At 38.6% G+C, this 288358-nt stretch overlaps 1 protein-coding gene across 1 annotated transcript; it reads left to right on the plus strand.

The window, feature by feature from the left end:
* Positions 1-43216: 43216 nt before the first annotated feature.
* LOC142369986 (cadherin-12-like) lies at positions 43217-156900 on the plus strand. The gene is made up of 12 exons (XM_075452405.1): positions 43217-43574; positions 76354-76758; positions 96014-96308; positions 100194-100313; positions 102589-102756; positions 105039-105226; positions 128809-129062; positions 138206-138342; positions 141426-141547; positions 149145-149262; positions 151512-151763; positions 155610-156900. Exons 2-12 carry the CDS (start codon positions 76513-76515, stop codon positions 156119-156121), a joined length of 2412 nt encoding a protein of 803 aa, XP_075308520.1. The 5' UTR covers positions 43217-43574; positions 76354-76512; the 3' UTR covers positions 156122-156900.
* Positions 156901-288358: the final 131458 nt, after the last annotated feature.

Genomic DNA, 288358 nt, shown 5'->3' on the forward strand with positions numbered 1-288358 from the left:
TAGAGGTGGAAGGAGACCAAACGGCAAAGTGAGCAGATGATTTACTGCATGTCGATGGCGACATTCACTCCGCTGCTCCAAGTTTCACCTAAACTTCAACCAGAGACCTCGTTTATAAAAATGCTTGCACGCTGAAACTTGAATTTACTCCTCATATCACTCCCAGCAGTGTGCTTGCATCCAACTCACAAAAGATGCAGAGCATAAAGAAAGTAGATCAAAGTAGTAGTAGTCAAGGCAGATTCTAGAAATCCCATTCACAACATACACGTTTAGTCTTTAAATCTCAAAATAAAAGGATTTTGATGGATATGCAATCGCTCTTCGTCTAAATGCACCAAAAACCAGGAAGGTCTCCAAACTTTTTTCCACTGCCCTCGACTGAAATCACATTAACATTCAGTGCAACATAATTCCATTATTTTTCCATCTTAGCTGCATAACTAAAAATACATAATACAAATTATACACAAATTACAACTTTATTTTAAAGGAAAAAAAAGGTCTTGCCCTGAGAAAAAAAGACTTAAACTAAAATGATCCCATTACCCTGATTATATTTGGGCTACATTATATAAAAAAATCATTCTGAAATATTGTTATAAGGAAATGAGGATGCATAAACAAATACTTCAGTACATGGTTTTCAGCCTTGGTGTCTTTACAATGCCTGCATCCGACCTCTGGACCTGTGCATGCTGGTTAGATGCAGAACACGCACAAAAGCACAAATAAGTTGAACGCAGTCATCGCAAATTAAAATGTCTGCCATGAAAATGACCTATAGCCCATTTGTTGCAGTCCGTGTCTTTTGTGACAGATATTGGGCATGTTGATATGTTACAGTAAATATTTTTTATCTGTTGTTTAGGCCTAGGGCGCATTCTTAAAAAAAACTGTAACTGTAACAACTGTTGGAATGTAATGCATTTGTTTTGATTATGATTAAGATTGCATTACAATGAATTGGATTCTAATTGGCTTGAATTGGAATGATTCTTTGAAGTGCCTTGAGATGACATTTGCTGGGATTTGGCGCTATACGAATAAAACTGAACTGAATTGAATTGATGTGGATTGCATTTAATTTATTTGTCACTGTGTGGGTATCAGTGCTGACGAGCTGCATACATGCTGGGTCGTATTTTGATCATTGCAGCTCTTCCTTAACAATGTGGCATTGGATTTTATTATCCTTCCAGCCTTTTCAGCAGACTGAACAGATGTTTTTTTTTTCAAAATGCTGCTGGCATTGCAGTTCCATCACTGCATCTGTCCATGCTTAGTTCATCAATCATGCTACTGTTGTGCTTTATCAGTGACTCATGTTTTAAGTTTGCGTTCCAGTCCCTAAATTAGTTTTCTCAGAAAATGCTTTGGCATTTCTGTCATTTCTGTTGGACAAAGGAGATTTTTTGCCCCATTCAAGCAGAGCTCACCTACTGATTGCTTATCTTATCCTGTGAACGATTTTATCTTTGAAAAAAAACAACAACAATTGCTCAAAGTACCAAGAGAGAGCAAGAGTAAACCTCAGATGGACAACATTCTGCACAGCGTTGTGTTCACCGTTACGGACAGTTTGCATTAGTTGTCTCTTCTCTTTCACTGACAATAATGCACACAGGTAACAATGTCTTGCAGCTCTTGGCGTAACAGAATATTAAAACAATAACCAATCAAATGGGGGCATATTTGGTGGTTCTATGAAGAACATTTTGCTGCATTGTCTCCAAAAATGGTTGTAACTCTAACTAATTTTTTCTAGTCTGTAATGATGTGAAGGTTTATTCAGAAATAGTCAGAACAAAAGACAAAAGCTAACTTTTGGACTGGGCTGGGGAAAGAAAAATAACAGTTTGGTAAAACAGATAAAAGCCTGGTGATTTATGTCAGACAGTTTTTTTTTTAAATAGCTGTGCTTTCTAATCGTTTCCACTTTTCTAAGTGATAAATTGTAGATTTATAAAGCTTCCTTTTAGCCAATTGATCAAATTTAGCATTGATATTGCAATGTGTGAATGTATAATAGCTTACATAGCAAGATGCACAATATTAAGTACGGCAAAAACATTTAAACTCAGAAATTTTTTTGCTTAGTGTTTCAAACATGAAACTCAAAACTGTTTGGGCTGATTTCCAATGACTAACCTCGATGAGAAGTGTCCCTGATAAAACATTATTCACTAAATTTTTGCTGCTCCTGGGTATATATTTTCCCTTTTGTTAGACAGTCATTTAGTTAAGGAGTCCTCACAGCCATTCTGCCTGGCAACAAGCCTCCATTCCAACATGGAGACAAGCTTTGAAACATACTTGATGTGCCAGTATCCCCACAGATCTTAAATGACTTTGCTTATTGTGAGTCTGCATCTGCATTCGTTTCTTGTTAAAAAGTTGAAAAAGAGCTACAGTTTTACCACGATAAGTCTAACTCTGAGAGGTTCCTTAAGTAAGAGGCACATACCTTCGTCATAAGCGTTAGTTGATTTGACACTCATTTTTAGAGCATGGAAGTTCAAAAGTAAGTTTGGTGACTTGTTTTTTTTTCCATCGTGTTCATTTTACTGCAGGTGCACAATCCTTTCCAATTCAACCTTAATTATTCTAAAATAATTAGTCCTCAACAGACCTATTTGAATAATCTTGCCAAAATTAGTAAACTTTTGTACCATTGCCATTTACCAGCCATCACAGAAAAAAACACATAGTGGAAAACGATTTTTCCCGCTATTATGCTGCTCTATTGTCAACCGAAAATACTTTCTAAACACATTATACATGTCTACTTGACAGGGTATTTCTATTGTTGCCAAGTGTTTCTTTGCAGAAAAATTTGGTTGAACTGAAAAATAGAAAGGATGATAGTTAAAAACATGTATCCTCTTTGTGTTAAAGTCCAATACACACACTGTGAATGATTATAATTAGTTCTAAAGCAAGTTTATGGGGTATACTGTAACAATAACCAATAAACTATTAGCAAATATAACCTCACTCCATCGAAAGTCAGAGCAAGAAAACAATGTGCTGTGACTGAGATTTATTGTTAAGAAAATTTAAATAATAATTGTACATTTCAAACATTGTTAGGAAAATAATTTCAAGAAACTTTTCTTGTACTTTTTAACAACATGAATAAAAATGTAATATATGACATCACAACACAAACCCAATGAATTCATCATTATTTGAAAAAAAATAATATTGGCAAACAGTTAAGCAAAGACTATTAATCTGGTACAGCAGCATTTTACATTTAAGGACATACTAAAGAAAAAACATTTGAAATTAAACGAAAATCCTATTAGTAATTAAAGACGACCTACTGTATGGACAAAGAGACCATTATGGAGAAAATGGAGAAACACGTCTTTGCCTGTATTTCTTCAGTCCCCATGGTGATGTGCAAGAGCACTTAACCTGCCAGCAGGGTGCTCGGCAGGGTTTCCACCCAAACACAGAGCCTGTCACGAGAGGGAGGTCTATGGGGACTGAAAACAAAAGGCCACGGGCACGCAAGGCCAAGCACAATCTGTCCACCTCTGCACTTACACAAGCCGACAACACTGACAGGCAAAGAGAATTCATGTTCTTAAAGAGTGCTGAGCTACACAAGAGATGCAATGCCAGTGGCACGTATAAACATCTGACCACTGCACAGGCTTTCCTATTCTTTTTTAAAATGTCTCTCTGAGCACATTCACACTACTGTTATAGTGTGGGTGGTGAATTATATTAAAAGGGTACAACCCAGAAATTCTTGATAGTGTCAGTAAAAATTAATATCATGTCCCTTGCAAGCATGCCGTAGAGGAAATTAGAGCCTAAAAGGAAATGTATAAAGGCTTTCTTAAGATAAAAACACAAAAGGAGAGTATGTGCGCTTGAGGGGATGATAGTAGTACTGAGACCGTCCTAGAAAGACTTTAATCTCAAATGAATGATTAACTTTTTTGGGAATAAAGAAAATTGTCGTCTTTTATGAACAGACTTTACATTGCGGACTATTCAAACTCTTGAATGAGGCAGAATAAAGCCATCTTAATTCAGTGACAATGAACAAAACAACCGACGCACACATGATGCACGACAATGTGCGAGTTTTTCCAAAAAAGATCATAATGCCTTCCATACATGTAGATACGTTCAATCACTTGTGTTGAAACAGCGGGGATCACAATGTTGTACCTGACACAGCCAGCTCCATCTTCTGGGAAATGCAATATCAAACGCTGTAACTGCCAGCATTGCTCAGAGAGAGGCAGAGATAGGCTGCATCAACTGCCCTCCCACCTGCCAAGACTGCAGTGGAGCAGGGGACTCCTGGGAGGCTTGACGGGCTATTCAATCGCTGAGGCCGACAACTGACAATGAAGATCATGTCCAGGGGATAGAAATCGAAATTAGAAACAAAGGAAATGAAGGCAGAGCACGGCAGGCAGTGTGAGGTGGAACCCGTAAGCCAGGACTGTTAGGATGGCATGCCGCCACAAAAATTACCTTCTGATACACTACAGTCAAGGTTATTCATACAACAGACACCTACTCTTGCTGCCAGATGTGGCTGGATACAAAACCTGTTGTAGCTAAAATAGTCTGACTTTTGTCATTAGCAAATACAAAATCATCACAACGTGTGCACATCTTAAATTACTTCTGAGCAATATATCAACTGAATTAATCTGAGTGGTTGAATGATGTGGAAAGTCACAAAATCTTGATGTTTTTGCTGCTGTCACTCATGGCAGGGCCATCACTTCTGTAGCCACAAAAGTGACACGGCTGTAGTTGTTTCCTTGGAAACATTTGAGCTATGGCAGTTTCCTGTCCTCGTATTTCCATTACAATTCACTTATGACCAACGATCAGATGCATCCTCGTGATGACCGCTTATATTTTCAGTACGGTAACTTATATATGCCTCCATGGTCTGACACAGCTGGTGAAACCTGGGGCTTTCTACAACTGAATAGGGCTTGTAGAGCCTTAGACATGACAGAGGTGAGTTTCTTTCCGTTCTCCGAGGTAGAGGGTAAAGTGGACAATGTCTCCTCAACTCATGACTGGTTACTCAGCCTGACTGTGTTCCTTGAGGATCCAGATGTCAAGTCAAGGTGGAAATGAAAAATGCTGTTCCTCAAATTAGTCGAATCATTAAAGTATTTCATTTTTAACAGACAAACCGCATCCGTGTTGTGTAGATTTTGCTTTCCGATAAGTACATGGAATCCAACATGTGCCCATGCGCCCACTTCAAAAATACTTTTTACTACTTTATTATAGTCACTCACTATTGATCTACTTTCGTCCGTAATATAGGCAAACTTCACTTTAACATGAGCATAACATGCCACCTATAATTATATAGTAAGTAATAATTCAGCCCAAGTAAGCTATGTAATATATCCATTCAACTCTATCATAGTGCTATGGCAGCAAAATTATTAGTAAGTAACAAAGTATTTGATTTTCAACTTGCTAGACCACTATCTGTATTCTCTAAGTTGAGTACAGTTCCTTTTCCCATTGCCTCTCTTTAAAGGGGTGCCCCAGGGCCCCTTCTCTGTGGAAGATAGCATGAATTCTTGTATCACTGCTACACTGACGACCCAACTGTACCAACCTGTACATGTCAATCTGTCTCTCTGACATAAAAACATAGATGTAATAACACCATCTTCAACTAAACCTTTCTAGGACTGATTGAAAATAGACATAAAAATGAATTACTCTCAAACTATCTCACCAAAAAAAGTTGTAAGAAACCAGTTGTCTGCTGACTGTTTTGCATTTATCTCTCAGTCATGTCGTTTTGCACTGTGCACTTAACATAAGAAAACTAAGGCTATGACTGAGTATGCCACCCAACAGACTGTGATTATCTCTTCCAGCGTGAACAGTGAAACTCCTACAGATGTTCTAGAACACAGTGGTGCAGGAATTTGATCAACCAATATATAAAGTGACTTTGGGGCCTGCAACTGGCAATCTCAACTCAGTCATGAAGGCTTATCTTTCTCAACCATTGTGTTCCTCTTAGAAACTTCTTCTGGCACTGCCATCCCCAATTGTAAGGGGTATTGTTCCTTAACTGATTTTAGATGAAACAGTCTGCTTCATGACTATGTAAATCTAAATATAATAGCAAGACAATCCTGTTGACTGCAAAAAACATGCAGTGAAATGGGAACAATGTACATCTATATTAGCTCACCAAATCTCCAGCTTCATCCTGTGTGACCAGAACGTATATAAGTGGGAAGAAAAAACAGAAACTTTGGCATTTCATAGTGGGAGAGGCAGGGTAGGCTGGGGTTATTAGGATGCTGAAAACAGCTGAAGAAGTAGTTGTTTCTGTGCCAGTGTCTGTGCAAAATTTAAAATAACCCAACTACCTTCTTTATTTTCATGTCTTTAAAGGGATAAATGTAACAATGGATCAGAGTTCAAAGGTCAAGTGATTCATGATATATGTAGACCCAATTACAGGAGTAATTGGAGGAACATCAACAAAATCATTCTCCTCCTACACCCATGTCTGGAAAAGACTCCTCCCAATTTAACCCCTTGAGTTATTGTAGCGTGTAATCGACACAAGAACATGTTTTTTCACATGAAAGAACTGAGTAGAATAAGCTAATTAGACACTTAAGCCAACAAAAAGGCATAAAGAGCAAAGTATTATGCAATGCAAAATGCAGTGATGATTTTTCACAGTGAAGTAACTTTTAGGCCTTGAAAACAAAAAAATCTTTTTCACAATATAAAGGCAGCTGAATGGAGGGAAAGCAGTTCTGATAAGACTGGTCACAAATACATTCAAGTATGGCCCACCATGCAATAATAAACAGATACACTACTACTCTAGAGCTCTGGCAATAACAACTTCAATAAAAGAGGGCAGACTTTGCATCATTTGTGGCAGTTAACCAAATAACAATTACAGTTTGTGAGGGGTCTAATTTCAAAGTGGAACAAAACTGATTGTGATGATGAATTTGGGCAAGTGCAACAAAGCTGAGCATAGCGTAGTGTATTCGCAGAGGCACTTTTTAGTCATAATGCACAGATTGTAGTCTGTTTCAAAGTCGCTAAAAGAAAGCCAAAGCAATTTCCGTCCTTTGTGATTCAAATGGATGGAACTGATCTCTCCATGCACATGTTGAAGGGTAGCATATTGGAGGGCACTGCGCCCTAATAGGATGGATGAGACACACAAATCTTGGCCGTGCAACAGACAAAGGAGAGAAGGCCAGTGGGCTCCTAAGTGTGCAGCCAAGTCTGATTCATCAACTTTACACTTCAAATAAAAGTGAGTGCAGCTTGCCAGCTTGATTATCAGATGGGTCGTACTGCATTACAGAAGATGACATGCTATATTTTCTCTACGTTGCCTGGGAACCGCTGATCTTTTTGAAGATGCACTGCTACCAGGATTATAAAACACTCTTGAAAAAATTTACTACGAACCTGACAGTAAGGAGCATTTTTTCTGACACTTTTGATTGACATGAGCTGCTCCAGGTATTTTATTTTAAGACTTTTCCTACTAGAAAATTTAATGGAAAATTTGGACACTCGACAGAAAAACATATCAGTAACTCTCTGTTGTTGTGTAAAAACTTATCACGAAATCAGAATAATGTTTCAATGTCAAACTTATAACTGTAAACCATGACAAAAATCACTGTAAAATCACTCATTGAACATTGCAAAAAGAAACCCGACATATTTGAGAGTCTGGAACGAGGGAAGTTTTGGCATTTTTCCTCAAAAATGCTTATTCAAGGTAAACACAAGAAACTTGTGCTAAAGAAAAAATGGACCAGACTCAGTGAATAATTGCGAAACCTCCGTGACGTCATTTACACGGCGCCGAGCATTGTACAAATCTCATTCTAGTCGGTGGTCGTGCGGTTATGACGCTTCCAGTGACGACACTCATCAGCGAATCAGTGGAAGGCAGTCGGCTGACGTCACGTTTTAGTAAAGCTTCTGCTCGCTTGGAACCAGGGCTGAGGTGATACCAAAAGTGTACCCGGTTGCAGGTACAGCGTGCTAGTGGAAACACACAAATAGCGCGCCGAGCCGTGCCGAGCCGAAGTGAGCTAGTGGAAATGCGCCAAAAGTCACCAAAACAGTCCTATAATCACTAAAAATGCCAGCAAAAACAAGGCCATACAGGCCAAATCACCTAAAATGGCCACCTGGTTTCAAAAGGCTCACATGGGCCACACCCACCACTTAAATATAAATCCTGGATTTCTTCCTTGCTTCTTCCAAGAGTCTGTTTACCCTAAGTGCTACCCCTGCTGCCCCCCCCCAGCTACTATTGCTTCTTTTAATCCAAATCCACTGACTGGACTTTACTGCCTCACCTGACAGTTCCTTCACTATTTTCCTCGTACTCTGCGCACTTACACCCAACTCCCTACTTCCACTGGACATATCCTAACTTTCCATCCTGCTCTGTTTCTGCCCCCAACTCCAGATATCTAAGCTTTTTCCTTTCATATGCTCCTGCTACTAATTCCTCCCAAGGAACAGTCAGCTCTATGAAATAGACTCTCAGTCTACTCCTAGACCACAAGCCTATATCAGGCCTTAGATTTGTAGAGGCTATCTCCTGGGGAACAACAAGCTTATCTCCTAAATCTACCTGCATCTCCCAATCACAAGCATCCTCTAAGCTGCCGTGCCTCCTTATCGTCTTAACTTTCTCCCCCTCTTGAACAAACTGAATTGCCACTCTCTTCACCTTAGACTCTCTTAAATTTACCTGCCTTTGTTTATCTTCAATACCTGCAGCTAAGCTTCTTAATACTTGGTCATGTCGCCATATATACCGGCCTTGTGACAGACTAACCTTACAACCTGACAAAATGTACCTTAGAGTTGCAGTACCTGTACATAACGAACATAACGGGTCTCCATTTACCCAGAGTTTTAGGTTCTGGGGAGTTGGCAATACATCATATGTTGCCCCTATCAAAAATCTATTTCAATACTCCTTTCCTCCATACTTCACGGCTCTTTCCAACTAAGCTTTTTCTTCTCTACACCTTCCCAATTCAACCACCGTCCCTGCTTAGCCTGAGTCACTGCCTTTGTACCCCTTAACGTTTCCTCCTGTCTACGAACCTGCTCAATAACTAACTTTCTTTTCTCCTTGGGACCTGCTCTACTCCACACCAGTTTGCATGGGCCAAGCCCCAAGCCTCCCTGGCCTATTTGCACATTACCCATAATCTCTGTGTGTCTAATAGTTGCTTCTGCCTCCTGAGCTGCCATTCTTGGATTCCACTTCCTCCCCTTGGTTGGGTTTGGAACCACCTTACTAACTACCACATCTTTACTCCCAGCTAACAGGAGCTCTGTCCTAACTGTAGTATATTTAAACTCCTCTACCAGACTAGATAATGGGAGCTGGCCTTTCCCATACAGTGCCACAGTATTTAAGCATCTAGGAACACCTAGCCACTTCCTAATGTAAAAGCTAACTAATCTTTCCATTTTTTCTGCAACAGATAATGGAATCTCATACACAGACAGGGGCCACATCAACTGAGGAAACAATCCAAACTGCAGACACTACAGGTTCAACTTTCCTGGAAGCCCTGATTTATCTATTCTATCCAGTCCCTCAGCAACATATTTCCAAAACTGCACTGCCTGCTCTCCATCATTTATGTCTACCTGGTGCCACCTACCAGGTGTATAGGGTTAAAATATAACAATCTTTTAAATAGTTGATCAACTCTTTTATTTCTCATATCAAAAGATTCATAAACATATGACTATGATATTATAGTCAAATGTTTATCATTTGACTATGTTTATCAGATGACTATGTTTATCATATGACTGTGATAAACATATTCATATTATTAAATAAATAAGATTCATCAATAATGCTATGAGGATAATGTATACTGAAAGGACAGGCACAGATGTTAGTTGAAAATCTTCGTAAACTTGGAATAGTGTCCGTGGAACAGTGGACACTTACAGTATATCTACTTTCAATTAATAGCCGCTTTCGGACTGTAGGAACCTTTGGCAGTTCTAATAACCTTTTAATCCGCGGGGCCGTTTTCTCCCGTGTTCGGACATACAGGAACTCGGGGCTTTCTCCCTTAGTTCCTATAACTATTTAGCTCCTTCTCCAAGGTCGGGTCTTTTCAGGGTTCTATAGAACTAATCTAACGGAGGTGTGTGGTGGTCGGTAGCTACGCCCCATGTCATGCTATCACAGCTGAAATGTTTCCTCATATGACACAGACACAACCGGCGGGTGTTTAATAAGTTAAACTTACACTCTCGTCTCATTTGTCTGCAGCGCTCTGCTCTCCTTTCTTCCTTCATGAAATAAAAAAGTATTGTCTCCTGACTCTCTCTGTGAGCTTTTCCAGCCTCGATATTAGACGCCTGATGTGATTGTCCATGATTAATATCACCATCATGCAGACCATAAACACAGTGGCCTCCCCGCTCTCCATATTAGCTTCTTGGTGGTGTTTTTTCTACTCTCCTTACTTTTACCGTTTTGTTTTGTGTTTGAATGTAGCGCTAAACGGCTAGCGGCTAACACGTCACTGAAGCAGACGGCTGCGCGCGGCGCATCAGTCCCTATCAGGTCCCGACTCATGTGCGAATGCAGACTGAAACAGTTCCGCTGGGGAAGGATAGTTATCAGAACGAAATTCGAGGAGGGTAGTTCTGATAACTACTTTCTTAGAACGGTCTGTCCGAAAGCGGCTAATGTCTTCCAACCACAAGACCATTAAAGGACCACTGCATTCTATGATTGCTTTGCAACAGCAGCAGCAAATATGCCAAGTCAGACTGGCTGACACCATGTCCTGAAACCACTTCAAGAGCCTTGAGCACATTATTCGGTATGGATCACTACGATATACTGGGTGCCGTAACTTAACATTCACATGGTGTATTGCTTTGGTTAATGACTATAGTAGGATAAACACTCACCAACAAACACAAAGAAGACTTCATATAGTTAAGTGCCTGTGCCTCTTGCTTTATGACACACGTGTATTGCATAATGAATAGCTGCCTAAAGAATGTTCAAGTGCTTCTAAAAGGCTGAAGGTTGAACGGAAAAGGATTCACAGCACCTGCTCCGAGTACCATATTAAAGCTTGGCACTTTGGGTTGTATTAGTGTCTCTGCAGGCATCCACACCAAACACAGTTGGGACCTAAAAATCACAGCCCTGAAACCAATGCTTGTCCATTGAAGGTCATGGAGCGGAGAGTATATCTGCTCTAAAGGCAGGACTGCTTGAATAGATGAATCACAAGTGGTTGGAACTGAAAAAAAGTTTTTTGTTTTTCTTCTTTTGACCACTATGTAAAGCTTCAACTATAACTATAGCTATAAATCTGTCTTTATTTGAGTGGTATGATTTAACACATCACAAAGCAGCGTACAAGCAATGGACTGTACATATTACCACATTGTATTAATAAATGTCTTGCATTGGGATTCCAAGGCACTGAATGAAAGACTGGCTAAGCCATATCTTCAACAGTGTAATGTTACAAAAAACTGTAAGCCTAACTTCCTTAATAAATAAATAAAAAAACTTTTTTGACATACAAGTTTTTGATTTTTGTGTTGAAAAACTAAGAATCTTTATAAAATATAATAAATGTGTAGAAATCTTTTGTCCTACTTAGAGGTCCCTACTTTCGGAGCTGGGACATGAGGTCTATAATGTCTCTTCAGCAACATAGCTTTCTTATATACTTTACATAAGTCATCATACCACACCAGGAATGCTACAGAGGATAAGTCATTTGTTGCTGACTGTGTGAGTCGCATTCAGTCGAGCACAATAATTTGTGCTGGAATGACAACCATCATCCTGAGTGTCTGCAGTCACCAGGACTAGAACGTTCTCGGGGGTTAGACTCAATTTTAGGTCCGTGAGGTTTGGGCAGGTCATTTGATTTAAGAAATACAAAAAGCGACAACTTGTTTCTTAAGCCATTCTGAAACCTCTACGACTCTCAGAATATACCAGCACACTATGTTCACCTCCACTGCAAAAGGGCTGCTTTCCTTTTGCAGTTTCCTTTCCGGTTTATATTAATTCTTTAAGCACTAATGGGCTGTTTGAAATATTTGTTGTGAATGAATGTAGACTTCATGGCAGACTCACATTATTATAACAAGTTTTTTTTATCCCAAGAAATGTTTTAAAAAAAGTCTGTCCTCTATCAAAAGAAATCTCTGTGCCTTTAAGTACTCTTCTAATACTATTTATTTTTTTCCTGTAAGCCAAAATCATTAAAGTAAAATATGGTCACACTAATTTAAGACCAAGAAACTCCACATGAGGTATACCAGCTATAGATAAAACCTCAACAACAGCATCAGTGCTCTTGCACAGGAAACACAGCAGAACATGAGCCGCTATCTTGTCACCTTAGTAATTGTAGGACAAACGCAACTGGAACCAACAACTAATGGTCCCCAATCTCAGCAGCTCCTTATTAGAAATGAGCCCAGTGGAGCTCGTTAGAGGATGAGGGGAGATGTGGTAAATAAGGTTAATTGGCCGATCTGTCAGACCCAGGAAAATGCTCACGCTGACATGGAACAACCGGAACATGATTTCACTCTTTGTGCTCACACCCTTCCCCCTGTTTGTGTTCATTAGCATTTTGAAGGGGTGATGTGGTAGCTGTAGTGGTGGAGATTGTAGCTAAGGTGTGCTGTGCTGAAGCCACAGGTGATAAGCGATCATCCTGAGAGTTTCAGCCTTTTGAGGTCAGCAAGGCAGCAGTTACCTCCACTTAGGAATTGGTTTGTTAGGAACACAAAACTGCAGCACCTAAAATGTTTATAGAATGAACAAGGTTAATATGCTGCATGTTAAAACTGTTTTTTTCTTTCAGATAAATTCTCTCATTCTCTGTTTGAACTCTGTGCAACCCTGTGCATTAATGCGCTCCTGAAAAACTAGCTGTCATAAAGCTTTTATAATACATGAAATTCCTCTTACCTGCAGAGGTAAAACTCCATAACAGTTCAGAGGGCAAAGGCACTTGAAAGAATTAGCCTCGGTGTTAATGAGACCAATGTGACAATTACTTCCAAGGGTAACTCATTAGTTCTGAGTGAAAAAGGAGCACTGAGCCGAATAGCTCAGTATGCATGACATCACCTTGCCCCCCATTTGGTTTTACATTCACTATTCTATGGATATGGTATTGTAACTGCTAATGGAGGCCATAGTTTTGGGTGCCCTCATCAGCCATCACAATTTTTGGCTGCTCCTTTTAATGACGATCGACAGTTAATTAAAGGTCTTGTCTTGAGGGAAATGTATCCATCATCACATTTACTGAGCAAATCGGTGCTCAGCGAGGGAAAGAAAGGATTTCTAACAGGACTCTGCTCATATGTCTTGATTAGATGAATATTGCTGCACCAGGATGATGATTGCACAGGAAAATCAGAAGGAATACATCCATCAAAGATTGTTGCTAATCAGCAAATGAAAAATGATGTATTTCATATGAGATTATCTCATGGCACTGAACATGGAAAAATCTTGTCGCAATGAAACTTGAAGGAAAATAACTTTATTTACAAACGTTTGTAACGTTTCTCAATTCAAATTAATTTTACCCTCTGAAATCCTGTGCAGTAGAAATGAAACCTGCTCTTACCTTTCATTTACTATACATAGATAAAGTGCATTTCTCTCTCGATTTCTTAATACATGATGTATTTATACATTTCAGGAAAAGAAAAATATTGAAGGAAAAAAAATAAATAATGCAACGAAGACTGTCCGTGCCCTTTAATCTTTTTCTAATGTGACCAACTTCTCCTTGAAGCCAAAGAAAGTCTATCAATTGGTTTTCCATTGCAATTATCTGAAGGACACAGCAGAAGCAAAACAGACCAAAACTGCTGTGGCATAAATGGAATACCTCAATAACTACAGCTTAAATGGATTAGATTTTTTCTCCCCTCCCATAGGAAATGCAAAAGTGATCTCATTGAACCTTTAGCTGTCTGACGTCACAACAAAACATCATATATTCCACTTTAGGTTGTATAAAACTGTAATCCCTCCGTTTCAACAAAACTGAAAGTGTTGTACGTCCCCATGACGTGTCAATTTGTCTAATTGAGAATTAACTGTGTTACATTATATAATTTACAACGTGCCATGCACAAGTTTTGGTTTATGTTCATGATAAGATGAGTAAGATAAATACGTGATAAATATTACATTTTTACATTTTGTTTTCTCATTTTTCAGGTTCAAACAAATGGTGAGTTAGGTGAGTGGGTACTGACCATCCAGGTCAAGCCCCTTGTCAATGCTTGTAAAGCCTTGATAGGACCTGGTAAGTCTTTCGAGTCTTATTAGGAGAATTTTTGTTCCTCCGTTCCATAGAAGACTTCTAAATCTATGACATTCTTTGGCCACCTTGCATTCACTGCGGTTTTGAGGTCTGTCACTCAAATTGAGATTATGTTTAATTAATCAAATTGTAAGGGTCATAGCAACACATCTAGCTTCAACCTCTTAAGGTAGTTTCATGTAGACGTTGAGGTTTCTTTATGATCACATGGTATTTCTGATGCCATACTATGTTTATTGTAACGATTATTCTCCCAACCAGTGAAATGTTGCCTGTGCCACTGGTGACATGTGTGATCTATCCATCTACATGCTTCACAGTGTGATGGTTTGGTTTTTTTTTTGTTTTGTTTTCCAAAACATTTGCACAGATTGTGCTTTGACCTCATCAGCTCACAGGCCTTATTGCATAGATCTTATTCATCGTTTAAAGTAACTTTGAAGTTTCATTAAATTTGGAGTTATTTGGGGGGATTTATTGACCTTTCTAAAGCATGGTCTTCCAAACATCAACGTCACCTGTTCCATCTTAATCCTGACAAGTCATACCTACTTAAGGCCTAAAACTCTGGTTAAAATCATATCAGTGCACAAATCCTTTGGTTTGCCAAAACTTCTACATCATGCTTCATTCCTTCTAATTTTTTTTCACCCACTCTAATCATAAACAAATATAGCAAAAAGTTAAATAAAATATAATAAAATATATAAAACTAAATGAATAAAATAAACATTTTGCACTCTGAAGATCTTTTACTCATTTAAGTACTCACATTAATACCTTTTGAATTAGGGTGCCCGATTCTTTTGTAGTAAACTACTGTATGTGAATGACTTTCTGATTTGCATTTCCCTGAAAGCTTAGATTCTGAATTATTACATAAAAGATCATAAGCAATGGCGGCCTAGTTATGATAATCAAATTGTAATATATTCTTAAACATAGGCTCACAAATCCTTAACAGATTTGGTGCTTTAAAGATAAATAAATCCTTTTTTTCCCCCATTCTATCTTATTTATGCTGTTTCAGCTCCAAGTGTCTACTCAAACCACTGGAAACTATTCACGCTTCATATTATTTACACCGAAAGTATGTGCTCCGGTTCTCATAAAGCTGATTAAAAATCATAAAAATGTCAAAACTAAATAATTCAAAAGGACAGAAACACTAAATCTGCTGAATTTTAAAACTGGCTTCAAGCAATGTTCTAAATTCTTGCAGAATAATTAAAACAGGTAAGTAAGCGCTTGATAGTTGTTCCTTTATTTTTTCTTTTAGTATGGGGTTAGACCTTTCTCCATTAGCTGACCTGCCTTTGATGTTGATTCATACCACTGGATCCCCTGTCTCTATCTGAGCCAAACTAATGTATTTTGAACTAGCGATCAAAGGGCTCTCTGGAATTATTTTTTTTTTCACCTTCTAGCATGTAATCCCTGTGCATTTAAGCAGTCCGTGTTTAACAAACCACTTGGTCAAATCGCTCTGTGCTTTATTTCTGAACTATGGAGGCACATGGGAAAGATATTCTGAGATCAAAAAAAGCCTGCTTTGAGTGAATGTCGAAAAAGATTTTAGGAGACTTGAAAGATGCCTGTTGTTGAAAATTTAAGATGGCATGCCTATACTGAACAAAAATGCTCTCTCTGTTTCACCAGCCACCTTCATCAAATATAAAATAGGCGAACACAAGCAGATACCACACTTTGACTCGAAGATTTTGACTCCCTAAAAGATTGATCCAATTAATGAAAGCAAATTCCGCCCTAAAAAAAGGTTTCAAGCTATAAAGATAATTTATGTAACGGCAGCAAGTACAGCAAGTCTTAAATGCATGCACCCCCTAAAGGACCTTAATGTTTTAATACCTCCCATTAAGTCGTTTAGCGATAATGAACAAAGCAAAATACCCCCATCTCAGACAGCAATCTAAATCATATTTTAATCAAGTGAGTGCCCTTTCTAATAAACACTTGTGCTGAAAAAAGGTAGACCCAGTGTCACCTTGGGCGGTGATGCATCTGTCATTGCTTTTATTTATACACCTGTCTTATCAAGAAACAATAAATCCTTCTTTAAACTTTCGAGGCACTTCTGTTCAAAAGCATAAACTGTCATCCGAAAAAGGACAGGATGACTTTACAAGCATGAGGACAAAACCACATAAAAAATAGCCCCCTATAGTGGATTGAGTTTGGCTTATCAGCGGTGGCAGCCCCTATGAAAGAGCTACAAGAATGATAACAAACTGGTCTATCTAAATCTTTGTGTGTCAGAACTCTGCACAACTAAAATAAAAAAACAAAATATGGTGGGACCACTTGAACAAACATCAGGTGTATGTAAGCTGCAGCAAATGCCATTCATCCCAGTTTTCCTGAGAGCACGAACTTTGGTATTTTCATGTTTCATGTTCTAAGGTAACTAATGCTCAAACCTTGAAATGTCATTGAGAAGAAAAAAAGAAAAACACTTTCGTATAAGATATTGCTGTTAGAGCACCCACGAGGCGTTTCCTGTCAAAATCTGACAAAGGTGATGAAATTTGTATATGAGGAACTGCTCAGATGAGAGTGAGGCAATTAGCCAAGAAGTATTTTTGCTTTTTTATTACGTTTTACATCAAAAAAAAAAAAAAAAGATCGTCACATACTGTCTCCACAGAATGGTGATTAAATGGCTCACAGCAAGCATTACTGTGGTGATCACAAAAATAACACCAGTGATAATCCATCACCTTTGCAGCCAGACCATTTTGGCATGGTTTCCATTTACAAAGGTCACAATCAAAAAGTGTAAAAGGTTCTTGCTTGATAAAATGACTGAATGACGGTCAATCTGAGATGTGTAGGACTCCAGCATTACTTAATATTGCATTTTCTAAGATAATGGCATTTTTTAATCCTTGTGAAGTTTGAATGACGTTCTGCCATCAAGTAGTTTACCACCCATCAAACAGCTTCCACAATTCTGAAATGAAAGTACGAGGGATTTATATTAGCTTGAAGAAACGGTTTAAACTTGAGAGTGGCATGCAATTAATGAGAGAAAATACCAAACACAAGAAAAGGCTGGAGAGAAAATCTCAAAAATCCATGACTGAAAATGACTTGTAATAAAATCCAAAAAACGAGGAACCATCTTAAGGAGGTAAATCAGCTCAATGCAACATTATTACATTACTACCTAACATACATCGATATATTCTTCGAATTAGTATCAAAATCTTCAGTAAGATATTATTAGGTGAACCAGAGACCTCCACCACGTATGTAACCACTGTCACACCAAACAAATAAAACATTATAACACAAACACCCAGACAAGCATTTACTTGGCATTCAAATACAAACAATAAAAGTGCCATGTGATAAAATTTGTACTCCCTCTAACTGCCAAAGATTGCATTCGGTATTGAGATACATGGAACTGGATGACTGGAAGAAAGCACTGACTCATTGCAGATCCTTCCACTGTTTTCCAGTCAGCCTAAAATGGAACACCCTTGTGCTATTCATCATCTGCTGCTCAATTATGAATGTCTGAAAACTTGAACGTGCTGCAGTAATATATTTGCAGGGGATAAGAAGAGAAAGAGCCGTGCTCAGAAAGCAAGAGAAACTCATGCTCCCATCAGAATGTAGAAAAGATTCTTTGTGAGCTAGATGATGAAATAAAACCCTTTTTCATCTCTAAAACAAGGCTGCTTTCACAATAAGTACAAAATTACACATTCATTTACAGTGTCTTCTGGTAACAATTTGACTTGTTTACCATGGGATACTGTGACAGCATTCAGTGTGACTAATGATGCATTTAAAAGATGATTCATTTGCCTTTTGATGGCCTAACATTGTTCTAAATAATAGTAGCAGATATATCATTCAGGACATTTTCCTTTTTAAAGCCTAACTAGTGAGGGTGAATCAGCTGAAAACACTGGAGTTCCCAGAATGAATTAGCCAAGCTCTCATTGTCTATCGAAGCCAAGTTGGAGATCTAAAACAGCCTTAGATGTGTCCTATCAGATCTTTTAACTGTGATGAGATTTCACTTCTTTTGTAGCTCTAATTACTGAAATGAGATGAAATGACAAATAGAAAAGTTTACTGTAAAAAAAACTCAAAAGACTGGAATCTCTGTGTAGCCAATTCCCTTTGTCCAGCATTACAACCTTGGATTTTTATTGAACATGCAGATTTTTTTTTACTGAAAATGGCTTTAGTCAAAACACAACACATCAAGCAATGAATCATGTTAGAAATATTTATTTTCTTATTGCTATTTTTCGACGCACCCTTTTTGCTCCTCACTGGCATCACTTTGTTCTACTTTCCAGGAAGAAGAATAATGGGAAGGACTGGCACTTAGATGTGTACAGTTGCACTTGTCCTTGACCTGAGGTAGTAAAACCTTGCCATAAGCTCAATCACAAGGTCTCGTTATCTAGTACATGCATAATTAAAACCATAAAAATGTCTGCTTCAGAGTAGTTTTGTCCTTGGAGATTTAATGTTGTAATAAGATACTCATAGAGCTAATCAGGGGTTTACTCCCTGTTGACTTATGCTCAAGAATGTCAGAATTTCTCAAGCTGAGATTGTATTTAGAAATGCGCATTAATACAGTATTTCTGATTCATATCATCCACAAATTTGTGCTTGGATAATACTCAGAGGTTTTCACAAATCAAACTGAGTGGGAAAATGAACAGTCCTGGTCAGAATTATGAGCATTGCGGAATCGTAAGTAGTGGTGCTTGCAGCCTGTATCATACCCTGCACTCTGATTCAAACATTCAAAGGAAACCACGAAAGGGCAAGACTCGTGTTTGCAAAAACCCCCGTAGGAAAAGCGCAGTCTTCCTCGGATATGGTTCTGCGGTATAGAGGAAACCATGAAGCTCTTTGCGAGTGACATTGACTTTACATTAGTCCATTGATAGGTTACACATTGAAGTCGATATAGAAAAAGAACAGCAAGTCAAACAGGTTGGAGGATCAATCATGCAGTGGGGCTGCCTTAGTAGTTCGGGAGGTGTTGGACTTATAAAAAGAATGATACGATCAGAGAAGTCTCGGGCCATTTTTGAGAGAAATGTGTTACCGTACTGATTCAGAAAAATCTGATTTCAGGCAAACGTCTTGGATCTTTCAGCAGGACATCAATCCAAAACACACATCCGACAGCACAAAAGTAAGGTTGGGAAAAAAAGAAGAGAGAGGACAGTTTTAAACCAGCCCTCACTGAGTCATGATATAAATCATATTTTAAATCTCTGAAGCGAGTTGAAATCTGTCACCATAGAGACGACCAGCTGGTAGGTGCTTGGAGCTTCTGTATGAATACAATAAAAGGTCTAAAAGCCTGTCATTCTAGCCAAATGTTCTCCAACCAAATAGTTACAAAAGGTCTTAAAGGAATAGTTCGCCTCTTTTGACATGAAGCTCTATAACATCCCATATTAGCAATATCATTTATGAACATTTTCTTACCCCCTGCTGCGTCCTGTGAGCCGAGTTCCAGCCTCGTTTTGGCGTCCACAAAGGTAGTCCGGCTAGTTGACTGGGGCTAGAAAAATAAAGCGTCTTGCTTCTCAAAACAATATGCGTTCAAAAGAGTAATACATTTGCATCACAAAATCGTTCTCCAGGAAAAAGTCAGACCTCACATCGCTTGGCGCTATTTTTGCCTCCCTTGATATCAATGCGTTCAGCCACCTAGCGATAGCCGCACCTGTTACGGTGTTTGCTGCTCGGAAGCAGGGGACTGCTCGGTCTGCACTTCGGTCTACACGGTCTACACAGCAGGCAGTGATACGAAGGTAGAGAAAATAGCGCCAAGCGATTGTGAGGTCTGACTTTTTTTGGAGGGACGATTTTGTGATGCAAATGTATTACCCTTTTGAACGCATATTGTTTCGAGAAACAAGACGCTTTATTTTCGGGACCCTAGCAAACTAGCCGGACTACCTTCATCAACGCCAAAACGAGGCTGGAACTCGGCTCACAGGATGCAGCGGGGGGTAAGAAAATGTTCATAAATGATATTGCTAATATGGGATGTCATACGGCTTCATGTCAAAAGAGGCGAACTATCCCTTTAATAAGTGTATCCAGGCAAAAGCTTGTATTTGTACTATCAAACAATCATGTAATGCCATGTTTTGTTCATCCCCTGATTGTTCAGAACTTTGGAAAAAGGAGTAAAGAATGAACCCTAACCCATTAAAAGAATAAGCAACACAGGTAAATGTTTCTTAACTAAAGATTGAGAAATGTTTACGTTTATCAACAATGGAAACTGTTTTGCATAATAACATGACAATAAATAGTTTGAAATATTTAGTTTGTACATTTCTTCTTTCAATAATTTCACTTGGAAACAAAACGAAATCACGGCAAGTAGTGCTTCTGACAGACAATTGTTTCTCCAAATGTCTTATGAGCATGATGTCTTCAAATTAACCAAATACTTCCATGTACATACAGCGCGTTACTCTCTCGGGATCTTAGTGTGCTTTCATGGGGTTCAAACTTTCTTTGGAAGCACTCTGACTTCTCCGTGTCAGTAGCGCGACAGGGCTGCAGATAATGGTCCCTCAAACGCCCTTCTTCCAATAAAACTTCACTTTGAAGTCCAGTCAAGGGATCAGGCAGAACATTTTAAGAAGTTAATCCTTAATTTCTACTTAAATGCACACTATCCGCTTAATATTTACCACAGAGAGTTTCCTAATTGTCCTGCTTACAAGTTCAAACCCAAACTGATATTTTATAGGACCACAAGAGATGGGCTGTGTTGACGGGAAAAAACCTTAAACCTGGGGTTTAAGATGTTTTCAAATGATGTCGTTAGCATACCTTTGAAAGGGAAAAAAAATGCATCTTTTTTTTTCAGCTGTGACAAAGTCTTAGTGTTTAAGTATGATGGTTTAATTAAATTTGCTGTCCATAAAGTTTTTGAGGAAAATTATGCAAATTGGGTTCTAATTATTGCCCCATTCCAAGTGTCATCAAAGTGGTTGTCGAAAAGGGAATAAAGTCAGTCCTATGTGATTTCCCTTCGAGAAATAATATATATTTAAGTAGTTCTGGTTGTCCACAACTGCTAAAACTTCTGTCCCGAGATGTTAGTAATCTGTCCTGAGAGTGACTGAATCCCTTAAATACTTATAAATACTAAATACTTAAATAGAGCTGAAAAAATAACTATCCATTTTGCTTTGTTTATTTCTACTTTAAACTCATTCTTTTAAATACATGTTTTGTGTATCTTTAAAATGAGTACTGATGTCAAATAACACAACGTTATAAAATGTTTAATTTTAAAGTTGAATAAATGTATGTTTAATGGATTAAATTGTTTATTTTATTGTTATGGGGCATTAAGGGCTTTAACGTGACTTCTACACACTCTTCTGCTTCTGAATCTCTCGACCTTGCCATCATCAGGTACGTATGTCCCAGTTTGGTTTTAATTCTTGCTCTGTGAGGCTGATACCCTAGGATAAATTTGGATATGTGTCTGGAGAATTCTGTTCATGCGTTGCACATAGAAACAGAAGAATGTGAAGCTTTGAACAGCAATTCTGCTGATCTTATCCAAAAAGGAGGAAAGCTCCATTCAACAGCCACCATGCATGGAATGAAACAACTCTAAAATAAAGTTTGGGTTGTTTTATATGGCAAAAATGTATTATTCTGTGGCTCAAATTCTGAGTAGCAATTAGCTTGGCTCCCTCTTAGTAATTTCACTCTTATATTCTACAATCCAATTCCACCACATAAACACCAAATCCAAAATATTATCAAAGCCTAAGAGTTTATAATTGAATCCCTGGATCATCACAGACAAGATACATCAGTTTAACTATTAATGCAGTGGCATAAATATGAAGTGATTTATGTGGCATGTTTGAGACCAATACAAAATTATATGAGGCTTCTTCCAACTATGTTGAACAACTTCCTTCTTTCGTTGGTAAATGTGTTCGCACATGCCTTTTTAATATCTTTATACAACCCAATCATTGGATAATTCAGAGCACAAAGAATCTAGTCACGGTTTAAATTAATTAAAGTTCAAAGGGCATTGACTGCGGTTGCACACTTAGAAAAATCAAATATTGGCACAAGCTGCCATTCTAGTTTCAGGGAATTACACATCTGGGTACGGCATTAGAAGTTAAGATGGAGATGCACAGGCTTTGATGGCTGGGACCTTGATCAAATATTGATTGTATGGAATGGCAGGGTAGTTGAAACTGGAGATAAATCCCAAATCCATACTGTCGAGTGTGTGAAACGTGGGCCTTTCGTGATTTAATTTTTATTTCCTTGAGTGAGATCAGCTCTCCAGTTGAGCCGTGTCAGCTCCTCTTGAAAAGAATCTGCCAAAGCAAGTGAGGACTTTAATTTGCAACTTTTCACTTTTCATTTCCACATTACCTATTCAGCCTGAAAGCAGAAGCGCAGACGTATTCCAGCATGAGTAATGGCAGAGGGATTTGGATTTATCACCAGAGACAATGTAAAGAGTTAGAAAATGCATGCTGCTGAAACTCTTGGGCTACTGTTGAAGGACATTTAGAATTCAAATTCGAACATTTTACATCCCCTCTTCACATTTGTGGTATCGCAAGTAGTGGGTTATATAGTTGAATGCAAATTTGTCCAAATTTTGACAATCTTAAAAATGTGTTTTTTTTCTTTTTCTCTCCTTTCTCTCTCCTTATTATTATATTATCAGTGATATTAACACTGCATCTTCAAACTTGCATGGGTTTTCAATGTGCATGTATGAAGGGAAGCACAAGGGATCCACCAACTGTTAGCTGACTCACATCATCTCACGGGAAGAACCTCAAACTCAAACTTTTACAACTGACACTGCTGACTCAAGTACGGGGTTATGAAATATTCATGTCATGCCTTTCAGCTACGCAATTTCATAGAAATGTTGACAGTATGTTTTACTTTTTAGCAGATGGGCAGAAGACAGTTTGCTTAACCACTTGATGAAAAACAAATAGAGTTAACACATCTCCTAATTAGATGAGGACAATTTGTAGAAAAGAACGCCGAATTTACGTCAGGAAGAAGCCTGAGATCACGTGCTGCTCTTCCTCAAAACTCATCCATGAGAAACGGAACACAGTTTGAACTTGTCACCTCAACTTTACACTTAAATATTCTTCTTCTTGACTTTTATAAATTGTGTGTGTGTTCGTTTTCACTGTGCATCACTGCATGCATGCAAGCACATCAATGTCAGATGATTATATCATCAGATATGAGCCTTAAGCCCTGCTCTCTTGAGACCTTCATTATGTGTGGACCGTTGGTAATTAATGAACTATGAACAAGCTGTGGAGTTTATGAATTGTACTATCAGATAACAATTTTTCACAAACAGCAAGCAGTCCAGTGTACAATTGTCATTGAATGTTGTAGCCTTAATGTATTTCCCATTTCCTTTACAGACATAAGATTTAGAAACAGATTATATACAGTGGGATATCCATGTTAATTCTTTACCATTGTAAATCCTGGGTGTATGATTTATATATTTGGAACTGGTAGGACAAAATAAAAAACAAGGATCATAAACTGCAATGAAGACAAAAGGGAAAATAATGTGACCTATGCGAATAGGCCACTATAGTGACCAAAACTTTGCAGAGATAGTCAGACTTTTCCTCGGTTTTGTTCATCTTTTGGCAAGCTTAAGAGCCGACATGTCAATCAAAACAAAAGGTCAGGAGAAACATAATAAAACAATAAAGAAGTCTCAAGGCTTTGAGGCTTTTAGAATTGAGGAACAACTCTGGAGGATCTCCAAATCTGTAAACACACACACACACACACACACACACACACACATACACACATCCACAAAGCTGCCCTTAACTTTATTGAAGTTCTTTTGCCTTGCACTGTCGAAACTGTTTCAGTTTGTAACATTTAGGGGTGCAATGATACCATCCATCCATTTTCACTTACCTTAAAAAGACTAACCTTTTTATCAGGACTCAAATCTCTTGTGCTTATGCATTTGTGAACTTAAAGCTACCTCTATGTTACCACAGCAAATACACCTTCATGTGAACTTTACATTAACCTCTGATTACATGAGTAGGAATGTGGGGGGAAGGCTAATATCACAAAATGTGTAATATTTAGGAAATAAGAAACCGAAGCAGAGTGTAGGGATGCGGGACTTTAGGTGTGCAAAGAAAGCAAACATGAGATTGAAAGCAAATCTTTTACAACTTTATGGAGTTTTTATATTTAAAAAAGTGATATAAACTGATTAAATTGTTAGATATATTAATAAAAAACCTTAAATAAAATTAGGAGGGTGCATTCTTAATTCTGTGAATCTGTTTCAAAAATAAAATAGTTAATATAATAAAACACAAAAGAGAAATATGTTCACAATCAAGGCTGAAAAAAATTCCACAATAGCTAAATTTTTCTTTATATGGCTTTATTGCCATACAGTAGCAATCACGTTTAATTCCGCACAAGCTCTTTGAGTAAACACATCAGAAGCACCTCCTCACCAGGTTAAGATCTACTGAAGCTAACTAGCTGGAAGAATGGCTTTTTGCATCACGGAATATAGCAGCCTTCTCCAAAAAGAGACTAAAGTGCAAAGATTAGAAGTAAACATAGAAGTGAATGGACACTGTAGACTTTTTGGGAACAAAACAACTGTGCCGCTGATTCTAAGCAGCGGGGAAGCTAAAGCTAGCTCGATGCTGACCAGCTCGGCCAAAGCTATCGGAGCTAAAGCTGATAAGACAACAGGTGCGAGTCCTCCATGGAACACTCTCGCGTTAAACCAAAGAATAAATGTCCGTGGGAACAGTCAACAGGCAGAGCACAACGCCCCGATATCAGCAATGAAACCGGCTGGCCTTCACTGCTGCCCCGGCAGGCCGCAGCTTCAAGATCAACTCCTGTGTCTGCCCAGGCACAGACGTGGACATCTGTGAAAGGGAGAAGATGCGCCAAATCACAAGTCCAGTTTCATGTAGAATTGTAAAATCCATTTGCTCCATTGAATGATCAAGATTCCTGCTCGAATGAATGCACAGTGAGGACTGAGAGAGCATCGGGAAACCCAAAGACAAATGGTAAGCCAAAACAAGGGCCTCACACTCTGATTGTGGGTGACTTGGCTGTTAAAGATGCTCAGAAGTACTCTGCTTTCCTAATGACACGTTACCAGACCTGGCGGTCAAAATCTTGCACATTGTGGATGAACATCCAAGTGTGAAGAATGTTGTACTCCATTTTGGAGCAACTGTTGTCTTCAAGGAGCAGCCTGAGGTGTTGAAGCAGGAGTTCACCGATCTGCTGAAAACTGTGAGCTTCTTGGAGCCTGAGGTGTTCATCAGTGGTCCCACACCTCCAGTCCACAAAGCAGACCTGAAATTTTCAAGGATTTACTCTCTGAATAAATTTTTGTCTGCGGCATGTGCTGCTCATTCAATACATTTTTTACAAAAACCTTCATATTTTTAGGGAACGCAGACAGCTGTTTAAGGCAGATGGGGTGTGTTTAAATAAGGCTGGAGTAAAACTCTTCAAATCCAACTTATTTTGCTTCACAAGCCACCTTGCTATCAGTGCTGATAAGGACAAAGGACAACATGTGCCAGAGAACAAAACAACAAGGAAAGAACACAGCATTGCCATCACAGAAGGAGAATGAGTCAGGACCCAAAGGAGCGTTATCAACGAGGGGAGGAACACCCAACACACACCTCTGAGGAAAATCCACCTCCTTCCCCCCAAAGTCTACCTACATCCCCCTCACCCACCCTTTTTTCCCCCTGCCTTCTTGGATTTAACTGCCCAGAAGAATGAACTGGTGCTTGCTGGAACAAGATTGACCCCCTGCACTATTACCCACTATGCTCCCATCTTCTTTACCCCAAAACCCGAAGCAACGGTACCTGGTCCAAGGTCCCTGTTCTCTCCAGTCTGATAGGAGCACGGTCTAAACAGCCAGCTTTGTAGAACTTAAAGCAAGCTACATCTGATAGGATGTCCTGTGGGGTTCCTCAGGGCTCTGTTCTCGGAACCCTTCTGTTCAGCCTTTATATGCTTCCTTTAGGTCAAATTTGGCAGAGCTGTAAGGTTGATTATCAGAGCTACGGAGACGACACAAAACTATATCTAGCACTATATCTAAACCCAGATGACTATGGTCTGGTAGAGGTTTTGTGTCATTATTTAGAAAAGGTAAACTGTTGGATGAGTGAAAACTGCCTTCAATTAAATCAGGAGAAAATGGAGGTAATTGTCTTTGGTAATAAGGAAAAAAGAACAGCTGTCAGTAATTACCTGGAGTCTCGATCTCTAAAAGCTAAAGATGGAGTCCCAAAAAAAACTACACACCAACAGTTTTCTGAAAAACATTTCAACCCTCAGTTTCACCCCTGATATCTGCTCTAACAATATGGGCGCAATATCCCGCCATTTAAATACACAGTGGTTTAATGACCAGCAGCTTCAGGGTTTGCACAAAAGACAAGTCATATCAGCCTCAGATGACATTCATTAAGAAAGGTTTCATGTTGTGTTGGTATATAAAAAACATTATCAAGACCACATGATGAAGGACTCCTTTTGTGTTCGGCTAGCTGTTCATGAATGTCCTTCACCAAAGAAAAGTGTGGCTGATGTGGTGCTACAATGATAAAAATATCCATTCTACTGTACCTTCACCCTCTAGCTGTGAGAGATTCAAGTGGTATCCAAGCTAGAATTTATACCCAATGAATGAGCAAATGCTACACTTTTATAACATTTAAAAAAAAAAGATGAAACCACTACAATGTTGGGAGTTAACAAAGTGCAGTCTTCCACTAAAGTTGAAATGTGACGGACACCATCCAACAGTGTGGAAAGCATTGAGTCTTCAGTTCAACGCGCTTACTGTAGATGATAATCATATAAAGCTGGCAGCTGATAATGTAGAAAAGCTTTTTTCTTAGAAAAGCTTAGTCCGTACAGACAGGACTGACATATCACATGTCATGTTAGTTGTTCTGCGACAGCTGATATCTGGTACTGACATCCGGAGAAAATCCTACATTTAATTAAGATATCGCCGTGTTTGCTCAGGAAAGCACACAGATGAACTTAAACATGTGACAGAATCCTTTTTGTAGCAGTGAGAAATAACAACACCTGATGAACAAATTGAAGCTCTCTATTAGTTAAGTATAATCTGTAAAGTGCTCATATCGGTATTATGAAACTGTTGGAAAGTACAACATTTAAAATACTAGGTCTTGATCATAGAAAAAGTAGCAGCAATGCATTCATTTTAAGTGTAGTCATTATTTCTCTAGCCATATAAATTTTAAGTAGCTGCCAAACCAGGATGGGAAAAGTAACATTTAACTCCTAAGGGAGTTCTGAATTTCTTTCAAAGAGGAAAAACTAACCATCAGAGCACAACGCTTACTGCAGTTTATGAAACAATCCAACCCAAAAAGCTAAAATGTCCATCATGCACTTCCCGTGAACCGAGTCCTAAAAGAGTAAATGCATGAACAGATAAATAAGTAAACACTCACTCAGCTTGATATTCTATCTACACACTCGCCTCCTTTCTTATTGTTGAGAACGGCTTCAAACAAGGTGAAAAGATATACCCTTCTAGACTTCAAAGTGCATTTGATATCCAAAGCCGGACATTTGGCGAATAAATAATAGATTTTGTGATTTTATCATTTAAAAAATGAATGGGGCTCTCTTCTTCGAGAACTTATTTTCATCATCTTTGTGCGGAAGGAGGCCGTTCACCATGAAGGCAACAAGGGGTGTAATAAAGAAGAAACTGCCAAAGCGGCACAAACTGTTCTCCTTTGCTGTGTGCTTCAAGAGGTGTAATGTATTTGTTCCCTACTGTGAAAGATAGAGATGACTCAAAAAAGTAATTCCCTTCTTCTGCATATGTGCAAGCACATTGCACAGGTCTCACGCATAGTATTCCATTCAGTTCAGTATCTCTTGTTCAGTTCCTATTTGCTTTGTTGTTACAACTCATCTTTGTTTCTTTTAGTGTCCATCTTGTACCAACCTTTAGACCATACAGTGGTTTCAGTGATTTTACCATGGCAGAAAATAGAATTCTACAAGTTTTGCAATGCTACATATTTGATCATTTGATGTAAGATGGATGGAAAATGCAGTCCAAGCTGTCAGATGTCTTTTTGCCCTCTTGACAATCCAATAAAAGTCATCCAAAGTCCTTAGTCTTGTGTCATGCAAACTGTGACATTCAATAACACGAACACTGCTACCAATCAATACATGTGCTACCTCAAGCCCCACACAGGAAGCATGCAGCATGTTGGGTAGACAGTAATTGTGGAGGGGACTCTGGGGAGGCGCAAGAGCGTTAATAAGCCTTAGTTTTCTTGGATTGTGAAGAAAAAGGGGAAACTGGTGGAGTGATGAGTTAACAAGGGTGCCCTTTTGATGTGTCTTCCCATTTGTGCCATGACAGAGTGGAATAGAAAAAGAAATGTCGACAAATTACTGCAGCCCACTTTTTTCGATCCATTTCAAGAGTTTATCCTCATGTAAATTTCCCATAAAAAAAAAAACAAAAAAAAAAAACAACCTTGAAGTTTTTTGTGAATTGTGACCTTTGCAGAGCCATCTAAAAACCTTCACGTCTAAAGACAGTTTTTAGTCATGCTCACCTTTCGTCAAGGGCTGTCATAAAAAAAACAGCCCAATATCTGCGTGACAAGGATAGATACACCTTACTGTAAAATGTCAAAGGCTAAATTCTTTAGCAAAATTGACGAAAATGTACTAGATATGACAAATCTCCGTCATATTAAACACTTTATTATTTAATAAAGATCATTAAGGAAAATGATAGAATTGATAATAAAAAGAATTCTTGTGCGTTCTCGTTTAGTCAGAATACTACAGATTAAGTTTTGTGCTTGTTACATTGAAGATGATTAATATTCCATGTTGAATCTGTTCACCCACATCACCACTTATCTTTCTCATGTCCATATGGGGTCCACTTGTTTCTTTCTTTCTTGAATTTGTGTCATTGCCACAGTTCCACCCTGAGCTTTGAACACTGTTGAGCAATCACATTCTGTCCTTCCTAACAGAGAGCAATTAGTGAGCGTAAGGTTGAACAGCTTGAGGCCCAAGGCTGCCAACAATCTTCTTTGCCTGTGCCTGCTGGAGGAAACTATTTTAATAATGATGTCGCACTCAACATCACCAGAAGTGAGGTTCAGTAATGACCAGAACTCTCATCGGGCAGACTGGACCTGTTCCTGCCAGGTCACAGAAAAGTATATGTTGACGGACTGTGAAATGACATCCATTCTATTCTGGAAACGGCACTGCAAAATGTGCAAAGCCCAGAGCAGAGCCTATTTTTGCCCTTTTTCCTGTACTTCAAAGGTAGTTTTTTGTTTTGTTTTTGTCTTTCTGAATTTTGGAAAAAATTAAGATAAAAACCAAACGTCTAGATTAAAATCTCTGTTACAAAATGCATTCAAGCAGGGACACCATTATTTTTCCCATACAAGCCTATTAACATGAGTGAAGAATGCCTTAAATGCCCCTTTAAACATAACATAAAATGCAGAACATCTAAAAACTTGATTTCTTTTGGTAAAAAGAGGAAATTGAAAGTGCCCTTGCGTGTAAGAAGATCACACACTGTATAGCCTCAAAAAGCTTAATACCAAAATCCAACAAGTGTTTCCTTCTCAAAGTGTGAATCAGAAAAGTACTACGAACTGTGTTCACAGCCAAGGACTGTGTCGCATGATATTAACTTCCATATTCAAAGGCAGCAGCAAGTCCCAGTAGCCACTGGTAGAGATTACAGCATTAAAAGTCACATTTTTTAGAGAGAATCCAGTTCATTTTTAACTTTTTTTCTACATTCCCTGCAGATATATGAATTAACAATAGCCCTTCATTTAATTTACCACACATGTTGACCACTGATAAACCATGTATGCCTAATGGATTGAAAAACTCCCATACGGTTTCCGAAATAAGAAGCGTGCAATGTCACGCTACTAGCTAAATATGTACCAAACATAAAGAAAATGTTTCGGGGGTATTTAAACTAGCAAGTACCACAGATACAATATGCAGCTATATAACACAGCAACAGCTGTGCAGTCACTAAGATGACTCGTTACATGCAATCTGATGTTTCAGTTGCACTAATAAAGTGCCGCATGTCATGCAAGTTTCTGGGCTTTATGGATGTGTGTATGCCTTGAATTTTAGGGTATCTCATTACTCATGTTGAAAATGGTTCCTGAGGGAGAAGGTGAAGCAAGTAATTTGCTTCTTCTGCTGCCATCATTTTTGTATACTCACTCTGCCTCTGTCTTTATCTGCCCTTCCCTTAGTGTGAGTATATATGTGTGTCTGTGTGAGCATACAAACCGATGCCAGCTAAATATTAATTTGAGCCTTTGCGCGCCAAGTATGGTGGTTGCAGGAGTGCTACAGCAGCATCATATTGGTTCTAATGTCCCAGTGCCAAATGAATTCCACTGTCAGCAATTTAGTGACCTAATTTTGAAAGAGAATTGCTGGTATCATCTACGGTAACAAATGAATAATATGTATAGTAACTGCTGCAGAGCCACCTGTAATGTTTGTAATATCTAATCTACCTGGGATTCATGTGCAGGACTCATTGTTTTTTTCTCCACCATTCTAACTGAATAAATATGGTTCACACAGGCTGCTACAAGTCTACGGGAACTACAACGCCTTTAATTGGTGTGTGGTGGAATATGTATCTGCACAGTTTCTGCCCGTTGTTCCTCTTCGTTTGCAGAGTTTGAGGCGTTTCTGGTCTGCAACATTTTTGGCAAGCAAGCATGTTGTCACCAGCCACTAACAGCATGTCGGGTGTCAAAGACCTCCAGCTCTGAGTGTAAGAGCAGGCAGGACTCAGGATGTAACAACAACCTAACCTAACATCAACCTAAACCCTCTTTCAAAAGATGATAACAATAAAAATAGTTACACACAATAACCAGAGGTTACATGGTGTCAAAGTATATTCCTCAGGCACTGTAAGGATGGTTGCCACATGGAACCTGTTCATAATTAGGGCCGTCATGATAAGGAAACCTTAGAGTTGTAATTCATATTACTGTCTTTGCTCACGTTTGTGAAAGAATTTGTAAAGAATGGGAGACATTTATTGTAAATGAATGCAGGAATATCTATAATGTGTATATAATGTTGCCTTCAGGGCTTCATACAATAAAAAGAATGTGGCAGACATGCTGTGTCTACAGCAGAGGTCAAGAGCTTAACAATGCATCTTTAAGGGGGAATAAAGCTAAAAAACTAAACTATCAAATAGTGGAAAACAATATGGAAATATGATATTTATGTTGGTTTTACCAGCTGTTTTCAAACAGACAATTTGGACGATTATGCAGTCAATTATCACAATTATCTTACATGACTGTGACTGTTAGAGATGAGGCCGTAGATTAACAAATTTGTATTTGTTTTTCTTTTCTCCATATAAACTTCTTTAATGCAAAAGTTTCAAGCCTAAGAATAGTTTCCATAACTATAAAGGAATCCAATGTAAAACCACTGTAGCGTTATTGGGCATTTATATATGCATCAAATATAAGGATTTATAAGACGTTCTCACTCAAATAAACCTTAAACCTTGAATTAAGGGCACCACCTACCTGACTTTTTTTGGTAAATGTTTGAAACTGTGCACCACAAACTAGCAATGTTCCGTTCAAAACACAAGGAAAGTAATCACTTAAACAATTATAGACTAGTGCTAAGATATTTAGCAATCTAAAACCAGCACTGTTGGCAACTCACCTCACATTCCAAGGAAAATTCTGCATTTTCTGTCTCTTACGTCAGCGACAACCATGATGATCAAAGACTGATGCAAAGTGAAACACATATTGTTCATATTGTTCCCTTTGAGCCTATCCCCGAAAAAGCAAATGTGCCAGTAAAAGCAGCACTCACTGTGTGGACATAAATGTTCCCTTTCTATGAGACTATTACAACTTTGGTTCATCCTCTCTTCCATTTGCTCTGTGTCAGTTTCACACAAATCCAGGGACGTTAGAACTGTACAGCCGGTTATCTCTGCTTTTGTGGTGCCCCAACCTAAACTAATATTCATGATCCCAACTAAAGGCTTTGATTTCAAATGACTATAAGTGAACATTGCAAACAGAGCTGCCATGCCTTTCAATAGAAGAGAAGCTGAAATTAGTTTTTTTTTTTTTTTTAATAATATGCTGCTTGAGACTTTGTAGCTTAAAAGCCTGACAATTACATTTGTCAAACAGGACCCAACTAAACAATAAGACTAAGTGCTCAAAGCTCAATTTTATGTTCATGAAACATTTCTTATTCTTTTAAGAGAACAATATTCTCTTAGAAAATGAAAAAAAGGAAGACTTCAGTGCCGAGATGGAGAATATCTCTGACTCTCAGATTCAAGGACTGACAACACAGATTAACTTTTACAGAGAGGTCTCTACATGAGAGACATTCTTATTAATTCAAATCCCTGAACTTTAAGAGATATTCCTGCTGTTTTCTCATAGTATATGAGCGTACAAGCATATCAAACTTGAAAAACTTCATCAATTTGTCACCGTATCTATATATTCATTACCACATCCATCTTTAAAAATTGCAAAAATGGATTTAAATAAATGTTAAGCATTTTAGAGCCTGGATGAGAGAGGGAACGTAGACATTTAAAATCAGTTCACTGACTGATTTGAATCGCTGTTATGTTTGTTCTATATTGGTGCAAAGAATATTCAAAACGACCAGTGTTGCATCTGACAGAATATGACTTGAACTTTCTCACATGCAGCAAGAATACATCTGCAGCACATTCATTTGATAAAATGGACAATCGTAAATAGTTGGAACTTTCCTGTCTACTTTCCATGAGCATGCACATGTCCAGGGCCGGAAAAGCTGGGTTGACACAAAGACTTGATAAGCAGAATGTAGCGAGATCTCCACTGATGGTTTGTTGAGCCAGATCACCTGAAGTTAATCTGGATATGGCGAATCTACTTCATATGACAGGCCCCTGGTCTGATGTTGCCTGAAATACATTTTTTTCTTTGCTTTCATGAATAAATGATCATTCTCACATAGTTGAAAATGAGGTTTAGTCGGTTAACTCTTCCCAGTTACGTCTGATCTTAGCTTCGGCAAATGTTAAAAATAGCTACAAGTGTAATGGAATAAAGATTAAGTCTGAATGTGTAGACAGTATTTTGTATGCGCTTGGCTTACATTATGAGCTGTTGTGGTTTAAATAATTAAATCAGTGATGTGAAAATATAGCTTACTTAATGCTCACAGAAACATAAACATACACAGGAAACAACCAAAGCATAACACATAGTTCACATCACAAATTGCACAACAAAATAAGCTGTGCTATGAATTCACCTCCTTATCCAGAAATACATGCACAATCTCAACTAAACATGCTGTACTGGTGAGCAAGCCAGCTTCCCATTGCTGAACTGTTCGCCCTGCTGCTATCTGTGAAGCAATGCAGAAGCAATGCAGTTCACAACAGGATTTAGGCAAAAGGTGTGTTATATACCTTTTGTTCTTGTGTGAGAGGCTGATGGGGACTGTCTCTTGAATGCTGTTTTAACAACATCAGGTTGAATAATGATAAAAAAGTTAATGCTGAATCTTGAATCTCACAACATGTTAAGACCGCTAACATTCATGTTTGAACACATCTTGAAGTAACCCTTATCATTACCCTTATTCAGTAAGATCCCGTGAGTGTTTGGCAACACTTCAATGGCTATTATGGTTGATTACAATTATTAATTCTTTCATTATTTCTTTAAAGATAAGAAGCTTACAATTATTACAGAACTGATTGACTTAGGGGGCAATTAAAAACTAAAACTTTGCGTGGTGATATAAGTGTTTATGTCCTAGTATTCTGTATTCTACAGCATAGAGGTACATATTGTGTCCTTCTTCACATCTCGGGATTTTCCAACGAGCTTTTTTCTGTGAAAACACTGCCTTTTTAAACATTTTTTTATGCTGGTTTGGATGCTGAGCTTCTGCTCACAAAGGCACTTGTTTTTTTTTTACATCCACCATGATGCGTAACTATGACAACAGGATTGTTTTGCATTTCAGAGCAGCTGATTGAGCTGTCCCACGCTCAATGATGCCAAGGATGAGACCCACAATCCAGATGAAGACGACATAACTAGGATGCAGAGCAGAACTAAACAGAGAGAAAGGAGGAGGAAGTTTTTACCATTTCCGATCCATCACTGGCAGATAATAGATAAGGACCTTGGAGCGCTGACAGAGAAGCAGCAGGAATATTGGGACAGAAATATTTGTTTCACCAAGAAATGACCGTACAAACACAACTCTAATACCTCTCTAGCCAGCTTTCAGACCATATAGGATAACAAAGATTGCATGCAGAGCGTTAGGGGTACAGGACAAAAGACTGCCGTGCTTTTAAACAGCAGATGGTGTAATCCTGAACATGTCAGTAAGTAGAGGCCTCTGTGAACCCCAGATGTTTAACTACCGACTGTGAGTTTTTGTCCATGTTGTCTTCTAAGACAGTCACCTATGTTACCTACTGACATCTGTGTGACATATCGGGTGAGTTGTTGCTAAGCTACAAAAACGCCCTAATCCATTCTGAAGATTTCACCTCAACTTTCTATTATTTATTTTTCACTTGGTCTTCCATGACTTCCATTTATATGACGGCAATATAATTTCTCGTTGGGGATTGATTAAGAATGACTGACCTGAAATTAAATGAATTGAAGTGAGTGTTTCAGCCAGCCATTTAGCCTTTCAAACATAATCTGGTCTCTACATGCTCTCAGCTGCCAGCTGTTGCTTTGTTTGCTCTCAGAAAAAAAGGCAAGAGGAAAAACTCTTTACAAAATAACAAATTTTGAGGACATTTTATTGCTTACAGTGAAGGGAAGCAGTCAATAGGCCCTACTACCTACAACCCCTACTAGACTATACACGTCCTCTATTTGGGAACAATACCTTGGCAATAACGATGAATTTGCCATGTTCTGTTAGATGATATAATATCACTAGTTAAGCAGGTGGCTTGTGGCTTGTTGGGAGGGCTGACAAATTCAGTTTAAGCACATCTGTTTATTGGCCACACTGTGGGAATCCAGAGAATAATAACACTGAGAAGGCAGAGGGAGAGGCCTGGGATGAAGGGATCTAATTCCATGTGGTGGACAAGCGGGAAAGCCGTTTCCCTGGCACCGTTTTTCCTTCAGAGATTACACGTCTCTCGTTTGCATCATAACATCCAAGTTGGCTCACTATAGGATAGACCTTAGTACTCATCCCAAAGCAATGGACTGGCCAGAACATAGGCGACATTCGAGTAACTGTGTTACCTACATAGCATATGGTCCTTATGAATGCACCATATAACATGACAGCATACTGTATAAAGTATGTTACTACTTTTCAAATGAGAAAACAACAAAATCATTTTCACCACAGAGGGCTGGGGCTACAATAATGCCGCCTGACTGACAAACTAGAAGACTCTCAATAGGCTTAAGTGTGAGGTTGTGGGCTGCATTCAGGTGGACAGCATGGAAACCTAATATACAGTGGCTGCAGAGCACAATTCGGAGCCTGTTGTGAGTCGTGGTGTGTGTTGAGGAGGTTTCTGCATGACAGCCCTTCCGGCTGTTCAGAGCATCCTCATACACTTGCTCAATATACCGCCACCTCTGCAGGCTGGAGCTCATATACTGGCCTGCTTCATCTCTCCACAGTATTTAATGTGCTCTTTCCTTCCCACTCTTACTTCAAACCGATGCCAAACGCTTGCCTGACAACGCATCTCGCAGCTTTTTCAGCAGGCAAGTAATATCGTCTCGTCTCGCAGCATCCCATGGTGCTAACAGGGTGGACTTTTGTCTGCCACAACTGAATACTTGCAATGATTGCTGATCAAATTGTCAAATCATTCAAACTTTGAAACTGTTTTCACTCCAACCTGCTGAAAATGTGACCCCCTTTCGTAGGGGAGCAGTTTCTGTGATATCCACATTTTTCAGACAGGTGCTGATGTGACTTTAAAATCAAACTGCATGTGGGTTTTTCTCCTGTGCAGCCAATGAATATTAAGTCCATTTCCAGTATCCTGAATCTATGCTGAGAAGAACTCATCCGGTAGCATTACCTTTCTTTTTTCTTCATCAAAAGGAAGAAAAACATCATCCGGCCTTTCTCACATAAACATTTTTAATCTCTTTCATTACGCTGGCATTACAGCTTTGAGGAACTGATTAGATGTCTCATTCCTGGTGCCTGTACTGATTGTTGTTAATGAAAAGCTGTATTGCAGGGGCATGGTCAAAATGAGTGTGTGGTTTGCTCCGTTAAAGCAACAGCTCTTCCAATTTCTGCTCCATTCAAATCAATGCAGCATTGACAGTGTGATTAGTATTCAGTATTTGAGTTTTCCTTAAAAACTATCCTTGTTGTGCCTAAGCTCTTGATTGTGAAGAGCCTCACAGGCTTAATGAAAGATTATTCTGCTCCGATTTAACATTTTCGATGTTCTCTCAATCAAATAAAAGCCTAAAGGTTTGCCTAAAACCGATGGGTAAATCTTATTTGTACCATCAAACTGGTTCCTTAGGATGAACAAATATGGCATACAATGCTAGTGAAAAATTAAATGTCTCACTTGATAATCTCTGCAGTAACATTTGATGTAATTATGCCCCCTTCTTTTTACCTATATCTTACTGTGACTTTGTAAACAATCCCAAATCTTGTACGAATAAACAGTGAGTTTGCATTGATATACACTCAGGAAGGTATACGACTGCAAAAGTGCATCACTGACCTATGTGAAAATAAAACCGCTGGTTGTTTGCGTTAATTTCCATCACCAATTTGAAGCCACTGAAAAAACAGACATCCTGATTTGGTTCACTCATCACAGTATAATGCCCGCGTCTCTCACACTAGTGAAATTAAGTGAATCAGAGAGGAAGTGGCAGACCGAGGCTCCAGATGCCCTCTTCTCGGCCAGACCTCCCTCAGGACAGGCTCGTCTTGTCCTGAGCAGCGCGATCCAGCGAGAGACAGTCTGGTGATTCCATTAGCAAAGCCTCTAATAAGAAACTACACCTGAGTCCTTGTTGTCCTGCAGAGCACACCGTATCATCTGTCTCCTCCTCCCAGTTGTGCTCCAAACACAGTAAAAATAAGTATACCCAAAAATAATGATAGTAAAGGCATTTTGAAATAAATTAATGAATAAAAAAGAATTGTGTCTCAAGTGTTTTATCAAAAGAAAAAGAATAAAATAAATCTGACCACTGCATTACATTTCTTTTGTTCATCTCATTTATTATTCCATTAGGACAGCAATATAAATTCAATGTTGCTGCTCCTTTGGATTTACAGCCTTGTTTTAACTGTGATCAAATGACATGACCAAAACAGTTGTCTTTACCTTCTCCAGGTGGCGCAACACAGCACCGCTGCAAACAGAGGGACACAGCCCCTTCCCCCAGTGTCAGGGTGGGGTTTAGGGAAGGACACGGATGCAGACTTAAGAAAAGAAAACTGGATTTATTCACCAAAAAACAAAGTAACAACACAAACACAAGAGTCCATGGGCGTGACACCCAGTAGCAGTCAAATACGTGTTGGGTTCACAGCACTGAGCTGGCTGCTGTCACCAGAACAAACCAAACTTAAAACTGTGAACATCTGACTCTGAAAAATGAGCTGTGCAGTTTAATGGAAGTGACACTCATATTTCAAGTAACTAAATAAAAATATAGGAAAGCGTTGCATTAAGGTCAGTGTATTTTTGTGCTGGTGCTCTGATTTAAAAATGTGTCTGGAGCCCTTTTTACTGATTCCAAACAGACCCAAAATTCACAAATTTTCTCCCGTCTCACCATGAATGTTCCCCAGTCAACTGTGTCTTTTAAAAGTTCAAAACAAGTTATGGCAAGTTAAAAAGGCATGCGCCTTTGAATGAAGTTGAACTTCAAACCACGATTAAATTACAATTTATTGTAATTGTTGCTTTCTTTCTATTCAATGATTACACACCATATGAATGGAAAGTATGACAGGAAAATTCTAATAATTCTGCTGCCCTTTTTTATCAACAACTTAATCTTGTTGTTTCTGTTGTCTCTTTGTTTTGACTTGGCATATACCCTTGCCTGTTAAATACTTGTCTTGTACTATCAATACACATAAAAGCATTTTCATTTATTTAAACAATTTTTGTTTTATTGTAATAGTTGAATTGCTATTTTTTGTCATTTTACATACCCACTATGATTACTATGCCACAGTTTTTCGGAACAAGAGTTCCTTAGGCCTTTGGTCAGCAATGTGTTCACTGCCGGACACTCCAACCATTTCAGCAGTCCGCCTACATGGCTGACCAGTAACATATCGTGACCTATCATGAAGTGTCAGTCACTTTTTTTGTTCCTGTGGAATGGCCACAGTGCATTTGTTTTTCCTATTTCTGTTCTGTAAGCATGCAAGCGTGGGATGCTCTTGTGTCCCATCCAGCAGTGGGTCAGTCTGAAATGCCCTGATTGACGTCTGACTCCGAGCAGCCGTTCCACCTCTTGCTTAGCAGAGCTTGTGCCAAGAGGATTAAAAATGGAGTCCTCTAGGGCCACGCCATGCCATCTGGACAGAGTTGATCTGGGAGCAGGGTTGTCAGCCAGGACTGCTGAGTGCATAAAATACTGCATAACTACATTAAAATACAGGTCTCAGCCCCTTAGATATGTTTTTATGTAAGAGACTTTCTTCCTATTCTCTGCATTGTCGTCTTTGTTTGTAATTCTTCAGCCAAAGAGTAGAAGAAGATTTATTGTTGTCTTTTTTTTCAATTCCATCACAGTGACAAGTGTTTATTCTAAGAAAAAACTGTGTTGTGATGAAAAAAGAAAAATAGGAATTTAGCTCAAATCCTGTCCATCCTCGAGACAGTCAAAATGAAATATAAAGAGGACGAAATGCTAATGCCTCAATAACCTTTTCCATAGAGTGATGCATGCCAGCTTTGATTTCCCCGTCAAGTCTTTAAAGGTTAAAGTGTGCAGGGTTCTCTTCAGTATGCGAGAGGGAGGTAAGATGACATCTGTGTTCTGCATGACCAAGAAAAGAGAGTAGCAGTGCATGAAAATCATGCACTACATGAAAATGAGAGAATTTAGGTCACCATCAGCGACAACTGCCAGACTTCAGAGAAACCCGTAAAGTTTTGATGTTTGTATGATGTAATATCTTTTTTTTTTGTGTGTGTGTGTGTGTGTGAGCTGATTTCTGTTAGGCATGGGGGTGGGGTGGGGGTTTGAGGGCTGGGGATGTTGGGTTTCTTTATTGGCTCTCCCTCTTTGAGAGGTTATGGGTATTAGCAGGAACCAGCTGATGCCTCCTTTTCCACTTAGATTCCCCCACCTCCAATCCTCCCGAGGCCATCCCCCCTTGCCATGTGCTTTGTCACCCATTTGATTGTTAGTGTTCATATAGACACACATTTGACAGCTCCAACAATCTACCTCTGCACATACACTGAGATGCATTATTCTTTACCAAATTAAACAATTAAACTCTATTAAACAATAATGTTATTATTAACCAATCAATACAGCACATCAGATAACTTTACACATCAACATCAACTTCTTTATTCCTAATAATTACTTCCACTGTCACCATCTTTTTTTAATATACAAACTAAATGAAGGGTATCTAAGAAAACATCTGGAGCCTAAACTCATCCTTAATTCCTCACCACCTTGGTGACACCTTTGGACTGCCTCTTTCTGTTGGACTGCTTTTGTTTGTTGTCTTTTTTCTTTAGAGATCTAGGATGTACAATTCAAGGTTATCTATTGGCAGAAATGCTAAACAATAGTTCTAGTTCGGTAAATAGATGTAGCGCAGAAGTTGCTCAATATCGGTCAATCAAAAAAGAAAAAAAAAAAACAGCATATAGCAATTGTTTTTAAGTTGCCTGCTGCATGCAGAAAATTGTTTTTTGCACCGTTTCTTTGTTCTGGAAGTATGAAAAGAAAACTATGCGCAATGAGTCTTTTGTCAACAAGCATATAAAATTAAATTATCTGATAACCTGGCTAGCAGAACCTGATAGCAAAACCTATGTGCCCACTTGGTAATAATTAGAAGACCAGCTTTACATAAGGTTGCCAACCGTAGCTGATTAGACGATCTGGTAAATCTATACCTTTGATTTCACTTTCAGCGGCATGAAAATAATATATTATTACATCATAGAGCTGGACTTCTCTGGCCCAAAACAAACAACAGCAAAACTGCAATTTGATAATCAGGCGTTTGCTTGTATGTCACTGAAAGCAGAACAAGTCTAACCAATGCAAACCTATTATCCTGCTGGTTTAGCTGTCAATCAAGAACAATGGGATCTCCCAACAACACAACCCCTACTGCAAGACCCTTAACAAATCCTTACTGGGCACAGTGTATCATGCCTCTTACAATTAAGTTAACCGTGAAAGAATATTATACTATTTTTAAGCCATCGGTTCTATTGGGCAGGGACGAAAACATCTGGAGTTGTTCCCGTACTTAGCAGGAACACTGTAACCAGCAATTGTGAAAGTACTTCAGCTCAACACTGCTGGGCAATTTTCTCCATCAAAAAGTGCTTGATTTGCTGCTGATGGCTTCAGATTGTTACATGACCAAAGACAAACACAGAAATTAGGTGCCAAGTTCAACCATATAGTTAACTGTATTATCTCTATTCAGGTCATTTTGACAGCTGACCTCATCACTTGCATATTCAACAAATTATATTCACTCCCAAAAGCTCGTCTGTTTGCAGACTGAAAATTTTCCAGGAGCACTAACATACAGTGGCAGATACCCAGGGGACTGTTAATGCTTTTCTATTTCACTTTGATAGTCGGCTTAATATATCGAACCTCAACTACACTGAAGAGGACCAACATCAAACAGAAGAAAAAACAAAGACAACTGAGGCTACAAAAGGAAGAAATCCTACCAACAAATGGGTGTTCTCCAAGCAACAACGACAACATCTGGACAGATATTTATCTGAACCTCCATTATACGTCACATACACACACAATCTCTTTTTTTGTCTATACCCACTATTACAATTGTCTCTGTTTTAACATATTTTGCATTATAATACTTACTGAATTCCAACATGAAAGATTTTATGCCAATTTCATGCAATTTCTCAAGGCCGGCTACAAGGATTGTATTCTTGTAAGTGACAAGGACCCCATCTGATTTTCTCGTTATATAAAGACAAACAAGGTCAAACACAGCCAGATAGACATTGCTAGCAAAAACATTCCAGTTATACAGAGTATAAATGGGAGATGGAAAATAGGCCATGGTTTGTCAAAATCCTGTGCAATAATAAGTTTTACCCAACAATCGAAGTCACCAAAGCAAAGCAAAGCAAAGCATCTTTATTTATACAGCGCATTTCATACCACAGGCAACTCAATGGGCTTTACATAAAGACAAGGCATTTAAAAGAACAGCATAAAGCAGCAATTTAAAGAGAAAAAAAATAGAATAAAAATTAAAAACACAGTTAAAAGAAGAGGGGAAAAAGAAAGATATATACTCAAACACTCACCAGACACTAAGAGTTCAGTGTAAACCCATGTTTCCATGCCTGGATTCCAGTTCTATCATCTATTTACCGCTCTTCCCCTAATTTCCCCTAAGTATGGAAAAAGAAAACTAGATTGCACAACAAATCCTTCAAAAATAAATATACAGGTTTTCTCTATTTTTGTCCCCACTCATAATTTGTAGCTCAGATAAACTTCATCATCCTGCAGATGGTGTTTCACTTCGTCCAAGAGACAACACGAGGAAATGGCAAAGACAGACCAAAGAGAGCACTTGTAAAGCTGCATGTCCATCTCCTCCTGTTTTTTTCAATGTGCAAACATGTGGACACAGAACATATCATGGTGTTTGCTTCTTCCCTTCCCATGGGTCAGACAGCAAGCATTTTCGATGGAGATCTCCATTAACGTTAACAACATGGTTTGTGCTAGGCAGCTTATTTCTGTGTTTATCTTGGGTGACATATCAATCTGTGCCTGTCAGTGGCAAAGTCCAACACTTTAACTTTAGATTGCATTGCAGGCACTTTGGGGATGCTGGTTATGGCATTCTCACTCATTATTGGGCCAATACCAAAACATTTTGGAACTATTATAAACTTGGACCTTAAGAGATAAGAAAACGGCCAAACTCTGTACTCTAAGGGTCAGCCACCGCGTGGGTTCAGAACAAAAGAAGCATCCTGAACTGTCTCTACAATCAGAATGTCCCCAGTGACCACAGCGCACAGCACTTGCTCTGTCTGTTCGCATGTGTGTGTCTTTAGGGGGCATGGGGGTGGGGTGTTAGTTGGCTCTAATCTGCTTGATGATGAAGATCCTGAGTGCTCAGGGGGACCTGGTGGGGGTGGGGGTTTTAAAGAAGTGTGTGTGTGTGTGTGGGGGGGGGGGGGTTGCTCTTCTGCCTTGCGCCAATGCAATCACGACCGTCGCTCACCACTGCGCCCAGCAGCGCTCGCAGACCCTCTCTCCTTCACACACACTTGCCCTCTTTTGCTCACTCACTCTCTAACGCATGCACACACACTCCACTGCTCACTCAATAGCTCGCTCCCCCCCTTCAGTCGTCGCTCTGTAGCCGTGCGGACACGCTCCACTTTGGTACAGCTCCTGTGCATTCTCCAGCTACCGCTGCCGCCTTGGCACCTTGCGCAGTGCTTAACGCTCATATGCATCTGTTCTGGTCCGGCTTGTGCTAAAAGTGTACCTAGAGAGCTGGGAAAATGAGTGAAAAAGCCCAAAGAGGAAAGCTGAGTGAGAGGAGGAATTAAAAGGAGAGAAGGGGAGAGAGCCTTGCTCGTGCATAAAGGTGGGAGGACAGTTTGATTCTGTGAAAATTTGGATTAAAGTGTCTCCACCTCTGCGCAGAAGTTACCACTAAAAGGTAAGTGCATCTTCTCTTCGAGCTATTGTCTCTGTCTCTTTGCATTTCACACGCATTCTTTACAGAAACTGAACTATTACCCAGCAACTCCACAGTCACTTGGTTTGGGTAGTAAATATATATTTCATATCGACAGATCTCAACATTTCAATGGCAAACACTTCTTCACTTGAAACACTTCTTTCCATCAGCCAGTTAAGTGGGATGAAATGTGAATCGGCTAGAGTTCTTGACAGTGTTGTAATGCAGTTTAAGTCAAAGCTCCGCAGACACTTTGGCAGTTGTGTGCCAGGCTATGCCTCTTGTGATTTCTGTCATGGCTTATGGCGTGAAATGATGACTGAAGAAAGCGTCGGGAAACACTGACTGTTTTGACCTCATTCGTTCGTCTGTGTTCTTTTAGTTCATCTGCACATGAAAGAATGTGCAGCTTTTAAGTCACACTATGGTGTGTCAGGAGGTTTTTGGCAAGTTGATCTAAGCTGTGATAAAAAAAATAAATAAATCTCCTCTTCCACACTTATGAAAATGAACATTCTATTTCAGGTGGACAGTCTTCTGTACAGACTTAACAAGATGCTGTTAAAAGTGTTGAGAGTAAAAGCACACTGGGTCTGGCGGCTCTATCACGGGCACATGAGGATACCTTTTGTTTGCGCAGAGTGAATATCAGAGATAATAACAGACTAGGACCATTCTTGTGGTGAGGAAGGGGATTAGAGAACAATCTGTGAGGATATCAAAGAGGTTTTTCAAAATCTGATTTATTGAAAAAACAAGGGATTATGGATGCAACATTCCCCCTGTTACACAGTAACAGATGCTTTGTCAGATGAGCCAGGTAGGAAGAAGAACAAAAAAATACAGAGTTGTGTTATTAGCTTATGTTTTTCAGTGTTGATTTAGTAATCCCACTGAAAGTTGTAATTGTATTAGGCATGGATATCTTGTGTGAACAAGTGGCCGCCACGTTGAGCAGGATAAACTAAATCCACTTTTTGGATTTTTGAAGCCACGTGAATCCGAAAGAGCAATCAAGATCACTCCTATCCCATTCTCAGTGTGTGCAAAGTTATTGCAGTCTCACCATAGAGATGCCATGTGAATTCTAAAACAGCTTTTCAGTCAATCTCATACTTATCAGATAAAATAAAGGAAATAAATAAATAACCCTTTACCTTTCACTGCTTTAGGCATATCTAATGTAACTCACTTTAGTGTCAGAGGCACCGAGTCCTCTTATCAGCATTCAGCTGAAAACACCTGCTTTGGAATAATCAAATAACGCTCCAAGGAGTCCACTTCCAGATGAAAAGAGAAGCTGGACCCTTTGAGTACACAGAGGCTACTGTGCAGAAAATGAGCATTCAGGGCATGCAGCCACCGACCACTCAGGTATTATAACTGCATTAGAGGGCATAAATGAGGAGACATGCAATATGTTTGTGGTCATCAAGTGACAATGAAGAAACTGATAGGCTCGGATGCATATGATGGCAATGATTTCCCCCCAATCTGATGATGTGGAGAGCTAGAAGAAAACGTTTTGCTCTGATAACTCGCAGATTTTCTTTAATTGTAAATAAATGGCAGAATTTGGCATCCTGGATCTGGTCTGCTGTTATTGCACATGTTCAGCGCTGCCCTTGATAGATGACAGTCCTGGAAAAGGACAGAGCATAGTCTCCTATCACAATGCACAACTCTAAACAGCATTAGGTCACGTTGCCTTGTTACACACTGTTCCATATTGACTTCTATTTCCAAAGATTTGTTAAAATTCTTAACTGTTTTTGATCCTAAGAATCTTTAGCCTGTTAAGCAGCATTTTTAAGCCCTGGGTGTAATAAATACGAACAGAAGAAAATTTGAAATGCCAAACTGAAGTATTCTTTTCCATCATATGCAGACAGATAGAGATCAACCAAAGTAAGACCACATGTCAAGGCCAATGAAAAGTCAACCAGGTCCTTATACCTTTCTCTGCACTTTGTCCATGTAAATTTAATAGCAAGTCTAAGTGGTCTGTGGTAAATTACAACATACGTCTACTAAGCTGTCATCACATCTTCGGATCTGCTGCTCTGTTTTATTAGAGAGAGCTGTTATTTATAGGTAGTCTGCAGCCTTTACCGTAAGCAGAACTCCAGTGATCAGTCATACGGATATGCCACCCTATCACTGCATTTTTAAGTGAGTGTCCATCAAGAGCCTTGGTGCTTAAATGAAATCAATACTTGAGATTATTTGGATCTCCTGACTCCCTTTACCTTGGGCTCTTCGCTCTCCGCCCCCCACTCAGTGGACTCATTTTGACATCATTCCGCTCTAAATGAGGTGTGTCCGAGTGTGTGTGTATGTGCGTGAGCGTGAGCGCCAAAGTGCATCTGGCTTTGTGCATTACTGCAGCGCCATAAGATGCAGTACGCTGTCAGAAACTTGCTTCCACACTTACAAGCATCTGAATGCTAATCAGACGGTGATTTGCACTGTTCTGTCTGCACTCTTACAGCCAATCTCAGAAGAAACTATTGTAACGCACTTTGTGTCAGGCGGCAATTTCTCCGACGGCGAGCCACATTTGGCGAAGACCCCTGCAGACCTCTACGACCAGGCCCTCCGTGGCTCTCAGACAATCATCAGCAACAGTCCTAAACATCTCAAATTAAAGTCTTACAGTGATGGATGACTCTCAGTCTCCTGGAGATATTGCACACGCTTCTTGTCTGAATGATGGGCAACTCCTCTCCACTCCACTTAGCAATTATTTATATAGATTTGTCTGTGTTCATTTGTCAGTTTTTCAGACATGGCATTCCTTCCTGCCTGGTAGAAATACCCTGCAGATGTAAAAGCTCACACTCTGCAGGCTACGGATTCCGAGCCTTTTTCTTGAAAGCAAACTAATACAACTTCCCCTGTGGTGTACGTATATTGTCTGAAACGGCGATGGAAATAGATGTAGGAAGGATGCCGTTACCTGACGATACCATTTTAAACTGAGGACACTACTGTTTTGCCCAATGAAAAGAAAAAGCAGTGAGCTCAGTGTGGAGCTCTGTGTCAGATAAAAGGTGATGCAGGTCCTGCGAGACTCCTCTGTGCAGAGTTTGAACACTGATTATTACTCATATCTGAGCGCTGCTGTGGCTTATCTTAGAATGCCCACAGTTATATGGGCTCAAGGAAAACATCAGCAGTTAGACATTATTCAGCTGCTTTCACATATTTTTGTTCAACAATTCCACTTTTATGCATTTCAGTTCACAGCCATCCCTTTCAAAGATCTCTCTCGAGTGAGGTCAGCTCATCGTTTCCCCTTTTTTTCAATAAAAGACAAAAATTCATAAATAAAGTAAACACACTGTGATTACTGCATGCAGTCTTAAAATATCTAAACAACCCTGGGGCTTTAGTGCTGTTGAGTATATTTGTACCATCCCTTTGAGGAATTCACCACAGATTCCAAGCCAATACTAAGCATGAGCAGCTTTGGTCATAACATCACTCGAGGCTATGCATAGGCACAGGTACAAATGGATGATGGTGAGTGTTTATTTGCGCATTACTGTTTACAAAGTTTCTCCTTGTTGTGCTTCCGTATTATGGAGAGCAGGTTTTCACTGCATGCCAGTTTCACAAAAAACAGGCAATTAGGAGGTTGTGTGTAATCTCCACCCTTTGCATTTGTGATGAAAAGCTTTTGATCTGACACACACTTAATCACCTGGACCTATACGAACAATAAACAATCATCTCTGGCTGGACTCAACTCCACAACCTTAAACATAACCTCACCAGCCGCCATTGGCAACTTGGGAAAGATTTCCTGTCACATAGGTGAATGACTATTAGTTTAGTGACCCTAGAGGTAAAGTGAGATTGTAATGATTTCTAGAGAGGGTGCCAGGGGGCTTTTCATTACAGGGGCTGAGCAGGACTGCAAGAAAGTGTAAGGTAAAAACAAATGTGGAATACTCCATTCTGGTTAACTGATCAAATCTTGCAGATGTCTTAAAGGCCCTTCATATGTGCTTTTTCAGTATAATTTCACTTGGTTGGTCAATACACGTTTCATTTGAGCAAGGGTCTTCAGAACTTCAGCATGTGTGTTATGTGGCAGTCCATCAGTTAATCCTTCAGTGATGATCAGATGACCACTGAGCTGCAGTGCTATTTATAGAGCTTGACATTACAGCTGCAATGACTGATTCCGATTGTCATTTCATCTGCATTTTATTCCTGTTCGTGATTACTCATATCTCTAAGAATCCATAACACACACTTACTCATACTTACTGTTATATTTAGTTCAAAAAGCAAAAAATTCAATCAAACATTTTTAATATCAACACTAAAGCCGATAAAAGTTTTTTGGTTGACGAGTTGAGTCATTCTGTCATAAATTGACATCTTAAATATTTACTAATACACTCAAAAAAAAACATTTATAATCTGTTTGTTTGAGAGGGAGGGGGTGTAATCTTGAACCTTCCTTTAACACTGCTGATTACTTAGCAATTTAAGGTTTAACATGACACCATATGGTCACATCTTGTTGCTAAATATACGCTGTGTTATGTCCCAAGTTAAAAAAGCAGTGGTTGTGCTGCTCTTTGGGATACATATGTCGGCAAAAGCATTTCCTTTTTTCCTATTTTCCAGAAGCCTCTGAAATTTATTTCATCTTCTATTATATGTCACATAAAATGTTCCCTTATATTCATGCGTATCCAAAATCATCTTGGTTTCATTAAAAGGAAAAAGGCGGTCTTTAAATGACACAATTCCCTGTGCTGCAGACGCCAACTTTCTGTGAAGTACCTCTCACATAGCATAACATGTCCCGGTTTGCTTAACACACTTGAGCAGGCGACCCTCCCTGGCATATAGACTACTATTAATGCGGTGTGCAGCATGAATGTTTTAGTCTATTTCCCTTCTGTTCAGTAATCCTATCACAGTACCTCACACTATATTCATGTATTTTCAGTCCAGCATACTTTGGTGAATACAGAATGAAGATTTATGGTGGTAAAAGAAAACTTTGCTCAATAGCTAAAGGTGTGCCAACAAACTGACAGAAGATGGAGGATATAGACACACGAAGTGCTGAATGTGAGTTATAATAGCTGGGGCATTATTCCAAGTCTGTGTGGAAAGAATGGCTTGCATAGGTGCTAAAGTTTTATTTGAAATATGTACAACTGGAAGTTGCTAATGTGGTGTCTCATTCTGTTATTATCGAGGCAGAGTATTAGGCCTCTGTTCTACCAAGTGGAATAGAATGGCAGCAGGTGGCTGATACTAAAGCTTACCGCTGAACTCAGTTGGACATGGACAACCAGTCTGCTCTTTTACATTACTGACATGATCTGAGCATATATTAGAATTTGGCTATAAGTCAATTTGCTTACTACTGATGAGGTCAAAGTTCCACTTTGAGTCTGCAATGTTACAAGTCTGTAAAAAGTCACAAAGCTTAATTCATCAAACACTAAACTGGGTCTCTTTTAAAATACTATTTCCTCAGACTTTATTGAGCTATGGGCAGCAGAGAGATATGCTAATAATGCCAGTAAAATGTCGTGGTAAAAAGAGCAAATAGCCTTGTCATCAATTCCCTTCGCACAATTTCTACTATTTCCAAATGAAATGATCTAAAAAAACGCAGATTTTTTTTTTTAAGGAAACTATATCAATTACAAGACTGACAGTAATTCAGTACAAATTCTGCCATATTTATCCTGCAAAAAAAAGATTTAAGTCCATTAAAAAAACGTTTTGTTGGAACAAAACAATCCTACTCTTAAGTGTGCTCTCCAGTGAGAGCGTAAGGACAAAGAAACACTTCCCTCTGTATTCATTCATGCTTATCTTCAGACAAATGCACCTGTGGAAAATGTCACTGAGGGAGATAGGGGAGACTGTTGACTATTTCTTAGTTTTTTCATTGAGAAGAGTGCCGGTCTAACATAAAATTACCCATTCGCCTCCCCTGCACCTAAATCACTGTGACTCTTAAGGACATCTTTTTTTGTGTACAGGGTTTTTAACTTAACAGCTTACCATTTCAAGTCTGTTCTGCCCTTATGGTTTATATAAACTGTGAACCAGGAAAATCATAAAAGCGTAGCACTTCTTCCATTAAATAGAATAAGAAATCATCCTGACAGACCCTGGATCTTGGCCTAGGAGAGTCTTCTTATGATCAAGACTTCCTCAAGGTCAGCATGATCGCACTTTCTTCGGAGTGCGCAGCAGTTGTGATGAATAGGACACGGCATTTGGGGGAGAGGACGCGAGGATCAGGGGAAAAGAGTGAAGAAACATTCAGGAAACATATTGCGATTACCTGTAAATGGATCCCAACAAGAGTTGTGCACCTCTTAGTTGTGACCAAGTATGAGACAGCAAGTCCTCACTTCCTTATTTCACTGTTGATATAATCAGATTCACAGACAGTCAACTCTATATAGGCCACTGAATTTATCTGCCATACTTGAATGATTTCTAATGAATTTACAGTTACTCTTTAGATTCAAATCAACAATAGCCAACAGTAAAAGTTAATCACCTGGTTATTACATGTAATTAAGCATTTAAAATGTTACCACTATTTTATGTAAGGTTTGGTTGGGGGCTTCACTCATTTTTTTTATTACAAATGAATGAATGAAGAAAGAAAGAGAAAAAAGATGGATAGATAGACAGACAAAATAAGAGAAAATTAGACGAAAGTAAACATGCTGCGAATCACTGGGGCCAGTGGGCTTAGGGCCACTGAGTCGACCACTAAGGCCACCCAAGTTGCTTAAATATGACTGGATCAGGAGAGCTGCAGCGGGTGTACTGCTACCTGTACATAAGTTTAAGCTTGATAAACCCCAGCTGGTTCACCTGGGTATGGATGTCTAAGGTTCAGAGATGAGGAATACTCTACAGTCCAAAAGAAGACATCACAGATGTGTCCACATACATCGAGGTGATGTGCATTGCAAGCACACTGAAAGAAAAAGGCTGCCTTACTCTGGAGAATAGAAACATGGCTTTAATTTGCTTGAAACAGAACGAAAAACAAAGACAACCATTTGAAAATGAGAGAATCTGAATCAAAGAATTTGAATGATTCCAAGGTTTAGTTGGTATGAAAAAGAAACAAAAAAATCCATCCTACCTTGAAATGGTTGCTGTAAAGAGCCAGGTAGCAATATGGACCAGTACAGGGCCATAAAGAAAAACAACAGGAGCACATAATGGGGTAGCAATGTTTAGTAATAGTTTGGTTATTTGGAATTACATGGTAGTGTGGATGCCAATGATTCTCCACTAGTTTTGTGCCCAGTAGTTGCAGCTTTGATGGGCTGTGGGTATTGCATGTGTTAGACCATACAGGCAGCATGGGCACCACACCACCTTCCACATCATGTATCTAAAATGATCCAATGCACTTCTTAAGGTTTTGTTCATTGTGACATTCCAACATTTTAAGCCCGTGTTTAAGGTTTAAGACGGTACGTCACCTCCTGAGGGTCCCCAATGAGTATTTCATGAGACTTACTATCTTATTGAATTGAATCTTGTTGAATTATCACTGAGTTGGAAAATGAAAATTTACTACCACAGAACATTTCTCAGGATGAACGACTACTTTAATGAAAATTTATGTTGTAATGTATGCTGCCTCATTAAGTGTTAAATTGCCTGTGTCTCAGAGTGTTAATGTGTGTTTTGTTAATACCAGGTATTATCAAAGTGCAAGTACCCTGACACACTATTGAACTTTCCAGGGTCCTGTTTTATGGTACTTCATCTGAGCTGTGCTATGAGTAAGACAAAGCTAAATTGAAACCATCGCCCAAAAGGCTCGGGCCTCTGAATTTGACAGCTGTGACCTTGCCTGCTGAGTTTTCCTGATGAGCAGAAGTCCGTTGACTTCATTGTGTAGAAGATAAACAACTATGTGCTCAGTCGCCCCTCTGCAAGCAAGGCCGTCTCCAGCCCCCATTTCTTATTAGCCGCTTTCGGACAGACCGTTCTAAGAAAGTAGTTATCAGAACTACCCTCCTCGAATTTCGTTCTGATAACTATCCTTCCCCAGCGGAACTGTTTCAGTCTGCATTCGCACATGAGTCGGGACCTGATAGGGACTGATACGCCGCGCGCAGCCGTCTGCTTCAGTGACTTGTTAGCCGTTTAGCGCTACATTCAAACACAAAACAAAACGGTAAAAGTAATGAGAGTAAAAAAAACACCACCAAGAAGCTAATATGGAGAGCGGGGAGGCCACTGTGTTTATGGTCTGCATGATGGTGATATTAATCATGGACAATCACATCAGGCGTCTAAAATCGAGGCTGGAAAAGCTCACAGAGAGAGTCAGGAGACGATACTTTTTCATTTCATGAAGGAAGAAAGGAGAGCAGAGCGCTGCAGACAAATGAGACCAGTGTAAGTTTAACTTATTAAACACCCGCTGGTTGTGTCTGTGTCATATGAGGAGACATTTCAGCCGTGATAGCATGACATGGGGCGTAGCTACCGACCACCACACACCTCCGTTAGATTAGTTCTATAGAACTATGAAAAGACCCGACCTTGGAGAAGGAGCTAAATAGTTATAGGAACTAAGGGAGAAAGCCCCGAGTTCCTGTATGTCCGAACACGGGAGAAAACGGCCCCGCGGATTAAAAGGTTATTAGAACTGCCAAAGGTTCCTACAGTCCGAAAGCGGCAATTGTCTCCACAATCCTCTGGACTGACAAATCTTTCTTTCTTATACAGAGCTATACATCACTTGAGTTATGTTTTAGTAACAATAACTCAATAACTGTTGTGCCTGTACAATATTAACTTGTACAGGCACAACATAAAGTTTTTAAAACCACAACTTTTGAAATGTTTTCAGAAATTATACAGGGATTCATGTCTTCTGTTTTTCATCTGTATGTAGGAATTGTAAGTAACCCCCCCCCGCTGATAAATTACAATCTAACACTTCTTTCTACATAAACCTATGTTACAATATGACCAAAAACATATTTTCCTTGTTAAAGCTAAGATTGTTTTCTGATAAAATAGTGTTGTATTTTCAGGAACAAAAAGCATCCCTTGCACTGCTTTTATTGAACTAATTAGAAGAAATCCACTCATGTCTTTAAAAAAGTGGATGTTTTATGTTTGACATTGGATATTTTACCAACGTTTGGTGGGGAAAGGCTCACTAACCTCACAGGGAAATGCAAAAAGTGAGGAGACAAATTTCTGATGCTGTTGCAAATCTGTTTTAAAAGTGTTTATGCAAAATTGAACACATCATATGAACAGCTAGTTAAATCGACAGCGACAGCCACACGTGACTCACACAACAGCGTGTGTTCACTGTGGAGGTTTTTCACTGCAAGTCAGCAGGACCCAACGCTCTCAGTTTTTAATATCTGCACGTTGACAATACGCTGTGGAAGAAGAACCGTCAAAACGTTTTGGTGCAACAAACTTAATTTAACTTTTAAAAACAGCTTCTCTCTGCTGAACTTCCCCAATTTAAAGCTAACAAAGCAGCTCAAATTAAAGCTTGTGAAAACCAACAACCAGCAGACTCTGCCATCCTTTACTGGTGTCAACAATTAAAAAAAAAATGGACAGAAATCACCCCATCACCATTACCAGAATCAAAAATACTTTTAGAATGTTGTGCTACAGTAGGAATTGTTTCATGACACATACAACCCGCTAAAAGGTAGTTGGTACTTTTTACTCATAATGTTCTGTAATCTTGAGCACTTGGTGTAAAATATCAGCCAAAATAAAGTGTACCTTTAGAAATATATGCTTACGAGTGTATCACTGTGTGGAAAAACACATTGCATGTATAATGTGTAATGTACAATAAGCACTGTATGTGTGTTTAAGTGTAAATGGGTGAATATAGAAAGTGCATAATGAAGCACTTTGTGGAGCCTATGAGCTTAAAATGCATTAAGTACAGGAAGTGCAGACAATTTACCATTTACAAAAGTTATTTTCTGTGTAGTCAGCGATACTTTTTTAGATAAGATTAGTAATCACAGTTTAGAAAGCATAATGTGTGGTTACCAACTTGAATTTCCTTATAGAAAATAAACAGCATGCAGTACAGTTACAACAAGCCAGAATGTGTATAAAAGGCTGTTCAAACAGCAGTACAAAGATTTACTCAGTGTACTTCACTCCTGCAGAAATCCCTTTATCTTTTACCTCAAAGAAACATAATTACAACATTCTGCAGATGTTTTGGGGTGAGCGGTGATTACGTCTCCACATGGTGCTCATGATAACCACGTAAAAAAGAATAAAAAAGACAAATAACTGCTACATGAGACTCATTCAGGAAGTGCATGGATGATCTGCTATCTTATCATATGAACATGAATTACATAATTAACAGCTGCTCGGGGGAAATCGTGATTTGATGGTTGAAGCTGCTGGAAAAGGGTGCAGCACAGAGTCACCACATTAGGCAGATGATGCCTCACAGTAGCTGTTCAACAAAACCTAATCGCTTTTTCCCCGCGTTATAGAAATCCATGGGTAGGGACTTTTTTGCAATTAAGCAACCGACTGTCACTGAGATACGTTTGGCACTATTATGCTCGATTCATTTTCCAGCATTAAATGAAAGCAATTTCTAGTCATTTAAAACATATCACATATTAACTTGTACAGGCACAATATTGAAACCACTTACATGAGCTGAGGAGAACAACTGTGATAATCTCTTTGGTATGCAAAATTCTGCAAGGAAAACTTGAGTCCTGGCATTCATGTAAATGTTACTTTTAAATGTACCACCCACTTGAAAATTGGTGCAGACCATGTACACACATCCCCAAGGCAACACTACTCGCTGATAGCGGCTACTTCCTCCCGCAGAACAATGCACCCCACCACGCTGTGGAAACTGCTCAGGAATGGCTTGTGGTACATGACAAAGAGCCTAAGGTGTTGACCCAGCTTCCCAACTCCCCAAATCCCAATCCGATCGAGCAATGTGCCAGAACAAACACTACCCACAGAGGCCTCGTCCAATACCAGTGTCCTGGTGCCAGGCATCATAGAAACCCTCAGCAGAGGTCCTGTGCACATGCCCTGAGGGGTCAGAGCTATTTTCTTGGCACAAGAGGAACCTAAACAACTGCAAACTGGTTTTGAAGTTATGGTTCACATGTTTGTTTAGAATTTTATTGATGTTACTTTTCACACTGAAATAAACAGAGTGTATCTGAAAAGACACATTTTTGGATTCTGTCTATTGAATTCTGTCTCAGCTACACATGCTGAGATAAAGACTAGAGTCAGAAAAATGCAACCAAGTATAGAAACAAAGACAAAAAAGCATTTCCCCTTCATTCCCTCAGCATACATATGTGCATACCGTAGAGCCTGCAGTAAATGATAGCTTTGAAAAAAAAAGCTATGTATATGATAGTTTTGTGTTCCCTGCACCTCAAAGAATTATGAATGAACAGATTGTATTTTTCCAGAGAAGATTTACCCATTCTTAAGAAATTCACATTAATCCTCTCCAGTTAGAGCAATAGCTTTTTCAAAGTTTACTTGCTAACTGGAACTCAATAAAGTAGAGGAGATAAAATGCAGAATGTGAAGTTATTCATAAGCCTTTTTATACCCATTGACTCGATCTATTCAATATTTCAATACAGCTTGCAAAGAATGAACTACAAATAGAAAGAGAGCGGGGAGAAAGTTCCTCCCTGCGGGACTTTTAGGGCCACCACTGTTGTCACACAGAGCAAAGATATTATAATATCTGAAATATCGAATAATCATTCTTAAAACCCCACCAATGCAGCTTCAGGTTCCCATTTCTAAATGTCAACAAATGCATTCCTCTATATATTATGCAGCAAATATCCTCTTTTCAGTTGAATACAAATATTCTATTGGTTTTCATTAACCTCCTGCCTCAAACTGACGAACCGCTGTATTTATGAACACGCAACAGTTGCTCCTCTAACATTTACTCCTCCACTCAGTTCATGAAATAAATGCGTTCCACCGTCTTCTCATCAGTGTGACCCATGACGCTGCAGTGCATCATCCTCAAAAGTTCTTTCTACAGTTTTGTATGCTGTGCCATTATGTACCATTGAACCAAGGAGACAGAGCCATTACAGAAAAGGCTCATTCTTAATCTGGGATATTGCTTTCTCATTATTCCCTTCCCCCTGGCCTCTTGTGTGATAACTGTTTGATTAAGGCAGTTATGTCACTTGAGAGCCTGAAAGAACCCACCTTTTAATATTACCTGGCTGACTCATTATTCCAGCCCTGCTTGAGGCTAATAATATTGAACTGTGATGCTTGATTACAAATGCTGATGAGCCCAATGTGACAGCACCTTAAGTAGCCTTCGAAATTTGAAATAATTAAATATTAATCAAATAAACAATATGAATTAATTTCTTTAACACCACATACTGAAAGCCTTTTTTGTTTTAATAGGAGGCGCCCTGATTAATTCTGCTATTCACTTCTTAAGTTGTTGTTCTATTCTAATGTAGGCGAGGTAGGTGGCATGTTCTATGCCTGTATGACCTGTGCCTCTCGTACATGCATAGGAACAGTAATCTACTGTGTCACACCTTCAACGATGCTTTGATTAAACGCTCTGGAAATATAGCTCACATAACTAAGTGCTGAAAAACACTGCAGCTTAAACAGCTTTCTAAATGCCTTAGAGGTCAGATCTCTCCAGTTTAACAGTTGGGCTCAGTTGAGGGTCCATTAGATTTTCTGTGATTTGAGATAGGAGCCTGACAGCCTGAAAAAAAAAGAAGAATCTCGAGAAGTGGGAGAGGCATGACAGTCAAAATCTGCTCGGAGACAGAAACTCTCAAAGGAACAGATTATCCAAGAATAAATAAAGAAACATTCAACTGGCTTGTTATTTGCTGATACAATCTGTATTATATTTTAGACACGCATCAAATGTATGGGCCACGCAGGCACCCTGAGCAAAGAGACTCCAAGGTAAAAAAAAACAAACAAAAAACTCCCTACTTCTTTTTAATTGAAAGCACATCATCGTTGCCTTTCCTAATGCTCTCTGTCAGCTCTGTGCCTCATATTGTTTTCGGTAATCAGAGTCCGATGACAGCAGACAACGGAGGTGGCAAAGAAAGGAGCTCCCAACCATTTCAAAGAGATAATCCCACAGAGCAGCCAACTCTTATTTGCACAAAAGGTAGCACAGGTTAGAGTGGACCTTTTCGCAGGTACTTATCTGCGAGTAATATCACCCAGCAGTTCACAGTTCAACGCTGCAAACATCAATAGCTTGCAGTGAAAATTGCTAAAGGGGAGGTAGATGGGATTCTATGAGGCGTATCATTATATCACATGCTGTGGTCACTGAGAGCCACCTAAGGCAAAATCCTAAACACTCTCTTCTACTTGCATTACTGTGATCATCATTAATTAATTAGATCATTATTGCAACAAATTTCCAGTGTGTGCAATGTGCTTGATAGGCCATTAGCAGAAACAATGTGATACGAACACTGGCTTTCCAACACTGGAAAAGTCAATGAATGGCTTTTGTGGAAAGATTTATTCCTCTGTTTGTGTGTAAACGCATCTTACATAAAACAGTTGGCACACTGAGATACTCCCTATTCAATTTCAAAATGGCATTTGCAGCCATGAACACGTGTACACACAGACACGGCGGCGAGCGTGACCATTAGACTAGTACATAAATAGATTGAAAACACAAACACCCATTAGGGTAACCAATGTGATGATCATAACTATACATCAGTGAGCTCCAACCCTAATGCTTTTTGACTTTATCTTTGCTCCGATAATGAGACTCAGCTTAATGTGACTCTCTGTGTCTAATAACCCATAACGTCATGAATGAAATATTTGCTTTGTCTCTCATATTCTACTTTTATTTTGCAGCACAGTTGAGCAGAAAATACACAACATACAGGAATAAAAAAAAACAAAAAAACAACTTGAGTGAGTTGAGGAAGAGCTGAGGTTGACTGGTGGCCACGGCATGGTAATCTGGTATAAGATACCACCCTCCTCCCCTTGAGACTGGAGATCATAGAGTTCAACTGCTTCATTTTAGGTTCACTGACTTGGCAAAACCCAAAGTTTAATGAAATTAGGTTCAGAGTGATTTGTAGTGAGGTTTCATTTCAAGGATATAGCTCCAATAAAAGGGAAAAGCCAGACCGTCATGCTGAAATGATATTCTCCATATGGCTCACACCACATATAGGTACATAAAGATACCTTGCAGATAAAGTATGAATAAAGAATAAATAAGATATGTGTCTTTAACATCTCAGTACCACGGCGAATAACAGTACATCTTTTATCTCTCTCACGAAAGGATGTTGCTCTTACTTAAAATCAGTTTATAGCCGCCTACAAAAATTCGGTTTAAACAGTTGTCTCATGAATCAAATTCCACGGGCTTCATCCATAAGACTGTCACACAAAATTAAAGCAAGCATTTCACAGTAACTGCTTATGTGAGCACAACAAGAACAAAAATATACATGTGTGTATCGGACAGTTCTGCTGCACGGATGTCCCTAGAAGTTTGGCTTCTGAAGGTTTCCAGATAAGTTCATAAAGGCACACGAGACAGGAAACTGACGATCAGCACTGAAATGTGAGAAGTGTTCTCAGCCTACCAAAGTAATATAAATCCCATTCGAAAATTATGACTGCTTGTATATCATGCTTCATTTTGGCTCCGATGCCTGCAGATGTTTCCAAGAAAGAGTGGATCAGCTGGCATCTGTACTCCACAAAATGTTTTCACAAAACAGCACTGGAGCAGTTCCTTGTTCCTTGATGTAGTGTATGATTATATAAACAAGAGGGAAAATACATGTTTATTCATGCTGTAAGGTTCAGATATAGTCAGAATTATAGGATGCAAGTATTACACCTCAATGCTTTAAGACGCAGACATAGTCCTACTTTCCCTGATACAGGCATCATCAAACCCCCATAGCAAGACATAGAGCACCACGATCAGCCATGCAGACTCTGTCTGGCTGAAAATCGGTGTTTTCTGAACACGTTTCCTTTCACTTCTTAGGAGGGGTTGTTTTATTGGAAGGATGAGATGAAAGGGTAATAAAAGTGCACACAGTTACCAAAGAGTTGTTGTCACTTATCAAATAAACCTGAGACAATCTCACCTGAGACAAAAATGTGCCGTGCCAACAGTCTGACACCCAGAACTGGAGAGATTATTGATTTTCAGACCCAAGAGGCATTTTGTTTAGCTATCCACACTCCACATAATGTAAAATCTATAAAAAAAAAATGCAGAGTTGAGAAAATCTAACTTGTCCGGATTAAACCAATTAAAACCAATACAAGTAAAGATTCATATTGCTGGCTAATACTGGCCCACTCCTGGCGTCGAACACAGTTTTGACAGAAAACTTGGCCTGGCTCCATCTGCATGAAAGCAGTTTGCTGAACATGCAGACTTTGTTTGAAACTGACTTTTTTTCCTTCTCTAAATTGTTCATAATCATCATGTATACTTAAGTTCTCCCAAACAGAGACTATAGGAATTATGATCACAGTTTTTATGTTTTGACTCAACAAGAGGGGCACACAACACAATGTCCTGATATCATGATCGTCAACATGGAGTTTCTTGAACATAAGCTTGAATATATTTGATCCATAGATCTCAAATGGCATAAATCCACCTCTGTGAACCTTAATTCATGAAGCTATCAGGTCAAAATCATTGTTCTTTTTTTTTTTTTTGTTCTGGAGACTGTGCCGACTGACTAAAATAAAATGCCACGTCAATATTCAATCAATGCGGCAGCAATCAATAGCTCCGCCCTCTGTCACACAGGGTAATTAAAAGTCACACTGAACCCGTGTACACAACAGCTCTGCATAATAAATTTAAATGCAAATATACTGCTCCGTGTGCCAGGATTACAGTGGAATTTGTGTAGTAACTCTACATCTTTCTCTTCATTTGCGACCACTCCAATTATGAAATTGAGGAAAATCAGTGGGTTGTAAGGTAAATAGAAAGCTGTGATGGAGACGTAATCCCATTATCCTCCTTTGGTCCATCTATTTTTGCACCACTCAATTTGAGTCATTAAATAATTAAGCAGACCTTTCTCTGCACTGAATTTCTGCATTATTTATTCTAAATGCTTATCAGATAATGCAGGATGTAGCTTCAGATATCATTATCATTCTAAGTTATTAAATTGTAATAACCAATTTTTACCCATCAGATGGCACAATATTGGCCCGCCAGTATAGAGGATTGCAATGTTGTCCAACACAGATAAAAGATGAAGGGTGATTCCTTTAATGTCTCCTCAAATTGGTCGACAGTTAATAATGAGACAGTTTCCATACTGTATTCAACTATAAGCTCAGTTAGATAAATACAAGGAATAAGTTAGCATTGACCTTTAATACCCATATTTAAGTCTGCTGATTTCACAGGTTGCAAAATGGCTGAAATAATGCAAATAGGACTCCACTTAAAGGTTTTATTATGTGAAATTAATATGATTTATTGAAAAAAAGCTGACAAATTAGGTTAATGTGATCAAGACATCAGGCCAGTAAATGTATGATGTTTCAAAATTGTTAATAAATTGTTCTTATGTTGCCTCCATCTACTAAAATGCCAAAATGTTAGCTTAAACATTAAAACCCCAGTTTAAGTTCCGAAAACAATACCCAGACAGTACAATTACTCACCAGAGACTGTGAAATATGTAATTAGCCTCAACTGAGAGAGTGTCTTTGCACTCAATAGTCTCTTATCAGGTAGTTCTACCATCAGGAATAGCACCCAAAGAGTTGGCTTCATTCCGGTCCTTCGCGTTCTTCTTCTTTGTTTTAAAGGAAAGGTCAATCTTTATTCGAATTCCTCCCTTTTTGACACAAGTGAGAAGATTAAAACAGTTTTGACTTTCACAGCAGAGCCAATGTATCACAAGACTCACAACCCTAAAAAAGTGATGATCCCATTATATATTCTGTCACAGAGTCGCTGAAGAACACCATTTAATTCAGGCACATACACAAAAAGTAGCAATCGGAAAGCAGTTGTAATCAAAATGAACGTATGAAGTTGAACAAAAGAGATTTTTACTGCTGGATAACACAGACACACTAGAAGTTTGGAAGAGGAAGCTGGATTTCCATCTAAATAATATTTTCAGACAGCCTTCTTGTTAACAGAGGGGATGGAAAACATTGACTGTCTAATTTACAAGTCTAAGTCATTTAAATCTGAAAGAGAGAACCTGATTTTTTTTTAAATAGTCTGTTATTACCTAAAAATTGGCATTGCTGTATTTAGATGATCATTTTCTTGAAGGTCAAACACAAGAGCCCAGTCCTCTCCAACCGAGATCAGACCAAGATCTGGTATTTTACTTTGACCTTTTCTGCAACACTTTTTGTATGATTAAGCACATTTCTTGACATCTCAAATGTATTAATATAGAGAAAGCAATCATGAAATAACTGGGGTGAATTGAACGCTATTTCTGAGTTGCAGACTAACTTGGTGACATAGACTGATGAGAAATAGATGGGTTTAATTTCAGGCACACGCAAGAGCTTGAAAACAAAATGTAAAGATATGGATCAGATATCATCAGTTCTCTAATGAATAACATATGAAAAAAGGCCACAGCGAGCACCCCTGACCACAATTATCAAGTACAATTGAGAAGCAATTCCAAAGTAGCAACATGCAGAGGAAGATAATTGGTATCAGACCAACAACACATGGATTTAGAATTGCACAATGACAGGCACATTCAGCTCCTGTGCTGATGTATTTACAGTGCTGAGGAGGAGGAGAAAGAAGGAAGAAACACAACAGGTGTCACTCAGGACTACATCCATGCAGGGAAAATTGATGATGGGGCAAGAGGGGCAGTGGGAATGATTTAGCCCTTCACTGCCACCAATCCATATCAGTGCAGAGATGATAGCTGTAGCATCGCACTGCGTTTCCAAAATCCAAGTTCATGAAAGTGAAGTCTTCAGAGTGGAAAACCTTGTGAAGCACGTCTTAATGTCAACAGTAAAAATGCCTCTTATCAGGTGAATTACAGGTGAACACTTATTTAAAAGGCACAAATCTTAATGTTATCAAACTCTCATTTTATCATCTGTATCATAGTACACCGGTAATCAATAACTCGACTAGTGAGTGCACATTGTTATGCAATAAATCCAAAGATTTTTTTTTATCCTCTGAAGGCTCAAGTTTAGAACAACTATTCGTATGTCAAAATTGGACCAAAAGGCACCATTTTTGTTCAATTAGTGACGGTTTCGCTTACAACATGTCAACATGGTAAGCAGTCTTCATTTGGAGTTCAATTTCCATGTAACAGTAACAGAATAGGAGAAGGGAAACACAGCTCAATTCTGCTGCACATGCTGTGCCAGGAGCATCATCCTGGTGGAAAACGGGACAGTTAAAATTTGCATTTAGATTACTGCGGTAATAGAAAGACCATAGCGATGAATCTTGTTCTGCAAAAGAGACTAATGTGGTTGTATTTTGAATGAAATTGTAGAGTTAAACACTCAGGTAGAATCGGTATGAAATCACGTGAAATAGAATCAAAATCCATCTAACTTACACAGTACCAGCAAATTTCTACTTTCAAACATATGGAAAGCATATTCAACTAAAAGAAACAAAGGCTATTATGATAAGTGGCTCTTCTGTATGCATCTGTATGATTGGCTAAAGCACTTGTCATCACCACTGTTGTTATTAACCTTACCCTTTCTCCATGTGCTCCACAAATGAACTGATAATGCCAAATAATGAAAGCTATCAACATGAAGCATTGTTTATGTTACCGATGCTGTCTGAATATTAAGGCCTCACAGGATAAATTAGCACAATATAACTCATAAGTACATGTTTATAATTACAAGAGACATGGAAAAAGCTAAATCCATTATATTTCAGTCACGTAGTCACATGAGGTATTTACCTACATGGTGTTCATATTCATGAGCATCACATTGTTTGTCAATAGTTCATACCAATTTGTTTTCTCTTCTTCCTCACCCTCCATTCGAAGAAGTAAGCTCCACAGTATCAGTGCCACTTAATTAAGTAGCACCAGCACTCTACACATGTTCAAATAATCGAATAATAAGCCATTCATTGGATGAGACCTCAACTGCAGCCATGAATGTGGAAGGGAAAGAGATGGAACTGCAAACAAGTAAGAGAAAATGAATTCAGCTTGAACTTATTTCATACTTAGTCGCCTTGTTGGGCTGCAGTGCCGTCATCTCTTAAACTTGGAAAATCTTACTCCTGTATTAAAGGCTTTCATTTTTCATTTCTTTCAGAATTAATCTAGTTGTACAACACAAACTTCAATTTAGTGCCGGATTATATTAGCATTCAGTTGTCTGCAGAAGTTGAAATGTTGGTCTTTTGAAGCTTCAGCGAGCAACAATGTTCAGATACTTACAAGTCATTCATTTGTGACTCCTTAAAGTGAACAGTTCAGAGAGCGTATTCAGTACATGTTTAAAATAATGTATTTAGCGTAAATCTCAGGGAAGTTTAGGCACTTTGTGAGAAATGTTGGTTATCTTTCCACTGCATCAACGTGATAAGTACAACAGAGAGGCTGTGTTTGATTTGAGGACCGTTATTGGATGAAAAGCTTTTTATCACAATATTGAATATAAAATGCTACATTACAACAGCCATCTACAGCTTTGAATGTCAGGTTATAACCAGCAAAATTAAAATAAACAGAAGGAAGGAAGTGGGAGGGGTCGGAATTGTTCATTATTGCGGATCCACAATTGGAATTAGAATGAATACAAACCCTTTTAAGTATGCCAGGAAAGTGGGACTGGCTGGTTCTTTCTCGGGAATTCAGAGATCGCTTCAGCCCATTTTTTTCTCCCTCTGTCTTGCTCTTTTTTATAATTTATTGCCATCTGCTCAGACTGAGTGTAAATCTAAACACAGACTGACTTGCTCGCCCAGGCTTTATCTGTTAACATTTAGCAATGTCTAATTAGGCAAAACTGGGAATTGCTCTGGCTGAAATATGCTGCGGCCGGGTAATGACAGTCATAACAGTTTGGATATGTGTCTGTCACAGCAAGCACATGCACTTATTAGATCAGGGTAATTAGAAGAAGGAAACCGCTTTAATGGGTAAAAGCCATTTGGCTGTGATTAAGAGGCCACCGTAGGGTGTATCTGTTGTTTTTCAAACACATTCCAGCTATTCAAACGACTGAAGAGGGTCAGAAAAGCCATTTAATATGTTCACTCAGGGGTAGATTAAGAGAAAACAAAACTACAAAATTTGAGATGGCTGCTTTGGATAATCTGCTACAGACAGCACAAATTAATTGTGGTGGATCACCACTAAGTTGGTTTAACACAGGGAATTAAGTTGCAAAAACGGAGCAATGGGGCTGAATGTATATTCTGTAGGTGTATGAATTTACAACAGCAACAAAAATAGATACATTTCTGCAACATATAAGATTTCTAACTGCCTATTGTGTGTAATGTCAGTTAAATAACTGCATCATCTAGTCAGCTGGTGCTGTTCTATTGCCTTGAAACTTACGGCTGGATTTGCACAATTCAATACTTTAATTAGAAGATGTGTTGATTGGTTTCCTGCATGCAAAACTTGAGCAGATATCTAAGTAATTAATGAATATCTTCCACCCAATAAAAATGTAAGTGTAATCAACACTGTTTTGTGGCCTGCTGAACAAGGGACATGGAGTGGCTTGAAAACTAAAACTTTTGACTGGCTATAGTCTTTCTTGATGTGTTGCCAAATGAACATTTAACGGGAAGTATACGAGGAACATATACGAGGAATAACGTCTCTTCATTTCCAACAATGAAATAATTAACAGTTTATTCAGGCACGGCACCAGGATTTCAGTTTTAGATGGGCCAGACCAATTGTGGGTGGGCCTTAAATAATAATTAAAAAAAAATCAAATCACTGTTTAACCTAATAAAAAATGACTGGCAAATATATTGTCATATTATCTGTGATAGATAATAAGAGAGATTTTAATAGCTTGCTCTTTAAATATTTTGATGCATTGTGAAAAGTGTCGGTGCGGACGGACCTATCTGGGATCGCTCTCCTTGGTTCTGAGCAAAAAGAGCGCTTTGGAATCTCCATTACACACCTAACATGGCTTTAGCGCATCTCAGACCTGAGGCCTATAGTAAAAATGGTCAGGAATATCTCCCTAAAACATATTTCAGTTCTGCTCGTATAACATGAGGCTGAATATTTCACAACTGTGTTTAATTCTTTTAAATTAACAATAAGCCTATAGATCAACACTGCCCGACAGTTCAATCCATCGGGCACAGAGAACCTGCGTTCTTTACCTCATCATTCTCCCGGTTGCCACGCAGGGGTACTTCTTGTTTGGCACAAGTGATGAGAACGTCCAGGATGACTTTGATGTGCTGGCGATTCCTTTCAATGATGTCTGCCATCTGTGTTGTTGAGTTGATGGATGACAGAGCCACGCTCAGACATTGATAGCCGGTAATTGTTCAACTTAGAAGTGCAAACTTGTGCGATTTGCTATTTAAGTGCTTAAACAAGCGTGATTGAGGTGCTTCCAGTCGCGGTATCCAGTCTGGCTAAACTTCTCCTCCCTGCCCCGCTCACGAAAGTGCCGGCACATCTTACAGAAGACTGCATCCTTCCTAATGCTGTACTCAAGAAAATTGTATCTGCTATACCAGTTTGTGGAGAAACTCCTTGCTTTGTCACCTATCACTGTGACCGGATACTTAAGCACTGGTTGAGTTGCTGGCTCATCCACAGAAGACAGATCCACACACAGTGCTATCATCATCCACTCGCGAGGAGGCAGGAGCAGAGGCACTAGCACCAGCGCTGGTCGCACTAGCCAGATTAGCATCCTGGGGTGGAACAGAGGAAGATGTGCTAGCAGGTGTTGTGGATCTCAGCACTCCCTCATCTCCTGGTTGCAGTGATGACTCCGATACAGTCCGTGTACGTATCTATCTAAACAATGACTGCTGTGACATTGTTCTACATTGGAAATTATTCTCACACTTGGAGCTAGCCTAGCATTACAGCCAACCAACAAGCTACGATCCCAAACTTAACTGTCTTCTGAACTTGCGCAGAAACATCAACGTGACCAGCTTTTTAATATTAAAAAACAAAAAAACATTTAGACTATTTTCGCACAAATTATTACATTATTTGTTGATTTTTAATAATTATCGACAACATTAAAATACATTAAAAGTTTTTTCTTTTTCGGAAGAAAGGTTTTGGGTGGGCCAGTTGAAAAGTGGGCGGGCCTATGCCCGTCAGGCCCACCCATAACGCTGTGCCTGGTTTATACGGTGCTCTGTGTCAGGTTTTAGAAAGAGTTAGCATTTCAAGGGAAAAAATATATATATATATATTTATATATATATATATATATATATATATATATATATATATATATATTTTTTTTTTCAATGAATGTATAGTTCACTCTCAACCGCAGTTTCTCCTGAACTTTGAGTCTCACTATTAAATTTTGTGATGGTGGTGAGATATATTTTATTCAGTGATTGTGTGGTTGATCTTTAATATACTTTTAAATCTGAAAAAAATTATCAAGGTTTTCAAGGTTGGTAAATCCGAGTTTACCATCCAGTGTCCCGCAATGCAGAAAGTCTGTAAGCAGTTTTACATATTGCTGTCTTTTACAATTTAATCATATAATATCACAAGCGCTTGACTACCTCCCTGACGACGTGTCTAGTCAAAGTCTTATTTGCCTCGTGTTGTCCTTTGGCACCCTCTTTAAAAGGTGAAAACTTTCTTTGCCTTGTTCACACTGAAGCAGTGGAGGCTGCAGCACCATCTGAGCTTGCAACAAATATCCTATAGAAACAGGTAAAGCCATTTGACTTCAGTTTCAGGGTTTTCCGTCAAACTGAGCGGCTCCACAGTTTTATTTTTTAATTCAATGTATATCGTGTCAGTTTAGATCAGAGAACAGCAGTAGCTACAATTCAACCTGTTATCAGTTTAAAGCTGCTCCACTTTTGGAGGCTTTTTTTCTTTTCTTTTTTGAATATATGCATATGTGTACGCATCATGTCTCAGATCATTTCCAGGATAGCCGATTTAAGAGGATATCTTAACATTCCGATCATGACTCTCATCTTAAATTGTAGATGTATTTTCCCTTTAATTTCATAACAGCGATATCTGTTGCATCATGGATTTGTTGGCAGGGGATCCAGACATGTTCACTCTGGGGAGAGCTGAGTCAGAGTGGTGTTTCTTTATTGCCTCGGGCCAGTTTTGTCTCTAAAGCTAAACCTTCCATATCTTCAGAGGGGAAAAGTTCAGTTTCTGACATAGAGAGGTAACCTATGCTCAGTGGGCCACGTGTCTAATTCATTTTTGATCATTGCAGGATTATAATCAAGGTAATATACCATCTCAGAGGAATTAGTAACCTCTGCTCGTAATATAGCTCTTATGAAATGACTGTATAACAACAAATACTGCTATATTGCAAAGCAAAAAACGAACAAAATTTTAGAAAAGGACTTTTGTCAAATGATGGGATATACTTCATTCACATAATAATGATTGCTAAATGATTTGAGACTGAACCAAAACCTATTGGTGGATTCCAAATATAAACCAAAACCTCTCCATTTGACGCTTTGAACACATTACAGCTGCCTTGGTTGAAACCTTTGAACGTCTTATTTTGACTCACAATGGTATTCATTACTCAATGTACACAGAGTGGAACAGTTTTGAAACAAGTATAAGTATGAAACACTCTCCTTGGCTCAAAAATAGAGAATCAAAATGTGTATCTTGAGAAAAGTCAGCGGTGCATGATTGCTACTTAATTGTGGCCACTGCTGTGGAAATTTCATCGTACATTAATCAACACAAATTGAGCTTTTCATTGGCAGCCTGTCTGAGGTCAGTATGGCACAAAGGAACTGCTGGTACACACCCCCAGAAAAACGCAGACATTGGAAGAGGGGGTGATGCTTTTCTCTTTTTAAGCGACCTTGGGTACCCTGAAAGGCGCTATATAAGTCCAGGTTATTATTATTATTATTATTATTATTATTATTATACAAGTACTGTTTATTGCAGGATTTTGAATGTATGACTGTGTATTGATAGCTCTTAGGCTGATAGGAACATTTGTTAAATATTAAAACAGAGATGTACACACATGCTGCATCTGCTCCTAATGGGGTAAGGGAGGGGTTTTAAGCAGCTTAAGTCACAAGGTTAAACAATTGTTGTCGCTCTGCATGCTACTGTAGTGACCGACTGGATGACAACGGTTGCACCAGCGGTGCTCCACAGCTACCTTGGGGCAAGACTGCCGTTTCATTTCATGTCAGCAGCTTCCCGTCTTTCACTGCCCCAGAATAAGATCAGGCATGTCGCCCGACTGTGGATATTTGTACCTGTCAAAACTTCAGACGTCAAAGACGAGATTAAAAAATAAGAGCCGAGCGATGGTTTATATCCATGTTGAAAACTAAATGGATCATTTAGATTTTTTTATAGGTACGATAAAAAAAGGAAAAAAAATAATACTGTAAGCTCTGACGTGTCAAAAATTAGAGTGGCCAGTTTTATCCCGTTTGAGGTTTTCATATAATTTTTTTATCGTTTCTAACAGTAAAACTGACACTAAATTTTTAAGCTCAAAGGCCTCAAACTAAAAACAAATGAGTGATGAGCTGATATGCATTTCAAATAAAATAAAATAAAATAAAATAAAAAAGGTCTACTGTACTTTTTGCTGTACAACAAACCCCTAATTTTTTTATATTTTGCTTTCAAGGAGCCAGACTTCACTGTGATCTTTTATTGTGGCATCAAGCAACTGTTCTCCAGGCTTTGTGAAAGTCTTCAAAGCTTTTTTTTTGGACAAATGTGGCTTTTTTAAGATCATGTTCAGCCCATTTTTGTGGGGAATGTGTTTTTATGTTTATTAAACAACTAGTGAAATCATTCAAGCATAAAAGAGGCCCCTAACCCAAGGACTGACGTGTTGCGTCTGCAGACAACTTAGATCCATTAGAATTGAACAAACGATTTTTGCCCATTTTTCTGGTAATGTATGAATATAATACTTTATCTCCATATTGTACTTTCATTCCTAATGCCTAAATATTGACAAGATATGTATTTGGCACATTGAAATGACAGTTTACTTAACTTGGAACATTGTTTTGCGAAGTACTTCATCCAAAGGTTCAAAACGTCTTAAGTGTAATAAGCTTAACTTATTAATCATAGTTAAAGCTTTAAAAGGAAAGTAGACTTCTTTAAAATAACATAAAATGATCTGTTGGAGAGAAGGCACTTCATTATGCTGGGCTTGCAGGACAAACACTCAGAGTGGAGCATCCTCATCCATAATCTTAAACTGGGTACAGACAGCAACAGAGTGCAATTTGAACAAAATGCACGGTTTGATTTTGGGCGAAGCATAATTTCAACCAGAATTTCAACTGATTATTACTAAAAGGGACTGTGAGGAGCAGTGTATTCTATTTTATTTGGCTGTTATAGTGTCAAAATTGAGACTCCATGGAACTGGAGGAACTTTTCATCTAAATTACATGCTGCACTGCAGAGCTTAACTGGCCAAGGAGAGCAGCACTGCAACACCAACAAGCTGAGATGGACAACAACCTCTAAACAACTTTATTTTAGCTGATAGCAGTCCTTAAGAAGTTAAGCCATCATGAACTCTGTGGAAATGGGAACAGAACCGGTCATATTAAGCGGAGCTGCAGCCATTCTCCCTCTCCTTGCTGTGACATCTGCTGCCATGATCACTTTGAAAGCAATGAAAGCAGTTCAGGCAATCACTCTTCATCTTCACAAACTTCCGAACTGTACTTCCAGATCAGCTTCCTCAAACACTACCAAATCGCCCCCTGCAAAGTCTCTTTACCGTGTAAACAGGAAACCAGGAAGGTTTTGCAGATGTAGCACTTTCGGAAGCATCAAAGCACATTTAATCACAGAAATAGTCTTGGCAACAGTCTTGTTGTTGCCATTTGTCACCAATGAACGAATGTGTTTTGGCCTACTGTCTACGTGTTCCAATGAACCCACTGAAAAACGGGAGGCATGCGTCAACAGTCCAAAACTGTTGCTTAAAATAAAACTGCAGTGCCGGCCGTCAATCGGGATATAATCTCTTTTAAATCACCAGATTATTTAAGACTGAAACATTTTTTGTCACAGCAGTGCTGGGCTGGAAGCCAAAACCAAAGCGATGCTGAAACTAAGAGGCACAAAAGGGAGGTGGGCTAATTCCAGCAAATGCTGAACTGTAAGATTACTTTTCATTTGTGTACCTTTTTAAAGGGCTGGAACTTAAATTAAACCTACACTAATAGGTCTGAATAACTTTTAACATTGTAGGATTTACTGTGTCACATGTAAACCTAGAAAAAGGGCTGCAAAATGTTGCTTGTTGTCCAAGGATTCTAGTCATTCATTCTTAGGCCAGAAATATACTTGCTTTTGATTATGGATACACGCGTTTATCTCGGCTGCCTCGTTGTTTGGAGCATCCCTTGTGCACATCCTCAACAATTAGCGCTACGCGCTTGCAATTTTCTGCGACCGCGCTTGCAAAGCTCATTGCAAAGCTCAAAAAGGGTCAATTTAAGGGTACATTTCTGCTATTTGTTTAATTGAGAGCCCCCACAACTGCACTACCCAAAATTTAATTTAACCCGTTAGCGGAACTAGCGGAAATGTCATTTTTCCGTTCCGCCACTAATTTGACTGCGACTGAAATCGAGACTCGTCAGACCAGGCAGCGTTTTTCCAATCTTCTATTGCCCAGTTCTGGTGAGCCATGTGTGAATTGTAGTCTCAGTTTCCTGTTGTTAGCTGACAGGAGCGGCACCCGGTGTGGTCTTCTGCTGCTGTAGCCCATCTTCTTCAAGGTTCCACGTGTTGTGCGTTCAGAGATGGTATTCCGTTGAACAAATATCATAATTAAGTTGTAGATTTAAGTTAGTGCTTCTGATAGTGTTTAGGCCAGTAGCCCATGACGACCCACCACTGGTAAATACTAATCAGTAGAGAGTTGCAAGACAACAGTAACCTGTCGTTTTACTAGTTGTAGCTTTAGCTAACCTGAATATTTGCAAGCCTCTAAACCTGCTGTCTTTTAACCACTTAGAAAACTTTTCTTTCATTCCTTCAAACTCTTTCACCCTCTCCCTCTCCCTCTTCCGTTTTCTATTTTGAGCCCCAGAGAGCTTTCTCTTCTGTTTCTCCATCTTTAGCACCCTGTCTTGTGACAGCAAGATTCAAATGAAAACGCTGGCGCACGTGCTGGAGCCAAGCGCGACAACTGTGTGTGGCGAGGGGGTGCCTAATCAGTGACGTGCCTCTGTTATTGATCGTTTTATTTACGCATGCACAAAAGCTGTTAAATAAAGACAATGCCTACTCGAAATTATTGTTCCCCCATCGCTTTGGCACCCCGTCTCGTGCAGCACCCATATGCGCCGCATACAGTGCATACCCACTTTTTGCGCCACTGCATTCAACAACAGCTCAGTAACAATTTTTATGGGAAACAAAAATCAATTTTGAGGACCCATCTTGTATTATTTCTCCTTTTCTCTGAACAGCAGAAATATTTATCCTTTGTGCAAACAGAACGGTTGAAGCTCAAGTACATTTTAAATGACGTAATGCATCTCAGAAACAACCAAACAGAGCCATTTCATTTACTCTTCATCACCTTGGTTGTGCAATAACCTACACATGAGGTGTGATTTGGTAATTTAGCTTGACTGGCCAGCTGTGTAGTTATTCCCATTTTCATTACTTTGCGCCAACCCACAATTCTCCCCTCCCACTCTTTTCCTCAGGGGTTTCAATGATATTACTGTCTTCTGCTGCCTGAGACAAAAAAAACAATGTCTTCTCTATGATTTCCCCAACTAACCCCTTTTCTACATCTGCTCAACCTTAGGGCGCATATTTCCTCATCAGTCGCGTTTGTTGTTCAGCTGAGGTCACTCTTTGTAAGCATGATGGTAACAGGGATCCCTTAACAAGGATTAAAATGACATGCTGAACTCAAGGATCTGTTTTTCTTAAACTGAAAGATTTTTAGACAGGCATTTTATCCTTGAGACCAGGGATTTTAATCATAAATTAGTGCTTAGTTGGTACCAGTTCCCATTTGGTTGAAACTGAAGTATTGATAATGAGTGTTGCTATTAGTATTCATGTAATGTTAATTGATTCAACTCTCCTGCAAATAGTTAGGAAGCTGTCAACCTAAGACAAACGTGTTTGAGTGGAATAACACTGTTCTCCTAGCCTGATAAACCAGCCTAAATGGATTGGATGTCTAATTTAGTCTGGCTCCGATGAATGGATACAACGGAACATTGTTGATGAGCACAACCCGTTGTCTTTCAAACCGTGTCTGTGCCTATAGGCCAACGCTCTGACCCTCTGCCCCGCCCGCGTTGATTCAAAACACATCTCTGCGTTGTGATTGGTTTAGTTGCCATCTGCCAGATTCAGGGCAGTGTTTTCAAAATGAAAAGTGGTTCGAAGCCAGACCCAACCGCAGGCAAAACATTTTGCCGTCCAGCAGTTGGCGCTGGTTTTCCAGGCTACTGTTCTCCAATCATTGAGAAATTTCCTGAACAGTAGGTCAACTCCAGAAAATCGAATTTAAATGCAAAAAATAAAAAATACATATACTGTATATATATATGTTTATTCAAATTTTTTCTGTAGATCAATCTATCTGTCATCCTTCTACAGTGCATACACTACACAGCATGCCTAAGTAATAAATTGACAATCTTGACTTGTTCTGGGTTATTAGGGCAATTAAATACATTTTAAATATGATTGAATGATTGAAGTTTATGTCAATTACTGTAACAAGTATTTTAGTTAAATTCTGTGAGATTTTCAGTCAATCCATCAAGAGCAAACCATATATCCGTCAGCTCAACAAATGAGGCTACAACCAATATGTCAACAGATTTGGATAAAACGTTGTTTTAGCTACTAGCGGGGAAGACTGAATGGTAATATGGCAAAGAATGAGTGCGCCCCACAAGAAGCACCAAATCAGGAGAGAAACCGAGACGTGACTTTGTGTTACTCCCCCAAACTGCAGAGGTAATTATATATTTTCTAAATGTGTATTATCCAAAATAACAGAGTGTTGCTTTACTGTAGCGCTGCGTGAAATGCATCTATTCAGCTCCTCTCTCTGTCTTTCACAAACTGTCTACACAGACAAATGTCGTATCAGCCCTTCCCCTCAACACGCAATGATTCACTGAATCAATACCTGGTCATTCATGGACAGAAGGCTAGCTGGGTAATTCTTCTGCCACCTGAGCACTTGTGTTGCAACATTTCAGTCTTTTCAGATCCTTCAGAATAACATGCACACTCCAAATATACGGGTAGCTAATTCTACAGACTAAATGTTTTACCGAAATGAATCAGTCTCCTCAGTGATTGCATTAAGCTGACACAAGGACGTGATTACAGGTGAGACTGGAGATAAAAAGGCATTCCCGTTGCATTATGTAATGTGCCATGTTAATATAAACATAAATTTAAAGCAAGAATGGTCAGGGCATGCCTCTCTAGGGGAAAAACAAAAACTTTCAAACCTGCCTTCAGTTATCACTGCTCAGGGAACTAAATAGAATTGGTCTCTACCTACAAATATCTAGGCATTTTAATTGACAATTCCCTTTCTTTTACTTTTAAAAAACTAAAAGTGAAACTAGGTTTTTTCTTTCGAATAAAATCATGTCTCTCTTTTGAATCTTGAAAGAGAAAGAGAGTTTTACGGTGACGACAATGATGTCTTGTATGCGCACGCCTCCTCTCAAAGCTTCCAGTCCCTGGATACCGTCTATCATGGAGCTCATGAGGTTCATCGCCAATTTTAAATCTCTTGCACATCATCGTTTGCTGTATGCTCGTGTTGGAAAATTTGACTTGATTTTGTGTTTCTTAATGTATTGAAATCTTGTCTCATGTTTTTTTGTGTATGATTGCCTGTGTTTGTCTGAAACTGTTTAATGTGCTGCTGCCCGTCTTGCAGGACACTCTTGAAAAAGAGATTTTTAATCTCCATGAGGTTTTCCTGGTTAAATAAAGGTTAAGAAGAAATAGAAGAAGATCCATGCTTGGGCTACAAGATTTTTTTTCTAAGGCTCTGCATAGTTTGAAATGCGTCCTTATACACTAATATAAGTAATTACCTAGGACTCTAATTCAAATGTGCATAACACACTACGGTATTTAAAATTCCTTTGAATAATGAGTAGGCTGGTTCCCAACCTTATTAAACCAACAATACTTTCTGTGTCTGAATAACAATGTCGGTACCCAATGCAAAACAATGCAGTTCTTAAAGAAAAAAAAAGGGAAAAAAATATGCCCACTTATCAGGAAATGAAAGTGTATGCAAAACAAAAACTACAGCCAGATGACTCATTTCTCCCCTTCATTTTAGTAGTCAATGCCTGCTTATTTGTTTGTCATATTTATGGCAGCCTTGACAACTAATAACTTTCTGTGGGAGTTTCTTGTGGGTGGTAATCTGCACCAGCAGATCGGCGAGCCATATGTTCTTTGATTATTGAAGGTGATGTGCGAGAGCACTGTCAGCCCACTGCGTTGTGTTATCTGAAGTAGACACACAGGTCAAGGCTCACAACCAAAGCCCGACATATGCTAATGAACTCATCTCATAAAATATGCATCAAGCCCTCCCAGGACCGAACAGTGGCAGAGGCGTGATTTTGCAGGAATTATGGGAACAGTCATTTTCCATTATGTCGATGCTAAATGAGAAGTGACCTGTGGGACAGGCATGTCTGACCCATGTCAAGCCAGTTCCTGCCAATTTCATGAGCAGAACTTTGCAGATCAGTTCTGACTTTTAAGGCACTGTGGTGACAGAAAATAAATGGCTCTGGTTGCACAGCATAACCTTGCTGGAGTAATCTTCCTGCGAGCCCGATGTTCCAAGTCTGTATAATTAATCAAAAACAATGATGTCAATGAGGGCTTCAGTTATGAAATTAGAGGCCCACAGCTTTGTATTACTGTACTGCTTATAAGTGCATTAGGAGGAACGATAAACCAGGTGTGGCAACCATTAGCTTCATTCTTCATCCCACACATTTGTGGTTCCCATCTTGTTTTCTGCACAATCTAGTGTGTTGTAACAAGGCGAGAGCTGAATGCTCAAATGTTGACAAGGAAGTGCAAACTGTAAACAAGGTGTGAACAGCAACAGTCATTTGCTCAATGATGAATAAGGTTTACCAAATTAGGTTGGGCCTAAAATATTTAATTCTCTTTTATGGCATGTGTAATGACAGTTAAATTACAATCACCTTTTAATCATCTCCTATTAAACGCATCATGTATCACATGCACTTTGTTTGGTTAATTCAAGAGTATTGGATAATGGTGATTTCTAAATATCCAAAGGTAGTTCACAAATAGCCAGCAAAAACCTAAGAAACAGGAAAAAAATGGGAGCATTTGTTTCCCATTGGTTTTTTCCTTGATTAAAACAGTACTTAAGCATGCAAAGTCAGAGTCAATAGCTGGACATAAGGCTGATGTAAACTAATGTCTCATGGACATGTAGAGCTCATTGGTACTTCTGCTGAAAAATACCAACCCCATCTGGCAAAAATATGAATTAGATATTCAATTGTTGCGAGCTGGATTCCCTACTAGTTATCTCCTGTACGGAGCGGAACTTTTGTTTGACACACACCTGTCTAATGATATCCTGTCAACAGAAGCTCAATCTCAAGTCTCAGGTGAATGTGCTCCGCACTAGAGTGATGTCTCAGATAGCGCCACATATTACAGACGTCGCTGTGAGGATGCTCCTTTGCACTCATAAGTATTACAATACACATGCCAACTTGATAAAAGAACTACCAATGCATCGTGCTTCATCTTCATCTTTTGCCTCTAACTGATATAGAAGTCGCACATTTCTCTTTTTTTAAGTTATTCTCATTCTCTCAGCAACTTTCTAATAGGTTTGATCAAAAATACAGAGACAAGCTTTTTCCAAGTAAATTATGACATTCATCAGAACCTGCTCATTTAAGTGTCATTAAAAATAATGACTTTCAACCTTTATGGGAAAGGAACTGCAGTCATGGTGACAGGTCTGTGGCACAGTGTGTGGTGGCCTGTAATTGACAGCAAAAATAAAGTCAGTTTTCACTACAGAGAGAAGTATTCTAGCTAATTAGAGCATGCATCTATGAGAGCTGTCTGGTGGAGTAATCTATCATGGGGCTCATAATTACACCGCTTACTTTTATGCTTGAGAATGAAAGTACTATAATTTATCATTGAGCAGTTCAAAACTAAAGCAGGTAGGCAATGGAGAAAAAGAACACAGTCTGTGGGGTGAGACATTGACATTTAGGAAAAGAAAGCCATTAACAGCACAGTCTATACAATGATGACGAGTGCTGCGAGACAGTCCTGGACAGCAATCAGAACATTAATAATGTTATGATGAAAGTAACGCAAGTTTAGGCAACAAGTAATAACTATGTTTTTGTTGTTTTTTGTTCAAGGTGATTACCTCCGTGAATCTCTGAGATCCCTGATACACCGTGGGAAATCTGCTTTTGGGTTCGCCCATTCCTCTGATACATCTTCACCAGTTGTTTTCACTGTGGCTCAGTCCTCGTCACTCGACTTCAACTTGGGGACCGGAACTTCACAGATTGCCAATGCTAACAAGGAACTGCCTGCTGCTGTTCCTGTGGATTCTTGTCAGCGAGGGTTCAGTCTCTTATTTGCGTCCACCTCAATCACCACTGGGACGGAGCAGGGCAGGGAGGGAGCACGCCAGGAGCTTGGTGGGCCCGATGAGGAATGGGGTGCCCGGATCTCAGCGGGTCAAGAGAGGATGGGTGTGGAACCAGTTCTTTGTACTGGAGGAGTATATGGGGTCAGACCCGCAGTACGTGGGCAAGGTAAGAAGCAGTTTTTACAGTTATTTATGGTGCAGCAGAAGTCATAAATCACATGGTAAGGAGCATCGGAGAAACTGAATCTGTGGTAAATGGAGGGAGCAACGAAATGTGAGGAAAAATATGGATAAAGGGAATAGAGAAGAAGTTTAAATATGCCTGGTTTCAGCAAAACACTATCAAGAATTGAATTACTGCAATAAATGTATCCATTATTAGGACATACGTATATATTTGGTAAATGACACATACAGCATTGAAATACAGATGCAATTGTAGTAGTATTCGGATGGCCGTTGCAACAAGCTGCCCTTTTTAATTTGCCCCTAAAGCTTCACCACTTTAAACTAATGATGCTTTTGTTGTAAAACTGTGTCTGCGTACGGTGGGGGGGGGGGATCTATACATCCAAATGGGGCTGTGCGCAACATTCTATGTTAGAGAGGCCAGACACACATGGCACTGAAGTGGTGAGAGAATCAATGGCCTGGAATAAATAAATTTAAATTACAGTTAGTGTAAAGCTGTCAGAACGTCATAGTTATGGGCATGGGGAGATGTATACGGCAATAAAATGACAGCAGAGAGCCAACAGCCTGATCAGAATCCAGGCTCAAACATATATAAACACATCCCATCAGACTCACTTCTTTTTGTCCTCATCTCAAACCTTGTCCACCTCTCCTTTAAGTAGGATTTCTTATTCACTGCTGTAGCTTAGGAAATTCGTAAGCAAACTCTGTGGGGGTTTAAAGCTAAAGTTGTAATTTGGCACTCCTAGCTTACATAGGATAATGGTAAGACTGACTTATCTGCCCCAGTGCCACTGCAATCAGCCCTGACAAGCCATGGTGTTTGTGGAAGTCTCCGAGGCTAAAGCAGGAGAGGGAGGTTGATGTCTGTTTCACTTCTAAGTCCCTTAATCCTGGACTGCTGCATTACTTCAAAATAATTGACTGATTCTTCAGCATATAAAAAGCATTCAGACATGCCTAAATTGTTGTCAGAACATTCTTGAGGGACTTGCTTATTTTGCTTTATAATCACTGTAGCTATATCATAATAATGCCTGAATACAGAGAGGAGTGGGTGCAGATGGCAGGTTGTTCAAGAATTCATCAAGTATTATCAGAGGCCTTAAGTAAACTGCATAAATTAACTCGAATGGATATTGGGTCGGCAATGAAAGATTGTTCAATAACGTCTCAATGCTGTATTGTGGCAATGTTTTCACCCCAGTGCATAAATGGGATTTCCATTCAGTGAACTGCATAGTTTTGAGGCTATGGTGGCTTACGAGACATGCTTTCTCCTCAGTGACGAAGGAGCCATGGGGGACCAACTGAGGTAGTAATTATCAGATCTGACAGCAATCTCTAAAGAGAGGCAAATGATCCTGAGAGATGATATTGAAGAAGGCAGCTATAGAGCTTTTTTTGTTTTTTTTGCCATGCTGGATCCAAAGCGTATGCAAATAGAGGTGGAGTATTTCAACCAAATTGAAATATGATGATGCACACATTGTGATGAACGATGACATTGCCAAGGAAGTTAAGACTACAGCAACGCATATTTGCAACACCTGTTGCTTCAACCCTTTAAGCTGAGCAGGACATAAATCACATGTGCGTAGAAAGTCATCCTCTGACCAAATACACACAGGCAGACATAACAATGCAAGTGACGTGAAAGTGTGTATGTTAAACACATACTTGTTCGGATGTTGTTAGCATTCATTTTACCTAAAAAAATTACTTTTAAAGGATAAGACCGGTTTTTTGACATTGGGCCCTTGATTTCACATTATAGCATGATGTTCTACTCACCCCTGCTTGTTGTTTGTCATTTGGAGCTGTTCCGAAGATATTCGCGAGGCGTCTGGCTGCTCTCTTGAGATATTCGGCCATGAAACGGTTTCCTATGGGCAAGCTCATACAGGCACAAACTATGCTGTTTATAATTTATTAATTACTCTACACTAGAACTGATAACGTGGAGGTGCGTCGCTTACTTAAAAAAATCCGGGTTATTGTAATTTTGATTTTTTTTGTCGTAAAGTGGGTGTTACTGACGTCATCGTCGTGCTACTGCCACAGGCAGCCCACAGACCTGCTGCCTATTTATTCATTCGGCTAAAATGCAAAATTAGTAACCCGGATTTTTTTAAGTAAGCGACGCACCTCCACGTTATCAGTGCTGGTGTAGAGTAATTAATAAATTATAAACAGCATAGTTTGTGCCTGTATGAGCTTGCCCATAGGAAACCGTTTCATGGCCGAATATCTCAAGAGAGCAGCCAGACGCCTCGCGAATATCTTCGGAACAGCTCCAAATGACAAACAACAAGCAGGGGTGAGTAGAACATCATGTTATAATGTGAAATCAAGGGCCCAATGTCAAAAAACCGGTCTTATCCTTTAAGATTTTTTGGCCTTTAGTAGTGGCTGTAGATATAGACAGAAAATGAGAATTAGAAGGCAAGAGAATTACATGGAGTAAAAAGCCTTCTGGCTGGAAGTCGAACAAGGGAATGAGCTGCAGAGGGCTTGTCCATCAGTTAGGTATTGGCTTATTCTTGGGGTTGGCCTCTTAATTGTAGAAGACTCAAATTGTCAAGGGTAAGGCTTAGGTCAAAGTCAATCACCCACTATTGTTGAACCACATTTTTTTCAGTTGAATTACTTCTCTTTTTGCTGCATACACAGACCTACACTGAATAGCGTCATTAAAGCGAGCCTGAGACAGTGGGGTGGCTTCAGTGGGGAAGGAAGTCGCTTTGTCTAGAAAATTCAAAACAGTAGAAATGGTAAAATAAAGGCTACTGTCCTGTTAGAGTTTCAGCTTTACAAATATCCCGCCAGCAATTTTAGCACAACTACTCCAGGGGTTTATTATTATTTTTTCTGTTTTTATAGACGCTTTTCAAGTAGTTTTCATCTGAAAAGCAAAAAAAAACCCAGAAAAATGGTTGCCGTCAATAAGACACAATTACAATTAGAAATGACTATTGGAAGTGAAAGTCAGTCATTCAGTCACTCCAACTTAAGGTCTTTGAATCAATTCTAAAAAAAAATGGCAAGCTTTTATCTTAGTCCCAGTGTGTAATTACTGACAAAGGGAGACATTACAACTTAAAAATATGGTCTCACACTGTTTCCTTTTCCATTTTTTTCAACAAAACCTGATCTTGTTGGGAATGATAAACATCTTTTTCAAGACCAATTAGTGCTGGCCATTAAAACATCATTCACATTACTAACAAGATGGTAATTTTGTCAACTCTGACAGCATGAATCTGAGATTTGTACTGGAGGAGTAAGGGAGACAAGTCACGATGGAGTGCATAGTCAGTACTGGTGTTACGGTTCAACTCCTTTGGCTATTAACTCGTGATTCGCACCAGATTCAGTATCAGCAGTTGTATGTGGTGATGGCAGATGTTTGGACCCAGCGAGACAAATTGTTGTTGTCCTTGCGAATGCCTGATGGCTTTCACTAACATAGAAAACATGCTAATTGGAGACTGAGACGTGATAGCAGTCCACTTTATCATTTAGACCATGTGCATGACTACATTTTTTAAGCTATTATCTGATTATGATAAATCAATCATTTACAAGGCAAGGCGTTTCAAAGTGCTTTACAACTACATAAAATCACAAGAAGGCAAGAAAATCATTCCAAAAAAAAAAAAAAAAACTCATCATTAATTAATTCATTTAAAAGTGAAGAGGGCAGATTAAATATTTTCAGGTGTCATAAGCACAGCTAAATAGAACTGTTTTCAGCCTGGATTTAAACATTGTCAGAGTTGAGGCCTGTCTCACATCTTCTGGAAGACTGTTCCAGATTTTAGGAGCATAAAACTGAAACGCAGCCTCACCTTGTTTAGTCCTGACTCTGGGCACCAGCAGGAGACCCCTCCCTGAGGTTCTCAGAGCCCGAGTTGGTTCATATGGCTCTAACATGTCAGAGATGTACTTTGGCGCTTGACCATGAAGAGACTTGTACACAAGCAGAGCTGTTTTAAAGTCTATTCTCTGAGCGACAGGAAGCCAGTGCAGAGACCTGAGCACTGGACTAATGTGGTCGTATTTCCTGGTTCTAGTCAGGACTCGAGCAGCAGCGTTCTGGATGTACTGCAGCTGTCTTACAGCCCGTTTAGAGAGCCCAGTGAGCAGGCCGTTACAGCAGTCTAACCTGCTGGAGACAAACGCATGGATTAGTCACTATATTTACACTCAGCTCTTTGCTGCTTTTCTAATATTTGCCCATGGTGGAAAGGAAAGAAAAATAAAAACCCATAGCCGTACATAACACGTGTTTTTTTTTTTTAGGATTGCTTGATAATTGGAAAAATCCTTATCATGATCATCACTTTGCTCAGTACTGAGATCATAAGTATCCAGTACAATGACTCTAAAACGTGTTTACGTTCATTGTTCTCATGTGTCAGCTTGGGAGGGACAATTACAACCCCTAGTCGAAAATATATTGATACCAGTTCCTCACAGGATCCAAAGGATCATTAAGTTCTGGGGAAACTTATTACAATTTATTACATATAATGCTTCAGACAACTGCATTTGATGTAATCACCTGGACTGTTTATGTTTTGGCATTTCAAGGACAAAAAAATGCCCTGCCCCTCAAAATACTAGAATATAAGTTAAGAACCACAGTTCCCACTAATAGAATAACAACATATCTAACTTAGTGGGGCTATTTTTCTGCTTGAAGTAAAGCCAGATATTTGTTTGCTCGCATGCAAACCGGCACTTTCACTACACAGGATGACAAATACCTGCTGTCTACTGCCCTTCTCCAGTCGGTCTATCATTTCTTAAAACTGTAGGGCAGAGATTTCCATTTTCTCCCCCAGCTTACCTGCAAATGTCGAATCTCCTGAATCTAGGTCGTAGTCTTGCTGCTCTATATCCACAATGAAAGCTGTAAGATTAAGAAGAATTGTCTCATTCTTTATATTGTTTGAAAACATATCGATATACATTAAGGGGGGAAAAAAAGCAAATACACTACCCCGTTCCAAACGTGAGGTAGCAAGGGTAATGTGTTTACACCCTGAAGCCTGTGCAAGTTTACATTTTCTTATTATTACATGTATTCAAACATGCATTTCAAAGCATCACCCTGACTGCCTTTCCTGCCGTAAAAACTTTTCTTTTCATTACTCTTGTGCAGGGGGATTTAAGTTTATGAAACAGAAAGAACAAATAAAATAACACTTTTATTATGTGCTACCTGTTCTATTTTGGATTAATGAATGCCAGCAAAGTTTCTTTTGTTCTACAACATGCATAAAAATATATGCCATGTCTGCATTTCTGCTTGTCCTGGTGGTATGTTACGACTACATAATAAGGAATGTGTTTCTGCTAAGCCTTTTATACCATTTAATATATGCAACCTAATTTGAGAACAAAAACTGTGAAAGTCTCTGAAAGATAAAAAAAAATACACAAATATATTTGTTTATTTACACATAACACCCAACTCCATCTGCAAAAAAGTTGGATAACATGAAAATTATACGCAGATCATTCACTGGCAGAAACCCTGACATCAGCTGAATTTAAGCAGAGGTTCAAAGGCTTTTCCAAAGAAAGCAAACTGCGTAAAAAAAGTAAACTTGGAGCTGCGTCCAAACACGTCAGTTATCCACAAATTTGTTCTATGATTACAAAACTGAAATGATGGATGAACAAAAGCTAAACAGACTGTCGGCTGCTTGCACAGCTGTTTGAAACTTAAGTTGAACAAAACAAAGCAGTTGAGCTAGAATTTGGGGTGGTCATTTTAAGTGAATTATGAGGTCAATAAACAAGCCAATTAAAGTGGATTAGGTGTGATGTCATCGTGAAGTCATAATTAAACTAAAATTAGTCACCAACGCAACTGTTTGTTCCTGTTGTTTACTGTCACACGAGCGTTCAGCTACATCAAAACCAATTCCGTCTGTTTTTTTTGCTCCTGAAGCTTTTTGTGACAGTTAAATAAGTGAGTCCTCATCGCGCTGGTGGAACTGTGCTAAGCTAGCTTCTACCCGTATTATGTGCATTCGACTTTGTTTTCCAGTTGAGTGTAATACTACCATATATATTAGGGCTGAAGGATATATCGTTATCGTATCAATATCTAGATATGAACATTCAAGATATTAATATTGCAAATTCAACGATAGCCTAGATTTCCCCCGCATGTGCAGCTCAGGCAGTCGCAAACATCATTTTTTACGCTTGCCCGCAGACATCCTTCTTTTTTATTATGTTTTTTATTTTTCAAAAAAATGCTTAGTTTTCACTGAAATCATATCGTATCGATATCGAGATACCTGGCATGAATATCGAGATATGACATTTTGTCCATATCGTTCAGCCCTAATATATATATATATATATATATTGCCCTAACAATTTATGGTTGTTGTGTAAGGATAGAGGATGCATGCAGCATAATTGTGGAGCCTCTGTTTGATGGTATATAAGGGAAAAAGTGAGAGTGTTGTGGGCAGCTCCAAAAACACAAAATCAGTTTTATTGTGGCGCATCAAAAATACTAAATTAACGTACAAGTTTGACCTCTGTAACCTTCAGGAGGGTGGTCTCACCGGTGCTTTAACAGTCAGGTAAAAAACAAAGTCTATCAATTTTTTCAGATTAATGTTTCAGGACATAATTTGAATGAATAAATGGTAAAAAATAATCATTTGGTCCTGCGACTACAACTTCAGGTCTCATTAGCTATTTAACAGAATCTAAGCCAAAAAGTGCACTCCATGATTCAATAGCTCATCGAAAAACACCTTTGGCAGCAGTAACTTGAGGCAATTATTCTCTGCGTGACATCATTAGTCTCGTAATTGAGAGGATATTCTGGTTCACTCTAACTTTACCTTAGTTCATCAAGGTTTGTGAGCACTCTTTGAAAATGTCACCACATTTCCATGAGGCTGAAGTCTGGACTTTGACTAGGTCATTGCAACACATTGATTTATTAATTTTCCAGCCATTCAGTTGTAAATTTGCATCCAAACAAGCCATTCTTGTTGAGAAAATCACTTTTGACATTCAAAGCATTTGCTTTTACACAGGTGGTCACACTTGCAGATGATCATTTAATCAAGAGCATTTAATTGGCAGCACCTGGCTGCTACTTCCCACTTAATTCCTATGGATACTTGATAACTGAAAGACGTTGGACTTCCAGAATAACAAGTTTGGTTGAATTTTGGAAAATAAAATTTTCTCTTTAATAGCACAAACACTGATGCATAAATAAAGTTTGAATGGGACACTTTGAACCAATATAAGGATCGGTCGTATTGAAATACAGCGCATGCAATCGTGTGCTCCAACGCCCCATTTCTCACACAGACAAAAGGTCACTTATTTACATATAAGTCAATATACCAATTTTTTCTATAAAGGGCAGCACTGTTTCTCCTACAACTTGTTTATTCCCTTGCTTCCTGCCTGACAAGGAAAGACCATCCTTGCTTTTTATTGATAGCTCTTCCTTTCAGTCCCACCCCACACCAGTCTGAGATTTATTACCGATGTTGAGTCTGCAATTTAATCATTCGATGAGAACCCATAAGAGAGACATAAAAACCTTTTCAACAAGACTTATACACCAGGCCCAACAAAGAAAGATTTCATCAACTGGCCATAAGAAATTTACAAGCCTTACTAGTGATAGTGTGTTCCACACTGTTAAATGTTGTTCAGTTTAAATGCTCTGGAAATTTGGCTATGAGGCTGAAACCAGAGGAGCCTCAAATAAAAACAGGACTACTGTTTGCATGGCATGATAATGACATCCACTGCTGTAAAATACTTCAGTGGGACTAGCTGCAAGGTAATCCAGCAGCTAATTAACTTCAACTCCAAAATCACAGGCTTCATAACTTAATTGCTTTGCACTGAGCTATGCACATGTTTATTCTGTGACCTACAGCTCAGTGAGGCTACCCCATGCAGATTTCAAGACCAGTGCAAAACAATAATCTTGCATAATCTTGTTAATTCATAGACAAAATCCTGAAAGAATGTCCACAAACTTATTTTCTTGCATCACAGTACTGGAGATTGAGGTGCACATGTATATACAATGATTACATTAACCTAAATTATACTCACTACTCATACCAACTCTCACGTGTATACCCTGTTAGGAAATAAACTCGCAATTGCATATGTTTGAATGCTTGTAAATAAACTGACGGCAAGTTGAATAAGGTATAATATCTAAATAATATGCTAATTAAATTGAAAAGATAGCCATTCTAGAGATTATACCAAGGCTTGTCAGTGATACAGCAGCTCATTGGAACGTATTAAGAGGTTGAAATCATTTACAATTGAAATATACGTTGATGATGAATGTTACTGGAAATCCTGAGGAGAACAGCTGAAATATAGCTAATGATGCCATTCATCTGTCCTGCCAAAGTAATATATTTCATGTATTTTGTCCTGGTGGGTAATGGACTTTTCTCCTGAATTGCCCGAATCATATTTCCAAATGGCCCGCTAATGTCCCAATCAGTATCACTTACAACCATGGTCAACATTTTCCATTTGGAGGTTGACATTGATGGGCAATATTGTTGTGATCTTGGGTAGAAAATTGCAATCTGTACGTTGTATCAATATCACTACACTGTTTAATCATGCATGATATGAGAAAAGGGGATCATACCTTAACCCTGATCTCAAAAGATCAATAATGATGATGTAAAATGACGTGATAAGTCAAAAATCAGACTTACCGTATACAATGTTATTTGAAATACAAAAGATGGCCTCAGATGAAAATGCATACCTTTAAAACAACATTTCTGCTCAATGTATTAGTCAGTTCCTTAGACAACCAATTTAAGCAATATTTATTTGCACAACCATAATTATGGTTCCATTTACTTGGAAGTGCAACTATCCATCTGGGGTTTTGGCAAATGACTATTTAAACAACATCGCAGAGAATACAACTCATTGACTTCTGTCCTCACACATGTAAAGCTAGCAGTCACTCATTCCTCCTCTTCCCTGTTCAGACACAGAAGTTCTCTGAGGTTGCATATTTGCCAGTCTAGCCCCATGTGTGTTTTTCCGTCCATCCTTATTACCCAACTGTGGCATGACACAATCCAGATGGGGAGCTCAGAGCTGTCAACAGCAAAAGAATGGCTCACACGACAATATCGATCAGCTATAATAAGCTTGCAGGATTTGACATCTTCCCATCAGCTGCTCACCTGTACAGTGACTACCCTCAAAAACCTACGATGCAACCAGCAGGGACAATGTGGGAAGATATAGCACATGCCTGACAATGTGCGAGCATGAAGCCACCTGCAACATACCAACCTGCCAACAGACTGTCACTGTGTCATTACACAACTGAGCTGGGAAGGCGGTGGTTGAATGGTAGTCGGACTGAATAGTAATTTCAGATGTCGTAACGAATGGTAGCATTGAAATAAATTCAATACAGCAGCATGATTGGGATGCAAACGAAGCACTGAATGACTTACACTGATTAACAATACACAGTGTGACATTTAGTGTAGGAGGTAGTTTCAATAAAAGTAAAACCCACCATTAGATACCAATCAGAATATATTTACTTCCAGAACAAAAAAAATGACCAATAATATGTTTATGGCATCAGTCAGTGACATAGTTATATTATAGTGGTAATCAGGAAGAATAAATGATACAATCCACTCATTTTATTGCTTTTAAAGACAAGGACAAGTATGTTGTAAACCCACTCGGGGTGTTTACAGATTTAGAAATGTACTTGCTGGTGCAGGATTGCTGGACCATTCAAAGAACAATGTTGGCAGGCTATCAGCACAGAGTTGCAGCTTTGATATGCATTCTTGAGAAGTGCTACATAATCCTGGCTGCAGAAATCCAATTACAGCCTTTTCTACAGAGGTTGGTTACGTTCTTTGCTGAAATCACTCAAATTAATCAATATGCGGGTTTACTGCCTAGCTAATGAGCGACCATGTGCTGCTAATCCTGGCAGTAACAAGGAACACTACCTTAAGAGTCAAGAATTCCCTTTAAAGCATGGCCACTATTTTGAGTATGTGACTATTCCACAGCCTGTAATTTGGGCTGCAATTTCCCCAATTTTACCAGTAGGGGATTAGCTTCAGTCAATACTTTTCTTTTTTTATGTACTGATGAATAGCAGATGAATAATGGGCTTGCCAATGCTGACAGAACTGTTGATGCATCAGCATCAAGACAGAACAAGATGACCTTTAGGTTAAAGAAAACATTGTGGAAATGAACATATCAAAAGAGGTTTAACCCATCGCTGTCTTTGCATCCTTCAGAAATTAGGTTAAATGATAATCTGTACTGCTTCATGCTTCCAGAATCATCTGTTTGACAGGCAGCATCTAAAGATATGAAATCGAAATGTCTCACAGTCCTCCATGGTAACCCGTAAGGCAATAATATGAAGGGAGAGAAAGAAAAACATGAATTCAAACAAAACTACTGAAACGGATATTGTGAGTTTGGATGTTGACTGGACTCCAGTTTCAGTTCGACACACAGACTTTCTTTTTATAGCTGCCATGTCAACAGATACCCTGAGCATGAGCATCCCACTAATTATGCTTATCGAAGAAAACAGAGGGGAAGGTCATCCTCAACATTGTGTCAGCCAGCTCTCATTCAGTCATTCTGCACAAGCCGACTCTCTTCATGATATCAGTCAAAGCATCATTTGACTTCTGAACACATTTAGTGCTGCTGGTTAATGCGATATAAAATGGAACCCCTACTACAATCACAGTTCATTTTGTCCTTTCTTGAACAAAATAACTTCCGTCTCTTTTCATATTGTTAGGAAGGTTATGGCTGTTATTCTGCCTCTTGTCTGTGGGTGTTTTGTAGTTTAAACAAAGCCGCTGTCTGCCACCTAATTAATGAATCTTTTTTTATATGACTGATTATCATTGTTACTGTAATGAAATTTTTGATTAATATCAGTCAGCTTTTGCATATAATTAATGAGGCAGTGTGTCTGTCCAGTTTACATAGAATTAGCTTTTATTTTTTTTCTCCATTTGTGCAGTTTATGAATGAATGTTCCTTTCCTTGGTAACTATATTGAATAACCTTAAAGGATAAGACCGGTTTTTTGACATTGGGCCCTTGATTTCACATTATAACATGATGTTCTACTCACCCCTGCTTGTTGTTGGTAATTTGGAGCTGTTCCGAAGATATTCGAGAGGCGTCTGGCTGCTCTCTTGAGATATTCGGCCATGAAACGGTTTCCTATGGGCAAGTTTATACAGGCACAAACTATGCTGTTTATAATTTATTAATTACTGTACACTAGCACTGATAACGTGGAGGTGCGTCGCTTACTTAAAAAAATCCGAGTTACTAATTTTGAATTTTAGCCGAATGAATAAATAGGCAGCAGGTCTGTGGGCTGTCTGTGGTAGTAGCACGACGATGACGTCAGTAACACCCACTTTACGACAAAAATTCAAAATTACAGTAACCCGGATTTTTTTAAGTAAGCGACGCACCTCCACGTTATCAGTGCTAGTGTACAGTAATTAATAAATTATAAACAGCATAGTTTGTGCCTGTATGAGCTTGCCCATAGGAAACCGTTTCATGGCCGAATATCTCAAGAGAGCAGCCAGACGCCTCTCGAATATCTTCGGAACAGCTCCAAATGACAAACAACAAGCAGGGGTGAGTAGAACATCATGTTATAATGTGAAATCAAGGGCCCAATGTCAAAAAAACGGTCTTATCCTTTAAGAGGTTTTCTTTTTAGGCAAATGTGGAAATGAGGCTGCTTTTCTTTTCTTGCCAGTCAAAGGATGATAATGTAAACTCTCCAATTAGTTGTGAAAGAGATAATTCATTCAACTGTGGAGTAAAGTCAAATAAAAGTATTTTTGTGTTGACTGCTGATGCACAGAAATTAACAATCATTTTAATTAGCATACACTAATCAGCTACAAAATAGAAATTACTCACTGATTAACTGATTCTATTAATATCAATGCTAACCTCAATATTCTAATAAAAATAAAAAAAACAGATAATGATTTAATGTTGCTAATGTCAGTTCCTGCATTTAACCTTTGATCCTTTGGACGCAGTGTCTTTGGGATTCCTCAGTGATAATTCTCAACAGTTTGATTATGTTTTGTCAGGGTTTAGTTGCTCTGCGTCTCTCTTTAAATAGCTTTTCTTGCCTCTCTGCATTTGATTTCATATTCTGAACCACGTACGAAACAAGGATCCTGGCATTCTTGAGGATGTTTTCTTGAGATACACCACACACTTCAAGATTGTTGTGGTTGCAGACCAAGCACACTTCCTTGATAGCAGCAGCAACAAAAACTGGTTCGAGCAAAAAGGAAGAAAAACTCCCCATCTCTTCAACCGCAGAATGCTCCAGTACAAGCCCAGTCCAAAGATGCTCTACCTGTCAACTCACAACTCTATTATTTTTAGCTGTAAACCATGAAAAATTAGTCGTCAATTAACCGTCATATATATAAAATTGCAAAAATTTAATTGTATAGATCTTGTAAAAAGTTTAATAATATGCATGCACCTTATAGAAAAGTAGTTAATGGGACGTTTGATCTAAAGGGTTTTTAATTTTCAAACTGATTCTGTCAGTGCTCTAAACCACCCCTGTATTTCTGCTAATTATTTTCTCCTAGGGAAAAAAATAAATAATAAAAAAAAATTAATTTGGCTTCAAACCAGATTGAAAAAAAAGATTTAAAAAAAAAAAAAAGATCATTTCTCAGTTTTAACGACGTGGGTGATCAGTGCATGCAGACAAAGCAATTTTCTCCATCCGTTAATGCACAGTAGTACATGTGATGGCGGGCCTCACTAACAAGTAGACGTTCTGATGCAACCCAAACAACCGTTCTGCAACACATACCGCTGTACACTGCTCATTTTCAGAGTGTGTGTCAAAAAGAAGTTGATTCAGCTCCACAAAGCACAGACAGTACAGACTTTGCTGTAAAGTTTTCATTAGTACGTCAAATAGATAATGATCTTGTAATACAGTGCAATCACAATTATTAACTATGCCATTAAATGTGCTAAACAGAGAGGGATAGCTATAGTTTCACACCAGACTTTGTTGCAGCCTACTTGATTTGGAATGCTTAGAACTTGACACAAGCGTTTTTGAGAATGTTTCTCTTTTTGTTGTTTTTATATTTGCCATGAACTGTACTCATTAAAACGACTGTGGATCTTATTAAGACTATATTGTTGCAACACTTCATGTTCATGTTATATCTCTCGTAGGTCACAACCAAAAGGACTGACGATATTTGCTAAGCCACAAAAGAAAAATGCTGTTTACTCAAGAGGCCTTTTCATCCGCTTCAAATCATGGAATTCAACTGATGCTGCAAAAGACGGGGATTCCAAAAAATGCAGAATACATGAACAACAGTTACACACAGAATAGACACTCTCGTTGCTCAGTCCCCTGTTACGACTGCACCAACACACAAATTCACTTCGGTCTTTAGTGTGTGCCAGAAACTTGTGCATCAAATTTTTGTCACTCTTAAAGAAAACAAAAGCTCAACTCCAAACATTTCCTTTTGAGTTGGCTCATCGCTCTGCAACAAGCCATGAAGTGCCTGTATTATATATACCCATTTACAAAAAAACATGAATGTAAGTTCACATAATAATAATGATAATAAAAAACATTCATGAAAACTCATTTCACAGAAGTATGCTGCCCAAAGAACTACTCCCCCTTTTTTCCCCTGGCAGAGGAGTTTAAATTATAGTGCCTGGGAAAAATATTAATACCTCTTGAACTTTTCCACAATTTTTCACGTTACAACCATAAACCTAAATGCTTTTTATTGGGATTTCATGTGACAGACCAACACAAAGTAGCGCGTAATTCTGTCTTTTGGGGTATGTCTCAACCTGCTCTGCGAATGTAGAGACGGCAATTTTTGTCCCTTCTTTGCAAAATAGCTCCAGTTCAGTCAATATTTTGGGTTGTTGTCCTGCTGTTGTCCTAATAATTTTATACCCATTTGCTGTATCCCCTACATGGCTTGCGGGAAACTGCAAACAGGACTTCTTATGGTTTTCATTCAACAATAGCTCTCTTCTTACCACTCCTCCATAAAAGCCATATTTGTGGAGTGCACGACGAATAATCGTCCTGTGAACAGATTCTCCCACCTGAGCTTTGGACTATGCAGCTCCTCCAAAGTTACCATGAGCCTCTTGGCCGCTTGTCTGATTAATGCTCTCCTTGCCCAGCCAGTCAGTTTAGGTGGATGGCCATGTCTCAGCAGGTGTGCAGCTGTGCCATACTTTCCATTTCTGCATGATGGTTTGAACAGTGCTCTGTGAGATGTTCAAAGCTTAGGATGTGTTTTTATAAGCAAACCCTGCTTAAACTTCACAACAACTTCACTTCTAGCCTGTCTGGTTTATTCCTTAGTCTTCATGATGCTGTTTGTTCTCCACGGTCTCCACACAGGTGACTCCATTTACGAATTAGGTGAATTCTATTTATGGGGTATGAAAGTAAAGGGGGCTGAATAGAAATGCATGCCACACTTTTCAGCTTTATTTGTAAAAAACTTCACAAAAAAAAACATATATATATATATATATATATATGTGTATATATATACACATTAAAAAAAAACTATATATAATTTTTATTCCACTTCGCAATCGTGCGCTACATTTTGTTGGTCTATTACAAAAAATCACCAATAAGATACATTTAAGTTTTGCAGTTAATGTGACGGATGTGGAAAAGGTCAAAGGGTATGAATACTTTTTTTTTTACAGCACTGTAGACAGGGAGCTCTATGCCAAGTTGATTTTGCAAATAATTAAAGCACACATGTGCACAGCTAAATACAGCAGCCAAAAATCACAGCACAACATGTGCAAAGAAAATGAATAAAATAAGCTGCAAAAACTATCTAAATGAGCATTATATTTAAGACATGTGAGAAGCATTTTGTATCCAAGATGAAAATAATCCACCACTGTGGAAAACACCTACCACATACATCAAATATTCACCACTGTGCCTACATGTCAGAGAAATCACTAAATCATATTCATTGCTGCCTTTTTAAACTCATGAAGTTAAAAGCCTACTGCCTTTGAGCTGATGAATAATTCCTGAGCCAGACTCATGTTTTAGAAAACATGCCTTCTCTAACAATATTAAGATACTGAAACTGAAAGTATTTCCCCCATTTGTCCTGACCACATAGGCTACTTCAACGAACCAGAACACATCAACTCAAATGGATCAAAGCCATACAATAAACAAGGTTTAAAAGGACTCAATTACACAAAAATCGTTTCTATCATCTATTCACCGCCACACAATAATAATCAAGTGGGAAACTCAAAATGAATCAAGCGTTTATAGAATGTGTCTCTTTTACTACCTTTTTATATGCGTACTTACATGGACAGAAAAACAAAGACACAAAAGAGTGCAAAGACAGTCGAGCACTGAAGTATAGCGGGCTGCAGCCAACCTGCGTCGAGCTCAGAATGGAAAGCAATGACACTACATGTAAGCTTAGGCATACTTGAAAGCACACAGAGCAACAAAATACAGAGAGGAATGTTATATTGAATAAAATCAAAGATAATTCAGTACTTTCACACACGAGACACGGCCGCACACACACACACACACACACACACACACCGGAACCAAATGTGAAACTGCAGCCAAATCGAAAAATCATGAATGCCACCAACCAAAGATAAACGCAGCGAAATCTGAAAAGGCAAAGCCAAGCGAAGTACAGTGACATGAACTCAGGTCCTACCTTCTGTAGTCACAGTACATCTTGTATTTTCATCCACTCTGTAACTCCAGAGATGGAGATGTTCCTTTGAAGTTCACCCCTTAACACAAGTCCATCAGGTGGAAAACAAGCTCGGTGGACAGTATACATCCATAATTACTTTTGGTTTAGTCTAAGGAGTGGTTTGACATCCCAACATCAAGTTCAGCTTGCAACGTGCTTATCCAAGTTTTAGAAACGGTTAGACGTTTAGCGGAGACGACTTTAATGAAACAGTTAAAAAAAAACAAAAAAAAAAACTTATGCTGAGGATTATTACTCATTAAGTCTTCCTAAAAAGTGTGAAAATGTCACCCATTGCTCATTCTTTTCACCCAGGTTCCAGGACCTGATTAATTTAGGCTACCAGATTATTTTTATATTTTTATATGAATTTATGATTTAAGATCCATTATTCCACCGTGAGAGGTTGTTTTTGTGTATTTGCATATATGTATATGTGTATGTATGCAGGCTACGCTATGTACTGTAAGAATCTCTTGTGACAGTTCTGATGTGTGTGAGTGGAGATGTTTTTCGCATTATTTATATGAAAATATGACTTTCTGCCACAATTTGACAATAGGAAACAGAGCACATGCAGTGTTGTTACCTAAGATAAATAAAAAGAAGAAACCTGTGCGGCTTGCCTTTCCTTGAGCTGAACACTACCCACTACTTTCACTGGCTGTTAAGGGGCCCACCAAGTCCACTTGGTTCCTAGTTTTGAGTGTGCTGTCTTGCCCATTTACCAGAAGTGTTCACCCATGTCACTGAGCAGGGGTGCAGTTTTTGGTTTTCCATTAAAATCAACCTTCTGTTTTAATATTAAGAGCAAAGCTACGGCTTTAAGCTGTTCAGTTACATTGTTGCCCTATAGACAATTTGTAATAAAATAAAATAAAAATTGGCCCAAGGCATTTTTATTATTTCAATTTAGGACGCATGAAAAAAACATGAGCCCAGATTAATTATCATGACCTTCTTGAGTGGAAGCAGTGTTCTATTGCCTTGGGGTACTGTTGATTCACCATCAGTTTTTGTGAAGCACTTGCTGCATATTTGACTGTTAGATTTCCTTGCCTTTAAACTTATGGCATCATTATCTGTGACGTCAGACTAATTTCAACTTCAGCTGATCCCTTAATTCTGTGCTAATGTTCATCTCCCAGCTTACTTCACCAATAAAGGCGCCATAAGTTTCATTATTATTTCCATGTCCCAGTTTTTTGCACTTGGCGTTCGCTTCTTTGTGCTCCAGAACTGACCAACAAGGCTTCCATCATAAAAGTCCTTGAACTGCAACCAAGAAATGCAGATGTCATCTCACAAATCAGTAGGGGCGTCCTATAGATGGCCAATCAGGTGCAGTTTTTTAATCTCCTAACACTAGTAAATGTTACAGAAATGTATCTATCACAAATTTGATTTTAGGACATCGTGGGTCAAAGGCAAATACTTAAAGCTACATCAAGTTGAGTGTTGTAGACGCTTTTCATCTTGTTAGAGGCCTGAACATGTTCACCACGCCTCATAATAAATCTCGCGCTTGAAAATACTCACAAGCAAGCTGGTACTCCGCCTGTTCATTGTCAGGAATGCATAGAAAGTAACAGAACCTAACTCATTTAACTGGGTTATCAAAACACAATCATAATGTAATAATATTTACTAACCATTAGTAGGAGACAGAAATCTAACATATATGAGTTTTTGAAAATGACAAAATAACTCAATTTGCAAGGTAGGCAGAATAATTAGATACTTAGACCTAACGATTACAGTAGTTTAGTTCTGAGTGAGAACAAGTAAAAAGCTTTGTTTGTAATCTTCTCTGAAGTCATATTGTCTAAATTATGGAGGAAAACATCCCTCACATTATTCATACAAACAATAAATGAGCTACATCACAGATTTTATTCTCAATGAAGAAGATATTTTGGTGTCTATGTATAATCAAACATTGGTCACGTTGCCACAAATAATTCCCATTCATTTGAACAGCAATGAGTAATGCACCATGGGTGACGGCATCACGATGGCGTGCTATGAAGGTGTGAGCTGATCAAATTGCTCTGAATCACTAATTGCTTGTGCTTGTGTGTTTGAGTGTGTTTCAACTGTAACCTACAGAGAACCTATACAGCCACATTTCATCTTCCTTTTCATCTCCACAGCTGGTGCTGCCATGGCAGCTACTGCTGGCACATTGTGAATCCATTCTTTCATTAGGTGTGCACAAATAAAAAGCTAATCTCAGGACAGTAATTATGTCAGGATGCCATCAAAAGGACAAATAAAGAAACAGTCATTCCAAATGATTGTCATTATTATTATTGTGTAAACGGGGTAATGTTTTGGGCTTTTTTTTAAGACTTATGAACTATGGAGTGAACTTGCTTTTAAACCCTAATGAGCCCATTGCATCAAGTCCAAACCTATGTTGTGGCTGTGTCCACAATTCATTCAAAGCACAGAGAAAGCTCCCACAATTACTTTACCAAAAAAGGGGAACAAAACTGTTGCCATGCTAGTTTAGACACAGCAGAAACGGAAAGGGGCTCCAAAATTCATCATGATGTTTTATTATAGGCAACTAGCTTTTTATGAAGGAAAAATAAACCAAATCGTCCAAAGACAAAACCTAACCTAGTCAGCTAGGTATTTAACACATGCCTCTGCTAAAGCAGCTGCTAAGAAGTACCAGTGGAAATCTCCTGCGACTGATGAGAAGGCAAAAATCCATCGCCTTCTGGCGTTATAATCACACCGCATTAGCGCCTGTTAATATTTAAAAGGTTTCGAATATTTTAGCTGTTTTCTACCACCAGCCCCAAATGAGTTTGTCTGCTGAAGGTCCTCTGGTCACAAGCCTGTTGATGTTGGGAGAAGGTATTAAAATTCCTCTTGTGATAAATGTTTTTTTTTTACCTCATGTTTTTAAAGTCTTATCTTTGCCTCTGTGATTTAAACTCCAAACTCAAATCACACATCAGAGAAGATTTTTGAGTAATGCTTGAAAAGTGATGCCTGCACAATGTTGAAGAGTTGTCACTGCAACTAAATTGCACTGAGAGGATACATTATTTATGAAAGATTTATCCTCATTAATCTGTGAAGCATTCTGAAAGCACGATCATTTTATTTTTCTCCTGACTTAGTGTTTTGCAGATCTTTGCAGACAAATCAACTTGCTCTTTGATGTGAAGTCAGTTTCCTTGACTGTCTTTGTGGAACAGTCCCTCATGACAGCTCTTCCCCAGTGTTTTCAGTGAATCATTATCTGTGCCAATGTTTGCACTCAACCTGTATTTTTTCCCCCTTTTTTTCGTGCTGCAGCTCCACACTGACCTCGATAAGGGGGACAGTTCGGTCAAGTATACCCTCTCAGGGGATGGTGCTGGCTCCATTTTCACAATTGACAAAACAACAGGGGACATCCATGCCTTAAGGAGCCTTGACAGGGAGGAGAAGCCTTACTACACCCTGCGTGCCCAGGCTGTGGACATCAACACCAATATCCCCCTGGAGCCTGAATCTGAATTTGTGATCAAGGTCCAAGATATCAACGACAATGAGCCAAAGTTCCTGGAGGGACCATATACAGCCAGTGTTCCTGAAATGTCACCAGTTGGTAAGTGACCATCTAGAATTCTAAGAAGTCTTTTACTCTGCAGTGAAAACTTTATTTTCTCCCCCTTGAACAGGAGAGCACAATGAAGCGGTGTGGGTGCAACCAGAGGGGTAACACTGCTCTCCCTAACAGATTTTGACATTCTATTCTCGGTGTGCCCTGAGAATATTTCACAGCTTTGTCTTTACACGTTCACCCCAGGGAGGACAGATCAAGGTAATTCACTGGGAGAATGGTTTCTCTTGATGTGAATCGCAATGAAGCCCTCAAAACTTCAAATTCAGTAGTCTCAAGAGGATGGGTAGAGAGCAAGAAAAACACAGTGTAGCTTCAGTGAGCAACCCAAATCAAAAGCAGCACTGTATAGTTCACTGTTCAAATCTTTGAAGTTTGTCGAAAAACATCTGCTGTGGACATTAAAGCAAAGTATGGAGATTAACTTTAAACACCACACACGACTGATGAGTTACAGGACTGACGGGTTTAATCACACTTGCTTTTTTTCAAATGAATTTACTACTTTGTAATGTAATGGCATTTAATCCTTATTAAGTGACAAGTGAGTCCACAAACACAACTTTAAAAATAGACAATGCCCAGACTCTTGCCCAACCTGTTCTCATTCCCCTGGCATCAAGACTAATCATTTTGTCAAAGCCAGTTGCATCTCTCGGCTATGATCAGTTATGAGATTTGACGGTGAGAGTAAATAAGACATGCAACAGAAGTGCTCTTAAGCAGGTAGAAGGAGTGTGCGGGGCCATTATTTTTTTCTCTTGTTGGTTGAAGTGAAGGCTCCAAACCAACTTGGTTACATGTGGGAAAACTTTGCAATTCAGCTCATAAAACATTCTTTTCCTGTGTAAAAACGGCTGATGCCAAGTGCGTTTCGTTGTGAACTTGCAACACTAGGGCTCTGACACATTATCAGCATGAGACAAGTCTTTCAAATGTATTCAAGGACTCGTCTTATTCTCGGTTCTTCATTGGACTCTGAGGAAAAAGAGAAAAAAATATTGGCTGAATCAAAAATAACTTTTTTTTTCAGAAGGACCTATGGCTCTGAAAGAGCGTTGCTGCCAATAAAGTAGCTGGACTTTATATATTTCAGAAGTAAATGAGATAAAAGACACTGACAACTTTATTCACAGTTTGTAAAGCTGGTTTTCTTCATGAAGCCAGAAGCACGATCTATTTTCTGCTATTTTCGATTTGCATCGAGAAGATAAGAATTAAGTAAAAAAAAAAAAAAAGATGAGAGGAACCTGGAAAAATGTGCCAAGAAAAAAATATGCTCACTCAAGGTGGATTTATCTGTTTTAAATAAGACTTCATGCGCAGGAACACTTTGGATGACTTACCTGGCACAGATTAGAATGACGTGACTGACCAGCTGTTTTAGGTCTGACCCAGTAAACAATAAACTCGCACGACTGACCGGCATCTTCATAGATATGATATCTCAGATAATCTTAGAGGTAAAAAAAAACAGTCCCTCAGGAAGGACTGCCTCCATATTTGTCATATCGATGCCCACCACAGGTGTTGTTTTTTTCTTCATGTGCGCTCAGTCCCAGCTCTTGCAATGCAGCTCTTGAGGCTGCATACGGTGAGGTTAGAGAGACCTGGTGAGGCCTCACAGATTAGTGCAGAGGACTAAATTTATGTAACAGCCGAACAGACGCGGAAACCATGAATTGGCTTTACTGTAAGTGAGAATGCAGAAAGCTACTCAACATTAGTCAGACTTCATGTAGCTCTTTTGACACAGTTTTTTTTTTTCACAGGTTTAGCCGTACATCTCATGAACTCCATTTGTTGATTTTGTACGCTTTCCCTCTAACTATCAGTTGCATGTAACTGTCAAATGGTATGAAATTTGACCATTTAGAAGAAGCTTTCTTTAAGAGTGTACAGTTTTGTGTGTGTTATTTTTTATTTTGAAAATATAGAACGTCTTAGAGGACATTTAGGGAAATTTGATTAGTTCTGGCTTTGATGTAAAATCACTGTTGTTTCATGCCAGTGTCAGGAGACTATAGGGTATGTGTAATGAAGAAAAAAAGGTTTATCATTAAACAAGGTAAAACAGCCTAACGCAATAATAGGATGTTCCTACTGAGATGAAACAATTTTATTTAAATCAAAGCAAAAAATAGCTTTATTAATGTTTGCACCAGCAAGACTTGTGTGGAGAGTGGGTTCAGAGACTGTCGTCTCCCTCTTGCTGTCTTTAGCAACTACAGGGATGGATTAAGCAAGGTTGTTAGCAGGGAAAAATAAGAACTTAAAGAAATTAAAAGTTGCTGAACATAAATATGCAGCGGTGGTTGGTAAATTCAACAACCATGTGGCAAGCAACAAAATCACTTCTTAATCCCTTGTTGTCAGCAAGTGGCTTATCCCCGAATCGTTCAGAGAATGAGACAGATTCGAAATGCTATTTCAGAGAATTTTAATTACCACTAAATGAAATGTCTTTGGCTTAATCAATTGGTTGATTTCTCCACAAGTCTGCAAATTCACATTTAAAGTTGTTGATATCAGATTCTTCCATGTATCTGCTATAACGTCTTTGCTTAATCGGCTCACTCTTAAGACATCCCTAGTTCTTATCGCCTTCGCCTCCTACATAAATATGAAATCTTTGTAGATTTTATATTGAATTGCTAATTGGTTTCCTCTACACTTACACTACATTAGTTTGTTGAATACTGTAATATCTGGTGAAGTTAGAGTTGTGTCTTTTTTAGCCTGCAAAGAACTTTCAAGCTATTCATTTAATCACGCTCTCACGCAGGCATTTTCATTTCCATTATCACCCAAACAGAATTTACTCAACTTGTTTGTAGCCTCACACTTATGTAAAGGCTGTTATCTTTGTTGCCTGGGGATGTGTAGGAGTCAGCGGTGCTGAAAGACTTTCAAACTTTCTCGAATATCTGAGTTTTTACCACAGTGGAGCTCCACTCTTCGCTTGAACAGAAAAGGTATTTATGTGTTATCTCATCTATGGTATACTCGTTTAACACGATGCAATCCTTTTCATGTGTGTCTAATCAGGCATTTATGAGAGAGGATTGAGACACTAATCTCTCATGTCCTAATTTTTTAATTCCATTGTTGACGCCCCCTGAGACTGAAAAGCCTATTTAGTTTACAGCAAGTTCTGTCCAGGCAACCAGGAGTTTACCAGTATGCAAAATGACCATGTAAATGCCATCCCTCTGGTCAGTGTCTCTGTATCATCATAAGCTTCCCACACATTCTGCTGTTGTATATTTTCATCCAGATGTGAAGTAATGTATCTGAAGAAACCTCTGGCTTGTAATGTGGAGTGATGAAACTGGAAACTTTTGATAAAGTTTTCTGGATTTAAACACTTACAGAAAGAATTGATTCAGTGAAAGGAGTCTTTTCTCTGCTGGATCGTTCAGGAAGACGGGCCAAACCTCCAACAAGTAATTATTCTGTCCCTGCTACAGCAGGAGTTTGTAAAACCGCATTCTTAATACTATTCCTGCCAGCTATTTGTTTTCTTAATGGTAGCATTATTTAATGATTGGTTGCACAATTTCTTTTTTACAAGTCTTTTTTTTTTAATAATAGCTGCTTTGTTATGCTGTAAATGTGCAAATCTAAGTATACAGCAGGAAAATCCAGCAGCTCTCCAGCCCATTATCTCTCCTTACTCCTCCACGTTGCACTCTATCGGCTTCTTTGACTTTTCTGCATTAGATGCAGCTTTCTCACTGGTGATTCACTATTCATTAGTGTCAGGTGAGATCGTTTGGTAAGCTGATGAACTTCAAAGAGTCTGGATTTCAGTCTCTTGAGAACACCGATTAACTCCGAGTCAATACGTCCTCCCACTCTTGTCCACAGGGACCTATGTGACGCAAGTAACAGCCACAGATGCAGATGACCCTACCTATGGAAACAGTGCTCGAGTAGTGTACAGCATCCTCCACGGCCAACCTTACTTCTCTGTTGACCCCAAAACAGGTAAATGGTTCATCTGTCTTTCTGATGTGTATTTGTGTGTCAAAATTAAGAGATTTAACTAGTTACAGGTGAGGTAAATTATCTGATTATCTTAGATTTTTTTGCTTTGAATAAGTGAATCATAACTTTGTTATGTGTTTCTGGCCACATTAACGATGTGATATTTCAGTGAATACATGTTTCACTCGTGTACCACACAACACACAAGTAAATGGGAATTGATTAAATCAGAACTTGGTGACTGTGAAAAGAGAGTGAACTTAGCTTGAAAATTTGAGCAAACTTAACATGCAGGTCCCTTGCCCTCCCTCTCTGCTGTGCTTCAGCGCCACCTCCATAGCGCAGGTTACACCCTGGACAGGTCGCCAGTTCATTACAGGAGCAACACAGAGACAAACAAACAAGGATGCACCCTTACACCCACGGGACATTTAGAGACACCAGTATACCCAACATGCATGTTCTGGATGATGTGAGGAAGCCTGAGTACCCAGAGAGAACCCACATATGCTCTTGGAGAAACATGCAAACTCCACTCAGAAAGGCCCCAGCTGAGATTCGAGGCCTGACCTTCAGCTCCATGCATGTCTGGTGCCAGTCATGTAGTAGAAATATTATGATCGCATACAATCACTCTGTGTGTTTTCTTGTTACAGTGACCTGCTGTTTTGGGTTCAAATTGAGATAGCACAGGGTGTGCAATGGAGAACTGCTCGAGTCAAGACACCAAGATTCCACTGATTTGTACATTTCCTATCTCACAAAATTCTCCTTTAGCTAACAAATTGTAAACTTTAGGGCTGTAAGGAGAAAACAACTTTGGTGAGCTTACTGTCCAGTAACCTGTAAGCACGATACCACAATGGGGACCAGTCCAAGTAAATATCTCAAGACTAAACTTGACCTCAGATATGATCCCTGAGGCACATAACAAATTGGTTTGCCGATTCAGGTTACATGTTCTTCTGTAAAAGTGGGAATTATTCATTTGGCAGTTTTAAAATAATACGTCAGTTTTATCAAGAAGTGCTAACATTAAATATTCAGCATAATAACCAAGGATTGTGAGAAATTTTCTCAGAGAAAACTCAGTAAGGAAAACAATCAAAAACAAATATCTAATTTCCCTGTAGTGCAGTTGTTCTAACTGTCGTGATTGTGTGCTTGATAGAATTGCAGAATATTATCCAGTGGATCCAAAATCATATTAACACAAAATTTTATAAATGGATGCATAATTGCCAGTGCTGTATATCAGGTGACTTAAACTCACATCCCTAAAAGACAAATCAAACAATAACATTTGACACTATAACATTGACAGTGTTGATTATTTCCACCTTGTTTATCCCTGTGCTGTGCTGGGTTTAGAAGGTGACTGCTCAAAATCTGAAATAACTCCATACCGGCAGTGTTTGCTGGTACAGTGTTGCCGCTGGCTTACTATCTTGGACATTTCCAAGCATATGAAAATAGGCTCATACATATCACACAGCCAGAAAGCGGGGGATCTGTTGCTGATCGTGCTGTTCATCCCAGACCTTTGCAGAGCACCTACTGCGAATGTATTTCAGACTGATGCTGGAAAAAAAAATAAAATAAAATGTTACTGTTAAAGAAAATGTTTGCCCTGCTGGGCTTTCTGTTATCTCCCCCCAAAAAAAGAACAAACACTGCAAGGTAAAAGGTGAACAACAGCAGCATGCACAAATGCAGCGTACATGTCACAGTGAGACAGTCCTCTGGGAGAAACATTTAAAACATTATCAGTGTCCGATTTCAGTATTACACGGCAGTTTATGGGACATTAAATGTAATAATACGAGGGGAAAGTGTTGAACAACCTATGCTGGATGCTTCTTTTTTTGCCTGCCAACCTCCCACTGACCTAGCTATTAATCTGCAGTACAAACGCTCTCTGATCTCAGGGTCTCTGATCCTCAAGTGAATCATTATATGGCTTCACCAGTGCTCCCTATTGAATGTCAAGTGCTTCCAGTTGGTGAGATGACCTCTATTTCAGCTTTGGTCTGAGGCATTTCTGCAGCTTCATACAGTACCGGGGAGTGAGCTACTTAGATGGAAATGTATTGTGCATTTTTAAGTGAATTGTGCACTTGACATCAAATGTGCTTCTAAGAATCTCATGTTTACTCTCCCTTTCCCTCTGTCTTTTTGATCTAATTATCTTGGTCTTCTTCTACCTCCTCTTCTTCTTCCTCGGTTTCTCTCCTCTATGTTATCTATATCTCTCATCAATCTTGCTGCACACTAGGGGTTATAAAGACAGCTTTGCCCAATATGGACAGAGAGGTGAAGGAACAGTACCAGGTATTAATCCAGGCCAAGGACATGGGGGGCCAGTTGGGAGGACTGGCTGGGACGACCATTGTCAACATTACCCTCAGTGATGTCAACGATAATCCACCCAGGTTCTCTAAAAGTAAGTTAACCTGATTATAATGACGAACAACACAAACTCATTTTTTTGAAGAAAAATAAAGATGCAGGTTCACCCATGTATTTCACTCCATATTGCAATGAACACTGTTCAGTTAAAACAGGGCTGAGGTATTCATCATATCTACTCTTTGTAATTGCTTTTCATTATTTGTCATTATGAGCTTTCGTGAGCAATGGTCTGTTTATTTAGTGTGATTGCATCTACAGCTACAACTCCTGGCAAATAAACAAGAGTTGATGTTATTTTGCTCATGGGCATCCTTCTATATTTAGATCAGATTTGAGTGTGTTGGTGCAGCATCAGGGATTCAGTGTATTTAAACTCACTATTTTGTTCAGCATTTCACATAAGCGGCTGAGCCAGATTAATTTGATTGTACCGTTTACCAGGTCATGTAAGAAGCCAAAAAACACATAATGTTGAAAAATCATTGATCTGTGAAAGCTCCTTTCCATATTCCAAGCATGCATACTAAACTGTGTTCCAGTCCAAGACACAAAGCGTATGACAGGAGAGCAAAAATACTCCTCTGTGCTGATTCTGCGTCTGTGTGTACTTTGAGGTGACACCGAATGGTCTCCTCTGAATGTAAATACAGGCGGTCAGATGGTCGAGCTCCTCTGGCAGAGAGGAGAAGATGATATTTCCATAATGCTGTCATAGCACAGAGGTTTGGGCCAAGTACGGCGGCTCTGCCCTCTCCCATCCTCTTGTTCCTCTCCTTCCACTGATGGCTTTCAGCCTTAAAAAATGCATATTGGTCATGCTTGGATAAATTCCCTGAAGAAATGCAACTTTTACTGTATGATTCCTGTCTTGTTTTAGATTATCTATTTACAAACTGTCAGTCCAAACTGATCATGTGATGGAAGCCTGCATGTGTCATTAATACCAGTGTACAGTAGCTGGGAAGCTTATTAACCCACAACACTATCATATAATAAAAACTGTTTCTTAACCCCTTCAGTTTTGGGGTAAAACTACTAATTAAAAAAAAACAACTTTTAATTTATTATATCAATTCAAAATAATTTCTCAACATTCAGTTGCATTTTCCATGCGTCCTGCTCTTATAATTCAATAAGTTTAGGTTGTAGATTATTTTGACAAATAAGGGACAAAGATATCAAAGTTCAAAGATAAAATCCTGTTTTTTTTAGGTGCTCTTGATTATTTTGTTTAGAAATTTGCTCGAATAGATTTAGGTATGAGCAAGGATGAGAACAGGTTGCTTAGTGTTCAGATGCTTAAAAGCTATGATTAAATTGCCTATTTTCTCTGCTTTTTCTGTTATTGCCAAAAGTCCCCACAGCACTTTGCCTTTTGAGTAAAAATGACTGTAATTTTGTTCCCCTTTTGCTTTTTGTGGATGACGTGGCCCTGTTGGCTTAATGGGCAGAGACCTCCAATAAGTCATGGGGTGGTTTACAGCAGTATTAAGCACCCGGGAGGAGAATTAACACCTCCAAGTCTGATGCCATAGTTCTTTTAAAAAAAGGGCGGTTTGCGCAATCAGGGTTAGGATTGAGTCACTGTCTCAAGTGCAGGACTTTTATTATCTCAGGATGATTGGATTCACCCATGGGATTTCACTCATTCAGCTTGATAATCCCAAACAGGAGCCCTTTGGCTAGTGTGTGAAACTAGGGTCATGCTGATTTCTTGAACCGACAAGATTGTGAGGTTAAAATCAGAGATAAATTATACATTTTGACACTATTTTGAGGACAGTGAAACGCTCACACCTCCTCCGTCATCCAGTGAAGGCGCCAGATCTGTAATGCAACCGTGAAGTTGTCATTTCTCAGGCTCAAGCAGAAACTAATCTTTAAACTAATCTCAGAGAGTGAAGTGAGGCATAGAAAAGATTAATTTCCTTCCATTCCAGGTGTAAGTGATAATCAGTCAGTCGGCTGTTTGCTTGTTTGCTGATTTCTTCTCAAATCCTCAGCCAAGTATGCTGCTGCAGATACTGGGGTGTCAGAGCACCTGGATTTGTGTGTCTTACAGGTTAAGACAGCCAATTACGAGGAGCTGAGCAGTCTTGATGTCCAAACACTTCAACATTGAATACTATCATGCATATAGCTACAGGCCTGACATCAGACGGAGGGAATATCAACCTCTTTGCCTATGCATGACATGCTTTGGTGGATGAGGCGATACATAAAGGGCGGCAGATGTGAGGAGCTCAGTGTTTCCATTTGATGTCAAGAGATGATAACAGATGAGCCTGACTCTACTCTCATGTTCTTTGACAGGTTTTTTTCACCTGAGAGTTCCTGAATCCTCTGCAGTGGGGTCTGCTGTTGGCAGAATCAAAGCCCATGACTTGGACATTGGGAGAAACGCTGAAGTAGAGTATACCATTGTGCCTGGTGACGGAGGTGCCATGTTTGATATCACCACTAATGAACACAATCAGGAGGGGATCATCATTCTAAAAAGGGTATGTAGTCTCAGAGAGAAAGACAAACTAATATCATGGCAGTACCACGAATCAGGATGAACTTTACTTGAAGTTCCAAAATGTAACATGTAGGCTATTCTGTTGGCAGCCATGCAATATAATAATCAGAACTAAGTTTTCATTATTATAGAATTGCATTGAAATAAGAATCAATGTATTTACATGAATGCAGAATGAGCAATTTATATCCACAAATGCCTTAACTCAATGTTGCCCCTTTAAGTCATTAAGAAAGCTTCGATGGACCGAACTAAACACTGTCTCCAGAGCAGGCTGGTTGGGGTATTTGGTCAGTTGAAATTTGAACAAGGAAATGCTATCACATCCTGCACACTGGAATCTCTTTTGTGTTTTGAGTACTTTTGGTAAGTTGTGGCACAGAGACACCACTCCACTTCTAAAGTTGGTTTAACACAGCATTTGAACTCCAGTATTTCTTTGATGTTCTCGAGGCTGTCTAAATCCTGTCCAAAACTTTGTGCTTCAACACATCAACAAAGAGGCAGAGAAATACCAGGAAACATAGGAAGCTTGAGCTTGCTCTGCTCACGAGACTTCAAAAATAGAAAAGTTATCACACCTGACAGATAATGGAAGAGGTGGGATGTGACAACAGATTTCATACATCTCACAAATACACGTGCATATAAACACATTATAATCCTCAACCACTTATGGGGGGAGGAGGGATTTCGTTCGGTGGTTGGGTGTTAAATTTGTCCAACACCATAACGTTTTTCCATTCTGCCATTTGGTTTGTTACTTTTACACGTTTTATCTTCCTGCTGCCACTGTATCAGCTGTGGGATCAACTTTTTATGCACTTCTAGAAGTTACCTTTGCAGTATTTTTTTGCACCTACATGTGCTCGCTTCTGAAACAGAAACTACACATCAAGATGAAACAATGAGTGAGCTTACTGTTAATTAGGAATGTTCAAATACGACATAATGACAATTATTTTTTGTGCAGGAAGAACCTAAAGGAGCAATGCAGTCTTACAACAGAAAGTACAGTCGCTATAGTGGTGGAAGGGTGCAAAACACAGGAGTTTCACAAACTCACATTGAAATAACTTTACTTAAAAAAAAAGGAAATTGCTACATTTTTAAGGCTTTAAAAACACTACATTGCCTACGTTTTCTTTTGCAAATTGGGACATTGAAGTTGTCACAAAGGTGAAATTAGTATCAGATGTTTGAAATCACTTATATGGAGGAAGGGAGGTATGGATTATAATGTTGTAACAGTCCATTATACTATGGACTGTCATGCAAGAGAACCAAGTTAGAGTCACATTAAAACCCTTGTTGTCAAACCACTTTATTGTCAGTCGTGATTGTTTCGGGTTTTGCCCTCTGAATGAAAACAGAAGGGCAACACAACAACCACATGTGAACATCCATGTCTCTGGTGATGCAAACAGAAGGATAATATTTGAGTGTAGGTGTTCTTTGACAAAACTAAACCTGCCCCTATTTCAGGCAGTGTAAACAAATGCTTCAGCAAAGATGACATTTACAGAAAAAACGCATTCAAAGGTTGTACATGGCATGAAGATGTAGTGCTGCTTAAAAGACCTACAGCTTATCAAATGTAAACAGCATAGCTACAACCGATTCCTACTGAATACAAAACATGGATCTACCAACATTAAGAACTGCCTTCAGTACTAACAGCCTCTCAAAGGTGAGCGGTGCAGTCACAACCAGGTATATACTCCAGAAAACAAGAAGCATGGAGGTAAGCTGCCAAAATAAATAAATAGATAAATACATAAATAACACGCTTTTATGGCCCTGTCACACTGTTGCGTATGGCACTAGCGTATGAAAATTATCACTCATACGCTGGTATACGCTGACATACGCCAGGGGAACGTTAGGCATAGGTTGTATACGTTTCAAGCACGCTGGCATACGTTGGCATACGTTGGCATACGCTGAGGCAGAAATAAATTTTTGAACATGCTCAAAACTTTTGTGCGTATGGTTAATACGCTAAGCATACGCTAGGCATACGCTGAATACGCTAGAGGTACGATATAGGTACGTTACTGATAGGTCGAGAACGCTGGACATAAATTGCCATATGTTGGCATGAAGGTGTACCGTACAGCTAGCGTATTTATAGCCTCCGCCCGTCTGCCGCCTCCATCTCCGCCGAGCGGCCAGGAGGAGGAGTTGGGGATCTTGATCGCTCAGAAGCATGTAACTCATCAGCCGCAGGTGCATCAGGCATTTCAGCAGGTTTGGGTGAGAATGATTCTTGTGTTTTTTTGCCTTTTCCTCGGCCCAGGGCCCGGGCAAACGACGATTGCTTCTTGGGAGGCATGATCGAGATGAATGTCTCGAGAGATGTTGATAGCGCGTCGTCTACTGCAATAATGGAGCAATGTGGAAAGGCTGCTGAGTTAATGGCGTTGCCCCTGGCAACCAATAGCGTCTTCTGCCAACATGGCCGACCGGCCGACCGGAGTCACGTGACTCCTCATTCTCAATAGGCGCGTTGAAACGTACGCTGGGCATGCGCAGTTCATATGCTACTCATACGTTAGTCATTCTTTATTTTCAAGGACTTTTCGTGCGTATGATTAATTTTCATACGCAACTCATACGCTTCTCTCATACGCAACAGTGTGACAGGGCCTTTAAGATGAATGATAGCATCCAAGGATTGGTTGGGCTAACCTGAGGGTGGTCCTGCCAGGTACTGGCAGGTGGCACAAGGAAAATGGAGCTAATTTGCGATGGACAACAGCACAGTTGCCTCTGCATTATGAAAAGGCATAAAAATAGTTTGTCCTTATGGGGAGGAGCAGGCCATGGGTGCTTTTTTGAAAAACTACTATGTGTTGGACATGTGGGAAAGTGAACCTGTACACAAGTTATTGTGAGACTAGGCTGTCTTGTTCAATGCTCCAGCAGGATGTTAGGCAGATGCTAGGGCAGTTCCCTTTCACTTATATTTGGTTGCTATCTGTTCAAGTCATTGCAGCATGGCAGGCTATGACATAAAACACAACTAAGAGCATTGACATAACTCTCTCTGAGTGTCTGTGCCATATAAAACATTCACTTAGTATTGGCTCATTTACTATCCTACATGCTCCAATGGTTTAATAAATCCACTGCATGGTGACCCACAACTAGAGGCCTGATAAAAGTACTGTATTTGATACAAACCACTTTTACCATATAAAGCATTTGTCAGGCCATAATATCACTTAACAAGTGGCGAGTGGCAAAAAAACTCTTGTGATATTAGATAGATGTATTACTCTCAGGATAAACCCTTTGAGATCTATCACCTCATTTTTAAGAGGTACTCACAACTGCCAGAGGTGAAAAAAAAGGACATTTCAGCCTCGGACTAAAATTAGAGGGAGAAAAATAGTGGACCAGCCAGTGCAATGAGTGCTAATCTGCTTAAAAGCTGTGCTATAATAATACTTTATAGGCAATTCATATTACTTTTGCCTATATATTAAAAAGAAAAACTGTGCTCCAAAATTCAGCTTGTTCATCTTAGGAACACGGTGATCACATGGCTCCAGGACCTGGGGAGAGAATTAACATAAGATGCATATTTCATTTAATTCCATTTCATATATGCCATGGTGTAGTTCTCCAAAAAAAATCCATTGATAATCAACACAACAGTGAGTAATAGAGCAAGAACCCCATTGCTTCACTGCAAATCCAGTCAGTGAATTCCTCCATCAGCCTTAATGTCAGTTTTCATTATATGGTCAAGTTCTTTTAGTTCATAAAAATCTCTGCATTAAAAGTAGCTCCTCATCTGTGTGTACCCCCCCCCCCCCCCCACTCCCCATGTTGTGACCCTCTCCTTAGGGTATGCATAATAAAGACTTAGAGATCCATCATGTCCAGACACACTAATAGAATTAATTTCCTCCCCTCCTACAGGCATGGCTGTACAGAGAAAGCATGACATTAGTTCTCTTTAAACACTAAAAGAATCCAGCTTGATGGCAGTGGGTGGGTAATGTGCATATATGAGTGCTGCATGGGCAGAGAACAAAAGACACCCAGAAAGGTCTCACTACGGTTTCAGGGGCTAACTCTTAAAAGTTACACATATACGCATAAAATGATGGCAAGCATCAACAAAAAAGGTCATAATTGAATTATGGATAAATGACCATGATACTATCAGAATCAAGAATTCTAGCCATACTGGTGTTGATTCGATTGCCTTGCTAATTTGTCTGCTCCGCTATGGTATCACGCAACACAGGCCAGGTTAACACAAACTGTGCACATTCAACAATTTACCTTTCATTTCCGATTCAGTGTCACAGCTGGCAGATGTCAGGTTCAGCGTCTCTGAACGTGCCATGTAGCAGTTAAGAAGCATGCAATATGTATGTGTTAAAGCAAGTGTTATCCCCACAAGGAACTGCATAGAAGCACACAGATAAAATGTCCTACTCCGTCAAACACACAGGCAAACATGGACAAATGTAAGCTTTCAACCTGCTGTTTTGTTACTCAGTCAGAGTTGCTCACACAAGCCCTTGTGCATTGATATCTCCCTACTCTACTCTGATTTTTCTGTGGCAGGATGCAGCAGACCCCTCTGGTGAGTTTAAATGCCATTTGTTGTCAGTGGCTTTGAGATTCAAGAGAAAAAAGAACTGCAAAGGAATGCCACGTTTGCATAATGCAAAAGGCCCGAACAATCTCTGCGATATGGAAAAGGAGAAAAATATAAATGTCAGAGAGTGAAGAATTTTGTAAGCAATGCTCCTTTGCATGGATGAGATGGTTCCCCTTCCTGCAATATATTCTTTTCTTATCTGCCCAAAATGCTGTTTGGACATCTTGTACATGTTGGCATCAGAAAGTTCCGTCATTAATTCTAAATCATATTGAAATTATACCATTTCAATATTTAATCAGAATATTTAGCAGCATTAGTGTCAACTCGTTGTGCTTTACCTCACCAACTGTTACATTTGGTAGAAGAGGACCTAAGTAAAGACTCAAACTTAAACTAAAAGTACATTTATTATACTTACTGGACATGAAGCAGGGCAAAGCAGAAAACTAAACTCGACTGAAAATGGGAAAACATTGACATGTGTCAAGCAATGATCAAAAGAAACCTGGTAGTATTTACAGTATACTGAGAGGGGTGGTGATTAACATGAAGCAGGTCAGAGGCAATTAGAAGCAGAACCCAGGGGGGATACAAGTGGTAGCACTCAAAACCAAACTGAATGCACAAAGGAACCACATCTTCAAAAATAAAGCAGGAAATAAAGCAAATATTAGCCAAATATAAAACAGGAGCATGACAAAAAAGATAGAGGTACAAGGAAAGTAAGAATAAACCCAGGTTTAACAAACTGCACATATCAGAAATCATAGATAAAATTACATTGGATATCTGAATTTTATTTGTTTAAACATTTTTGGTGCTCTCAGGTGTTTTATCACAGTATGCTAGACACACAATACACAAGATGAAATTAAATTAGATTTTAATGTTGAATGTTTGAACATAAAAGAATCAGTCTTTCAGTCTCATTTACCATCAGACCTGAAACTTTTTTAATAATGCCAGCCTTCCTCTGCAGCAATGCAGCTTTTCATGCAAATTCCCGCCTGGAAGATCAAAAAAGCAGTTTCTCATTAAATCCTTACCTCCTTGGCAACAAAATACTTTAAAGGAGTTATGACAAATCTGTTTTTGTCTCTTGTTTCAATCAGGCATACGGCTTATATATTTCAACGGATTGCGGTAGTAATTCAAATAATTCAGAAATAAAAAAGTGCAGCCACCTCTGTCTTTTTTTGTGCCTTTCAGGGTATTTCTGATGTAAGTGTCTAAAATGTTCTTTGGGGGAATGCAAATTCACATTTGTTTTTCTGATACATCAGTCTTAGGCCTTTGTTAACGGGTACATTTTTAGTACATGCCCCAGCGCACGAGTACACAAAGGTACGTAATCCTTTGATCCACAAAAATATGCAACTCAGTGAGTAATTGATTCCCTGCTTAGTGTATGAGCTTCCTCAGTGCCCTCTGTGCATGAACATGTGCAAATCTCACATGTACACTGAATGTGTGAGGTTCTTGTTGTGCTATATATCATAGTATTGTGACCTTCTCATTGACAGTAATGAAACAACAGGAAGAGACAACGTGCAGACATTTACTCATTTACATCATATATACCTCAGATACACGGTGAGCAAGCAACTTTTCTCCTACCGTTTTACTTAATCTGTTTGATGCCCCCATAACAACAATGAGCCATTGTGGTACTCTATATTCTCTTCGGTGACAGGCTCCAGCATAATGCCATTGTTGATGGGGGAGCATTCTGATCCCGTTTAATTGACTAAGCCCTCCCACAGAGTCATGCAGCAAACATGTGCTCCTCCCCATGTGGGACTGTGATATTAAAAGGACACGGACACAGTGAGAGACAATGAGCTGTTCTTTGGACAGGTGTGAGGAGTAGGTAGCTGAAGATGAAGCCTCTGAGTTGTTCACTGCGTTCTCAAAGTACTGACCCACCCACAGGCTTGTCTTATTCCAGAGTGGTGAAATATCCTCAGAGACAGGTGTGCAAATGTGCGCAGACAACTCCTTCTCCCTCTTTTTCTCTTTCTGTCACTTTCTTTCCCTTTTGACTTCCCTCCCTCGCACGCAGAGGGGGAAAAAAAAAGAGAGAAAAGGCACAGCAGGACAGAGACGAAAGCCACATTGTACAGAGCAGAGTTTGGCAGACCCCAAATTAGAGACTCAGGAAGGTTGGTTACGATAAGAGGATCAGGCTGAGTAATGGGTTCAAAGGATGATCATCTGTTTCCCAGTCTGCCGATACAGGGGGAGAGGAAAAAGGGACACGGAGGCATTGAGGAGGTTTGAACATCCCATCTGCAAAACATAAGATTATGGGAGACAATAGGTAAATCCACCAGTGCATTCCCAGGGAAACGTGCAGACAAATCTGTTCATACAGAGCAACATGCTTAACATGAAAAAGTGTGTGCAAGGACACAGCTGCATTAGAGCACTTCTACACAAATATCGAGAGTAGCACTCCCACACACTAAAATATTCAACGGGATAACCTTGGGTCGTAGTGGTGAAATAATTTCAGTCAGATTAAACGTTTTGTCTATTTGCATGTTTACTTATTTTCTCTAGGGAGAAGAGAAGATGGCAGATATGCGTAATTGAAATATGCCGTTCTAAGTCCTAAAGGAACAGAATTGTTTAATGACAGTTTGTGAGGCATAATATTTGCTGGCTCGTACTCAGGGAATCCATTTTAATAAAGGAATATATCCTCACTTTACAAAACTATGTACGCCCAATGGCCAGAATGCACCGATTTAAGTATAGACCTCTGGCAGTGCTTCACAACCCTTTGCACCAAAGTGTCTGAGAGGTCAAAAAATGCAGAGTTGCAAGTGACTTGTAAACAGCAATCTCTGTAAGTACCTATTCCTTGACTAAAAAATATGGAATTTACCGTATTTAAGTAAGTAAGTATGCCCTTTATTATCCCACAGTGGGGAAATTCATGCGTCGCAGCAGCAACATACACACATACATACAGCTTGTGCAAAAGTAGACATACATACAGACACAGGATCAGGAAGTTAAAATAATATAAGGGAAATAATAAAATAGGGATGTTATATAAAAATAGAGATATTCCTGTCTAAATAAATGCATTAGTAAAAGGGCTTAAAAACTTTTAAAAAAATTAAAAACCCAGAGGTAGTGCAGTGTTAGCAGCATCATACAAATAAGAAAAAGACTTAAATAGTAATAAATAAATAAAATTAAGAAGAGGGGGTCACAGTAACAGCTTAGCATTGTCATCATCATCATCATCATCATCATCACCACCATCATCATTATCACCATCATGGCTACCGCCGGGACTTGTTGTTGTTATTGTACATTTAGTGGACATTTCAACTGATGATGAAGAATAATTGAAGAAAAATGGTCCTCTTTGTGGCTGTTTGGTTAGTTATTTTGGAGGTGTTGTTGGCTGGTTACCTGGTTGCCATGGTTTCCCATAACTGTTCTGGGCTATGACTCTGAATCAGGAGTCAGATTTATTAGTTGACACTGTTATTCCTCTGTATACTCGCTGTTGATGTAAATTATTGATAGGCAAGCGCAAAAAAATCCATAACTGGCAATGCCAAAATGGCTGCAAACACAAAGTATAATCATTTGCAAAAAAAGAAAAGTGATTGTATTAAGTGACAGGCTCAGATTGCTATTAAAAGCGTCTGACAAAATTAGTGACAGGATGTCTACAATGGCGGACTTATTTCTTTATGTCTTACTTCCTCTTGTCTCAGTTCTATCATCCATTTTAGTGCCTGTGTTTTATCACACATGCTATGTGAAGCTTACAGAGAAAAATGTAGTGCTGATTCTGCTTGGTTGTTTTTAATTTCTTGTCATTCTCTCAGACATAGTGACACTACTAGCATTCATTTATTTTCTTGATGTGGGGGCTGAAAATCTCACAGATTTTAGACTATTTGGGTAAGGTATTTGAAACTGACGCCATCCTCACTTACTTAAGGCTGAGAACACAGAAGGACAGTTCTTTCTAGTTGAAATGAAGATGAGGAGAGAGGAGCAACAGGCAGTAGGTGAACTATGGTGAATAAAACTACCTGCAAAGGTGTCATCACTCTTGAACAGCTTTAATGTAGGACCTCTTCTCCCATTTAACTGATGCTAGTCCTCCCAAACAAAATAGTCACCATAAACAGCATTGTCTGCAAGGCACAATATTTTTTTCTTCATATGCAGCACATTTAGCCACAACTCTATCACATCTCTAGTTCCCAAAGGTAGTTTGTGAGATCGGATACCCAGGCTCCGCCCTCGCAGTGACGCAACACCTTCGGCTCTGCTACACTTGTACTCAGGCAAACTGCTCATTCAGGTGGATTCGAGTTCCCGAAAAAATGGGAACTCCACCCACTTTGTCGGGAAGCAATCAACTTTGAGCAGCGCCAACGGCCCAGGGTAGAGGCGTGTTCAAGGTAGTGATGTGGTTGAACTGCCACTCAACCCATGGATTGTACACGGAAGCGCTTCATTCAATATCAACATGGAGCAGCGTCAAGCTTTTGACACTGCTGTAGATGCTGTAATGAAAGTGTTCGACGGGAGATTGTCGTTAAAAATCGAGCAAAGAACAGCCCTTGAATCATTTCTTGACAGGAAAGACGTTTTCGCCTTGCTCCCTACTGGCTTTGGTAAGAGTTTAATCTACCAGTTAGCCCCGCTGGTAGCTAAATCATACGTCAGAGGAAAGAGTGGTGTGATTGGCTTAAGCTTAGGCACAGCCTTTTCTGGCCACAACCAGTAGCAACCCGAGGGAGGCGGGTTGACCAGGCCATTTCGATTCGTATTCGTTATGGTCTTGGTCAGACCAGAATCTCGAAGAGATTTGAAAGTCTATGTTAATCAGGCTAGAGATCGGACAAAGACGGTAGGTCAGAGTAACCTGGTTCTCACGCAGATGGATGTTTCTCATCCATCTGGAATTTTGTCGGTTGCCTAGCTGTTCTCTGCTGTGAGTAGGCGGGGATTGTATTCAAAAACCTCTCGAACCTGATTGGAGAATTCAATGTGTGTGTCATGTACTACTTCGACCAATCATATCGAAAGCGGACGTGACGCGTTGGAGCGCGACCAGTCTTTCGGTCTGTGGTGGAAAATAAACAAAACACAACAGCAGCGAGCAAAGCAGGAGCTAGCAGCAGCTAATCGTCCGGCAATGGCTGTGTTTGACTGTGTTCGTTGTCGCGCCAGATGCTACGTCATACCTGTTAACACCCCGCCCCACGATTATGATTGGCCCGGTTATGGGGTAACCGAAGACTTCGGGCTCAACAAGGCGAGCCCAGACCCTCGTGCGAGCTCACGAAGTGTAACGAAGATGCACGAAGCACGAAGGGTCTGCGTGAGAGCCAGGCTAAGGTCAGAGGGCTTCGGCGTTCAATTTAGTAGTGCGAAGGTGCTCTTTGGTTAGACTTACTTGTCACAAAGGTATGAAGATATCCAAGGCACTCTTCTTCTTTATTAAAAAGCTTTAAATAAACTGAGCTAGTTCATACTAGAACAGATAAAATTGCCAACAGTCTGTAGGCAATTAAATAAACTGAGCTAGTTCATACTAGAACAGATAAAATTGCCAACATGTTTCGGCCTGCAAAGGCCTTCATCAGGGCTTACAAACAAATTCAAAATCACCAACCACTTCCCTATAATCATGTAAATGTAATGTTCAGGTGCGCGTCGTCAGGTCTCCAGACCGTGCGCGCCTGTGAACATGCACGCCCTCTCCAGTCTGTGCTTGCGCAGGTACCCAAATCAAACATAGTGGACACATTACTACCCATACCACAGTATTCAAGAAATAAATACATCACACCAAACTCCCTAAAAACAACCACCAGAAATACACACACAACACCAAATCAAAGAAACGCAATCATATCAATGCTATCGTTTAAACCCGGGTGTGACATGGCGTTTAAATTATGAATCCATCTGCTCTCTTTTTGGTTAAGAAGTCTTTGTCTATCCCCTCTTCTTGTGTTTATGGGGATGTGGTCGATGCCTATTGCAGTGAAAGTGGCAGTTCCGTTGGGATGTGCTTCTGTAAAGTGGTTTACAATGGCGTAATCGCAATTGCCACTTCTCACTGCATATTTGTGTTCCGCCACACGGTCCTTCAAGCGCCTTTTGGTGCGTTCGACATAAAAGGCATCGCAAAGAGAGCATCTCAGCATATAAATGACATGAGTAGTTTGGCAGTTTATAAAATGTCTTATATTAAAAACCTTGTGCGTATTAGGGTGCGTAAAAACAGTAGATTTCCTCACAATGTCACAAATCTTGCAATGCCCACATTTATATGTGCCGTTAGGCTTTTGCGGGATCCACGTTTTTGGTTGTTCCCTGGTGGATATGTGACTGCGCACTACTCTGTCACCTATTGTTGGGGCTTTTTTAAAAGAGAAAATCAGGGGTTCGTTAAAAGTGTCCCTTAATGCTTCATCACATTGGAGAAGGCTCCAGTTTTTTTTGATGATCTTGCGGATGTCGTTGGCCTCTGTGCTATGGCGCGTTGTGAAAAACATTCTGTTGTTGTCGTTGCCTTTCTGTTTTCTTTTTAACAGTTCGCTTCGCTCCTGTGCTTGGGCTTTAGCAAGGGCTGTGTTCAGTACATTAGATGGATAACCCCGTTCTCTAAAGCGATCCAGCATCTCTTTGCTTTTCGTCTCAAAGTCGTCTTCCTTATCGCAAATTCTGCGCAGCCTTTGAAATTGTCCATAGGGGATGTTGTTAATTAAGGAAGGAGGGTGAAAACTTTTTGCATGTTTTTGTGTGTCTCTTTTCTGTAGATAGAAGTATGTAGATGTCCATTCGTGTCTTTGGTGATTTCCAGATCTAGGAAGTTGATTTTCGTTTTGCTGTACTCCAATGATAGTTTTATATTTGCGTTAGTGTTGTTCAGATAGTTATGAAAGCCTAACAGCTCCTCTTCGGTGCCATCCCATATCAGTGTGACGTCATCAATATATCTTGACCACCAGGCTACCTTGTCTTTGTAGATATTGTTATGTCCAAATACAAAGTCCTCTTCCCATTTTCCCATAAACAAGCCGGCATAAGAAGGACTAAAGCAAGCACCCATAGCGCAGCCTTTGATCTGTTTGAATAGTTTCTCTTGGAATAAAAATACATTATTATTCAATGTCCACTCCGTTAAATCCATTAGAAATTCAGTAGGTGGGTTATGTGGGTATGGCCTAGTATTCAGAAAGTGCTTAAGAGCTGTCAAACCCTCTTGGTGGTCAATATTTGTGTAAAGAGCTTCAACATCCATAGTGGCTAGAATACAATCTGAATTGACAGTCATGTCCTTGATTTTACATAGCACTTCAGTTGTGTCTTGTATAAATGCTGGCAGTGTGAGGAGCAACGGCTTAATAAAAAAATCCACATACTTGGATATCGGCTCCAGTAGACTTTCATTGCCGGAGATGACTGGTCTGCCAGGGGGGTTGGTTATGTTTTTATGCACTTTGGGTAAAAGGTAGAAAGAGGCTATCCTTGGGTATGGCTTGTATAAGAATTCAAATTCTTGAGATGAGATGAGGTCGTCATCCTTCGCTCTTAGTAGTTTTTTAGTAGTCTTTATGTCTTACTTCCTCTTGTCTCAGTTCTATCATCCATTTTAGTGCCTGTGTTTTATCACACATGCTATGTGAAGCTTACAGAGAAAAATGTAGTGCTGATTCTGCTTGGTTGTTTTTAATTTCTTGTCATTCTCTCAGACATAGTGACACTACTAGCATTCATTTATTTTCTTGATGTGGGGGCTGAATATCTCACAGATTTTAGACAATTTGGGTAAGGTATTTGAAACTGACAGCCATCCTCACTTACTTAAGGCTGAGAACACAGAAGGACAGTTCTTTCTAGTTGAAATGAAGATGAGGAGAGAGGAGCAACAGGCAGTAGGTGAACTATGGTGAATAAAACTACCTGCAAAGGTGTCATCACTCTTGAACAGCTTTAATGTAGGACCTCTTCTCCCATTTAACTGATGCTAGTCCTCCCAAACAAAATAGTCACCATAAACAGCATTGTCTGCAAGGCACAATATTTTTTTCTTCATATGCAGCACATTTAGCCACAACTCTATCACATCTCTAGTTCCCAAAGGTAGTTTGTGAGATCTTTTCTGAAGTATGGCTTGACCTTTGTTGTCAAAGTTTAGAAAAGTGCAGACTCAAACCACTTCTGGGTTGTAGAAAGCTACAACTCTGTAACTTCATCTGCTCAGAGAATGCTGTTCAGTTATTTGATCTGCTCTCCCTCTACTCTCAGATATGCTTACAATTTACACTTCCTGCAACTACTGCACTACCCTTTAAGAATGAAGAACAAAAAATTTATGAGTGACCGAAAAAAATGGGCTGGTGTCTGAAAGCGCTCATGTTTACTACTATAATTATTTAATTTTTTTTGCATGTGTGATCCCATGATGATATACTGTGCAACCTTTATAGATGCAGAAATAGCAGTGCTAGACTTATCATATGGTTATAAAGAGTGAATCGATGAACTAAAGACTCAATTCTGACATGAACTTAAACGTTTCAGCACCATGGACAGAGGGAAGAAACAACTGGTGTGATGGTTTGAGAGCTACTGCGGCACACTGATTCCTCATAAGCTTTGCTTGAATTGATTTATTGCCACAGAAAGAGATTTCTATCAAGGTATCATATCAATCAGATTACACTAAAAAGGCCATTTGAGTCATCCAGCTTGCATAAGATTACATTTTTACTCCCAAAAAAACCCTTTATCTTCCGGTTATCAGTGTTACTATGCATATGTGAGAAAAAACTGTCTGGATTCCTTCACATAATGAAAACCACATTTGAGGTCATGAGGAAATTTTCATCACTCCCTGCCTCAATTTATGGACTTAATTTTACAAAAACCAACAAAGGACTGCAGTCTTATATCTCTATCAGACAAAGTCCCTACTGGGCTGTTCGAACAGTAAATAATTTCATAAATGCTGCTGAGATGCTACTTGGGAATTAAAGAAAAGAGGGAAGAAAGAAAGAACTAATGAACTTTCGAAAAAGACCAGACAAATGAACAAGACCCTAACTTGACTGAAGGCCTGATAGATAATGTTGGTAATGCTAGTTGAATAATAAAAAACACTGCCAACAAATGAGCCAGATTCTATCATATTTCCTACAAGACTTAACTCTGCAATCATTAATACATTTCCAAAAGAAGATCATAATACCAATGAGATTCATTAATACAGCAGCGATGCACAATCAGTTATGCTTAATTCATTGAATACTGTACCATCACACCATGCACAAAATATGCAAGCTGCAAGAACACACTATGGAGACTGACACCAGCATGGGGCACTTGTCTCTGGGTAAATGTGAATGTTAAAGAGAAACAGATTGCAAATGTTGGGCCTTACCTTAAGAAACTTCTGGCTGTAATTCCAAATATAGGACAGAGGTATGAAGATGGCAGACATGTTTTCCATGTGTTTGATCAGAGGTAACAGTGTCATCTCAAGGCACTTTAAAAAGATACAGTCCAGTTGAAGCCATTTAGAATCCAGTTCATTCTAATACAATCATAATCTAGTCAAATCAAATTAATTAAATTCAAAATTGATCCAATTCATACAGAGTAATTACAAATTTTGCCTAGCTAAGGAAACCCAACAGATTGCACTGAAACTTCTCTTCAAGCTAATCTCCCATCCTGAGCACGCACAAGGCAACTGTGGAAAGAAACTGTGTGTGAATGTGTGTAGTTTATATACGTACAAAGGGATAAAAGATCATATGAGAAGCACCTCTAAATTCACCTCTGTTTATCTAGTTTTGGCTAAAAAAGTACCAGTTCATCAGTACGGGTAAGCCATGTATTTAAGTTACAACACAACTCAAGAGATGATAACATGATCGTATAAAAAGATCACACAACAAACTTTAAACAAACAAATCAAATGCATTTACAGTTTCAGCTTAGCTTATGCTTAGCCATATTTAGCCTAATGCTAATGCCCAGTGTGTGTTTTTTTTTAATCACAATTCCAAAGATATGCGACTGATGTGCTGTAACTCATGAGCAAGAAATGCTCTAGTGTTGGTTAGTGTTCAGTACTTGCTGTCAGTTCTTTAATAATCTTTGGAGGAAGGAAACCACTCACTCTGTCATCATTGGTCCCTTGAGATTTCAGATGATAATCAGCTGGCGTGGGTATGTCTGGCTTACAGGGGAAAGTCTCATGCAATCTTTGTATGGTGCTGCATGAAAATGACAATGGCACAGCATATACACGCTGTGCCATTATCAGAGCTTAAGAAAGATAATTTAGTGGAGTGGACCTGGGCCTCTCCCCAAAGAAATAATTGATATGGTATAGAAACAGGGGTCTCTTTAATTTAAATGCTAGGTCAAAAGTATCAGCAATCATTAAATTTTAGGGGTCTATTTGTGAAGATATGATTACGGTATTTAAAAAGTAAGCTACTGTCTGTATTTATCTCACTCGTTTTATTTATAAGGTTGCTGGAGGAATGCTCAACCAGGAATTGAAACACTGGTTTTCTGTTCCAAGGGCAGTGAGCAGCTAGTGATTGTTAAAGCTTCTATGCAGTATGAAACAGCAAAGATCTACAAATGCATTGGGAAGACGGCCTGCAGTGATGCACTGCTAGGTGAGTGCCTCAGGGAGTTGAATGCTAGAAAAGGAGAGGTAGAAGAGAATGAACCAGGAAGGAAGGACAAAATCCCACACTACATATACCACTGAAAGACTGAAGAAGTGGCTGATATTCAGAAGTTTTATCAATGGCTAGAATAAGCTAGTCTGAAAGACAGCACAAAGGCACAAAATGTGTCAGCAAAAGAAGAGGTGCTGAGCACAGGAGCAAACGAGGTTGGGATCTCTCTGTACAGGAACATTTGTGCTGAGAATGGGTTGGGGGTCCAAAAGTCAAAGTGGGATATAGCTCCAAAGGTGATGGAGAATCACAGAGCTGAGATCCTGTGAGACTTCTAGATCCAGACTGGTAATGGCTAGTCAACAGGATATTGTGGTGGTCGACAAACCACATAAGGGGGCAGAAGTGATAGATGTAGCCATCCAAAGTTACAGCAGCATCAAGAAGAAGGAACACAAGAAGCTTGAAATACCTGTATAACAAGGGCTAAAGGGGGAAGTTGAACAGATGTGGAAAGTTAAGGCAACGTTTGGGGTGAGAGGTGAACGGAGAGCTTGGGCCTGTGACCCCAAAACTGGGAAGAGTGGCTGCAATAGATTTCGTGAGCAACATCAGAGATCTCTGTCCAGAAGAGTGCAGTCCTAGGAACGGCTAAGATACCGCGTAAAACCCTCCAGCTCTAAGCCCTCTGATAGAAGATTAAAGCTTGGAAGGGCGACCCACATGGAGCTGAGTGTGTATGCACATATTGCTGCAGGGTAATCGCAGTGTCATAAAGCTGAAGACTAGAAGGCATTTGTCTCCAAGAATCCTTCCAATGGCATGATAGCAACTGCGCCCTGCTCAAAGACAAAAGTTCAAACTAATCTATTGATTATAAGTGCTGAATGTTCCAGTGGGAGGCAACATGAGTTATTTTAGGACCTGTGAGGCAGGGGTTGAAAAGAAGTAGAGAGAAGGATACCAATAACAATACCTCAGAACAACAGGACATTCAGGTGCCAAACACAGATGAATAACACCTCACCAAGTAACCAAGCAGGAAGCATGTGTATGTGTGTGTGTGCGTCCATGTCTCTGCGTATGCATGTGAGTGAATGAGTACAAAGAAATAAAAAAAGAGGGGGATAGTGACAACGAGGCGTCTGAGGTGTTGCTAGGAGTCGATGAAGTGCCCTCTCTCTGGTGGTTTGGAGAGGCGTGGGTGTAATAGATTAAACTGGTGTCTCGGGGCTCATCCCATGGCTAACCCTGTCCTATTAAGAGTGGCAGTGCGAGTCTTTCACAGTCACTCCACTCAACTGCAGTGTGGACAGGGCTGCTGGCGAGGCACTCAAATGGCACTCCACTGTTGTGAGCACTGAGGGGATGGAGATGCTTGGAGGCAGCCAAGGACACAAACCGATGTGACTGATGGCAACACAATAAAGTGAGCATCTCTTCTCCACATTGTTAAGACCCCCTGGCGTTCAGAGGGACATGAAATGGCTCTCTGGGGCATGTAAGCTTTTCTCTACTGATGATAAGGCACAGTAATGGTTATGGGTCTTTAGTATTCTTCTGCATGACAGGATTCAGCTGAAACTGTCAGCCAATGACTGCAGTGACCTTATGAGTGATAAAAAATTGTGGTCCATTCTGAATCCACTGAAACATAATTGTATATACTGTATCACAATCTCAGTGGAATGTTTGCACCAAGGCAGCTGTGCGCCATCAAAATAAAGTGCGTGTTAAGCATTATTAGTGTACTGCAACACTATAAAAAAAAATCTGTATTTTTCCAGTGATGGGGGCTGTAATGTGGGATCAAAAGGTTTTAGTCTCACAAGAATTAGGCATCCAGACATTGCTTAATGTTGCTTTTTGGAGAACTATGTTGGCTCACGCAGCTGCAATTAGAAGTGTGTGATATTCCAGGCATGTTTGGTTCCGCTTTGATTTGTTCTCAGCGGATAATTCACGGGAGGGGGCGTTAATGATTCATAAGTGCTAATGTAAATATATAATACTGCGGTTGAATAGATTTAAGGTCGCTCTGGATATCACAGATTAAACAATACTGAAGCCTTTTTCCAGCTATTTAATCTTCAGCCTCTTTAGGTAATACGTGTGCTCAGCATAAACACATGAAATCAGCCTGTTAATGACTTCCTTTACCAAGGAAACGGATCATCGATGTTAAAAGATCCACCTATGGCTAGTAGCAGAATGTTATCCACATATTAGTGGGTGAGGATAGCTGAGGTTTGGGAAGATCATTGAACTCTACTACTACTACTACTTCTTTATTTATAAAGCACTTTAAAACAACAGTAGCTGTGACAAAGTGCTGTACAGACGAAATTCAATAAACATGCAAAATATGGAAAAGACAACAGAAACAATAAAACACGAACAGTAAGAGCAGAAGTAAGAGCAAAAGTCTCAACATGTGTTAAAGGCCAAAGAATAAAAATGTGTCTTAAGTTGAGTTTTAAAAGTGGACAATAAAGGGGCACTTCTAATATGTAACGGAAAGTCGTTCCATAGTTTGGGAGCGGCAACACTAAAAGCTCTGTCTCCTCTAAGCTTTAGTTTAGACCTCGGTACCTCCAGGAGCAGCTGAGCAGCTGACCTGAGGCAACGAGCGGGAGAACATGGGTGAAGCAGCTCAGAGAGGTAAGATGGGGCAGGACCATGTAAACTTTTAAAAACAAATAAAAGTATCTTAAAATGAACCGTAAAATGCACAGGCAGCCAGTGGAGTGAAGCCAGGATAGGGGTGCTGTGCTCCCTCTTCCTGACTCCGGTTAAAAGCCGAGCGGCATCGTTCTGGACCAACTGGAGACGCCTGAGGGAAGACTGGCTAACTCCAAAGTAAAGAGGGTTACAGCAATCGAGCCGAGTTGTAATGAAGGCATGAATTACTGTTTCAAAAACTCTGCCGTTGTAATACTATACCAAACACAGAAACAGACTGAGTAGCCATTAAATATGCATATCATTCTGCTTCTTCAATCCCCCAAAATAACCACCAAACTGAAAAGGGAAAAAAAAAACATAGCTGAAACCAAAAAATTTGACACCTAAAGAGAAAAAGCTGTGAGGGAGGGACTGTAAATAGACATAAGAGTCAATTGAGAACAAAAGTTGAGTTTTTGGTCATGCCCTTAGAATAAATTATTATCTAACATCAAAACAACCTTTTCCATTGTTGTGTGAGTTTGACGATGTGAAGACCTTTTAATGTGGTTTGATGTATAACACTGTACCTGTGAGACTGCAGTGCCTTGATTAGTCCCTTGTTCTGAATTAACCAATTCCCTTGGAACATAACAGGTTCAATTGGCAGTACAAAAAAGTTCCTTCATTCAGTACCAATGCTAGTGCAATGAAGGTGCACATTTACATATCAAAGGGTGCAGCACCATGTGTAGAATTTCAAGTGTGTTCTGTTGTGATGTTGAAGAGCAGCAGCACTGACATGAGAGGAACTTGGTCTATCCTCCTTACAAATTCCGCTGTTGATACACTTCCTTGTTGTCCACAGTAACCTATAAAAGGTTCATAACAACTTAAGCTGTAATGACACACTTCAAACACACAACTGAACATGCAAAGTTGTATGTGACGTGTTTAAAGATAATGTATGTGTGGATATGGGTAACAGTCACACAGCCCTGGTTGTGGGTGTGTAAGTAGGTCATCTACAAGCTAAGGCTGAAAGCACGTTAAATGATTCCTGCAGTCTGAGAAGGAATGGTCTTTTTTTTTTCATTCTTGGAAAATTTCCCCTATGGCTAACAGATCTGATTTGAAGTCACGCATTGACACATTAGCACGTCTTCTCATTAACTTAGAGTTTCTCATTACCCCCTCTTGGTCCCATTTTATTCCAATTTAACAACAGATATCCGAGACATACTTGAACCATCATGTCTCAGACACATTTAAAAGGCAGTGAAGCTCTTAAAATGACCATTTTGCACCCAAAGTAGAAAATGTATATTAATCTGTGGAATCTGCTTGACAGTTAATCATATGGCAGCCCATGAGTTGTACCAAGGAAATGAGCTGCACTGTTTTTGTGACGTCACCTCTGCTCCAATTTAACAAAAGCCTTATTATGAAAACCTTAAAATCCTGATTAAATACTAAAGCAGTGTGCATTACAAAGGATGAATATATTCATTTATATATGTCAAATAAATCAAGTTTCACAATGGGTGTAAGGTTATGACGAAATACTACGTAAAAAAGCTGTTTTGTAAGTCTGATTTAAAGTGTTAAATATATTAAAGGTATTGACATCAATATTACTTTTTATCTTCAAAGGCAGGTAACACAATCAATCTAGATGCTTAATTGAAAGGCAAAAATACATACCAAAAGAATGTTAGGCCTTTTTTTTTCCTTTTCAGGTTGTACTTGCAAAAGTCACTGAAACGTCTGACTGTATCATACTTGCAAAGACGATAACAGGCCCACCATTTCACTACAAAACACTGTGCCAGTGTTAGTTTTATATTGCCTTTGAGTGAAATGTACGTACTTACACGCAAAGTGGCACATAGAAGTTTCTTTGCAATAGCAACTAAGTAGCTAAGATGAAGGCAGCATGGTGTTTTACTTTCACATTTCTTAATTTAGTGAAATGAAAGCTGTCGTCCTCCCAAAAATGACCCCATGAGCTGTCTGTTCATGCAGTCGAAAAAAACCTATAATTATGTTCTGGCTAAAACAAGCTGAGCATAATCACATCAACCCCCCCTCCTCCGAGAAGAAAACACTTGAAAATGATGTGGAAATGGTCATATGATGCGTAGTTCCCTCCCGTTGTCCATCTTCATACGCATTCTTACATCATGACATACACTTTCTACATCATTGCTAGTGTTCATATAACATCAAAGATTAAATGGGGGGGGGGGGGGGGGGGGCAGGCAATCTTGGAAGATGTTAATCCAACCATCCTTGAGAATGTAAATGATTTTTAGTACCTGTTAATGCTCGTTTGAGAAACATCCTTTCCACTCATGATTCCTGACTCGTTCTCTGGTATGGGACGGGTTAGAAATTAGAGGAACATGTTCAGGTTCAGAATATTTTGGTCTCCATGTTATACACTACATATTTTCCTGGTGAGACTGGGCTTATCCAGCAGTATCTGGTTTTCACATGCAGGCAAGGCAAAAAAAAAAAAAATGAAATCACTGTCATGTGAATTCAGTGATGTGGACCCAAGTGCTGAGCAGCCACAGATGAAAGACAAGATGATGAACTACCAAACCTTAAAAAACTCACTTATGATGCACGGGCAAGGGGTGCTAGAGGGGCTAAATAATCAAAGTTCATTAGAATTCACAAAAAGTTCAAACCCAGGGGAGAAGAGAATAATTACAAAGAAAGGTGGTGTCTATGTATGTGTGTGTTTTTCCTTTGGAACTCCACTTTTGTGTGTGTGCTATGTTTGGTAGTAATTTTACACACACAGATGTCACAAATGACTTCTAATTATATGATGTAAAAATATCATTAAGAGGTCCTGTTTTGCACAGACAAACTAAAATGGTGGATCTGACACTGGTACTGAACTGTAATGAGCAACACAGCTTACAAAAAATGAATCAAGTACTATACGTTTGGATGTCTTCGACCACTGGTACTTTCATATTTCAATCAAACCAGACTCATCTTTTCAAGGGGTGTTGGTGGACAAACTAAGCATTTTATTGCACTTGAGTTTGTTTTAATCTAAATAAACCTCTCAATCGTGTCTGTTACATGTTGTGGACCTGATAATGTGTCTTTGCAAACATGCTTAATACCTCAAACTGTAGAATATAAAATCACAGGTTCCTCTCTCTAACTTTTCATCAACAAATGTAAGGAAATGAACACTTACACACTCCATTCTTTTTAGTTTTACATTTTATTTGTATGACAGAGCTATAAGTCTAATGATAATTCAAAAGAGCACAAAAAACAGTCCTTATATATAATATATGTATATATATGTGTGTATATATACTGTTCATATATATGTATGTAGACATTTGTTTGAGGATGGCAGTGACCAGACGCATTTAAGTTAAGTTCCATCTGTTAATGCAGTTTTGAAGTGTCTTATCAACCAGTAACTTTTAACATTTCTGACTTCACCTGCACCCAAATAACCTTTCTCATGCTGTTTTCAGGCATCATTTACGTAAGTGAGAAAGTAATTTGTCAGCTGGAACCCCACAATACCAGCTGTGCTTGCTGCAAGATTTGTGTCAAAGCTGTAGCAAAGTATGCATGTAAAGAGAGCATTTCACTAAACACACCACAAGGCTGTCTTCGGCTAGCTGAGGATTACATGAAAATTAGATGGTTATTAAGGGTGAGATTTTGGGCCTGCATCCTAATTGTGGTGATGCAGCATGTTGAGATGGAAAGCAGAGCATCTCATGATCCCTGGTGAGATCCTGGCTAATGAGGCCTGGTGTACACCTCCTGCTGTCCACCTCCTATACATCACCCACCCTCCTCCTTCCTCCACCTGTGTATGGTTTCAGCTGAGCTATGCATGGCTGTCCAAAGGGGCTGGTTTAGGTACATACAGTGTTATATATGCATGATGTACAGAGCGATATAAAATGCAAGAGTGCATAATATAAGGTCTTCTGGGGTTTGCATGTTATTCATTCATACTGATTTTGAATAAACTTCACATAATGATAACACTTTGATTACATTATTGATGCATTTTATCGTGAAACTCACTCAGGGAGTTGTTTTTTGTCTGATTTTAAGGAATTCAAAGGAACTAGCAGGAAACTCAGCAAACTGAAATAATGACTGCAGACCACTCTTGAAGAATTCGTAGGTGTAACTTGATTGCAACAATCAGCATTTGAATGACACCCACAACGAATTCAGTTTGTACACAGGACTTTTGCTTTGTCTTCCCTCAGTGTTGTCACCTCTTGAAAGAAATTGAAAGGGACAGAGTGTATTTCCTGTTAAAGGATCTTATAACTGTGCCTAGACAGTTGCATCTGGTGCGCTGCAATCAAACCAATCATGGTGGTTGATGGTCAATGATTGCTTTCAGATTGGCTTCCCCTACATAGCTCTCTCTCTTTTTTTTCTTTTAATAGACACCTGCTATAGCTTCGGGACTGTGAAATCGTGGCAGTGGAAGAGAGACAGAGGGCTTGAGATGCATCTGCTGTCACTGTGAAATCACAGTTTCACAGCTTTGGATCATCTAGAGTAATTGGACTCCAATTAGATTGCTAAATAACGCACCTATAAGTTCTAGCTGACAATTGGTCATATTTATCTCACAATATTAAAAATCTCACATTATTAAAAAAGTCACCTCCCCTTTTAAGGTCCCTGTGTTTCCTCAAAAGCCCATATTCAAACGCTATTACCAGCTGTTTTCACTCGGTGTCATCTGAAACAACATGCCAGAGAAGCCCAGGTCCTGGGGCAGAGAGATAGCATTGCTGCCACAGTGGTTACATGTTAGTCAATTTGAAATACACAGAAAGGAATCTCTCTCATGTGACTCCGGGCCAGCAGAGCGTGACCAACTGCAAGCTCGCCAAGTATGCTTGGTCACACATGAGAGGGCAGGAGACAGGCAGAGGCATGAACAGGGGCGTCATTGCTGTCAGATGTGTACACCTCAGCTGCAGACATGCCAAGGATGCTGATTCTCGCCTTCTCTTTTGACTAATTGACCCTGAGCTGACATGTCAGAAGTCAGTAGGAACAACATATGAACTCCTAAGCGGTTGTTTGGAGAACTCTTGTTAGTGAGGTGAAGTTCTGCAGAAACAAGAAACTGCAGCTTGACTTTCTCACACTGAAGGGGGAGAAACATTAACCCAGTGTGTACTTCATATGAAGTGGATGCCCCTACTATTTACTGCCAGTTCGGCAAGAAAAACACACAATCATCATTTGTAATATTTTTTCAGGCAGTTTTTAGACTTTCAGTTCTGCTTTTAAAGAGTATTAGAACAAGGAAATTGAAGAATGAACAGGTAGATGTTGACAGCTGATAGCAGTTACTCAGGCTTGCAAATGGCCTCAGTTAACAAAAATTAACTGAGGGCAATTTGCTGTCAAGAGCTCTTAGCTTCTACAGAATGAACTCTTCATGAAGAGTACATTAGAGTAGAAGCACTACCAAGCACACACGCCAAACTAAGCTGTGATAAAAGTAACTAACTGTAGTTTTGTCTGTTTTATTCGTAGCCCCTGGACTATGAAAGCAAGAAGGCATACACCTTTAAGGTGGATGCCTCCAATGCTCATCTGGATCCACAATTTCAGAGCTTTGGGGCCTTCAAAGACACAGCAACGGTGAAGATTAACATTTTGGATGTGGATGAGCCCCCGGTGTTCAATAAGCCCTCCTATGTGATGGATGTGTATGAGGACACACCCGCGGGCACCATCATCGGAGCGGTGACGGCACAGGATTTAGATGCCAGCAGCAGCCCAGTCAGGTAAAATGAAAGTTTTCCTGTTTTTGAATGAGCACACAGTGTACTATGATGGTGTTAAACCAAATTCCTTTGATTTAAGTTTCTGTAGATCTCCGAATTAAACGCCACATATTGTTTCAAGAGTTTGCTCACAGTAGAAAACAGTGTCTTGGTCTCCTGCAGAGTTTAAAGGAAAGTTATTAATTTGCGAATGGCGTGGAAGTATTATTAAGTCATACATTTAATATCTTTCAAATGCTATAGTTAAACTTTTGTTTAACCTTTGTTTAACCTTAACCTTTCAAATTTTCAAGACCGTTATTAATATATTATTTCAAAGTCAAGAAAAACAAGAAGATCCATTTTAAGGAATTACTATAATAATCCAAATGTACACCAAATGGACTGAACCATCTATGGATCACACTACCCTTTGTTTTCACTCAAACAAAGAGACATAAAGATCTAGTCAAGTAGCTTGTGTAAATTTTCTCAACATTAAATCCACCAGCCTATTATTGTGTTAGGTTGCCTCGTTAATGGAAACAGGACCAACAGGGGTGCCATTTGTTCTCTGACTCCAGATGCTTTGGGTCCTGTGTAGACTGTTGCATCTGTGGATGCAGACTATGTTGTTGTTGCTCAATCAGACTCAGACTTTCTAAGTTTTGAGGCTAAAACCTGGGGTCTCTATGTTGTCTCAGCCAGAGAGAAGCTTTGGCGGTGCGCATTTTCTTGTTTGAGGTGGCTGCTGCTGTTGGGGCAATTGGAAGTGGGGAACAGCATTGCAGTGTGGGAGGAGAGTGCTTCACCTGTAAGAATATTTTGGTGAATTCCAGGAACCAAGTTTTCCCAGTAAAACAGTGATTTGGAGACCTGACATTTAAATGGTTTTGATTATATCTCAGTTTAGGGATAAGGACAGAAGTTAAGACAGAAAGTGCATCGCAGTTTTAGCAATTCAGAGATTCTTGCCATATGGAGATGTACATTATTTGACTTATTTTAGACTGTAATCTGGGATAAATTAATTTATCTAAATGCACATTTCCATCTTTAGAAGCCTCACTTTTGGAACAAGTAAACTGTTATGCCATTGAGGATAAAGGCACTAATGGGAGAAATACTGAGTAAGTGCAGCCATTGATTGAAGGTTTTAAATATCTAATACATCCATCAACGTCTCCAGACTCCATTAATCAATGTCATTATAGCTTTAATTGTGAGAGTTTTGTCAGCGTTACTCATCAGGTTGAGGACTAATCAATCTGTGTAGAACATTTGACTATGTCATCTGAAATCCTACAAGCATCATCTGTTGTTCGGGTCAGCACTTTTTGGTCACACTGTGCAACGTGGAGGCAATATTTTATCTTTACTAGCAGGTTCATTATGCATATTTGAACCTGATATGGACCTGAATTCCTGTTGTGTCAGATAGGGTGGGTGTGGTAGGACACAGATGTATGACTCCAGAGGTAGAAAGAAAAATTCAGTTTATTCACAAAAAGGTGTTAATAAAAAGGTTTCAATAAAAAGGTTTTAACAAAAAGCGCGGCTGTGCCAGATACCAAAGACTAAACTGTGACGAAAACATGATAAGGGTTAAACAAAACATGGCTATGGCTATGGCTATGGCTTAGAATAAACAAGAACGGTACTTAAAGCAGGGCTCAGTAATATGGGGTTTGTTTACCATGCAATACACACCCCAAAGCTGTAGGGGGAGCTCCGTAGAAAATAGGCGACAGTCTAGCCAGACTGTCGTAAACCCACCAGAGGCAATTTACGGTTTATTTTTCAAGACACTGGCAGAGAGTTGGAGAAGTAGAGATGCTTAACTCGAATCTTTTGGGCAATCCGGGCTGACTGGATCATTTTGAGGAGGGGATTCGAGTTATACGGACCACTTGAATCACTTGAGTCACTTATTAAAAAAAAAAAAAAAAAAAAAAACCTTTCTGCCGTTTAGTGGCTATGCGCCTGGCCTTTTTTTTGTCCCATTTATCAATTCATTTTGATAAATCAAAGAGCAGCCTACGGCTACAAGTTCATTCATTTATTTTTGTCAAGTAATAATTCAATGCCATTTTATCTGAAAGCCAGACACAACAGCTAGTGTGTGCATTTACACAGCGACAAATGTGGTAGCATTAGGTGAGGCAATGCTGAGTTTAGACCTACAAGTAAACAACATGGAATGATCTTGCCCTCCCTATATCACTAAATGATTATTTTTCAACGACTGTAGAAGATGCATTAAGCCACGCTAACCGAGCCTGTAGCTGCCTACTGTTAGCCTGATTAACATAGACTTTCAAATCTCTTCGAGATTCTGGTCTGACCAAGACCATAACGAATACGATTCGAAATGGCCTGGTCAACCCGCCTCCCTCGGGTTGCTACTGGTTGTGGCCAGAAAAGGCTGTGCCTAAGCTTAAGCCAATCACACCACTCTTTCCTCTGACGTATGATTTAGCTACCAGCGGGGCTAACTGGTAGATTAAACTCTTACCAAAGCCAGTAGGGAGCAAGGCGAAAACGTCTTTCCTGTCAAGAAATTATTCAAGGGCTGTTCTTTGCTCGGTTTTTAACGAGAATCTCCCGTCGAACACTTTCATTACAGCATCTACAGCAGTGTCAAAAGCTTGACGCTGCTCCATGTTGATATTGAATGAAGCGCTTCCGTGTACAATCCATGGGTTGAGTGGCAGTTCAACCACGTCACTACCTTGAACACGCCTCTACCCTGGGCCGTTGGCGCTGCTCAAAGTTGATTGCTTCCCGACAAAGTGGGTGGAGTTCCCATTTTTTCGGGAACTCGAATCCACCTGAATGAGCAGTTTGCCTGAGTAAGTGTAGCAGAGCCGAAGGTGTTGCGTCACTGCGAGGGCGGAGCCTGGGTAGCCTACTGTAGCTGCCGACTGGGCGCTCGCTCGTCAAGTCACGAGACAGAATCGAAACTTAAAAAGCTCCGAGTTCGCATGGATCCGCTACTTGCCCGTCTGACCGCTGAATCGCTGGCTCTGGGTGACTCAGCGGTCAGACGGGCAAGTAGCGGTGGTTCTGCCATTACGATATCTATTACAAACTATATTACAACTCTAGAAGCTAACCGCATTCAATTTAGCCGTCGACAGCTAATGGAGAGGGGGTGTGAAAAAAGGCAATGGCAAAATTAACTAAACATGGACTTAAACTAAGATGTGACTAAGCATGATAAACACAAAACCAAAAACATGGGGAAAAACCCCATGAACGTGACATGTTGTTCATGAGTTTACTCTTTAAAAAACTTTAAAGATTAAATTTATTTTGCTGAAAAAACTGACTTAAAATTGCGTGAAATTAATTTAATCTAATACATTTTATTTTCTTATATCTTGAAATCCTTGGAATTTTTGTTCAACAAAACACCACCATTGTCATTAGCTCTCCTTACTGTATAGTTGCTAATGGTGGCCTCCGAGATTGTTTACTTAGAGAGTGGGGAAATTTCCACTTTAGTCTTTTTATATTTGAGTATTCCATCATGTTAACCTGAGGATTTCTGGAGTAGCACTAAAGCGATTTGTTTTTTTTGTTCTTATGTTTTTTTGTTGCAACTTATAAAATTGCATCTAGCACTTGTGACATGTTGGGGTGACAAGGGGATCTATACTACTTGGACCTGTTTTACATTCTTCATATTTGCTCTCTTTAGGCTACACATTGGCAACGTGTGTCCAGAGGAAGCGAGGCAGACCAATCTGGCCCTCAATAGCCTCATATGAAGACAAATGAATAAGATACAGCATTTAATTGATTAATCATAAGGTGAGAGGGGGACGTGTAGCCATTATACCGGATTTGAGCTGAGGGCACTCTTTAAAAATTTGAATAAAAAGTATTTTCCTTCCTTGCAATTCTTTGACTGTGAGGCATACTGTGCTGATATTTCGATTTAATTCATTGTGTTGCCATTTGATTGCTTCAGCTAGGTTAATATGACCCTCTGAAAAAAAAATGTCTTGGTTTTACCCTTAATCAGGTTCCAACAAACCGCAGCATCTTCCAATCTCTTGATTTATAATAGCTGATAATGCAAAATCATTTGCAAAAAAACTGCAAGGTCTTCTACACCAAACGGACAATTGGTAATCAGGACGGCCTTGATAGTCGCTTGGAGCCTTGGACTCTTCTTTCTTCAGAGTGCAACACAGAGTCTGTGCTGTCAGAGCCCATCGATGTATCTTTCAGCCAATTCAACATGTTGAATTTGGTTTCTCCTTATTTTTTGTCTCTGACTCTTTCTATCATATTTCATAACTAACAGTCTGAGCTTTTCCATCGCCTCTCTGGCAACAAAGTTCTCACTCGCTATATCCTCAAACAATACAGAACAGTGATAATAAGCTATTATTGCACTGTTTATATTCTTATCTCTTTATTTCCTTGTTGAATATTGTAAAGAGATTGTCACCCCTTCTGGAGTTATGTCATCTTGTGCAGGGCAGGCATAGACGATATCCCCAAGCTGTCAGTTGGATTTGACCCAGACTCTGGCCACATATCAAATTCAAATCAAATCAAATTTATTTGTATAGCACATTTCATGTACAAACAATTCAAAGTGCTTTACATAAATTAAAAGCATTGCAGCAGGGAGTGGAAGAAGCATTAAAAATACATAAAAAAAAGAGAAAAAAATAAAATAATGATTAATTATTAAATTAATTTAAAAACAAGCAACAGTCCAGATAAATTAAAAGATATCGTGCAGATTTCATGCATAGACACATGAGAAAAGAAATGTTTTTAACTTGGATTTAAAAATGTCTACATTTGGTGAAAGTTTAATCTCCACTGGCAGTTTGTTCCACTTGTTTGCAGCATAACAGCTAAATGCTGCTTCTCCATGTTTAGTCTGGACTCTGGACTGGACCAGATTTTAAAACTGGTGTGATGTGTTCAGATCTCTTAGTCCGGGTTAAAACTCTAGCAGCAGCGTTCTGGATGAGCTGCAGATGGTTAATGCTCTTTTTGGGAAGTCCAGTTAAAAGTGCATTACAGTAATCGAGTCTACTGGAGATGAATGCATGGATGAGTTTCTCCTGGTCTTTTTGGGAGAGGAAACCTTTAATTCTGTTGATATTTCTGAGGTGGTAAAAAGCTGCCTTGGTGACAGCTTTGATGTGGCTGCTGAAAGTCAGATCTGAGTCTATCAACACTCCGAGGTTACCAACTTGGTCAGTGATTGTAAGGTCCCGAGTCTCAAGATATTTACCAATGCTGACCCTCTTCTCTTTGCTCCCAAACAGAAGGATCTCTGTTTTTTCTTCATTTAATTGTAGAAAATTCTCTCTCATCCAGGTGTTTACTTTCTCCAGACACTGACACAGTACGTCTGCTGGGCTGCAGTCGTCCGGTGACAGAGACACATAAAGTTGTGTATCGTCTGCATAACTGTGATAATTGATGTTAAAGTTCTGCAATATCTGACCCAAAGGGAGCATATACAAGTTAAACAGAAGAGGTCCAAGAATTGACCCCTGGGGGACTCCACAAGTCATGGCCACTTGCTCAGATTCATAGCTGCCAATTGTAACAAAATAACTCTGGCCTTCTAAGTAGGACCTGAACCAGTTAAGGACCGCTCCAGAAAGTCCAACCCAGTTTACCAGCCTGTGCAACAGGATTCTGTGATCTACAGTATCAAACGCAGCGCTGAGGTCCAACAGAACCAGGACTGAAACATTACCAGAATCAGTATTCAACCTGATGTCGTTTAACACTTTGACCAGAGCTGTCAACATACAGCTGTCAACATACAGGTTCTTGATGTTGGTTTGGTGTATAATTGCGCTTAAGCTGCTTTATAAACTTAATAAACATGTTAAGTTAGGCCCTGTGATTGACTGGCGGCCTGTCCAGGGTGTACCCCGCCTCTCGCCCATTGACTGCTGGGATAGGCTCCAGCCCCCCCGCGACCCGACCAACGGATTCAGCGGTATAGAAAATGGATGGATGGATGGATGGAAACATGTTAAGTTAGTTTTGGAAAAACAGCGCAAATACTGCCTAAAATATCTTCCCAGCAGTAAAGAAATGGTATATCCTGCTTTTTTTTTGTCACCAAGCTTCCACTCTCACTCTTCTTCTTAGTGTTTAAACCAAAACGATGTTACCCATTTATAGATGGTCTAAAGCTACCGCAGTACTGCTCACCAAAAGCCCTCTTTATACAGCTATATTTCCAATCAAATTCAGTATCCAGGTCAATATTTTGCTCCTGAGCTCCTCCTGAAAAAAAATCTGTTAACTTTGAAAGCCTTATATTCCTACTTCAGCATTTAGATATTTTGATCAAGGCACACTAGTTGTTCCTTGCTGTCGAACAGGAAGAGATTGTACATTTGCTGTCCTGGTCCCAGAGTGTGGAACGTTCTTGCTCCGGTAAACAGGACAGCAAAATCTCAAGAGTGCTTTAAATCACAGCCAAAGATCCATTTCTTGAAAAAGTGTTTTGTGTCTGACTTACCATGTTCAGGATCTGTGATTTTTCAGAAAGCGACTTGTTCTAAATATTTTCACTGAGGTCTTTTTGCCTGTGTTTTTATGTAAAACACTTTGTGACTCGGATTTTGAAAGGTGCTATATAGATAAGACCATACTTCCTTATTATTAATCAACATCTTTTCTGCCTCATGAATTTGTCCCGAAACCTGCATACAGCACTGATGCTCTCTCCTTGGTAATTATTAGGTAGGACTTTTAAAATTCAGTTCAGTTTTATAGATCAGACATGCTTTACTAAGCTCCTGATTTATATTCTAAGCTAATCATTCTTTTGTCTCCTGCAGTCTCTCTGTTCATGTGCACACATTGCCCACATGCACACTCACGTGCTGCATCCCTGTTTCTAACCATAAAACTTCAGCTGCAGATAACAATAGTCTTTCCTTTGCAAAGACAAAAGAAAGTGCATTTTTAAAAATGTACGAGGACCGCTTTTAAAATGTATTAGCCACTCTAACTCAGGCTGATTGCCTCATAGTGACGCTACTGTGAATGTGAATCACCAGTGTTACGCCTAAATGGCAAAAATAAAATAACCTGTTGCATGGAAAGTAGATGTTTTATTATGAATATTTCATTCTAGACAAAACAAAAGAAACACCAGAGGCAGAGATTTGTTCAACAGAAAGCTAATGCCCTCTGCTCTGTGGACCTCCACTTTATCTCCAGCCCTTTAAATATTTATCAGTACCGCAGATGACATTGTTCATTTGTACACTTTGAGAGAGCAGCCTTGCATCCTTCACTTCAAAACAATAGACCCGATGACCCATCATGCATAGCGAATCATGCTTTTAGACTTTATACCACACTGAATCGGCTATTTATCAGTATAGAATTGCGTTATCGCTACCTGAAAGAAGAGAGGGTCAACATGAATACTGCATTGTTGTCTGATTCTAAAGAACTTCCAAAAGTTACAGTGAGTCTTAAAGAGGAAAAGTTTGGCCCCATCTTTAAGTAAGAGGGTAATATCACAAGCCAGCAGACACTGAAGAACCACACCGGACACAAGAGTTTAAAACTGTACCCCAACAGCGTCGTAAACTCTAAAAATCAATGATTGTGGAAAATGAACTGAAACAAGTCGTACCCTTTTCTGAAATTTCCGTATGCATTGTGTTCGATGCTCAAACATAGGTAATTAACATCCCTGGACTTCAAAGAAGGTGATAAGACTAATTAATTTTCATATCTAAAGCTGTCAAAACAGAGGTAAGAGGATGCTTTGGATCTGTGATTTATTTCTCTTTACTGGTGATTAGATCAGTTTAATTAAAAACAAAGACCAATTACAACTAAAACAATTTCTAAAATGTTTTCTGCCCCACGTGTATCCAGTATTTAATTTTTTATCTTAGCCTTTCAGCCTGGGAGACTGTGGGTGAGCTTATAAAGTTTCATTGTCTTGTTGAAGGGAATTTCAACAGAAAACCTGTAGTGTGCTTGTCATCAATATGGTCATTTTAGCCACTGAAGCACACAGAGAGTGAAACATATGCATCAGTAGCGACCCGGTTCCAGGAATACCCCTTCTACAAAAATGAAAGAAAAAAAGCGTTTAGCCCTGAGGAAAAATTGCAATTCATTGATCTTTTGAACTCTTGATAGGAGTTTGGCTGCAATATTTATCAAAGGGAGTCACACTAAACCGTTTCAACCCAATCTTGTTCACTTTATGGATGCATGCAACACAGAGTTACAGACAAGACATGGAAAAAAATTGAAACTGAAACCAAAAGTGGTTTTGTCATCATTCTCATTTGTGTAAAAGACTATAGGGGGTGCATATGCTCTGGGTTTGTTTGTTCTAATGACTGAGCTGAGTCCGGTTTCAGGTTCTGCGATATAGAAAACAAGCATGATAAATATTCATGTGAAATAGCCTTTTAAGATCAAATAGCTTGTCACAAGAAAGAAAACAAATGCCAGAATGGTGGCGTAGTGAGGCTATTCTTTATAGAAAAAGTCCAGGATCAACCCCATGAGAAATTAAGCATCTGCTCTGAGGAAGCGCCCATGGGCAAGGCGTTGAATTCTCATTCTATGACCTTGTGAAAGAGAATAAAATATTATTTTTCTCCTGACAGAATGCCACAGACGATTGTAAAATTATTAATGAAAAATGGCCTGTAAAGATCAAATAGCATGCGATGATGAATGGTGCTGTCACTGACGTGTGGTTTGGTTTCAGATCCCTTTTTCTCTATGGTTTGCATTCAAAGCGGCTGGCTAAGACCAAAGATGCACTTCACAGAGAGAAGCGGACCTACTGCTCTTAGACACCAAACCGAGATTTTCATGTCTTTGTTGTTCATTGGCCGTAAGAGATTGATACGCTTTCAATCGTGCCTAAAATTCATTTATGTTCCCACGAAAACCATTAGCTCAGCATGGCCAAACGTGAGCTCCATTACCAGATTGGAATGTGTGTGCAATCGTCAGCACATTTTCTGGAAATGACCATTCAGAATGAGTAATGACGGCTACTTCAACATCACATTACACCTAACTCATATACATGAGCCCAGAGGGGGGAGTCGCTGTGGTTTAATTCTCTGGTTCATGTTGAAAACGGATGCCGCTAAACAAACATTTTCTTTCAGGTATTCCATTGACTGGAGGAGTGACTTGGACAGCTACTTTGACATCGATCCGGTGGAAGGAACGATTTCCACAAACGAGCTGCTTGACAGGGAGAACATCGCCCAGCACAACATCTCCATTGTAGCAACCAAACTTAGTAAGTATGACAATGAAATCAGTTGTTATTCATGTAGGTGTCGTTGACCTTCCCCCACCATAATCTGTGTGAAGGATTTAAAACACTTTTACTGAAGTCAATACCCAATTCCCTTTTCTTGGAAAGGTTTATAGGTGACTATAAACCATGATGGCACTCCCGGGGGAATGTATCTTCAGGACATTGTCTCCTCTCGCATACTTGCTTCAGCAGTGTTTTCATTTTTAACAGCCTTTTCAAAAAAAGAAAAAAAAAAAAAAAAAAAAAAACATTTGATAGCGTTGGCATTCAAAGGGAACTCTCCTTGCCAAAGTCAACTTTTACTTACTTCTCAGTAAAATGTAAACCTTCCAGAGTTTTACAGCAAGCAGATGCAGCATGCTGTGATTCAAGCTCGAGCGAGATGGAACTAATGCAGAACTGTGGCTTTAAGACATGTCATCAAGCTAATTATGTTTTTATGGAGGAACTAGAGCAAATTTCCGGATAAATAAGCAAATCCATCGTCATCAAGTCATCAAATCTGCTAAGAACCGTCAAAGTCATTATCCCAGAGGCAGGCTGGTGCTCAATCAAAATTACACACGCTGTATATTCATTAGGACAGACTGTGAAATATGGGCTGTTAAAACTTGAGTCATTGTCGCGTAGGGAAACTGATATTACTCACTTCCCCTCAAGGTCATATCAGTGACATTCTAATTGTGTTTTCAGCGAGTGTGTGCGTGTTTCCTTGTGTGGCTTTTGTGCATTAAGTGTCACAAAATTAGAGGATGAGGTAGACTGAAAGGATGCAGCGTGAATGTAGGAGGAGCAGGACGCAGATGGGACTTTAATAAGCCCGTTACATGTTCGGTCATATTTGATGGAGGAATGCAGGCGTTTTCTGCTCATTTTTCCCCTTACATGCTTTTTTTTTTTTTATCACTTCCCTGCCTTCTCACCGGGTAGACCATCTCAGGGGACAAATGTTTTGACAGTTTTACTCACCGATAGAAAAGAGTAAGTGCTCAAACTAATTGCCGGGCTAGTTCAGAAAGTACTGAGATAAAGCCAGCAGTTCATATGTCCCAGCTTGAGTTCAAATCTTTTTGACCTTGAGTTAGTTTTGGCAGAACTTTGCGTTCTGGGTATTGGAAGGCTGCTATGGCTCCTCTGTGCTGCAGTCTATTGTCATTGCTGGGATGGTGTCAGTCTATTATTCGGGTTTTAAACCGTGAAGAGCAACAATAAATGCTGAGGCAAAGATACCTTCAGTGCCCTGACAAATAATGCATTTGCTAAGGAGAAGTCATGCACATAAACAGCGATATTCTGACTTATCAACAGTCTCGAGCAGCTTCGGTTAAGCAGTTAAGCCATTGTACACCTCTGGATTTGATCTGCAGTGTGTCCTTGCTTCTTTTGAGCAATTATCCATCCAGCAATATGTGTTGTTGGATGGCACTCTCCTTGAATACTTTTACTACATAATGACTTTTCACTTTGCAAACCTTGGAGATCAGACCAGTCCTCTCAAGAAACTGCAGTCATGCAGCAGAGCTGTATGTGCGCAGCTCTCCTGATGTACAGTGCAAAGCAGAGGGTGTGCTAAATAAGGGCTAGAGCTGGATTAACACTTTTTGCGTTTTGGCTTTTAAACCCAGAGGCAATTCTTGGGGAGTCAAAGTAAGGGGGGTAGATCTATTAAATGCAATAATAACCTCGGCAGGAAGCAATTAGAAAACACACTCGCTCACTACTTACACAAAATGAATTTAGTTACACACTTATCATGGAGTTTTATGCTGTGAGTTTGCTTGCTTATTCTGCATGCAGCTGCACTTTTAACATATTAATTTCCACAAGTAATCTTTCTATCTTTGCTTGATTGCTTGCAAAAATGAGGATTATTTTAATAAAATCAGCTTAATTAAAAAAAAGTAATGTGCAGTAGTGAAGCAGTGTATGTAGGCAACTTTATTACTAACCTCTGAAGCATTCGACAGCAATGAATGATTCCGATTCACCATTTGAATAAACAAGTTATTGCCTTGCTCATGCAAGGCAGATCTGAATGCAACTACTGTACCATTGCTCCATCTAGTGGTGTAAATGATATATCACCTATAACGACACCAGTTACGGAGATGAGCTTTTGAAATGAGAGAAAATTGTACATTTCAGCCCCCATAACTTTGAGACTTTAAAGATAACTATTTTAGATTGTACTGTAGAAGAAAACAGCTTGTCTGAGACCTGTCGTCCAAAAGTCTGAGTGTCTTTTCTGGGTGAACGTAGATGTTAGTAGTTTTGTGAGCGTGGAGCAGCAAATCCCATGCTCTGTAACATAACTCGGTGGGAAGATTGCTTTTTCTATCAAGGTCAGACACAGGTTACCAATTGAGCAGTGGCTGCTTCGCCAATCCTTTTGAGATGACTCCACGCACCCCCCTCCCCTCTTTCGAAGCATTCTTCCCAAATACCCACCCACACACTCACCCACGCAGCTACTGTATATACCTATGCTCTGGCACTTGCACAAACAAACACACACCGGGCCTCCCACTGCGCAGCAAAACCCATTCCCACATCAAATCCATAAAGTTTACCTTTCACGCGAAGAGAACATTCCCCCATTGTGTCCCTGCAGAGAGGAAACACTTTAACAAACAACCTTGAATTGAAGTTAGTCCCTCTCATGGGGGGCTTTCACGCTGTAATTACACTCCTGCACATCTTATGGCTCAAACCAGAGTGGAAATGGTTTCTAAAGAGGGAGAATATGAACATGTACTGACTGTTTCCTTAATTCTCATTTGCACCATTAATCAAAAGCATCATATAGCATCGTGGTGGATTGTGTGCATCACCATGTTCTAGATGTATTAGTAATTTCCAGCATATAACAGAGTGACTCACACTGTGTTGGCATCTATTCAAGGACACTCTGACTGTACATTCGGGCCTCTTTAACCACTCGTCCGTCCCACTGAAATAAACCTGTGAGCTGTGGCTTGCTACAAGGTTGTAGTACTCCAGAAAGCCACGTGGTGTCAGTGCTGTGGAAAAACAAATAATGAAAAATGTGTTTTTCTCTCCAGACAGTCCAGTTCTGACCAGCCGGGTGGCCGTCACTGTCCATGTGCTGGACATCAACGAGTTCCCCCCAGAACTGGCCAGCCCTTATGAGACCTTTGTGTGTGAAAATGCCAAAGTGGGACAGGTATGTTCACATTTACTTGCTTTCTGTGCATGTAAGGTGCTCACGCATAAAGCACAGCTAATTTTCCAATATTAAGATGTGTGGATTTTTCAGTGAAATGACAGCTGCTGATGGGAATGTTTATGCTCCATCATAGCTGATATGGCTTGAGGATGGTTGCTGAAATTCAACTAAAAGGTGTAAAATTGAATGTGAAAGGTGAGGATTTATATCAACACCATAAAAGTGTCACTGTTTACACTTTGGCAGAGAGATACGCTGAATTCCTGGTGTGTGGAGATCAAATTAAGTGATATTTTTCTGCTTTTTGGAGCGCCACATCGCAGTTAGAAATACACGTGTGGCACTCGCATAACCATCCACTACTTTCTGCTGTTTCACTCAAGGTCACTCCAATAAACCATTTTATTTCAAGGAATTTTTTTCAGTGTGCTTATCACCGAGAAGTTTGAATCAAAATCTTGAACCGATTGTGTCAAAGAGTTCAGTTCAGCAGGAGAGGTAATCAAAAAGTGCAGCAGTGCTTTGCATATCTGGAACTCGGAGTGCATTTTCAGACGATATATTTTAGATGCAGAGGAGAATTTGCCTGTGTGCATTGTAAACCACCTGCGCCTGTAAATTAGCCCATTAACTGAAATCTATATGCAGTTAGCGTTGTGAGAGAACAGCTTCTTTGGCAGTCTTTCAAATGAGTGCAGACGCCTCATCACATTGAGGATGTTTGGCTGCTCCTCAGGCCCGTTGCAATCAAAAACAACGGCTGTGCCCTTCATTTGAAGGCATCACTGTCTTCCTCGGCAGGTGAATTTTGCTGTGTTTTCTTCCTGCATGATTGAGTCAAGACACTTTGATTCTGGAACGAGAACACATTGATCTCAAGAGAGATGCAAGCTGTACAATTTATTAAAAACAGCCTTTTTAAAGCTCTACTAAAATTGTGCTTCTACTCACTTTACATGAATGTTTAGCCTTTACAGCACAAACTGATGCACGTTTTGCAAGAGAAGGGTCTTTTCCTATTTAGTTGCTCACTGAAAAATGTTTCTGAATGCTTACAATTTTGTGTATAGCACAAGAAACAAAGTATGAAAAAGTAGATTTAAAAAAGAGTAAAGGTACAGTGCAGTGAAAGTTATCAATCAAAAGTAATTTAATTTAATACAATCAATCAAATGCAATGGAAAACAGGAAATTCTTGATATTCATTTTAAACAGAAACACGACTTGACACAGACCTGAGGTTCTCTGGGAGTATCTTATGCATACAGGATGCATAACAACTGAAAGCAGCTTCCCCGTGTTTAGCTCTCACTCTGGGGACAGAGAGCAAACTTATGCTCGATGACTGGAAGGTTCATAATATAGAACATTTCTGGCTCGGATTTCGTCCCTAAACTGTTTACACCTTTATAATCCAATTGCGCTATTTGAAATAAATTTTTTCACAGACAGGAAGCCAGTGTACAGACCTCAGAACTTGAGTGATATGTTCCACTTTTCTGGTCTTCGTGAGGATTTGAACTACAGTGCTCTGAATCTGCTGCAGCTGCTTTATGACTCTTTTTTGTCAGACCAGCATTCAAGTCTACTAACGAGAAATGCATGGACCAGCTTTTCTAAATCACTCTGAGACACGAGTCTTTAACTCTTGAAATATTCTTCCTGTAATGTGAGACTGACTTCATAATTGACTTTATATGACTGTGAAGGTTCAAGTCTGAGTCCTTAATAACAGCCAGATTTCTGTCTTGGTTTGGGATTTTTAAGATAAAACACTAAAGTTGAACAGAGACAATAACTTGTTTTTGTTTGATTAAACTGAATTTACGAAACTCTTGGTGATATGGCTGAGCTACCAGCAAAACTATGGGAACATATTTTGTTGCTTGGCGCATAACGCCCCTTTTGCCAAGTATTCCATTTTGATGGATTTTCATCCAATTTTCCCTAAAAAAGCTTCTACTTCTGTGAATGTCACAGGCTGTCTTACCTTGCTCATTTGAGGTTCATTACCACTTCATACCATCTTCGTTGAGCCAATTAGGCGGGGCACACCCTGGACAAGTCACAGGTCCATCACAGGGCCAACATAGAAACAAACAAACCATGCACACTCACAGTCGCTTCTACTGCCCATTTAGAATAACCAATTATCCTGACATGCAGCACTGTGGGAGGATGCCAGAGTACCCAGAGACAACCCAAAGGAGAACATGCAAACCACACACAGATAGGAAATCTTGTTGTTGTGAGGCGACAGTGCTAACCACCACACCACTGAGCTGCCATTTCTTATTTACATTAAAAACTGATGAAACATTTATCTGAAAATGCTTTGCTGTCTTCTTACAGCCTTCTCCTGCTTTGCAGGTAGCAATTAGTGTAATGTTCAGAGTTATTGGCAGCTGTTTGGAGGAGCTAATGGCCTGTGATTGTTGGGGAAAGGTTAAAGGAGTGGGATTATTTACAAAGCTTAAATTTAGCATCCCCTGGCCTTTCCAAGTGATGACTGTGAACAAGCCGTTCCTATGAAAAAAATCTAATTAAGGTCTGACACCTTGGCAAAGGTTATCTGATATCTCAAACCCTGTGGGGTGCGCAGGACTTTTTTTGCCAGGTGATCTTTGCCCTGAATTTGTTCAACACGAAAATAATACACTTAGATTACCAAAAATGTTGTGAAAAACATTGTATATTTAGATTAATTCCATTTGTCAGTCCATACTCTACCAACTTTGAACATGCGATTCCACTGCACGTAGTGACTGATTCAGAATTCTCAAATAAGAGTGAAAATGATATTAAAAGACTAGAACCGATTCTATTTTCACTAATTTGGGAACAGATGATTTAACTTGTTGGTGGAAAAACGGCATCAGGAAAAAAAGAAAAGCTTATTGCATATGCCTCACAACATTTCTTGAGGTTTTTAATCATGACTTTATGGGCGAACACTTCAGAGAGATCACATTTCAGACCAAGTTGTATGTTTTAATAATCAACATATTCTTTCATTCTCTTACATGACTGCTCTTTCCCATTCAGCCTCTCATCCAACAATCCAATCAGTTTATTGTTCCACTGGAACCTAATATTATGAAAGTACAGAGAAATACATTATCAAAGGCTGTTCTAAAACTACAGAAATAAGTAAATAAATGATTGCTTTCCATTTAGATGAGTTTCTATCACCATGCAGTGTGCACCCTGTATTTAAGATTCATTCTTCTCTGCTTTCATGCATCTTGCTCTTTTTACTCCCTATAATCTTCTCCTTTTTATCTCTTGTGTTCCCTTTTCTACTTCTTCTGCATCCTCTGTTGCCCTCCATTCCTGAATGTACACTTCCCTGCAGTGTTTCCACAGCATGATTCCAACAGGTGCCGCATGCAGCTGGGGGATGATAAAGAATTGCGGATCCCTCTCATGTAAAATCCATCACACGTCTCCCTTGATGATTATCTGCACTTACACAGCTGAAAAACATACAAACTGCTTGTTTTGGAGGGTCTCACACTGTGGCACCTCTGATTGAAAATAATCTGTAACCAGGATGAATCCAAGCGAAAGAAGCAACTTATTATTTCCATGTAAATATGTGGCAACAGCAGGGGAGAGGGGAGACTTGCAAAGAAAAAAGACCAGGGTTGAGGCAAAGCTATATAGTGGAATTTCTCATTTTTTCACAAATTACAGAGAGTCAACTGGTCAAGCGTGAAATGAGAAAAAGCAGCCTCAAAAGGAAACATAAAACAAATCATTCCTTATTGTTGAGGACCACATATTAAGTATATTTAATGTGCTTCTGCTGGTTGAACTATTTGCTTTGGTTTTTAAAGTGCTGTATTGAAATGCTAAACCACTGATTCAGCCTGTTATGCTGGAGTAATTACGTTGATATTTATAGCATTTAGCAACCAGCCTTATCAAGCTTTACTTACAATGTAGCCACAGGCAGAAGAAAATTACACAAATTATAAAGTTCTCACATATGCAATAGAAACCAGTAATAAGCAGTTGCAGCAGCAACAGCTCCACAGGAAGGAAGTACTTTTATGTGCAAGAAAAAGAGTTCTGCATAACAGATTTGAATTAAAGAGGTCATATTGTAGGTTTTTTTTGGAGTGGTTGTTGCTTTCCTGTTTAGTTTGCATTAGTTTTTGAAATAAAATAAAAACCTAAATAAATTGGAAGGCTACAAAGTTCCCACAAAAGTTTTTTGTACACCAAATCCATATTTGTCCTCGAATGTCACATTCCAAAATAGATAAGATGCCACATTATGTCAACAGACACTGACTCAGAAATAAAACCCTAAGAAGAAGTTCAATATTCTGCAGTTTTGTCATCAGTCAAATGCCTTTTGACCACACAGGCCCACTCAATAGATACATGTCATCGTGCACGATGGCGTCAGATAACTTTACTGATTTTGTTTCCAAGCAACAAAAAGCAAACAACGAAGTATACAGAGTTAATTGTGATAACTTTAAAAAAAAAAAATGCAGTTCAAATATTGCCAGCAGGGTATCAAACTAAACCACTGACAGAGTAAATCTGTTGCTCTTTCATAAGCAGGTAACATTTTCCTTGCTCCTAATGCCAGTATTTACTCTTTCTTTGTCATTGGCAAAGAAGGGAAATTACCACAAAATGCCCCTCCTCTATTTCCCTCCATTTTTTGACGATCAGGAATTTATATATTGATAAAACACGTTGGACTCCATCATAGTAAAATGAATTTGCCAAACAAATTTAGCATGCCTCAAACAAATACTGAGCAGCTGCATAGTACGACACCATTTCTGACCAATCAGCCAACACATTTGAGCCGTCTGGTCCTGTTAGGAGGAAGTCTTTAAAGAAACACTAAACTGAGCGCTTTAAACAGAAGGTGACAGGAGATGCTGCAGCAATGTCAGTGTGAGAAATATTATCTCGTCTAAGTGCATTAAAACTTGTAGACTCATCCTTAAAGTCCCCAAAATTAAATTAATATGTTTTAAATTAACAAAGTGGGCTCTTTAATATCCACAATAACCCAGAAAGAAGAAGTTAAAGCAGAAACTTCAACACTTATAATCACAAGGGTGCTTTTGACATTGCAAAGCATATAAAGTATACTCAGTATAACCACTGTTTCTGAATTGATTCTCCAGAAGTGGACAGAGAAGGAACTTGCTGGCTCTCACTGCTACAGTGTAAAAGCAGTGTTATTTTGTTACTTTGTGCTCTTCTAAGTTGAATGGATTAAACTTCATGGATCTTGCACCAGGACACCACTCAGAACACAGCTTTGTGCTTTGATAATGTTTAATTTACAATTGCCATTATTTTTGACACAACTGATTTACAGATTGATAGAAAAGATCAATAGATTAAAAACTAATTACAGTGTTACCTGTAGCGGTATATATTCATCACAAAGCTAATTTGGTTGCAGGAAATCAATAATGTGAACTGTGCATCTGCTATGGGGAGCACAACAGAACACTCATCACACCTAGTGTCAGGTTTACTCCCCTGCAGGGAATTTTATTCAAATACTGAGGGCAAACAGCGAGAGTAACACAGTCAGGGTGATGTAACAAGGCAGGGTGGCTGATTAGTGGCTGCTGTGTATGGGAGTTTGGAGGCTGGGGCATGAGGTCTCCAGCAGGTCAAGCCCAGTGGGTGAGGAAGAGCACTAGAAACTAGACATCTGTTTTAAGTTGACATTCGGTGCCCAAATCAGCTATTTATATGCACATTTTCACATGAAAGCAACCTAGTTTGCTAATATGCAGCAGTAAAAGTAGGTGCCGTCCTTCCTTCCAGCATTGTGCAATAACTATTGGAGATAAACTTTAATATGAGTGCAATATACAAGAAGTGGTATGGTGGTGAAGTTTTCAATCAAGTGCTCAGTGGCTGTATCAAAAATGACAGCGATAACAATTCACTGCCTGATTTAAATGCTGAAGGTTTATCATGCATTCTGCTCAGTAGTTGCAGTTGGCACTTCTGTTCAATATTTTCCAGCTTCCAGCTGTAAAAGTCCAGAAACTATTTTCTGTATAGAATGTTGAAAAGGTTATAAGTCTACCTCCAGACCAAACCAAACCTCTGACTAAAAGCTTCAAATAAATGATACGAGTAAATGACAAGTCAAGTCAAGTTAAGTCAAGTTTATTTGTATAGCACATTTCATGTACAAAACAATTCAAAGTGCTTCACATGAAATAAAAGCATTGCAGCGGGGAGTGGAAGAAGCATTAAAAATACATAAAAGAATAGAAAGAGAAACAAATAAAGTACCTCTAATGAATTAAAATTATTAAAAACAAGCAACAGTCCAGATAAATTAAAAGATATGCAGATTTCATGCATAGACACATGAGAAAAGAAATGTTTTTAACCTGGATTTAAAAATGTCTCCATTTGGTGAAAGTTTAATCTCCACTGGCAGTTTGTTCCACTTGTTGGCAGCATAACAGCTAAATGCTGCTTCTCCATGTTTAGTCTGGACTGGACCAGCTGACCTGAGTCCTTGGATCTAAGAGCTCTGCTGGGTTTATATTCTCTGAACATATCACAGATGTATTTTGGGCCTAAACCGTTCTGGGATTTGTAAACCATCAGCAGGCTTTTAAAATCTATTCTGTGACTGACTGGAAGCCAGTGTAAAGATTTTAACACTGGTGTGATGTGTTCAGATCTCTAAGTCCGGGTTAAAACTCTAGCAGCAGCTTTCTGGATGAGCTGCAGATGTTAAATGCTCTTTTTGGGAAGTCCAGTTAAAAGAGCATTACAGTAATCGAGTCTCCTGGAGATGAATGCATGGATGAGTTTCTCCTGGTCTTTTTGGAAGAGGAAACCTTTAATTCTCTTGATGTTTCTGGCCACTTGCTCAGATTCACAGCTGCCAATTGTAACAACATAACTCTTCTAAGTAGGACCTGAACCAGTTAAGCACCGCTCCAGAAAGTCCAACCCAGTTTTCCAGCCTATGCAACAGGATTCTGTGATCTACAGTATCAAACGCACACAGCTAAAACATACGTAAGAAAAAAAGAATTTTCTTTTAACTCTTTCGGTGCCATTGACGTCTATAGACGTCAATTTAAAAAAAAAACGTTGACTGCCAAAGACGTCTATAGACGTCAATTGCGTTTTTTAACGGAGCGGGCTGGGGGACAATCTAGCGGAGTTCGTCACTAAATCGTAGGCTTGTAAACACTAAACAGAGAATATACTGGCAAAATTACCCACAAGGTGGCAGCAGTGCCACTTTGCACAAAAAAAAAAGCTTGTTTTCTCCATTTTTTTTGGTCAAACAGCTGTTTTTGGTGAAACCAACCTATGTTCTACTGTCTATTACTAAAGGACTGAAAATGGTAGAAACAAACTTTTTTTTCCTGATCAAAGAAGAGAGTCTACTCTTTCTTTTGGTAATTTCGGTGTGTACATAGTCATAAGACACACTTTTCTGTGGGTCTTGGAAAATCAGTCAAAATACTGTAAAACACTTGGCAGTATGGGTCTCTCTGCACTGAAAATGGCTGGCAGCCAATGAGTTAATAATGACTGCGTCCTTCATTTTCATTTTCATCAGGTTATTCAAATCTTCAGAGCAAAAGACCAAGATCTACCAAGTGCTGGACAACAGTTCTCCTTCAGAACATCAAAAGAAGATATAAAGAATAAGAATTTCACCATTCGAGACTTTGGAAGTAAGTATTCTTATAGTTCTACAAAACCTCCACGCAAATCAGTGTAGTGTGAAACACATTGGAGCGTCACCCTCTGAGATACTTAAACTAGTCTCAAAACATGTCCTCTGTAGCCAAGTTTTGATGATCAAAACAGGTAATCCGATGCCAGGTTTTTCCTCGAGAGTTTCCTACTGTAGATAATTCTTTTTTTATGAGAGCCTGTTTTTCAACAATATGGAACAGGTTCCATTCTGATTTGTCCACCTCATTTAAAGCTTTTGGTATATTTTGCCAAAGAAAAAAACATTCAGATTCAGATTTTTTCATTTGTTACTTCCCTATACTAATTACAGCATACATAGGGATATGTATAAGGATCAGCGTGCAAGTCACAATTAAAAACGGCATAAAGTATTCATAATATAGAAAAGGGCAGTGTTAAAAACTATACATACTTAGATAAAGATTATATCTAGTAAAACTAGAAATTCAACACCTAAGGAAAGACCTTATAAGGAAGTATCCCAACACCATCATGTAAAGAGCAATAGAAAAACAGTCAGTTATACTTTTTTAAGTTTATTCAGAGGTTACTGTGATTTCAGACAGTATGTAAGCAAAACAAGACCAATTGGAGCCAAGATACCAGCAGAATTCAGGACAACAGGATAGGCAAGTTCCAGTCTGAGGGGAGTAAAAGAGATGACACTTCCTTGACAAAAAAAAGTTCTCACAATTGATGGACACACAAGCTTTTTTTCTAGACAGCGCCATGGTTCCAAAAGTACTGAATGGAACGGGTTAAAAAAAAAACAGCTCTTAGTTGGTGGAAAAGAAGCAGCAATAAACATTCTCAAATGACAGGTGCAGTTATGACAACACCAAAAATATAGCACTGTAACAATATAGCAAATTACTTTGGGGTCGGATATGGCAGTAAATGGAACCAATAATAATACAAGTGCACTATAATAACCTCTCACTTCAGTGCATTCACCTGTTTGAGCATCTAAAAAACTATCAAGAGGAAGAAGAAATAAATTAGTAGAAGCCAGTTGAAGCTACTATAATCTCAAAGGAGTGTCACATCTTAGTGCTAAAAATAACTTTAAAATATGCAGTCATATGATAAGGCCACACATGACACTTTGCTTTGTGCACTCACCAAGCCCTTTGAAGTCTAACCAGAGAGACGTGCAAGGGAAACTGGGACATGGCAGGATGAGGCCAGGGAAACGAATGCATTCACCATCCTTGACAAGCCCAGGTCCGGACCCCTGATCCACCACTACCTTTTTGACACACTGTTTTTACAGCTTCCTGACTGCCAGTAGCCTTGGAAACGCACTCTCTCGATACAGAGTGCGATCTGATAGGCAGGGACAGGAAAGACAAACACCACAGGCAACACAGTCAGATTCGGCAAGAGTTGGAGAGGGAGAGCACAAACAAAATCGTTGCTGTGCACAACATGCAAGGTGTGTTAAAACGCCTGACCTCCTGTCAAGAAAAAGTGCCACGCTTCGTCAGTGCAACAAACTTGGCTTGACAGGGGTCAGACAGCGTGGCTGGAGCAGACAGGAGCAGGCAGGTTCAACCTGACATGTTCCCTCTCCCCTGTATACATTGTCGCCCTCAATTCAGCCTGCTGTCCTTACACCGCCAGCTGTCTTCGCAAGTTGGTCAACTTCGATGTTTTTATTTTTTCTATCTAATATCTGTCATATCTTATCTGCTACTTCTCTCAAGTGATGCTAGCTTCCCAAAGTGATTACATAATAACAACAGAGCACAAGCGCAGGAAGAAAGAAAATGCTGCACAGTGTTTTGGGTGTGGTTGGGCACTTGCAGCTTTTAAAGTAAGTGTTGCAATATAGTGAGAACTTTGATAAGACAAGCCTTTGATATCTAGCCGTTTCTCAGCCCATTCTGAGAGGCACATTTGGAGAGTATTTGATATCAAACACATATTATCAGACATAAAAAAGTTTCATCTCTCACAACCTCAAGACTTGTGATTGAGCTCAGAGGATCGTCTGATTGATGCAGAGTTATACTGGGAGGAATGTTTTCTTTTACTTTGTCAGAACACTTTCTATCCTGTGGAGATCAAGGAACGGGCAGCTGCTTCACTACTTCAGGCCTTTTTCCACAAATTCCAAAGATTCTTTGATCTACTTTTCACAAAATCAGTGGATTTTTTTTGTTTTATTTGATAGATGATAGCAAAATGTGCCAAATGTTGGACCTTTTTTCCCTTCTCTCAGATAACACAGCTGGAATTGTGACAAAGCGGAGTGGTTTCAGACGACGTTTACAGGAGATCTACTTCCTCCCTGTTGTGATCGATGACAATGGATACCCTCCCAAGAGCAGCACAGGGACCCTGACCATTCGTGTATGTGGTTGCGAATCGGATGGTTCCCTGCTGACGTGTAGCGCAGAGGCCATCTTTCTTCCTGTGGGTCTTAGCACTGGAGCTCTGATTGCCATTCTTCTGTGCATTATCATCTTATTAGGTGAGATCTGTTGTTTCCTGGCACTAAAACATCCAAATCATTGCGCAGTATAATTGATAATAATAAATGAACAAACTCATGGGCTATTTTTCTGATTCAAGCCACACAGTTTGGCAGTTCGAAAGGGTTTCAATCACAGATATGCTCCTCTGACCCATATCTATACTTTGTTGTCTTTAAAAAAGAATTACGTGAAATATACAAAGTTGCTTTCCGACACGGAGTTGACACCAATCAACAAGACTAAGCTTAGCATAAAGATTGAAGGCAAGAAGAAACTGATTGTGTGGCACTATCCAAATGCATGGAAATTAGCTTGAAAGTATCACCAAAGCCCACTGAAGAACAAATATGCCATTATTTTAATTGGGTATTACAGCTATACTTTTCAATTTTATCGGGGTTTTTGTGCGGGTTTATTTTACGGTCACTCACACATTGACGTCCTGGAGTTTCCTCTGGCTGCTGAGAAATCTCATGGCAGCAACAACACTTGAGCAGAACGGTATTGATCTTTTCATCTAACTCTTGTCAAAAAGAGGGGAGTTGACATTTTATGAAATTTCAAACTACTGACATTTCTTTTCCACAACTATTCCTATACTATTAGTGATTTTAGCTGCCTCGAAGGTTCAAGAGAAATTTTTCCAGTGAATGTGTGATCTGTCTGTCTGTCAGCGAGAATACAAAAGTTACCAAGCTGAATTCCATGAAACTTGGCAGAGAGATGGAGCATGAGCAAAGTAAAACCCTATTTTACTCTAGTGCTTATCCAGATTACTTTATGTAAAACTGCAAAACCAGCCATTGGCATTGGAGAATATGCTACCTGTGTCTCCTTGTAGTAGATTCAAGAGATTTTCAGTAGTCCAATAGTTCTAAAAATGGCCCACATAAAGTTTCTAAATTGTTCTGTGGCTTGTTTCTATTTAAATTCATTCGTGTTATGATCATTTCAGCATCTTAAACAGAAAGCAGCAGGAAAAAAACAACCAAAAACAAAGAAAAGAAGCCCAGGTGCCTTTAATTAAATCTTTTGTCTGACTTGTGAAACCCTTAGTTCAAGCCTTTTGTTTGACAATACAATCAGTACTCAAATCAACAGATAGGCCTCTCTGCAACCTTAATTAATTGGAATGCAATTTTCCCCTTTTTTGCCCATCAAAGTTTACCATTGTAGTTGGGCTGACATCTCTCCAGAAGTGTCCACATTTAATTATAGAACCCATATGAATTTGGTTATTTAATGAGACGTTAAAGATTGAAGGGAGGGCTGCTCAGCTCTATAAACTAAATCCAATCTTGCTGCCCTGTGGCTGCTTCCCAAGTTACGGCTTTTACGTTTCCCTCAAGGTCAATGTAGTAAAACTCCCCCTTAATTCTCTGCTATTTATGTCCAGACTCATCTACATAATTGGGAGAAAGTAAATGTAGGTTTATTGCATCATTTTTCTGAATTGTGAATGTGCAATAGATGATTTTTAAAGAAGTTCTCGTTTTCCACGTGAAGTCAAGGGGAGCCATGACCTTTGAATAGAGATGTGTTTTTCTCTATTTTTTTCTAATTCATATACCGACAGAGAATCTGCTGTTAAATTTTAATTATGCATTATAATTAATCCCCATTCATTACTATTGAATTGTATTAATGTGAAATATCATCTTAGTCTCTGTGTTTTATATGTTATCAAACATAAAAGCACACAGTGGAGTGGAGCAGTGTACTCAGAGCGTTTGTGTCTTCACTTTATCTGAAGACCGTCTTCAAAGCTCCAAGTCGACTAACCCCCTGAAAGATGAGGCTGATGCCAAACTGCCATGCTATCCCTGAGAAGATAAGTGGCAGAGAGAATCAGAACCCAAACTGTAAATAATTCCATAGATCTTCTTAGCTTCTGTGCAGGATGACCCAGTTGTCCAGTGAAGAAACGTGCTGATGTAGATTAAACAAACCAGTGCTCAAACATCCATTTGCATAGCCGTCTCCTCCAAACTGATTTGGACTGGATGTACCTTGTGACAATCAACAAATGTTCCCTATACTAGCTCCCTGTTGGCGAAGTCTAGAAAGACACCACTAGGGGGAGCTGGAATACTACACAAAGGTTGATAAAAAATCATTTACGAATGAAGGAAAGCAGAGAGGAAGTCATATAAAGAGAGGTTGAAAGGAAGATTCCCATTCAGGCTTTTTTTCAGTCTCAATGTATTTATTTGACTCTTTCATTTCAGTGACTGATTTCAGAGTTATTCTAGCCATTGCTTCTCTTCTGAGGTGCGGCTGTAGATCACAAACCCAGAGGACAAACACATATTTCACTGCATTATTCATTGAATAGACAGAGAAAGGGACACAGGGGGAGATAGACACAGAAAGACAGATTGTTCTGACAAAAGAGAAGGGAGAGCAGGAAATTTACTGCAACACTATGTACTGAAAACCTCACAGTGCTGGCATGCTATGGTGTCTGAAATATGCAAAGCCACTGACCACCTCTCCTGAACTGTTGCTTTGGATAAATTGTCATCTGTACAAGTCAGCCTCTAATTATGTTCAAGTATAAAATGTAGTCAGTGCACCCACCAAGGCAATATGAAATTTGATTGCTGGTCAACACATTATAAGACGTGCAGATGAAAATGGGGACTAATTTGGTTGAAACCTTTTCATCTAGGGTGCACATGACATTTTATTCTAATCTAAAAGAGGGTTGAAACAAGTGCTAGCTGTGTAACTGGAATAATGAGCACTATAACATATGACCCAAATGTCTGAACAGGATTTAGAGTCATTTACAGTCATGCTATCAGCTCTGTGAAGCTGTACTTGGGCACAGTGGGCCTTTGAGTTTATAGCAAATGTCAGCATGTTAACATGCCTATTGGTAGAAGGCAAATTTAGAGGTATCTTCGAGATGTGTAAGCATGCTATAATGTGATAATTTGCTAAAAAAAACTCTAGTGGAAGTTGTATAGTTTTTTTTTTGTGTGTGTTTTGTTGTAACCCTGGACAAAAAGGTCCTGAATAAGAAAAAAAATTGGAAGTGGCGGAGGAATGAACGCCAGGGAGAGGCCGTGTTAGGAGTAACTGTCTTAGGCCATTCATCTTTTAGTTATTGAGATACAGTGTTTAAGGCAAGATCAATGTGTAGCCCCTACAAACACGCACATTTCCTCCATTGTTTTGAAAAGAAAAGGTCTTACACACAAGCGGAAAAAAAAACCGAGAGAAAAAAAAAATCATTACTCCACATCTAAAACCAAAGTATAAATTGTGATTCATATGGGTTGGCTAATGTGGAAATATTCCCTCATATATCAGGAATTATTTGTGTGATAATCATAGACTGTATGTAGAGAAGGTTCTTCTAAAAACAATCTCATTTAATTTGTTTATGCAGTTAATTAAGGACCTATAATCACATTCAAAGAATATGCAACCCTCGTGGTAATGAGAGTAATTTTAAAGTGCTAAAATCGCATCCAATGAGTTTGGCATGGTGCATAGAACATATTTAGTAAGTTTTGTAATCCACTTTCAATGATATTCAAAATCTCAAGAGTTTCTAAACATTTTCACTTTAGTAATCTGTGAACTCGACAACCAGGCATTGCTTTCCTCACAACTGTGCTGCTAGTGTGGCCACCACTGACTCAATAGGTACAATTTAAAAAGCCTTCAACTCGTAGAGCCTATTTTAAACTTGATCTTGGCATGTTTAGAGCTGCAAATCATCAACAACATTCCTCAAAATATTTATTCTTTCACCTCACGTTAAAGTCAAGGGTAGAGTGTAATGGATCCCGAGTGATCTAACATGTGATTTTCTTGATTTGTTTTCGTAGTTATTGTGATGCTCTACGTGGGACTGAGACGACAAAAGAAAAAGGAAACCCTCATGTCATCCAAAGAGGACATCCGAGATAATGTGATCCATTATGATGATGAAGGAGGAGGGGAAGAGGACACACATGCATTTGACATGGGAACACTTCGGAATCCTAAGGTTGTCAAGGAGAACCTGTACCGCAGGGATGTCAAACCTGAGTTGAAAAGAGGCCCTAGGCCACCTGTGTCTCAGGACAATGCAGATATCCGAGACTTCATTAACCAGCGTCTGAAAGACCATGACACGGACAACTCTGCCCCGCCCTACGATTCCTTAGCCACATATGCTTATGAGGGTAATGGCTCTGTGGCTGAGTCTCTTAGTTCCATTGAGTCCATTGTAATAGACCCTGAAGAGGACTATGATTACCTCAGTGACTGGGGTCCCCGCTTTAAGACACTGGCAGGGATATTTGGGGAGCAATCAGAAACTCATTCGGACTCGACAACCACAGAGGACACACATTGATGAAATTCATGGACGAAAAAACATAACAAGGTTCTTTTTGCTGCCGTCAAACTCTGTTTTATCATATTTTCCTCCAATGTTATCCTTTTTTTAAATTTTTTTTCTCCAGCTCACCGTTTTCTATTTTAGGTGGTACTTTAAAATGCTCAGTCCCAAAATTGTAAAAAAAAAAAAGAAAAGAAAAGAATGAGGGAGCATATGGTGCCAGGATTAGATGAGCAGCCATTCAATTTTATTTCAATTGAATGTCTTTTCTTGTGTTACATTTTGTGTCCTCTTGGGGAAAAAGTACAGAAATAATTACATTTCCTGGAACATCCTTTAAAGTGCCTCAATATAATTCTTGTTTCACTTGCTATGTCATGGCACATATCCAGTGTTGTCGTTTTGAAATTCCATAATTCAAGCAGATTCAGTCAGTTTGCTGTACTGTGCTCTGACTGACTGAGGCATCAAGACCAACGTCAGCTTTGTGGAAAGAATGAGGTGGCCCAAGTTTGGCCAAAGATGCTTTGAATGTTATTTATTGTTCTATTTATTTATTGACTGATTGAGTTTGATTGGGTGTTTGTGTATTTATCTATTTATCTCTCAGTCATCGATCTGTATTTTTTATTTTTGGAGACACACAAGGATTTTGTAATTTATAAAGGCCCACATGAAAATGTATGTTTCTGTTAGGTGGGTCCTGTTAATAGACTTGTACTAGAGTTGTAAAAAGAAAAAAATAGGGCTAAATACTGCAGTTCAGTCATGTAATAAGCACCGTTTTCTTAAATAAACCACCCTTGGACAAAAAACCCTTTTCAGGTTTTCTTATTGCTCATCATAGTCCATGCATCAGTGAATCAAAAAAGCTATAAAATATATGGTGAGGTTGTGTACAAGCACTGTGAACGGACCATAGCTCTTCAAAGCCAGTAAGAATTCAATCTGTAGAAAAAAAAATTATTATTATTTTTTTTAATGTGTTTTGGGTTTTATAAAGCAGGATATTTTGAGAGCAGAAAAACTCAAACTATATTCTTATGTCACAATGTAAGAGCTCAAAAATATTAGTTCTACAGAAGTGTCCAGGAATTAGTTAATTATATATTATAATTAGTTTTACACAATAACTGAAAACTAATCTGTTTCTTAGGACAGACCATCCATAAACATGTTCTTTTGCTGGCTCACTTGGTAAGTATGTATGACTTTAAACAACATAATCAAGATTTTAGCAAAACTAAGCGAAAAGGTTAAGTGAATGTGGGTTTTATTCACTTCATCTGAAGGGAGGCTTACTGTCTTAGACTTTGAAGCATTGACTATATATCAGAAGTAGATGTGGCAGCCATAACTTGCTACATGAGCTGGTATTTTAAAGTCTCAAATTTAATATTTGCTATCAAAGTATTTCTATAGTGAGAACTGACCATACTTAAATAAAAGGGAGGAGCTGGAGACTCGTACTTGAAACAGGATTGGACAAAAAACTAAAAAGAAAGTAAAACAAAACCTATTTTTTAGGCTTTGTGGGTTTGATTTACAAAATCTTTTGGAAATCAAAACACACTGCCACAGTAATCAAGAAAAGAGCATTAAACTAATACAATTCAATGTGTGGGGAAGTTTTCTTGGTGTAATATTTAATGACTGAATTGATTGTTTAAATGGGGGTCTATTTGAGTCTATTGAGCTTTAATGGACTTGGACTTCACTGGACAATGTCCATTTTTATATGGAGGGTATGCTAACATCGTGATTGAAAGTTTGTTGAGATAATGCTTTATTCTGATAATGTCAAAGCAGCAAAAAGTTCAAATAAACCTTAATATAAACAGCAAAAAGTCTTCAATCACTAATGGTAATGTTTACCATCAATTTCATAGTGTTTAAGGGTAATTTGATTTTATGGAAAAAAGACACATAAAAACTCAGACAGCCAAACCTTCCTAAAAGGACGGAATAACCGTCAATTACATATTTGATTGGTTCTTCATAAATAAATTAACATTAGATGCCTGTAAGAGTCAGTATTCCAGTAAAAAAATTCCCACCCTGTGGAAGAGGATTCCTGGTGCAAGAATTACAAGTCACGTGGAGGCATCAGTGAAATACCAAACTGGACTATTTCTTGAGTCGCTGAACAGACTGGCTGAGGGCTTCCTTGCCATGGTCTGGTGACGACCAAATGGAAGGTTTGGCTGAAAGCTAAAGAAGTGACATAGAATCCAAAGCTTTTACCAGTGGATGTGAAGTGATTCCCCTTTCTGTCTCACTCTGTGACATCCAACAGGTATAGCCAGGCAGAGCTTCAGTAACTCTGTAATGGTATGTTTGAATGAACATTAAGTGATCTATGATCCTTGCAGGCTGAAGGAATTGGAAGGGGAGTGATAGTTGACTCTTACACCCTCTCTGTCCTTCTGAGGGATGGTGGGCTTTAACTAACAGCAACGACAATAACGCTATGTCATTGGACACTCAGTTGAAGCACTCTAGCTCATTCTTTTCACTTTTCTTCTGGTGTGGTTGGGTAGCAGCTTATTATTAATCCTAAGATTTTAGGCTACAGTGTGAGGATTTGGACTTCCATTTATCTCGCACCATGACAAGTCGACCTGCCTCAAGCTCTTAGCTATGCCAATTATGTAAAATACAGTCGATCAAAATTTCTGGAACTGTGAGTAACAGCTAAGTGAATAAAAGATGACCTGATTTCCAGTGGGTATAAACTTACAGATAAAACTTATTTGGCAAAGCAATACTTTGGTCACCCTACATGGGCAGTACTTATTAACACCTCCTTTGGCAAGTATCACAGTTTGGAAAATCCTTTTTGTGCCAAGCTCAAAGGCTTTGAGTTATTGTTTAGGGGCTTTTTGCACATTCCTCTTGGGAAAGGATTGAAGTCATGTTTGTTGGGCTGTCTTGTATGCACTGTTCCTTTGAGGTCTACCACAATCTATCCACTGGGGATTTTCATGTATGTTTGAGATCTTCATCCTTTTGTTGAGACCAACTTCTTTTCATCTCCAGCTTTATTTTCTGTTTGTTATCATTACTGTGTTATTCTTTATCCACATGTGTAATGTTGACTTCTTGTATTCCTGAATTCAATTCAACCAATTTACCCACCATGTCACTAGCTGTAACAAAAGCCCAAGCATGCGATAATCATCTCAAATTTAACAGTTTCAAACATGTTCTTTTATTCTCAACAAGCAAACAAAGATGGTATGTGTGCGAATAGTCGGATGATTTTAAGACTTTAAGGCAGACGCCTTAAAGTCTTTCTCAGTCAAACAGAGGCTCTGATTTGCCTTTTCAATCCAATGAGCAGTTCCTTCAAAAAGTATTCTTTCTGACCTGAACGTAACCATTCCTGTCATTGCCATCTCTTACTGACATGACGAACTGATGAAACAGAATTTGCATCGCAAGGTCCCTCCTTTCTTTTGTTAGTGTTTGGTTCTTGGTGCACAAACATTTGCATACAACTTCTTTTTCTGAAACTGTTTAAGATTGAAGAACATTTCTTATGTAATTTAAGGCCATTTGTAGATCAGTTGATCTTCTACTCACTTAACACTCACAGTGACATAAATTTAGACCACAACCTTTGAACTGTAACTCTACATCTACCACATGAACTGGCAACAAATACAGCGCTCATCTTTAGGGGTTCATTGCCATCAAATTAGTCTATAACTGACTTTTTCCAAAAGCTTTGCCATTGGTGTCTTTTCTCAGGATGAATCAGTGAGTCATCGTCATCAAAAGTCTAAAGTTTTATATGGTGGGAGGAAGCTGGAGTACCAAGAGGGAACCCACACACACAAGAGGAGAACATCAACTTCCAAAAAGAGAGGTCCCACCCAGGACTTAACCGGGAAGCTTCTTGCTGTGAGGTGACAGTGCTAACCAACACGCCTTCGCAGAGCCCAATATTCAATGATACATTGCAAAGAATACAATGGACATCTGTAATTACCACACGGTCCTGTAACTCCCCCCCTTATGACTCACCCTGCTTTGTGGCACTAGTCCGTAGCAGACTAAACGGAGACATCAGCCCAATCAGGAGGAACATGAGTGTGTGGAAGGAACAGAGGTTCTCACCCTCTGCATGAGGAAATTGGCACAAGCAATGCAAATGATAAGAGAGAACAACCGATACCCTCAGCCTTAGCAAGGAAAGAGAGAAAAAAATAAAAATAAATAGTGATATGGATTTGTATGTTGGATTAGTTTCAACCTTTTGTGCCCAGTAAACAATGTTGTCCACTTTCATTATTCTGTCTCCTCTCTATTCTTTTAACTGCCAGTACGACACTAGGAGTCGAATGAGCCCATAAAATCAAACTATTATCTTGTAAGTTGCTAATCAATAATTGAATCAGAATTACAATTTGACTTTGAAATGAAGAGAAACATCATAATTTACAGTGCCGCCAAGCATTGCGAGCATTGTTTGATTGTGAACCAAAGGTGTTTACAGCATTCAATTACTGAGTCACACAAGCCTAGCTGTCATGATTTAACAGCAACGAGTTGTCAAGGCGCCTTTTGAATGAACTCCTCTATTGTTGTCGGCACTAAACAATCTGCTTATGCTGTAAAAAAAATGAATGCAGAACATCACCAAGACTACGGTCGTACTTTGCACTTTGCCATAGAAATTTGTCTCAGTTTCTAATCAACCTCAAAATGGCAACCGCACCTGTATGTTAGGGATTATAGAGCTGATATTAATGCTTTAATTAAAACCAGACACTTAGTACTCTTCTGCGTGGAGGATATTTTTCGAGGGTCTATTGCAAATGGAAATAAAGCTGTCACCACTACTGCTGAGAGCTGTCTAAGCTGACACACTTGCTTTGCAGGAATTTGCTGAGATTAGTGTGTGGCGCTGCAGTTCTTTGTGGCCACTAACCTTTCTTAACCCTATTAATTGTGCAGTGGCAAGAGCGACAAACCTTGACACGGAGACATGTAAGCAAACACAGCAGCCATTACCACATTCTCAAAACATGTGTTCACTAAAAAACTCGGCGAGCAGACACAGGCTTATCTGGGATGATACATAAGAGGAATAGTTAAAAGGAAAAGCGGCAGAACAAGTCAGCCAGTGAATACGAAACAAGGTATTGTTCCTTTGACGTTATAACGTAAAAATAGAGCTTTAAAATGACTTTCACTCCTACCACATATTTCAAAACAATGTGTGAAAGATTTCTTTACTTGTCACTCCTTTACAGAAGTTGTGTGATCTCCAACAAGTCAAACAACATGTCAGTAGTGCATTTTCCTCAACTGGAATGGCAGAATAAGTGAACCACACTTACTTTTTTTCCCCTTATTGAGTTGCAGGCCTGAAATGCAAAAACTGATGTACAGTACATTTTCAAACTAATTCAAGTTAACGTGACAAAACGTTAAATATAGTTGATTCTGTCTCCAATGAAGTAAAGTTACCAGAATTGACCCCATAGATCATTTATTGATGTAGGCAATAACTACGGAGGACTGAAACCACCATAATCCACAATAGATACAAAAATATACAAATGGCTAAATTGTCATGTAAAAAAGTTTACATGATTATAAATGCTGCTAAAATTAGAGACAAATTAAACAAAGCATAGATGCATGCGATGCAATGCATAGATAACAAATACAATATTTTATGCAAATAATTTTACAGAATGTGAAATTAAGCGTTTCCAGTTCAGTTTTAAACTAAATTTATTCAAGCTTGTATCAGTGTTGCTGTTACACTGTATTGATCTGTTTTCTAAAAAGATTTATTTCATTCAGATTTCACCATAGTTTTTTTTTTTATTTAACATATAGATGCTTTACATTCATAGATGTCATTTCCCCATCACATTTTCTCCTCCTATTTATTTGCCCCAGCTCTTTTATTGCCATGTTCTCTTAATACATTTGCCCATCTCCGTTTTTACATTCCTGTATGCATTTCTCCTTCCATCGACCTTTCCGTGGCTGAAAAGACAGAATGAAATCATGCCATTCTCCCACTTCCTTCCTCGCTCTTTGAGAATGTTTTCTCAGTTAAGTCATGTTTGCTTGTTTTCCAAACCTGGTCTTCAATGCACACACTGCATTTTTTTTCACATTTGTGCTTGGCTCAACATACCTGATTCAAATAAATGGGTCAGCTCTTTAAGCCTGCGGAAGGCTGATGAAGACCCACTTCATTTGAATTTGGTGTGGAAACAGCAGGGAAACGTCCAAAACATGCAGGGCAGTGTGCCTTGAGGACCAGGGTTAGGAAAAACTGCTGTAGAGGATGAGCTTATGGGTCCTACATAAGTCTATGAACATATGATCATTTTTATTACAGGATTTTTTTGGAGATAAAGGTCAAAGTAAATCTAACAATGACAGCCTTTTTAATATTTTCCATACCCTCCCAACCTTTTCTGATTTGTGCTTGTGATTTGACATCCAATATAAAGATGTTTGTTTCCTGGTTGTTTTAAATCTTTGGGCCTTTGCTAAACAACTTTATATAGTACCATTGTGTAGTACATCTCATCTCGGTTATAAATTACATGTGTGGTCTGAATAATGTTTAGCTTGGGGTATGAGCAAGAAAAGAAAAGACAGTTTAAACAGAAAAAAAATATCAATCACATTTAAGAAAGATATTTTTCAATTTACTGTTTTTAATACTTGTTTTAATAATCTGAAGCAGGATATGCAATTCCAAAAACCATAAATCCCTAAACGCCCAACTTTCATTCACCACAGCACCCTTAAATAAGGAGAAGCACATTCTTTTTTCACCACTGAAAGAGTCAAGGGCCACATGCTCTGTGCTCTTTTAGACCAAACGTGCAAAGCACTTATGGCTTCAACTCATTCCTAATGATTATTTCAGCATACTGCTTTTGTGCCTGACAAACACGTCTTCCCTAAGGGACTGTGTGTTTGATATTCTTTAAGCCAATACGGAGCGAGCTGAGCTGCCTGGAGGGAAACAAATGTGGAAGTTATCACCGAACAATGCACAATTAAAATTGCAACCATACATTGTATGTTCAGTAAAAGAATATTGGTCATGGATTACGTGCCTGCTGTCATTATCTTCTTCTCGGGTTTCTTGAATATTTTCTTATTAAACTACATAAATTATTGGTTTCGTTTTAGGGAGGAGTCTGTCTAAAAGTTTGCCTGTGACATTTGAATTATTTAATAAAGTGAAGGATTAAGTTGTGGTTACATGTATGAAGCAGTTTGATCCAACTTTTTAGAAGTGTCACTTCTCATGGAGTTTCCAAAAACTAAGTCAAGATTTTTTGAAATACTGTTGTCATAACTTTTCTTTAACCACAGGGACTGGTAACAACAAATATTCTCTTATTTACCCTTTTACCCCAACACCCGGTTTGCATCAGTCTACTGAGAGAGAGCTTGAAAAGAGTGATACAGCTGAGCATCCTTGAAGCTTGCCTGAAGCTTTTCCTCTATGCACTGCTGATACAGGAAATGCGTGGAAGATCCAGACTCCTTTAAGAGACTTGATCACAGATCTGTCGAACTAATCAGATAACCGATTAACACTAGAAAGTATACAGAGACAACTCTGTTGAGGTTCCACAACCCTGTATATCTGCTATTTCTATAAAGCTGTCTGGGGCAATTTAGATTCAGGCAATAACTACTTTTCCAGCGAAATGTCAGCGTTTATGTTAAACCACTGTTCAACGTTAAGTAAAGATTGATTTTGTTTGACCGCAGCCGTGATTATTATTCTTTGACATTATCAAGGCTCTTTTGTCCTGAAACCAAACATTAGCTTTTCTACGAGTGAGCACTCGAAAAATCAGAAACACCACAACAATAAAGAATCACACAAAACAAGGCACCGTTCCTAAAACTTTTTTATAATATCTTTTAGATGTTTTGTTGTTTCTTAAGATGTTGTGTCGTGTTTATTTTTAGTTATTGTTAGGTTGTTTAAAAAGATGCTGTGTTTTTGGTTTGATTGTGTTGATTTTGTGTGTGTGTGCGTGCGTTTTCTTGATTTTTTTTTTTAACTTAGTTTCTTGAAAAATTGTTGTCTTTTCTATTATGTTTTTTCTATTCATATGAAATATGTCATACATTCTGCTTATAATTAGAGATTTTCTTTTCCAGGAAGAAAGAAAATTTGAATTCTGAAGTTGCCATGGTAACTGGTTTTCTTCAACAAACCCAAAGTCTCTCTCTGACTCCTGCCCTCCCGAAACAGCTGTCTCACAATTAATTTCCCTAATTTATGATGTCTACACCCAAGCAACAGTGAATGCATTAATTTCCACTGAATAAAATCTATTTGTTTATTCTTCTGTATGACACCATGACGCATGGATTTACAGGTACAATCATTCATCATCTTATGATTGGTCACATGGACTATCAGTCCTACTGAGAGTGATTATGGTGCAGTAAGGCTGCCTATAAACTTAAAGGCTAAGTGTGTTGGATGCAGAGACCTTGAGTGGCATAAACTAAATGCCCTTTACCTACCTCCAACTATAGTGGCTGTCGGGAGCTCAAAATGTATCTAATATCTGTTCAAACAGGTTTCCGGTCAAATCCATTAAGGATAATTCAAGGCAAGTAAATAAATCAAGTGAATAAGTAGTCTAAACATATTGATTTCTGGAAGTCACTGGCATGCATTCATATTCTAAATTAAAATGCAAGCACTGCTTTTAAGTTATACACAGTATCTGCCATGCTATTGAAGCTTCATCAGTTGTGCTTTTCTCCCCTAATTAGACATCCAAAAAACAAAAGAAAACATTCGGAGCTGACTGAATATATTTTCATTTTCATGCTTAGAAACAAAGCTTTTTGCAACAGGTCCCTAAACATTTACAAGTTCGATAGTTTCGTTTCTGAATTTTATCTGAGGTTTTATTCTAGACCGGACAAAAGTTTGGATTCAGTTTTGAGACTGAAATTCGTGAGTTTTGGCCATGAGGGCATCAGAAAAGAAATTAGAGGGAAAAACAAACAACACCACGGGATGGCAAAATATTTGAGAGAAAAGAGATGGGCCTCGAACAAATAAAATTTAGAGAAATGAGGAAATAAATCCCACAATTCACTGGGGCAACCATTTTGACTTTAAAAGTAATTCCAATTTTCTATTCATGAAAACATTACTTCTGGTTTACTACAATGTGGACATGAACATTGATGAGACCCTGCAAGGGAGGAAACACAATCCAAACTGTGCATGCTTCCCTGGTGATGAAAGAAGTTATCAACCCAGGTGCAGTCAGCAGAATCTCTCTCTGACTTGAAAAATGGCTACCTCTTCTGAGAGCACTTTCACCACTAATATACTCGTCCCTGCTGCTTCAGAAAAAGAAAAGAAACTGCCATTTGCAATGCACTTATGTGTTACCTCATGCACCTGCAGCCTTGTGGCTGATGGAAAGTGGAAGTGAGTGCTGAGGCACTTACTTCAAGGGCTTCTCCTTAATCTGCAGTGGCTTACTAGTTTTGTGCATGACTTTGGACAAAAATGTCTGTATTGATGATGTAACTGTGGAAATGCTTCCAACTCTAACCTAAAATAAATGGATAACGCATCATCATAATTGCATCACCAAACTGTGTGAAGATGCCATTTCTGTCATTGCACTCTATATTTAACAGTTTTGGTCATGTTGAAATGACATAAAGTTAATTGAAATAATCTTTGTTTGCATCTGATACGCGAGTGTTGCTCTGGCATAAAACATGACAGATGTGGGAGAACAAAAGGACATTGATCTTGAATTGAAATGGTTGCCTGTCCAGGGTGTACAGTGCATTTGGGATAGTCTCTAGCGCCCCTTAACACATAATAGGTGTGAGATAAGCCTACCCCAAATTTGAATAGACAATACTTAATTGGTGATTCTCTGGCCTCAGCAAAATAATGAAGTAACACAGTTGTGTTGCTGCTTTACATTTAATGAATGCAAAACATCATAGCAGCAGAATAAGTGAAAATATATAGCACCAATGTTATGCTAACCTTACTCTGATATGGCAGAGAACAGCTCAGAAGTTAAAAAAAAAAAAAACCCTCACTGATGGTCTAGTGAAGTTACCAGAAAGCACAAACTAGAAAAAATGCACAGTGTGTACAATCTGCGTCACAGCATGTACATTATTGAGATGAGTCACTCAGATGCTGGAGCATGGAAGACAGGTTTCAGATTTTTAACTCATTTTTAGTCAATCAAAATGAGCACTCAGATTAATTTGACTGCTTGTATAGAGGGAATGTGTCAGAATGGGTGGCTGCGACGCGTAGAAGGACACGGACTTCAGAGGTAAAAAGCAAAACTGATTTATTATTTAAAAAAAAACAAAAAAAAAAACAACAAAGTTAACACAAAGCACGGCTGAAAAACTAGACTGAGAAAAAAACAAAACATTACCATGACTGTGAGAAAACAAAAGACAAATGGCGCTTTTCCACTAGCTCGCTTTGGCTCGGCGCGCTATTGCGTGTTTCCACTAGCACGCCGTACCTGCAACCGGGACGATTTTCCGTACCACCTCAGCCCTGGTTCCAAGCGGGCCGAAGCGTTACTAAAACGTGACGTTAGCCGACTGCCTTCCACTGATTGGGCGATGAGTGTCGTCACTGGAAGCATCATAACTCGGATAATAAAAGCTAGTGTTAGCAACCGTTAGCTTACCTCCAAACGTCGTCTTTTTGAAGCTCGTAACAAAACTCTCCGGTACTTTTCAATACTGTTTTGTCTGGCGGCCAGGAGTCTTCTCTGGCTCTCTTCTGTGCAACAAAAAGCCACAGGGTGAGCAGCAACACGCGCAGCCGTGTTACGACGACCCAGCCCACGTCGAGGAGGCACGAAGTATACTCGTTTGTAATGGAAACACAACCAAACCGAGCCGTGCCGAGCTCGTGGAAAAGCGCCAGCTTAGTATGACTTGACTTGACTTGACTTGAGACCATGACTGACGGTGAGTATCTGGCAAAGTGCATGGGGAAACCTGGAAACTAAATACTGAGGAGGGTGATTGGTGAGTGAGCGCAGCTGATGGGGAAAACACAGGTGAGGGAAGTGAAGCTGATGGCAGGGCAGGAGAAAGACTGAGATGGCATAGCATGGCAAAAACCAAACACAAGACCTGAACCTAAAACTTAACAAAACTAAGACATGAAAAACTAAAATATGGTAAAACTAAGAACTTAAACAGAAACTAAAAACGTAGCAAAAACCCACAGACATGACAGAATGCACATGATGGCATCAGACATGTGAGTGTACTTGGGTTACGCCTACTGCACACTAAAAACAGCTGACTTAATGAACGTGGACTGTTTGACTGGCCAGAAAACACACACACATACAGAAACAAATAAAGAAATAAAACAGTGGGAAGAGTTGTGCGTGGGTGATTGCTTGCACTAAAAGATTAAAAAGACCTCTTTACTGTTTGGAAGTAATTTTTTTCTGATTTCCAAAAAAGTAAAGAGAACAGAGCCAAAAGTATTTCTGCTATTCATAGAGATGACTGTAACCCAGGCTTGGAAACATAGATTTGCAGGGAACACAGTTAAAAAGCCAGTAGTCAGTAGTCAAGTATTTTACAATACGCGTGCACACACATAAATATATTTATATATACATATACATAAACTTGAAATGTTGCTTCATAGAAAATATGCATCACATTTGTTTTGATTCAGGTTGCGGAATACAATTAGTAGCCGGTTGTATAGGATGTGTTACATATACCAGCAATAAACAGGTCGGCAGTCACTATGCTGAAACAAAACTTTGATCAGAAAGACAACCAAAACAAGGTGAGCTGCAAAACACAAATTTAAAAGAAGTTATTCTAATCAAATTCTCTTGCCTATATTTTAGCATCATAAGGACAAAGCTTCCTCAGAAGGTGTCTTAAATTTGAGTATCATTTCCACCTTCTATGCATATCTTACATTGTTGTCAACTTAACACTTGTTCCTCTGTAGCATCGATAAGATGTTTGCCGTCTTAATGTCGTATGTACAAGATGTTTTTATTACTTTATTTGTGGGTTATTTTTCCCTTTCGTAATCTTTACATACTTTTTATTGGCCTTTCCCAGCTACAACACAGAGACATAACACTTTTGCTTATACGCACTAGCTGCCAGTTGAGGAATGACATCCTGTCTGTGTCAATCAGAGTTGCTAAGGCTTGATAATAGTAATTATGTTTTCATCACTCATTGTGACTCTATGGATAGTACTTTTTCCCCCTCTGCACGCATGCATTCTGATGTTTAAGATTTCTGCTCTCGGATTTTTTTCAACATATTGCTTGTGCGACTCTGCCAAGATTTTGCACCCCAACGATGACAGTCACATAATCCAGATTTCATCCCCTCAAGTCCTCTAGCATTTTGGAAAGGGTTCTGTGCTATTTATGAAAGGTGCTTGACTCTGTTCAAAGATATGAAAGGTAACTTGAATATTTACTGAGTTACGCCCGTTACTGCAGGGAGTAACCTGTGATGGACAGATGATCTGTACTGGGTCTAGCAGGGAAACACAACACCACATTGCAGAAATTGACAATAAATGGATGACTGTACCTTTACTTGACCTACTTTACCTTCATGGGGAAGCTGAGCTGTGTAAGGCCTGAAGAGTTAGACTTAAATGTTCTTTCTGTCTCTATCTGTTATTTGGACAACCAACTTCAGTCAGTCATCTTCGAACCACCTTCAGTGCAGGCAGCATCAGTACATCTATTCGTTTAATCTCTCTTGAATTCTTATTCATCTCCTGCTCATTATCTCTTTTTATGAATTATTGAAACACTTTTTTTTTTTTTTTTTACCTTAAAGACACCATCACTTATCACCACTAACTCCTCTGAAAGGTAATATTTGAGACTTTCCTGGAGAATGTTCTGGTTTCCACCTATCAACGAAAAGACAGCCCACCGCTTCAATGCAGGGCGAAAACAAACTAAAACCAGCAGCACTTTTCTGCTCTTGCTCGTAATTAGTATTTTGCACAAACCCTGAATGGTTCAAATTAGTTTTCTTTCACCAAAACAAGAATGATTAAAGGATAGAAGCACAAGTAAGCAATTACAGGTGCAACTTTGCAGGATCAAGCTCTATTTGTGAGAGCACAACTATTCTTGTACTAGTATTTGAATGAGATGAAAACAATGCCTTTGATTAGTGTAGCAAATATATGTTGGATGTGTACTTGGAATTTGTATTTAAGTTGGCTGATTGAAAATTACAATGTCAGTGTTGTTTAAGGACAATAATGCAGCAAATAATAAGGTGTTCCCAAAAGGGCACATAGGAGGTACTCGACAAGTTCAAATGAGGAAGCTCATTACCTGTGTCACTTTTGTTCACTGCTGAGAGGTTTCCTGCTCAGACTAAACAACTGCCCAGGGTAAAAGAGGAATGGAGGAACAAATACAGAAACCCTGCAACCAGTCTCTTTATTCAAGTCTAAACACAGATATTTAGAGCAATTCTGTTGTGCATGATGGAACCCCCATTATCTCTCCAGTGAAAAGGATCAAACTAATCTTTGACCCTTCACCAAGATTGTAATTACACTCAGCAAATACCATGTCCTCAGCAAACCACCTGAGTCAGAAATGAAAAACCAAATGCTTTTAAGAGATCTCTAAATCTCTAAAAATCTAAACATTTACATGATACAGTACAAGGAAATTATTGCTGTTTGTGGTGAGTATTCTCCTTGAGTTTACTGTCAGATAAAGCTTGTCATGTCAGTTTTATGCCCAAGACAAGTTACATTACATTTATCATACAATATTAAGCCTCCAAAGCGGTTTATGTTGAATGCTTCACATTAAACACACATTATCCCTTTTCATACATGCACTTCATTCCATAAATCTGGTGACTAATTGAAATGAGCATACAGCAGCAGTGTGTTAACTCTATATACGATCAGTTGTTTAAAAGGAAAACCAACACATCTTGTGATTAAATGAATAAAACAGCCTGTATTGTTTTATGTATGATAACCAACTGTGGAACCAAGTTTTTTCTTTTTAAATAATGTAGAAAGAGTTTTCTATTGTGGGGCTTTACAAACAGTAGTGAGACATCTCCTAAAGTGAAGTAAAGCATCACCTTTTTCACAAGTTCTTTAGTGATGCAATTAAAGATTTTCCATTTTAACATTGATGGTTGAGAAAGTTTAGAGATGCTGAAATTCATCAGATGCCTTCATCCACCAATTTTATACAACCAATGTGTGATTGGCACTATAGTATACATTGTTACGGTGATGTCACTTGTTTTTTTAAGAAAACTGCATCTCCAATCGTGGCTGAATTAAAAAGGTTTATGAATGCATTGTAAGTCTCCATCACTTGCAGGTCTGAGAGAAGCACGTGTCTGAAAGCCAACACTAAATGTAACGTAACGATTTGTGGCAAAATAGGTTACTTATGTTGACTTGCATTCTTCTCTTCCCAAAAGGAACCAATAGTTTCAAGAACCTCCAAGTTTCCTTAAGTGGACTTAATTTTCAGATTTTGTCATACAAATTTATATCATATATAAAGACTCACAACAGAACCAAGACAAATGAAGAGCATACTGCTCAAAAACTGATTGTAAACCCCCATATACATCCTAGAATATCAAAATCATACCTTCCTATGTCTTAGAAATGAAAAATGATTATAGGACTCTGTTGCTCAGGGCCATGTAAGCGTGTAGAAGAGGTTTCACAGTTTCATTCAATCATGTTTGTAATGAGCACAGGAGTTTTAATGAAGTTTTAATTTGAAGATGGACCATGCAGCTCTTCTCTGGCAGACTTATCAGCAAACAAATGGAACTACTTCACTTATCCCATTACAGTTAATTAAATGGTAAAAAAAAAAAAAAAACAGACAAAAGAGATATCTGTACCCCTGTTTGATATGAAAAACAGCAAGGAACCATTGAAAGCAAAAACTGACTCGACCGGGTATGATGAAAAAGGGATGTTTAGCCATGGTCGTAATGTCAGCCAACCCTCGTTTCTAGGCAACGTCAATAAAGCAAGTCCCTGAATGAGAGATGGTGAGTCTCAGATAAAAGGTGGTATTAGGCAGGGTGAAAACTGTAATTAACTGTGGTAAAGATCTGATGGCTTGAAATAGTTTAGCTATATTATAGTGCTCATTAGGGATATGATAAAATCTTCTCTGCCTGACTGCATGAAGCATTTTTGGAAAAAAGTTGTTTGTAGCAAAAGCTGTCACCTTAGACTACTCTTAGATTTCCAGTCGAACTGAACTTCAACATCTACTGTATTCAAACTTTAATCTGGAAACAAGATTTGAAACATAATTTTGCCATGACAAAACAAATACAAAACAGAAAGTACCTTATACAGCTGAGAGGAAGAAGAACTTTGTTCAGTGACAAGGAAACAATATTGACAGAACGTCACCAGAGTGCAATACTGAGTAAACACACAGGTTACAGAGGCAGATCTTTGTCCTTTGTCAAGTATTTAAAACATTACAACAATATTACTGGGCATGTATTGTTGTAATGTTTTAAAAACTTGAACGCAGTTTTTCTAGAGAAGATAATTGTTTTGTATATGGGAGTATCGTCCATTGACTCTTTTGGGCTTTCACATGCGCGAGCGTACCAACAACCGGTGAGTGACATGCTGTTTATAAAGTTGTTTTGTAACGTCCCCATGCCAGTAATGTGAGAACCATGCATTTGGTTTTGATGGTAAGGCTTGTGACTTTATTGTCGGATGGTTTATAAAGTGGTGTGACGTTTCTGCAGTGTGCAAGTTGTTTAACGTGGAAGGTTTATTATTTGCCCCTTGGCCACTACGTATTTGGCTAGCATGACAGGCTGTGCAAACAGCGCAATCGCCGCACAGGGAGCGCCGATTTGCACCTGTCTGTGTCCTTCTGTCAGTATTTGACAACCTCTAGCAATGGGATTGCGCTTCAAATGCTCTGGAGTTCCCCTTTAAGTTTGAGGAAAATGATTAGTTACAAGGGAAATAACCACCTACTGTGTGGCAAATTTAATGCATATATTTTGATGGAGCTCTTTCCCAACACTCGGAAGCAATTCAATTTATTAAGTCTTTATTGTTGATATATTCACAGTAGAGTCACTGATTTTCAAAGAGTTCTACAAACACAACCAAGGTGTATTGGTAGGGAAAAATCAGATGGTTGTAAAGTCAGGATTTTTCTCTTAATCTGAGAGGATGCTTCCACTTTCGATGGCTGACACAGTCCATATGCTTTCTGCCGTTATAGGGAATAAGTTCGTGACATGATGTTTTTCTTTTGACTAGTAGAGCCAGTTGGGCAATTTTTGATATACAAACAATGACAGGAAAATATAAAACATGCCCAGTGCTATTTGATTCTGCTTCAGACTCGCTGTCTCTTTCTATATGGAGGTCGACATTATCTGTGCGGTCGTTTCATCTGAGTCTTTCATCTTCATTCAACAGTCTCCTCTCTGCTAGCTTTACTTTAGTAAATTTGACTTCTTTCATAATGTTAAGACTAAATTTTAGAAGACTGAACTGACTTTTGAGTAAAGCAAATAATGGTGTGGGCAGTTTAGATCCCTGTGGCTACAACTTAAGTACAATAACACACCCTAAAGGGAGAAACCTTTGTATCATTCTTCTTTGACCTTGTAGAGTCTGTCTCTTGATCATGTCACATTGTGCCATTAAAAAATAAGCCATACTTGATTCAGAAATGATTTAAGCCACAGTGTCCAGGCTACCATAAGCTTACTAAAAATTGTGGCAGAAATTATATGATTTGGATTGCAACGCTATCTCAGCAGCTGTCGATCATCTATGAGTTCAAATCAGAGAGTGCTGAAAAAATATGAAACCATCTGTCTGCAGGGTGAAACTGAACTGAAAGATGGATCTTTAATTGGGTTTTGATTCTTAGCACACTGGCAAATCTACCAAGGAAGGGCTAAAAAAAATAATAGATTATCCTGAATAGTTTCTAATCTGGAGTACGTTTCAATTCTAGCAGTGCATTAAAGAAAACTCAAACTTCTTGCAATTGAAAAACTTTGCATTTTAAAGGGCTCGTCAATACCAGTAACTGTCAGGGGTTGTTTAGACAAATTCAGAATCGTGTGCTATATAGATCTAAAAGCATTTATTCATGAACAAGGTAATTGAAGCAGTTGCAAGCAAAAGGTTTTCCCTGAGAGAGAAAGGGAGAGAGCAGTTTGACTAATTCCAATGTCAAGGGCATTATAAAACAAAATCCTTGGCTTACCTGAGAAGCCAGAGGTACTGGTTTGTTCTTTCAAAGGAATGAAGATGGTAGGAGGGTGAGCAGGCAGGTGAGTATTTCAGAGACGGTTTCCAGGTGGAGCGAATCAACTCAATAGAGACAGGTTTGGTAAGTGTTCCACTGCAGATGATGGGTGTGTACCAGGCAGATAAGACTGGCAAGCAAGAGAACATGAACTGGCCTGATTACCACAAAAAGGAGACAGACAATCTGGCTGAGACTAAGGCTGCGGCTACACGAAAACGTTTTTCACTGTAAACGATACTTTTTCTTATCGTTTCGCTGTTGCGGCCACACGGAGCCGGCGTTCCCACTACCCCAAAGCGATAGTTTTTGAGAACGGGTTCCAGAGTGGGAAAGTTTGAAAACGGCCTTGTTTCGTTTCCATTGTTACAGCTAAAACGTTTTTGCGTCAGTCACACGTTGACGCTGTGAGCCAATTTTAACACTTCTCTATTTTCTCACAGCGTGGCGTGACACAGTGGCGTGTGTACTGCATCGTTTCATCGTTTTCATCCGTTTTCGTCTGGACCTGAGTCTTTACAGCAGCGCGTTTCCGTGTGGTCGCAAGAATTTTCGTACCCGTTTTCAAAAAAAAACTCGTTTCGTTTTCGTGTAGCCGTAGCCTAAGCGCTGGAGGTACTTAAACACTGGCAGGTGATGAGGCAAATGAGACGAAGTTGGTCTGGCTGAAGATAGGAATGTGGGACTCCACTGAAGAGGTGGAAAAACGCCTGCCCAACCCAACCCAACCTAACCTAAACTCAGAGTGTTGGTCATTCAAACAGCAACAGTGCAGACTATGACAGTGACTGGTGGACATATATGCAAATCCATTGGCTTCTCCAATGAAGATATTTACATCTATAACGGCCTGCTCACTGGGCTCTAATCGGGCTATAAGACAGCTGCAGTACATCCAGAACGCTGCTGCTCGAGTCCTGACTAGAACCTGGAAATACGACCACATTAGTCCAGTGCTCAGGTCTCTGCACTGGCTTCCTGTCGCTCAGAGAATAGACTTTAAAACAGCTCTGCTTGTGTACAAGTCTCTTCATGGTCAAGCGCCAAAGTACATCTCTGACATGTTAGAGCCATATGAACCAACTCGGGCTCTGAGAACCTCAGGGAGGGGTCTCCTGCTGGGGCCCAGAGTCAGGACTAAACAAGGTGAGGCTGCGTTTCAGTTTTATGCTCCTAACATCTGGAACAGTCTTCCAGAAGATGTAAGACAGGCCTCAACCCTGGAAAGTTTAAATCCAGGCTGAAAACAGTTCTATTTAGCTATGCATATGACAACTGAAAGTATTTTATCTGCACTCTTCACTTTTAAATTAATTGATTAATGATTCCTTTTTCTGCTTTTTTCTTGTGATTTTATGTAGCTGTAAAGCACTTTGAATTGCCTTGTGTACGAATTGTGCTCTACAAATAAAATTGCCTTGCCTTGCCAATTGATGATTTTGTTGAACAAGCAAGTATCCCCGTGATCTTTTTCAAGTCTGCCACCTTTATCTTCACATACATTTACTAAAATGATCAAACATTGCATGCAGTTTTCTTTAATTCTTTTTAAAGTATGCTATCTCTGTTGGTTGTCTTTACTTTTTCACTACTGAACATCACCCATTTCTAGCCGGAGCAGTGTTTGACTTAAGCCAGTAATAAAGGGATGCATGTCATGTAGAAGCGAACTGCAATACAAAAGTTATTTCTAATACATTTATAACACACCACAACTAATAATTTAAAACTTGTAACGGTAAAAGTATATTCAGAAGGGATATTTTGACAAACATAAATAAAGAGTGGTGCACAAGTGACAGAAACAGCCATTATGCTGTTTCCATGCTGACAAGGTTAGTGGGACTTACACAACTTTGGTTACAAAAATCTTGTTCATTATTTTGTAATACACAAGTACACGACAAATAGCTTCTTGAGCACATATACACAGCACCAAACACTGGACAGGATTGGGTGTGAGATGTGAAGACACTGGATATGAGGTGTGCTGGAGCTCAATTGCTCCAGGCTATGCTCGAAGGACTCTGATAACAACTCTTACTCTTAGTACTGAAAGTTTCAGGTGACACGATAAAATCTATATTACAAGAACAAATATACTCCAACTACTGCAGCTATCAGTAAAGATTATAAACAATATATTACAGACAGTAACATTAAACTGTAAGAACAGCAGGGGGGGAAGGTCCTAAACAGGAGGCCATTAAAGGTTATTCCTTCATTGGATTTTATTTATTGTTGATAATGCAGCAATTCTCAATGGCGAGTTATCATTTCTTGTCTGCGTCTGCTTTTATTTTTTTACTGACTAATAATGCTCTCGGTAGTATTCGTCACCAGTAACAGTCAGGCTTATTAACTTATGTTCATGTACTCATCTTGTTTACTTGCAAAATGAGTTTTGAAAAAAGCTGGCAGAAATCTCTGTCACTTAATATAAACTACTTTGTAAAGCAAATATATCCACGTATAAGTCAAATTGGTATGATGTCTCCTCTCAACACAAATTCTATGAGAGACAACAAGTTATTCCAGTGTGATCTCTTTGCGTCCCTCAGGTGTTTAACTTTCGATTTGGGAGTTTTACATGTGGATCAACGCAGGAGCACAAGCTTTGCTTGTGTGACGGTGATTTTACAGCATGAGAATAAATGGCAGATTACACATGAAGTCTCTTGCAATAGAGCAGTCAGAGAGCGTGACCCCAGAGTGCAAGACTGTGTTTGGAAGATATGGAGATCTGTGAGGCCATCCATAACTGCTGGTCTCTTACTTTAAAAATTGCTTTTCTCCCTAATTCCTCTCTAACGCATAAATTCAAGATGGGCTAAGCTGCATTCCACACAAAGCAGTCCCACAAATTTGCAAATTTGCATTCTAACAGTTTAAATCTGATCTGTTTGTCATCAGCATACAAATTCCTCCAACTATCAATTTAATGTTTGAATATGTAAATGAGGAATTATCTTTTTAGGTATTTAATAACATTTATATATATCCAGGACAGAATTCACAGCATAAAAGTCATGAAGTTAGGTTCAAAGGTGATTCATTTGTTGGCATAAAATATTCAAGGTTTTCTGCTCTGTGGATTTTGGCTCTTTTTTCTTTTTAATCACTCCATCGATCAGAAAGTATTGCCAAAAAAAAAACAGAAAACAAGAAACACAAAAAAGTCTATTTCACTATTTCTTGGGGACAAATCGTTCAGGCTACAAATGATATATTTAAAAACCTCTCTTCAAAAACTTGCTGAACATAGTTGGGGATAAAGCTGAAAAGTTCTGCGGAATTTTGGCGAGTAAAAAATACTTGAGAAATACTTGAGTCAGCATTTAAATGCATTTAAAAGCATTTTGAAAGTGACAGCAAGTCAGTAACATGAGAAGGCATTAAAAGTGCACCATAAAGAGGCAGAGTCTTGGTAACTATAGACAAAGGTTTGGCGATCTGCTAAAACACAGCCTCTGCAAATATTGAGGTAATTTCAACCTGGAGAGACTCACACAGAGAGATACGGAGACAATTGCAAAGTTTTATTAACAAGATTTCTTTGGCGCTCGAGGCCCGGCTGCGGACATGCAAGCTGAACCGCTGTGAGCTTGAAAGTCCGGCATAGGGAGATAGATGCTGGATATCTTCCCCCCCGGGACTGGAACCTGGTGGCGGAGTCGTACGAAGGAAGGAGATGCCGAGGACCTTGAGACACCGGGTGGAGATGGGGAGGTGGTGGGATGCAGCTGCTGGCGGACAGGTAGAACCCAGGAAGGAGCATCTTATATCTGGACCTGGACGGTTGATGAGCGATTGGAGACAGCTGGTGAGTCTGCCATGTTGAATTTGCGGCTAGTCTTCATTTCCGAACAATGTTCCAAAACAACTTCAAAGGTTCATAGTTACTCCATCAGCTATTGGATGTCCGGGATCTTTAAGCCTTCAGGTGGCATTGCCTTAAAAATCATTCCATGGGCTTGGGAATACTTCCAGGAATCCAGGAATCATTGTAAGTGAGCACAGTTCGCCATGCCGTCTATGAATACAGTTTAAAGGTAAGACTGAAGATCAGAGGGACCCTCTGAGTTGTTCAAAGCACTCAGTTTAAAAGCCTGCATCTCTGACAGTATAGGGGTGCATTAATATGTTAGTTAGAAACTTGCAAATCTGGTAAGTCACCATCATTGTTACAAGGTATGTACAGGCTTTAGAGAAAGATTAGCTTCCATCCAAATTACATAGTAGAGTAGAGGAGTCCAGGTGCTGGACTGGCCTGACTGGGTTCCGGACCTTTCACCAATCATTTACATTTGGTGAAACATAGAAAAGCTAAATTTGACAAAGACGATGGATGACTTTTGAACAGCTAGAGTCCTATGTTGGACAAGAATGAGGGAACATTCCTCTCCCAAAGGTCCAGGATCTGCTCTCCTCAGTTCTCAGATGTGTGCAGCCTGTTGTTAAAAAAGAGGGGATGCTACACACCTGTCCTAACTTTTTTTGAGTCGTGTTGGAACCATCAAACTCGGGATGAGCTCAAATGTCCCACTTTATATATTTGTTATGTTTTCATGTCCTATCGTGAGTAGAAAATTGGTTAAGATTCTAAAATCATGGTATTTTGTTTTCAGTTAGATTGTTCATGATGTCCGATTTTTTTTTTAATTTATTGGGTTTGTAAATAGTGTAAAGACTGATGGCTCAGTGGACAAAAAAGAACAACATGTTGTTACAAAACTTTGCGCTTGAAAATATGCCATGAGAATACAGGAAAGTGTTCAAAAATCATCCACAGCACATGGCTTTATTGTGGAGACAAAATCTGCTGTCTGCAGGTGATAGCCATCATGTTATGTTTATGCCTGCAGGCAGGTCCGCATCTGTGAGCCACTCACAACAATCAACTGTTGTGCAGCAGAAAACAATTACTCATTGGCTCCAGAGCAATAAACTTCCAACAGTCCTCAACTTTTTGCCTTTGTTCTGACACCTTTGAGAGATAATTTTCCATTCTGTTCCCTTAAGATGCCTTTTGAAATCATGTCAATGTTCAAAGAAACTCAGACTGATGCTGCCCTATTTCAGTGACAAGACTGGCAAGGGAGCAGTGTTTTTTTTTTTCATCTCAAATACAATGATCCACTGCAGACATACTCTCAGTTCTTTTGTGGGCTGCATGTGAGCACGACTGGATTCACTCATTGTTACAAAGCTAAGCCACATGGTTTAGAAGTCAAGAAGGAATCCCCTCACTGAACCGCCAATATCTGAGAGTGACTCTCTTATCCTTTTACGTTGGTGGCTTCTCAATCAGTAATGACACTTGAGTCAGGTTGGCAGACATCAACTCTTGGTGAGGGCCACACAAGATGGAAAAACCTTTGGATGCAATCTGAAAGCAAACGAGGCTGACTAAGTCTGCTGTAAAGCCAATTTCTGACGTGTCATCACTGTCCTCTCCTAAACCTTCACCCTGCTCAACCCCACATTAGGCTTGTCTGAAAAATCACCTTATTGCAATGGGTTTCACCAGAGGCCACTCAGCGACACTTTTGTTATGCATGAGAAAATTAACAACATTTTTCCAAAAGATAGTTTTAAAGCCAAGCAATTATTGATAGATGTGTGAGCCAAGGGCAGCGGTCTTTCTGTGTGCAGGCTGTTGAGGCTACAAAGCACAGTGACCTGACTGAGTCTCTGTTATGCAACTATGCGATGGTAAGAAAAATTAAGGCAATATCCTGCAATGGCTTCTGCATCATAACTGAATTAAAAACTACTCAAGATGATTACATCTGAAATGTTACCACAAGTAAATGTTTCCAAAATGTAAGAAAACACAAGTTCTGACAAACATGTTCGATCATTGCTAATCATCAAATGTAAAACATGAGTAAACAATAAGGTGTTAATGTTGTATCTAATTTCTTTTTTAGCATCTGTGGGTTAAAACATTTTCAGCAATCTGCCCACAACTTTAGTTGTATATTCCCAGGGCACAGGGGTTCTGAATAGTTATCGACTAAAAATTCCCTAATAAACGGGAAACCTAAATAATGCAAGTGATCAGCAGATTGATTCTAGAATTAATCTTAAAAGACATAGTATACCCTGTTTTCATGAGTTGACTCAACTTCTTGCCTCAATTAATCGTCTCTGACATGCTTTGGTCAGAATACTGCAGATACACACGAGAGCATTTTCCCTTTAAACAATTCATTAACAGCAGTTTCCATGATAAATGTTTGGAAGTGACCGTGACATCTTGACTCCACTCCAACCTTATCTTCCACAGGGCGTGTCTTACTCTGTCCTACAGCTTAGAGCTACCGTGAAAGCAGAGGTTCAGACACTGATAACACCCAATAACCCCTGAAGTAGTTTATTACTGTGTGACAGAGCATACAGTATTTTTTTGACATCCCAAAATTCATCCATCCATCATCTTCCGCTTCTCCGGGGGTCGGGTCGCGGGGGCAGCAGCTTAAGCAGAGAAACCCAGACATCCCAAAATATTAAGTTTTATTCACACATGTTAAATGTGTATATGACCCATCTCTGCTTTTTTTTTTTTTTTTTATGTGAGGAGAATTGACGATGGAAGTGGCACCGAAGAAAGACGAGAAGGCAAGGTAAGTTCTACAAAATAACCCTCTATGGAACACAGGGGTTGGCCTAATTACCACTGGTGAAGTGAGACAATCTGGCGAAGGCCGGTTGCTCCTGCAGCTCCTTAAGACTGTGTCTTGATGAGGACAAACGAGGAACAGGTATGAAGGCAGGAGAAATTCAGACTCCGTCCCGGACTTCCTGGAAACCTGCTCAGTCCCACCTTAGGCCCAGAAACCACAACAACAACACAGCCAAGCATGATCATGACCAGGGGCGGACTGGCCATCGGGGATACCGGGGGAATCCCCGGGGGAATCCCCGGTGGAATCCCCGGTGGGCCGACGAAAATGGGCCAGCCTGTCACCGGCCCATGTCACACACCGCCCAGCCCATTGTAATCGTGATTCGGCCCATTCTTTGACAGGTCATCACAGTATGACACGGAAATGTTGTGTAACCCGTTAACACATACTTATCACTAATGCACTGACTGACTTTTATATCACTTCCCTATATTCACACTCATGGTGTTTATTTTCTTTACTCATGAAATTTCTTCTGTCAGTCTTTTAGGTGTTATTAAATGTCAATCTGTATGTAAATAAAGTTTTATCATTATTATTGTTATTATTATTAATAATAATAATAATAATAATAATAATAATAATAACAACAATTCAAATAATGTCAATCAGTCTAGCCACTCGCTCGCAGTCGCAGACGAAGTTGCTATTGAGAACGAGCTGGCGGTTATGGCGCCACCACCAAAACGTAAAGGTGGAGCTGAAAAGCTAAGGGAGAAAAAGAAGAAATGTCTGGAGGAAGGTGCATCGACAAGTTACAAAATCACGGACTTATTTGGAAAACCTCCGCCTGGTGACAGTGATGTAATGGTAAGTTGTGGCATTGACTTTGTTAGCTTGCTTTTCACAGATGAGGTAACGTTCCCTACAAGCTAGTCTAGCTGACGTTAGCTAGATAAATGTCTAAACTTGAGACCATTGTGATCTGGTAAAATAAGCAAGCTGGCGCTGTGGTCATTATCGAGATTATCTAATTTAACATGTTAGCCGTTGCTCATCTTGCAATAACTGTCCAATCTGTTGCCACCAAGTGCTGAAGCAGTACAACATACTGACAGATGCATACCACGTTGCATACAGGTTCCTGCTTACCCTCTCTGTCACACAGGTAGCATGCGAGCGAAGCTTTTCAACCCTGAAATACATAAAAAAAAAACAGGCTCAGGAGCTCACTCTCTCAACAGCACCTTGAGGATTTTATGTTGATGGCTACGCAGACCGATGTTTTGCAGATGCTAGACAGTGAGAAAATCATAGACGGTGTTGCAGAAAAGAGTGAACTGCTGCAAAAACTACTCGTGTAGTGAGTTAATAATAATGTATACTGATATTGTTTTTTATTTATTTAAAATTATTTATAATTATTATTATTTTAAATGCACATGTGCCTGCAGAGTTAGTTTATGTTCTGTTATTTAACTTATTGTTTGTTATGCATCTTCAACATGCCTACACACAATCACACACCCAGCATGCAACACCACTGAACTGATGTTCACACCCCATTGTATATTCTGTTCTGTTCATTTCTACAATATAGTTCATTATACCCTCTGATTCCAGTTTCTTTATTGTGTGGTCTTTCTCTGCTGACATTCATTCCTTAAGGCTCTGTCATCAGAGCAGAGTTAAGCATATTCATCTAGCAAACTATACCTACCTTGGAGTGTTACAAGAGCAGGTATCATTTTATTCCATGTGTCCATCCAGGCAAATTGGTGGATCCAAAAGTTATTAAAAAAACATATATGATGTTATTTCTTTGTATTCACCCAAAATAAGTGTATGGATATTTGTGCAAGTAGACCACTGACATGCGATGCATTGAGTGGGTATCGCGCCGTGTATTGAGTGGGCCGCACGCCGTGTACTGACAGTAACTCCTGGGCCACTTTTTTCCCCCAGTCCGCCCCTGATCGTGACATATCTGGCAGTCCAGCTGCCAAGTATTCTGCTTTCTTCATCTTGTGATCCTGAATGTTCCAGAACACATTGCTTTATCAAAAGGATTTTTGTCACTGCCTTTTTAGTGCAAAAAAACGGTAAAAGACATCAGAGCGAATCTTGCAGTCAAACATTGTTACAGCGGGTGACAACAGGACAACAGTAAATAAAGTGCTATTTGGACAACCTGATAGCTGTGTGCTGAGTGGGCATCCTGCATTGATTGAAATGTCCCCAGCAACTGAATTCAAGCCAGCAGGACCTTTGCTGCATTTAATTCTCCAGTAGTGTTTAGCTTTATTCCTTTCTGGAGTAATGACAAAACTCCAAGTGAATAAAAACTTTAAATTGGCAACTAAGAAAAAAAGACATGTTGGAGCTACTAATTTTCTTATCTGTAATGATGATGGTGCGTGTTTCAACAAATCATCAGGACTAACTGATGCTTAGCAAGCAAAATTACTGGCTTCTGTGTGTTCAGCTTTTCTCTATTTTTCTAGCTTAAAAGAAGACTTTTATTATCAAAATTAAATACCAAAAGAGTAAACTTGCTGTATTTTTTGGTTAAATCTTGATGTAAATCTAGTTAAGTTTCTATCACATTTAGGAAACATCCATTTATTTTAATAATTTTGCTTTTCATCACCTATGTCACAAAAATTAAAACTGGTTTTCCATCAGTCTTATTCATTCTTATTCAGAAAAAAAAAAGGTGACTCGCGTAGCCAAACAAGGTGACAAATTATTGTAAAACCAATAATTGAGTGGTTAAAACAGAAAAACAGAACACAACGAGTAATGTGTATTAAGTGAATTGCAAATTTATTTGCCGTCTGTGAGCAAACAAAGTTACAATGAAAACTGTTTGCTGTGATAAGGCAATGACCTATTTATTCACTAGTTTTCTACTGTCTGTGATTTTAACCTGCAGAGATAGATACTAAAACAGTAATACTTTGAATTACACATATTTGCCTCAATGTGGGTGTTATCTGGCTTATAATGCTCTTAGAAAAATAGTTCAAACTGATGCAAAAAGGCCAGCATGCAGGGGGATATAAAATGTGAGATGATTGTGAGTACATAGATTATCTAATCCAGCCACTGCTGCTGTAAATGTGCATGGCAAGCACATTTTAACATTAAAGAACAAAAGAAAACACGTGAGGGCAGGAAAGAAACTGCTAACAAGCTATTGTTATTTTGATATTTTGTTTTAATTTTCATTGTTTTCTGAAGACACTTTTGGATTGGACATATGCACAGTAGAGTGTACAAACATATAGACAGATTAATCTCAATGTTCAGTCAAAAGATAATCTCACCAGACAGTGAAAAGTGGTCCTCCTCAAACTGAAAGGTTTTCAGGTCATCCCCAAGCTGCTTCACATGTTCTTAGGTAAGACACCTTAAGATATTGAGCATTAATGGTTCTAGGACAAAGACAAACTTGGGAATCATCATGTTGGCATCAATCCTGTAGGGACCCTTAATAATCTGCAGCAAAAACAAGTCAATCCGTCCTGCACAAGATATTCGACTGAATGTTAAACATGTCAGACATCAAACATAAATGTCTGACTTATGGTGGGTCTCTCGAGGAAAAGTATTGGCTGACCAGTGTCATTACAGTTTATTTTGAGATGACAAAGGATTTCTGCCCAAACAAATGTTCATTCCAATACATTTGTGCACTGAGAAATTTCAGACACGACTAACTGAAATAACACAAGTAACCAATCATACACAGCCATTCATTGCCAAAAATGGTCATTTCCATTGTGTATCAGCAAAAGATTGAAGCTTCTTCTTACAAAAACATGTTTCAATTAAGATCTGCTGGCGACTCTAATTGAAAGAAAGAAAAAAAGCAGCACCAATCTCTAATGCACCTGACTTGCTTTTGAGTTTTTTATAAATTTCATTGTTTTTCACATCACTTCATAGTAACATGCAGTGATGTAGTGTTTTGTAACTAATGACATTTTGGAAATGAACCCAATGCACCCTCAGGGGCTGAAATAGCTGTGTCTTCTACGATGTTGGTGGATTTTGCCTCGCCAAAAGCTCTGCACCCCAAAGCGCTTTTAATTGTTCATAATACTCATTTATTTATTCATTTGTTCCCCTGAACAATTGATGCATGCAGTGAAGACTTGTATGTTGACAGCTATTTACTAGTTACTTTGGTAATTGAGCGTCATTAAGGTTTTTGAACTTATTCATATCACAGACAGCCAACATAGATTGTTAGACTGTTGCGTGTGCTGTATATGTTTAATCTTAAAAAAAATGTCTGATGTGTGCACAAACCCCAGTTTCTACATTTTAAGCTGTAAATTACCCATTGGATATTTACTCCTATACCATGCTATATAAAGTACAGAGTAAATTACACGAGTGAATCTGAAATGTTTATTTAAAATTCTAAATCTCTTGCTTAATGAACCTCGTCTCTTCTTTGAGAGGTGTGAAATATTTAAATGAAGAGTGCAAATCTCTGGAGCTGTTTTGCAAAGTGAACTAAATTAAAATCCGCCTCACTAAGGGCAATAATTATTCACTGAGGGGTTTTTGTTGAAAACTGTCCATTGGACATGGAGGTTTAACTCAAGCTGCTTACAATGAAATACCCAAATTGGAGTGCTATTCTGTGTTTATATCAATAACTACCCAAGAACATTTGCGAGATACAGGCTAACATTTGACCTACTTTGTTTTGGGCATTGAAATAGTACACACGGGCAATTATGAGACTTATTAAGTGGTGTTTTCTTGCAACTGCCCAATTCATCTAAAGTTTGCGGTGGTAGATTCTCTGCTGTGTTGTTTTCAGATGTCAGTAAATGGATGTTTGGACAGCTTATTTGAATAGCTCTCCGTCAAATTACATTAAGCTTTTCCCTGTTTTTTCCCTGTTTTAATCTGTGTGTGTTAACCTATAACAGTTTTTATATTATAGGGAGTATTGTTGTTTACAAAAATGTAACAATGTTGACATTTTACTTTCAAATAAATTTAGTAGCTTTGAACATAATTTTTAAAAACATTAGTTCACATCATTTGAAATGCCAAATAGTCTAAATGTAGATGAGGTTATCTTAAAGAATCTTCTCCCATAAGGACAGTGCAAGAAAGTAAGTTGCAATAAATCATCGCATCCAATTTAAAAAACAAATGGTCATCAACTTGCAAAGCTTACATCTCTGAGTTGAAATGAGTGTGAAATAAGTTGCAAGTACCAATGAGAGATATCTTTGTGAACGCAACTTAAGACTAAATCTGAAAGAATCTGATTCGCACTAAAACTGACCAAAACTAAAGATCAAAGCTTCCTGATGTTTGTGCATTAATCTGATTGGCCAAAATGTTACTTTATGTAAGAAATTGAGATATTAAGAAAACTTACTACTACTTACTACTTACTAATACTACAAGACAGAGCGTGGTAGTAATAACCTCAAAAAATGTTACACAAAAAGAAAACCTGCAACCATCTCATCTCAGAGAGATAATGACAAATACGATACCAGGTGAGGAAAGCAGCAAGCAAAGACCTGGTGTGAATCAAGAACAGGAAGTAAAATCAACAGAATATTCAGTAGGACAAGAACACTTAAACTGAAGGTAATGAAATAAAGATGGACACAAAAGGACTTAAATCCAGGGAAAAATGTAGGTCAGTATGGTGATAACACACAGCTGAGACAACACATTTTTTTAACCATCAGCTGATCTGGCATTTTTTTTAAATCTGTAAACTGTCGGTGAGGCTGAGCTGTAGCCTGCAGACAAATTAGATTGATAGGCTCAAAGGTCAGGTTTACTACAGTTGTCTGAAACCCTGAGACCGAGTATCATTCTATTCCTGAAGGACATTAAGAACAAAAAAAGCATTTTTTGAGCGTTACAGTGGTAATGATGAAAGATTTATGAGTGATAATTAGTCGTAAAAATAGGATTTCTCCAATGTTTTAAGAATTATTTCCACACAAGTTGACATGACTGAATATATAACAAAATCAGTTGCTTTATGTTTGTTGTAGGAGAGAACCTCTCATAAAATGATTCTCGACTGGTGAGCACACACTAATGAGATATTACCTTCAGCACCCCAGGGTCTGCAGCTCCATGAGACTCTCTGGACGTCTGAGAATTTTATGTGTTCACACATCTGCACTTTTTCACTGCATGAGAATATGCATTTTAGTGAACCCATATGTTGGTCATTATAATTATAATTTCTAATTGGCTCTGCAGTATGTTGCAGCAGGGTTCCATGAGGTTCAGCAGCAGATTCAAATTAACTCCATAAATCTTTCTTTGCCTGCAAATGTATGTCGAATGTTCATTACTTAGTGAGCTCATTAGACATAGTAACACAGATTGGGGACATATATAAATCCCAGTTTGTAAATTGTGTGTGGAGATGAGTGACAAAATTACAGAAATAAGGAATATAATGCTGGAGGAGTTCAGCTTTTCAAGAACATAACAGGATTCATCCCCTCACCTTGGCTCTGATCAAACAAATTCATTTTAACTTGAAGCTTTGGGCTGTTCAACTATTATTAGCTCACGGATGGATGTTTGTACGTTTACTTTTTCAATTTGACAACCCTAACCCACAGTAAGGTACAGGTATAACCCAGCTCATATCAAACAGGCCAAACCATGTCAGTGTCAAAACAGGAGCTGTGCAGATTGCGTTGCTCTTCATTCTGCTTGGATTTCCCATCAAAGAACAAAACTGTAACATGCTGCTTTAAAACTGAAGTCCTTCCATATGGACATTAAAAACAAATGTTTCTTTACGTTTTCCACTGAAACCTTATTGAGCACAAATTGAAGCTCTGTTATATGTGTTCTGAAACTGAACCCTTTTACAAACAAATAATAAAATAAAATCATGTTCAACTAAAACGTGAATAAGAGTCTTGATTTGGACCCTATGACTGATACGTGGGCTATTATCAAATTATCAATACTGATGCATCAATGTTAAAGTGAAACGTTCCTGATTGATCATTTTGTTGTGTATGTACTGTGTGTGTTCTGTGTGTGTACTGTGTATGTACTGTATATGTACTGTGTGTGTACTGTATATGTACTGTGTGTGTACTGTGTATGTACTGTATATGTACTGTGTGTGTAAGGTGTATGTACTGTATATGTACTGTGTGTGTACTGTGTATGTACTGTATATGTACTGTGTGTGTACTGTGTATGTACTGTATATGTACTGTGTGTGTACTGTGTGTGTACTGTGTGTGTACTGTGTGTGTGCTGTGTATGTGCTGTGTGTGTACTGTATCTGTACTGTGTTAGTACTGTGTATGTGCTGTGTATGTACTGTATATGCAGAGTGAACACAAATAATTTTGACAGAAGAACGCCTGAGATCATAACAAAAAAAAGCAACACTTTTTTTTGGCCAGAGTTGCTTAAAATGGGCAAATGTAATGGAAAAGAAAAGGAATGTAGTCTCACTCCTGAACATGCAATAGCTGTAGTACGTTAGTTCACAACACAACATGTAGCAATTTATAAATTAAAGTTTAAAAAAATTTAAGAATCCCTCTTAAATGGTAGACAGAGAGAAGGAAATCTAACAAAGAGAAACTGATTTGTATTGACAAGGAGAATGGGCATCGACAAACCAGTCAATACAAACAACATAAATTGATATGCAGGATTGGCTAGAGTTATTTACCCGACCAATTATAAAACTTTCAAATGCATTCAGCTTCAAGTCGGTACTATTCAACCGTACTGTTATATACAGCACCTAAAATCAATGTCTGACAAAAAAATTCTGACAATATCACAAATTTATTAAGAACATAAGTTTAACAAAGGTGAGAAGTAATTTCTTCAGGATGAACCAAGGCCAAAACAACAAAGAAAAATATCTAAACAAAAAGATATTTCTCTGAACATCACTCCCTCCTTCACCAAAAACAGGAGGCCGTTCACTCCTACAGCTTCTGTGATCTTAAGTACAAAATAATATTTACAAGCTAGATACACTTAATACTCACAAGAACCAGGGTAACCTCAATTTATTTGAGGATCAGAACAAAACAGGGGCTGCTGCTGTTGAAAAGGGCTGCTGGAATACCGCTCTTTTGAAACCGCTGGTGGTCGTCAGGAGCCAATCATGGAAAGAAACAGACCAATGATTTCTCCAATCACTCTTTGAGAAGCAGTCAGCTTCCAAAGATCATCCTAAAGAGAAGACATTTCACATGAACACAAAACCAATAAACACACGCATAACCAAGAGAAAAATGTATATATTCAGCCAGGGCCATAACAATAGACAGTGTGTTTTGCATTTCTGAAAATAAAGATCTGATTTAATCTCGGACCTTGTTAAAAATGTTTTGCAGTGGGCAGATACATTTGGCACTTCATTGTGTTGAGAACAAAAAGATTAAGATGAGGTTTGTCCTACATTTTGCTTCTAAAGACACAGCTACTAAGGTTAATATGCAGGGTCACTGCATCCAAAAGAAAGCCTCAGTCCGAGTATGATCCTTCAAGCGCATGTAGACAAATCAATGATTTTAAATGATCCAACATTGAACAGGACCTGACATCAACTCTTCATAAACTGGATATACAATCTCCATCTAAAAGAAGCACAGAACCGATGCACCAAATAAATAGAGAAAGTACAACTCTACACTCTAAATTGCAGTCGAGTGGAGAGATGAAGTGGAAATATATAAGTACAAAAACCTGAGTGAATATACATATTTTCTTCCCTTTACTTGGGTCCAGATGAATTAAAAGAGCCTTATCAAAAAGGGTGGATTGGCATTTTTGCCAGTCACAGGCTGTTTTGCTTAGTTGTCTCCTGCGATCAGCATTCAAACTGTTTTAATTCTTAATGTCTGTAATTTGTGTAAAAATTGCCGTTGGTTCCCAAGGACCAAACAGACTTTGTAGCATACTGGAAGCGTCAACTGCATCAACAGTCTTTAACCCGAATAAAGTTTTGACAAGCGGATGAAAAGGATGGGCCGCATGAGACTATTATAGACTGAGAGCTTGAAAAAGAGTTAACATGCAACATGTGAGTCAGGGGCTGTGTCTGAGCATATTGATTTTTTTCATCAGTGATTAAAGAGAGGATAAAAGACATGCTCAGGCAGAAATGCTGAAAATTGTTGTCTCATAGGACACATGGATGAACATGAAGAATTTCTGAATAGGATATGAATCAAATTTGCATTAGATTGTCTTTTAAACTGAAAGTCTATTCCAGGATGAATTTAATAGACATTTGAAATGTATCATACATGCACCGGAATATAAAGGCATTACTCGTGTATTGTACTTAGCTTGTTTGCAAACGTCTCAATACCTAACAAAAATTTAGATTTTGGTTCAAACGAGACAGGACATGACTTTACGGGCCATGAAGTTGGACTTGTTAATATCTTTTTTCAAAGAGCAAACCCTTGAGATGTTTAATAATAAAAGACCTCTTGGTATTTCACAGAACCTTTTCACAGTTAATTTTGCTGAGATACGTCTGTCAGAAAGGCAGCACTATGTCAAAGACCTGCATTTTTTATGAACTTTCATTAATTTGATTAAATAATTCAGCAGTCACTTTGAAGAAAGCGGCATCATTCTCATTGCTCCCATGGTTTTCGTTTTTTACACTTTACCTAAACAAGATTGCCCACGTGTATTACGCAACCCACATGTGCAGCATTTGACAAAGCACGTTTTTCCATCAAGTACTCTTTGTTCTATATCTGTATCTTATTGTAAATAACCACCAATTGTTCAAAAATAAACATTTGATCAATCCATATCAGCTTTAAACCAGAGACTTCAAAGAGTGTGGGGTAGTATTTCCCTTTATTATGTGCCATTATTAAGTAATATATTTTTGCTAGCATTATCAGAATGTCTGAGCATGGAGAGTAATGAACTGTTCTCTGAATGTATTTTCAGTGTTTTCACATTTTCAGTCATTGAGCTGGACATTTGAAATTCAATGAGCCTCCTTATCGGCTCATATGACTTAATCTGCACCGGTATATTAAGATTTTGTCAGAATGGGTGGGTTGGCAGGACACGGATGCGGACTCCAGAGGTGTAAGGCAAAACTGGGTTTATTTTCAAAACAAGGTTTAACAAAAGGCGCGGCTGAGCCGGAAGACAAAACTTGACTTTGGGAACAAAAACACGAGTATAACTGTGATAAGAAAACAAATAACTTGACATGGCATGAAAAGCACTTAGCTTAAGTCGTGGTGTGGCGTGGCAAGGGAATGGTGAGATCGGGGAAAGAAATCACAAACTGAAAGGGGAGCCTGTAAATTAAATAGTGAACTGAGAGTGATTGGTGAATGAGTGCAGCTGGGGACAATGTAAACAGGTGACGTGAGTGAAACTAATGACCTGGCATGGGAAGTGAGGGGAAAAACAATGGCAAAACTAAAACAAAACATGAACTCAAAAACCAAGACATGACACAACTAAAACATGATAACACATAAAACTAAAAACATGGGGAAAACCGCATGGACGTGACAGATTTTCCTTTTTAATTTTTAGTTTTTTACTCTTTCCTGAGGTCCAATCCTTGACGTTGCCTGGTTACCAACCCTCTATTTCCCCCAAAGGAACAAAAATGTAAATCATCTTTGTGACTTGTGCTGACAATCTGTTGTTTTAACATATGTAAACAACAATTATGTTCTACATGATTCATTTCGGCATTGCTTTAATGGCAAGGCATGGACATAATTCTTATCAATAAAGACAAACCTTATAAACAGTTTATAAAGCACAATGTACCATGTATAGTCATCCATTTTCAACAAATGGGGTGTCCCTTGACTGCCTCTTTCAATGAACAGGGTATTGCTGTTTCGCTGCACAGTGACAGTTACGCTTCCTTGGCAGTTAAGTGGCGCACTGGTTAGCCAATAAGTGGTGACAGAAAAACAGAATTTTGTTGTGCTGGCTTATCAACACATATTATTAACCTCATAAGTAGGCAAGACAGGTGGAGGGGAACCCAATGCCCAAGCATGAGACTCGTAGTCCAACAATGAGACTGCTGTTTTGTTGTCTTGTCTTTAATTCAATTTTCTTCAACTTACAACTTTACTACTTCATTATGCATTAAAAGTACATAAAAGTACTTAAAAGTAAGGAAAACGTTCAATGGTTCGGCACTTAAATGCACAATAAAATATATTTTATTGTGGAAAGCTTAGTTAGCATTTCCATTTTCCTGCGACTCGCATGTTACCAGATCGGGAAACCTTTCACATCCCAAAGTTTGGCTGTGTGGGTATCCTTGGCATTCAGACCCAGCGGGCTCCAGACCGAGCTTCTGTATGTGATGAGTTGGGCACAACAATGGGGTGGGTAAACCAAAGTTTTGCTTTCCAGAAGCAACTCATACATATTTTGTAGAGGTAAGATTTTATGTAACATCAGTGGTTTTAGCAACATCATTTAATCATAGATCACTAAGTTTTTTTTCTTCATACGAGATTGGCAACAAAAGTAAGGTAGGATGCAACTGTCCTGAATTTAATTTCGCCATAGCAAATCATTTTAGCTTAACAAGCACGTTGTCATATGTGATGCATATTGAAAGGTGAGAGCAGTCGGAAGTCTTGCAATTTGAAAAGGTGGTGTGATAAAGGACTCTTTTTCTTCCTTCTTATTCAGGTTATTCTGATCTTACACAATTCCTCTTGGATTCTTCTGGAAATCAGATCAGATGCCAAATTAAGACCCACCTTAACTGTGCATGTCTGTACATCTGTTAACCCCTTACTGGACAGATGGCTGTTTTCTGCACAAATTTCGCACCATACATAGATGCTGCGTAAAAGTAGGTGTACATACAGTGGGAAAGTTGAGATTCTTGCATTCGATTGAGGCTTAACAATATTTTGACCACAGTGGGTAGAATCAAATCCAAATGAATCACAAAATAGGGGCAACTCACCCCACAAGCCTTCTGGTCATTCGCTGGTCAACATTTTCTTGCCAAAAATTGCTGAAAGAGTTTCAACAATTCACTTCAGTGAAACCTTTTAGTTTAGTTAGCCCTCAATATTCTGCAATACATTCTAAAAGATCACTGTTGCATCATCATGTGGTCGGCAGCTGCGCCTCTTATCCTCTCTCTTATGTGCAATATGCATGTCAACTTTCTTGATGCAGGGATTTTAGGAAAAAGCCTTTAGATGAGCCTGCAGCACTTCCCATCTTGTATCCACAGACTTTACCAGCCAAACATAATTCTTTAAGAAAATGCCTTGACATGTGTTTTGTAAAACTTTTTGTTCTATAGTTATTAAATTTGGACAAGGCATGGGTAAGACTCTGGGCTGCAGTCTAATTGTGATTTCTAACTAATAGCTCATGACTATTGCCAATGTTTTTTTTTGTGTGTTTGAACATCAGTTACTCAATTTGGTTCTTTAACACATTTTAATTTCCTTTTGATATGTATTGGAATTTGAAAGGGAATACGTTTGTGACTGTATACAATTCAGACTTGTGCTGTATTGCTATGTGGTTTCAGCTGAGCAAGATTGCCGATGCAGATTGTTGTGGAAAAGTATCTGCCCATTTAGAACTGACACCAACGAACTCAGCTGGCTTTAAAGTGACATGGACTGCTCTGTTACAAAATGATAGGAGTGACACAAAAAGGCATCTAGACTGGACTCAAAGTTTTCATTTGAGTTACACTGGCACGCTGTGTACTGTACTGCAGATCACGTTGTAATAATTGAGAACCCGCTCTGTCCAGTCCAATAAACAATCCATTGGAGCCTCCTTTGAGGGTGTAAAACTTTTCCTCAAACTTGTATCCAATCCAGTTGCAACCTTTGCTCTTAACAGCCCACATATTCAGCAGTCTCTGACTTGATTTTCTCTAAACCTCTTCAAATGAGCCAGTGTTGTGGCTACATCAGTTTACAGTTGTGATGATAGATGGGGGAAGCTGCTGATAGAACTGATTCAAAAGTGTGTTTCTGAAGAGGAAAAATGCTTGTGCTGTGACCGTGGACCAAAATTAAAATGTTTTCCCTTCTTTTTTTTTTTAACTGAATTATCATAGAATACACCAGAGTGGCATTTTAATAGCAGTTGATGACAGCATATCTATGATGTATTTATGCACAAACTTACTTATCTCTCTTCAACAATTTCAAAGTCACTTTTACCAGACTATACAGGCAGAATGAGAATGCCTAAGTGCATTCACTTAAATAAACATCATTAGGATGTAATTAAAATCTGAAATAACAATTTAGAATGCTCACAGCAAAGTGATTATACATTTCAAAAAAAGCACTTTAGTTTGTAGGCTTTACATTCATATTATAAACATAACATCATCAGATTTAACTTAACAGCCTCCCGTTCAGTATCGCTTAATGAAGAAAAGGGTGGGAAGACAAATCAAATGCACTTTAAATTATTGAGCAAACTTCTGAAAACAAGCCTTTTCACAAAATCAAACCAAGTGACACACGACAAACAGACCGAGGATCCACTGTAGCCAGTCAGGAATTGATGCTCTCTTTTTTTCAGACTGTCTGCTTCAAGAATTGTCTGTCTGCTACCTGAAAATGCTTCTGTTTCTATGTGGCTGCGAGACTATGAAACCCTGTCCATAATATATCCAAGCAAACCTCACTTTTGCACAGTATGTGTTTTTTTTTTAATAGTAATATCAGAACTTAAAGGAGAAATCAAATAGGGAGCCCATATAATTATATTTTTGATAAACAACTTGAGGCCATGGGGATGGTTGTATTTTAGACCAAAGGATTAAGGATATAAGCTTTTATGTGACGTAACTATAAATGACAAACATTTAGCCTACAACCTCTGATGCAATACCAATTTATACAGCAATAGATAAAAAGTTGGTATTTGTATTTCTGTCTTTTCTTTTAAAATTAATCAGACAAGAGTGTTTCCTCAGGGGGCACATCCATTTTGTCAGTGTCTTAATAATCTGGATGTTACAAAAATACACTGATATTAAGGAACAATAAAATCTAGTCTGGTCCAACAAAAAAATGTGAAATGAGCACAACTTCTTGACACTGTGGTTGAGGCACGTGATGCGCCAAGAGGAAAATACAATATTAAAACCTGAATACAGCAACAAAAAACTATTTACTGTATGAAGACATAGTAGTGTAATGATGAGAGACGCTGGTTTCTCTTTGTGCGTCTTATATTTCCATCCCATGCACCTGAGCTGGAATGTGCGCACAAATCTCTGAGCAATGTAAGCTTTTTCTCCACTTGACAGACCAGTCTTCAGATAAAGAGAATCCCACAGAGAGACGAATGCTATTATACTCCACATTGGCCGGTTTTATCTGAGATAAAGAGATTTATTAAAGATCTGAAAGCTTCCACAAGATTATGCCTTCAGTTTTTGCTGGATTTGTTTTGGTCCGAGTGTCAAATGCGACACAGTACTTGTAGAGATCATAGTGTAGTAAAATACACTAATCAACTCATACACAAACAAGACCTACTGACCACAGTTGAAGTTCTTTCTTCACATAGAATCAGAGTCCAAATTACCTCTTTTTTCCTCTTGCAATGTCGCAGCTGCAGCTCCGCTCTGGCATGTGATGTCTTCAGGTGAAAAATCACAATGTAAAACATACTGAAAAGAGATAACTCACTTCATTAATATCTACTTGCTATGAGTAGCCACAAGCAAGCCTTCACAGATAAAAAAAAACAAAAAAAACAATGTAAAACACTAAAAGAAGGGACATGTGCTTTAGCATATCCAGCAGCACAGAGTGCGTGCCTGTGGTACATTATCTTCATCCCAGCTCTTAACTGCACATCCTCAGCTCCTCTCCTTTAATTTTCATGTCTTAGTCCCTCTCATCAAGGAAGAAAGCAGGGAAGTGAGGATAGAAGAGTTATGATCCAGACATAAATCAAAATTAGTTAACCTTGCTTGAAAGTAACTAACATCTGTTTGATATAAAGTGAGATAAGACTGCATCACTTTTATTTTAAGCAAACATGGAATTTTAGGCATCAACTGAATTACCTAAGACATCGGTATCTAGAAAGTTCAGCTTTGCATCAAAATTTGGCACATATTACCTTGATATGAATATTACTCTCACTTGTGGTATCATAAAACTTATATTCACTTTTAAAAGCAATAAAATACATTACATGGTTTGGGAAGAAACAGACTGCTCCCTTTAACCAACAAACATTTATCTGTCTGTTATGTATGAGTGACTGCATACTGCAGCTCATTATCTCCTAAATATGACTAAATCTCCATCATAGTGCCAGGAGAATTGCTGGAGGATTCATAAACGCAAATGGAAAAGAAAACTTTATAGAATTATGAACGTCAGAGCAACCTTCCTATGGACATTAGATTCAGATAATAAAGAAATATGCACTCACCGGCCACTTTTAGGCATGTAGAGGTGGTCAACACAACTTACTGAAGTTCAAACCGAGCAAACCTATGGGCTGTCCAATTTAACGCAAAGTTAATCGAAATTTACCCTTTTTAACCCAAAATCATTAGAGAAAAAGAAAAGATTAATGTATGATTAATGTGTATATATATATTCATCCCTTTATGAGCACAGTGTACCCATCTTCTGATGGCTACTTCCAGCAGGATAATGCACCATGTCACAAAACTCATATCATCTAAGGGGCACTTTACACGGAATAGAAAACGGGTTTAAAACGCAAAACCTTTTTGCGGATGCACTATATCGTTTAGATGGTAACGGCGTTTTGGGGGCATGAAAACGCAAAAAAGTGAAACCGCCCTCCAGAGTGGAATTCTTGAAAACGCTCCACTGTCGCGCCACCGTGTAAAGGATGAAAAACGCAAAACTGCGTTTCTCGTCACATAGAAATGAGTAGAGAAGTAGAAAGACTTGGTCTTGGTAGTGTTGCCACCTCGCCATCTGGCGTGTTTACTGCATGGATAAATATGAAACGTCACACACTTTTGCGTTTCCGTATGCACGCAGATTTTCACCCTAAAACGCTCGTCTAAATGCAGATTTAAAAGTGTAAACGAAACGCCACTTTTGCATTTTGGATTCAGATCATTTCCGTGTAAATGTAGCCTCAAACTGGTTTCTTGAACATGACAATGAGTTCACTGCACTCCAATGGCCTCCACAGGCTCTGTTTACGTTAATTCATTTCACCATTTCTTCGTGTCGGCGTCTTGCAAACTATTTACATTTACACACAAAGTTGCTGTCCTCTCAATAAAAGCCTAACTGTTTACTCTGAAACGGGGATCGGCTGATTCGCTAGTCACATGACTAATCAGCCATCACATCACATGATCGCCCTTGCATCTGGAGCATGTGCAACTGCTTAGAAAACACGACCTACAGGTGCATATTGCCTTACACACATGACGAATGATGAGAGATACACTTGGACGGGAAAGTCCAAAGGCATTTGCAGTTTTCCGTAGTCTCCCTTCATCACTCAAGTAGTATAAGGTGCAAGCAACCTTGGTAAAAACGTCGATGGGCCGTCTCATTCTTGTTGTTTTCTTTTCCAGCTGTGGACGTAGTCGCTCGGACAGATTTATCAGGGCTGCTCTGGACATTCGAAAGTTCTCGTGCCATTCTTTGGCGACAACAACTTGGTCCATGAAATTGTCCCACCATGCGCTGCTTCTTCCCGGTCTAACCCAAAAGCGGCGCTCCATGTACGGCTTGCACTGTGGATCCTCGTTTCTCACCGTTTACAACTGCTAAAATCAGCATCATATGCGAATGCTTAGGCCGATTTCAGACTAGAGCGTGGCGTGGCGGCAGCGAGACGACGGCAGTCTTAACGCCGGTTATCAGGCGGTGTGTTCTACTTGGCTTTTCACACCGGACAGTCCGCGGCCGCGGTAGTTCCGCTCCAGCCCTGTCTGCATTCCCCATTCATTTCAACGGGACACCGCCGGCCGCTGCCGTCCAAATTCCGCTCGAGTTCTATTTTCCAAAAGCAGCGCGGGACGGAGGCGTCTCCCGCGCCGCTACCGCCCAACTACCGGACAGATCTGTTTCCATGTATTTTCGCCTCCGCCGGTGAAAATCGCTTCCGTTCCGCCACGCTTTGCCGCCCTGGTCTGAAATGGCCCTTTACGAGGGCTCCGCCGTCTTTGAATCCTTCCACCTATTAAGTCGTATTCCAGTATTTTAATGTAAATGGACAGTGCATCCGCGATAGAAACGATATAGAAACAGATTAGTATAAATGGTCTCAGATCTCAATCCAAAGAGCACCTTTGGGATGCGGTGGAACGGGAGATTGGCATCATAGATGTGCAGCCAACGAATCTGCAGCAACTGCGTGATGCTATCATGTCAATATGGACCAATATGTTTCCAACACCCTGTTGAAACCACGAACAATTAAGGCAGGTCTGAAGGCAAAAGGTCCAACCTTTTACTAGCAAGGTGTACCTAATAAAGTGTCCGGTGAGTGTATGTGTTCCATCTATTCAACATGAGTAACTTGAACTTTGGTATTGAAAACAGAGTATTTTGATTATAACAAAATAAACTTCAAATACCTTTTTTATCTTCAAAGACTAAAACAGGAGCTTTCAAAATTTGCAAACACATTTAATTATTAATACATGAATTACTTGAATGAATCAGGGATTTTCTTTTTTCTAATTAGGCCTCCGAGTCATTTTCATTGATATGAAAAGGTTATAAATGATGTGTTTCGATGATAGCTGATGCTCAGAAGCCGCAGACTTTATAAAAACATGCATAATACATTCAAATTCAAGTCTTATCTTTGTTTATTAGGATTGCTTTAACAGAGTAAAGAATGAAAAAATGGAGAGATAACAGCTTTAGGCTGAACTTTTACCTCAAAGTGACACCATGAGCAGAACCATTTGCCTGGAGATGTTTATATCCTCCAAAACCAAGAAAATGCTGCTGAGTTGTGGCCGACTTGAGTGAGTGTTTCCCGAAACAGTTTCTGTTTTTAATTTTGTAGCTGTTTGCTTATTCATTTCATATCATTTAAAACCACAGAGGGGAACCTCATTTTTGTCACACACCATGTCATTCCTGTGTCTTTTGGGAATCTAAGAAAAGAATGAGGGACCATCAAAAACACATTTTGATGTAGTCCTTTATGAGAAGGAATGAAGCCTACCAGGAACAAAAGAAACGTGACATGAGAAAAGATACACTCTAGAAAAGATAAAATAATTTGAAAAAAAGATATGGAAATATCTTGAGGCGGTAACTGATGACTAAAACTTGTTGTGAAACTAGAGCAGGAGCGAAGCTTACTGCAATGAACAACAGAAGCAGGTCGAACCAAAAAAAACGTTAAACTAAAATGCTGTAAGCACACCAATTTCAAGATAAAAACCAAAATAAGTAAAAACATGAAACATGGCAGGGCAAAAAAATGTTAAAATTAACACAAAAACACAACCCACAGAACATGACATGAGCATTTAACTCGGAGTTAAACTGCAGGTTACCTCTCCTGCTTTTTTGTGCTTTTTACCAACTGCACGAGCTTTTGAGACAACAATTTACAGGACAGCAGATATCTTTTTGGGCCAGATGAGCTTCACATAAATACTTCTGCCAGTCGTTTGGAAAACTACTTTCTGGAGTGACAACAAATGCTGTTTCTCATTGTAACCAGTGTTATGATTCAACCTGTCTTTATGTTAACCGACTATCTTCAGCTCAAGGCTTCTGTGATTGCTGATAATTAAGACAGCGGTTGGAAAACCAGAAGACACGACATAGCTACCGTCATCAATGCCTCGTGATTTGTGCTTCATTAAAATGTCAACACATGCATGTTTGATGATAATGTTGCGTGTGGTCAAAGCAAACCGTCACAGGCAAAAAATAATAATAATCTCTGTCATATTTGTCTTGTATTGTGGTAGGGAGGAAGTAACTCTCATTCACCACCATTTGTTTACTTTCACTGAATTGCTAAATAAATCCCTCTCACATATTTTTGTGTTGTTTGAATGAGAATGTGTCAAAGAACATTCAGACCCGAGAGAACAGAAAAGGGGAAAACAAATAAAAGTATCGAATGGGACAGCCGTAACACAGCGTTTTGAGATTTATTGTTCCTGTAAATGTCAAGATGAGCAAATCTTTTTTCATGAAATAGTAAAATGTCTCACTTTCAACATCAGATGTTTTATTTTGTTTGAATAAAACACTGGTTTATGAGATTTCCCAAAATATTGCATTCTTTTTTTTTACACATTTTACATGGTGTCCCGACCTTTTTTTGGAATCATGGTTGTTCATTAATAAATCAGAACTAAATAACCACCCTGAAGGGAGAAAATAATTACATCTTAAATAAAGATATAGAAGTGTGTCTATGTAGTACAACTGTGACCAAGTAATCAAAACTTTACACTTTTATCATGATGGGATGGAGAAAACCCACCAAGGAATAACTAGCCTCTGTAATCAGCCAGTGATTCATGTTTGTGACCACAAATCATTAGGTACAATTTAAGTGACCATGAGACTGTTTTTGTTTAGAAACAGGCACTCTTTCCTTTCGTTTCTGGATCCTTTTTTTTTTGAGCTGGAAAGGTACAGGTACAGCCATGTTTTATTCTGTCGACTGGTTAGTTACATGTTTAATTCCAATTAAATTACATCGAGGCAGTGGAGATTCTCGAGTCTGTGGGGGCCCCAGGCAAAAAAATCCTAGGGGGCCCTACCGACCTAGCCTGATTAACATAGACTTTCAAATCTCTTCGAGATTCTGGTCTGACCAAGACCATAACGAATACGATTCGAAATGGCCTGGTCAACCCGCCTCCCTCGAGTTGCTACTGGTTGTGGCCAGAAAAGGCTGTGCCTAAGCTTAAGCCAATCACACCACTCTTTCCTCTGACGTATGATTTAGCTACCAGCGGGGCTAACTGGTAGATTAAACTCTTACCAAAGCCAGTAGGGAGCAAGGCGAAAACGTCTTTCCTGTCAAGAAATGATTCAAGGGCTGTTCTTTGCTCGATTTTTAACGAGAATCTCCCGTCGAACACTTTCATTACAGCATCTACAGCAGTGTCAAAAGCTTGACGCTGCTCCATGTTGATATTGAATGAAGCGCTTCCGTGTACAATCCATGGGTTGAGTGGCAGTTCAACCACGTCACTACCTTGAACACGCCTCTACCCTGGGCCGTTGGCGCTGCTCAAAGTTGATTGCTTCCCGACAAAGTGGGTGGAGTTCCCATTTTTTCGGGAACTCGAATCCACCTGAATGAGCAGTTTGCCTGAGTAAGTGTAGCAGAGCCGAAGGTGTTGCGTCACTGCGAGGGCGGAGCCTGGGTACTACCGACCAGTGTTCGTCACCAAAACTTCTGACACCAACGAAAAATGTATGAAATAAAACCTCTTTTTATTCCAAACATGTTCCAAACATGAAAAACATTGTTATTTTTAAAATACACATGTAAAGAATAAATAAATAACCAAAAAAGACTACGTTGGCACTTGATATTTGCCTGTTGCTATTTATCTACCGGGTGTAGCTGGCCATCCAATAATAATTGTGTTCATTTAAAGATTCTTTGTGACAAGTAAAGCTGTTCATGATATCAATTTCATAAGTATGGTTTTTATTTTCCACTAGCCTTGAATTTCTGGCGAACGTTGCCAACAATCGCAAACACTCTGAGGGGCTAGTTCTCCGGGAACATAGCCCACAGTGGAACTTGACGTGAGTTTGACGAAGTCAACAATGCAATTATGGAATTATAGAATGGCATGTTAACTAGACAATCTTTGACTAAATCATTTAAATTTAACTGTTCAAAGAAAACATGTTCACCACGAACGTTCGCCACTGTTTGAGACAGTTTATAAAGTAACTAGACAATCTTTGATTGAATGCACCTCAGCTCTCGGGGGCCCCCTAGTGGCTCGGGGCTCCAAGCAGTTGCCTGCCTTGCCTGTTGACAAGGTGTGCCTCTGCATCTAGGCTAAATATGTAATCTATAAAAATAAAAAGTATTTCTAAAATTGTGTCAAATCAGCAGGATTTCCTGTGGAGTCATTGTCTACACTGTAAGACTTTTGTGTGAAGATGTTAAAGATTAAAAGGATGAAATGACTTGATTTTAAGATGTCAGAGTTTGATGAACACTGAATAAACTCCATGTGGGGGGTTGAACAAAACTGGGAGACATGATTAAAAAGTTGAATTTTATATTGACATTTTTCTCATATTTCTTTTTTTTAGTTTAAAGGAAACCGCCAAATTTTCATATTAGTAGAAATAACTTGTAGTTAGTGGCTATTTTTATTTGTTTTATATTCAGTGAAAAAATGATGTTGATCAGTGGGGACATGCTCATTTGGCCGACCTCTGTGCCTCAGCAATCCATAAAAAATCTTTAAAACAATTTAAAAAAAATATTTGTGTGTTATATTGCAAAGACACATGGATGTTTCCATTTCTTGTTTTTTAAATAAAAGTTGTGGTTTACTATATATGAAAATCTTTGAGGTAAACCTGGGAGACACAAAGTGCACCTCTATTACAAAAAACAAGAACAAGTTTATTTGAGTGTTGGAGAACAATTATGATGCTATAAGCAGTTGTGTACTAGGAGTTAAGGACAGTAGCTGAAGTCATTAGATCGGCCATAGCTCAATGCAAACAATAGCAACAACCAGTTCTTTGGAAAGGCTGGAGGGAGGGACTCAGTGGTCTACTGGCAGCTGAAGGTCCACCACCATGAAACAACAACTATGCTCAGATCCGACATTTTTCTGTGGTTGCAATCATCTACACCTGCTGAAGCAGACACACTTCCCTCAGCAGACAAGGCAGAGGTGGCCTCACAGAGGATTAAAGCCAGTGACATTGTTCAAGTGTTGCATTTACTGAAGTGAGTTTTCCCAGAGGATTTCCTGAGCCGGCCCCCTGCCAGGAACACTAAGCTGACATCCCCACTGCTAATCCAAGAGGTCCACATACTTTTGCAAGTCACAGACATGGAATATTGGAGCAAATTACTCAACTATTAAAACATTTATTTTTTCATTTCTAACTTGTTTTAATGGGTTGTCTTTACCTTTTTTTTTTAAGAACTTGTGTGAAATTTGTACAATCATACATCACCAATGGGAAGTGGTTATGACTGCTTAAAGAAAGCAAAAGAAGAAATTATCTTCAACTGTTTGACTTTATCATGTGGGAAATACACACCGAACTTCTACTCACAAAAGGATTTTTTTTGGCCATTTTGGCTAGCTCGGCACGGCTCGGTTTGGTTGTGTTTCCATTACAAACGAGTTTACTTCGTGCCTCCTCGACGTGGGCGGGGTCGTCGTAACACGGCTGCGCGTGTTGCTGCTCACCCTGTGGCTTTTTGCCGCACAGAAGGCAAGAGAAGAGAGCCAGAGAAGACTCCTGGCCGCCAGACAAAACAGTATTGTAAAGTAATGGAGAGTTTTGTTACGAGCTTCAAAAAGACGACGTTTGGAGGTAAGCTAACGGTTGCTAACGCTAGCTTTTATTATCGCCCAATCAGTGGAAGGCAGTCGGCTGACGTCACGTTTTAGTAACGCTTCGGCCCGCTTGGAACCAGGGTTGAGGTGATACGGAAAATCGTCCCTGTTGCAGGTACGGCGTGCTAGTGGAAACACGCAATAGCGCGCCGAGCCGAGCCGAAGCGAGCTCGTGGAAAAGCGCCAAAAGTGTGAACTAGCAACACCGGTTATTGGCAAAATGCACACACATCTATGTAGGGACATGTTGGATGGAAATGGTTGGTTTTCTCTGGGTTTCCTGCACTATCGGCTCTGTCCTTTCACACTGAGGCAGTGCGGAGGTGGAGGAGGAGGTGACACACAAATCCCAGATAAAAACATCACTGGCAGGACACATTTGTGCAATAGAGTGATGATGTGAGAGGGGAGGAAAAGTCTGAGGAAATCAGAGAGGCACCAGAAATGATGGTGGGAAGAAGCAATAAAGAGTGCTGGAATGACCTCTACTGTCCCAGGAAAGCTGCAGTTTACTTTTATAATCCCCTACAGAACAGCTAAGGGGGATATTCATACTGTGCCCCCTGGGAGGAAAGAAAGGTGACAGATGAAATTATACATTTCATGGATTAAATGTCAGATTGCTGCTCAAATGGTCACACCCACTTCTTGTAATCAGCCGGACAAGCACAACCAAATTCAACTCCAATTTTTTTCCAAACAATAGCATGTTAAAAATGACGAATGGTAACAGAAAAATAGAATGCCATATTTAAATCTCAGCAGAAGCTAACATGAGAAGGAACACTGAGAGGTACTGCATTGCTTGCTTATAGGCTACTTGGTAATTATGTTTCGATCGGTGCTGTGTGCCTGTTATTATTCCTGTTTGGGAGCGCCTCAACGCTGAAGCCTCAGTTAATGAAAATCTGCCCAAGCTGGCCTGTAGCTAAGGATGCCTGAATTAGGCTCTCCTTAACTGCACAATGCCAGCGTTGACCTCAATGTATGCACATGAAACACATCACTGCAATGGATCTGTGTTACAAACCTCTGTGTGCTTGTTCCTAAACTAAGGAGTATTGCAACCTTAACAACCCTCATGAAATTGAAATTCTCTAAAGTTCAGCTGACGTTTTAACCACTGTCATCCCTGAAACACAATAACAAGGTACTGTTTACAATCTCCTCTGCATTCTTAGTCATTTCTTCACCACCCTATTGTTGTTGATCTGGCGAGGGCAGAAGCAAAAAATTTTGCAGACTACTGCAGGAAAGCCGTTGGAGTTCAACAACATCAAGGTGTTGCAATGAGATATCAGAGAACTCTGAAAGGTTGATATGCTGCAGCGGGGAGAAATAAGAGAAATCTCTGGGAGCAGATCAGATGAGTCTCAAGCTTCATAACCCCAAGAATCAGCTTAAAGAAAGAAATGTCAGAGTTGGCAACTTGACATCAAAGCACAATCTCCCCCTCAGATGTATTTTCTCCTTTTACCTGAAAGGCCACAAGATGTTCCTCCAGTTGCAATGAAAAAAACTCTGCTGAGGCTTTCTCAGTTATTGAAGCCATTGCTTCTGGATGCACAGGTGAATTTTACCCAAATACTTTCAATAGGATTAGATATTGATTCGTCTTAAATGACTATAAAGATCTCGTTCTGGATGATGCAATATTTATCATTCACACCGTTGTTCATTTTCTTCTTCTGCTGAGCGTGGACTGAAGAATCAAAGATGAGTGCTGAAGTTATGGAGTTAAAATACTTCCTTAATAACAAACAAAACGATCAGTTTCAAATTTGTTTAGCGGCTTTGAGCTCCCCTGTGTAGTTCCAGTGAATGGAAGTAGAGAATGATTTCCTGTCTCTCCTCCTTTTTCTGGTTCAGCTGTTACTTAGGCTTTGACGGAGTTTGACCCTGGAGCTCTCTGCTGTTTAAATCTCAATTCGTCAGTAAGGGAAGGACAAGCTCACTCCGGAGAAAGGATTAATAACCGCAGAAAATGGTGAGTCACGCAGCTTGGGCACTTCATGGACAATCCTTATATGAAGATGCATAGGCATGTGCACTTGTGCTAATGATGCGGCTCTCCTAAATAGAAAGTACCGCAAGAGGCGCGCAAGAACATGTCGATGAATAAAAGATAGGAGATAAGAGTGAAATGTAAGTGGAGACTTTTCAATGACATCATGTGACTGATTGACTGAAAAAATGTTTTCTGCTTTATTTGAGTTACGAGATTCCAAGAAGTACCTCAATACTAACTATACATACCCTTTAGCTGTTTGAATATTATGAGCCATGGAACATGTTGGCAGGTAATTCTAACAGACCTTGGGTCCATGCATTTTTCATATGATCCATTTTTCCTGCAGCGGCACGGTGTCTGAATAAAACAAATTACTCTCCTTTAAAGGAAACTTTTCCGTACACTTCAGATTGTGAAAACTGAGTTGATTTCTAGATTCTACTGAATGAAAGGTAAAAAGAAAACCCCAGATGAAACAGATACCTTTTGTGTATATTCATGAAAAGAGGTTTAATTGTTCTCTGACAGTAAGAGTTGGGCTGACTGCAAAGCATGGACAAAAAAACACAACTGCAGACTCCCCTGTAGCCATTTAGAATCAAACAATATTTCATTGTGTGCAAAAGTGTTTGAGGGAATTTTTTGGGACGTAGCAAACTATTTGTTTTCGTGCAGTTATTTTTTTGCAAAGAACAATGCAAATGTGAGCAGAGAGAACTGCAGCAGCAAAAGGTGAACACCCAGTAAGCCTCACTTTTGTCTATACCTTCACATGTGCAGCTAATACAGCCAATTAAAACACCAAAACCAATGCACACTCATTACTGGTTGTGTCCAAAAATCACTCACTCACTCACTCACTAACCACAGCTGACTACTTAGGAACTTACAATATGTAGTGGACTCATCATCATAATGACAGAATACTTTCAGACTACTATAGGATCCTTTAACACACCAGGTTAATACCAGAATGCATATTGTGATGTACCAAGTGTATTCAAAGAAATGACCTCCTGTAGCCATTTTCATTGGCCCTTTCCTTGACCCTCTTGGAAATCAGGCCACACTTTTGCTTACATCACAGTTTAGCGTAACTACAATTTGCATTGGTGACTTCATGATTGGTTCTTATTGTTTTTTCAAGATTATATTGTATAAATAAAATTACATATTTACCAAGATTTGTAATTCAAAGATGGAAATAAAAACAACACATAAATTAAAGCTATTTTCATCGGTAGATGCCCATGCTCCTGTCTTCATATTTATTTGAATAAATCAAGTTAATACAAGTCTATTAAAACAGTAGAGCTTCTATTTGAATGCTGCAGCTACTTTGGCACTGTAGGACAGTTATCTCTTTTCCTTTATATAAAGGATAGTCCAGTTTTTCCTTTGCTAAAGAAGATGTTAAAGGACTGATGCTGTGTTCCTTAGTATTTAGAGAATTTAACCAGCTGATAGAATTTTACCTGACACGTTGATACTTTCAGCACATTTCACTCAGTTTGAAATCTTCTTCAGCAAAATACTCTTTCAAACCACACCTTTACGCTGCCAGTGGAAATTCAGAGGCCAGTTTGGAAACAGAGAGTAGCAGGTTGTGTGTAAACTGGGTGTGGGACAGTGTAACCAGTTACCATTTAATACCCCACAATTACCAGTATTACCACAATAATGTTTGAGGCAAGCTGCATTTAACTGATGCAAGGGAGAGGGGTGGGAAGCTGAAGGACAACAAAGTGCGACAGCACATGAGAAAAATTATTAATAAATGTTTTTTTCCCCCATCAAATATGGACGAGGTTGTAGTCTCTGCTACAGTGACAACCATAGATTAACCTGACAGCAGCATTTCCCATATGAATGAGTTCATGCTGCCTTATGTGTGTTCAGTAGACCAGCTTCAAACATGCATTTGTCATGAGAGGGATATAAATATTCCAAGATGTATTGCCCACACAGCAATTGTCTACATTAGAATATATCACTTCCGTGATAGAATTATTAGAATACAGTGTTTTCACTGTGCCGCTTCTGAGTGGCATGATCACATTTCAAACTGACACCATGTACTTTCCTTACTGGCACAGTTTCAACTCACCAACCTTTATGAATATTCCTGAGCTAATTTTTGTCATTTCATTTGCTTATTTATGTATGTAAAAACAGATGCAGAGATGTGGTGTGTGGGTTTCAGTGGGAAATAAAGTGGAGCATTTCAACAAAAAGAAGAGAATTTTGGTTTTGGTTAAGGTGTTCAGGGCTATTTTTGTTATGAACAAGACAGGAAACCATTCCTCACAGAAACTTCTGCACTTTGAATCATATGTAAATGCAATGAAGAGCAATAATGGCATTGATACATCAGACTTTCCATGTCTCTGCACATGAAAATGAGTAAAGAGAACAAAACTGGCAAACATTACTCACACTGATTTTACAAGTATTTTACTTGTACATGAAAAATTATATTGTCTTGCAGAAGAGCCATAAATAATAAAATGAATCCTTGAATCGATTTCAACATTTTTATAAAGGAATTATCCACAAATTAATCTGACTTAAACCTGACTTAATCTTTTTTCTCCTTTTTTTCTGTAAACGAGGGCACTGCAGAAAAGGAATTTCCTGCAAGGGATTAATAAAGTAATTCTGATTCTGATTCTGATTCTGATCAAGTGTGTACACACACAGATGACTGCTTTTTGTAAATGACTCGTTTTTTGGGGGCAATTCTGCTTATAAATCGAATAAAAAAAATGAAAAGATAGTGCATATGGTTTCATTACTAAATGAAAAGGCAAGCTAAATAAGGGAAAAATATATCTTTATGCAAGCAGAGACCTAACTTAGTTTCCCATCTAGCCTAGCTTACCGTTAAAAGCACCATATTCTCCCTCATTGCTTATAATGATAACATGAAGTTGTAAATACTTCAGATTTCTACAAAAAAAAAAGTGTGTCACATGAGCGATACCAGCCTCTGATAGCATATGAACCCTTCAACAGAGCTATATAAAATACCAGCCATGAATAAATACATACCAGGCACTCTTTGGAATATGTGCAAGATTCAAGTTGAGGGCTTATCGTATATAGTGGACTATCAGTGCAGAGCATGAATTTACAGTGTCACTGGGTTGCTTCAAAGGATATCCCACTCACACTGCAATCTAAAGAGGAATCCATGGGAAGATCGTCCAAGCGGAATGTGGATTTGAAGGCACAGCGGTGAGAGATGTGTCTTTCGTTTTCCAGTTGCATTTGGTACCCATGATAAATGAATATGGATTGGGTGTTCTTGTGTACGAATTGTGCTCTACAAATAAACTTGCCTTGCCTTTTCAAAAGATAAATAAATAATTAGAGTACAGCCTTGCGGTTGCTATTGAAATAAAAGCTTGCCTTAAACTAACACTCACCAGGTAAAACTTAAAGCGTGATTAGCTGTAAAAAAGTTTGAAAATAAATGCCTGATGTCTGATTTCATATGTTGTTTGTGTCGTGAAGAAGTCAGGAACTGTCTGTCCAAAATATTTGGATCACATGAAAATTAATACTCCTTGACAAAAAAAATCCACTTCGGTCTGTTTCATTCATTCGTCTTAAGGTCGAAGTTAATTAGTTGATCAAATATGGTGGAAGAAATCTCAAATTTAAAAGAATCAAACCTAGTTTGATTCAAGTCACAAAACCTACTGTAACCCCTTTATAAATTCTTAATCTTTTTTTTTTTGTTCACATTTTGCTCGAGACCAATTCTATCCCTTGAGCTATGCTGCAAGCACGGTGACATAGTCCTCACTCAGTGGAAGTCTCACTTCGGATTATGACCTGGGGGGTTGATACATAACAGTTTCTCTTGTTTTTGGAAAACATCCAACATTGCATCAGTTAAATGTACTACCTTGGGTCAAGAACGATGACACAAATGGTGCATTACCAGAATGGGTAGCCAGTTCTTATGAAAAAAAAACCTCACAAATAACACTCAGTTTGCATGTTCCTCTTAACCACCAGAGACGTCATGGTTGAAAGTATCACACAGGGAGTAAAACATTGTTAGAAATGACACATGAAATGTTCTTGTAATGGGTGTTTCTATATATAGGCACCATCATAACGCCATGTTAGTCTTGGAGCTTTTTAAGTATGGAATGCCTTCTTTCAAAGGCACCAAAGGACAGGTACGCAGGGATGCAGAGTAGTTGCCTCCATTTTAGAGCTGAGATGTCCTGTTTCTGAGGTAGGGAAAACCTGGAAAACTGTGTTATTGAAGCTATGCTAGTTGTTGCTTAGTGTTTAAACCAGCTGTCATTTAAAAGGACAGTGGGCTGTTTTGCATATCCACATTTAATTCATGCAGAAGACACAGCATGTGAGAATGAAAGATTTAGAGCAACCAATAATGTAACATATTTATTTTATAATTAGTAAAGTCATTTTTACCATTGAAAATCATCATTATTAAAAGTGATCGATAAAATTCAAGAATGAACACCGAATTTATATATCATTATTCAAACCAAGTTGTATCACCAATTTACAGACATTGTCCCTGAAATCATTAGGACAAATGGCATTTACACTTTCTGTTACATATTAAAACGGATAAAAACAGATAGGACAAACTTTTGAAAGTTCTTGATGTTAGACTTGGTACAATTTACTCCAAAACCCAAACAGGCCTTTAACAGAACAAAATAATTCTATCATGTTAACAGTACTGAGTCATTTTAAATGGTATCATTGTGGTACCACTGCTAAAGCCCCAATGTTAAACAAGTGTTCCTCCTTCGAGAGGTGCTTCTGCATTTTAATCTGTTCATTTACATCAATCTTAAATGACAAAACATCACAATAGTATACCACTCAGAAAGAACCTCAAAGGGAAAGTTTAGGGGCTCACCCGACTATGATTATATATGTTTTCACTGCCTGTGGACCGGAATATCTTCAGCACAACAGAGGCTGGTTTAAATCTTTGTAGCTCACACACTAGATATGTGGGCTTCCCTACTGTATAGGCAGATCTAACCTAGAGGCTATTCAAACAACCTGCCCTACTTTCATTTAAAAGCGGTTGTTACAAAATGACCCACTGGCACATTGTGTTCCGACTCTAGAGACCCCTCTCTGTGGTCTGCACCAGGAAGATGACAGAAACCAGACGAGTCCAAATTAAAATGGCCCGCAAGGCGTGGTAAAGAAATACCTAGAATCAAGCAACCGTAGACTGGTTTTAGGTCATCAATGGCTGGAGGTGCAAATAAATGTCTGCTTGACCTATGGCTGCAGGATCAGTCAACCACTTCTGAATGGGGGCTCCTGTACCACCTGGCTAAATGTTTTCTTGTTAGAAATTCCTAGCTACAGCCTCCACCTGCTCACCAAGAGAATTTGTTATGCATAATACATGAGTTGGTTCTCAAAAGATGGGAAACACCATGCATCCAAGCTGAAATTTAATTGCTGTCAGACTTGGGCCAGTTGAATCACATTTCTAAGAGGGTTGTAAGTAGCTAAAAATTAAGGGAAAGGTTGCTATGAATTACATGTCACAACTTTCCTCAAGAGGATTTGGGTTGTTGCATGTTAGTGTAATAGGATGGAAAATGCTATATTTAGTTTTTGATGTAAACTGGCACACCCTCTATTTTTTTGTAATAATTTAATTATTCTAACATGTATTTTCACATGACATTTCACAAATACATTTAAAGTAGTACACAGTTAAGTCATAGGTGGATATCACCAGGGAGAATAGCTACCTGGCTCCGCTCATGCGCAGCTAAAAAATAAACGAGCATGAGCAACGCTAACTCTCGTCCTCTCCTTGTTGATTCACAGGTATGGCAATAATTCATATTTTGGTATTCAGCATAGTTCCATAACTACTGTGAATGCTTCATCAATTACTCTGTAATATTAGGAGATGATTTTGAGACCTGTCGAATGTGTTCGTTTTTGAGTTAATTGTCCTGACGTGTGTCGGTGAGTTGTTTTCATCAACTTAGTTTCACTGAGTTTTGCTTGTAAGAGTATAAGCAATAGTAGCCATCTGTAACATGAGAAAATGTGGGGAACTATTGTTAAAAGTATCTGTCAGCGGTAGAAGCTGAAATCAGAGAAACGCCAGGTTAAAACGACATTCACGGTTATGGCGCGATATCGCCATTTTGTTAAGTGTCTTCCATACCTGTGTGTGTGTGTGTGTGTGTGTGTGTGTGTGTGTGTGTGTGTGTGTGTGTGTGAAAGAGAGAGAGATGGTAATCGTATTGTACAAATGTTTATATGATGTTAGTGTAGGATAAGTTTAGGTAGGATTGTTTATGTATGATGATAGTTTGATTAATTCAGAAGGGAAAGTGAATATGTATTGTTTGATGCATATTACGAGTTAAACCAATTTCTTTTATGGAATATGTTGAGTTTATACTTTGCATTTGTATCAGAAATAAACGAGCATGAGCAACGCTAAATCTCGTCCTCTCCGTGTTGATTCACAGAGTTAGCTCATGTACATCTTGGCTACGCAGTGCTCTCTAGCCTGTGTCACCCTTGCTGCTGGTCCAGATTTCCCCTAGGTCTGTTGCAGGTAACATTAGCCTGTTGCTATAGGGCATTTTAAGCTATATAATATTTAGCCCTATTACTGCTGTATTTAAAGAAAAATAAACAACTAGCCAAAAAAACTTTAAATCCTTTAAAAATTTAGGTTTTATATATAAGCACAAAAAAACTGTTTTCAGGTTTAGGAAAATATATGCTTCTAGTGTCTAGATATATGCTATCTAGTCATTCATTCAATGACTGAATGGACTTTTCACAAAAGGTGGTCATCACTTCCAAAGGTTGAACCTATCACTGTCCATTCATTCATTGATCACTGATTTTGGATATGTTTAGCTTGGACATGAGTTTGTAATTAAGATAATCTGACAGTTTGCGTTCAATCTACAGGTACAGCCTCTTAAATTAATAATGATGAAAAAAAAACATACAAATCGCATAAATATTCAACCCTCCACTGAATTTTTCTGCTTTGGATCCCAGCTGTGTAGGAAACATCCCAATATTAAAGGACAACTCACTGAAAGACTACAAAATGTGGCACAAAGTAAATGGAATTATGCATCTCTCGTTCAATTTTCTGTCTATAATTAATCATGACATGGTCAACTCAAGCAACTGAGCTGTCAAATGCAGTAAATATTGTACAAAGTGTCTTTCATCATGACATGGAAGCAAAATGGGTGCAATCAGTATGCAATATGTAGATGTTGCGTCTGCGATGGCAGTGGAAGCTCAGGCTGTTCTGCAGTGATAAAGGAGATAAAGATATACGGCAGCTTCACAATTCCGGCTTGAGCCCAAAAAAATAAACACTCGGCTAGAGTGGCTTAACAGAGGCAGCCTGAATCCTGATTCCTACATGTAAGAACCATCTGACAGTCTATTCTGTGTTGGTATGGAGAAATGCTGAAAATATATTTCAGGTGCCATTACATTATTTATTTGCACTACAATTTTGCACTGGAGCTTTATCATGGCAAATGAAAGCCTTGTTTGCAACATCATCGTGCCTAAAGTGCCTTATCTTTCCTAAAACCTCACTGCGGTTTTGATACTATTTTGAGAGATCTAAAATGTTAATGGTGTTTAAATTTGATTTTAATGACATAATAGAAAAAGGGAGACCAAAAGAGAATGGATGTCCTTTGTTCTTCGGAGACACTTCAGACAGGTTTATGTTTATTTGATGAGGCTGAACTGAAAGAGGAAAAAACGGGGCTCAAAAGCATAAAAGGACAACCACAATAGAGGTTGGTTAAGATATATATGACCAGATGGGAATATATCACAAAGATTAGGCCAACAGCAGCATACATTTTTGGTTAGTAGGCCCACTGACACCTTCTCTGTTCCTAGCAATAGTTTGTTATCATGCAATTAACAGAAAGAAGCCTGTAGTGGGTACGTATTTAATGCACATGTAGGAAAACCATCAGGACAGCACTTGAAACCTATGGAATAATTCCCCAGATAAAACACGCATTTAGAATATCTAGAAGATGGACAAAACAGGTAATTAGCAACTCAGTTGTATATATTGCCTTGCTGAAGTCTAATCTTTACACCTGCACATGCCAGCATTTTTGTATGACATTAGACAGATTGGATTATGCAGGTGTAGAAGATGGATGGCTAACCTTCAGTGATGTTGACAATTGTGGAGAACCTACACAAAGCTTCTTAAACATTAATAATTTGAAGATTTATTATTAAAAAGATGAAAATAGGGATATTAGTTTTGTGAGAATTTTCAGTTGTTTGGCAATATATCAGTATACTAGTAAGATGAAATTGCACCTTTGCAATTTTGAATTCACTATAAAATCCGCTTTCTGTTCTCCATTATTTCTTCTTATTTTTTGTTCACACATTAATTCATAAACAACAAAGTCTTAAATTATCCATTGTGTTGTATCTTTGTTCAACCCTTCCAAAAACAAAACTCACACTGTGGTAATTTTTTTTTATTACTTTGTTTATTGGTATAGTTGTACAACATATACAATTTCATCATCAACAAAATATATATATAATTATTTTTATTATTATTATTATTTTTTTTTTTTTTTTTTTTTAATTATTTTTCTTTTTTTTTTTTTCTCCCCTTTCCTCTTTCTCCAGTTCACAGTGTATGTCCATACACAACTACAGTTATTTTCCCTTATATTTCAACATACCACCATATAAACTCTTTTTTTTTTTTTTTTTTTTTTTTCCACAAAGATACACAAATGGCACTAGACAGTTGACGCATAGACAAACACATAAGCATACAAAAAATGGGGCAGAGAGAAAGAGAAAAAGTAAGAGATATATAGAGAGAAGGGGGGGGGGGGGACATGACATAAAAAAAAAAAAAAAAGAAAATATTTAGTGGCGTTCCCGTATGTGTGTATGTGTATAGTGTAGGTGTTGTATTGAATAATATGTATGTGCCAGTATAGTGAGTTGGTGTGGAAGGGTATACCTAAACTTTGTGGACATCTTCATAAAAGATTTGGTAGCTTATATTATTGTTCTGTTTTCAAAATATAAGCGCATTTTATTGCACATATTGTCTGGATACATTTCCTTCCATTTTTCTGAGCAATTTCTACAAATTAATATATTTTTTTCCATTTCCAGAACACTTTCTATTGTTTTATACCATAGCTGAACCTCTGGTTGTTTACTTTGTTTCCATAGTCTTGTAATTTGCTTTAGTGCAGTAAGTCTTAGGAGATGAAAAAATTTTCGGTATATTCTTTTTATCTTATTTGGTAAGTCGATGCCTAGTATGTTTACTGGTGTTAAAGGTTGTTTAAGATCAAAAATATATGTAATAGCTCGCCTTACCTCCTCCCAAAATGATTTTATTAAAGAGCATGTAAGGAGTATATGTGTATGCGTACCTTCTTCTCCACATCCTCGCCAACAATTTATGTCAGCTCCTGAGAAATGAGCACATTGTTTAGGCACCATAAAAAATCTTTGATTAATTTTCCAGCCAAACTCCTTCCAGCATTTTGACTGAGTTGTTTTGAAATTATCTTTCCATGACTCTCTCCAGGAACTATCTGTAATATTTATAAGTAATTCATTCTCCCATTTTTCTTTTGCATTGTACTTTATTTTTGTCATTCTTTGTATTATTTTGTAGGCCTTCGCTAGACCACCTCCCTTTCTGCTTTTGTTTCTATTTTCTAATAAAAAAATTAAAACATCATTTGTTTCCTTTTCAGCCTTTTGTTGAATATAGCTCCTAACCTGTAGATATTTGAAAAAGTGTTTTTGTGGTAAAGCATATTTCTCTGCAAGAGTTTGAAATGAAACTACTATGTTTTTATCAAAAACTTGTGCAAAAACGGTCAATCCTGTGTTTGCCCAAGCGTCTAAAATGCTATCATCTTTTTGTGCTTTAAAATCTGGGTCATATCTCATTTTTCTTAGCTTCACGCTTTCGCTATGAATTTTTAAATGATGGCATAATTGTCTCCAAGTCTTTATTGTGTTTCTAATACAAAATGTGAGTAGATATTGTTTTTGTGTCTCTTTTTTAAGGAAAGGTAAAGAGCCAAGTAACCCATTCGACAGTTCTTTCTCAATATTAATCCATTTTATTCCAGATTCTTCTCCCATCCAATTCATTATTGTTAGGATTTGTGCTGCGAAGTAGTACTTTTGTATATGTGGAACTCCTAAACCTCCCTCTTCTTTTGGTTGAGTTAATATCTCATATTTAATTCTATGTTTTTTGCCATTCCAAATGAAATCTGCAAACTTTTTATTCCAAGTTCTAAAAAATATTGGTGGTACTGAAATGGAAAGTGCTTGAAATAAAAAGAGGACCTGTGGAAGCACCATCATTTTAATTGTCTCTACCCTACTATAAATTCCATCAGGGATTAATTTCCACCTATTCAAGTCCTGATTTATCTTCGCTTCTAAGATGTTATAGTTGTTATTATACAGATCACTCAAATCCGAACTAATGTAAATACCCAAGTACTTTATTATTTGTGAGTCCCATCTAATATTATAATATTGCTTTAGTTCTTGATCCATTTCCCTACCAATAGTTAAAGCTTCACATTTACCTTTATTAATTTTATATCCTGAAATTTTACTATATTTTTCTATTTCTCCCATCAGATGTTGTAGTGATTCTTTTGGGGAGGTCAAGTAGAGTATTATGTCATCCGCGAATAGTGCTAGTTTATGCGTTTCCTTTCCTATTGTAATCCCTTTAATATTTTTATTTTTTCTTATAGCTATTGCTAGAATTTCAATATAAAAAGTAAAAAGAAGTGGAGAGAGGGGGTCTCCTTGTCTTGTTCCTCTTTGAATTAATAACCGTCTTGATAGTGTACCATTTGTTTTAACAACTGAGACCGGAGTTGCGTACATTGCTTTAATCCATCTACAAAATTTTTCTTCAAAACCAAAACTCAACATTACGTCAAACATGAAAGGCCATAAAACTAAATCAAAAGCTTTTTCTGCATCTAATGTCAATAAAATAAGATTTTCTTCATTTTTATTTGAATAATCAATTATGTTTAGTGTTCGTCGTATATTGTCTGACAGGAGACGACCTGAGATAAAACCACATTGATCAGTATTTATCAGATTAGGGATAATGTGTTTTAACCGTTTGGCAAGAATTGATGTTAATATTTTATGATCTGTATTTAATAGGGATATTGGTCTGTAGGATGAACAGTTTTTCGGGTCTTTTCCTTCTTTGTGGATCAGAGTGATAATAGATGATGTCCATGTTGGAGCCCATCTGCCTGTGTCAAGTGCATGATTGTAAGCTCTTACCAGTAGGTAGCCAAGTTGATCTTTAAAAGCTTTGTAAAATTCATTTGAGAAGCCATCATCTCCTGGTGCTTTTCCTTGTTGTAGACCTTGTATTTCCTCATTTACCTCTTCAAGTGTAATAGGCTTTGTTAAAGTAATGTTGTTGGCTTGTGTTGCTTTCGGTATTTCAAGTTTTTTAAGATAGTTCTGAATTAGTTCATTATCAACTTTCGTCTCTGTTTTATAGAGGTCTTCGTAATACTTAGCAAATTCTTCTGCAATCTCATCTTTATCCATTATAACTTTATTTTGACGAGTGTTTAATTGTGTTATGTGTGACCTCTCTTGCTGTTTCTTTAATTTATATGCCAGTACCTTTAATGCCTTTGGTCCACCATCATACCGTTCCTGTTGTGTAAATTTCATTAGTTTCTCGATTTCCATCATGCGTAATTTATCTATTTTTTTCCGTTTTTCATCTAACTCAAGTTTAACCTTTTTATTATTTGTTATACTATGTTGTTGTTCTAAACATTTTATTTGATGAAGTAATTGTTTTTCTAATGCATCCTTAGATCTTTTCCTTGCTGAAGAGTAAGATATTATTATACCTCTTAACACAGCCTTCCCGGTTTCCCATAGAGTAACTGGATCTATATCTGGAGTGTCGTTTATTTCTATATACAGTTGTAATTCCTTTTTCATTTTTTCTGTAAATGTTATTTCCTCTAGAAGTGAATTGTTAAATGTCCACAGGGATTTACCTTTTTTGCAGTTAAGTTTTAAGGATAGAGAGATGGCTGCGTGGTCTGAGATATTTATGGAGCTAATCTGACATGATTTAACTAATGTAAAATTATTTCTATATATAAAGAAATAATCTAACCTATTATAGACAGAATGTCTTCCTGAGTAGCAAGTGTATTCTTTTTTACTTGGGTGGAGTTCTCTCCATACATCTACCAGTCCAAATTCTACACATGCCTTCCTTAATAAATCAGCGTTCTTTTCGGCTCTGTGTAATCTAGTACTTGTTGAATCTAATTTAGCATTCATTACCAAGTTTAAATCTCCTGCTAGTATAACTATTCCTTTTGCTTTTATCACTAATAAATCTATTAATTTAGTCATAAATTCTATACCAATATCTGGTGGATAATATACGTTTAGAAAAGAGAGTTGTATCCCTTCTATTTTACCTATCACGAGAACATATCGCCCATCTTTGTCTGTGAAAACATCTTCCATTTCAAAAGCAATGTGATTTTTAATTATTATTGTTACTCCCCTTTGCTTTGTGTTGTATGAACTATAATATACTTTACTATTCGTTATTTTCTTTAATTTCTCATTCTCCTCTTTCTCCAAGTGCGTTTCTTGTAAATAAATTATATCCGCCTTCTCTTTTTTCATTTCTAACAAGATCTTCTTCCTCTTTATAACATTATGTATTCCATTCACGTTCAATGACACTATTTTAAGATCATACATGATGAAATCAAATAAGTTAAAGTACTCTTTGCAAATGCTAGTGTGTCATATGCATGTGTGTAATTATGTGTGGTTTGAACTTGTAATGGTGTATGTACAAGTAAGCCACAAAAATATACAAAAAACAAATTAATTAAACACATCCAATAGACAAAGACAAAACGAGTAGACGAAGACTCACATACAGAATTCGGGTTCCATCTGTACCCCATCCATGGAGGGCGGTAGCTCATGGTGATTGATGTTGTAGGCATCCTTAAGATCAGGGCGTTAGCCAACAAAGTCAGCAAACTCGTTCCCTATTGTGTCAGCTTGTTTACCCCCCACCCCCCCAACCCCTATCATTCAATGTGATTACCCTAATTTATACCAACCATTATCTTCAGTCAAATAAAATAAATCAGGTTTTCAATATATGATGTGATTAATATACCTCTAGAAAGTGCAAGAAGGCGAAATAAGGAAGGTTAACTGAAATAAGACTATTTTAATGTAAAACATAGAGTATACTGCTAAGCACATCATTGCTATCTGCATTGAGGAGAAAAAAAGAGAAAATAATTGAATAATAATAATAAAAAAAATGAGAAACAAATTTAATAAAAAACAACAATAGCAACAACAATTTAAGTAATCAAATTGAATTGAATAATAATTGAATTCTTTTTTCTTTTTTTTTTTCCCCTCTCCTCCCCTCCCCTCCCCTCCTCCTCCCTTTAAACACAAACTTCTTCATATCCATGCTTTCCCCTTCCTCTTCTCTTCCATCCCTTTACATCACGAATTCAATCTCTGCAGTCTTACGCAAAAGTCCAAGTCCTCAAAGCATGTCAGTTGTAGCTTATAGGCCATCTGTGCAGTTCACCGCCCAGTATTTTAAATGGCCTCAATTAGATCTTTTCTATTAAGAAGAAAGAGAAGGAGAAAGAAAACAAGAAGAGGAAGAAAAAAAGAGAAAAAAAAAAAAAAAAAAAAAAAAAAACTTCCATGATCCAGCTTCACCTCGCTTAATTAGTTCAATGCTGGTCTATCCATCATATAGTCCTCCTTGGCGATGTAATTCTTTTGCTGCTTGAGCTGCGTTACAGAAAATTGTAGTTAATGTCACTTTTAAAGACTTTTTAGCTTTGCTGATGGGGAAAGTGCAAACTAAATAAATCAAACTTCAAGTGCAAACTAAGTCATAGTAAAACTTTGCGCAAAAGTCCAAGTCCACAAAACAAGACAGTTATCTGTACGTCGCCCAGCATTATTAATGACCTCAATTAATTCCTTTCGAAAAAAAAAAAGAGAGAGAAAAAAAAACAAAAAGAAACAAAGGGGGAAAATCCTTCCATGATCCAGCTTCACCTCACTTAATTTAGTGCTGGTCTATCCATCATATAGTCCTTGGCGATGTAATTCTTTTGCTGCTTGAGCTGCGTTAGAGAAGGTTGTAGTTAATCCGTCACTATAAAAGACTTTTAGCTTTGCTGGTGGGAGAATATGGCTTTTGACATCGCGTGCTTTCAATTGTAGCCTGATAGGTTTGTACAGGGATCTTGCTTGTCTTACTTGATAAGTGTAGTCATTGTCCAGGAAGATCCGCTGATCCTTATATATAATTTCGCCTTTTTGCCATGCTGCTTGTAGAACCTTCTGTTTCATCTCAAAGTCCCGAAAGGCCACAATGATGGGTCTTGCTGAGTTCTCCTTCTCCGTTGAAGTGCGATGGGCGCGCATAATGTCTAATACTTCTGTAACACCAAAATTCTCCGTGATGAATTGTTTTAGAAATGCTTTCATGTCCCCGCCTTCACTTTTTTCAGCCACATTATAAAGGCAAACATTGTTTTGTCTTGACTTATTTTCTAAATAGTTCACGATCAGTCAGTTTATCAATTCTTGACAACATAAATTCTGTTGTTGCGTCTTTCTTCACCTCGGAGTCGTCCAAATGACTAACTCTTTCTTCCAGATTTTCGATCCGTATTTCCATTGAGTCCACCTTTTGACGCGTCTCATTTGTTTTTTGGATCAGGCTTTTGATATCGCGCTCACTTTCCTGACGGAATTCCTTCAGCTCCTCTCTGAGATCTTTAAATTCTTTCAGTAAAGCAGGCATGCAAACTGGTCAGGGGTGAAAAAGGTGACAAGGGTACACGGACACACGGCACGCGCGGAAAAGTGGATTTCGTAGTTTGTGTTATAAGTGCAACTATTGAATTAATAAACACACTACAAAATAACTAACTAATACAAAGAGCATCCTCCACTCCTAAATCTCTCATCCTGAAATCAAAACATGAGACGCATTAAGTTGTAAATTATACAAAATATATATTATAAAATATACAGTATGTCCCATTTGCATTAAGTAGAGAACAGCTGTGCAGCATAAAAGATGAATTTATAGGTACAGTAGGCCTATCAATTGCATTTACTGTACTATTAGCCTATGTGTTTGACATATAACATCACAGGTCTTCAAAAGCATTTAACTGTAGTATCATACATTTAATTACATTAAATTTAACGAAAAAGTTAGTCCCATGGTCCTTAAAGGAATACTACAAGTATGTAGGATTAAAAGTTTAATTAATTACTGCCCCAAGACAGCCTATGCTTAGTAATAGCCTACCGGTATGTCATTAGTAAGTGAACGATAACTCTCCCGACCACTTTCGCGGTCCGCTGTCATTAAACCATGAAAGTGAACGTTTGCCATGCCGAGCCAAACGAGCTCCACGGGAAAAACTTATATCAGCAATTCACTTGACGTACCGCCAGAGACAAATTTGTATCGACAGCTGGCACTCTAACATGAAAAACATTCTCGCGGCAAGCTTAGTTAAACGGCATTTTTTCATGACAGTGTAAGTTTTGAGACATGCATGCCACGAGCACTACGTAATCCTACATTGTGCCCCTTTTAACTTCGATTGATGGTGCATCATACTGGATGAACACGAGTGCACCTGTAGGCTGTCATCATCAACGGGGGTGTGGGCGAACAGCGAGGGGATGGGGGTCACACTCTCAAATACGACCTGTGGCAGAGCTCTCCGGACTCTGCATTGATAAACTCACGACGAATGAAACGACCTCCTCAAATGGGCAAAATGTTCCCTTTCCGTGATTATCGGAGGGTATTATGAAGGGGCATACCTCGTTAAAAAGCCAAGTCCGGCGACAATTAAGGTCTCCATTGACATTGGCTAAAAGTATTAGCAAAGCCCTGAACTTGTGTGGAAGGCGCTAGTTAGCCACTCTACAGTTACCTCGAGTAGCACTAACACAAACAGCGTTCTGTGAGGCGGTGAAATATCGAGGAATTGTAGACTATTTCAAGTCTGTTATCAAGACATTTAGCTGACACTTGTATTAAAGACACTATTAAAAGCACATTAATTGATCTAACGACACAATTCGTTATGAAGACTATTTCAGGACATCAGTCAAATTGTAGCATTTTAGCTTCAGAAGTTAACAACTGTAAACATTAATCCCTACCTGTCCTTGTCGCAATTTCCACCGTGTGGGGTCCGGGGGGGGGGGGGGGGAATAGGGGTTCGCCCTCACACGCCACTCTTGTCAGTCATTTGTTGTCACGACAAGAGAGCGGCGGTGATAGGTCTAGTGTAGTTTTGAGGTTCACAGTTTCACTCGCTAGTTGACATGCTCAACCCCCCCCCCCCCCCCCCCCCCCAATTTTTTTTTCTCCTCGGATCTATGCGATTCAGAACAATGACCCATTTTGATTTCAAAACGGCGAATTTCGCCGAAAGGTGGCAAGTTTGCATGCCTGGTAAAGATTCTTTAAGTTGTTCGAACATTTGTTTGATATCACCTTTCTCCGCCATGCCTTTGTCTTCCATTGGATTCTTCTTAGTTTTTTTCCCAAATTTCAGCTCGTGTAATTCCGCTGACTCTCTCGCCGATCGAAGATTCATTCCTTAGTATTTTTAGACATTTTTTTTAAACATTATTATTTCATTTTAGTAGAGTTATTTTCAAATTTTCTCGGGGTTGGTGAGAACAAAGGATTCAGGTTGACACCATGTCACCGGAACCGGATCCCCCCGTCTCACACTGTGGTAATTAAGAAACAAAAGCACTATCCTTCCCATGATGCCACATCCACCTTCAGAACTGTCCCTGAGCAGGACACTAAATCCCTGTGAGTAAAGATCAATACGTTTATTTCACAATGTCACTTACAGTGTTTCTTACTCTATGGTATAAAAGTGCAACATGATAACTAGCGATTTCAAATACTAGATGACACACAAACAAAAACTGCATATTTTTTACTTGACAAAAGCTGGGATTTTCCTTTTTTTGTCCTGGATTACAACAATAAGAAATCATGTTTTCCTGTGATTTTGTCCACTCCACATTTCTTTCACTTGTCTTTTTAAAGTGAAAATCACTTGTGTTGTATCGACATGGAACATACTACCATACTATCCGTCATTCAATTAGAAAATGGTGATTCAACTTAAAGAATAACCTGCTGCAATTGCTGTCTTACACATTTAAAGTCTCTATCACCAGGAATCACATAGCTCTCATTGTTATTTTAAACAAAACGTTGCACATGAGCACATTCTCTATGAATCTGGACAAAGAAAAAAAGGAAAAGCCCAAAGGAGGCCAATATTTCATACATTTGCAACAAAATAATTGCAATCGTCAATTATCCATTGGCTCAGCACTAATTATTAAACGACAGAAGTCTTATTTACACTTTTTTTTTACTTTACAGACAACTGGTCATTCACAGATGATAGGTACAGCTTCTCATAACTAGAGTAGGCTCATTTGAAAACAACCTGGGGAAAAAAGCATTTTCCTTCTTTAATCTAATTTCTAAGAGCTTCAAAAACCATGTACAGATGAATGAACAGGCCAACTGTGTACAGGCCCCTGATTTTATTCAAAATAGACAATGTACCCAGAAAGATGTGCAAAAATGAGAAATCAAATAAGACAATAACCACAAAGACACATAGAATGGTAATAAAGAGCCGCAGTTAACAAATTTCACCTAATAATAAAAAATAAAAAAGTGACATAATGACAATAGATGGAGCCATGAAGCACTGAATGTGATCAAATTAGACACTAGGGGGCAAATGCTGTCTTATTATAGAGTGACAGTGCTAATGAAGAGGCTGGAGGTGGGTCAGTCCATACAATGCAAAATGAATAGAACTCTTTTTTGAGGAAGTAGCCTGACATAAAAACAGGAAAACAAAATGAGAAAAAACACACCAACAGCAGAGATGAGAAAGAGTAAACGCAAACACAAATTAATCTACGTCAAGACCATTTGGTACTCCTTTTCTGACCTTTGTCTATGATTTTCCTCTTTGAAATTTTTGATGGAGATGAGATGATTTCTGTTCTTGGAATGTCGGTACAAACCTTTTTAGGGCAAAGAACTCAAACGACAGAGAGACATATCTATTGTGCAGAGTTCAAAACCTTAATTCCTAAGGAATCCAATTATGGCATATTACAACATCGTTTTTTTTTCTTTATTTATTTATTAGATTTGGTGATAAGCCCTGGGGTCCGTTTCACAAAGCAGGTTCAATAAACTCTGAGTCGATTCCTGAACTCTGAGTTTTCGGTTCCAGAAACGCTGATTTGAGGGAGTTAAGTCAACTCTGAGTAGTTTCACCTTGAGTTTTGTGTGTGCGCCACAACTTTAAAAAGCCAGCATCAATGGAGCCCCGATTCGACGAGTCACCATGGCAACGGGGAAGGGGAGGGCTACGTTTTTCACCAACCTCGAATTGGAAATCTTAATGCGCTCATACGGTGAGTTTCAACACGTTTTTAGAAATAAGTGCACCGTTGTAGCTACAAAAGCAAAAGTTTAAATTCAGTCCTTTGCAATCACAATAATATTACAGGGGAAACTGCTTGAATGGTTATTTCATTTAGTTGCAATCCCGCGGGGGAGAAGCACACTTGGCAGCAGTTTAAGATGAAATATGAAAAACATTGTTCAAACAGGTGAGACCTCGGCATGTAAGTTCTTCATTTTGATCATGTTTTACACTGTAAAATAAATATTAAGTGGCCATTTCACTGTGCAGTTGTTTTATCCCCAACATAATGCTGTTTTCACACACATAAATGTTGTCTCATCTATATCATGTTCAGTTAAATAATTAAGCCTATTTAAGCTAACACAGACTTCTACTGAGCCAACAGAAAGAAGGCAGATGCCCGGGAGGGCAGTGGCTGAGGGAATCCCCGGAGGGAGTCCACCCCCAAGACAAGTGCCTTTATAAAAATATAATATAATATATATATTTTTTAAGCTTACTCAATTCATTCAAGGTAAACACAAGAAACTTGTGCTAAAGGAAAAAATGAAATAAAAAATGGACCAGACTCAGTGAATAATTCCCTATACTCCCCATATAGACCAGTGAGCAGTGCTAACTAGAGTATGGCAACCCGACCGAAGCCCGACGGGCCCGGTCGGAACCCGACGGGCCGGGCCGGACTCGGACAAAAAATTAGAATGTCTTGTCAGACTCGGGTCGGGCTCGAAAGCAAGCAGACATTGTGAAAATTATAAACAGCCAGAGGACAGGTTTCAGTTCATTGCAAACGTCAGTTTTTGTGATAAACATAAATAATTGAATATGCATAAATGAAAATGTTGGTAGGCTATTCGTGCCTCATGCCGTGCAGCATGCATCTGTGTGCATCTGTGGTCTGTGCATGCTCGGTGCGCACGCACGCATATCGAACATTCGAACAACTTTACATTAAACACGTGCAATCAGTGCAGCCGAGCTCAGTTGGCTGGAAGCGCTATGGAGGACATTAAAAGAAAAATAGCTTCTGGAGAACTGAAGAGTGCTTGTGCATTTGCTATGGTGCACCGCCATTAATGTGTATGTTTTATAATGGATTATGGGGGATTATGGTGGATAATGGTGCACTGTCACCAATGTGTATTTACTGATTAGGGTGCGCCGTCTTGCGTTGGTCACTGGTCTCGGGCTTCCGGCGGGCTAGGACACAAATATTTTAATTAATCTCGGGCTCGGGTCGGATTTGAGAACTTTTCTGTCGGTTGAGGGCCGGGCTCGGACAGAAATCCGGCCCGAGCCAGGCTCTAGTGCTGACCAACATATCATTGGGATCATAAGGTGGGAGCCTCCTTTCATCAGTGTTTCGTCCATCCAAACAAATACTTATTTGTCTTTTTTGTCTTTTTTTTCTTTTGTCCCAACACATTCTGATAGTGCCGCTCAAAAAGATAATTGTCTGTAAATGCTAAGACATATATGCGCAGTCTGATAACCATCTTCCGACGAATATTTAATTCTCTGCGCAGTAATGCTGCACCTTCATCCACGGGATCGTTGTCCAAAGGACATGCCATGTTCGTGAAAAAAGTCGCCTCCTACTGTGCCTGATGGACTTCTAGAAGTAGAAGAACTCGCTCTGCTGACTGAATGAATGAGGAAATCAAATGGCGTGTGTGGCTGAAAGAGGGCGGAGACAGAGAGAAACTCGAGGTTTCTTGAGTAAAACCTGGTCCCGACCAGGTTAGGTTCATAGAGTCTGTTACTATGGTAACTGACCGAGAGGTTAAGTTACCTCTCTTTGTGAAACAGGCTAGAGTTACCCCTCTTTCTCAGGGTTGAGTTACCTCCCTTTGTGAAACGGAAAACTCAGAGTTTCCCTCATTTCAGGGTTAATAAACTCAGAGTTTTCACTAAACCTGCTTTGTGAAACGGACCTCTGATGGTATTAACATTTGTTTAAAGAGCAAACTAAAAAGGGACACAATATGAAGAATACAACATACAATTATTTTCAATCACAAATTGAGGCTGACCTGTGAACCTCAAAATACTCAATAATATAATTGCAGACATCTCAGTGTTTAACCAGTATCAATGAGTATATGTTTTACGTATAACATAACTACATGTGGCAAATAAAACAATATAAAAATGTTACGACTGTCCTTAACAGCAACTCAAGCACTATGTTTTATAACTTTGTAGACGGCTATTAACATAATCGGCAGTATGCTAACTTTATGAGGCATAAAGATAAAGAAGATAAATATAAGTCTCCCCAGTAGGCTAACTCAACCCGTGACATTTGCTACACCACACACAAGTGGCAAAATCAGACTACTTCACCTTAACAAGTAAAGAGAAAACAAAAAAAGAAGAAAGTAAAAACACATACCTACAGAGGGCAGACCATCCCAATTCTTAGTACTGGCTTCCACTAGCTTCTGTTCATGTCTGTACTTGGAAACCACAGCAAAAAGGATTAACATCATCACATACTGTTTTGCTTGGAAAACTAAACCGATAACAAATTCTCCTGTTTTACAAAAAAATTGTAATTTCTCCACTTTTGAAGCGATTTCAGGATGGCACCAAAGCTTTGACATGATGCGATTTTCAGTCTCTTGTTAAAGCCTATTTTCCCCCAAAATGCTGATGTTTTGTGTAGACGGTTATCCATGTAAACTTGATGTTGGTCTCAGTTTCAAGAACTCTTGTAATTTGATTGCACCAAAGTGAGTAGACAGACTTAGAGTGAATTTATAAGACAATGATAAATGACAAAAACTAGATAAATAAATACATCAGTAGAAAGCACTGAATCCCTTTCTTAATGACCTATTTAGTATTGCTTTAAAATAGCTACCAGGTGCAGCTTTTACCAAGATTTGATTGGCAGTTTTTATTTATCACTATATGAAGCTTGTCTCAAAATATACTGAACAAAAAGTATATAAGCAGAGTGATTTGTGAATGCCTAAATCAAGCCAGCTTTGCACAGTGTAAAATTACTTATCTTCTCTTGATGTATAACAAAAAGAAAATTGAAACCAGAATACAGTGCAAGGCAATCCATCATCTAGAAGTCCATTGTCTTAGAGCTCAGAGAGACTTATTAGCTGTGGTGCTGCAGGATAAAATCCTTTTGAAATTTATTGAAATATCAAACCAAAATGGTACAAGTGCAGGGCTTGCACCTCCGCTAATTTATGTGACTGTTGGCATATATCATATGGCTTATATATTAAATATTGTGCTTAATAATGTATTTTATATATCAGTGGGGAACTACAATAAAATTGAAGCCATGGAATGGTTTCAGGTTTTAGAAACAGACTCTATAAATCTGAATATGTTCTATTATGCGGTGCCTTTTTTTATAAACAGATTTTTCTGTTGCCTCTTTTTTCTATTCCATGTTCTCCTGGCACCCCCAGCTTTTGTTTACTTTCAAAACATTTCTTTACAAATCTATTTTAAGTGTTTTGGGAATTGATTTGACCTAATTTGACTTGACTGCTGGATATGTAGCTCCAGAGACTGCATAAAGCTCTCCAAATTGAAGAGAAACAATTCATTGAGAAATAATGGTGAATAAGCTCAGTTGGGAAATTGCATTCCATCATAGATAATGATGGAATGCGTAGGACTGAAGTTATTCTCTTCACACCATGAAAATGAACACGTTCTCGTGAGAGAGGATTAATACAGATACTGGTCTGTTTTTTTTCCTGAAAATTTTTCACGAGTGCGAGAACACACCTGAGTCAAATTTATTCAGCTCCAAAGCCATTTAAAGCCCTAACCTACACTAATTTGAGCAAGGATCACCTACAGGTTAGTAATACCTGTAAACAGCTTAAAAAGAAAAAAGAAGAAGACTACTAGAGCATCCTATTTTATAGATTTGTCACACATGAAACAGAATTCTTTTGCCTGAAGAACCAGTTGCAACGTTTAAGATGCAGCCACTATACCAATTGGAAAAGTTCAGCTTTTAAACCCCGAGCTATTATTTGAAATTTCCAACAAAAAATAAAAAATATCCCTAAATGTATTTAGAAACAGCCCCTAAACTGTATGACAAAAATGAACAAATTCAGTCTTGAAGGATAGCCGACATATTTACAACTGCCAAATAAAAACTAATAGTAGCGTCCAAGAAGTCACAAACATGGATGTTATTGAATGTCTTTAGTAATTTCTCAAATGCTGATGTTTTCAATACAAAAATAAACAAAGCACAACATTGGTTATATCTATTCTATGTTCTACAGGACGAGGTTGCCTCTTCAGTAAATTAGTGACGGTTTTACAATGGAGACCATTTAAAAACTAGTGCATGGACTTCCAGGGTGGAAATGAAAAAAAATGTGTCTAATCTGTGATTGAAAGGTTGAGATGTGAACTATTTCCAGAAGGAGTGATAGACACTTTCTCTCTTGATACTCTTGTGTGGGAGTAAAGAAGCCAATTTTAAGTATACAAAACAGAAATTAAATGTATGAAACCTTCAATATGACCATAAAAAGAACGGGAGCAAAAGCCATTGTGCAAATTTGATTCTCCATTTAGTTTCTTATCTAAGCATCCAAGAAGTCACAGGCATGGATGTTATTGAATGTCTTTGGGTCTGAAATTCCCTGTTGAATTCCCTGGCTTTCCAAAGCCAAATTTCATTAGGTCTAAAAGGACTTTGTGGAGAGTTCTGATCATCGTCCAGTATTCAAACTTTGCTGAATTACCAACAAATTATGGCAGAATGAGCGTCTCATCTTCAACCCACTAAAACTCAAGTCTATGTTTTAAAACAATATATACAGTATATCGTGTGCACATATATATATATATATATATATATATATATATATATATATATATATGTATGTGTGTGTGTAGTTATGCGTATATAATAAGCATTTACCATATACTACTGCTACATTACTTTCCACAAAGGGGCTGCTTGATCATTTTTCTTGAATATATATAAATAAATAATGCTTTTATCTCTTCTGGTGTTTAATTCTTCAATGTTAACAAAAGGGAAAAACAAAACACAGACAGTAGATTTGTATGGAGAAGATAAATGAACCCCATCAAACACATGAGGGCTAATGGAGGAGCAGTTTTATTATATACATACTTATTCCGCTGCATGCATGTAAACTGAACTCAAGTTCATCTTGAGCAGATCAATGTATGTGTGTGTGCGTGTTTGTGTCTGGGATGTAATAACAAAGCTGCAGATGATTTCTGATTTCACACAAAATGTTGACACTTTGACACAAGCACACAATAGTCATTATTGCACAATAATGTAAATATTCTGTATATATGGGTTGGTCCACATCCAAATTATAACTTGGCATTCCTATATTTATATTACCTTTGGTCTAATCAACCCAAATATCACATGGTAACTCATAGTTAATAAAAGTGAGTTATTTTACTTGTTCTTCAAAAAAAATGACCCAAAGCTGTTGAATTTTAGATTGACAAAATGATCAAATGCACAATTATTTATTTAAGTAACATGCAAAATGGTTCAAAATGTGCCAAACACCATATAAACAACTCATTCCTTATCAATGGCTTCCTCAGGATCATTAAAGACTCTGATGATCAACCCACTGACAACGCTTGTCTTAATTCTTGGTTTATTGTTTTTCAAGCTTTTGAGGGAAATGTAGGAGTTATGCAATCATTTGTAGAAATTTTCAGAATGCCTCCTTTGCATTAAAATTAACATTAGATTCAGAATAACTCAAAAAATGATATGACAAAAAATATTTAAACACACCAACATAACATAATGCTGAACATAACACAAAGTAAAAGAAATTGACATTTGATATCAGAGGATAGAGTATGCATCCAATGTCATGATACCTAATTGTACGGGTAGCACTGTGGTGTCGCTCTGGTAAAAGATATGCACCTGGAGAGAACCCACAGGGAAAACATTAAAACTCAAACACAGGATTCGAAATTTGTGATCCTCTTGCTATGAGGCGACAGTGCTAACCAGCGTACCAGTAAGCATATGCTCAGCCATATTCAGATGGGCTTACGTGGTTCAAATATCAGTAATCAGAGATAAAAAAAAATAACCACAAAGGATAGCATACATCTGTTTGTAAAGAGCATACATGTATATTACAGTCAAATTCCCAACAAAGCTGCTCAAATTTATTTATCAGACAGTCAGAAATTTTGAACTTGACTCAAGCTTGAGCTCGACTCAACTGTGTGTGTAAACATACTACTGTGAGAAAAGTTTTAGGTACAACATAGGCTACATCCACAAGGTTAATAATACACGCTTATTATTTATTTGTGGAGAAAAGAAGATGCAACTTGTGCAACAGATTCAGTCATTTACCATCCAAGAGATGGTTGAAGCAAAGAATAACAACATGGATATTTACTCTTGTTCTGGCTCAGTCATTTTGCATCTTTGATGCTTTTTTTCCAGTGTCCTTAATTTTTTTTTTTAGATATTTCATTTACCCATTTTACAGTTTTTTGTTTTTTTTCATGGTCAAAATACATTACATTGTACACTGTAAAAAGAACGTGTTTATATATTTATAGTTATAGTTGTCCTCCTTCGCTGGATCCCTCCCGGAAACATAGTAAGCGCTCACTGAGCGAACAGGTCGTCATTATTGAATTGTCGCTTGTCCTTTTAGATAAACCTTTATTCATTCTTGTTACCAAAATATGTAATGAAATATTAAAGTAAGACTTTGCAAACTCTTTGTGACCTGCAGAAAACAGCTAAACTACAACTTTATTTTCCCACAACTCTTGTGTAAGAGAAGTAAATTATAGTTAAAATTGTATTATTATGTGAAAATTAATTTATAATATAATATATTGAAATGAAAGCTAATAGCTCAGCTTAGGATAAATTGATTTGTGTTGAAAATTTAAGCAAATCATCTTCAAGGAAACATCACTCTTTGGGACATTTCTTTTTTTACACGACAGTGTGAAGTTAGGAGGCTTTCCTAACATGTTGAGCATTTTACAGATTCATGTCGATGGCTGAAAAATAAAACCTCTCCAAGTGCACTTTTCTGAGAAAACAAAAAAAAAATTATACCTGATACATAATGCACTGTATTTGGGCTGTATTACCATATAATGTGTTAACAATACGAGGTAAAAAATGCAATACTGATTAGAACTGGCTTTCAACAAAACAACTCCGGTAGAAGCACCAGATGAATGAAGTAAAGCTCATTAAAGACGTCAGGTCCTGAAAACTAAATTCTGTCTGCTAATTGATGTGAGCTATTTGGACAAGAGTGCAATGCTTCCCGTGTGTCTTCTCACTTAGTGAATTAAAAGCTTTGTAAATGCTACACCATGGTATTAATTGAGAAAAATATTTATAAAGCCATCTTGTGGAAGACTGCTAAAGCCCTCAGACTGTTTGTTTTGATAAATACTACGATAGAAAAGTTAAGATTCTTATTCATCATTCAGTACCATCATTTTTCCCAAATGAAAGACACCACCATAAAGCTGGAATGAAAACAATTTGGCCTGCAACAGAGCCTTGGAATTAGCATCATGGAGTCAGTGTGGGACCACATGAGATAAACTACACGGACAAAGCCTAAACCTACAGATAAGTCGCAGGATCTTTACGTTTCTCGGAAAGACACACCTGCCAAGTACCTTGAAAAGCTGCTCAGTTGTATCTATGAAAAGACCGGAGCGACATTTTTAGACCTGAAGTGACATCTGTGTTCTGACGGCTCATGTTTACACCAGTGTGTTTCTTTTTTTTTTTAATGAGCTTAATGGTATCGTCAGTTTTCAATGAAAACAGAATAGTGAGCTTTATTACTGAATAATAGTTTCTTCAAGGACTTTGAAAAAAAGGTTTTGGTGTATATTAACTATTTTGTGCACTTCAAGAAAAAACCTCTTCATTCAAATGACACCTTTTGTCTAAATGGCTTGAATGGTTTTACTTTTTGCCTTTGTTTCTACACTTTGTAAACAGTTATTCATTTAGTATGTGTGGCATTAAATTTGATGCCATCCCTTACCTTTTGCATATTGCATTATTCTTCACATTTTACTGTGAGAATACTTTTTAGATAGTGAGGCAAGCAGGAATACAGCTGTCAGTTACTCTGCTGCCATCTCTTCCTGGAGCCTCAGAGAGCCTCAGTGGAACACTAAGCCTAGTGCAGCATCCTTCTTGCCACTTTCAATTAAATTCATCCATATCAAGCCTAGTCTGCTTGATTCCTCTTGCTTAGTATTATGGTGCCGGGAAGCACTGTCCCGGTAAAAGCAGACCACCCCTGTTAAGCTGTGCCAGTTTTCAGAAAAGCAAATGGCTGTGCGTGTGCACTTTCTTTCTCTCTTTTGTAATGCGATACAAGAAAAGCAAACAAGGGTGGAGAGGTTGTAAATCATTGTTTTAACGTGAAAACACAATTAGTGATCAGTCATGTAGAATGTCGGACCTCACAAGCAGACAGGTCCACTTAGTAAAAATAAATGCTTCATTGAAATTAAACTACTCCCTGCTGGTGACTAAATTTGATCTGCAAAAATATTTAAAATACTCCTCTTCTAATTTAGTTTTGCAATGCTGTAGTTTTAGAAAACCCTGTTTTTGTGACTGTGAGCCTCAATCAAAAAATACTGTTAACATTTTAATAGAAGTCTGCTGTGAGTGATGCATACAATTTTCTTGGAAAAAGCCAGATGAATCATCTGGGGCATGTGACTGGAAATCAGAGCAAAACTGGTCATGCATTGGTGTTGATTTAACCTTTCCAAATCTCATAGCAAGCATCAACCTTATACCCTGAAAGAAGCCTGACCCGTGAGGCTTCATTTGAAATAGAAGCGTGCAGCTTATTATCTAATTACAATTCACTCTGTTATGATTTGAATGTATCTGGCTGCATTTTAATGTTTTGCATCCTCAACTTACAGTAAAACCACACACTGCTTATTTTTTAATCAGAGCAACCACTGCTCTTTTTTTTTTTTTTTTTTATGTATAGTGCCCTCAAAAATAAGAAAACTGTTTTGATTATAAAAAGCTGCATCCTTCTGGTACCAGTAGCTGAGTGACCCACTTCACAAGAGAAATAAAACCAAAGTCCCTCTGCAGTGCAATGAAAGTGTGCAGCTTAAAAAGCCTCTCTTTTTTGTTTTGCTCTATTATTATTCATATTGTTTTCTATATTACCAATATCAGTTTATTCATTCATTTTATTTGTCCTGAATGAAAAGAAGACGGTTGCTGTGGTAGCCTGAATCTATCCCACTGTCCAATGTAGGACAACTGTTGTTTTAACCATGATCAAAGATATCACCACAATTTCTTTATGTCCTTCATCATTCAAAATCACGCTGTGCACAAAACCATGTGCAACCCAAACATTGCAAATAAGACTCAGAATTTAGCAGGCAGTGGTTCTTTTTCTAGGCTTAAATGTGCCTGTAGAGTGCAAGAGTCCATCTCAGTGTGGTAGCTATATGCTCAGTAACTGTAGCTCTAAGGTCTTCAATAACTGATGAAACGTGAAATCTCTTCACCAGCAATTCACTGAAGAATGCCTTGTTAACATCATTTCTTCTTGGTAAAGTTGGTAAAACTTTGGAAAACTTTAAAGACTGGAAAATAATCAATTCATGATGGTAGATTATAATTTTATGAATACTCCTTTTGCTTATATTCCATCCCTGCATCACTGCACAGTCAATTAGGTTCTGCAGAATGGAGCTCTTTCATAATGTCTCACATGATGATTAATCAGACAGAGAGAGAGAAAAACAAAACACACTTTTTAGGTTTAAGAGTGAATGGCTCTACATGTCCCTGTGGATCCAGAGCCATCAGATTTACATTAAAATCAGCTAATCAAGGTCTGATTTACTCCAGAGTGTTGAGGTATATGCAAATATCTGTAATAGACTACCTGGTTGGACAGAAATGCTTGTGGTCTGAGCATTTTCTTTTATTTTGGTTGTTTTCTTTATAGGTTGATATTCATATGATTTATAAACAGAAACCTTAACACATGTGTTTAAGTTGTAAATAAATATTTTTTTGGCATCTCGTGGGGGTCTGATAAGACCAAGACACAAAAGAGCCACATCTTATTACGGCACATACTTATTTCTACATTTGTTTAATTTTTTTTAAATATTTCTAAGCCAGGTCTCCCTGTCAACAGAGACAGAACAAAAAAGACTTAGATGGTATGCATGTGTTTTTATTTTTTTGTCTATTTTCCCCTGTCAGTAAAAAGAAGAAATACATTTAGGTGAAATGTTCATTCACCTAGGTAACTTCAAAGACTTAGTGTGACATCCTTTTACTCTGAGCTGGTTCATGGCACATGCACCGTGGCAATCGTAGAGAGTACCTGGCAACAAAGTTCCTTTGGGGGAGGTCCTCAAAGTTCGCTTGGTTTGCCTCTTATGGTGGGGCATAAAAAAAAGTACATGCAAATTTACTCAATTTAATCTTATACATTGTTCCCTCATGGATACAATAATTGCCTGCTTAGGATTATCTCCACAATAAATTAGTACAATATAGTCTAGATGTCTCCTCAACTTTCTCCCTGGATAAATGAATTTGTTAGGACTTGATCTAGTAATCCCTGAAGTTTTCAGATTCGTCTTGCCAGGATATACTGTAGATGTTCCTGGCTGTAGTCACCCAGTAGAGTCATCCCTTTGACACGTCATCAGTTGTGCACCTCAGTATCATCTGGTGTTTCAGCCTTTTATCCCAAGACACCCTTGGTTGAGGCAGGCCCACTGCAGGCCGATCAAACATATATGTATGTGTATTTGTATTTTTTACATTGAACCTGCCTTTACCTAAAACTATTGAAGGGTTTGTGTGAAGGGTTTTGTAATGTTGCTGATAGTAGGTCAAAATGACAAAATAGACACTAAAATAGACAGATTATTTTGAAGACACACTGTAGCAGTAACCTTGAACAGACATTTCCTACAGAATATGTGGTTCAGCTAACCTGTCAGCATGTGCGCTGACATGAGAAGCAAGAAGCAACACACAGTAGCAGTAAGCAGTGTGGCTTTGGCCTGAGTGAACTGAAGGAGCACCTTTTTGTTGTCCCTGAAGGCCCTTTGGCTCAGAAACTCTCACTTGCAGAGAGTTGACAGCCCCACCCACATGCGTTCCAATTACCTGCAATATGAGGAGAAAAACCCATAAACTCACCTCAAAAGGCCAAAGGGCTGTCATGTTGTGAATTCAAAGAGGAAGGCAAAGGCTTCAAGAACTTAAATAGCAGAACTTGAAGAAAAATATAAATTTATTTGTAATATAGTAGAAGAGCAGGAAGTACAACCACCACAATTCCAAAAAAGTTGGGACACTGTGCAAAATGCAAATAAAAAACAGAATGCAATGATTTGAAAATCTCATAAACTAATATTTGATTCATAAAAGGACACAGGAAAATATATGAAATGATAAATGTGAGACTGGTTAAACTCCCAGCTCTGCCCGTGTATGTGTGGGTTCTGTCCAGGTACGTCCTTCCACCACCAAAAAACATGCAAAACATTTATCTGACCACAGAAGAGTTTCTCAGTCCATTTTGAATGAGCTTTGGTCCAGAGAAGACAGAATCATGTTTACGTAAGGGCTTTTCTTAGCATGATGGAGATCCAACCTGCATTTGTGCACAGCACAGCATTCCGGAGCCCATGCAGTGATTTTCATGACAGAATCAAGCTAGTTTTTAATGCATTATTGCCTGATAGTCCAAAGATCACAGGCATCCAACAAGCTTTTTGGCCATGTCCGTTACAAACAGAAGTCTCCAAATTCTCAGAATCATTTGACATTATTAGGTGCTGAATATTCAAAGTGATCACAATTTAACGTTGAAGAATAATATTCTGAAGCTTTTCCAGCCTTTTGTTAACCGCATTCAAACTTTCTCGGCCCGTGTTGCTGCCATCAAATTTGAGATTAGCTAATCATAGTTTTCATTAAAAAATAGTAAAATGTCTCAATTTCACTTGATATGTTTTCTATCTTCTATATATTAAAAATAAACTATTGTTTTGGAAACTATTTGGAAATCATTGCATTCTGTTTTTATTTAGTTGGGGTTGTACATAAAAAGCACAATCATCACTGCAGTGGAAGTGTTGGAAGTGCCGTATCTAAATTGGATGATGTTGAAGTCTACAACATGGATATACTGTAATTTATAGGTAAAGTGGAATTTAAAATATCAAAATACTAATAATGGTAGCTATGCTTCATACATCTAACAAAAATAATTGTATTAATACTAAATCTACTTTTGAAATGATCACTATACCGAAGGAATGTTAAAGCAAACATTACTTTCCTTCGGTACAGTGATCATTTAATTTTCCTGCTCCTTAAAGCAATACTATGTAACATTTCTACCTTAAAATAACAGCTTGAAAAAAATTGTGCGGTTAGAATGAGTTTTAATATTACGATTGGCCTGTCTCCTATGCCCTTCGGGGGTCTGAGTTGGAAAAACTGCGCTATGTAACTTTGCTGGACCGGCCCGGGAGCTGAGCGGAAGTACTTTGACTTGCTTTCTGGCACACCTACCGCAAAAACAAATAGACCCCTCTCACGCTCCCAGGTACATTTGATTACTCTTACCTTCTCGGTCGACATAGCTTGCACCTTCTGACTCCTCGCCGGTTCGTCAACAAACGTGAAAGCGAAAGGGTGTTGTATTTACGACAGTGTAACCGTACATTACCTCCAAGCCTGTAGGGGGAGCTCCATAATGGGCTTTTTGAGAAGTTACATTGTATTGCTTTAACACATGATCACAAATCACTGGATACATTTTTTTAGTCCTTAATCATAGTTGACATTTCACTGCTTTTGATGCTGTAGGTATATTTTGAGGATTTGGGGTGTTTTTAATACGTAGAGTTGTAAGCAGGCCGTTTTGCAGACAGTAATTCCAGGGTTGGTGGTTTGATTACACCATTTCATCATTTTGTGTGGGGTGTCACGCAAAGAGTCACTACAATGGCAAATGACTAAACTGCCAATGGGAGAATATAACCTTTGGTTTTTGAGGGGGAAGAAAAACATGTAGAAAATGCCAAAGGAGTCCAGCATTTGGATTTTGTGAAATAAAACTGGACAAAAGAAAAATAAAAAAAGATATTCCACATTTTTCACAGATATTTTGGTTACTGGACAACAACGTTTAAAAGTGATGGTCATAAGCCACCAGCTACACATTGCTGAGCTAACATGAGAGTCCCAGGTGAAGCTGGAAACGTCCACAAAGATCCCACCTTGCTTTCATTAGAGCATGATGAGTCCCCATGGGCTAATAGGAGCCAGACAGCTGAGACAGAGCTCTGACCCTTGTATGCGGTGACTAATAGTTCCAACATTGCTCACTATATTATCTGGGCCAAATCATGTCACCCAATACAAACGCATCAGAATGTTCAAGCTGGAGAACCTGTTGTTATTCACCAATCTGAATATTATGAAAAAAACTTTTGGATTTTTTAGATACATTTATGCAGTAATGTTTGTACGATTGATCCAATTACAGCTACAGTTTGCAAAGATCTTTGAAACCAGAAGAAAAAAAAACTGCTAAAATTTCCTCCAGCTCCATCTGACCTTCCACTAACCCTAACCCTTCCACTCTCCATGAATACCATCATGCTGTTTTGAGATGCTTTATATAACATAAGACCATTTTAGATCAAATACCGTGGATTAACTTTGGGACTTTGCTATGTAAACATGAATTAAAGTATTATGTTAGATACTGCAGCAGCATAGCCTTGACCTGCAGCTAATGCTACTAATGCACTTATTGTGCCCGTCAGCTTGCAACAAACGAATAGAACACATTAGAGATCGTTAAAACCAAGCTTTAGAGGCTTACCTTGAGAAGTGCGCTCCAGAATCCAGCTCGACTTCACCTTTGTAGCAGCCAATAGTGATGCCTCTGGCTGACAAGATTTGTGATATTTCAAACACACCCATCATGGTAAAAAATTACTGCTCATTTTTTATAATTTCCCCCATTGGGGGATGAATAAAGTATTTTTCTATTCTATTCTATACCTATCTGGGGTAATTATTCATTTAATTTCCAATTTAAACTAGATGTTTCTTTCTATGACATTTTTAACAATGAAATTTTAATTGGCTAATTCTTTAAAGCAGGTCTTGAGATGACTAGTCACTGATATCATATTTTGGGTAATATTTTAATATCTTTTTTTGCTTTGAGTTTAAAATGTTGCTTGTGATTCAGTTGAAAGAAGAGTCACAATAAATTAAACACCAATTAACTTTATAGCTATGAATATGATGCGCTTAAGAATTGTGAGACCAGGGTCTGAATAACGTGTTCGAGTCCTATTTAAGAAGATTTCCTTTAACAGGTTTAAGTGTCATGGTGTGGTAAGGGAGGACCCAGGTGCAGACACGGACAAGAGACAGAAATTAAATCAAGGGATTTATTTTAAATATAAACAAAAGGCGCAACAAGGCTGGAACACTGAAAAACTACACTGAACATAAAACTAAGAAAAATAACAAAACCAGACTGAATACTTGAAAACCATGGACCAGAGGCATAGGACAGAAGTGAGACGAATAAGACGGGGAACTCAGATGAGGAATAGGACGGGAAATCTAGACGAGTAAGACAAAGGATCCGGCGAGGAGTGGTGGAACTAGAAAGACATGTATACTGGGGAGGTGATTATTGGAGCAGGAACTGGTGGCTGGGGGCGAGGGAGAGCACACTAACTTTGAAAATGAATCTAACACAAAGAATACACAAGGAGTAATAAAACACAACTAAGGTGAAACAAAGACTGATCTAAATACAGAAAACACTAAGAGCACTGAGCAAAAACAGAACCAATAATTAAATACAGAAACACCACAAAAAACACCCAGATCCTGACATTAAGGACACTTTTCTTTTGAAATTATACATCCTGGGTAATTCAATACTGATGGTGACCATGATAAACATCAGAATTAGTTTCAATTGGCTTTCCATCCAAAAATCATTCATTTTGATAAATGCAAAATGAAATGTAAAATCATGTCATTTTTCACCCACTAATGCGAATAGTAAGGATTGGTTTTTCAATATAAATGGTAGAGATGGCTAATTCTCCAGTCAGAGGTTTGGAATGATTATAAATGGTTCACATTTATATAGTGTCTTTGTAATCTTATCAAGATTCTCCAAAACACTTGTGTTTCTCATGCACACAAACACGCCTACAGGGACTCTTATTATATGTCTGTACACTATACTGTCTGCAGGCAATGTAGAATTTGGTGTCTTGTCCAAGGACGTTAAATGCACTGGGAATAAAACCGCCAAGGACCACTAGAAGACATTCCCTCTGCCAGCGGAGCCACCGGCGGCAACCCAAAAGAGAATGCAATGGCATAAGTTAATTAAAAAGGACAAGTTCAACTTTTAAAGAAGAAAATAAATCTTGAATGAATTCATCCCCCTCAACTCATATCAATCTTTTTCAATTTGTTTGGCATTTTTATGTCCACATCAGGAGACAAGCTAGTCATCATGATCACTATCATAAACAATTATCAACTCCTCTGTTTTTGGCAAGGATGCAGTGGTTTCTGTTTAAATTCAACAAGAAATCAATTTGACTTCATTTTGAGACTCCGTTTTACAGAACCAAAAAACATACCGCTCGATGGTTATCCCTGTTTCAATAAAGTCATCTCGAGTCCTCTGACAGCTTTAATGTGATGCAGAGCCGTTCTGAGGCAGATGCACTTATGCATCTGCTGAAGTGAGGAACTTTGAGAGACAGTCCACTTATCTTATCAACTCCTGATACAACTAACTTAATCAAATTATATTTGCATCTCTCTTGTTTGGACATTGAAGAAGCAGCAATGAATGTTCAACCTTTTGAAGAAATCATGTTTGAAAAGCAATATTTAAGGCCTATAAATAAGCCTGTCTGTTGTTGCCTGGTTTTATCTTATATATTGTGATAAGTTTGGAAAGAGGAAAAATGGAAAATCAAGTGTATGAAAAGTCATGCAATTCAATTAAGTACAAAGCTTAAAGTTCAGGTTCTGCTTCCCCAGGTTTTCCTTTATGAAGCTAACTAATCTCAAAGCTGTACAGAACATTTTCACTTTCAAAAGGGCACATTCCTGTCAGCGCTAACACACACTCAACACGCACAAACAGACACACATAAAAACCACAATGTTTATGAAAGATACAATCTCGGCATGATTGAGCCATAGGTAAGGACGTGATTTAGAAAACCTCAATTAGGCGCCGATGTAGTGTTGGATGAATCTGCAGAGGAGAAGTGCTTTTCGGAGTGGAAGGCTAATGCTTTTTACAATAGGTCACAAATGGAGGAGAGGGGAGACCAAAGAGGTCGGCCTTGACGCCACTGATTGGCCTCAATCATCATGGGTGATTGGGGACAGGATGATAGAGAGCTTGTAGAGGAGACTGCTGCTACTCATTGTTCCTCTGCCTAGTATAGATTAATTTACCTGTCGTAGGGAAATTCAATGTACTAAGCAGGCTGATTGGAAGTACGGATGCAAGTGTACAAAAAGCAATTTTGATTGCATTTTGCAATATTACTATGATTAAAGTGTCCTGTCAATAATTACAGGAGTAATAAAGCAGAATTTACTGAGCATGGCAACCTCACTAACTACCTAAAAGTGTTCCCCTTTTTAGTCTTTATTCTTAAATTGTTGTGTAATGATTGGTTAATTTTATAGAGCAAAGGTAGTTGCATGTCTCGTGAGCCGTTACTGACAGAACAGAGCCGGTGCAGACAGTGACCTTGATACTGTCCAGGGAGCAGCGGCAAGAAGAACACACAACCCACCCAGTCACTCTGCGGCTAATGAGGGAATGCAATGCGGCTCAGATTCATCTTCGTAATTAATGATTGAGACATGACTTGTGTGCTTTTAGTGGATGTATGCATCAACTCTGGGAGCTGAACTGCAGGAGTTTGAACAATAGCAGGACGGCTATTTGGGGGAGAAAAAAAGACAATTACCAGGTGAAAGATGATGATGTTTAAAAATACTTTCTACTGAAATGCAAATTTGTGACTTGATTATTTTTTTGTGCTTGCGCGTGTACAAAATTAGCATCTCTGTGTTTAGTTCATTAAGATTCACATATTCTAATTACAAGGAAGGCGGTGATTTTACACAAAAGTCACATGGACTACACAAGGACTTTATTCATTAACAACTAATGCACCTAAGGTGTGAGCAGCCAGGGGAGTCAGAGCAAATCCATTTTATGCCAATTACTAATGATGAAATCCCAGCCTATAATGACCTTGTCTCTGGTATTTAACTTGTCAAGAACATGAAGAATTAGTTTGATTTTAAAGCTGGTCAAGAATTCATTATTATTGTTTTAATCCCCAAAAAAGCTTGTTTTTGCTGTATATAGTCATTTCTGTTTTCACCTTTCCCGAATTGCTCTGCACTTTATTAATTAACAAAGGGTAATAACTAGCCCAAATAGACTGAGCTGAAGGTGTAAATCATATGCATATTGGGTTTAGATGTTAGTTTTCACTGGCAGAGAATATGGCTGAGCTGTCAGGAGGGGTTCTGAATTCAGCAGAAAATGTTAAAGGGGAACTGCGGTATTTTCAACATCAATCCATAAACAGTAATCCATATCAAATTTCGTGGCGAAAAGTTGCTTCTGTCGTGTTTTATTTGACATTTTGTACTGGATGTTCGTTGATATTACTCCGCCATCGCTAAGAAAATAGTGCGAGCATGAACGAGCTGCCAAATAAAACACGACAGAAGCAACTTTTCGCCACGAAATTTGATATGGATTACCAGTGCACACCAGTAACCACTCCGGTGAGTTGATTATTTTGAAAACGGACGTTTATGGTGCTTTTACGGACCTTTCTAGACATGCGCATGACTTGCCGTTCTGAAGCAGGTTGAGAAGAATCAAAATTAGGCAAATACCGGAGACAGCAGTAAACATCAAAAAAGCGGTGAGGGGGGTTCTAAAACATTGCAGACGACTCAGAAAAGAGGCTTAATGTTGAAAATACCGCAGTTCCCCTTTAACAATTGCCTTTTAACAGATCAATACACTCTTTTTGTATGCAAAAGACAGCAAGTAGATGTATATTTTATTTGCCTTGTGCGATAGAACAGGTTGTACCTATCTACCTATCTTCACCCCAATGGTGTCATGTCTGAAGCAACAGTTTTCAACCTGAAGTGAAACTGTAAATTTCTGTCATGATCACAATATAAAATTGTTTCCTAATGCTAACCACATACATTGAACACCTAACTGTAAGCAATGCCTTCATGCCTAAATAACCAATCAGCAACTTTACCACTTCTTCAGTCTCCACATGAGGACTTTCGTCATTCATTAATACGAGAGCACTTCAGCGAAATCACAAGATACCGAGACCAGGGGCCAGGTGCATAAATACATACATACATACATACATACATACATACATAAAGCACACTCTGTGTACCTCTTTTTCTTCATACAAACTAGTAAAAACAATAAAAGTGTGTGCAGTGATAATGTGCACACCTCACAAATTATTCAGCTCATGTATGCACATCTTTTTCTCAATGTAACCCCAAGAGGAGATATGGAAATATGAATATGAAAAGAGGCCACATAATCTGGCCTAATTTAACGGAGATTGCTTGGTGATATGCCAGTGATGAATTGCAGAAGTTTCTACACCCATTCATGGCAAGGCAAGGAAAGGCAAGTTTATTTGTACAGCACAATTCAATAACAAGGTGATTCAAAGTGCTTTACAGATACATTAAAACAGTAGAAATAAAAAGCATGATTTAAATTTTAAACAAAAAAAGAAAGAAATAAGAACAATAGATAGAATCTGTAGTTAAAATGTGATTAAGTTTTGAAACTCAAGCTTTAGATTTGGAGCTTTATTCAAATGCAGCTGAAAATAGGCGTGTCTAAATATGGCTAAAGCTTGGAGGACAATGCTGTTTTGTACATGTATGGAGTTTCCTAATGATTGAGATTTAGAAAAGGGAACCATATACAAACATAGCTTTATAAATCTGGTGAAAAGAATATGCGTGCACAGCCTTTGTACGCACACAGTTTGTCATGAACCTACATGCAGTAGATCGTATGGAAAAAGACACAAAATGACGTAACGAAACAAAACAGGTATTCAAGGACTTGCACAGTCGGATACAGATTTTTCTGATGTGGTTATGGTTATATTCTTACAATATTCATACTCAAAATGTAGGTGCTATAGATAAATGTTACTTTTTTTCCCACATTCTGCAACTCTTATTCTCAATTTCGACTGCGATTCCACAACTAAAAGCACCAGTTCACATTTTTTCTGCATCTGGACTCAAGCGTTACTGCCAAAGCAACTGAAATTGATGCCTTTGGAACACAGACTACATAGAGAAGTAGAAATACTCACACGCAAGGCTTCATAACATGCCACATATAGAACCTTCGACTGGGCTCAGAATGCCAAGCATTTGTTGATTTAATGTAATGGAAATGGTATTTATTGATCGTGTACATGACTGTGTCTGGAAACCCATAATTTTGCTGCGTCAAGTGTTAAAACTGTTAATATTCCTGTTGTTGTTTCAGTGTCTGATAAATGCGCACATTCTTCTCTGCACTCACCTCCAGCTTTCATCAGAGTCTAAATGAATGTGTCCTCTCACAGAGCTCATCACAAGTGTTGCACCACATTCACATCTATCAAGATCTTCCCAGTCTGCTTCTACATTCTTTTTCACCATCACTGCTGACCAGATCCCATCAGCTCTTGGCATGATCTCCCTTTAAAAGGATTTCTTTGAAGTGGGGTTGTGTGAGGTTATATACTGTCAGCGAGTTTCCTTCAGCCTTCAGTTTGCTTTAGCAGGAAGGCATACCAGCAATGGACTGTTGTGGATAGGGTTGACAGCAAAATACGTAACCGCCGAAAAGAAGGGTCCAAAAAAGGACTCATTTTGAATTTAGAGGCAAAAACTAATTTCTAAGGCCACGGTTACCACTGTGTAGCACCCCCTCTTCTTTTTACAGCGGTCTGTAACCATCTGGAAGCTGAGGAGACCAGTTACTGGACTTTTTGGAAGTGAATGTTGTCCCCTATATCTTGTATGATATAGTATTATTTCAGCACTACAGTCCTAGGTCTTCTTTGTCATATTTTGCATGTCATGATGTGCCAAATGTTCACATGTGGCTTTGTTTCTGCATGACAAAGCTTTAACCTGCATTTGTGGATGATACGGTGAACTGTGTTCACAGACAATGAGGTGTTTCTGAGCCCATGCAGTGATTTCCATGTCTGTTTTTCATGCTCTTATTTACATTTTACAAATTGTCCCAACTTCATTTAAAATTGAGGTTGTTATCTGTCAACATGGACACTTTTTTCTTGAGTTTTTGGAATTCTGAGTTTGTTTCAACTGACAGCTAATTTAAGTAAGACTTTAATTTCAAGTGAACTGTTAAAAGTAATCTAAATAGATCAACTTGAAATTAACAAGAAGGAAGATCATGAACAGAAATTACATGAAAACAAAATAGATACTAGGAAATAAGCACTGAAGAGTCCATAACTCTAGAGCAGCATATCGTCAACATGATAAAGGGACACTCAGAAATAGGAATAAAAGAAAAGGGTTCAATTTAGCAGTTGAGGGAAGGACTTGACTAAATTATATTCTTTTATCTTTATAATCATGTTTCGGTAAATATTTTCTCAGAACATGTTGTTTACTTTTAACAGTACATTTAAACATTGTAATGCATGCATGTTTAAGATGAGAAAAATCTTTTAGTCCCACAGCGGGGAAATTCACATGGTTATAGCACTAAAACACAGTATTGGCATGGGTAAGCAAAAAGCAAATCTGAAATTAAATACCTGCTCTGTGAGTGGAAAACAGGACAGTGAGAGACAAATTGGGCCATTTTCCAAGCAGGTTTTTGACTCTGTGGTGCAACACTAGGAGGACAACAAAACTGTGAGACTAATCAACTGTGTGTCAACTCTAAAGCAGTTAGAAAAAAACCCAGAATTTTATTCTCCCAACTTTGTTACTCAGGGACAGGTAAGAGGAAAGATTTAATGGGAAATCATTCCACGGTCAAAACTTGCTTATCCCCTATGAAAGAATAAATCAAGTTTATAGTAGGTGGCGGAAGAATAGTAGCCAAACAATTGCAATGTAACAAAGCAAAGGGTCAAACGACTTTCAATAGATTTGAAATTCATTTCCAACTTATCACACTTGTATTATATAGGTTTAACCAAAAAATATTGCCTCAAAAGTTGTGAATAGCTGGCAGTCATGCTCAAGGCAACAACAAGCCAAGTCACAACCTATACCTAATGTCCGATGGCTTCTCCATCGGACATTAATTTCTATCTTACTGTGAGATGAAAATATTTTCAGAGCATGTCATTAGCATAATATAACATCCCATTATTACACTGTTGTGGGTCAATGTTAAGTGTAGATGGGAGAATTCATTTAAATAATGTAAGTATAGATAACCATTTATCCTTCGTCTTTTGTTAGGGTCGGCACCGACCCGTTTTTAGGTTTAAATGCATAACATAACCATATAAATTTGTGTATTGCATCAAGGCTTAATGACTTTGTCAGGAACCTCTATTTCAACAAAATAAAACCAAAAAAATTGTTTTCACTAAATTATAAAATGCTCTAGTTGAAATTAAGACCTTTGTGTTGTTAGGGTCGGTTTCGACCCAGTTATAAAAATAAGATTATAAAGAAATAATTAGAGCCAAAACTGAAATCCCAAGTTCAGCCAACACACTGCTTTTCATTTTGTGTTTGTACTAAAGTTCTATTGCTGAAAAAAAGAGACTTTTTTGCCTTTTTCTTGAAGTAAATATATGGGTCGAAACTGACCCGTAACACCATACTATAGTTAATAATATTAAAATGAAAAAATAAATAAAACTAATTTATTTAAGAGATGTGTTCTAAATCCCCTCAGTAATAGTCAGGTGACATAACAACCTTTTATTTATTGATTCTCTTGAGGTTCATTTTACATTTTTGTTTTTATTGAAATTGAGGGGTATACTGACAAAAACAAGGCCCAGGGGCCCACACCAAAAATATTAAAACCAATATTTTTATGGATAAAGAAGCCTAACAAGGTAACCAAGAGATGAGAAAACAAATTGGATGATAGATGATTGTTTTTAGTGTATTTTACAACTAAATTAAAACACGGGTCAAAACCGACCCCTTAACATAAGAGATGGTAAGAGGGAACTAACACTAGCCGAAGATTATACATTACAAATTTTTTTCTGAAATGTGTATTCTGAAATGTTTTGTTTCTATGATTTCTCAAAGGCTGTTGTACATTCAGTTTTTTTATTTATTTACTTACTCTCACGCCCATGGGATTTTCCCCATGTTTTTAGTTTTATGTTTTATCATGTTTTGGTTATGTTTTGGTTTTCAGTTCATGTCTTGCATTTAGTTTACCATTGTCTTCCCCACAGTTTCTGTCTGATCATTAGTTCATTCCCCTCACCTGTTTGTTATTGTCACCAGCTGCACCCAGTCACCAATCACTCCCGGTTCCCTATTTAGTTTCCAGTCTCCCCTGTCCTTTTGTGATATCCTCACCTACCTTGTTAACTGATTGTCACCCCTCGTGCCACGCTACGGCTTCTTGTTTAAAGGGACACTATGTAATATATTAAGTCATTTATTAGCTCAAATCAACATATTCATTCATAAATTAGTCCTCATTGGTGTAAAATTATCTCTGTCAAAAATCTCCCTTATCCTCCTGAGCGAAGAATCACTTGTCTGTCTCTACATAGAGCGGGCAAGCTCTATGGAGGCTGCCATGTCATTCCGGTCTATGAAAAACGACGAAGTGCCGAGAGGGACATAAAGCACTTCGAATCGCGTTTTCCCCATTTTGACGTCATGTTTGCACGCAGGTATAAACAGAGCCAGTCTACGCCATTAGACATTCTCTGGTATAAACCAGCCTGAACGGCCTGCACTTTTGTTCGCTTGGAAGACCATAGTTATGCCACGCCACAGGAGAAGGGATCCTCGTCGCCAAAAAAGCGAAAAAGAGAATTGAAATGGCAACGTGAGCTTCTTGAGTCTTGACACATACCGCCTGCCGTAGTTCAACAAGTTGCAACGCACATTTGAAAACGCGAGGCGCTAGAGAGCAAATTCATTCGACTTTGCAAAATAAAATTGCACCACTAGATGGGGGAAGAAATTACATAGTGTCCCTTTAAGTTAAGTGTTTATTCCATGCCATGCCTAGTGGTTTCTTTTGTTTTTCCATAGTCATGTTTTTGTTAACCATGTATTGTTTTTGAATAATAAAACCCAGTTTACCTTTTACATCCTCTGAGTCCGCATCCGTGTCCTACCTCACCACCCTTACCTGACACTTACATTTTCGGTTTGATTGTACTTTGTCTAAAAGTTGCCTTTTCTGAAAAAGACATATTTTTTTAATCTTGTGTTTTAAGATTGATTTTGGTTTGTTTTTTTCAATTAATTCTTTTTTGGGTGCCACGTGATCTTGTTTTACAGATGCACATATAAAGACCTGAACTGAACTTAAATAACCAAACTGCCTCCACCTGCCTCACCAAGATTCAGCAGCGCCTAACAGTGCAAAATAGAGGTTTCGGAGTCTAGTCTCTGGCTTCTATGTTTTCATCCCTAAAAAAGTTTGACATTTAGAAACAATTTAACTGAAACAAATGTGTCAATTATTGTGTTATGCATCATGCAGGAAACATGCCTTAAAGCTACCGTCTTGAAAAAAACCCGACTAAATGTGATTGCTAAATCCAAGTGTGTATGCTCTGTCATGTTCGCTGCCCTCCTAGACCAAAGAACAGGCCACCTTATAGCTCAAGGAATAAAACTGGAGGAGACATTTCCAGCCTGAAGTTGTGTCATAAACCTCTCATGTCTTCATTGTTTACACAGGCAAAACATTTGAAGAGGCTGTTCCTAATTGCAGGCTTTGTTTTGACATTTTCAGAACCTTTGTAGGAATCAATTTAGTTCCAAGTTATCATTTCCCACATGGATTGAATGATTGTTTCATTAACTTTAGTGCATTATACCCCGGTGCATCAGCAGAATAAAAGCTCCGCTTCTTTCTTTGCAAGGTAATATTAATCTTTAAAATAGGTAGCACATTATGCAAATGGATGTGGAGGACATCATCCATGTAAGACTTTTTTTTTTTTCCACCAAAACAACCTCAGGGGTTGTTTTACAAGAGGTGCAAAACGAGAACATGCACCTCTGTCACTGTGCTGGTGTGTGTATTCCCTCTAGCTGTGCATTATCCATTCTGCTGCAGGATTAATGGGGCAATTGATCAACGGCAGGCTTGTGTATCCAAGAGAAGAGCTGATCACTCACCTACAGCAGGGCCTGACACAGGAGCACCAATCAGCAGTGCAACCACCAGACTGATTACAGACGCATGGTTGGACCGAGCAGCAGAGGAGCCATGGCTGGCTCCCGCCTCTCTTGACATCCTGACATTGATAGGAGAAGAAGCTGCATCGGGGTAGCACAGAAGATGCTGAAAATGGGTTCAACAAGGGAGAAACCTGACATGGATGAAAGCACAGGTATAAAGCTCAATCGCACAGCTGAGAGCAGGCTCAGAGGGAGAAAAATGCAGCCATGCTACGATATATTTAATGATGAGAGAGACATCACTGTTGATTTTATGTCTTGAGATAAAGAACAGTTTTTAATCAGTGCCATCTGCTGTAACCGTGGATACAGAGCAACCGATTAATGATTATTGGTATCCAGTTGGTATACACGTCAAAGCTCAAGCTGCAATAATCTCAGATATCTACCTGCCATGGTAAAAAAATAGAAAAAACATGTAAAGCTGAGAAAATATGACGAATGTCACTAATAGCATAGTTATGAAAGCGTATGGGAAGGCTGAGAGTATATAGCAGATTTAAAGGGTTTGGAAGAAAAAAATATCAGTTTCACAAGTTGATGTTCCAAATAACATCAACAGATATACAAAATGAGTTCAAATTTGATAAACACTGAAGCACAGTCTCCAGTAGAACAACACTAAAGTACGACTGAAGTGATCAAAACATTAACACATTTCATCCTGTCTGCATTGTTGCTTATTGATGTTGCGTCCTTGCACTCCACTTCCCAGCAACCACTTGCCCATCACCCTTTACTTATGGGCAATAGCTGATGGGCAGATATTGTACAGAGATGAAAGACAGCGAGCTGTAACTCTCACAAGGCACTACAAGACTCGAGTTTGTTGAGGCATTCAATCAATGCAGGAAATGATTCAACCAGTTTATTCTATTCTGCTGTGAATTATAGCTTTCACACAGAGGCAGTAAATGGGTGGTAATGCAATGTAATGTAACCGATGCTCAACCAGTAGGAGAGAAACTTCAAATTGTAGACCTTGTGGCTTTTGGTCAAGGATAGGCCAGACAGCAGACATTTCTTTTTTTTAAGTCAGTTAGTTTTGATGAAGTCTGAGGTGCAGTTGATGCTGCTCAACAAGGGAGGATTCAGCTCAAGTTTCTCAAAATCTAAATTAGCCGTAGGATCAGGCTCATCTTTCAGTTTTTGTGTTTGCAGATCCAGATGCACAGGAAATGGAGGATGTTTGAGCAGCTTTTAATAGAAATCCTCTCAGGTTGTTGTTTATCAGATAAGGATGCTACCAGGCCGACTGAGCAACGAAGGCAGAAAGTGAAAGTTAAAATTTGTTTGGAAATAAATGCATTACAATAGACTTTTACGTTAAAAGGCTGTCAAATTGGAGCTTCACTAATGTGGTTTTGTGTCATGATTAATTATAAAACTCACGAGAATTAGCAGCTGACAGCTTTCTTAAGCTCTATGGAAAACTGTAGTTGACTGTTTGGTTTTAGAATCTACCGTTCAGCTAATTTTCCATTACAGAATTTCCAGTCACATCAATTATTTGTTAAGTGAGGAAAATGCTCTGGTAAATCCACTTGCCAGCATCAAACAGCGCATAGAGGCAACATTTCTGGGCAAATACATTTGAGCTTTTCACAGCTATGGATATAGATGTTTCATTTAGGAGTTAGTGGGGGCATAACCAATGGAAAAAAAAGAACATGCTGGAGTATATCTATTGTGTGGCCAGAGACAAAAATTTAAATGAACTGGCTAATGCTGCTGCATGCCTTACTGGACAACTTCTTGAGCTATTTTAAGGCTTTTCATGTAAGAAGAACTTACACTTTTCACTCAGTCATGCATGATGAGTACACACACACCACCACTGGGCTCTTAAAGAGACAGTGTATTATTCATACATGTAGTACTGAATAGTGTATGACCATCATACAGCTGTCATTTCTTCTTACCCACACTGACCACTTTTTGTGGTGTGTGGGTGTGTTTTGTTTGGGCTACTTTTTTCCAATTCAGTTCCTTGAATGCTACCGATGTGCAAGAGCCCAAGATGCTGAAACAAGGGTAAACTGTTTTAGAGAATGCATGAATAATTTAAATGTGTAAATGACCCTTGATATACATGGAACATATGTTGTATTTAAGCACTTATGTATGAGAGTGTTGGGGTTAAAGATTTTAAAGCATATATTGGAGATTGCATGTACTGAATCACTAAAAGATAAAACAGACGTGCCCCGAATATAAATGCATGTCATCTTTTCAGTGTTGTATTAAGACTAGAAGTAAAAGCCTCACCAGACATCAATTCTTAAGACAAACCAATATTTGTTGAATGAAGACTCCAGCTTTAGGATTTCCCCAGACATTACAAACACTTAGTCCCCATTGACCCGGTCATCGCAAGTTTACAGTTGCAGTTCAAATCTAATTTATTATAAAATTGGAATTACAAAAACTGATATAAGTAAGGTTCTAAGACTAGCTGACATTATCTAATATATTATGGGAAACTTGGCTCACAGGGAATTAGCGGGACAGCACAGGCAGGCTGGTGAAACAAAGGTAAACATTAATCGAAATGTCTGGTGGTATTTGCAGAGGTTGGTAGGGAAACTTAGAAAAGTTAGCTGGAGAAACCCCAAAAGTTTTGTATTCATAGTTGGAATGAAGCTATAAGGCACAAATTTCCATATATATATATATATATATATATATTTTCTGTCAAAGGCACAAAAGAATGACATTGAACAGTGTGGGTGCATTTCTGTGAAGGTAAAGCACACCCTCTGCCTTCTAGTATTGTAAAGATTTAACTGTAGTGTGTGTCTTGTGCACATTTCCACATAAGTTTAGAAAGTTAGGCCAACTGTGATGGAAGTTTGATTAATCCTAGTTCAGAGTGTTGTTTTTCCTAAAACTAACTATGGTGAAATATGATCTATTTGTGAACTTAACTTCTTCAAGCAACTTCTTTGAACAGTCATCATGAAAAACTTTGTCAATAACCACAGCTCAGCATCTTTTCAACAGAAAAATGCTGACCTAAAAGGAGAAAGGCTTCACCCTTAATAGGTCCTAGGCGTTCTCCCACCATCATTTTCTTCTTCCAGAATTTCAGGGACCAGGATGATAAGGCAACACCACAACTGTTCAAACCAACTCTGCCTGGGTACTACATATCCGCCCAAGCATTCGAGGACTCCACAGCATATACTAACACAAATCCTCCTCCAACCAGAAAAAAAAACACACAATTTCCCCTCTGAAGAGAATGAATTGAAGGAACTCAGGCAAGCACACTCCATAATCATCAAGCCTTCAAATGAGGGTTCCTCTGTGGTAATTATTGATAAGTCAGATTACAAACAAGGGGTGCTCAGACAACAAAGTGGCACAGAATACTACTGACCCCAACAAGATCCAATCTACCCTCTAACAGCAATTAGAATTAAACATACTCAAGAGCTTACAAAACAAAAAAATCCTAACCTCACAACAAGTTCAATATCTACAATGCACAATATCTCCCAGACGTGCTATTTCTACCTCTTACCTCAAATCCACAAAGATCTAGACGTGGATGGTACCACACAGAATTGGGTGACACGTTGTGTCTAAATGCAATAGTAAATCTTATGGCTCAACCCAACTGAACAAATTCTATCTGAACTCACTTGCCAATAAATAAACACTGAAGTTGCATTTATATGGTTGCATTTATACGGAGCCCCCTAGGGGACACGGGGGCAAAAAAAGAAGGATGGACTTTTGCGAGATCCCGAGAGTTTTGCAAGATGTTGAAAGGTTTCTCGGGATCTCGCAAAACATTCTCGAGATTTTGCAAAAAAAATATTTCCCCCGTGTCCCCTAGGGGTCTCCGTACGTTTAAGATGCAAATAATTCCTTAAAGTTGCATCCCACATGCTCAAACGAAATAACTTTCTTTTAACCATGGATGCGGAATGTCAAAAGAAAAAAGACATGGAAGCCATGATCCAGTGCCTACAAAACAATCCAGGCCCAACTAGATTATACATGAAACTTTGTGATCTACTTGATCAATGATGGTTCCTACATTCCAAGGGCACTATTCTCTCCATTCTATACAATTACTTTCATGGTCAAATGGGAAAATGCCTATCATAAATATAAAAACCTTGGACCCTTCAAGAGAAGATCTGACAAATTTACCGAAACCCTCAATAGCTATAACTCAATCAATGTAAAAGACAGCATTGACCACCAGGGAGTCAAGATCCTGGACACAACCTCCAGCAAGGTCCCAAAGTTTCATCACATAAGAAATTTCAGCAAAAGACTATTTGTTGAACCCCATTATACTCACAAACTGCCACACTGTAACAGCTTTCACTATACGTTCCAGGAGATTCTCAAGTCATACCTAATATGATACCAAAGCGACTGCTCACAAGATTCTGCAGCTACTCACAATGCCAAAAATACACAAACACGAACCAATAACCACAAACCCCACTACACTAAGTAACCACAAAAAAATATATATACCACTGTCAAGCTTCTACTCCAGACGCACAATGGAAGCTCAACTCTGAAAAAACAAACATCAACAACACAAAAACAATTTTCCAAAACATCAAAATATACTAAGCTTTAAAAAACAAAAAAACAAAGCAGGGTGACCTCCAGATTCCCCTCAAGAAGAACCAGCATTACCTCCACCAAAAGAGAAAACCTCATCCTCACAACCAACCATCCCCGATGGTACACAGCCCAACCTTACCAACAGCGGTGTCATTTACCTTTGCTGGTCTAAACAATGTCAAATACAAAACATCAGTTTAACAAGAAATACACTCAGGATTGTATCACATGTACGCACACAGAACGTTACACGTTTGGAGAGGAGGAAAAAGGAAAGTAAATGGATTCAAAGTAGATCCATCCGTCTATACAGCCATTTTCTATACCCGCTTAATATAATTCAGGGTCGCTGGGGGAGAGGCGAGGTACAGCATGGAGAGATCACCAGTCCATCACAGGGCCAAACAAAGACCAATGAGACAAACAACCATACCCGGAGAGAACCCACACATGCACAGGGAGAGCATGCAAACTCCACACAGAAAGGCCCCAGTTGAGATTAGAACCTATATGGTCCCAATGGTTTCAATGAAAATTCTGTTATAAATTTCATAGAATTCATAGACTTTTAAAAATGTTAGTCTTTTTTTAATCTATAAAAGAACCTTTTTTACTCCTTTGGCAAAACCATTACTTCGTTAGGATTAGGATTAGAAAACAAAATTGCTTTGTTTTACACTACAGTTTTGAAACGTCTCACGGTGTTGCACTCATGACCATTAGTGTCACTGGTCACATATTTTTTTAATATAATTGTAGGTTGTAATCCATGTGTGTACAAACATTTTTGGTAATTTTTGGAAGAAAAAACTGTTTTGTTTTCATTTAGTCCACACTTTCTTTTGGTTAAGTTTAGGAAACATTTCCATGGTTAGGTTTATGGACCACAACTATATCAGAAAAAGACTACGGTTTGGTAATAAGATGTTTCTCCATATTTTCCACTGCAATGTAAAGATCAAGACTACATTCTATGTTTATATATGACACTGATGACTCCACTAGAAGCAGCAGTATGTAATGCTACTGGAATCAAACTGGAAGTTAAAAAAAAAAACAGATGGACCCAAAATTTGGCAGCAGATCAAGGAGGGAGAAGGTTACCCACCATCAAAATAAAGACTTAAAATATAGTGACATCAGGAGAGAAAAAAGTAGACTCAGACAAAAGGAAAAACACCAGAAGCACCTGAACAAGGTAAAAAACAAACAAGGCTGAGACTGTGACCCATACATTCAACAGAAACTACTAAATATTTGGTGTTAGGTCAGACCATAGCAAGAAACACTGACACATTGAAAAAAAGACTGGGCTCATACAGCTAGGATAGAAAAGGCTCTTGGGCCACTGTAGTTACAGGGAAAATTCAGAAAACTGTCATGCGATGCAAATGTCCTAACCATGACAGACAAAAATACTTTTCTTGACTTCTGAAAGAAATATGTGAAAAGGTAGAAATAAATTTAGCTAATTGTGAAAAAGAAAATTATGTTCTTGTAGAATAGAAAAATACTTTATTCATCACACTAACACACAAATTCAAATTAGTCAAGTAGCTCAAAAGAATTTTAAATATTTACAATGATTGTATATTATAACAATAATAATGATAATAAATAATAATAATCCTGAAGCACAGGGCTGAGAGGTTGCAGGAGTATGGATAAAGAAAAACACATATCATTGAAAGAATGATGCAGTTTCAAAAGGCAGCTTACATAAAGAATCCTCAGTGATGATTGAATAAAGAGCACACAGTCTGTTACAGTTACAGTCTGAGCAAAAACTGATTGGGCAAAGTTAAGATTAACACTCCATGTGTAAGTGAAGAGGAGAAGTGATGGAAACTGTAGCATAAGAGTTGTTTCTCATAATATCTCTTACACTTCTCTGCTATACCGCTTCTCTTTTAGCATAACTCTCCTCCAGCCTCCACACCATTACTTCCTAGTCTAGCCTTGGCAGATACCCTCTGCTCTGCTTTGCTCACTGCACCGACCCAGCCCTTCAGCGGACCGTGCCATTGGATCCATGCTGAAGATGATTCACGCTCTGCGATCAAGGGAGCAAAGGAATCCCTCTCTCTCGCCCCTACACATCCATAATTCAGCATTTGTGCCTTCCTCCGCCTTCTCCTCCTCCTCCCCCTATTCCCCCACCTTACGTCTCCTTTCTCTCACTGCATTTGCTGCTATCCACTAACACGTGCGCTCTCGCTCCTCATCCAGATCCAGAGGTATTAGTCGTCTGTAAATCACCCATCTGGAATTTTATGTCAAGCTGCACAGGTAAGGAGAGAACAAATCTAAGTGCTTCTTTAACATCATAAGATTCACAGTTTGTGGTGTATAAAATGTATGGCAGCTGTATGCATCTTTAAAGTCTTGTGGATGGGTTCGCTTCCCATCTTGCTGCATAATTTACCTTTTTTTTTTTTGATTTTGGGTGCAGAGACTTGGTGGAACTGTTGCTATGCTGAGACAGCTGAAAACTAAAGAAAGTATCAGGTGGTCTTAAGACACCAGGGGGTACATTAGAAATTGCTGGAGCGTTAGTCGTTGGCACAAAATGAAGTTTAATGTCCCTATGTGAGTTACAAATCAGACCCGCTCCCATCATACATGCACACGACATCCACCTATTCTGCAGGCTGCACTACTTTTATCTACTCATAAAGAGAATCAGTGAAGCTTATCATAACACTTCAATCACTGGATTCTTTGTAGTACTCAAAGAAAACTGGGCTGTGGTGTAGTAACCGGCTCATTATGTCTGGCTTCATTGTATGTTTTGATTTTTAGGATAGATGCCATGATGGCATTGTAAGTCATGATCACAAATGTGTGTCTTGAATTTAAATCAGGATTCTTAGATTTGAATTGAGGATGAATAAAAACAAAATCTAACCAAAACGTGGACTTTGACAAAGCTTGCGACCACAAAGCGTGACAGACACGGTCATGCTTCTATCATGGACACCGAGTTGAACATACAGAGTAATGCATGGCCACAGGTTGATGTGCAATCCAAGCCTGAGGGGAATTAACTGATGTGAGGCATTATGGCATAGCGTTAAGATGACTTTCGGTTTCATAATGCAGTTGGTGTAGAGTGAGGGATTAAAAAGGAAAACAACTAGACACAAAATGTGTAACATCTAAGTGAGGCTGGCTGTGGAAGTGCTCCTACGTAAGAAAGTGTTTAGGGGCACTGAGGCTGAAGAGTGATGTAATATTGTCAAATAGCTGGATTTCAACAGGCTGGATCATAATTAAATAATGTCAAGATTTTGACAACAACACCAGTTTGCATGGTAAAACAAGCTGTGAGAAATCAGATTTAAACACTCACACTGTATATTAATCAGATTCTTATGTTAGTTATACATGATGAAACAAATAATTCGATTATTTTACGTATCATTTATGCTTTCCCATATTCAATGTTTTACAATGGAACCTTTTCCATGCTAGACTAGACTGAACTGCAAGGCCTCAAGGTTCTAACACTTGTTAATTTTAAAGAGACTGTATTCTGCCCAAGTATGTTTCGATGGGGCATTTGTACATTCAGGCCAAAATGAACTAGATTTAGGCTTTTAGAGTGTGCAACCTCTTGGGGAAAACAATGCAACCAGTTACAGCACAGCAGCCTTCCATCTGATTCATTGAGCGTACACACTTACACTGCACCGACCAAAATACAAACTCTTATGAGGTTTTTAAACCATTAGGTTCTGGACATTATGATTGTGTTCTTGTAGGCTGTCTATTTGAAGACGATTTAGATATGTTTTGCTTGAGCTATGAGAACAAACCAATTTACACACCATACAGGGCCGGAATGTCTCTCAGCTGGCCAGGTTCATAGAGATTTTTTTTTATTTGTCAGTGCTTGTCCATGAATTTGAGAAACATTGTAACACTGCGCTCATTTACAAGTTCTTGGGGGTTTCTCCACCTAACTTCTAGTTCAAATAATTTGGAATATGCTGTAACCCCTAAAGTGGCAAGTTGAACATCTTTTACTCCTTCATTTTTTGTTATGATATTGACAATATATTCTCATTAGTCAGCTCAGTCTAACCAGAAATGGTGTAATAAAAACCTTTGTCAGAATGTCCAATAAGCCGTACTTTTACAATCAAATCCTGAAAATAGAGAGATGACATTGTGGTTTTAGGTACTTGTTTTTGTCAGGTATTGTCATGTATGGATAAGCAACCAGCAAGTATAACAATCTCAGCCTTTGAAAATGTATATTTTTTACCCTTAACCCAGAGATTTTTTAACACCCAACTGTCATTAGCCTGTGGGAGAGAAAGTAGAGTAGAAGTAGAGAAATAGTTAATCACGGAAGTTGAAAAGCAAATCAATTCAGGAAAAGATTGTTAACTTGCAGGTTAGGAACTTTGTGTCTGCCACCACTTTAAGCTTTCATCTAAGGAAGCATTTTGTTGTACTAGTCAGCAGTGGCGACCATTGATATCCGTACGTCATGAACATGAATGTGTGGAAATGCCGTCAAAAGCAAGATGAAAACTGTATTAGAGTAGAGAACAGTAGCAACATGTTTTTTGTTCTTTTTGACAGTTTTTACAGCTTTGCAATCTGTCATGAGTTCATCAACAGTAAAATGCTTACTATTTTTTAAAATGCTCTACACCCTGACTAGGAAATCCAACTTCTTATTTAAGTAAGAATTTTTCCCACCTGGATTTTGAATAATGAAAGCTCAATTATGCATTGTTAGCCTATAAAAACTTAAACACAGATGATTGAAGCCCAGGGTTTATGGAGCCGATATGCGAGGTAGTAGGAGTTTAGTATATGGTAGTTTAAGCTCTTCTGCTAGAAATTGTATGCTCTCTTATATGATAATGACATGCTTCAAGGGGTATTGAGTTCATTTTGTGTCTAAATTTGCATATGCATTGTAGCACAAAGCAGTAGAACAGATCTCAGGTAAGACGCATCCCACAGAAGAGAGAAATGGAGGGGAGTCATCTTACTCTACATAATGCGATATAAGCAGGTGCAATGTAAAGGGCTGAGGGTTTGAAAGGGAAATGTTGTACTATCTCTCTGTGGTATTTCAAACCAAATAGATATAAAGATGGAATCGAAAATACATAGATAAAGTGAAAACAGTTATTTAAAGCAAATATTAGTGTTTATAGCAGATGCTAATACTACAATACTTCAAATATTTGAGACTTTCCTCATATTTTATGAAAGTACAACACTAGTCAAATCTTTAGGTGGGTGTTATACAAAGGCATACAAAAAATAATAATTGGTATACACAAACAAATGCAATATTGACAAAAATACTATAATATAATATATTGTAATTTAGCCAAATTTGATAAACTAAAAAATTAAAAGAAATTACTGCAATTATATAAAAACAGCAAGAGGTGCAAAAGTTCAGAGACTGAAACCAATGAACATAATGCCATCCCTGTTTGAATAGTGCTATTAGAGGATTTAACAGGATTTCATTGTTGCACTTTCCATATATCTGTTGATTGAAATAGCTTCCAGCAGATAGGCGTGATTACCCAGCTGCTTCTTGGTACTAAAATACAATAACCATGTTGGTAGCAACACTAAATGACTTTCATGTCACAGATGGCTTTAAATAAGACATTCATTTTTCTCAAGTGGTTTGGAATATGGTGTGAAAAAAACTTTTTAAATGTCAAGATTGTTAGATATGTCTGTCTACTAATCAGTTGCACATAGCCATTATGTATAATTTTGTGCACTATCACAGTAGTTTTATTTTTTCACTTTGTAGCTTCCTTTTTTCTGTCAGTCAACAGACCTCGCATAAATCACTTACTTGAAAAAATACTGGGGATACTATAAATAGGAGTGGCTAATTAACATACGACACCCACTTTCTGTCCTATAATAAACAAGTCTTGTATCCAAACTAATTACGTTATATTCAAAGTAATGGGAGGGTGACACCAAAATGTAAATAGAGAATGAGGGAATGTAATAAACTTGAACAATTAGGAAAGAAAGTAATATTGAAATTGTTTTTCACCTTTGACGTTCTGTTCACGTTCAGAGCAGATTTGGAAAAAAATAACTGTGTGTTGGAAAGTGCCCTTTAAAATATTACTTTGATTGCATTTCTTCATCATTAGTCAGCTGGAATCGAAAAGAAAGAAAAGACGCGTGAGAAGGGGTGTAACAAAGCAACAGCGGCTCCATGCAAACCTGCCTCTGTCACAAGCTGAGCCTATGTGATTCATACACCTGCTGGCGCTATCTTGGGAGTTATAATAATCTACTTGGCAAAAAGAGCACAACGCTATTTTATTTGCTTTTCAAGTCCAAACTTTCACAGATTTTGGGCAACATTTTTTTTCCCTTTATTTATCTATTTATTGCATTGATCATTATTCATCTGTGGAACATGTCTCAGCAGGCTAATCGACCTTTTGATACTCACAGGCCTTTAGTAGCCTTCTTAGTTTGATTTCATTGATCACCATCGATTCATTCCAGATGAGGCATTTCTTGGAACACTTTTACTGTGATCTGTGTGTCCAAAGGATAAATTTAAATGTCTGCTATCTTTTTCCTGCTTCAATCAGTCCATACTGAGCTCTTTGTATGGGCAAAAAATTATAATGTATTGCTAAGCCATAGCTCACCCGTGCTTAGAGGGATATTCTAGCTCGCTGTTTCTCAAGTTTTGAGTTCTTTCGATTTTCTCTGCCCTCTGTGAGTACCATGAGGCTTGGTGGAGCTGGGCCAAAAAAAGCCTTGATACTTGTTTTTTTTATCCCCATATGTTGTTCATTAAAAGAGGTACCATTAAGAGAACAGATTCTCGTACAGATTTCAGAAAAAAAAAAAGATTGTGTGCCATAAAAAGATACAGGTTCCGTCTAGAAGATGAGAATAACAGCATTGATGGCACACGAGGCAGCAGGAATGCTTTGTTGCCAGAAGAGTAAATGCCGTCTCCAAAAGGCCCAGAGGAGGTAGTGTTTTTCCACTGATGAGATTCTTCAAAACAAACATGACTTAGATGTTGGGAAAAAATACAAAGCACATAAGAAAGAACTCTATACGTATGTAGGCTAAACAAAGAGAGAAGAAGAAAAAAAAAAGTTGTCCCAAGTGTGTTGATATAATTGGATGCAATATTTTGATCTGTTTATTTCATTAACATTTCACAAAAATCAAACGTTGACAGATTGGGCTCATCCATAAACACATGCAAAGATGCGGGCCATTTTCATCGTATGAAAGTGACTGCTACAGTCCATTGTGCTGGTTCATCAGAACTCTTTGTAAGCATGCTTTGAAATCATTCAAGTCATAATAGATAAAACAGCAATAAATGTGTGTTTGGTCAAGTCTTTAACTTTGAAATCCCTAAATGAAAAAAGGCAAGCAAAGGATGAGTTTTGTTGTGGTTCAAACAACACCCAAACGCTTTGGAGGCAGGTTGACAAGCTGGCAAAAGAACTATCTTAATGAGGAGTTAAAAGAAAAAAAAAAAAAGTCCAACATGCCAATTTTAAAAAAAATTTAACAATGAAAACGTAAGAACAAAACCAGCTCTGACTGGACGAGGGAAACAGGGGCTGTGGAAAACAGAGATTCTCATGTAGAGTGAGGGGAACACTGCAGATCTAAGTACTGCAGAGGGTGATTGGGTAAGTAGAAGCAGGTGTGCTAACCGGTGACATGGATCAGGTGTGAAAAGTGGGGGGAGTTGATGAAAGCCAGTGACCGAATTGTCTCTAGTGAGACTGGCTTTTATCCCGCAATGTGCCCATGAAGAAGTGAAAAAACAGTTGGTCATTCATACTTTGTTCTCAATCTCGTGTCCCACAAAGGCACATGGTTCATAGTTCAACTGCACCATCCACCCCCTCCTTCTTCTTGGTGAGGACTTTGTGGCTTCTTAAACAAATAGTCTCCTATATTAGACATATCTTTTTTTCTGGATTCTGAGTATGAACATTACATTACATTACAGTCATTTTGCAGACGCTTTTATCCGAAGCGACTTACAATAAGGCTACCTTTACACGGAAACGATCTGAAACCAAAACGCAAAAGTGGCGTTTCGTTTTCACTTTTAAATCTGCATTTAGATGAGCGTTTTAGGGTGAAACTCTGCGTGCATACGGAAACGCAAAACTGCGTGACGTTTCATTATCGATGCAGTAAACACGCCAGATGGCTAGGTGGCAACACTACCAAGACCAAGTCTTTCTACCACTCCATTCATGAAGTTATCCCACCACTGAGAAGTCCTCCCAGGTCTCACCCACAGCTGTCTAGGTGGCCTGCTCTCTCTATGAACTTCAAGATTTTGAACGTAGTTCATATTTTTGGTCTTTTCTTTACTACTCTCGCTCATCATTGCTGTTATGTGATGAAATGACTCTTGAACGTCAATTACCGAGGCGAGTTGAAAGTCCGCATGGACGGACATGTTGATAGCCTACTGATGTGTTTCCCACGGTTTTCTGGCGCTTTATTATGCTTGTCACGTCATTTCTATCTGATGAGAAACGCAGTTTTGCGTTTTCATCGTTTACACGGTGGCGCGACAGTGGAGCGTTTTCAAGAATTCCACTCTGGAGGGCGTTTTCACTTTTTTGCGTTTACATGCCCCCAAAACGCCGTTTCCATCTAAACAATATAGTGCATCCGCAAAAATGTTTTGCGTTTTTAACCCGTTTTCGTTTCCGTGTAAACGGCCCCTAAGTGTGTTCCACATCAGTAGGCAAAAGAACTTCAGGTCACAATAAATCATAAGTGCATTTCCTTCCAAAACCAAACAGCTAAGAGCATAACTAGTGCTAGAGTAAGTGCGGTAAGTTAGGTACCTAGACAAATGGGAAGACAATTTAGAAAACAAAGACAATTTAGGAAACAAATAAGTGCGTAAGGAGCTGGGACGAAAGAGGTGATGTCCTAAGAGGGCGGATCAGGGTAGTGTTTCCTGAAGAGATGGGTTTTCAGCCTGCGGCCAAAGATGGGACTGTCCTGACATCAGTCGGGAGATCGTTCCAAAGGTCCTACATGGCCAAATCGATTAAAGGACTAGTTGTTAAGGGGGAAAAAGCTAAACTTTATTCATGTATATGCAGCGTTTGTTTCGTATAAAAAGAGGAAAATGAGCATGTGGTACTTAACCCTGCCTCAGAGACATAAAAAGCTGTCGTTATAGAACTTGACGAGATGAGAATATTTCATGTTCACCACTGACTTCCCACATGCTGCAGTTGTGAGATAAAGTCTCAGTTTAAACTGGCTCCAATTCTAAATTAGCTCTGAATCTTATAATTCTTCCATGATTTCTTGCCTCCACGTGAGAAAACTCATTATCTGGTATCACCACAGAATGTCAGCACTATTGCCAACAGTGAAGTCCAGATGAGGCTGCATCTTTCAACAGCATCTGGGCTTGTCAGCAATCAGTTTACTTTTGAAAGGTTAGAAAAGGACCCCATGAGCATTTTCAGACCTTACTTTGACGAAAAAAGAAACGCGGCGGCATGGTGCAAACGACAAACAGCAGTGGTTTCATTATGCGTGTGACCTAATTTTATCATAATCTGCCCAGCACTGAGCCAGTTCCCAAATGGTGCCATGGAAAAACTACATTTGTGAACATGGTAAATGAAAGAATGCAACACTGAACGTGCAAATCAAAACGGCTCATCCTCACTCCTTTCTCTTGTCTTAAAACATTACTCTCCCGAATGCATGTGATGAATGACACCAAGGCAATTTGACTTGTATAGAGTTCCTGTGGATCGATTGGAGACTTGAAACTGGTGGGGTGGCTTGACTTGCTTCAAAGTATTGACATAAAAAACAAATCACTGAATTGTAGAAGTACACATTTTACTCTCTGCAGCTGAGTGCTTTGCTTCAATTTCCTTTGTTTTGTAATTTTGTGGACGTTTTTCATTCTTTAGACAAATGAAATTGGGCTTTTTACTCACACTGTAAGGTAGAGTTATTACTTAATCATAGGAATATGATTACAACAGAAAATTCTTTAATCGTATTCACCATTAGAGCCACAGAAAGACCTGCATAGTGTATTTTCATCCCTTCAGGACGACTGTTGTACCCATGGTGGAGGGGTGATGAGGGTGATTAAAAACACAAACAAGTCAATACGGTAGCTCATTCTATCAAATTAGAGTATTGAACAATCTGTGATAGTCAGTGTCTTATAGTGTCATAGAGCTAAGAAAGCTTTGAGTCAAACATGGCCCATTTGTTATTATTTCTTAATTTTGACAAGCACAAGTCGGATAATTTCACACAACTGCGGCTACAAATCAGCCCAAATGGCCTTGAGTGAGTAGAGGTGGGGCTGCATATTCACGGCCACTGTGGAGGTACAGTCATTAGCCATGACCCATTCTTTTTGGCCAGTGGAAAAGAGAAGTGTGCCAACATGATTAATGGTCATGATTACCTCCTCAGAAAATGTGGTTTTCTGGCCCAGCAGCTTCATTTTTATGACTTAAACCTGGGGCAGGATGTTTTATCATGCAGGAAAAGCTGCACGCAGACTGCACAGACATTGTGCGGTGATGACCCGCATATCACAGATAAAGTATCCTCCCCCATCTGCTTTAGGGAAAGAGGTAAACCCTCCTGTCGATTGCAATATGAACATTTAAATTGAAATTTAACGTCAATGTTTGCCTGAGGGGTTTAAGACTGAGGTCAAAATGTCCCTCTTGCTGTGTGCTTGTGGCAGTTTATGAGGACAAAACAATTTCAGTCGGAGACTGCCGAGCAAGAGAACACTGTGTTTAAAACATATCTACAAGCATTGCAAATACCTGTTCTGAATCTTGATCTCCTGCCTTATAGAGAGAAGCTGCTGACCAAATCATCCAACTGAGCCTCAAGATATTTACTTATAAAGCCCATTTTGATATTATCACTTTCCCAAATGTCTCACAGCATCAGCATCCTCTTGACTGTGCATGCAAGCATTTAAGCCTGCACATATGTACTGTAGCAGCTTCTGTTTTTGCTTTTGTAGCACTTGTGCATTACGGTGGTCCCAGATGGCACTCCCTAATCATTAACCTCGAGTTAATTTCTGCCACAAACACTAGAGCACTCTTCAGTCTGACTCAGCACTAGCTCACCTCCAGGAAATGACTCTTCATCTAGCCTCAAAGGTTAGCCTCTGTAAAAGGTCACAGCTCTCTGTGACATTTTCCTTGATGACTTATTTGGCTCCATGTTTTTGATAAATATCAACAAGTCTGTTGTTGCCACTTGGAATTACTTGATCATTAAGCCAAAATAAGAGAGTTTGGCCAGGATTGAAGTGAAGTGTTCATACAGAAAGCAGAACTGTGATTAATCAATAATGTAAATGAGCATGCTTGTTGACAGGGGAACAAAGACATGTTTGCAATTGGTCAGCCTCTGCCAGAAATTAAAGCATTTCAACAACATCAACAGCTTACAGCAGTGGTGGTGGTGAGATGCAGCTGACTCAAAAAGTAACATTAATTAGAGCGGATAACAGAAACATCAAGTGGAGGGGAAATATATCAAGTGCTAAGTACTCTAATAATCTTCCATTTGCTTTTTTTGGCTGGGGAGCAAAATTTCTGGTGGCACTAACACGATCATCCATCACTGAGCAGCTGAAAATATGAGAGGTGCTGAGGTTGTTCCAACGGTACAGGAGGAGATTTTTGAAGGTGAGAAAAGCTCAGTTGCTGGCTCAGTAGTGACTGAATGATCAACAACCTTGTCAAACTTTGAGGATACAGTCATCTTTTAGCACTGTGACCTTAAGATCTTAGTTATTGCACCTTTAACATCCTTGAATATGTCAATGGGCTCCCACGACGTCTGTCAGTTAAAGATTATGCACTTGAAAAGAGGATGCAAATTCCAGCCTTTCTCTAAAAGCAAAGGTTGAGCACATGGCTGTAAAAATAAAACTGTTAGTAAAAATGCTAATTGATAGATGTGCATCTGAGTTTTTCAGATATGTAATTTCTCTATATTCACATCTTAATATTGCAAAAAATGTACAAAGCTTGCAACATGCTTTACAGACACTAATTTTTTTTTTATCAAAGCAAGTAGTGAAGCTGTCCTATGGCCTTAAGTACTCAATTTGCAAGTGAGCAGTTGATATATATTAGAATTATAGTACTATATGATGCGTAGTAAATACCTTATGAACCATGCAAGGAGCATTTAGAAACAGTAGGATTCTTCATTAACAGACCAGCATAGAGCCCTCACACTGCACATAAGCTGCTGTTGCAACCAGTTAACAGAGAAGTAAAAATGCGTTACGTCTCCAGTCCCTCTCATTTTGGAATGAACAAACCAGTCATATCTGTCCAGACTCAGGCATTTCTTTAATGACTGGCAGCTCCTATGTTGCTGCCAGGAAGCCCACAGCAGCAGCTCAGCTGCGGCTTTATGTGCTACATAGTCACTAGGGCAATGGGGTTTGTTACCACCATGCATCTGGTGTGTATTCACACTGGTTTCACCCTTTCCTGTGCCAATATTTTTGCAGCTGGCCATTTTTTTTATTGTTTTTTTTTCACTATTTCTTTTTCTCATGGCTTTTTCAAAAGCAGAAAGCTTCTGATAATATTTAGCAGCAGCACTCAGTGAGGTGTTTAGACTGAAGATTAAAGAGATAAGGGGTTCCTGTCTGAAACATTTGTAGTGGGTGAAGTGAATCAGAAGTCCCTTCATGCTGTGGTGGAGCTAGTCTGTGGTCTCTCATATTGTTGAACACTGGGGTTTTATTGAAGAGCTTATTAATACAGAGCATGTGTGACTGTGAAGCAGGGAGATGTCGGAAAAACAAGAAGGCACAGTCAGCAAACCTTGCTCAGTTTAATAATCAAGTTGAGGTGTTTAATTCTTGAGCTCAGGCACATACTTGATCCAGTCAGTGACTCTCTGACTCACTGTGGTGTTTAACTTGATGTTGTTTTCATACAGTAGATTAGAACCGCATAGCGAAATAGTATGGGTCAAATCAAAGCTAAGCAAGAATGCCAAAATTCATACTCATGCCTATGAGAGTTGATTTAGTGCTCATTATTATTTTGAACTCATACAGAGCTTTTTTGTGTTCTTTCATAAAAAAAAAACTGTGTTGTTGACTCAGTGAACTACAAGAAAACTAATAAAAAATGTAAACAAAAAACCAAAATTGCTGTTTCATTTGATAATTCATGCGTAAGAAAGACAATTGACAGTTTTTTTATAACTGTACCGCTCAACTACCACATCTATGACAAAAGTCAGAGGAACACATAAATCATTAGAGATAAGTGCTGAAAATACCTAGGATCCATTGAGCAGCTCAAATGTGCATCGATTGCCACTCCTTTGCAGTTATGTGTAATCATCCGTAGGATTATACCACAGTCACGACCACTTTTATGACCACTTTCTGCCATGTTGTTTAAAGCATCGACTGCACACATCACTAATTTCTTTGTATTGGCACATTTGGATACTGTATGCTGTGCAGTGGAGTGCATATGTGATTGGAATCACAAATTAAAAAAAGGAAAAAATGGATTAACATTCGAGAACTCCTGGTTCATCTGTCCCACAATTTGTTTGTTTTACCCACATTACATGGACCGTGAAGTTAGAGTCTGTTGTAATGGCTTCACTGTTAGGTTTCCAACCCCATCATACAATGTAATCACATCTGAGACATTAATTTCCATTTGAGGCACAATGTAGATTCTACTGAATAGAACGTTTTACCGGTTCAATAAAGAATTTCCAGGACAACCTATTACTCTGTGATTTGAAATTAAGGTCGGAACAATTCCATGTTGTAAAGAGGCCATTCGATCTCAATTATGTCAACATGTCAGGAACTTTAGATAATGTTAAAAGCATTGCACACTCTGTTGTATCAGTACATGCTACTGAAACACCTAAACTCATTTCATGTGTCCCTGCCAAAAGTGCGGAAACAGTCCAATTAGGTCCAACTGCTACATTGCTGTCCCCAGGCACCTCTTATGCAATTAGTATCACCTCAAGGGGGTCAAGATGGAATTTTCTTTTTTCTTTGAGAAGTCATTTGCCACAATTGGAACGTCAAGATGGAAAATGTTTTGCGTGAAAATATTCAAAACATAGTGCATATTTATTTTTTTGTTTTATTTATTGAGGTGCGATTGCAATGCTATAATACAGTATTGTGCCTAAGTCACAAAGCCATTAGTCCTTTACATGAGGAATTTTCTTCAGTGCAACATGATGATTTGGCAAAAAAAACTTGTCTATTTCGGTGTTTCAGTATTTGATTTCTCATTAGAACTTTTTTGTTAAACTAAAGTAAGCGCAGCAACACTTAAATAACTAAGCTACTGAGACAGCAATAAAGTAGAGACCTCAGGGTTCTGCAGGCTGAGGTGGCTTTGGTGGCTTTGAGAAAAGTGCTACAACAGCAGACAGAAATAAAGCAATTACAATTAAATTAAATTTGGCCTTGGTGGTTTGGTACAAGTGAGGATACAGTAACGGGATTGATTATTTCTCTTATTATTTTGTTCAGAAAAAAAATTTGGTTAAATGCTTAGGTGAAACAGGCAGGAGATCACATAACTTCCACACAACTCATGCTCAAACCCCACTGACAAACAGAACTGGAGGCCTGAGGAGAATAAGCCTTACACGAAATACTGTTGTAAAATGTTTCTCAATGATGCCTAAAAAAAGTACCCAGGCTCCGCCCTCGCAGTGACGTAACACCTTCGGCTCTGCTGCACTACCTCAGTCAAATTGCTTGTTCAGGTTGATTCGAGTTCCCCCTGGCAGGGGAAGCTCCACCCACTTTGTCGGGAAGCAATCAACTTTGAGCAGCGCCAACGGCCCAGGGTAGAGGCGTGTTCAAGGTAGTGACGTGGTTGAACTGCGACTCAACCCATGGATTGTACACGGAAGCGCTTCATTCAATATCATGAGGCAGCGTCAAGCTTTTGACACTGCTGTAGATGCTGTAATGAAAGTGTTCGATGGGAGATTCTCGTTAAAAATCGAGCAAAGAACAGCCCTTGAATCATTTCTTGACAGGAAAGACGTTTTCGCCTTGCTCCCTACTGGCTTTGGTAAGAGTTTAATCTACCAGTTAGCCCCGCTGGTAGCTAAATCAATAGGGCGCGTTACATACGTCAGAGGAAAGAGTGGTGTGATTGGCTTAAGCTTAGGCACAGCCTTTTCTGGCCTCAACCAGTAGCAACCCGAGGGAGGCGGGTTGACCAGGCCATTTCGAATCGTATTCGTTATTGTCTTGGTCAGACCAGAATCTCGAAGAGATTTGAAAGTCGATGTTAATCAGGCTATAAAAAAAAGCAGATTTACTCAGGGTTTTACTAAGTTTTAGCACTTTAACCCCATGTGTGTTCATACATGATGATGTCTAATTCCCTTGTCTCGCTAGTCTTTGGAAAGAAACGCCTTTATGGAAAGAGATGTTAATCCACAGACTTTCGTTACTCTTGGAACTCCTTTATTCAACAGATTACTGGTTTGAAAGTTGTCCTGCACAATATTTTCAACAGTGATTGGGTTTTTCTACTAAAATTCTTGTGATCCCTTTTATTTCTACTGCGCTCTCTCTCACAAACGGTTAGGAGTTAAGAATTCAAAGTCCATGGAGTTCGGATTCATGTATATGGCTAGGTTACCATGTTACAAAATAAATCATAGGGCAGTTAGAAAACTGTACACGGTTACAGCTTGCACAAGTATACTCATGCATCAATATTCCCATATCACATGCTTCTAAGATAACAGGCTAAACGTACATTAGCATGAATTGTGGCACCATTCTCACGTGAAACAAATGTACCTATTGGTGGACAGTACTGAAGTACTTACGTTTAAGAATACAAAAGTACAAAGCACATTTTCTAAGATCAGTACATTGCTGTATTGTTTTCTGAGTACTTTTACAGAACCATGTAACTCTCTGAAACCACCTGATGATGTACTGACATGTAGACTTTTTGTACCATTCTGCTACAAAAAGTCTGTACCACTTTAAAAACTTCAGCATAGAAATGCAATAAAAAATAATAAGGATATCTATTTTCATAAAAAAAATAATTTAAAACATCCCCACCCAAAAAACAAGAGAGCCTTTCTTTTTCTCCCCACACATTCAAAATGGAGCAGAAGTTTCCTGTTGAGTCCATTACCGCGAACAAACTACAACTCTGCTTTGATGAAGATCTTCAGTTCACAAAACACTCTCGTAGTCTCGGCAGAAAACTGCCTTGCATCCAAATCCAGTTTTCTGCTGCTTTTTACACCACTCTGATGTGGCCAATTGCATTTTAGGAAAGAAAAACAGCAACAAAGGATGACAAAGTCTAAAAGGAACGAGTAACTACAAGCTTCCTAGAAATGTAGTGAAGTCGAAAGTACAATATTTTGTCTTTGAAATGTACTGGAGTGAAAGTCATAAGTTTCCAAAAAAACAAATACTCAAGTAAAGTACAGATACTCAAAATATCTACTTAAGTACAGTACTCAAGTAAATGTACTCCGTTACAGTCCATCACCGCCTATTACACGTTTTGTGGTGAGACAGAACTGAATTTAGAGGAGTCGTGCGGCTGATTAAACAATAACCTTGTCTCTTTCTTGTATATACTGTATGTAGGTGTTTCATTGCTTAGGCTGTCATTTCAAATGAGAAACTAACTGCTCTCATACAATGTGCAATATGTTTTGCAGCTATTCAACGTTCAAAAACGAAGCTCATAATTCTTTCTGCTATGACAAAACTGCTGCTGTGCACAACACTCTCAGCAACACACAACAGCAAAACCTACTAATATTGTGTGTTTATTGCTAAAATATTGATTTATTGAAACTGCCGATTTGCTACAGAAGACCTGCTGTCAAGGAATGATTTGACACCCTTATTGGTCAAAAACTGAATAATTATGGATTTGATCTGATCTCTTTCAATATTTAAGATTGTGGGGTGGAATGGATCTGTATTGTGCATTGTGTTTTATGCAATATGTAGGAATGTATGCAACTCATAATTTTAAAGGCCAGTGTTTGTGTATTTGACACATTATTGTACCAAAGCAACAAAAGAAGCACAACCAATTTGCCTTGGACTTGAAGTTCCAAAGTCTTGTTTCTTTAAAGCTAAATTCACTTGTGAATAATAAAGAAATAGCCTAAATCACAATAAAGGTCTGCAGCATCCTCTTGAAAACCCTGTAAATGCTACTGGAAGCTTTTGCCATGATGAAGCAATAAACCTCTTGACGGACATAATAATATGCAAGACAGAGAATTGCATTCTCCTAAATTATTTATCATCTATGAAACCCATTTTCTAAGCTTAACACTAAGAGCACTAATACAATGAAATGGAAAAATTATATATCATTACCACTGTGAAATAACAAAATGCAAACCAAGTCCCTTGTGCAATACCAATCAGAACAGAGCAGACTAATCGAAGGGCAAATGAAGCAAATGACTGGCCTCTTTCCAACTGAAGTCTTTGGCAACACATTATAAATCACAGGCATTGCCCTTAAAGTGCTGATAATGCGTTTTCCCTTTCTGAAACCATCCTTCTGAGGTTTGGGACCTGGGGTGGAAAATGAATCTGACAACTCAAACTTTAATTATTCGGACATAAAGTGGAGTCATTATAGGTCGGCTGTGTCTTAGACTAATGTCTATGACAAGCAAACGAACGTGAAAGTCAAGGTTACATTAGTTATGATTAACTGCTGCTCTTAGGCATAATGATCTGTTGCCTTTATGCTCAGTTTTATATGGATGTTGTATTAATCATGTCTAACTAATCAAAGGAATGTTATGCAGAAAATTGCGGTGTTGATGGACAGTTATTGATAAAACAAATGAAAAAAAGTAATGGCCCCTTTATGATATCATTGATATTCCAAGTCAGCCACCTGAGGCGCATCTGGGCTTGACTTCAGGGACTTACAGATGTGTATAACAACTCCAAGACAGAGGGTCTTTGTCTATTTGAATTATTTCCCTGTTCAGTGATTGCCCCCTGAAGTCTTTGAGCAGGCTAAACAGTTCCCACCATATTACTCAAAGCTCTAATGATTGTATTACTCATATCTGGGAGGACTTGACTATAGTAAAGAACTTTGACTCTATCACTGTTGATTTCCCTCAAGACATTAGAATGAACTATAATGAATCTCCATTTTCACCCAAACCCTTGCTGTGAGGTTCCTGAAATTGGCATGCCATGGGCAATAAATGAGTCAAATGTTTTAACATATCAAATGAACAAAGTTGGCAGTGTCTCAAGAGCAGACGTGACTCAGGGAGATTTGAGTAAAGACAAGGTTTATTAAAAGGTTGGTGCAGTGATGAGCCAAACCATGTGAACAGGTAACTTGAGTCCAAGACAGTTTCCAGAGTGGAGGGGAGGGTGCTGGCTGTGGTGAAGAAGGTACTGAGTCAACGGTGGGGAAAGCAGGAAGGTGGTGAACAGGCAGGTGTCTCGGAATCCACAGTGGAGAGCTAAAGCCTTTAGCTTGGAAATCCAGAGTGCAACGAGCAACGGGGGAACACTGGGAGCATGAGAGAATAAGGTGAGTACATAGGAAATGGGTGCAGAGGTCAACCGGATTACCACTGTAGCAGTGAGAACAATCTAACTGGTTGCTCTTGCAGATCCTTATGAAGGTGTCTTTGACGACCGCAGAAGGAAAACAGGTGCAAATGCAGGAGCTGAACCAGACTCTGCCCCAGGCTTCCTGGAAAACCTGCTCAACCCCGCCTAAGACCCAGAAACCTAGCAAACACCACAGCCAAGCATGATCATGACCGGCAGCTTTTGACCAAAGTCCATAATTTCTCATTTAGTTTCATTAAAACGTAGTCCTTAATCAAAACATTTGACAAAAGAAATATTTCAATATATATTTAGCAATCCATGACTTGCAAGTCAGTTCTGTTGGATTAGTTGGTCTTTGAGTCCATGAGTGGATAAAAAGAAGAAAAGTATTGGCAAGTACAGGACTACAAGTAATTTTATTCATCACACTGAGTGAGCTTAAATGGCATTTTATATAAATATCTATAATATTTAATGAATATGAAAAATCATATATTGTTCACAAATATCAAAAATATTCACAAATACAAAAGATTTGACGGCGAAATTTCATTAAACCTCATCTTTAAAAACATATCTTTTCTTCATTCAGTTCATTGGGCTGAGTCCTACTGACAGCTTATCAAACACCATTTGATCCGCTTGTCAGGATCTCTAATCTTAAAAATGTATTACACTGTCTACTCTTCAGTGTCAATTTTCAAAGTGCCCAGTCAACTTCATGAAAGGGGGAATTTTAACATCAAAAGCCCACTCCTGAATTTACAATTTCTTATGCTGAAGGATAGTTTTAATGTCAGCTGCCCACCTTCAAATATATGTCTGCCTACTCTCCAATATAATGTGACTTGATGAAGTGCATGAATAAATAGATGTACAAAAAAATTTGTAAATAAAGTTTTATTTATGTATGTATTCATGTAAAATCATAATAGTACTGAAGTACAGAAGTGACTTCCGGTAGCATAAATTGCAGGTTATAACCAAATCAAAATCTTATATTTCTATACAACATTTAGGTGAATTTACTATGAAAGAATCTAATAGATTTTTTTTATTATGTTCCATACTGTGTGAATCCATCTTACACTGCGGCCGTCTTCTGTAAGCAGGGATCACTAATACCAGCTTCTGCTTTATTGATAATGTTTTTAGGCACATTCTGTTAGAATAATCAAGTCTCAATCAGCATTCACTTGACATTATAAAATGCATACATATCTCTCCACTGTGAGTAAAATAAACTAAGAAATGATTGAGAATAATAAGTTGTTGACAAGGTCCAAGAACTGTTATGTTGCGATGGTTTGCGAGGCGTAAGGACACGAATGCGGACTTCAAAAAACAAGACTAGATTTATTTTCACAAAAACAGAACAAGGTTAACATAAGCCTTGTTTCCACTATGCAATCTGGTACGGGTCGGTTCGCTTTGGGGTCAGCTTGCGTTCCCACTGTACAAAGTGGACCCTCAGGTGGGGGCGGAGTGCGTGCCGAAGCGTAAATAGCAAATAACATCCATAATTTGGAACCACCTCCAAGCTTCTTCAGCTTAATGCGACACTGGCTCGCGGTCCGGTTGAAACCACTCTCTGCCATTTTTGCGGCAATCGGCTGGAAAACTTTTTCGTTTGGCACAGCGCCATCGAGCTCCCGCTGCACAGCCTCTTCACCAACAACGGAGAGCAGAGCCTGGAACCGGTCCTGTGTGCTGGGTACCCCAAGCAGAAGGGTTACCAAAATGGTAACGGGTACCATGGGACCGGTACGCTTTCGTGGTAGTGAAAACACTGAAATAAGCGAACCGTTCTGAACCGACCCGTACCGGACTGCATAGTGGAAATGAGGCTATAAGGTGCAGCTGAGCCAGATAACAAGAACTAAACAAAAGGCGTGGCGTGGCGTGAAGGGTGAATGTTGAAGGTGCATGGATCTCATACCGACTGAGAGGAAACTGGGAACCTAAGTACTGTGGGGACTGATGAGTGAATGAGTGCAGCTGATGAGAACGAGTGCAGGTGACGTGAGTGAAACTAATGACCTGGCATGGGAAGTGAGGGAAAAGCAAATGGCAAAACTTAACTAAACATGGACTAGAAAATAGGGCTGGGACTTTAGCGCGTTAATTTCGATTAATTAACTACACACATATTAGCGCTAAAAAAAATAACACATTTTAATCGCACACTATAATTATTTTTTTATTTTTTTTAAATACAGACGGATGGACGCAAGTCAAGCAAGACTGATCGCACCCACTCAGAAATTTACTGATGATGAGGGCTGACGAGGGGCTCGTTGTGTAGCCAATATTTCATGCGGCATTAAATTTCATCTGGGCGGAATGAAAGAAAGATATGTCTGGAGAGAGCTTTAGTGTGTGCGCGAGTACTTCCGGTGAAAACTTCCGGTGATTTGACAGCTAGCTCGTCAGGTTAGGGCCAGTGGCCGTAAACAAAGGTTATAGCCAAGAAGAAAGATGATAATAAAACGTAGCTAAAAAGACTAGCTTTCTTCAGTAGCCTAATGCTTACCGATTTAGCAAGCCTAGCAGCCTCGTTGCTAATGCTAGCCGCCGTAACGTTACCAACCATACCCGACATCAAGGAGTTCGCTGAGCAGGTTATGGAAGGGCTGGCAGAGTTAACTTCATAATGGGTAAGTGCAGGTTTCATTCACTTGTTTTCATTCTTTCACAGGATTGATTCACTTCATTGGTTTATCCGATTGCTGGCCGCCGAGCCATTATGTGTCTCGGACATGTAGCAGCTAGCGTGGAAGCTAACGGGGGCCCAACGCAGCTTAACATCCAAGATTCTATATACTGTGTTTTCATGCATGCAACATTCAGATTTCAAATAGGGATATGTTCTGTGTTTGTTGAAAATGTTAATTTTCTAAAGGATAAAGTATATGCGATCAAAATGCGATTAATTTCGATTAATTAATTTCAAAGCCTGTAGTTAACGCGATTAAAAATTTTAATCGAGTCACAGCCCTACTAGAAAACTAAAGACTAAACACCAAAGCATGAGAAACTAAAACATGATAAAACACAAAACTAACAACATGGCGCCAAACCCCATTTTCATGACAAGAACAAGTTTATCTGTAAAGCAGATAAAACCTAATGCCTGTGAGTTTATAAAACTAACACATAGCTGTATATTTTTAGATGTTTTGAAATTGGCCAGATTTTCTTTTCATTCTCATTTAAATCCCTTTCCTTCTCCATCAGATTTGATCAGTTTATAAGCCTAACAAAATGTAACCAGGGAACAATGATAGCTTGCACAAGTCAAGAGTGTTGGTCATTTTTTTGTTTTTAAACGTTGCACTCTGCAGTTTTTCCTGCAAGACGTTTCTTTTGATGCAGAACATTGCTGCATTGATACTTTTATGGAATCTGTAAACTGTTATCTGTCTAAGTGCAGACATAGCTGGCATGTCATGGCTTCAGTATCAAAAAGCATGTCGTGATTTGACAAAACAGAAGTAAAAGAATTCCTTCAATTTGATCGTTTTCGCCTTTTTTTCATTTGCTTTGAAATAATATTTTCACTAAGCAATATTTATCTCCAGTAAAGGTGGTAAAAGATGGATAAAACCTCCAATCTCCCTAGAAGCCATGTTTTTTTTTATTCATCAAAAAAGGAAAAAATCCAAGGCATCATGGGTGGGGTCTGTTCCTTAAATAATTTGTTACTGTTGACACAAAAATTCGTTTGTTACGATTTGGTGGTAGAAGACAGAAAAGGAGCCAAATGCAGACAGCAAACCGATGACTCGTGGAAACTAAACTTAGAGATTTATAATTTCTTTAGAAACTGAAACCAAAAATCAAACAGTGAAAACAAAGAGTAGATTACATAACAAACTAGATGGCCAAAACATACAATCGATGAACTGAACCACAGAGAAACAACTGAGAAGACAGCAATGAAGATGATCTGACACTAACATAAACCAGGGAGCATTAATACTGTTGGGAACTGATGAGTGAGTGACTGTCACTGAGACTGATTGACAACCGGTGAGTGTGGAGCTGAGGACCAAAACGAGGGAACTGAGGACAACTACTGCTGAGAATGTGAAACAGAGTAAACTAGAAACTAAACTGAGACCAGAACATGAGGACAGACAAAAGCAAGAATAAGAACAAAGACAAACCATGAGAGGAACTACAAACAAAACGGCAAATCAAAAATAGACAAATACAAACCGAGAATAAATCCTAATTTGAACCTATAACTCAAAATACTCAAACAAGAAAACAGAATCAAGCAAAACACAGAAAAACCGACATAAGGAAAACAAATCACAAAGACACGAAATTCAAATCCTAAAAAAATAACCGTGGAAATTTAGAAGCAAAATCTAATCAAACAGATGCCACTGACCTGACATTATTCTTGAACATGATGCAACTAGTTGCAATGAGAGTTGAAATTCCGTACATCTCACACAGTGATTAAGTCAGCAGTCTGTCGACCATCAGTATCTGTTTGTCCGCTGACCTTAACACTATGCAATAAGGTTGTCTTATTCGGATAAGCTACAATCAAAGTCAATGAAAAGTGAATCTACAAATTATATAGGTCCAAGATGTTCTTTGATGTCTTCTATAGTCAGCATTTGGGGGTGAGTAACTCATTCCTGTGACACATAAATTGGGCTTTGAATGTTTTAGAGCTGAGCCTCTTTTTTTTTTTTTTTTTATATGGATTGCAAAATCAAATCCTGTTTGTAAACTCCATGCTTCCTAAAATATGTCTTTGTTTGGTGGCTGATGTCATATGGAGCCATTCAGTTTTACATCTGTTACAGTGTTATAAGCTTTCCTGAATCAACGCTGTCAAAACTGAACAGCTATAGGGACGGAGATTCTCATGTTTTTATCAAAAACAATGTTCATATGCCTCCAAAAATGTGGTGCATTTTACGCGTGGTGTTTTGTTTTAAAAAGAAGGGCATGAAATATGAAGAGTGTTTTTTTTTTTTTTTTTTTTTTTTTTTTTTTAATGTGTCTGACTATTTATATTTAATTTGCAATACTGAATTTATTACCACCTCGAGAGATAGCATCTCCATTATTTTGACCTTGGAGCAGTGCAAGACCAGACACATTAGAGACACATTTCTATGATTATCACAGAAAATACAAACAAATTTAAATGATTACCTTCACCCGTATTCACCTACTGAGTGCTGTACTTTGTCTCTGTCAGAATTCAGGAGAAAGTTCTTAAGCATGACTCAAAAGAGAGCTGGGAAAGAAATAGAGTATTTAATAAGACCAAGTAGGATACAAAAATCATGGCAGAAGAAGCACAAAGGAAGCAACTTGAAACAGTAAAACAAAAACAAAAAACAACGTTTAAAACAGGTAGGAATGGGGACACAGTGCTGAAATGAAAGACACTAAAACAATATAGCAAAAAGAAAGTTGAAAATAAATTGCAAATATACTATGAAGCCAATAAGGACAAGGGGGTGAGCTGCTGACTGAGGAGGTGTCAGGTGACTCTGTGGGAAAGGCAGCCAGGTTGCATTGGTGGGTTTTATGCAAGCATAAACAACTGAGATTATTCAAACAGTATGAAGAAGCACACTAGAACCCCAAACCATCATAACCCTATATGAGCACCTGAAGCTTTGATCTACAGTAAACAGTCTTTTGCTGATATTACTAAAGCCTCATAGTTGTGTGCTCTGATGGATGCCTGTGAACAGTTTGAATTGTCCTGGCACTTTCATGTGAAATAATCATTTTACCAACTCTCAAGCCTCAGAATGCAGAATTGATTGTTCTTTTTTAAGCTGTGCATTTGTTTATCTCGATGGAGTCATGGCGACAGTATGTCAATTTCAGGATCAATTGTTGGCTCCTTGCCTCTGGGCTTTGAATTACATTACCATAGTAATGACTTTTTGACCCTCCCACCTAAAGTGAAGGCTCTGCTCTCTCAGTTGTAGACACAAATGGCGTACATGACAGTCATTTGTGGTTGTGTGTAATGGATTATTCTTTGCAGGGCCTAGTGTACTCACATGTCAAGTGGCATAAATGACTGTCCACTGAATGGTTGCAATAAACTGAGAGTGACAGTCTGAAAATGATTTCCCTGAAAATCTACATCTTCCTTTGTTTAAACTGCAAAACTTTGCAGTTCTTTGTCTGGAATCTCACTGTAAACACATAGAAATGTAATGATGTAGTATTGTGGTCGAGTATGATGAAAATGTTAAACACATGATACTCGAAATAACCAAAACAAACTGTGTAGAATACATGCTTAACAGTATATTAAAGCTGCAGTCTGCAACTCTTTTTCAAGCATAATGCCTGGAACTGTCCGGGGATTCTGAAAGTAGTACATTAAATACCCCAATACAAAAACAAAAGAGTTCTCTAGGTCCCCTATATGTCCCGCTAGGTCCCTCCAAAGCCAGCAGGTTTGTTTACAAAATTGCAGACCGGACCGGTAAAAGGTAACCTATCAGGTTATGAGCTGGGCTCTGCTGCCTGTCAATCACCGATTGTGCACGCGCGATACAAGGTAGGCTCGTCCCCACCCTTATTTATCTAGACTATTGAACTTCATTACGGGCTAGTCTACTTACTGTGTCTTCCATGATCGCAAATGAGAGGTGAGTTGATGAATGAGGAGTCGTGTACGCGCATCTGGCGTGCACGTAGACGTGCACGAGTTATCGTGTGTTTTGATGGGGCGGGACAGGAAGTTGAACTTTTTATTTTTCGGTTAAAAAAATAAGCATTTCTCGCATTTTGCGACTACGGAGGTCACCGTTTTCAACTTCAAGCGTTCTGATGGATCATGTAAACTCTTAAAATGCCAAAAATTAGGACTTTACGTATGACAACAACAAATCCTGCAGACTGCAGCTTTAAGATGAAAATATGAAACATAACTCTTGTGTTACGAGAACACAGGACATTAATTTGGACTTGACATGACTACTGTGGTCAGAAACATTCATAAAAAACTTCCAAATATATTGCTTTTTTGCAATGAATGTTGTGATCTTTTAAGCTGAGTATAAATCATGATTATCATGTATAGCATTAAGAGACTATTTTAATTTATTATCACATTACATGTGGTTTATTACACCCCTAGAAAATGTGTTTTGAATAATTTGCATACCAAAATGCATGTTGATCTGTTTTGTATTATTCTTAAATTGTCTGTTTTGTGACCTGTGAGCGTACATTGTCATTATGTTACAAGGGCACTGTTTACACCTTCTCTTTAACATACACCTGATGTGATCCAGTCATAACTTGACAGCTGTAAGGCAAGGTGCATTGTGTTGACCTTGAACGGTGGGTGTATGTGATGTTTGGCGTTGTGGTAACAGTCAGTCACAACATCAGCCACTCAATCAGTAATATGATCTGAACGGCTGGCAACTGCGATACTGTTTGAAGTTTGAAGTAGGTCCAACTTTGCAAATCTGCATCTGCGCTAACTTTTTTGAGATAAGTCCAGCAACCTGACACTTGATTAAAACTATTATACATAGTCACAAACTTTAAACTGCTCTATTTTTACTTGTTGCTGGCCAATGTTGGGAGAGGTGTCAGTTGCATATGCATTCAATGTGTCGTAGAACCCATATTTTCTGGGATTGAAGTAAAGTAAAGTCAGTAAGAAGCAGAGTAGTGTGGGCCATGACTTTGTCTCTCTCAAACAAAATTGCTAAAATTATGTAATCGGATCTGTCACAGTTTGTCAGACCGAACCATCTCAGAGGTCTTTTAGTTTGAAAAAGGCCGAGCATAATGAAATTGAACTGAATTATCCAAAACACATCCAAGTGCCAAGTGGGAACAGGGCCAAATCAAAGTCAGCTCCATAGTGATGCAATTATCCATTTAATGAAGTTCTGCAAAAAGTCCAACTATGAAAATAAACAAAGTTTGTATATTTATATGTTCAAGTATCTGTATCTGAACCAAAATGTCATAAATGAATCACCTAATTTGTACGATAAGTATTCCTTTTCTTAAAACTCTCCCAAAGCACCCTGGAGTACTCGGGATTATGGCACTAAATCATAAACACTGAAATTACTGAAGTTGCTGTACCGTTAAAGTTCCCACTAAAATTTCTGGCTGAGAACCATTGCTGTATGTAATTCCCAATCTTTCTTTAATCCATTTATTGCCATCTCTCTACTACCAAAAAGGAAATGAGAGCAAAATATATCATGTGATATAAGATCTGCTCGAGGTAGAAATTCAATTTCATCGTTGTTAAAATAAGGTCAGAAGATGATTAAATACTGATCCTTTCATAACAAAAGCTACCAATATACTCTGCAAGAAAGCAGCCCTGAGAAGCTCTGGCACTTGGCACTCGGTAAAAGTGTTAAAGTCTGTGTACAAATGAATGGAAAACAATCCCCCTTGCTGCATGCTCAACAAACTATGAATATTTGATATAAGGGAGACAGTATATCCCTCAAGTATACATACAGCAGATTTGTTTAACTCACTGTGAAAAATTGGGCAAACATGGTAACAGTCGATTCAGCTTTTAACCTCATTATTTGGATATTTCTAAAGTTATGGACCACCTCGGAAAAAATGCTGTCTTTCTGTGCCTTTGACTCCAGCATGTACAATGCACACTTTTACAAAACTGTTCCTAAAAAAAGAAAAATGTACTATGTAGCAGTTATGTGGGAGCTGTGACAGAAGGCAGGGAGAGTTTGTGTAGTTTGAATAGTTGATAACGTGTTGGCTGAGAACACAGAGAGACATAGAGAAACCCATATTTTCAAATAAATATATAAATAAATGGATCCCCTATTCACAGATGGCTGAGAGACTGCCATGCAAAATGTCCCTCAGGACATAAACTTGTCTTCACTGCCAGGCAGAAATTTGGCATTTTTAAAGCTGTCAGTGAGCCTCATTTGCCTGCAGTCACATCACCACCCCAGCTAGGTTAGGGTAACTTCTGCTTAGCTGGGTGGAGATCGAAGCATGTACAGAAGTTTATGCTTGGAAATCTACTTAGTGGGCATTAAAAACTTTGATGTAAAAAAAATGAATGTTTTAGTCTGTGGTATAGCCATATGTGAAGTCCTAACATGAGCTACTTACACACAGCAGACGGATGGCAAACATCCCTATTATTGGACCAAAGTCAACATCCAAAGGCAGCCAAATATTTTTGGTAACTTTACAACAACATTTTTGCAGATTCAAAAAGTCAAAGCATTATAAAGCATCCTCATTCATATTGTAATGTTGACCTACAGATTAAATGGCAAGTATTTTGTTTCTTCAAGGGATTAATAATCTATTATATGTCACTGACCAAGGGAATACATAACTGATATCTTTGATTTTCCAATCCCAGCAGAATTAGTTTTTAATGTAATTTTAAGAACTTAAAAGATTTTCTGTCTATACTTTAGTTCAGTTACTTACACAATGATATCTGACAGTGTATTGTCCTTGTTTCTGAGAGGATCTTGAAGGACACCAAGGCTGTATTTTCCAGCTGTCCAAAAGCATTACCTTGTGTCACCTGAAACCAAAAATGACTGGCTCATGGATTTTCTTCTGACAGATCAATGCATCTCACTCACAGACTTTGCAGAGATTTTTAAGAACCACCGCAAAAATTAAATTCTATCATTAGCTACTTTTTACAGAAGCTCCAGTTTATGCGGTTATCAAAATACTGTGAACTGAAAGGCGTTCCATTCTTAGTTGCAATGACAATTTCATCATGTGATGTATCTTTTGTTGTTTCTCAATGAACTGCCTAATATACATCTTTTGTCGCTTATTGTTCCAGTTGCATGCTGCACACTTTGTATTAACGTGTCCCACCACCTCTTTGGAGCTGTATGTTGTTTGCATTTATATTTATAGTGCATTATTTCATCAAACTAATACATTATTTAGGTCTTATGCCTCAGTTAATTAGATATTTAGACAGACAGTCTGTACACTCAGGTATCCTCTCCAATGATTTCAGTCAGTTTATATTAAGCATTCTTTTGACAGAATTGCGTGAGAAGAGGACAAAAACCATCAGCTTACTGTAAATAGATGCCCAGTGCACTGAAGTTCTTTCTTTTTTTTACTGGACATAAGATCTGACAGTCCTGAATGCTGGGCTATGCTTATGAAAATAAAATAACTGTTATTTCTTCTTAAATTTTTGATTTTATATTTAATGAAGACATTTAGATTTAGATTTTTATTTTCGAACATGTATAAAAAAAGAAAATGTATGTAACTATTTGTGCATTCAAAAGAAAGAAAAAGAGCAATAAAAAAAATTCAATCACATAAAGTGCTAATACATAACAAAACACTGCACATTGTTCGAAAAAGGAATGGGAAGAAGTACAACACTACATTTGCTGTGCATAAACTTATAATATTGTACAGTATGTCATAATTCACATAACTCGACAGTTGGTGAATCTGAGAATAATATTTATGATTGTGGGCTCATAATTCTTGCTCTCACAGACATATTTTGATGTGACTTGTAAAGCTAAGGTGAATGTTTTGTTGAAAACACTGTTAATCGGACCACATTTAGGATTTGTAAATCAACTATTGCTTCTTGCAACCAAAAGCTTGCCTGCCATTATATTGTTGGCCCAAAACTATGTCATTACTTGTTATTCAACTTGTATGCCAGTGCAACGGCATATTTTTATTTTATTCTTATTTATGTATTTTATCTTGTGATGATATTGAATATTTGGTAATGGCAATTACAAGTTCTTGGGCCTTTCCTCAGATTTGGCAATTTGGTAATATTCCTTTTTTTTCTACTGCTGGAAACAGGTCCTTCATGTTGGAGGATTTGGATCTGAAAAAGACAAAATTGTTGTCATAAGAACTCTGCACACTCTCACAGAAAAAGACTTATTGCACTTTGTGCTGCACCTGCTTTTGTGGAACTTGCTTCACATTTATATGCATGTTAAAAAACCCAATGGTTAATTTAATTCTCTTACAGATGAATTTGTGCAAAGAATCAGGCCCCCTGCTGTGTCTTCTCGCTTTGCCAGCATATGGAGAAAAAAATTAGACTTGAACACATTGCAAATCTATCCGTCAACCATGACATAAGATTAAAGATTGTGCAAGAGAACGTCTCTTCAGCAAGCAATCACATACATAAAAAACAGTAACAAAGTCAACACCAAATAAATGCCCGAAACAATCAAAATTCTACTATTTGATATGCTTCAAAGAATGGTTAAAATAAATGTAGAGATTTTTGGAGAAGATCATACTCATGATCCTTTAAAGTTATGGATTTGGACATGAAACTAGCTGTGATCAAAACTAAATATGTGGCAATGATTCAGTCCACTAATGACTAACTAACCAAGTTAATGGAAGGACAATAAAGGCATCATTTACAATTCACTCATGTCAAATTTAAAGAGTATCACATATAACCCCAGGTCTGTGTTCACAATCTAATCAGTGTTGAAAAAAAAGTGTTTTTCATGTTTACTGGAAACACTGAATACTCTCATTATTACCTAATTTTTAAGAGCTCAGAACTATAAATGCTCTCCAGCTGTGTCTTGATAAATATGTAATAACTTCAAATTAGCATGGAAGCCAGATTTTACAGAACAGTATACTCTCATTAAAACAAATATAATTTAAGTAATACATTAACAATATCTATTTCATGATGCTGGCATTAAAATTATGGTGATGTTAACTTTTTTCCTGAATTTCTACGGCAACTAAAAGCACATCATGACTCAACCCTCAAGTGATACAAAGATAGAAGCCAATCAAAACATTTTTCACAAAGTCATTGTGACATTTTAAATTGAAATGAAGTTTAGTGTAACATGTTCGTAAATGGTATCATAAGTCTCTCCCCCCTCCTTTGGCTCTCTTTCAATTTCCATGCTACTCATGATGCATTGTGATAATGGGATGCATGTTAAATTTGAGACAAAACACCCATCAAAATTTTCTTTGGCAGATGTATTTCCAAGTGATTTTGTCTTATATTTTAGGTTTGAATCACATGAAATATTGATGAATACAGTGTCACAACTTTTTCCCTTGAGATCTGTGGTGTGAAAATGTGCAGCGCCAGTCATTCTGTATAATCATAGTTACATGATTAAAAGAAATCCAATAATTACCTTTCAATGAATGGGAGGAAGCTTGTAGATATTCTCGTTTCAAATGTTTTTATATTCAATAATATGAGCGCTGGGTAAACATCATGTGCGTCCTCAGTTGCAGCCATTGCATTGCCATTATAGAATAACCACACTTCCTGCGTGCACCATATTAATCATTGTTGAAGGAATAACCTGAGTCTCATATTGCAATAGTTTCTCCGGAACACTGCACCATTCTGACATCACAGTACACTTTAATTGTGAGATTTTCTTTTTTCACCAGATTGTAATCATCATGATTAAAATGTGGCGTTAAATCTGTCGCGGGCTCTACTCAGCAGCAATTCAGAAAATAATGCCAGAAAATAAACACAGCTTCTTCTTCTCACCAGTAGGAAGAGCAACACTTACATAAAGGAAGGAAACAATCTGATTTCTGTTAGCACTATGTATATCACACTCTTTGAAGGCACATATGTAACCAATTTCACGGTGTATAAATTACAGTAGAAAAACATCTGGGTAAGTTGTCTTAAATTAGCATCAAAGTTTGTTTAACTTTTAATAAGCATGGACCGTAACAATGAAGTGAAACATTCACCAAGATCTACATTATTTTCTTTGACTCAAGTAATATAATTTGCGTGCCATGGCTCTGTTTACCATCTCCTATTTGGACATCCACTGCTTTAATTAGGATTAATTTTTGATTTAAGGTAAATTCTGTAATCCCCATTTGACTTAATCAATTAATTAAAAAAAAAAATAAAACACTTCCAAACAGCATTTTCATGATATGACATTTTGCAGTGTTGGATTTTGTTGAGATAAGTGGATTGTTCTCTGATAAATTTGTCCTGTTTAAGCTTCTTTTTTATTATGAACTAAAATCAATGGCATCTATGATGATTCACAGTTTCCCTTATGATTACTGCTGGTGAAATCTTGCAGTTGTCGTAAGGGATGTAATGAATTAAATTTCAGTGCATATCCGGGTCTATCATGTGTAAATCCTCGAAGTTCATCTCCATGCATGGCCACCCTGCATTGACCTGTTGTGTTGTTCAGACTCTAAACTGTGCAACCCTCCCTTTGTTAATGCTGTTGTGGGAACTTCTGGGTCTGATTGTGCTTCAGTTTATGGTGGCACATACATTAGTGAACATCTACAGTGAGCTTCAGTGCCATTGATTTTCACTTTTGTGCAAACCACGTTTTCAGATGGGCAATCTTAGCAGATGTGCAGAGAAGAATTTATAAGAACATATAAACGGGATGATGATTAATGATAAATGCTACTCTCTTTATCCCCCCAATTCTTTACTATTGATCACAATTTCTAAAGCAGAATGAATCAACTTCATGGTTTAAAACCATTTAGATACCATCACTGACAGTTAAATTCATTCTTGGCCCAAGCACTTTTGCTTTGGATGTATATATATATACAGGGACGATGGTTGAAGATATAAAAGACTTAAAAATGTTTTTTTTAAAGATAAAACAATTGTTTTGTTTTTTTTCTCTAATAAATCATATAATAAGCAGTAACTGTTCTAGCAGTGCTTACATTTCTTGCTATTTCTGCAGCCATTTGACCATCTGAACCTATCGAGCACAGCTTTAAAAATTAAACTTGCCAAGGGACGAAAATCAATAAAACACATTATTCACGCAGTGGATAACTAGGTAACTAGAAACAACTTGAACTTGTGGGTGGAAAAAATAAAAGACAGGACAGAATTGTATTCATTCGCATGGAAAATGATACTGTTTATGGATTCATTCCATTTCATTCCTTTTGACGGAAGGGGTTTAGCATGAGATGAGCGGCAGTCATGTTCTGCATTCCCGTAAGCAAGTGAGGTACTATGGAAAATATTAAGCACAGTTTGACCAGAGAGCAAAGAAGTCAAGTTGCTCGATATGTATAAAATATTATATATTGATCCATCAATCGATAAATGATCTCTTGTATCAGTGCATAAAAAGAACAGACACTGCATCCAATATACACTGTTGGGACAAAATATTAGGAACACTGTCAACAGAATGCACTATAATGGTAGACCAGCACCATCCACCACAACTTCAGTAATAAACATAAAGTCCACCTATCACCTTTCTTACAGTGTAAATAAAAACTGAGCATGTAGAAGCTTAACAAAAGCAGAAGCTGGCAGAGCTGTGTACTGGAAATAATTGCATTAGATTGTGCAGTTGTCCCAATACTTTTGTATATGCAGTGCAGATATGGAATAGTGCTTTTCAAATATGCAGTGAAAAACTTACAACCCTCTGAAACAGAGTTTCAACATTCATTACAGAAATGTAATACTTAGATATTCAAGAACATTTAACACACACAAACATGCTCAAAACAACTTCTGAGAGAGGGTCTGGAATATGTATTCGTACTGTAGTCACAATCTTTAAAAACACATTACACAGTTTCGAGGCCCAAGGTGTTCAAAATATTGCTCCTCTTTGTTAAAACTACATGAATTACATACAAGACACAAAAATTAAACTATCTGCCCTGACTGTTGAGTCTGTGTATGATTTCTAGACAAATGTGCATGAAGTGCCCTCCAACTTTTCAATAAACAAGGACAATCTGAGTACAAATAGGGTAGTGACCGGCCTTGACCAGTTTGTGGATGCTTCCACCTATAATGTTTTATGAGCTCTAAACGTTTTGATGACCTAAAATTGCATCCTTTGCACAGCCATTTCATATCACAAGAGGCCTTACTCTTTCTCCCTGATGAATTCCTCCTCGACCTCCTCTCCCTAGACCTAAACTTCAACTGTCCACAAAGCCCACCGGCTCCTCCAAAGTGCCCCCTGAAAATGAAGAGACACAATTTGTGGTATTAAAACGATGGTCTAAATCATTCAGCCACAATTCTAATGTTAGGTTATAATGGATGAATAAGGGGAAGTAACAAAAGAATATTACATCATGCAGACATTATTTTCTATTTGCCTGAATGATGAGGATAATGTTCTGTTCTGATTTGCTTCCTGTTGATAGAAAAATATTTTAAAAAGACTTAATAAGAAATAAACTGTATCATGAACAAACGTAAATGTACATTTTGTTTTGTCTAGCTAAATAAAACAATTAACACATGACAGATTTATTTGCTAGTAAAAGCGTGTAATGAACAATCGATCCCCCCCCCCCACACACACACACACACATACACACACACGCGCACACACTTACAGGCTAGCACGGACCAATGTGGCGTTATGCTAACTTTAAATGAACTTATGAACAGTGACATATCTTGCATCAAACTACATGCAGACTTATATATTATCACAAATTTAAAACAGAACAGTAAGTTACCTGTGAAATGAATCGTTCGTGCTCCACCTCTGTGACTCATCTAACGTACGGATGAGTCGTGCATGCGTTTCAAAATGATACACTTTCAGAGTAAAGTTTATGTAGTATTTCTAGGTTTATGTACATACAATTATTAAACATTTAAATTGTATGAGGAAACCTAAGTAAAACTTACTCTTCCCCCATAATTCATGTATTACGTTAATAAAATGTTTAATTTTACCTAAGAAACTCTAGTTCTTACTGAATCTTAAAAATGCAAGGTAGAAATTATGACAGTTACTCTAATAGTTTACTTCACCAAAAAGTTGCTTTTTTCAGTGTAGCCAGTGGAATAACTAAGAAAGCTCTACTTTACAATAAATATTGGAAGCACAGTGATTACATTATTGTTTGAGAAAAGGTTGAGAGAACATTGAAGTTAAATGGTCACAGAGAACAAGTGGTATTGTAGCATTAACAATGGTCAAAACTTTGTCAAATTTACATTCAACCAGTCAATTTATCTGTACCTGACCAGGATGAAAAGTGTATCGTCCACATTATTTTCATGGGTGTACTTATGCTTTCCATAAATTGACAGGAATAGATTGATATTTACACTATCAATAAGTCTAAAGCCAAAGTAAGTCTGCCCAAAAATGAGAAGACGCATTTAAAAGCATTACTTCTCACACTGAGACGTTTCAGCAGTTTTGCACATGCAAAATAAAAAGTCATTTTGGTCTCATCTGAATCGCCCTCATTGGCCCAACCCAACCTTCCACGTAGCTTTTCTTTTGGGGATCAAATAGTAGTGCTGAGGTCATTGAGCCGTCTACATGGATCCCACTGCCCCAGTAGAAGGGCTAGGTGGCCTCTACTCTTTGATTCCCTATGTAATAGGGCCAAGGGGGTCATGGGACTGTGCCTTTGACCTAAATGTAAAGCTTCCTCTTTCTAATAGCTCAAACTCAACAAGCTGCCATACAAAAAGCAATAAGTCAACTCCCTGTTCAGAACTTTTCTTCTGGGTCTCACCTTTTGCTTTGATGGATGGGGGCAGCTGAGTTATGATCCGTCAAAGCCAAGAAATTTTGATTTTTCCTGAGCTGCATCAGGTCGTGCCCTACTGTCACTGCCTCTGTGAGATATTGATGGCAATTATCTCAGATGGAGGTGGTCACACTGAGAGGGTGGTTGTCTGGTGACAACTTGTTACATCACTTACTGTAGCCCATCCTAAAGTAATAATCTGCAAAGCACTGAGGTTGGGAGAGCTCAGTACCCATGGTGTCTTTGCTTTGGTGCATTACCACTGTTATCCCTGAGGTTGTCAACACTTGTCAATTAAATCTATGTAGGTAGAAATGTTTAGTACATCCCTTCCTTTGCTCTTCATAAAAAGCACTCTTGTCATTGTGCCCTCTGAATTTCTAGCTTTTCCTGCTACGGATAGATATATCTGCATTTTTACAACTTAGTGTTTACACGAAAGAAAATCCATAGAAATTAATGTGCTTTGTATCATTTAACTGTGGAATAGCACTGGATTCACTATGGACAAA

Source organism: Odontesthes bonariensis, chromosome 20 (assembly GCF_027942865.1).
Source record: "Odontesthes bonariensis isolate fOdoBon6 chromosome 20, fOdoBon6.hap1, whole genome shotgun sequence".
In the NCBI taxonomy this organism is placed as follows: Eukaryota; Metazoa; Chordata; class Actinopteri; order Atheriniformes; family Atherinopsidae; genus Odontesthes; species Odontesthes bonariensis.

Coding starts and splice junctions, on each gene's coding strand:
- LOC142369986 (XM_075452405.1), top strand. CDS start 76,513: ATGCTAACAAGGAACTGCCTGCTGCTGTTCCTGTGGATTCTTGTCAGC. Junction 138,343..141,425: donor CATTGTAGCAACCAAACTTA/GTAAGTATGACA, acceptor TTTTCTCTCCAG/ACAGTCCAGTTCTGACCAGC. Junction 141,548..149,144: donor AAAATGCCAAAGTGGGACAG/GTATGTTCACAT, acceptor CATTTTCATCAG/GTTATTCAAATCTTCAGAGC.